General features: G+C 39.9%; 8 protein-coding genes across 19 annotated transcripts; 3 read left to right on the top strand and 5 right to left on the bottom strand.

Annotated features, from left to right (window-relative positions):
• Window positions 1-19,008: 19,008 nt before the first annotated feature.
• MCUR1 (mitochondrial calcium uniporter regulator 1) lies at window positions 19,009-34,284 on the top strand. The gene is made up of 9 exons (XM_041413217.1): window positions 19,009-19,345; window positions 20,358-20,468; window positions 21,924-22,027; window positions 24,134-24,235; window positions 24,933-24,974; window positions 26,637-26,708; window positions 30,165-30,218; window positions 31,389-31,503; window positions 32,808-34,284. The coding sequence occupies exons 1-9, from the start codon at window positions 19,168-19,170 to the stop codon at window positions 32,861-32,863; spliced, it is 834 nt and encodes a 277-aa protein (XP_041269151.1). The 5' UTR covers window positions 19,009-19,167; the 3' UTR covers window positions 32,864-34,284.
• A 37,072-nt stretch (window positions 34,285-71,356) lies between these two features.
• RANBP9 (RAN binding protein 9) lies at window positions 71,357-110,103 on the top strand. The gene is given in 15 exon segments (XM_041413132.1): window positions 71,357-71,733; window positions 71,736-71,981; window positions 80,269-80,380; window positions 91,010-91,062; window positions 92,734-92,901; window positions 95,980-96,002; window positions 97,989-98,173; window positions 98,985-99,097; window positions 100,434-100,542; window positions 101,953-102,143; window positions 103,817-103,964; window positions 105,653-105,774; window positions 107,875-108,026; window positions 108,713-108,824; window positions 109,167-110,103. Coding segments are annotated over 15 exon segments (2,007 nt in total). The 5' UTR covers window positions 71,357-71,591; the 3' UTR covers window positions 109,298-110,103.
• Window positions 110,104-110,410: 307 nt separating this feature from the next.
• Window positions 110,411-114,839, bottom strand: NOL7 (nucleolar protein 7). Its single transcript, XM_041413135.1, has 8 exons — window positions 114,535-114,839; window positions 113,917-113,977; window positions 113,769-113,833; window positions 113,557-113,588; window positions 112,542-112,638; window positions 111,811-111,932; window positions 111,653-111,730; window positions 110,411-110,902 (listed from the first exon to the last, which is right to left on the bottom strand). The coding sequence occupies exons 1-8, from the start codon at window positions 114,837-114,839 to the stop codon at window positions 110,829-110,831; spliced, it is 834 nt and encodes a 277-aa protein (XP_041269069.1). The 3' UTR covers window positions 110,411-110,828.
• On the bottom strand, window positions 114,839-124,144 carry SIRT5 (sirtuin 5). Its single transcript, XM_041413134.1, has 9 exons — window positions 123,952-124,144; window positions 123,578-123,716; window positions 121,592-121,725; window positions 119,640-119,865; window positions 118,189-118,276; window positions 117,750-117,803; window positions 116,769-116,892; window positions 115,420-115,535; window positions 114,839-115,065 (listed from the first exon to the last, which is right to left on the bottom strand). Exons 2-9 carry the CDS (start codon window positions 123,690-123,692, stop codon window positions 114,990-114,992), a joined length of 933 nt encoding a protein of 310 aa, XP_041269068.1. The 5' UTR covers window positions 123,693-123,716; window positions 123,952-124,144; the 3' UTR covers window positions 114,839-114,989.
• A 1,223-nt stretch (window positions 124,145-125,367) lies between these two features.
• KIF13A (kinesin family member 13A) lies at window positions 125,368-230,482 on the bottom strand. 5 transcript variants are annotated; one of them, XM_041413127.1, is made up of 40 exons: window positions 230,347-230,482; window positions 230,051-230,141; window positions 190,640-190,652; window positions 184,508-184,568; window positions 177,024-177,116; window positions 176,344-176,524; window positions 175,240-175,327; window positions 173,849-173,983; window positions 173,220-173,332; window positions 168,116-168,227; window positions 167,496-167,708; window positions 165,801-165,911; window positions 164,468-164,602; window positions 163,183-163,313; window positions 161,331-161,417; window positions 161,058-161,224; window positions 159,842-159,964; window positions 155,985-156,195; window positions 151,353-151,515; window positions 150,600-150,740; window positions 148,820-148,969; window positions 148,507-148,671; window positions 147,766-147,939; window positions 147,045-147,196; window positions 146,799-146,931; window positions 146,560-146,706; window positions 145,687-145,725; window positions 144,296-144,395; window positions 144,078-144,204; window positions 143,007-143,062; window positions 141,622-141,746; window positions 140,423-140,599; window positions 139,917-140,009; window positions 138,928-139,080; window positions 138,439-138,516; window positions 137,883-137,930; window positions 137,302-137,413; window positions 136,221-136,372; window positions 129,140-130,244; window positions 125,368-128,254 (listed from the first exon to the last, which is right to left on the bottom strand). In XM_041413127.1, exons 1-40 carry the CDS (start codon window positions 230,399-230,401, stop codon window positions 127,968-127,970), a joined length of 5,997 nt encoding a protein of 1,998 aa, XP_041269061.1. In that variant the 5' UTR covers window positions 230,402-230,482; the 3' UTR covers window positions 125,368-127,967. The 5 variants fall into 5 exon arrangements, with proteins under 5 accessions (XP_041269061.1, XP_041269062.1, XP_041269065.1 ...); XM_041413128.1 differs by having other exon boundaries at window positions 145,687-145,722; XM_041413131.1 differs by lacking the exon at window positions 159,842-159,964 and adding an exon at window positions 135,566-135,649.
• A 14,339-nt stretch (window positions 230,483-244,821) lies between these two features.
• NHLRC1 (NHL repeat containing E3 ubiquitin protein ligase 1) lies at window positions 244,822-250,626 on the bottom strand. The gene has a single exon (XM_041413254.1). It carries the CDS (start codon window positions 247,858-247,860, stop codon window positions 246,415-246,417), a length of 1,446 nt encoding a protein of 481 aa, XP_041269188.1. The 5' UTR covers window positions 247,861-250,626; the 3' UTR covers window positions 244,822-246,414.
• A 253-nt stretch (window positions 250,627-250,879) lies between these two features.
• On the bottom strand, window positions 250,880-284,156 carry TPMT (thiopurine S-methyltransferase). Of its 7 annotated transcripts, XM_041413271.1 has the most exons (10): window positions 283,454-283,490; window positions 263,727-263,828; window positions 260,209-260,369; window positions 259,348-259,440; window positions 258,118-258,250; window positions 257,591-257,643; window positions 253,644-253,718; window positions 252,846-252,931; window positions 251,781-251,825; window positions 250,880-251,014 (listed from the first exon to the last, which is right to left on the bottom strand). In XM_041413271.1, the coding sequence occupies exons 3-10, from the start codon at window positions 260,346-260,348 to the stop codon at window positions 250,899-250,901; spliced, it is 741 nt and encodes a 246-aa protein (XP_041269205.1). In that variant the 5' UTR covers window positions 260,349-260,369; window positions 263,727-263,828; window positions 283,454-283,490; the 3' UTR covers window positions 250,880-250,898. The 7 variants fall into 7 exon arrangements, with proteins under 7 accessions (XP_041269205.1, XP_041269206.1, XP_041269207.1 ...); XM_041413272.1 differs by lacking the exon at window positions 263,727-263,828 and having other exon boundaries at window positions 283,454-284,156; XM_041413273.1 differs by lacking the exons at window positions 263,727-263,828; window positions 283,454-283,490 and adding an exon at window positions 260,819-260,947.
• KDM1B (lysine demethylase 1B) lies at window positions 261,207-288,058 on the top strand. 2 transcript variants are annotated; one of them, XM_041413268.1, is made up of 21 exons: window positions 261,207-261,234; window positions 263,737-263,839; window positions 264,695-264,819; window positions 266,654-266,743; window positions 267,517-267,628; window positions 268,321-268,437; window positions 269,407-269,445; window positions 270,511-270,715; window positions 271,795-271,979; window positions 272,906-273,082; window positions 273,978-274,052; window positions 274,629-274,766; window positions 275,798-275,969; window positions 276,770-276,897; window positions 278,350-278,481; window positions 278,866-278,940; window positions 279,819-279,935; window positions 280,762-280,887; window positions 282,365-282,487; window positions 284,472-284,624; window positions 285,186-288,058. In XM_041413268.1, exons 2-21 carry the CDS (start codon window positions 263,750-263,752, stop codon window positions 285,267-285,269), a joined length of 2,463 nt encoding a protein of 820 aa, XP_041269202.1. In that variant the 5' UTR covers window positions 261,207-261,234; window positions 263,737-263,749; the 3' UTR covers window positions 285,270-288,058. The 2 variants fall into 2 exon arrangements, with proteins under 2 accessions (XP_041269202.1, XP_041269203.1); XM_041413269.1 differs by lacking the exon at window positions 285,186-288,058 and adding an exon at window positions 284,216-284,309 and having other exon boundaries at window positions 284,472-284,614.
• Window positions 288,059-288,358: the final 300 nt, after the last annotated feature.

Here is a 288,358-nt window from a genome sequence, read left to right as displayed (position 1 = left end):
GTAAGATAAATCTATCTACCTGGCCACCGTTCATTTGCATTTTACAAATCATCGACAAATTTTATATGGAATATGTGAAAACAAAATGCTTTTGACAAGAGATGGAGATGATTTTGGAGTCCTTTATTAGTGTGGATGATGGTAATAGAAGATACGTAAATCACTGATATACTCCTGCTCATTATGAAGATCTTTAAATATAGTAATATACACATTTGAAGCACTTAGCATTGTTCAAATCAGCTCAAATAGAAACCAATCCATAGATTTCTGTGACATTCTGCCTTAGGTGCTTAGAATGAAAATGGTAGAGAATGAGGAGCTGAACAAAAGGTGGTTACCTAACCTCTTTGAGTCCTGAAAGCCTGTAGATTGCAGGTTATTACAGTGCCTAAATGATAGGAATATTTTAGATAAAAACTTTCTTCTACCTCACTGAAAAGCCACAGATCAAAAAGCAATGCTGGAGCATAGGGGATCAAAGCCAGTTTAGGCTGGCTGCTTTGTTTATTTTCATGTCTTTGCATTTTCAAAATGGGTTCTAATTGTTTCTTGAAATGCTCCTGCCTTTAGCTCTATACTTCTGAATTCAGTTTATTTTAAGGATTTGGTGTTCTTCATTTACCAGTAAACTTCCAGTTAAAAAAAATGCAGGATGCACCAGTGGCTCTTTATTTCTAGAACATATAATGAATACAATTCAAATAGAGAAAGGACAAGAATGTATTTTTCTAACAAAAATGAGAGAATTATAAACAGGAAAACCACACCAAGAAAAAGGTGAGTAAGTTTGAGCTGGGTATTATTCTGTATGTGCAGCTCCCTCAGGAGTGAAAAGGAGGAGATCCATGTTACCAAACAGCAGGGTCTGGTCCCATTTGAACACAACATTTATAGCAGTTATCACAAAGACCAGTCTTGTGTATGGGTTCAGTGATAAAATACAGGATTCTAAGGTATGGGATCTACTGAAATAAATCACAGCTTCTCCGACTACATTTCACATATCATTTGAAATTACTGACAGCAAGATTCCAGTCACTGTCAAGTTTCTGTGCTCTGTGGCATCTTTGGAGTTCCATTGGTGTAACTGAGGTGAGCTTACAGTTCCTTTTCAGCACTAGGCAGAAAGCCATTGCTGTCACTACCTTCATGTTATTCCATCAGTACCCATTTCCTTGCATCACCAACATTCCTGATCCCCAGAGCACTTTCTCAGAAGCTGGACCGATCCTGCCTGCTAGCAGAACACACACATAGGCCTTCAGAGCTGTCAATTATTCAGTGTGAACTGCCTGATAAAAAATCTTGTATCAATTCACCCCTTAAGAAGTCAGTACATTCAAGTGGTTTGAACCATACCCAAACACTCTTCCAAGATGGATTAATTTGGAGGCAACTTCATATTGAATTTCAGATTCCTAGCTCTACCTTAATTTTTTGTTTAAATGACTGTTTTTAAAAAATCTTACTGAAAAAATTTGTATCAAAGAGAATCCAAAGTCAACAGAAACTTCTGCAAAAACAGAACTAGCACTTGCAGGAGCACCTATACTGCTGGGAGAGGCAGTATGTGACAAAAGAGCTGGAACAGAAACTGGGGTTGTTATCTTGCATTACTGTGTAAGAAGATGGAATCAAACTCACATAAACACCTGATGGAAAAACAACAACAAACAGAAAGAAGATGCTAATGATAGGCATGAATTTGAAACATGGTTATCTGCAGAGCTAACAAAAGCCTCATTTCTTAAATGGATAACAGGAAATACTTCACATAAAGACCACTGAAAAATCTGTGCAATTAGCTTCTCAGCACAGATGTTACTCAATTGAATTCAAATTAGGGAGTAACGACTCCTAAGCTTGCTAAGATTCATCTGAATTTGAAGTATAAGATTCAAATGTAGCTGATCAAACAACAGCGTGATTTATCTGTTAGATGTGTCAAAAGAACTGAGCCTGGGGTTTGAATGCACGCAGGGCTTTAAGCCACTTTGTGCAACATGGTATTTCTGCTCTCTCTGATCATTTCTTCATCTTTCTTTTTCATTTTTCTTTAGATTTCTTTTTGTGTCATGAACAAAGTACACTGCTCATTTATAAGGGGATTGCTCAAATCCCAAGTTCTTCTTTATTTCTGATTTCATTTGCGTGAACATTTTACTCAAATCTTTCCCATTTTGGAGAAAGAGGAGCCATGTGGAGACTCCTGCTGTCTACTCTAGCTGGCCCTGGATCAGCCATGAGCCAAGCCTTAAACTCTCCCCTCCTGCTCTGTTCTCAACTTGCCACTCTCAGAATGGCCAAGCATCTTCCACAAGGTTGTGAGCCACTTTGATTCCTACCAATTTGGCAGCACAGCTTCTTCTCCCAAGATTTTGCCTGGACATAATTCTGTGTACAGGGGCCATTAGAAATGCATTGGTGTTGCAAAGTGTTCTTCGTGTGACATCTGTGGAAAGTACTTTTTAAACATATAAGGCTGTATTTCTGAATTGTAGAAAAAAAGTGTGCTTTCCTCTAAATATTTGATTATCTGTGTAAAAAATGCTGCTTCTCTTCTTTAGTGTCTTAAGGGACAAATGTCTTTCCTTATGGTAACTATTTATTATAAACAGAACTTCCCAGAGCATTAGAGAAGATGAGAAAACAAACTTGGACCAGATGTTAGTCACACTGTTCAATGCATTATTTGGAGGTACTCAGATCTTGTGGTGATGGCTGTCATATAAAAAGCTATTCAGAACAGAAACTAGCAAGTAAGAAGTTTTCAAGCCAAAATGAAAATAGAATTAAATTGTCCAACTGTGCAGCTCTGGTATTCCACTTTGTTGTATGCAGTCTGATAGGCTTTGCTCTGTTCTCCAGAACAGTTCATTGGGCTAAATTTGTTAGTGTGTAACTCCACTGAACTTAATACACTCATAGAAGAGTTTGTTGGATGTTGGGTGTTTTGTGCATGCAGCATCATTCCTAGGAGAAGATTACTTAAAGATAAAAATGTTAGCTACATATGAAGACATGTTCCATGTTCCACTTGAGACCCAAGAGAGAAAAGTAAAAATGTCAACAAATTAAGAGTTGGCAGTTGTCCAGGAAAATGAGTTAAAATGCTTTTCAAAATTTTTTCCATAGTTCCTTGAGAAACATTTCTATAATATTGGAAAGAAAGATGTTTTGTGTGAGGGTTTTGTTTATCCGATATTTAATTAATTTCTATCTTCATGATTTAAACCTTAAGTCAGCTACAGAAACTAATTAAGCAATGCTATAACAAGGATTACTGAACTGTAATTATTATTTATTCAAATCAGTGGAAGAATTACCAGGGCTTGTGTTAAAGACAATAGAAGCTAATGGAGGAAGAAGCAAAGGAGGCCAGGAGTGATTTTAATTGCATATTGTAATAATTTAACTGCATATTGTAAGCCACCCAGCAGTGCAAAAGTAGCCATCCAATTGACACCCTGAAATAGGGGTCTGCTGATGTTGGCTTGTGAGTTGTTCATTTCAACCATAATTTTTTTAAAAGACTGCTTTTTAAAGAAAAATCATTGGGAAAAATTTATATAGAGAGTATGAACACTAGTATTACTAGCTGGTTGATGAAATAAACTGCCAGGAAAAAGCTGCAGAGATATATTTGCCTGATATTTTCTCTGTGTTTAAAATGTGTGATTTTTTTGCTCATTCTCTGAAAGACTCCAGACTGCTTAATTGCTGCAAGTGCCCACGGCTTTTCATCTGCAGTTTTAACCCACCAGTTACTTCCCAGCTGCACTTCTAGCATTCAAAAACCCAATTCCAGCTGCATTTTAATTTCACTGAAAAGTTTCAACACTCCCCGAAAGGAATAGTGCCCAGCTGAACTGCCCAAGGGTCTCCTTCCCCTCATGCCCTTCCCTCCAAACACACTCCAGCTAACTTGTCAGGACTGGTGCAGTCTCCATATACATTACAGTATAGTACCAGGGTTTAATCTAGGCAAAGATCCTGATCTAGAGATAGACTAGCTGATGAAGAACATCAATATTGGCATCAATATGTTCTCCTCTGATCTAGCATGAAATACATTGGTTCAGTGGAACAAAAACATTCTCATTCTGGTCAATTCAAAAATATTTCCATTTTACCCAATCAGGTAAAAATTGAGATTTTGTGTCTTGCATTTAGTTGTACTTTCTGGAAATGGGGCCCAGTGTCACTTAGTAATGAAAAGAGAAGAGGAGCCATTTAAAGCTGCATTTCCCTTTCTAGTTCTTCCTTACTCTCAAGTTTCCCAGATCCCAGATTAATTTCTCTGCCTCTCTGTTAATGTTACTCCCCCGAAGTCATAGGAAATGAAGAAAGCAGGACGTGTGTGTGTAATTTCAACGTGTGCTTCTTGCCAAAGGAAAATCAATATGTAAAATCACCTTATAAGAGATTATTTTTCCACTTGATAAAGAAGAGATGTATTTGCTTTCCTCCCGTGCAGCCTGAGGTCATGTGCTTTTCTCTAACTTCATGTGCATACACAAGGAAGGGCACCTGGCAGGGCACAATCATAGCCTGGAAGGGTTTCACAAAAGACCTGAGATGCAGAAATGGCCAGGGCATGACTGCATGCAGGAAAGTTCAGTGTATAGTACCCTGAAGTCTCCTGCACTCCTGCAAATTTGGGGACTGTCAGTTGCCACAGGGATCCAAGGGCTAAAATCCTTTTCTCTCAATGAAAGCACATCTTTCAGGCTAGTGAAACCTTGAGGCTCCTTGGGGCAACCACAACCATGGGATTTGAGAGATGAGTCTGCTTGCCTTTATCTCCACAAATAGATGCCCTCACTGTCCATTTACTGAAGGTGGTGTCTTCAGTACTAGCCTAACAATTCACAATGATTTCCTTGCTCCTGGTTGTGTGCTGCCTTCAGTTCAATTCTGAAGACACAGGTGATAAAAGTTAAAGTCCAGATGGGTTATATGTATTGAAAACACAATTTTATATTGTTAGTTTCATATAATGTGTCTGATTTTTTGTGTCTGAGCTCCAAAATGCTGCAACAAAGATGTGGTTTTGCTACATAATCTTCCTATTTGTTTTTTAAATCTTTCATTCAGATTTATGCAGATGTTCAGTCTGCAGCTATGCAAAATTTCAGATGGTTGTAGACATAGAAAACAAGATCACAAGTGTGTACATAAGCAAAATGCCTCAGCAATGCTGACTTGAAAACCTGAGCTGACTGTCCCCACTTCATCTCTGCATAGCTGGCTGATTAGCATTTGGTTTTTAACTTACCTCTTCAAAGTACAGCAAGTGTACAGCTTGGTTCTTCTGAAGCATTTACATATGAGTTTTTACACAGCATCTGAAATGGAACTTCAGATGTCATCACACCTACCCCATCTGTCCTCGAGCCGACGTAAAAAGAAACTGCTGACACACACTTCCACACTCAGAGAAATGTTCCTGGGTCTTACTGACAGACATTGCTCTGTTTCAACCACTGCTGTTACAAAAGCCCCTTGGAACAAAGGCATCCTTTTCATTTTGTGTGGTACTTAGCATTGCAATGTCCCAGTCTGTGACTGAAATGCAATGGGAATAGAAATAATGTTGTAATACAGGCACTTGGAAAATTCTGCTCAGCTGGCTTTCTCGTGCGAGAATTTGGCTTTGCTCTTGATGAGGTCATGTGAAAGGAGCATTTATTTATTTATTCATTATTTTTGCATATGTACAAAAAGGTTCTGGAAGTGCATCCTCAGCACCTTTTACACAGCTACAAATTATCTTTATAAAAATATCACTAAAGCAAAGTGCAGAGCAGCCACTCAAAAATAAATAGTTAAAAATACACTTGGCAAATGAAAAGCTGGAATCACATTTCTGTATCAGTGAGATTCTTCCCCAAGCACAGTCCTGTCCAGAGAAAAATTAGGGTCTTTATACTGAACCCATAGAGTCAACAGATAGGATGTCTTTCAGAGTTTGAGATCTCAATGAGTTCCAGAGCCTAAAGGCCAGATGTAAACTCCCTGGAAGGCCTTCAGATTTCAAGTGACTTTCTTGACACAGCAAAGATGGGTGGCATCAGTGTGTGTGAGATACCCCTGATTTTCTGTGTTTCTATCAATTGAGAAATTACATCTATTCCTCCAGCTATCCATGTCTTCAATATTATATCAAAATAAGAACAAGACTCACAGTGGATAGAAAATATTGAGATATTTTTCCCATCAACAGCTGTAGGAAAGTAAAGATATAAAAAAAAAATGCTGCGTCCTTAATAGGTTATGGTCTCTCCTAAGACAGAAATTCGGGCTATCAGCTTCTGTTGCATTTCAAAGTGTTTATTTGTATTAGAGTTATAAAAAAAATCTAAATATTTCTTGGAAATAGTTCTGCTTAAAAGTTTTAAATCACCTTCTGGGTGATGTTGTGAACACAGCACTGTAATCTGGGAAGATGTAATGATTTAGCCATTTGGGCCAACTAGTTTTGTCAGGCACTGCCAATTGAGTGATCTTCCTTAGGAGCAGTATTTAGGGTTACTTTGTTTAAAACATAAATTCTGTTTTTCAAAATATAAAGCAACTTTTTACCTTCTTTTGTTAAAAAAATGCACATACATCATTTGCCATTCCTTCAGGAGAAAAGCATATGAAGTAAAAAATGTCAAACTTTTTCAGACATTCACAGTAACCTTAATAATACTGAGATATCTTAAATGTATAATGAGTTCCTACTTGTCCTACTGAATTGTAGGGCTTTTCCTTGTTGATAAAAATATATGAAAAAAAAAGGTCAGCAACAATAATTTAGGGGCTTTACTTCTGCAATACAGGAATTATAATAACATTGCCATTTCTCACAGTGGTTTCAAAAAGGATATTCATTAGTGTTTAGCAGGCAGAGTACATATCTACATAATACTCTCAATGAAAAGATGTGAAATTAAAGTCTTCTGTGTGTATAAACTCATAAAAAGCTCTTCCAAAAGCCAGAGCACCTTGCTTATTCAGATGGCCAAGTCATAACTGAAGTAATTTCATCTTTTTAAAATCTGTTTTTTCATTTTGGCACTCCAGCAGCATTTTACATCAATTAGGTACTCATTTCAGCAGCTGTACCTTACCTAAATGTATTTAGATGAATTCAAAGACTATTTTTGTCATATTTTTACAAAATCAACCAGCTTAAACCTTACACCAACAACATGGATATTCTGTAGGGTTTCTGCCAATTCTGGAAAAGGTATTTTCTGCTGACAAGCAATCAGCTTTCTGTTATTATTTAAAATTATTTAATGGCATTTTTACCATCTGTTACAATGTGTACTCTTTTATAAGGTAATGAAATTTGACACTCAAGTGCAGAGTAGAAAACTTTCTACACAAGCAAGATCTTTCTCAAAACAACTAGGCACCAAGAACTGTAATCTCTTTTCACATATTGCCAAAAATGTTTCACACACACTTATGTCCCCAAATGACCTTACTGAAATGCAAAATCTTTTATTGGACTGCTTTCTTTCATCTGGAAATGCTGCAAAATGTTATAACCTAGACTATCGGTCAGTAATGAAAGGAATATGTTACTTCTTTCAGCCACAGTATTAATCCATAATACCTTGCAGTTAGGGGGTGAAATTTTATTTTTCTGAGTGATCTGCATTTTATTTTAAAAGGAATTGGGATCTAGCAGAATCCTAAAGAAATGGGGATTAACTCTTAGTTGATAATTTCCTTTCTCTTTCTGAATAGTTAAGCAGTTCTCTATCACAAGTTAAAGATGTCTTCTTCCAGGTCTTTTGGCCTCACAGTATTTATTTTTGGAAAGCTCTAGGTGATGTTGACATTTTAATGGTTTTTTTCCAAATACACGGGCATTTATTTTATGCAATTTTTATGGTTATAAAGCTAATTGTACCTCAGTCCTCCTGTGAGTCACTCCAAGTGCACCCCAGCAGAGATCACTCTTCATGTCAGCTGTAGAGGGGAACATTCCCTATTTTTAGATGAGTCTACAGTGCTCTGTAGAGCAACCAGTCTCAGCTCAGACACACAGTCAGCTTCTGTCATTTATGTCACCTCCCCAGGGAGTCTATGGTCTCATATTTAAGTCACGATTAGAAGAAACAAAGCATTAGATAACATCTAGGGTATTTTAGTAACTTATACTTGCGTCTGTCTTGTCTATGCACCATTCCTTGCACAGACTGTCTTCTCTAAGCCCTCACCAAGCCTGTGTGACTTCTACAAAGACAACTGACATTTCAGAAAGTACATCATGGACCTCATAGGCGTTTCTCAGAGTTTGTAGAGTCATTTGTCATTCCTAAACAAATAGTGCTTCCATGCCCAGAAGAAGTTTGATTACATGTCCTCAAGGACATTGGGTTGGCCGTGTCTTTATGGGTCTTCAGTGTCAGTTAACAGGCATCTGCCTAGAAGCTGAAGTTTTCTGAACTGAAACATTGGAGTTGTCCAGAAAATGCTTCCATAACCAGTTCAGTCAATCTACAGTTCCTATGGAATATTACACAAAAGAGAAACTCTTCCTCTCCGGACTACAGAGTTTGCATTTTTCCATAGAGGCAAAAAGAATCATTTGTATCTAACAAGAGAGTACATTTAATAATATCTTGCAATATATTAATAATTATCAACCACAGAGTCTTGGGTCCAGGGCCAGCTTCTAGTCTAGATGTACTAAAGACATCTGCAAATACTGGAGGCTGCTAGGAGGCAGCTCAAAGTTAAGAAAAGCAATTTCCTGAAGTACAACTACAGCCAAAGGTATTGCTTGTTGCCAAAGGAAATAAGGTTGAAAGGAAATAAGGTTGTTTATTCCCCTTTGTCCATGTTTTTGTAAACAAGATCATGAGTTTTTCTTCTGATTAATGTTGGCAAAATTTCCACTCTCTATCCACAGCTTTAAAACTCTTTGAACACTGATCAGTGTTGCTAAAGAACAACAGTGTTATCTAAAATGTCAGTCATTGCTATAACTCAGACTGATGGCAGACATTCAGGACTTCTGCATCTTTGTCTTGAGGTGTATACATAATTTTTAGCTTTAAACCCCTTAAAACATCATTGGGGATAAGAAACAAAGAAGGTTTAACACTAACATAGCATTAAACCCATAACATGAAATTAAATTCAGCCAAACAAACTCCATAGTTCTAATAGAAGATAATTCTAGGGTAGAGATGTTTGGAAAGAAAGCAGCAGTGAAAGAAACAAACTAATGGTGTTGAAAGCCCATTTGGAAAGCAAACACCCAGTTTGAGCCATTTTGCACAGAGCATGACACAGGTTTGCCCTGCTCCCTAAAACTGAGTTTCTAGCTGAAATGAAAATGAGGAAAATTCTCCAGGAACCTTAAAAAAGACCTAGAGGTCCAATGAAAATTATATATGTAGATGCAAAGACCAAAAAAAGCATCTGTGTGAATAACTGATTAATATTGATTCCACTTCTCATACCTTAAAGGAAAAAAAAGAGGAAATGTTTAGTTGTAACTGGCAGCTTTGCCCCAGCTCATTCCTCCAAAATAAAGAAACTGTACAAGCAGCAGACTAATGCAGCTGAAATTGCATCTCTTGCCTTTATAATTTCTGCATACTTTCCACACAGAAAATATTTTCTATTCATGTGTATACTGTACCTGCATAGTGCCCACTTGCATGGCTGGGTGCTTATAAAAGCAGTGCTAACTTCAGCAGTCCTGACCCTCAGCATAAAGGTCTTGTCACATCACCTTAGAGATAATCCTGTGCAATTAATACCAATTGCACATGCAGGATTTGATTCGGATGTGCTGCTCCAAAATCATGACAGAAAGCCACAGACGGGAGCAACTACCAAGAGCTGAAGCTAACATTATCTGTTTCAGATGAAAATAGAAGTTTACAGTTCAGCCATAACTCCAATAGGAGTGTCTGATCAGCCATTTTTAATATGTCTGAACAGAAATAGGGGGGTATCATATCCAACCACATCTGTCTGCATCTGCTTCAGCAGATCCCATTTTCCTTTAAACTTACTTTTATGTATTTTCCTATTTCACATATTTCTTTAGTATGCTTTTTAACAGTATTGGCTAATGTATTAAGAAGTTTCTGTTACTAGTTTCACAATACTTTTGCTAAAAACATACGAATAGCTATTACCATGCTTATATTACTATCGTCAGAACATACCATATGACTTATCTCTCTAACCAATAAATACAACATTAAACCTTGTTGGAAGGTTACAATAATTGCTTCAATTGAACCTATATCTGAATTGTTTGTGTGAAAAACATATTTTAGACATGAATATTCTGTGCTTGCACTGCAGCATTGGCCAAAGGGGAGGCTACAGATTTGGTTACTTATAGACAGACAGACCTCTTCACTATTTCTCTTCTGAGCTGTAGTGAGAAATAGCAACCTTAACCTTGGTGGGGCAGGGGAACAGGAGCAGCAAGAATAGCTTTTGCCAGCTATCTTAAGAATCCAACTAGAATTGGAACAGATAATAGTTGGAAGAATCTAGTATAGCATTTCTTCTCAGCTGGATCCAGAAGTCAAGCCAGTCTATCACAGGATTAGATGGAAGTGTTGTCTAGGTAAAGGGTTTGAGTGCTTAACTTGTAAAACACATTGTTCTCTCAAAGATGTTACAGATTCCTTTCTCTCTTGCAGGGTTTTTGGTGTTTACTTTATTTAGTTTTTGTTTGTTTGGTTGGTTTTGGGTTTTTTGTTTGTTTGTTTTTTGGTGTTTTTTTGTTGTTTTTTTTTTTTAAGAAAAAAACTATGCAGTATATTGTGTATGTTTGTTTGTTTTTTGGTGTTTTTTTGTTGTTTTTTTTTTAAGAAAAAAACTATACAGTATATTGTGTCCCCTGTATATATTGTATTTGCAGGGCACCTTGGATGAAGGAAGGAATGATGAATCTGACTCCATGTTCTCAGAAGGCTAATTTATTATTTTATTATACTATATTATATTAAAGAATACTAAACTATACTACACTAAAGAATACAGAAAGGATACTTACTGAATACTAGAAAGATAATAATGTAACTCGTGACTCTCTCCAGAGTCTCATCACAGGTTGGCAGTGACTGGCCAATGGGCTAAAATAACTCACAGGAGAAACCAATGAAACAATCAATCACCTGTGGGTAAACAATCTCCAAACACATTCCAAAGCAGCAAAACACAGGAGAAGCAAATGAGATAATAATTGTTTTCCTTTTCCTGAGGCTTCTCAGCTTCCCAGGTGAAAAATCCTGGGCAAAGGGATTTTTCAGAAAATGTGAATGTGACATGTATAAATCAGTTATTTCACTGATACCACAGGAATGAAGACTTGGAAATTTGTTTTCCACCACCTTGAGGTTTGCCTCGCATTTTAATCTGTTTAAAGTAAGACAGATGTCTCTTGAAGCAGAATCCTTACACTTGACACTATCAGGGAGCGCAGTATCCAAAAGGTTGGTTGTTTTTCATCCAGCTGTAACTCTAGAGACAACTGACAAAATGGAAACATTTCTCTGCTGATGGTTGACACTTATTTTTTAGAGGTGGAAACCAATACAAGGCAGAGGAGAATCCAGCTTTCAGTCTCTTTGGTAGAAAGTACCGTTTGACTCTGAGTAATCCAGGGGCCATGAAGAACCCTGAGCCTCTCTGTGCTGCTTAGATGACTCCAGAGACCATGAGCTCTTTATACCTGTCAGAGCCACAGTCATCTCTGAACTTCCTTTATCTCATGTCCACGTTCCCAGTGAAGGGAGGCTTGGTGGAGAAACAGGCTTCCTCTGCTCTGCTTCTGCAATGGCTTCAGAACCTACTGCAACACGGGTTAGTCTAGCCCAAAGGGACAGATGAGAGGATGTCACAAAGGGTCTGACAACTGGTACAGGATTTGTGTCTTCATTAGTTTTGCACCTGTTTTTATGGGTTTGTTTTGGATTTTTTTCTGTGCATGAAGTTGCCTCAGACATGCCCATTCTCACAAAGGAAGATTCTTCATAATTATGTCTCAGCATTATGGTTCCACTTGATAATTAATTTATTCATTCTCTTGCTGTATAACTGTTTCTCTTAACCGACTGACTTTGGTAATGGTTCTCTGCATAACTGATTCATATTGCTGTTGATTCTCCCCATTTTTATTTAATATCAGAAATTATTTGCTGTATAACTGCCTCATTGCTTAACTCATTATCTACACAATTGCTTGGTATCATAATTGATTCACTGCTTAACTGTCTCACAGAATAATGAACAGCAAGTAATGGCCGTCCATTTTTCACCTCCATTTCCCTCCCCTACATCTGCCTCTTCCGTTCTTTACATGCCCACCCAAATCCTGCCTGACATCCATTTTAGCCCCTCAGCCCAGTACAAAATGCCACTGCTACCATCAGTCCTCTGGCCCATATTCAGATTCCTCCAGCTCCCTTTGGTGTCTTTCCCCATTGCTCTTGCAGCTGCATCACACAGAGTTGACACAGCTTCAGCTCTGGGTCTGTCGTATATCCTCAACATATTCTCAGCCTGTCTTTGAAATCTTTATGCTCATCTCTTTTGTCCTCCTTTCACCACTTCAAGTTCATGTCTGTCCCCTCTACAGACATTTTTACCTACTACTAACTCTTGTAATCTTTCTTTTGCACAATTTCACCTGGAAGACACCTCTGGCCTACTCCACAAAGCCTCTCCTCTTCCTCCTCCTTAAATCTTCCCTCAAACCCACACTTTCTGCACTGCACACAATGCCTGCTACACCAGAGGCCACTACAGTACTGCTGTCCTCATATGACAGTGGTAAAACTTTAAAACTGCTGGCAACACACCCAGATTGTTCATGCATCCTTGCACACACCATCACAGGGCTCTTGATCCTAATTCTCTTCACAGCATATCATGTCCTTCTTAAAGAGCACACATAGGCTGCTGACTTTGTCTTGTATATTTGCACTGCCCTGCCTGAGATACCTGGGAAAAACTGTAAATAATAGATGCATTTCCAGAAAATTAAAAAGCCAATGCACAATAATTCTTAGGGAGGAAAGGTTCCACTAGTAGAGAAGAGCCCCAAATTCCAATCTACTCCTTTCCTTTTTGCTTGCCTGGAATTTTTTTTTTCAAATCTTCAGCCAGAATGAACCAGATCTCTGAGGAACAATTAAAATACAGCACAGAAAGTCCGTCCTGGCAATCCCACTGCAGGACTCCTTTAGGAAAGAAGAAAGTTCAGGGTTGTGGAGACATGAAATTCTTATTTGCAGCTTATATGATTCCCAGCATGTAAAGATAAAAATAAGAAACTCCTACAGATAATAGACTCCCTTACTTCTGTCTTCCTGCACACAGCAGTCATAAGCAGCTGCTGCTGCCCCTCTGTATCATGACAACAATTCCTCCTGCCTTTATTCAGTCAAAGGTGGTGAAAGCATAAATATCCTGTATACAAGGTAATTCTTGGGTTAGCAGAAAATTATACTGGTCCAAATTGTACTCCGTTGTAATGGCACTCAGTTTTTGATAGCTTTAAACACAGATGGTATTTATCCATTCATTCTACAGGAAAAACACATCCAATGACAATATAGCAGGATTTAATATTCTAATATAAATGCCATTTCTTACTGCTGTCAACCATAGCACTTGAATAAATATTATACCTCCTTCCTTCAAGAAATCACAGCAGGGTTATTTCTGGCAATTGCACCAGCTTCCAGGGAGATACACTCTGCTGGTGGTTTCTGCAAGGAGTTCGGTGCGTGACCCCATTTTAAGATCTCTGGAATAGCTGTTTAGCGACTCAGAGGATCAGGTCAATTAGTTTAAACCTCGTCTGGGTCCCAGGGATGAATTGGAGCGGCACTGACAGGCACCCCAGCAGCAGTTACTGCTGCCACCTACGGGTAGGATCCTTTTGGCTTCATTCCTCAGCGATCCATTTTCTTCCTTACAAGCCATCTATACCTGTTCGCGTGCGTAAACAAGTTTAACGGGAGAAATGTCAGACTCATCAATGATTTGTCCCCTAAAAAGAGAACAAAGTAACAGAGGAAGGACCTCACCTATGCATCCCCCGGAAAAGAATCGGAGAAGACTTTGAGCATTTAAAATTATTATCTGGTGTAGGTAAGGAAAACAATTGTATCTTCTTATTTTCTGCCTTCGGTGTTTTAGGTGCTGCCTTCACTTTAAAATCACTGGAGCACGCTCATCCCTGACATAACAGCACTGAAATTACTCGAAATGCACCTTCTCTTTTGCATATTCATGCGAAAGTTGTTACAGCCCTTTTCTTCCATTCAAAGGGGGAAAGCATTCATGCACTGGTGATCTCGATCTTTTCCATGCTGGGAGGTTTTTAGCTTTTTCCATTTAGAATCAAGAAGAGTTTGGGACATTCATCACTCCTGGCAGCTGTTAATACCCCTGAACTCTATACAATTACTGTGTTAAAATATTTTAAGTAAGTGACAGTACTAGTTAAGGCTATTTTGGATTGCACTTGTGGTACTTTTAGCTCATTAGTCTGTCTCTGACAGTGGCTAGTCCCAAATGCTTGAGGTGCAAGGTGAAGAACCTCAATAGCAGAGAATTAATGCAAGGGCACAGGAACCAGTCCCTTGCTATTATAGGGGACTGTATTGTAAAATCCTTTTCACAAGCGTACCACACTCATCTAAGAACTTATTTCAGGTTTTGATCCCTCCTGATTCCTGTGGAGCAGCTTTTCACAAACTGTACTGTTGAAAAAAAAAAAAACAACATTAATTTCCAATCTACATTTATTTACAGCCACTTTACACCAAATGTTTTTTTACCAGTAATGTTCTTTCACTTAAACAGTAGTTCTTTTTTTTTTTTTTTTACTTATACTCATCCATTTTGCTTACAGATGCAAAAAAGAACCCCTCTCAAGCTTTGTTTTGCTTAGTTAAACAAGCCAGTTTCTTTTTAATCACCTGTGACTGAAAGGATGCTTCACTCCCCTTAATTATCCTGTTTACACAAGGGTCTCAGTTTCAATTGGATTCACCTTTACTGAAGTTGCCAGAACTGTATTTCATACTTGAAATTACATTATACTCAAGGGTCAATGAAACTTTCCATGTGAACCACTGAAAATATCCAACTTGATACACCTTGGGGTTACATTTGCTCTCCTTGAAGCCATAGCACATTGGTGGGTCAACTAATATGTCCCAGAGCTCACTTTACCCTCCTTCAGTTTTCACCTAGAAGTACAGAAGATCTTGCAATTAGTCCTGATTTTGCACTTTGCATTACTTTGCCATTTCTGTTACCCTAGTTTCTAAGGTCATTCACCACTTGTTCTTTCTCTGCAGATCTCACTTTTACAACCAAGGGGATTGTAACTCCATCAGTGTATGCTGTGTGCCTGCAGGGATGACGTTTTCAGGACACAAAGCATTTGCTTTATTTATAGTCTTTAAGTGGGGTCTATTGGCTATCAGGGGGTAATGGATAGATTAAAGTCAAGCATTTTATAAGCAATTTACAATCATGAAATAGCAGAAAGTTTTTTGTCCTGTTGACTCTCCTGGCTTGCAACTGCACCATTTCTGCCTTTTCATGCAGAAATTAGTCCCCAGTGCTCAGTTAGCAAAACAAATAACTCCGAAGCCACTGTAGCCTCCTGAAGGTGCCTCCAGAAAGCAGGAAATCTATCTGCTAGTAGTACACAACAGTCTCCAACATGGAGAAAATGGTCAAAAATAGAATGCGGAAGATCATAGAATCATGGAAGGTTGGAAGGCACCTTAAAGGCTGGAAGGCATCTGGTTCCAGGCCCCCTGCCATGGGCAGAAACATCTTCGATTAGACCAAGTGGCTCAAAGCTCCATCCAGTCTGGCCTTGAGCACTGCCAGGGATGGGGCATCCATGGCCTCTCTGGGCAACCTGTTCCAGTGCTTCACCACCCTCACAGAAAAGAATGTTTTACTAACATCTAATCTAAACCAACTGTCTTTCAAGTTTAAAGTCATTCCCCCTGTCCTGTCACTAGATGCCCTTGTAATTAGAGTCTCCCCATCTTTCGTGTGGGCCCCCTTTAGGTACTAGAAGGTGCTGCAAGCTCTCCCTGGAGCCCTCTCTTCTTCAGCGTGAACAATTCCAATTCTTTTAGCCTGTTCTCCTGTAGAAGAGGTTCTCCAGCCCCCCTGATCATGTTCATGACCTTACTCTGGACTCACTTGGGCAGGTCCATGTCTTTCATCCATTGAGGACCCCTGAGCTGGATATACAACTCCAGGTGGGGTTCCACAAGGGCTAAGTAGAGGGAGAGAATCACCTCCCTCTCCTTGGTGACATGACACTGGAAAGGGAAAAAAATTAAAATATTGATCTCTGACACAGTCATCTGCCCTAGGAGATCTCTGTAGCTCGTGGTAGTGACTCTGCTTTCATTAGAGAAGATGAAAAGCGGCACTGTGTGATAGCCAGCATGTGTGGGTGCAACTGACCCCGAAGGGGCTGCCTCCAGCTGCAGTCGGAACCTCCATCTGTACAGCACTTCTTGCACCCATTATCTGCCATCATGTCCAGGCACAAAAAACAACTGCAAAATGCAAACTGGCATATGATATAAAAGAAAATACTTCAGCAGTCGTAGTTTTGCCTTTCAATTGCTGTAACTAGCACAGGGCTTTGAAAGCGACCGTTGAAGAAAGTATCAAAGAAAATACGCTGCACCAATTTCTGAATCATCCACAGGATGAAAAGTCTGCAGACTCACAAATGTCAGCAATCAGTGCTGTGCTACTGCCAGGCAGTATGCATGGAACAGCCAAGCAGATGCAGTGAACTTATTAGGCATATTTCTGCTTTTACTTACAATGAAAACAAACAGGGCTGTGCGAGTCAGCCTGCTGATGTCCCCGACCATCAGCAGTGCAAGGGGTTTAAGAAATGGCTGTTCATGCAGCCCACCATAATAATGATATCTCTCTGTGTCCTGGGTTGACTATATGATGCTTTTATCCCCAACTGTCTGCTCTGTTTATGCTGCATAATAAGTTTTGCACCTTTAAGACTCGTTCCAGAGAGTGAAGGGGGGAGGGAAGAAGCGCGCAGTTTGTTTTCAGACACTGCACTCACTCCTCCACATTCCTGCTCCTGGACTGTGTTGTCTGCAGATGGACAGACAGCAGGACAGAGCCCTCCTTGGCTTTTAGTTAGTTTTAGTTAGCTGAGACAAAGAAGTTGCCTGGACATTTTTTTTTTCTTTTCTTTGGACCTGTTGAAACTCGCTCTGGACTGAACACCCAGAGGAGCAGCGGCAGCTCCACCTGGGGCCCACCGGGCTGGGCCTGGGCCGTGGCACTTCCAGCACAGGAGGGACCGAAAAGAGACTGAGTGAGCTGAGCTACAGCCCACAAAGGGGACTTCCTGAGTTTGTCTCTTCTGGAGCGGCAAGAGGTTTTATTGTTTAATATTGTTTAGGTTTTATTGTTTAATAAACAGTTTTTTCCACTTTGGGTTCTCTCCCAAATTTGCCCTGAACCACGACACTCTGATATGCAGAAGTCGTATTTATAGTTTGTTTTGTAGGAACACCAAGGGCTTCTACTGTTCTGCTTTTTCACCACAGCAGCTGGAAGGGGGTGCTGCTGCAGACCTGCTGGCCTTGTGTACTGCAGTCTCAGCTGCAGAGACACTGCTGTGCTGCTGTGACACTGCCATGTGCCACAGCAGGTCACCCACCTTTGCGTTTACATAGATACACCTGAATGATGGCATCTTCACACTGATTTACCGTAATTATTGATTCTAGTAGGAAGAAGAAAAGGTGCTCCTTTTTTTCTGTGAATTTGTATCTAGCAGGAAAAATATCAACTTGCTCTGAAGTAAGTGCTGCCTGGAGAAAATGGCAGTGGGATGAACCAACTTCTTCTCCTATTAATTTCCTACAAATATTAAATAATGTGTCTTAACAACAGCACATAGAAAAAAAAAAACGTGTTTTCCCATATTTCCCAGAAACCTGTATTTTTGGCAGAACCAAACAGCACACCTGACCCACTCTAGTACTTAGGGCACCTGTTCAGTGGTTAAGGCTCCAGCCCCACCAAGTTGCCCAGTCCTGGGCATTACTTGGTTAATATCTTCAAGCCCAAAAATCTCAGTCCCATTGCAGAGCGACAAGTTCTGTCTGAAATTGTTTGTCTAGTTTAGCGATTTAGGGGTTACAGTGGCAGTGCTGCACTGATGGTAGGACTTGTTAGGAAAATTCATCCACAAACACCAGAGGTTTATGTCCAAAAAGGAGACAGAGGAGTCCTGTTACTTTATTAGTATTTATTAGAATAAAGGGAGAGGTCATGGGCCATTTCCCCTGGGGTCTCTCAAATTTTTGGAGGATGCTGCCTCCTTTTTATCATAATTTCCCATCTGCATTTCCCTCTCTCTTTCCCCATTGGCTGAGATACTTGAGAGGTACAGATTCCCTGAAACGCCTAACACCTAAGACCCCCTTCTAACGTATAACAATCCCCCCCCCTTTATCTTTTCCTTGTGCCATTTAGTCGAGTTCCTTATGGAATTTATAGTTGTTCCCATTGTTTCTTTCATCTCTCAGTAATCAATGTCATTCATTAGCAGACCTACGGCTTGTTTGTAAAGACAAATCTCTCATCCCATTTATCAGTAAGTGGAATCCTTCCCATTGTTTCTTTTATCTCTCAGTATCTAGCTTTATTTACCAGCAGATCCACAGTTTGTTTGTAAAGACAATTCCCTCATTCCCTTCAGACTAGATTATCTCAAAGGTCTCTTCCAGCCCGGCCGATCCCGGATTTCAAGGTGCTGTGACCAGGGCAGGGCCCGTCTCCACCGCATCGCCCCCGCACCGCCCTCGCAAGCCCCGCCCCGCCGGAACCCGGCCCGCCCGCGCCGCTCTTTTCGGCGCGGCCGCTCCGTGAGCCGCAGAATCGACCGCCATCCCTGGCGGCGTCACTTGCCGTGTTTGGCTGCGTCCCGGAGGCGGAAACGGGACGGCGACTGTGGCGGAAGTGAGCCGCCGGGGCGGCGTGTGCTCGGCGATGGCATCCCAGTAGTGGCGACGGCAGCAGCGGCAGCAGCGGTTTCCCTCCTTCCCGTCCCCTTTTCCGCCGTCGGGACCGGGTGGCGCGGCCATGGCCGGGGCCCAGGCGGCCGCGAGCGGCGGGGGGCGCGCGCTGCTGTCCCCCGCGCGCCGCTGCCTCAGCGACTGGCGGTGCCCGCCCGTAGCGCAGCCGGGCCCCGGCGGCGGCGCCGTGTGGGGAAGGGGCGGCGGGAGCGGCGGCGGGAGCCGGCGGCATCGCGGGGAGCGGGGTGAGCCCCTGGGGATGGGGCGTCCTGAGAGCGCGGGGAGCTCGGGCACCGGGGGTGGGGAGGGGTCTGCAGCGCAGGTCAGTGCAGAGCAGCTGAGGGAGCTGGCGCTGTTTTGCCTGGAGAAAACGAGGCTCGGGAGGGACCTGGTCCAGATCGACTCGAAACGGGGGCGTAGCAAAGTACAGGGCGGCCTCTTCGCCGAGACAGCCAGCGACGGGATAGGACGTAGCCTAGAGCTGTGCCTGGAGAGGTTTAGGTTGGACATTAGGAAGAATTTCTTCACAGAAAAGGCGGCTGCACTGTGGGCTGGGCTGCCCAGTCACCGTCCCTAGGGTGTTTAAGGACGTGGCGCTCAGTGCCATGGTCCGGTCACAGCGTGGTGTTCGGCCAAAGGTTGGACTCGATGATCGCAAAGGTCTTTTCCAACCTAAGTGATTTTATATCCTGCCTCCTGGCAGGTCAGCTCATGCCCCACCTCACGTTCATTCTGTCAGGCTTGTTTATACACTACACATCCCAGTGGAAACAATGCGCTGTCTTAGATTGGCTTTCAGTGTTGAAAGTGTTTTCTGCAAAAACAGTAAATGGTAAATTGTGAGTGGTTACTTTTTTCTTAAATGGCAAGTGATGAAAGTTCACTTCTTTTGCAAAGAAGGGACAGAGTGTGTGGATTTAGCCCTCCAGCTTTGAAGTGCTCACAGGTTCCACCTGCTGAGGTGATTCCGGTAAAGGAACAGATGCAGGACCCTGTCAGCTGGAGGGATTTTTTCCAGAACATTGTATTCCTGGAGAGCCCTTGTAAGGGGAGCAGTAGCATAGTGTCCTGTTTTCCAGCTCTTGCACATAGCACTTATTGATCAGATGTCTTTTCACTTTCGAGCAGGCTTTGGTAATCTCAACACAAACTATTTTGTCATAAGTGAAAAACATTGTAGGTAGTAAGGAAACTCCTGGAAAGCAAACATGTTGATGAAATATTCTTTCTTAAGAAATAACTTTTTTTTTTCCACAGATGTAAGCATCTCTGTGTCATCTTTACAAAGCAAAGAGAATATTTCCCTGCTGGGAAATAGGAGGCTTTATTTTGACACTCATGCACTGGTATGCCTCTTGGAAGAAAAAGGTAATTTGTTTGAAAAAAGTAGCTATTTTTAATGGCTTTTTGAATGGTTTTTTAGTTTACAAAGTTTGTTACTTTTCCTTGACATACAGTGTTACACCTTGATTTTTATGGATTTTTGGGGGCTTATCGATATACCAGGTAGGGCCATATAGGGTTTTCTTTGGCTCCAAAAAGGAAACAGTGAGCTTATTTGGAAACAGTGAGCTTTGTTTGGAATAATTTTTACCCTATTGGTAGTTAAAAATGCTAAGAAAAAAATGGAATTTTAAGAACTGACTGGAAAGAACCCCAGAGCCTTCAAGGCAGTCGTTTAAAATGTATTAATTGGATTCCTACATGTTTGGTATATTACACCTTGAATATGCACCAGTGTGTTACAATTGGATGGAATATGGACTACTTTGTACAGTGCAGCTTTTAGGATAGAGCATAGAATACTCTAAAAATAGTATTATGCTAAAATATAGCTAAGGGAATAGATTATTTTGAATTCAATGCTGAGGTGGGAGAAGTATCCTAAGGTGAAGCCCAGTACAGCTGAAGTGACTTGTAACAGCTCTCCATTCCTAAAATGGAGGGTTCATAGTCCCCTTCCTCTGCCAGGTGGTTTCTTTTCCATGGGCCAGGAACTTCTCAGGAAATTCTCCAGCTCTTTTTCTTGTTTGGTATTCTGAGACACTACTTTAATGAGTTGCTGGATCAGTTGAGTGAGCACAGGTCAGAGTGTCAGGAGGAGGGATACGGGGAGAGGGAGCCTTTTAGGGGTAGTAAACTTTTTATATCAGCTCAGCAGCTGAGAGTGACTTGCTCTCAGCTGTGCTTGCTGATGCTAAACTGCTGGTGAGTTTGAAATAATCACACTTTTGCAAGTGTTTCTTTTCATGATGATTAACTCTTGTTCGTGACATTTTTACTCCTACATTTTGAGGATGGAAATGATGAAGGTATTTTTAGGGACAGTGTTTTAGTATAGTTTCCAATATATTCAGTTTAAAAATTTTCTGATAGGCACTCAGAAGCTGGTAGACCTAAAATCAGGACAGTTGGCTGTGGGTTTAGTTGTTGAGTTTTGTATATCTTCAGTGGCACTGAAGTTTCATAGTGTAATGAAGTATCTGCTTTTCAGAGCCAGAATTCTTGCTTGCTCATGGAAGTAACTACATGTGAGAGATGACATTCCACAGTAACTGGAGAACTCCCTCTTTATCATGCTGATAGTATAATAGTGCTGTACTATGGAAGCAGTCATCCTATGTCGCAGACATAGTTTTGGAGTGGGGAAACTTGCAGGTGCTGACTGTGTTCTTTTGTTAGTGCTGGATCAAGAGTTCTGTGTTTCATTATCTTTCATAACTGACATTTGTTGTAATTTGGTGCTGATTATCAGCAAGTGGCATTTCTGTAAACTGTCCAGCTCTGGATCTCTCTCTGAATGTCACTCTTTGTTTCGCTTAGGGTTCACCACTCAGCAGTCGGAGGTCATTGTATCTGCATTAGTGAAAATCATGAACACCAACCTGGATATGATTTACAAGGACATGGTCACCAAAGTACAGCAGGTTAGATCAGAGGCAGTGGTGGGGTTAAAGTGAATTAAAGCCTTGTATGCCTGCTAATGAAATATGTGTTGCTATTTATTGTTGTTATACACTGCATTTTAAAAGTTTGAAGGTGAAGAGCAGACATTCTTCTATATCTATTGACTGATTCATTTTGTCTTGAGTTTATCAGATAGTTACCAAAGTGTTGTGATGAACCTTGAGATTTTAGTACTGTGGGTTGGTGTTCAGACCACAAGTAGTTTTTTAGTTTCAACCTTAAGACAGTAACATGACACAGAGTTACTGAGAACACTTAGACAGTCATAAGAGGTATTCAATGCATGGATTTGAATTTCTACATTTCTTTTGTAGACTTGTAACAAGGAAGTACAGATCCCCTCAGTTATTTATCATCCTGTTATATGGTACTTGTTTGTTTATCTCTGTCTCTCAGTGACATTTATGTTGTATTAGAATACAACCCCCTGGGGCTGCTCTGTGAGCCTGGGGTTCGCAGCCCCAGGTCGCCTTCCGAGCACAAGCTGCAGCTTGTTTCATAGTAACCAGGCTGCTGTCTTGAGACAGGAGAAAGCAACAGCTGCTGTCTCTGTAGTGTAACAGTCTTGGCAGAAGGGTGTCTCATCTAAAAGTGGAATATTGCAAAAGTGGATTTCGTGGCACTTTCCATCTAGGGAGGTTTCAAGCCAATCTTCCTAGCTTTTAGATTGTAGGCAAACCTACAGTCCTCCTCTTGTGCTGAATTTGTTCCACAGTCACTCAGGGAATGCTATGTTAAAGGGTCCTTTTCTCCCATGGTTAGTTGTATTTTACACCAAGCAGTCTCACCCTCCTTCTGTGCCTACCTTTTTCGAATGAAAGTTGTTTTGTGTTGAAGTTAATGCTGCTACTGATGGTAGATGTGTTCTGAGACTGTTAGATTTGACCCTCAAGTGACTTTCTGCCATTAAGATGCAATGTGTAGGTTTGTATGGCAGCTCAGGAAGCGTGTGTGCCATCAGCACTGAGCCACATGGTAAATTTGTACTTCCCTATAGTCTTTGATTGCACAAGGTCTTCTGCAGAAAGAGAACAAAAAACTCGAAGAAATATTTGGAATGTTGTGGATGAGCTATTATCAAAGTATTACCTTGGTTAGATAAAACCTTAGGGAAAAACAGATTTACATGTGTGTGTATGTGTAGGCATGAAGAAGAGAAAGAATATGGAAGATTCTGGTCTCTGTTTGCTGAGTCCACTGAGGAGAAGAGAGAACAAGAACAATCTGGAGACACTGAGGAGTAAGAAAAGAGGTGTCCATGCAGTGCTCTTTCTGTAGACTTTTTGTAATGTGTCCAGAACACTGACCCGTTTTTTTTCAGTCTTTTGGTCAGGTAGCCTGGAGAGGCGTCTTTGGTACTACTTAGAATTAAATGCTGCAAGGTAGAATTGCATTTTGTGACAAAACTCAGTGCTGTCTCAGATTTGTAAGGGTCTTAGTCCAGAAGCAAAAGCAAGGGACTACTTAATAGAGGAAGATCTTAAGTAGAGAAGGCAGTTCTTATATGTATGTGTGGGTAGTGTAGGATCTAGAACAATGTCTACAGACTTTTGCATACTTGAAAGTTGCAGAGAATTCTGTCAGTTCAGTGTAATGGACTGAGAAGAGCAATTCAAAGCATCAGTGCATGATTCTGAGCAGTGAGGCAGAGACTTCCTTGCAGGGAGAGGCAAAAAAGGAGGTAATTACAGAAAAGTGTGGTTGCACTGAGGAATTTTGGTCTGAAGGCCAGCTTTCCTCATTTGGCTCGGAGACAGCTTTCCCTAATGCCTTTGCTAGCTTAAGAATTTGATGACTTGGAAGCAAATGTTTCCTAGGCTAATAATTGAATTATTCTGCTCTGTGTTAGCACTGCCAATTTTGTCAGACATTACCAACATTTGAGCCTAACTTGCTTATTTTGTCACTGTCATTCTGTCTTGCTTTCTGAAACTTGGATAATCAATCTAAAATTGCTGAATTAAAAATTTCAGGGTACCAAAATAGTCTTTCATATTTGTAGGCGCAGATGAGGAAAAGTATTATAGTTGTGATATGTTCTGAGGTTCTTATTCCTTCTGTTAAAGGAAATTGCACTTCAGCAAGTTATGTCCCATATTGCTGGTGTGAAAAAGGACATGATTATTTTGGAAAAAAGTGAATTTTCAGCACTTCGTTCAGAAAATGAGGTAAGTTACTGTCTTGGAAAGTTCTACTCTAGAACTTGTTGCTTGTTGTTTTTATAATAATGATGTAGAAAAGCATCTTGTACCAAAGGGGATAACGGGGGCTGGGATGGTTTGGCACCTTCATTAATGACCTTGTTGATGGAACAGAGCAGAGGGCACCTTCAGCAAGTCTGCAGATGATCCAAAGCTGGGAGCAGCTGATGCACCAGGCAGTTGTGCTGCCATTCATGGGGACGTCAACAAGCTGGGAAAATGGGATGACAGGAGTCACATGCAGTTGAACAAATGGAAGTGCCCAGTCGTGCCCCTGGGGAATACCTCAGGCACCTGGACAGGCTGAGAGTGACCAAATGGAAAGCAGATTAGCAGAGAAGACCTGGTGGACATGAGGTGGACCATGAGCCAGTGATGAGCCCTTATGGCAAAAGCAGCCTCCTGAGCTGTGTCAGGATGGCTGCCAGTGGGACACTGCGGATTTCTGCCTTGTGCTGTTGTTTGGAAGGGCACCATATTGAGTAAACATACATGTGTATTCATCTGTACACGTACTGAGGACATGGAATAGTGCTTGGCTTGCCTGCCTTTTCATATTATGGATTATAGTCTCTGTTACTCATCATACAAATTCTGTAGATTTCTAGTTAGTGTGGTTTTATATGCAGTAATAAAGTCTAAAATTTTTTTTGTACTGTCACAGAAAATAAAACTTGAGCTCCAACAGATAAAGAAGCAAGTCACGGTAAGATACCATACCAATATAATTAAAAATTAACACCTGTCTAATTAGTTGGAAAAAATAAAAAGTGCTACTTTCAGAATTTCATTTTCTAAGCTGTGTTTAATTGTTATGATATGTGTTGTACTGAAATTGCTGTTGACAGTACACTGTGGTCTGCAGCAATGGCACTTTCATGCATACCTCATTTATGGGGACAGGAAACTGACTAGTACAAGAGGCAAACCAAAATATAACTGAAGATATTTTTATGTCCTTAATTCAGATTCAGAAAGTGGCTGCCATGTCACGATTAAGGCTCAGTCAAGTTCTGCATTTAGGGTGCCTGTACATTAAAGATGCAGCATACATTTAAAATCACATTACTTACTAATTGTGGGGGTTTGATTGTTTGGTTTGGTGTTGTTTTTGTTTCTTTTTTTCTCTGAAGACTTTCCTGTTACCTGTCCAGAATTTTAATGGCTTTTTAAGGCCACCAATTTTGGGACCATTATGTTTGGTCCCATTTGTTTGGGAGCAAATGACCATTGCAAGAAAACGGGCTGCGTAGAAAGTTTACTCTGTTTTAAAATACATTTGGCATCTAATTTTTGAATTGTAACCTATTTTATGGTTTTAGTTGCATATAAATGAGTTTGTGTAATCCACTAGTAGAGGATCAAGGATCTGAGTCATCTTTTCTTAAAAGCTAGATGTCTTTATATTTTACTTGTAACTCTAAATTCAGTTCTCACAAGGGCATGTTGCTATATGCTTGCTCATAAAAAAAGACACAATTTTTCAAGGAAAATTTTTATTTTTTGATTTATTAAACTGTAATGTATTCTGTTGAAATGACAACTAATGATAAATCAATTAAAGGTCAAAATTCAAACACAGAAATTGAGTCTCATTATTGTTAATGCTAACCTAATGAGTTGGCATTGGCCTACTTGAGAAATGCTTACTTAGTTCTAGCAGTAGAATCTCCCAGAACATCAGCAATCTTTTGTTTCTCCCACATATTCATCTGATCAGCAGTTTGCCACATGACAAACTGTCAGCTGGATGGAATTCCTGCCAGGAGGTTGCATTAAAATGGCAGCTGTCACCAGGAAAAGCAGGACTCAGAGCTATTGATAAAGTCAAATGCAAGTGTACAACTTAGTAGTAGTTTTAAAAAGTTAGGTGTTTAAAAATGCAGTAAATGTTTCCTGACTTTTCAAATGTCTATAGCTTTTTCTGAAAATCCCAGATGTAGTCTTTGGAAATAGATTTTCTTTTACACTGGAAGGTGAGAAACTGCTTTGAACATTATTTTGAGCATCAAGATTGCTTCATGGAAGAAATCCACCTTACAGGTGTAGCCAGACATGGGTTTCTAGATATCTGAGAGAGTTACAGGATATATGAAACATTCCCTACATTTATAGAAGGATGTGCTCTCAGTTAAGTGCTGTTCTCAGGGTTAAAAGTCATTTTAGTTTTTGATTTTGAGATCCAGTTCATATTATAGAACATCATACTTCCCCGGTGAAGAATATAAATACTTCTGAAAATTATCTACATTAATTGGGGAGAAGCTCATATTCATGAGATACAAAAATAAAAAGTATTTGTCCAGTTCTTTCTGCTTATGATAAAACAGAAAATCTTGCTTGCTGCTTTATCAATTTTTCCCATTAGGATGAAATTACCAAAGTTCGTGCAGATAACAAGTTAAACCTAAACCTGGAGAAGAGCAGAGTAAAAGAACTGGTAAGTTTTGGTTACTTCTAGAAACATCTCAAGACTGAGTAATCTCCAAATTTGGGTAAGAGCATCTTACCCAAAGAGCATTTTCCTACTAACCTATAGTATCACTCAGCTTCAAGATGGTATTAATCCAAGTTACTCATCCTTATGCTGGTATATGCAAGGTGCCATGTTTGGGTCTGTATGTCTTACCTGTTTTGATCTTGTTCTAATATCAGGATTAAGACATTACAATTAAATATACTAGATATTTAGTCTAATAGCTGCCTAGAAGGTTTTGTATTTTGTATCTCTTTCTCTGTTTACACACTTACTATTGCTTACATTTTGTTAAATCATCATGGGAGATGTTTAATTTCATGTATCTAGTTTGTGAAAAAATACCTATTGTGGAACTAGTTGTAAATTATTGGTTTTTTTAATTGTAAGTTATCCTGGTTCATATTGCTTTTGACCTTTGAAATACCTGGTAGATCTGAACAGATGTAATCTAAAATTAGCGTAATGTAGATGTAAAATTTTAAGATTAACAAGTTCTTACATTATGCACAGAACTCTAGAGTTCTGTTCTCATTGATGCTTTTTTCAGTAGTTTTTAGGATCTTAATGAAACGGCATCTTTTAAATTGAAGGATCTTTTAATGACTTTTTCTAAATTATTATTATTTCTTTCTCAGTCCTTTTTCCTAGTTGTGTTATAAAGACAAGTTTATCTAAGTTATAATACTTATCTTCAATCCAGGCAATAAGAACTGTTCAAGCAGATATCATTTATCTTCTGTGTGTGCCCCTAGAAATAGTGAGTGATTAGTTTAGGTAACAGCTGTGTTGGTGACTCAGTATAATGACTAACAGTCTGTTAGCCCATTGTAGATGCTTGAATAAGGTACAATTTGAGCAGGTAGACTTCTTGTTTAAAGGTTAATACTTCATGCTAATGTTTTTAAAAAACATCGTATGAAATGTAGTCATTGTGTATATAATAAGCTTTGCAACAATTTGGGCTTACAGAACTTATATGAAACACTGCAGCAGTGATAAATTAGGCAGCAGTGTTTTCTGGTATATTAATGTAGGATCATGAAATCTGGACTTTGGTCTTTTGTGTAGAACACAAATTTTGCCTCCCAGGCAAGGCAAACTGCATGTCAACTTTCTCTTTAAAAAGTTGACCAACTTGGTCGTATCTTGTGCAACTATAATTTCATAGTTTCTATGGAAACAGCTCTTTTTTTTTTCCTCCCCCCACCCCACCATTTAATTGCAATGTGTGAACAGAAGAGGGAAAAGGCAGCTGAATGGGGAGCAGGCTGTGGCACATATGCTGGGCTGGGGGGAAGATGTAATCCAGTATTTTCTATAGTAGGCACAGCATTATTGTTATATTTACTTGAATTGTAATGTGACTAAGGACTGAATATCCGGTTTCTGAGGAAAAAACTAAGGATAATTGAAGGTTACCATGCATTCTTACTAAGTTACTTTTCAGAAGAGAAGTGTCCGAAGTTTTAATTGTTTTAACTTAAAGCAGTAAGTAAAATGTTTTTATCCTTCAGTTTGATGTGGAGTAAGTGCTGAAAGAGAATTTCCTAGTTTGCCTGCACTGGTGTTGGCAGTGTTTAATGTTTCAAATTCTAAATGCTTTATTTTTTATAGTTCATTATTTTATAGTCTCTTCTACTTTATTTCTCAGAGAATCCTTAGAATTTGCACATTGCTTAGTGCAAATCTCTTTATGTTGTGATTTGTGTCTTCAGGGTACAGATATGATTTAAAAACTTGAAGTACAGTACAAAAACTTGTATATATTCGTGTGTTCATGCATCACAGTGTCTCTAAGCTTGCTGTTAAAAGCTTCAAGATGTATCTGACAAAGTTGAATTTTTCCTGCACTGTGAAAAGTGTGGACTTAAGGGGAAATCTCCCTGTTGAATTTCAGAGTGAGAGGTTTAGACTTGTCCTTTCTTCTTTCTTTTTTATCCACTGTGTTTATGTTGTTACAGACGTGATGATGGCTTGCACTAAAAGGCCAATTTCACTGTCTTAAACCTAAGAGTCAAATCCTTGAGTCTGACCTAGAGAGTTCTAAACACAAAACAAAACTTAAAGAAACATCCAGAAAGCTTGTAGAATATAAATCATTCAGAAGATGTGTATTTGGCTAACTGTATCTATTTAAACACATGAACTATTTCAGTCCATAAAATTATTTTAATTCTCATGGTTCTTTTGATAGTGATCCACTCCTCAATGTGAGGTCCAATTCCTGCATTTCTACTAAAACATAGGGTTTTTCAGATTATTTTATAAATATTCTGCCCTTCTGACACTTTCAAAAATGGGGATTTATATAAAATGTCTGAATTTCTTTTTTTATCCCTGTCTTCATTTTGCAGAATATAGTGACTCCATTAATTGTAAACATGCTGTTATTTGTCTTTATGTACTTCTCTACATTTGTAGCAGCCTGCTGTCTTTTAACTTCAGCTTGAGATCAGTCAAAAGTCCAAACAGAGTTCTAGATCTTTAAGGAATGTTTTTCAGTGCTGAAGCATTTATGTATATTAATCTGATTTTAATGTTAAAATTAAATAAGCTTCCAGAGTGAAGGAAAAATGAGGTGACTTTCCACATGGGAATGTCAATAGATCAGGTTATTGCTGTTTAACTCAGGATTCTGAGATGGGTGCCTGATGACCTTAGTACTCTTCAGTGGAAACTGGTGCTTTATCAGTTGTCTGTGAATCATTTAATTGCTCCAGTAGTGGGGCAGGAACCATTATAAGTGTCAAGGTAAATCAAGCCTGTTACTGAGTCAGAAAGGTAACCTGCTTTAAAGGTATGATTCCTTATTTTGGATTTAACTTTTCCTTGAACCCAAATAGCTGTAACTTAAAAATAAGCCACAGTTTCTGATGATCCACAAACAAAAGGCTTCATGTGTGATACAAATTTTCTGTTTTAACAAATATACCATGAAATGACAGGTCAGAACAATTCAAATTGTGAGTGCATATGGTGCTGGGTAAGCATTTTGTTGATAGCCGAGTTTGATGTGATTTAAAAGTGTTCTCCCCTTCCTGAAGGCAGCAGATGGTTCAGTCTTGATTGTGCTTGTATGCTCAGTGGATTAGTCAACTGTTCCAGAGTTATTGTTTAGAGTCATAGGCCCTTGCTTTTCAGAAATGCAAATCTGCCAGCCTCTCTTCCAGCTGCTTACTAATATATACAGATTTTGTGGAAGAACTTGTTTCACTTCACATTTTTGAAGTGTGCTTTTCAAAAGGACAGCAGGTACCCTACAATGCTGTCTCCCAAGTGTTGTCAGACAATAATCTTGTCCAGATTATGTGTTTTATGTAATCTGTAAAAAAGAAACATGCTTTTAAGTGGGGAAAAAAAAGTAAAACAAGTTTTAAGGACAGTATCATGTTTAACTTTTTTTTTTCCTCTTTCTAGTATTCACTTAATGAAAGAAAACTACTTGAAATGAGGACAGAAATAGTGGAATTGGTAAGAACTTAGTAGCTGATTATTACACAGCAAGTCTTTTTGTACTTGTGTTACAGACCTTGTATCCTTTTTGGACTTGGTGATGTCCTTATGCACTTTAAGTGTCTACAGAACAAAAAGACCTTCATATATATTATTAGACTCCCTGCATGTATATATGAGCTGTTCAGTAGTCACTTTGTTTTGAAACCTCATGCATGTAGTATTTTTTGTAGATTAAATGCCAGCCACAATGTAAAATTAACTCTTTCCCCCATATTTAGAGAGAAACTCACTGCTAGACTGATTTGCCTTCATTTTATAGGAGGTTTTTACCAAGCACTACTACTTCTCTCTGTTTCCTGAATTATCCCTTGGAAGTTCTCTAGCAGTAAATCATTAACTGATTCACAATGTTTCACTAGTGCTGATTTGAAACTATCAGCAACTCAGCAGCTGTTGTTATTAGTTTACAAGTTGGATTTTTCAGTCTCTTCTGAGTAATAATTCTATCCCATATGTTTTTAGCAGAAGTCCTGTCTTCTGTCTTAATCACATTCTGAATTTGTAGCTGATTTTCTGGTAAAACTCATTGCAAGACAAAGACATGCTTTTCTACAACACAAGACCAATTCTCAGTTTTTCTAATCATCCATAAATCTCTCTGCTCCAGTATGACTTTGTCACGAGAGGCTTTTAGGCTTCTCAGTAGCTCTTACAATTGAGCAGTGACTTTAGTCAGTGGGCTGAATGACAGATTGAAGTTAATGTTTATGCTGTTAGATTGAGATAAGAAGGCATCCAGTTCTGCCAGTCTCTAGATTACTTTTTAAGGAGCATGTAATCACATAAATTTCCTGAGTTCACTAAATTATTCAGTACCTTGGATACAATCAGCTAAGAAAGAACTTGTTGTCTTTGAATAAGGTCTGTGTTAGCTCAGTCGGTTAGGGCATGATGCTAATAACGCCAAGGTTGTGGACTCCATCCCTATACAGGCCATTCACTGCAGAGTTGGACTTGGGATCCTTGTGAACCCCTTCCAACTCAGAATACTCTGCAACTTCTGTAAGAATGCAAATTAACATGTATTTAAGGAGGAAGCAAAAATACGACTTGAAGGGATGGGTTAAATTTCTAAATAAACTAGGAAATGTTCAAATCGCATCATTTTGTTGCTTTACTTTCTAGCACGCGCAACAAGACCGAGCTCTGACCCAAACAGACAGAAAAATAGACACAGAAGTTGCGGATCTGAAAACAATGCTCGAATCGCACAAGCTTGATAATATTAAATACTTAGCAGGTGAGGAATCTGGTGGTTGTCTCTGATGGTGAAACTGCCAAATATTGTTAAATGTTTGGCAAAATCTCAACTGGCTGTATTTATAAAGGCCCTTATTTTAAAAAAACAAACAAAAAAACCCCCCCAAAAAAACCAAACTTGAAATAGTCTTAGGCAAGATTAGCAGTCTTATTTCTGTACTTAACCCAGAAGAAGTTTCCTGTGATTCACAACTTTAGTTTGCATGGGATTTTTTCAGGTTTTTGTCCTTCTTTATACTGTTAATAATAATATGTGTGAGAAATCTAAAAGACTGCCTGTTAACAACAACCAAAAAGTTCTGTGCCTGACTTAATTTATGTAAGCAGTCTGCTGTATGTATTACTGGGAGTTCTTCATCTGATGGAGATCTCTGTGCAAAAAGGAACATTTCAGTTTTTCTGACTGTTCAAAGCCACATATTCTTTAAACTTCCATATTTACACAAGTGCTTGGAGAAAATACTATATATGTGTGCCCACATTATTGTCCTAGGTAACTAACATTTTGACATTTTACTACTGAGTGTGCAGTACTATTAAATGAGGTTTGCAGTAGAAAATTGTTCTGATTTAGATATTCTGATTATTTTTTCACAGTGGGCTTTGTCAAAAGTACAGTCACATAAGCCTCATAGTACTGTATTTCAGACATATCGTTTAGAGACAATGAATAAAATGAAAAATAAAAGATGCTTTATTAAAATGAGAGGAAATTCTTTTCCTTACCTTTCCTACTCAAAAACAAGTTGAACTCTAGATGGAAGAAAAAATTATTTAAAATCATTTGTATTGTGTTTGAAGGGCTCCCGTTGCAAACAAAGGCAAAAATATTTTGTGTGTGTGTCTTGAAATAAAAATTTTATTTTATTTCAGTAGAAGTTTTAAAAATGTAAAACTGATAAGCCTTTTTAAAAATGGCTTTCATTCGTTTGCTAAATATTTGACTGTGTTTTATTAATCCCATTATTTATTTCCTTGTTTTACATCTGTAACTTGCTATATTGACCTTTTTGGAACAGTAAGCAAGTAAGGATTTCTTTCAGCCTTTTGATAGTTTTCCAGCATTTTTTTTCTCTCCTTCTTACTTGTCATTTTTGTATTCTTCCTACCTTGAAATGGTTTGTTGTAAATGAAAAACTTAATCTCTCACATGGGGGTGGGGAAGTCATTTAACTTTTAGTATTGTATTAAGATGTGTACATAGCTTTCTGAAGAGATGTTTGAGAGAAACTGATTTAATGTCATTATTAATGCTATTTTCCTTCCATCTTTATTTTCTTTCAGGTTCAGTATTTACGTGCCTTACTGTAGCACTGGGATTTTATCGTTTATGGATATAACAAAACACAAATTTAAAGGGACTTCTTTGCCTGAGATTCTGAAAAGAAGTTTTTAATCTTTACCTGAATTTTTAACCAAATCTTGACTGTTTTATTTATTATTTTATAAAGCAGACTGTGTTGAGAACGTAACCAAAGATGTGCCTAAAAACAAACTGTGCACATACCATGCCAACATTGAACCTTACCTCTGATGGAAGTGCTTCTGCAGTTTCCCTCCGTTCTGAGCTGCATGACACCTGCTGCTGCCTTTGTGTAGGCAAAGACTGGCATTCCTGACAACGGAGTGGGCCTGCATGCTGTAGAGAAAATCAATGGAATTATGTTCCATTGCCTGCTTAGGCAGGTTGGCCAGACTCAGTTGCATGTGTTGGACTGAAGTATTTATTATTAGTGTAAAACTGAAGCTACGTGTTCTGTGGCTTGGAGGCACTCTTGTATAAGTGGAGATTGTGCTAACTGAATCATGCTCACTTCCCTCCCTCTAACACTTGTTCTTACAGTTACTATGATCAAATATTTGTTTGGCTATTTTTGTAACATAGCTATCAGCTTTTTTTCCACGTGGCTGCCCAATCAGTTGTGTTCATGAACGAGTCCTGTGTAAAGATAGCAGTGTTTGCTGCTAATTTTGTTTGTAAGGTATTTGTAGAGATTTTTGTGACTAACTTGCCTTTGGTAGACATAAGTATCTGATACTCATTCCATATGCTAATTGCTTACCTTACCACTGTAACTGGAAGTTGGAAATGCAGTAACATACACTGGTTGTGTTAATTCATCATTAGGTGATACAAAGTGTCTCAGGTGCTGCCTTCTTGATGAAAGGGAATTGATGCTTCTAGAAAAGAAAGAGATTTTGAATTGTGGTTATGAAGCAGGCTCTTAGGCAAGAGAACTGCAGTAGCAACAGTCTTCTGAGGGTTTTACTGTTTCATTTCTTAAAAAATCATGTTTATTCTTCAAATATGGAACTCTGATAGTGATGATAATAATTGAAGAAACAGTGGACACCTGTAAAGATGTTAAACCCACATAAATCAGGAAGTGTCACTGAAAGCAGTGAAGAAAGATGTCCAGTGTATCCAGGTATCTGTCATTCTTCCACTAATGAAGTGACTGTTTTAGTAGCAGAGCTGACATCTGTGTTCCTTCACTTAAGGGAAATTTCCCTTTCCTGCTTGCTCTTAGGAGGGGAGCTTAATTTATGCACTGGTGATAAATGCTGTTAGAGCACAATAATGGTTTTCTTAATGAAAGTAAAGCTTTTTGGCTACTTTGTGCCTGTACTGTAATAACCAGTTCTCATTTTTGTGGTTGGAAGTGCCAACTTTGATCATGTGCAAAATCAGAGGAAGAGATGGATGCCTGTAACAATACTATACTGGCCTGAAATAAAGAATTTTGAATATTTCATAGAATATGATGTGTTTTCATTATAAAAGCAACTTTTTTATTTGAAAAGTTTTTTTTTATACTAAGTTACAGGATTTGACACCTTCTCAAATTAGACAAGCAATAATCCAGTTTTTAGAATGACGTTGCTGTTGGTCTTGTCTTCCCAAGGCAGATGGTTCTATATATGTCCATGGAATCAGTACATGTTGGCCTGCAGGCTTGTGCATCTGACAAATAGTTGCTAAAATAAGTGTTTAAGACTAATTTTAAACATAGGGTCTATCCTGCTAAAAACAGATACTGTGCAAATAAATTTCTATTTAGGGCAGGTGGAAGGAGGAAGTGAAATATAGAGCACCAGCATCTTGGAATTACCAAAGTGTCTGCAAACCAGCACTTCTTGGTGTTTAAGCAAGGAATAAGTCAATGTGTCATTCAGGAAAAATACGCTATAAATAGAACTTAATTATTATCTCCTAGTCCATAAAGTCTTCAAGGGTTCTGTAAAAGCTTTTTATTCCCAGTCTGTGTGCATATACACAAAATCTTCTCTCATTTACTCCTCTTAGCAGTGTGTCATCATAATATACCACGTGTATTTATTGGCTTTCCAGAAATTTAGAAAATCCCTCCATATATTTCCAAACACAAATCTCACAAAGAGATTTAAACTCAAGGAACAAGCATTTTGGTGCAGGCAAGAATCTGTTACAGAATCACAGAATGGTTTGGGTTGGAAGGGACCTTAAAGGTCATCTAGTTCCACCTCCCCTGCTGTCAATGGGGACACCTTTCATAGCCCAGGTTGCTCAAAGCCCCATCCAGCCTGGCCTTGGAAACTGCCCAGGGATGGGGCATCCACAGCTTCTCTGGGCAACCTGTGCCAGTGCCCCACCACCCTCACAGTACAGAGCACTTTACTAATTCCTCATCTGAACTGGCACTCTGAGTTTAAAGCCGTCACCCTTTGTCCTGTCACTACATGCCTTGGTACAAAGTCCCTCTCCAGCTTTCATGTAGCCTCTCCTCAAGTACTGGACAGTCCCATAAGGTCTCTCCAGAGCCTTCTCTTCTGCAGTATGAACAGCTGCATCTCTCATCCTTTCGTAGGAGAGGGGCTCCAGCCCTCTGAACATCTTCCTGGCCTCTGGACTTGCTTGAGCAGGCCTATGTCCATCTTATTTTGGGACCCCAGAGGTGGATGCAGCACTCCAGGTTTGGTCTCACCAAAGCAGAGTGGCAGAATCACCTCCCTTGCCCTGCTGGCCATGCTGCTTTTGATACAGCCAGTATACAATTGGCTTTCTGGGCTGCAAATGCACAGCTCTTAAATATTGAGAGTCAAATGATCACTGAAGTCATAAATAAAAGCTCTAAGTTGGCAATCCTCCAAATTTGTTTCTGTAAGACTGTATAATGCTGTATGTTGTGTCTAATTGGAATCATGACCAATTCTAAATGTATGGAGATACTTTTCTGCTTTTATTTTTGATTTTCAGAGCTCTGTCAAAAGATAAAAGTGAAAAAATAAATGAGATTGTTTTACCAAAGAACCACTTTAGCTGTGAAAACCTGCAGTAGATCCCCAGTGATTCAGAAATCGCAGAATATATGCAGTTGGAAGGGACCCACAAGGATCATCAAGTCCAACTCTCAGGTGAATAGCCTGGATGGGGATCAAACCCACAACCCTGGCATTATTAGCACCGTGCTCTGACCAACTGACCTAATCTCATGTATCTGTTCATTTCCTGCCTGGCATAAAAGGAAATAAAAAAGAATGAAAGAAAGAAGAATCCAGAAGTGTTAGATCTCTCGTGTTCTCTCTCTAAGTCAATATGCAACGTGAAGCTGAGATCCAGCCCTAATTTGCTTTCAAGTAAAGTCCATTACTATTGTGAGCATGTAGGAGTAAGGGTCTGTCTATACAAACACTTGTTGTGAGTTTTTCCTGTGAATTTCCGCACTTACATAGCAAGGACAGGATGTTCTTTAAGAAATTTCTCTGGAGAAGGAAATTGAAAATCATTCTATTTGCTGGAAAGCCTAAGTTGCACCAAAACTTCTTCGTGTTTTGCTGAACAAATTGAAATCCAGAGTTCTTACAAAACTATTTACTTGTTCCATGTTACTGGGAGTATCCTGAGTTTGTCTATTTTGCTTTCCTTCTTGTTTTTAGTAAAAGTCCGCAAGGGTGCAGTCTCCCTTTCACTGGTATGTATTAGGCAAATTGTTGGCTTCAAGTATTTTTTTACTAATAAATCCCATGCAGTCTAGCCCCTTCTCTATTGGAAGTGTTGCTTGCATCATTCATTTCCCAGAATGTTGTAGAGTTGTACTTAAAACCACAGGCTGACAAATGGAAACATATTTTTAATGTAGATACGAAATCTGCTTCAATTTTACTAACCACAAATGTTTTGGTTTACTAGAATAACACTTCTCCTAGTTGTGAATGTTCACTTAAATGACCTTTCCAAAAATGGTGAAATCCTTTTTCCAAGCAGCTATTAACAGTACCTTCAAGATGTTTTGAGTCATACTGCTTTAGTGGACTTTTCTCTTCTTACTCTTGCTACCATCTGCAGACCTCGCACAGGAAAACTGGTGAAGTTTTTCATGTGGTTTGGGATTTTGGGGTTTTTTAAATCTGCAAAGTTAGGTAAATTCATGTAACTAGTTCTCTTGAACTACTGCAAGATGTGAGCAAGACTTAGTTTTGCATCTCTCCATTGAGTTTGCAGGAATCAGGCAAACTGCCTTTATTATGATTTCTAAAAATTATCAGAACTCTGCAAGACAGTTTACTGTTTTACAAAACTTCAATTTGAAGTCTCTTTTCAAGAAATAAGTACACAGTAAAATTAATTTTTAATGTTTTAATATATTTGAAAATTCTTTATTAGTTTCAAATAGGAATGTTTTCTTTTAAATTGTTTTTCCTTTATTTATATATATCTTGAATTTAAAGGAGTATTTGTGTTGAGGTTTTTGTTGTTGGGTGTTGTTTTTTTTATTTTAGAATAAAGATTTCTGTATAAGCAATACATTTCCTTTAGTCTCTAAATAGAAAGTTCATTTACAATCAAATATGTGCCTGGGGTTTTGGGGGTCACTTTAAACAGAAACAAATGCATACTCCCTTGGAGATAGATGGCCTGCTGTGTCTTTGTTAGGAAAGCTTCCTTTGGCTTAAAACGTATTTTTTACCCTATTGCTAAAGTTTTAAAGCTGTAGTGTCGATTCTTTATTTTAGGTTTATATTCTATGTCAGAGCAGTCACCCCTGATCCTCAACATGCAGTGCGGTAACTACATGGAGACCATAGAGGAAGATAGCCAGTGTTTGCATAGTGTTCCTTTGAAGTCTACCCGTTCCAAGAGAGAATATTCTGGTTTTCTTGGGAGGGTGCCTAGCTGGTATCAAAAACAAAATACTGGAAATGAGTAACAAAATATTGCAGCAAATATCAGCCTTGGGACAATGTTTACCCCCATAGTGAGGCATGTCAATGTAGTGTAATATTTCAAATACCCCACGTCCCTGTCAAACTCTTGGAAGTTCATTAGGTTCCCTGGTGTATTCTGAAGTTATATCAGCTTGATTCGAGTCATGAGTAATACCACTCATGAACAGTCTCTTCTTGTTGGATGAGTAAGAATGTAGTGAGGGGAAAAAAGAAGGGTGGTGTGTTGTTTTGGTTGTGGTTTGTTTTTTTTTCCCTGCAGGGAAGTGGCACATGTTCTGTGAGAACTTTAAACAGAGCTGTGTGGTACATGAATATAACAGTGGCATATTTATAGCAAGCAACTGAGTTTGCTCAAATCCAGCTTGTACACAGGGCTCCAGGGCTTGCATCAGAACCAACAGAGACAGTAATAGTTGTCTTGGCGGGGGTCAGGAATGGAAGCAGGAAGGTTTCTCAGCATGAAGGGAAAACTCAGCATTTATACTGCTTGCACTTTAATCTCCAGCATGCTTTGGTCTTTCTCCATTGTGCAGGACTTTTGGGAATACATGTTACTTCATGAATGGGCAGCTATTAAATGTGCCGCTGTTAATTGTGATTTTGTCCAGAATAATGGGTCACTCCAAGTCATTCTCCTCTCTTTACCCGGGATCTGTTTTCTTGTGGCAAAAGTATACTATGTTTTGTACACTCACAAAGCTCTCAAAATGATGCAAGAAATGAACAAATACAAAGGCCACTTCAGAAGCTCATTTGAAGGGCGACTTACCACAACCAGACCCAGATAGTGGCAGGAGATTTTTAAAATCTTTTATATCACAGCTTTAAAAGAAGTCCATTCCATTGCCTCACAATTTACATGCAGAGTTCCCTTGTGTTCCTTGATGCCAGCTAAGCCAAGGACCTAGCCTGACCTACCAAGCTCTTCACTGAGCATTTGAGACCAAATAAAGTGAGAGTGCCTATTAAAAAAAAATACCTCTGCTGGTGCTCAGAAGAAACTGAGCACAACTAGTGTGGGTTTTGCACGTCTATTTTACATTTTTGTTCAGTAGGTTTTTCGATGTGGTTAGTTACCTTGTCTCATGTGTTACATTGCACCATCACTCAGAAGGACTGTGCTCTGAGAAGTTTTTTAAGAAGGGGCTCAAACTGTATGGAAATTGAGCAGGGGGGAAAGTGCAAAATACGGCTCACACTTCCAAAAATCCATAGGAAAATTATCACAGGCATGTTAGTATTTTCATTCCCTCTAAAAAGGAACCGTATTTAAAAACAAACTGAGTTGTTTTATTTCTTTAATCCTTCTAGCCACCTTCCAGTCTCTGCATTGCAGCATAGATACAGTTCTCCTGTATGTGAATTGTTTCATTTTTAATAATCTGGTTTGGGCAAGCCCAAACTCCAGCTCTCGAAAAAAGCTATGTTGAGATTACTCTCTCTTTTTACTACAGTAAAAATGCATTCAAGACTTCAGCACATTTAAAAACGTATTGTCTGCTGAGCTGCTTAAGCAGTTAACGTGTCTTGTTTGCGACAGGGTCCCAGTTTGCCCTGAGGTATCAAACCACACCTGACAAGTTATAAATTTGGTGATTCATAAGGTACAGCTAACTGGAGGGTTGGGAATGTCTGATAAACATTGGTAGTCATGAACTAACAAAGCAAAAATATTCTCACTGTGAAAGGTAAATAAATGTTCTATAGAAACCTCATATCCATTTATTTAAAGACCAGTTTTTTGAAAGGTATTTTATGTTTCTGCTGTTACCTAGCAGGAAAAAATTTTAAAAACCCCATAGCGCTGTACTTGGGCACTCAGCTCATTTTCCTTTGCAGTTCCTATCTTCAAATTTTCAATATGTTATTTAATAAATTATTTTGGAAATTTTTTGTATGCTATTAATAGTTTCAATATTGTTTTCAAGCTTTCTTGTCCCTGCCAGGTTATAGAGAGATTTGGAGGAGGCAGGGGTTGTTTTTTGTGTGTTCTTAATGAGGGCTATAATGTATTTCTTAATAAAACAGCGTTCAATGCATTAAAATATGACCAAAGGCTCCCTTGCAAGCCTTTACTTGTTGACTGAAGTTAAAGGCTTATTTATATGGAGGTTTCATATTAGTCTTCTGATCGATGCTTGTTTAAGTTTTTGTACAAATTGTATTTCAAGTAGCAATTTAAATATTTTTGTACACTTTTAGTACATCACCACATGCAGCAAAACCACAAGACCCTGAGACACTCAAATATCTCTGAATGAAACAAGTCACTGGACCACATATAAACAGATACAAATATGGGGGGTGGGGGGAATTGCAAGGTGCTAGAAGTCTGTGTACTGTATAAATATCTAAGATACCAAATAGACAAGACAGTAACAACAGCGAAAGAAAACACAAGCAAAGCCAATCTCTTTGGTCCATTAATGAAGGTTAAGGCATGCAGCTCCTCTTTGCTCTTGGACAAAACCCAGCAATGGAGACAGGCAGCTGTTCAACAACTGCCCTTGCAGCAAGTGTAGCTGCCTGTTCCTGTAACTGCTGGTAGCAGCGTGTTAACCCAGAAATTTCCTCACTGTGAAGGTGGTGAGGTATGGAACAGGTTGCCCAGAGAAGTTGTGGATGCCCCATCCCTGGAAGTGCTCAAGGTTGGATGGGGCTCCGAGCAACCTGGTCTAGTGAAAGGTGTCCCTGCCCATGGCAGGGGTGTTGGCAACAGACAATCTTTAAGGTCTCTTCCAACTCAACCATTCTCTGATTCTATTAAAGTGGAGCATTATTTTGTGTGCTTTTCTGCAGTCCTGGGATGAAGAACATTATTAGAAATAAGTGAAGTTTCATATAAACTGCATTAGACTTGGTGTGAAAATCATAACTCAACATGATGGGGGTTGGCTGGTTTTTAGATCTTTCACCTGTGTTGCTCTAGCATACTGTGTTTGGGTCCCAATTGCTAATGACCAAAGGCTGATTGTTCCTTGCTAATTACCCCTACTGAAGTAACAGCTGGGCTATGTGATGTGGTGATAGATCTAAGACAATGAGCTGTAGCTATGCTGGTAAGATTTCTGTAGAGAGATTAGAGAGATAGCCTATAAAAGACCAAGAAGAGTGAATTGCTTCTTGAAGCACTGCCTCAGGGGGAGGAATACTTGAAATATATACAGATAATGAAAGGGAAAAGCTCAAGAAAGGGTAACATTAAAGAAGGCCTGGGACCAATAGCAGGAGCAAGTTAGTTGCTAAGTTACGAGGCAATTTTGGACAGCAGCTGTGTAGGCAAGGGTGGTTTAACAGGCCTGTGCTGAAGTCCCCATGTTCAGAGGTTACATGGAAGCATTATGTCAGCATCCAATCATCACACACAGAGTGCAGCCATTCTGCTGCTGGGAAAGATACCTGCACTGCCAGGAGAAAGACTGCCTTGCTTTCCACTCCACATAGGGCTGGGAGAGCTGGCCAGTGCCACCCTTTATGCCTTGCTCAGTCCCATACTCAGATGAGTCCCTCAAATTTCAGCTCCTACTGGCGTAATTATACAGGGAAATCCAGCTTTTGGGAGCAGGAAGGTAGCTCCTGACTGCTTTTCATAGCACTTCTTACCAGGTTCACAAGCGCTTTGAACTTCTGCCCTCTCAGAAGAGATCCCAGCCTGACTGAGGAAAAGAAACAATGACCCTTGGCAGAATCTTTTCTGGCAATGGGGATGAAATAGGGCCATTGAATGACAAAAAGAGACTCTACTCTTTTGCTGGGATCTCAAGGGCTGAAGGGCTTTTGTTGCAGAATGGATTCTAGCATTCCCAAAGACAAAATTCGGTGATGAGTTCCTAGCTAGCCAGCATAATAGATTCACTCTATGTAAACCTTGTCCCAAGAGACCTGTACGTGGGTTGCTTTTTTTATTTATTTGTGGTCTCTGCTAACGCAGAGTTCAGATCGATGGAAGTGCTCATGAAATATGTAACCTGCACTTGTGATGGAGATTGATAAATACGGCTAAGTGCAGCTGTGTGTTTCAGAGACCTAGCTCCTTGCACTGGTGCTGTGGACTGCTATAGGCTGTTGCCAGAACCTTTATTTCATTCTTTTTGGTATGTGATAAATGTTAGTCAGCTAGACAGACTTATGAAGCCACATTTGATCTGTATGACAATTATGATTTTCTTTGAGCTCTTTCCCTAGTACATCCAATTTCATTTACTGAAATTTCATTTACTGAAATTTTTTCATTTAGTGGCTTGCTACCTCCCCTCATTCAGGGAGCTATTCAAACAATAAAAAAGGAGAGAATACTTGGAAATGTAAAAGGAAAATTGCACAAAAAGTATAGCTTTATCAAGAGTAGATTGTGCCAGACTAAAATGACAGCTTTCTTTGGTAATAACTGTATAACAGACTTTCTAGGAAAAAGAAACACTATGGATCTAATAGATCTTGACTACAGGTTCCACATAACCTAACTTGAAGGAGACACAAAGATAATGATGTTAAGAAGTTACCTCATGATGGGAAGACAAAAAAGAGTTCTGTTCACTGCTATTCAAGAAAGACCAGTTCAAACTGTAAGTGTTCTGAGGAAGAGCTATCAGGCTGTTCAGAATTATGATTCACTTACCCTAACAAATGAAAACTGAAGCCAAGCAGATTCTGGGAATGCTCTCACTGGTGCTATGTTAGTAGCAAACACAAGGAAAAAGAAAGAATTGTTTAAGGTGACAGGCATAGACTTGCCACAAGTACACTTAGGGTGGAAATTATAAAGATAGTCCTGACCATCAGAGAATTTAGGATTTGGAATAGGAGTGCAGTAGAAGCAGCAAGAAGAGATGTGGTTGGAAAACTTGCATGAACCAGCACAGTCACATTATACTTTGTTGTGCTTATCTTAGCAAAGATAGGACTCCATAGGGAACTTACCTCTGCTGTAGGCTTATGTAAACACTGGAGGGAAATGCTTTTTGTTTTTTGGCTATCTGGAAACCTTTACCAGTGCTATAGTACAACATTATATCCACTGGTTCAAATGTCAGGACTATGTCAGCATTTTTTTACAGTAACTTCAGTAGATCAAAAAACATATGTCATGCCCTAGTGTTCAATGAGTATGAAAAGTGTGATTTCTAAAGGCTTGGGTTTTTTTTTATTTTTCTAATCTTCTGCCAATGCAGAAGAAATAATGACATAATTTACTATAAATCTCAAGACATCACTAATGGGCCATTCCCCTCAGTATAACATGAGTTTAAAAGGGGAAACATCTAGATTCTGAAGTGTGCTATGCCTTATTTTGATTTTGAAATTATAAAATTATATTTTAAATTTCTTTAGAAATATTTTTTTTATATATGCACATCTAATTACAGCTAAAGATAGTTTGTACTTCCATTATCCTCCCTTCCTACTAGGTCCTCAGCAGATGAACCAGCCCAGAGAAAGTCTTCAGCCTGGGTGCTCTCTGCCCCACCACACCCTTGATGGATCATCTCTCCTGCTCCCAGACTGCTCCCAGAAGTCCAAAGATGAAAAAAGGTAAATCTGTGTGAAATGTGTGAAATACACACACACACACACACACACACACACACCTGCAGGGAGGGCAGGGAAGGACACATCTGCCCTGTTTTACATTCACTGTAAAAAGTTTCTTCTTGGAGTGTCAGAATCCAAGGCTCACAAGCAGTTTGTTTGTTTTACAGTATTTTTGATCTCCCTTTATGATTTGCACGTTCTCTTCCTTATTCAACCCAAAACTGCAGACGCCTCATTTCACCACAGCCTTAGCGCCTTGCCCCAGCACAGTCTGGGCACCTCCCAGGGGTGCCTCTGCTGCTCCCCACTGTCCTGCTGCTGCAGAGCCTCTTACTGGACATCTGGGGTGCAATTCCAACAGCTGATCTCAAGCCAGCTAAGGCTGATGGGAAGCTGCAGGCATTTTGAGGAGAGCAGATGAAATGGAAGCCTTTTCTGGTGCATTGATGACACAAGTAACCTCTGCTCCTTTTCCGTTCACCAACTCCAACTGCTGCCGTTCACCATCCAGCTCTGGGATGTTGCAACACTGCATTGCAAGCCTCTGCCTGCTCATCCTTTGTTCAGAAGCCCCGCTTCTGCTGGCAACACCGTGTTTTGCCTCTGGCAAAATGACACACATCTGCTGCTCCTCCTCAAGGGCTGTCTGTCATCCTGCCCAATACATGGGTTTCCATAACTGAGATTTTCAGGTGTGATGGAAGAGGAAATTAAGTGATTTTGGAGCTGCAAGCTTTCAGCCTACCTGTCCTCTGTTATTTACTTCCTTTCTTAGTTTTCTTCAGGAGAAATAGATAAGGTCCTTTAAAGCATGTTCTGAGTTGGCAGCTTGGTGAAGGAGCATTGGGATTGTGTATTAAAGAAGCTGGAATAAACAACAAAACCAAAACAGAAGGTCACAATTCAAGCAAATATGCCTGAGGGAACACTAGGAGCAGACGATGTTTATTGCTCAATGTAGTCTAAAGTCCAGGGAGTGTAAGAATGCAGTCCAGTGGAGCTCTCCTGAAGCTCAGAATGGAGAGGGGCACAGAGAGCAGGCCACAGAGGAGTCTGTCTTTGAAAAGGGTCAATAATGATTGTGCAGTAGGCTGGAAATACTCAGTCATATAAAAGGTGCCAGTGCTAGGAGCAGAATAGAAGTCTTCACACATTTCTTTATTTTAAAAAAAATTAATCAGACCTTAAGCGTTAGTGTGAGACAGCAGGTCAGTCACCATTTCTTATACAAACTATTGCAGCTGAAAATGACTGTGGGAAAACTTCCTAATTAGCCCTGTTGGGGTTTTTTGTTTTTTAAGAGAAAAGTAGCTGAACTTCAGAATCTGGTTTCCTGTGGAAACAAAGCTTACACAATCAGTGTTTGTCCTGTATCTAATAATTTTTGTAACCCTCTGGCAAATCAGGTTTTGACTAAAGTTGAAAGAGTGATTGTGTTGGACATGATTATGGTTTTTTTAAAACATTTTGTGAAGTCTGGCAGCAGGATAAGGGACAGAGTCAAGTTACGGCCCTGACTGAAGAAAAGGCTCTCAGCCATTATGTGCTGGTCCCAGCCAGCTGGCCAGGCAGCGCACACGTGCCGACAGTGAGTACATTTGTAGCTTCAAAACAGCCCCACTTTGTTGTCTCTTGTAGTGGCAGCGTCATTGGAGGCATGAGGAGAGCTGGAATTATTGTGGTGAAGAGAAAGAGATGTGGGACAAAGGACTCAAACCCGTAGGAAATCAGGCTTGGTTAGTTGTGCTGCTCAGGAACAACATGTTTGTCTAACAATAGCTTTCTGCCCAAGCACACACGTCAGAGCCAGATTAGATTTCTATTTGCATACCTCCTTACCTTTCTCAGGAATGCCTCTGGCATAAAACTCCTCAATTTCTCTTCCTTCCTTAAGGCACGGGTCTCCTGGAAAGTTAACTGTAAAAAGTTGCATCTTATTTCTGAATAGATTTATTACTTTGTTTACCTAAAGTCAGATGAACTGGGTTTAATAACCACATCAAATGATTGCTGGGGTTTTTTTTAATCCTCTTGGCTCTTCAGAAATAACATAACAGAGAGAGAGAGCAAATGAGCTGGATGCAATTACATTTTGTGCACACACACTGAGAGCAGAACCTCAAGACAGCATTGTTGTGCAATGTAAACAAGGCATAAACCTATCCTGCTGAACCCTAGCAGCTAGTGATCTGAGAGGGAAAGAATCCAATGGATTTCTGAAGCATAGGGATGAGCCTGCAGTACTGACAGGAAGACCTGGATTATTTTGTTTTCTTTAGAACTGAACACATTTTATACTAGTTGAAATAATAAGCATGGAAAAAAAAAAACAACCCACAAGAAAACTTTTAACAGCCACAGTACAAAAGAATGCTGCAGTATCCAAGAGAGTTTTTAATCTGCAGGGAGAGAGAACAGGAGCGGTGCTCTTCTTTTTGTTTTATGTAGTCTTAAGGTCTGCATTATGCTCATTATAATGATATCAGTGTTTCTAAATTAAAGTGGCAATGCCTAGATTCCACAGGGATGTGTGTCACAGAAATGCATGTGCTAGTAATTAAAACAGAGTGTTCAAATATTGCTTCATGTTCAGACAAGAACATTTTTATGCAGTTGTGTAATTAAAAAAAAAAAAGAAGAACACTGCACAGCCACTGACATGACAGGAGACCTTGTGCACTACTGCTGCCACCAGCCACACTGAAGAAAAGAAGTGTTTCCAAATACTAAGTAGCATTTCAGAAAGATTTTATGGAAGTCCATTCAAACTCCAGCTCTGTGTTCCCACTGCTAAGTAACCACTTAGAAAACTCACTCCAAAGAATGACTAGTCACCTAGAAAGCAAATGAGGTACAACTACAATGGAACAGATACTGCTTTAGTAAATCCTGCCACTAGGCTACTCAGAATGCAGCCATCAGTATTGTGTCTTTTCAGGGGCAAGTATTTGGTGCTTCAGGGGGGAAAAAAAGGCACAAAGAGGCAACTGGGCTGTTCTGCACTTCATGGGGTAGGGGATAGTCCTTCCTGATCCCCCTTCATGGAAAAAGGGGTTGTGAAAAGTAATACAGAGCAATTACCCTAATCACAGTCTTAGCAAACGTGATTAATGATCAAACAGTTTTCCAGTGTTTGGGAAAATCCTGTCTTGGTGTTATTTGTCTCGAATTCCTCCCACTGCAATAAGCTGTGTAAGTTGACAAAATGCAAATTCAAAAAGCACTACCTTTTTCGTCCCAGGGGTGCTATAGCTTCATTACACCAAACCTATTCTTTAGCAGCTGACCTAATTTCTTCTGTTGTTACAATTTTAGAAGGAAGATTTTACAGGCTCTTTGTACATGATACGGATTAGTATTCGAAGGTATCTTGGCCAAAAAAAGAGGATGAAAAATAGTCTTTTGTTTCCAGGACATTGTTGGTTTAACTTATTCAGGTGTGTCTCGTGGAGGAACAGAGGAGTCACATTTAAGGCTTGCTGATTTTGCTCCCAACTTGCTTTTATGTGTTCTGAGGCTGAAATACAGCTTGTGTTGCATGTGTAGTGTGGCTAAAGAATTAGCTCCCCTCATCAGCTGAACTGCCAAGAGTTTTACACTGGGTCAAACCTAATGCATTGGCACTTCACAATCTAGCAGCTCAGATCTGCTTTCAAAACAAAACACCTCAAATGTGTCATCAAAAGGCTAAAATACAGCCACTGGGAAAGGCCTACATCCCAATAATGTGGCTGCATGAGTCTTAGGCTGAGTTGAGGGGATCCTGTGAAAATCAACACTACAGAACAGTAGTGAAGGGGATGGGGTTTGTTTCATACAATTTTTGCAGTAACTTGCTATAGTCTGTTGATTTTTGCTCAGTCACACCTGGTCAAACAGGTTTACCTGTCTGTCTCCTGCCTCATCATCCGTTTCTCTTTCTTTCTTTCTTTCTTTCTTTCTTTCTTTCTTTCTTTCTTTCTTTCTTTCTTTCTTTCTTTCTTTCTTTCTTTCTTTCTTTCTTTCTTTCTTTCTTTCTTTCTTTCTTTCTTTCTTTCTTTCTTTCTTTCTTTCTTTCTTTCTTTCTTTCTTTCTTTCTTTCTTTCTTTCTTTCTTTCTTTCTTTCTTTCTTTCTTTCTTTCTTTCTTTCTTCCTTCCTTCCTTCCTTCCTTCCTTCCTCCCTTCCTCCCTTCCTCCCTTCCTCCCTTCCCTTCCCTTCCCTGTGGTTTGGTTTGGGTTTTTTAAAATTCTTTTTAACAGTTGTGCTAGAATTTATATCAGAAAGTACCAACATGATAAAAATAGAGTGGGCTTCAGAGGCCTGTCCTGAGTTCAGACTTAACTGAGATCACTTGCTCATGATAGATGTTCATTTAAGTAATTAATACATATGACTGAGTGCAAAGCAGAGCTTTAGAGTCCTCCCAGCCCTCCCCTGTGCAGTTCAAGTAACTACATTTTTCTATCATGGCACGTGCCTACTGAGAAATCAGAAAGTGGGTTTTGCGTGGCATGAGCTGAAAACTTTCCCCTTGCTCACAAGGGGAGAAAGGCTGACTTGCAGCAATTTTTAATCCAGGAATACAAACTCTGGGGAGACGAACTCTCTTGAAAAGCTGTCACAGCAGGGCTAATTTAGAGTAAAGCATTTTTGGACAAAATAAATGGCACACCAGGGAGAGTAGGAGGTCTGGAAGGAGGCTGCAGAGAGTGTGGATGAGTAACCTAGGTTATTGTACTAATGAGATTATGTTTTGTTTTGAGATCTACTGTAGAGAGAGCCTGAGTCATTTTGTCTTGGCCTGTGTCACGGGGAGGGGGAGGCTAAGATTTAATGACCAAAATAGCTGTAGTGTTGCCAGGGTGTACCTTGGTTCCCTGGGTACCCCCTCACAGCTGTCCAGGAGAGTTACCGGGAGCTTTTCCTTTTAGTCTTCTCTATGCCACCAGCCACTGTTCTCTCACCAAGCCTCTCCAAGACCTCCCTTACCTTCAGGCCCATCCTTCAGGCTTTTTGGCACCTCCAGTGATGCTCGGTGAGATTGATTTTTCCCGGAATCCAGTCTGGGAAGTGCTTGACTGCAGAGACCTCCTGCCTCTCACTCCACTTTTTCTGAGCTGAGACTTTCCTTCCCACAGCTGGGACCTCCCCAAGCCCCCTGGTACAGGAGAGCCTCTCTGCACTGCTGGGAGCCCCCCTCTCCAGGGAGCACAGCTTTCATCTCCCTGCAGGTATTGCAATGCAATCAGCCCCTGCTGAGCTGGTTTTTGATTTCCCTGGTTTTTCTCCCAGCACTAAGCAGAGCTTTTCATATCTACAAAAATGTGTGAATTATATATTCTGTTACAGTGATATAACATAGGCTGGTGTAAGTCCCTTTTATACAGCTTATCAGACTCCCTCATAGGAGTTAATAGGGAATAAATGTATTGTGTTTTAATTATATCGATGTAGTTGCAGAAGTACATAGCTTTCCCTGTAAAAATAGAATGAGAAAAATCCCTAGGTAAGGGAAATTTTGCTGATCAGTTTTAGAAAAGCCTTCACATGTCTAACTTCTGTTTCAGGCATCCTGTGATTTTCTGTATGTATTGATGATAACTTCCTTCTCCAAGTGATAGAGGAGCCACCAAGGAGAGGTGCTGTTCTGGACCTCCTTCTCACCAACAAGGAGAGTCTGGTGTGGAATGTGAAGCTCAGGGCAGCCAGGGCTGCAGCGACTGTTGAATGGTGGCGTTCAAGATCCCTAGGGCAGCAAGCAGGGAGCACAGCAAGCTCACTGCCCTGCAATTCAGGAGAGCAGACTTGGGCCTTTTCAAGGATCTGCTTGGTGGAGTATCAAGGGATAGAGCTCTGGAGGGAAAAGGGGCCCAAGAAAGCTGGTTAATATTCAAGGATCACCTCCTCCAACATCAGGAGTGATCCAGCTCAAAAAAGAGGAAGTCCAAGAAAGAGGAAGTAAGGAAAAAAAGCCAGGAAGCCTGAATCAATGAAAAACTTGGTCTAGTAGAAGGTGTCCCTGCCCATGGAGAGTGGTTGGAACTCAATATGTAAGGTTTCTCCTAATCCAAACCATTCCATGACCCAGCTCCATGCATGACTAAAGTAACTGCAGAATTCTATTTCTGTAACTCCAGCCTCCTCCACTGCTCCCCTTTCCTCAGTTTCTCCTTTCCTCTCCACTGTTCCTCTTCCCTCAGTTTCCTCTTTCCTCTGCCATCATTCAGACTCTGCTCCACCAGCACAAAGCACAGTGTCCAAGGCCATGTTTGGTCACGGATGTGCTCTGCATGGAAACACCGCACAGCTCACTTGTTCTGTCAGCTCAGGGGTGATTAAAAAATTTGAAGAAGAGAGAACTCATCTTCAAGTGTATCCAAACTTGTGTTCAGTCTTACTCATTGCTTTTAGTACTAGGCAGAACTGTCAGTAGAGTTTATACAGGACTGGTTATACCCCAAAAATGTAAGCATGCTTATGGCTTATAGTAGCGGTGGCAGAGCTGCATCCACAGAGTATCAGGATATGAGGCTCCCAAATTGCAAAATTCCTTTGTTTACTTCCCTTCCAACCCAAACTATTTCATGAGTCTGTGGACATTAACAGAATTAAACACTGTGCAGAGGATGAAGCCCTAAATTAAGGCAGAAATTCAAACAGACTGTGGAATTGCTGGACTGGGCAAAAAAGTTGTTAGCCTTGTAAGTTCATCTTACTATTTTCTTCCTTTCTCAGTGCAGTGAAAGCTCAATTTCTATCCCCCATGTCATCCTTTAAAATATTTTAATGTTTATGCCAGTGTACTTTGGGCGGTTAATAGATTCTTTCATATATTTGTGATTGCTTGACTTTCATCAATTTACATTTATTTGTTCATGGTACATTTTAATCCCTCAGTGGGTGGATGTAAAAAATCAACAACCACTAAAACCATTTATATCAGTTTTGTCAAATTGTTCTTCAGTCAATATTGGGCATTTTTTTTTTCTTTTAGACTGCTAAAAAGGTCCAGTTTTCTAGCTAGTTTCTTCAAGTTTACCTGAAAGAGACAGGGTGGAAAGGGAAGATAGGTTGCCCAAGTTTTATATTTATATTATAGCTATTCAGGTGGAATGAAAATAAGTATTTAAAAAGGAGTGGCAACAGATTTTTCAAGGATTAATGTTTATATCACAGATAAAGCAGAAAAAGACAGACATGGCATGATAAGAATTAAAAGTGGTTAGAAGTGGGTGTGACTGTGAAGGAGGAAAGAAAATTAAAAGTTGAGTGATGGTAAAAGAAAGAGTCAGGGAAGAGACTTAAACAATTGAGAAAATGGGCAAGAATAAGTGTACCAATTTTTTTAGCGATAGGGATGAAGGGGCTATTAAGGATGTCTCCCATAAGGACAGAGGGGGGAAGAAAAGGCAGGGAACATGCAAGAATGCTATAATTTTGAGAGAAATGCTGGGCATGATCCTTCTTCCCCGAGGTAAGACTGACTTTGATTAGTTCAAGAAACAGGGTAGGACAAAAGGAAGAACAATGCTTATGAAGAGACTGAAGGAATTGGATTAGCACTTCAGAGGGCTCCTTGGAAGTTCAGCAGCAGCCATATGAGAGTTGAATTGGCAAAGACACTTCCCCAAGAAGACATAAGGGCTAAAATGTAGGACTGGATGGATGGAGAGGCCAAGATAAATGCACAGGTCACTGGTGCCAAAGTGACTGGTACTGATCCACCGGGAAAGAAAGCCTGCTGAGATTTCCATGGCAAATGGGAATAGAAAAGGGAGCCTCAGCTGTCAAAACAGAGAAGCAAAGATGGAGTTCTGGAAGCCAAGGACAGCAAGAGTGGAGGGGGAAAAGAAAGTAAGAGACAGGGATCAGTGAAGATACAAAAAACCCAACATAATTTAAGGAGGCAGAAGTCATTAGAGTGATTTCAGTAGTGTGATGAGAGAAGATAGTAGAATGTCAGAATGCAAGACGGAGTAGAAAAGAAGCTTGGAAGTACTCTCTGTGTGTGAATTGTGGTTTTACTCTTGGTGAGATTTGAGCCAAAGAAATGAGGAGATGTGATTATTGAGAATAAGTGTGCTCACTACAGGAAAGTTAGTGAAGGCTCTGAAGGACAGAGGGAACAAGACAGAAGTGTTACAAGCATGTGAAAGAGAGGTGGTGTGAGTATTGGTATCTTCAGGAACTGGTTTATGCAGTCTTGCACTGTGAAGAGAACTCATGGGAGAAAGCTTGGTAGCACAGGTAGGGAAGATGTTTCAGAGATTTTTCCTTCCTCTGTCTGAAACTTGATGGATGTACATGGATCCTTTAACAACAAGGCTGGTTTTCAGACAAGCCAGCAAGACAGCAAGGAGTAATTGACCATAAGGAGAAATAATTAAGGGAATGGAGGGAAAATTTGGTTGAGAAATACGGATAACTATCAAATAGTTAGAAATAACTATCAATAGTTAGAAATAACTATCAAATTAGCCTAACTGGTATCCATCATCTACCATTTCCTACAGAATCACCATTTCCCAATATCCACTGTAAAGTCGATGTAATGACAAGAGGGATTCAAGTCACTTGGAAGACCAGCAGCTGTACCTGCTGTTTTCTAGGGTTATCCCTGTCTCTCTTTTGTCAAAGATGAGAAGCAGGAAAAGAAAAACCAGTTTTCAAAGTCAGGGTCAGCAGAGATGAGCACACCATTTGCATTTTACTTTATTTATGTGGGCTAGCTTAGCAGGCAAAGTCTAGAATACTGGTAAAAGATTCTGTAACAAAAAAAATATGTTGCAAAGAAGTAATGACTACAAATAATTTTTCCCCCTAATGTAAATGAGACATTGTTGGTGGGGGGACATTGCGGGGTGTGTCATATTTCATTTCACTCAGGAAATACAGATGTAGGCTGGACAAAAAAGGCTCCTGATATTCTACCAAGGAAACATTTTGTGAAAAAAGAAGTTCAGCTGGACCCCATGTTTGTCACATAGTCCTGCTCCTAGGGGGGAGCAGGACTGTATTGGGTCTACGTGTTCTCCCTCTATTTTCAATCTGATCAGCTCACAGAGCAGGCTCTATCCTCAGTTTCTGGCATAGAAACCCTCTGTTAGTCTTCTATAGAAAGGAAAACCTTTTGCAGCTTGGATCCTGTCATCTCCCAAAACATAATTGCTCTTCCCTTTACCCCACACACTCCATTAGCTCAAGCACAGGTTTTTGTCCCTCCCTTCCTATAAAGTAGCATGGAGTTACAGAGTACAGAGCATCTCTTCATAGCCCTATGGTTGTGGAAGCCATTGGGCACAATGTGTTTGAGGGGTGCTAGCACTGAACATGCCTTACTGAGGCAGCTCAAGGAATACACAGACATGTGCAAAATAATCATTAGCTATGTGGTTTTCCTTGCCTGAGGCTTCTGAGCTTTCTTAGGGCTGGCATCAGAGACGTGGAGCCTTGTGCTCTCCACCAAATCATAGGAAACTTACTCTTTAGTTTGAGTTGGAACTCACAGCTAAACCAACGTGCTACGAAAGGAGGCTTGTCTGTTCTGTTCTGCTCAAGCTTTCTGTGCCTGCAAGAGCACCCCCAGCCTGTCCGGCCCACAGTGGGATTAGACAGCTCATCTCACCTTTAATAAGTTTAGTCATTGCATGCTGCCAAAAGGGGAGATCCCACTCCACCTCCTCCCCAGCCATGTACCCCAGCAGTTTCCCTTCCTGTGGCACTGGAGCTCATCTAGTCTCACAGCAAGGATTTCAAGGGACCTAATCCAGCAGAAAACGAACTGTGACACAGAGGGTGAGCAGTATTTTTGCTGGATTGGCTAGAGGAACCATCTCACTACAGGATCACATTAGCACAACCTGCGGGAGGCAGGACTGCCCAGTGTGGTGTCAGAGAGGCTTGGCTGTATCATCACACCATACCCCACAGCACTGAAGAATCCATGCTTAATGTTGTTTCTACATCCAAGAAAATTCTTCCGTGCCTCTCTCCTGGACACCAGGTAAACTAGGCAAAACTGATTCATCCTCCAGCCATCTGACTTTCCAGAGATGGTCCTGTTCTGACTGGGAGCAATTGACTTTCACTAAATCTCTGCTTTCTCGTCTCTGGAAGGTGTTGGATATGGATGTGACAGTTCAGCTCCACATCCACCAGTACATTCAGTAACTCATCAATTTGTTAACTTGAATCAGAATACAGGAATTTATACACAGTCCTCAGATTGTCACAGACAGACATGATGAAGAATCTACACATTGACCCAGAGGATGTGTTAATTTGTTCCTAATTATATTGGCTCTGGTACCAGAACAGGGATAAGTAGGTACTGAATTGAGATGAATTTATATCTATTTTATATTGAACTGACATATGTTTCAGTTTCCAGCACTATTATAAAAATTAAGATATGTAAAATACACCATGTGTTGTGTTCTGATTAATTGGGGTAAAAAAAAAAAATCAGGTGTTTTAATCCTGTGAACAAATTTTTATTAGAAAATTTTTGTCATTCCCTACTCTGGCTTGCAGTGACCCTACATTGATATATTTTTTCCTAGGTGTTTTCCTTTTTTCCTTTCCTTCATGCTTTATCTGTTGGCACAGAGCTACACCCAAATTTCACCATTGTGTATCCAGGGCTAAACAGCCAGCTTACTGTCTTTTACTGTCTAGCAGTTGTTAGTTTTTAATTTTGTGGGTCTTGGCTCTGTAATCTCAGACAAGAAAAGTTAAAAGTATTGCACACTCAAGTCTTTTGCAATGTCTCACCCATGAACATAATAATTTTACTTGGATCCAACATAGATCTAAGATACAAAACCTGAAAGAATATTTGTGAAATGAGAATTCTGTCTTCAGTTATGGTAATTAAAAGCACATTTGTGAAGCTAAAGGTGTTCTGTTGTGTAGGCTTATATCATAATGCTATAATACCTGTACAATACAGGTATTTCTCCTTTAATTTGTTTTTGTCTAAACTTTAAATAGTATAACAAAATCTTCTGGGTAAATAAATGTGCATACACAAACATTACATCATCACATAGGCTTCTAGATGTAGCACTGTATGTTCATTTGGAAAGTAAGGTAGGCAACTATTGTCTAATCAACACCTTTTAACTCTGTTTATTTACTTGGAGAGATTCTCATTTCTCTACAGAAAAGAGCCTCCTCCTCTCCAAAGAAGTTATGCCACCACTCTGTCCCAAAGGAAACCTTGGGCTGTGGGGCCTTGTGGGGCAAAGTGGATGTATTTCAGACCAACACACCAATTTGCCCAGTGATTGAATTTACATGACTAAATGTGTGGGCCTTTTTTCATAGGATGACAGGAATGTTTCAATAGTAGTCTGCAGAGGCACTGCTGCGCACCTCGCTGCCTGTGGCCACCTCAGCGGGTGCTAGGAGACTTAGAGTGACTTCTACTCTGTTGCTTGCAGTAGCTCAGACAAATTTGAATGAATTACAGGATTCCAAGAATTAGCAACAAACCTCATCACACGGGCAACCTGCAGCACAGGAGATGTCAGAACAATGCGGTGACTAAGGGAGCTGGTGTGAGCCCTGGATGTAGAACACCTTCCGTAGGAGGAGAGAGGTGATTTTACAGTAACAGTAAGGGAATGGTGTGTCTTGTTCTGGTGCCCACACTTGAGAAAAATTATGTTGACAATTTAGGCTTCACAAAGGAGTAATAAGAGTTATATGATATCTAAGCAAAGCTGATTTATGGCAAAAGACTTACAATCAGTCTTTTTATTTTGTTGAAAAGGAGACTAAGAGGAAACCTGGTGATGAACAGCAGGTTGTGCAGGTTCTGAACTGCAAGGAGCTCTGTCATCGTCTACAGACAAAAAGCATAGCTACATTCCATGGAGGTGAAAGCTAGAAATAAAGTAGGTAGAGTAGTTCAGGGGTGAAGATCAATTAACTTCATCACAGTATTGTCCTTGGATCATATTCTGGCTTAAAAACCCCAGAAGCCCTTTTAATTATGATGACAAAGGTGTCAGGAAATGTGTGCACAAATAATTGAGATGATATGCTACAATATGCTGTGTAAATAGGGCCAAATGAAACTTTCCTGCCCAGAACTTGAAAGTGCTGGCTGGGACTTGAAAAGCTCCTAAGGGATGACTGTGCAAATCAAGGACACTTTTGCTGCTATGGGCAGTTCCAGAAGGCACTGCTTATGGCCTTCCCAAAAGCATGATTGTCTTCTATTCCTTCCTGTGCCATCTCTGCCACATTAGCCTGTAAATCAGTAAGTCATTCATCCTCAAATTCCTCCTCAGTGATGGTCATTTGTGTATTTAGGGAAAAATTCTCCTGTGTTTCTCTCCCATTAAAATCAATGAGTTTTCAGGCTGTCAAAAGATAAAGTTCAGGCTTTTTGAATGTAGCAAGTACCCTACTGATTGTGTCCAGGTGAAGAGCTGGTGGGCGTCTTTAATTTCTTTGACTTCACACCAGTTTATTTAATGTTGTCTATTTAGATGCTAAGAGCTTTAAAGTGCAAATTGTCATTTCTATGGATGTAGTGTTTAGCACAGCTGAAGCCTCTCTTGATTGAGGGCTCTAGATTCAACCTGAATGCAGACAATAGAAATTTATAATAAGACTTCAATTAATGCTTAGTCTCCCATGCAGTATAGTTTGACATCAGTGCTGCTTTTTACTGTGAGCATTTACAGAAGTTACAGTCTTTCTAAGAGGACTCATCAAATGAAGAAGGATTTTGTGCTTTGTCTTGTAGAAAATATTTCCACAAGTGGACTGTTTCTTTTACACAATCATGTGCTCAAAGAAGAGCAGAAGAAATCAGCATTTGCTAATCAACAACTAATCTGAATCTAGGTATGGACTGAAACAAAAATTTAAAATAAAAACATCTTTTAGCTTATATGGGCACTCAGCAGGTCCTTGGGTGCCTGCCCTCAGCTCTCTGTATATAGCTGTAGTTGCTATCAGGTCCTGGTTGAAATTCACATCAGTTTTTGCTGTCTCTTCTAATTGACTGTGTCCATACACTTAGCTGGTGGGAGGGACAGAGAAGCAAAGCATGCAGAAAGGACCAAATGTGTTCCAACACATGCTAGGCTATTCAGAAAAATGTTAGGGATGCAAGGGCCTGACACTGGACAAGCACTGGGATTCCCAGTGTCCTGACACAGAGCACTCTGTCAGGAAGCAGAGACCTCTTTTTTTGTTAGTATTAGAACCATGAGGACCAGAGAGCAGTTGGAAACCACAGTTCAGCTGGTGATCAGTGCTGTGCAGCAGCAGAAGCACATGGGAAAATTCTGGCTGACCTGTCCATAATTCATCTTCTGTCCCAAGGAACATGCGGCTGGCGCGCAATCCCTGGCGCTCCTGCAAGAGAGAGGTCTGTCACCTTGGCATGACATGGGCAGCAACCAAGCCTCTCTCACCCAGATAACCCCTCAGGCCCCATGAGAAGGGCTGGTCTCCCTCCTGCAGCACAGGGCCAGGAGTGGAGCCCTGGGATGCTTCATGAGGATGCTGCTGCGGGGAAGGGTCAGTGAGGGAGCTGAACCCGTGCCCTGGGACAACACATGCAACGATTTGAGGAATCCATCCTGGCCAGTTCACTCTTCAGACCTTCATAGCTCTGTGTGTGTGTGTGACGTAAACTCTGCTTTGAGAGACTCTGCTCTTGGCGTACAGCCTCCTGCTGGGCTGGGTTTCCAAGTGCTTCTGGCAATGGGCTGGCCAGGTGTTATTAAACTGTAATGATCTGTTCACACAGAACCCAAAAGGTAGGCAGCTGCAACCCAGGGCAAAGTAGTTTTTAAACCCGACCTTCAGCTTGGCAGTAGCTAAGCAACATATTGCATATAGAGGGATTTTGGTCACATGATGAGGTTATTTTGAAAGTATGAGTGGCCTGAAAGAGACAAGTAGAAAGTCTTGAGGGCTGTGTGAAAGAAAAACAGAAGAAATGGGATGAATATCAAAGATTGTGATTTGCAGTTCTGTGCAGTAGCCTAAACTCAGAGGAGTTTGCAAGATAATCTTGTGGAAAAGAATGATAATAAATACAAGACAAAAAATTAAAGACATGAGAGACAAATGAAAGTAGATGTTAATTACTTTAGCTCCATCCATGCATTCCTTCTTCTGCCAGGGGCTGAAGAAGGTAACTCCTTCAGTACTGACTGCTTCCACTAATTTTCTGAAGGGATGAATGAAGTTGAGGGCTCTCAAAATACCAGAGTTACAAAATAAGTTTGTGGGAAACCTTTCAAACATTAGTCCTGGGACTGTGTGTGTTCACCCACACAGCCTGGGCAGAGCAAAGAGCTGAAGTGCATGTGTACACAGTAATTCCCAGTACAAGAGCCTCGGGATGTCAGCTGGGTTGCAGATGCCCCAAGGTGTCCATAGATCAAGAGGGCTCTATGCCATAATTCTTGCTGTGGTGGATAATTTCCAGCTGAATGCTCTATCAGTGAAAGCATGGAAAAACTTCATGAAACAGGCTTCAGAACTCACTAGATAGTACACACAAGTCAAACAATCAGTTACATCCAGAGTCTGCAAATGTGTATCTATATTACTTCCAGAAACTGTGGATAATTATCTTTCCAGGGCTGTAGCCATTTTTGCTACTCTTGATCATGTAAAAAAAAAAAATATACATGAATAGAGACATAATCTAGAAAACGTGGCATGTTCTAAAAAAAAACTTTGCCTGGACAAAGCAAAGTTCCTTTACTACATGATGCTTGATCGCACACATGCTTCTGTAGTTATTTTTTTGTCTTGAATCTAGTTACTTCACAGTATTTCAGTTGGTTATACATATTTTTGTCTTGTGTTCTGCCACTGTTCCCGAGAGCACTCTTCATTGCACAATTCTCTGTATTATTTATTTTGAGGCAGCTTCTAGGATAAAGAATTAGTCCTGGGATTTATTCACAGTTTTGACATTGACCAGCTGGGTGACTTCTGGCCAAGTCTCTGCACCTCTTCACCACTTTTTCCCAGCAGGAAGTGTAGGGTAATAACCCTTTCTGAAATCACATGGAGTTCTACAGATGAAGTACTGTATCATTTACAGTCCCTGTTTGCAGCAGTGATGTAGCAGACTTATGTACAGAATTTTCCTTTGCTTTGTTTTGTTTTTAGCAGATGAAAATGGGAAGAGCACCTGTCAAAGTGCTTATAAACCTATGACAGAACTGGCAGAAACAGACGATCACTGAATGTTTCTGTTCCTCAGCCTGTTTTTAAAAAGACACAACAGTAATAGAGACAAGCTTTTAAATTAGATGTTTGTGACCTATTTGGAGCCTGTACAAGTAATGCAGACTTTGCTTATTGTTTTGAATTTTTTTCTTAAAGTGGCCTCTGCAGGAACAAATACAAAATTTATCATACCTGCAACTATGCGTGCCCTTGGCCCAGCCAGGCAGGGATGCTGCTTGAATTGCAGCAGCCTCAGGACATGGCAGGGAAGAGCTGCCTAAATTTAAAAGCCTCACTGTGACACTTACTTTCCAGTCCAGCCTGAGAGTTCACTTAACTCCATACAGAAGGTCTGACAAATTAGAAAAGTGTCTCTGCCTCTTTAAAAAAGTGCCCAACAGCAAGATTAAATTTGTCTTCCAGTAACTTTCAAGTCCTCAGATTGAGGAGTCTCTAAAGAGATTCAAGTGCAACAGCCAAGTAATTTGGCTAGAGATGCATCAGTTAATTTCAAAAGATGTTTCCTCTTTCGCTCTTTTGCATAATCTTCTCTTAAAAAAAAGTAAATCAGTACTAAAAACATTTTCTTACAGACATCAGCTACTGGAAAGGTTCTTTATAACATACACAGTCACGATCCTGTAATTGTCTTGTACAGTAATGAGCATATCCTATCTCAACTTCACTTTTGGAGTTCAACTATGTATCAAAAAAATCCCCCCAAAGGGGGATATTAGTCGGATTACGCCTGGCTTGCCTTTTCTTTGTAACTTCATCTTTATTTCCTCATTTACACACAGCATAATTCAAACACTGTGTGCCCCTTCATAGGAAAGCTCTCCATTCCTGCTCAGAGATGGGGCCCTGGCTTTGATACCTGACACACTAGGCACCAATGTGAAGCTTGATTTACCAATGAGAATTCAAGGGAGTTCAAAATCCTACTAATACAAGTGAGACTGGATAATCAGGAACTAGGACTGTTGTTTTGGAGCTGCTGGTCAGGGATTTTTGCACTATTAGAACGGATGATTTTTCCATCATCTGAACCCTAGTAAATAAAGGCAAAACTCTGCAGTATTATTTTGATGTTTATTTTAAGTGTATCATCTTGCAGTGCCAAAATCAAGTCATGCATCTGTTGATTTTGTAACTAAAGTACTCTTGGTTAAATTGTCCTCCTTGCTACTTCATAACTGTGGGAGGAAAACATATTAGTGGATCAGAATAGTGCACCACAACAATGAATGTAACTCTCATCTAAGACAGAGGATATGAGAGAGAGGAATGAAACTGAAGTCAGCTGAGGACACCTCTTCTACCAGGCACTCAAGTTCCTCCAGGAGGATGTTATCCAGCCCTTGAAACCTACTTGGGATATTTCTTCCAGTAGAGCTACACCGGCAGTATATGCAGGGCGCAGACATTTTACCACAGTCAAACCAAATGCAGCCTGGTTACACTTTGTTGTGTTCTTGGCAGCACTGAAGGAGAGTGATTTAGTGAATTTCTTTCATGTATGTGTTTGTAAAAGGCACAGTACTGGATGTTCGACATCACTAAGGAGCCAAAATAAATATACTGTGGTAATGACCTTCAGGATGTGGAAGAGAATGTTCTATCACTTAATGATAAGTAAATAAATAGAATAGCAGTCCTGGCCTTGTTAATTCAGCAACGTAGTTAACTTCAATACAGTAGTAGACACCTGTCTCCTTCTTACCATGCTTTTAAAGTTCCATGCTAAGCACTGGACCTGTACAGTCCTTTCTTCTCAGTTAAAAATTAAAGCTCATTCTTATACAGGCTCAGAAACTATAAAAGATTTTGAAAAAATACATGGCTAATTCTAGTGGTACAAAGCCCTTACCCTCTTCCCACCTTCCCCTGATTTTAGGATCCCTATTAAAACGAAGCAGAGCTATCTTTCAGGTAGCGTTAATGTCCATCTTCATGACACCCCTTTTAAAGATGTTGTTGGATATGTAATCATTAGCATTCATTTCTTTGGAAATGCAGAGAACCCTCCATTTCCAGAGCCAGAGAGCACAAGCTCAGATTCCATCACTTGGCACTTCTCGCTGGCCAATTTTGCACTGCTGCTTTCACACACAGTTGTCACTGGTGGTTCATTAACGAGGAGTGGTCAGTTTGTTGTTACAGCAGGGGGCTGCCCTAAACTTTTCCTGCCCTGTTGCTCCAACAATGTTTGCTGGCTTTGTTTTCCAGTTCACATTAATCCCACCTGAGCCAATACAGAGCTGAAAGCACACACCTGACCAAGGAACATTAAAAGATTTGTGTGGCTGCATTTATATTCTCTGTGAGAAGACATGGTTATAATACTTCCTTTTCCTGCATTTTTCACTGTGGTTCAACATTCCTGTACACAAGACTGCCACTTTATGGATTGTGCTTCCATTTCAGTTGACAGAGAACTTGCATTAAAAGTTTGAGAGAGAAGTTGCTGCCTTCTCTATTGCTATTAATAGTATTGCTGGTTTATATAACTTCATGATTCCCATACAGTGGATAAATTATAACAGACAAATAAGCATCTCTGCCCACAAGGAACTTTTACTTCTGCATAAAAAGAGCTTAAAAGATACACAGCAGGAAAGTTCAATGCAGAAAACAGACTGAGGTTTGGAGGGCAGAGAGAAAATGCTGCAAAGAAGTAGCAAGTCTGCAAAAGGTCAAATCTTATTCTATTGATGAGGGACAGTCACCAGAATCAGGGCCACATTAATGTCTCATAATACATACAGAAGTTCCTGGATGAGCAGTGAAAATTGAAACATCGAGAAGAGAGAAGAGGTATTTTTCTTACAAAGTGTTTAATTTTCCAAGTGTATTTCCTCTTGCCCGAGCTTTCATCTCACCTCTTCCTATGAGCCAAGGATGACACGTCACTGAGCCACATCTCACTTCAGCTGCATTGCATCTTCAGCAGCTTTTGTCCCCACCTCTTCAGCATTTTTGCCAGTGCTACCACTTGTTCTCCTTGCTCAGACACAAAACTCAGGCAGGGTGGAGGGACAGTGAGCTGACCCACACCCACTGTCACTCTGTGTCCAGGGCCACCTGTGTGCCAGGCTGGGCTATGGCACAGCTGGGCTTTCTGGTGATCAGGGTGCTGTGTAGCACCAAACGGCTCCTAAGGGACCCACAGGGGCCAGGTAAAGACCCTTGTGCTGAATTGCTTCAAATAAAGGGTTTAATGCAGCAGGCACAGGATTTGGACAGTAAAAGCATGGTTTAAATCATACCCTGTCTCTAGAAGCCAAATATGTACTACAAGAAATCACTAAGAGCAAAAACCTCCTACTCTCCCACCAAATTATACTATTTAAAAGGACATAGATTAAAATATACCATATAGTGAGTTTAATGTAAATATTTCATTCCTGTAAAAATATTGTAAGACATTATAAAGGTTTCAAAGTCAAGGATCCATAATAATTAGAAACATGGTAATTTCGATGAAGCTTTGCAGCTTTAATTCTTTCTGAGTGCACTTGCATCCTGGTAGTCTTAATTTGTATGATCACATATAACTTTTTTAAGAACACAGAATGCTTGATTAATCTGGAACTGGTTCATATATTTTTGTCAAATGTGCTGGAATGGGAGGCTGTTTCCAGGCACCTTTCTTTCTCCATTAAATGCTGACACAGCTGAGGTGAGAAGTTAGGTAAGAAGCCCAATGTACTGGTCAGTGAAGCAATTCATGCTTCTGGACCTGACACAGAGCACTCTTACTGGGAGTACTACATTTGTTCCCAGTAAATTTCACCACCAGCTGATCCATGATTGGTGCAAGCCTTGCACAGAGAGAAACTGTAGTGCTCGATGGTTCTTGGTATACTCCCACAGTGTGTCACTCACCGGCTAAGAAACCTTAAGGCAATCAAAAACTGAAACACGTCTCTTTATGCACCAGTTTGTACCTTTCTACAGTATGGCAACAATATGAATATGTATTTTCAGGTTCTTCATTTTAGCATGGACCCTAAGGTTGTTGTAAACAAGAAAAATCAAATTTAATTAACTCAACAATATGATTTTAATATGGGATTTGCCTCGCTCTCACTAAGGCCCTGGTTCTCCAAAGAACTTCCTGCTCTTGGTTAGTGTGCTCTTGGAGGGGCTGACCTTCTCTGCAGCACTGGGCCTCCTATAGATTGCACCTTTGGAAGGGTAGGTTCAGAGCAGGGGATGAACACTATGGGGCACATGAATTTAATATGGCACTCCAGGAAACTCGCAAGTTGCTCTCACCAAGCCCGCTAGCTGAGTGCAAGGTGCTGCACAAAAGGAGGTCTTTGCATTCACAGAGTTTATTCAAAGTTGCTCGGCACATCAACAAGGTAACGTATTCACTAGAAGAAATAGGGACCCTCTGACACAAGGGCACAATATATTCATTAGAAGAAATAAGGAGTCTCTAACAAGCAGGTTTATCCTAGAAAAGACCATTGAAATTAAGTAAACCATTTGTTTATTGAAAGGTTCCTTTAATTACCAAGAAGAAGCCAAATGTGGCAAATCATGACAGCACTGAATTGTTATTTTACCGCAAACTCTATGTTTTAAAATAAATTCCTCTCTATCACAAGATTCAACATATTAAGACCCAGGAGTACAGACAGTATTTGCCTATTAACAAGCCTTTTTATGCATTAATTACTTAAGAAGCAGAAAGTAAAACTGCAGTTCGCAATATACAATGGAGAGCTTTTTGAGATGGAAAGGATTTGCACTCCACACTTTTCCTCAGCCTTTCTCTAAATATGCCAAATATATTAGATGTGAGGGGACCTATATATACAGATTACTGTTTGTTTCTCTACAAAGCTGTAGCACTGAGGAGAATGCTGTCAGGTCAAATTAAGTGTTGCTGATTTTTATTATTTCATTGCAAATCCTTCAACACTTTTTTGTTCTGGGTCAAAGTCAAGAGACTGAAGTAAGAATCCTACCTTTTCTAATTTTTAAGCAAGTTTTTAATTTTCTGTACCACAAAACTTGTAAATATGAAAAGAAATCCTCCTAAAAACTCATAAAACAGATGGCAAATAACCAACCGCCTACCTATCTTCTCTAAATGTCTTATTTTTAAGAAAATGGGCTTTTAAACCAACTTCATTTGTGGGTGGGCATTGACTCATGAGTTTTGAACACTCACTGTGGCAATGTAAATCTGGATCAAAACTTAAATTCTATGTTTCAAAAAAAAAAACAGTTGAAAAAAAAATTAAAGCAACAGAAGTGCTTGTATTGCATTTAATTTTCAGATTATCCAAATTAAATATGCATTTTCAAACCACTCAAGAATTGCTGCTAGTCAAAACACAAGAGAAACCTGCTAGTGTCTCAGTCACAGGAGGTTTAATGAAGAATTTAAGCAAAATCCTGCCAGGAACGCTCATGGCATAGCAGGTCCAGCCATGGAGGGGAGAGGAGGTCAGATCATCCCTCAGATTTTCTCAACTTTTTGATTCCTAGAAAGGAATTATTACTGAGACACTTCAAAGAGAGGCAGTGCCACGCAGCTGTGACAAACTAGTGATGATACTGTGGTTTTTATAGACTGAAGATTTCTATATCATATTCCATAATATCCTCACACAGATAAATTCATAAGGTAAGATAAAAGAAGCTGTCAAGCAGATAAGATTTAGTCATTTTCAAGCTGATTAAACAATATTGTTGGTGACAGAGGTTAGCACAGGTCTGGCTTGGCAAACAACTATAATTGCTGATCATAATAATAATAATATGTACTAGAACAGGAAGCTACTCTTCCTCCAAGCTTCTGAGCACATACACTGCAATCATGACAGCATACATAATGGCAAGTTAATCTTAAAAACAATCACCTGCAAAATCATGACCTTGTTTGAAATATTTTAATTGCTCTGTCATGCAAGTACTCTCCAAGGTTACTATGACTGAACAAAGTCAGAAAAATACTTTGCATTTTGTCAGACAATGTGCTTTGTAAACACATGTTTTTACACTTCTGAAATAAAAGAAAGCAACTGTCTGTACATCCTACAGGATTCCTGTATATTTAACATAGTTCATAAATCATAAAATAGTGATCAGTCATGTACAATAAAATGCTACCATCTAAAAAGCGCAGCAGATACTCAGGATTTCAGATTTCAGCAGATATTCAGGATTCAATGCTAGTTTCCCTGAAATGATGTGAAAGAGACAAACTACAGATTGGTAGGAGTGGGAGCAGATACAATAGCTGAAGATTATTAGAACACTGTGTTTTCACCTGACAATTTCAGATCACTAAAGTCCATTTAAAATCTATGTTTGCCACTAAATTAACATGCAGAGCATTTAAATTTGTATGTGCGACAGATGCAGAGAGGAAAAAAATAGTTTCTCATATGTAAGCATCTCTTTTACTGAAGAGCCAAGTGAGCTAAAGAGAAAAGCAAGACAAAACTCTATCTGTGTGCAATTCCTGGAGCCTTACTCATCTCACTTCCTGATTCTTCTTTTTGGCCGCCTTTCCCTTAGGGCCCTCCCACCCCCATAAACACCATAACAATAATTATCACGTCAGTGGAGACTTAAACATTCTTGACATCCTAACATCTAACAAGTACAGGACATTTCACAAAGGCCTCGCCTGGCTTTCAAGAAGTGGGTCAGCTTGACACATCCCATGTGTTTCTGAAAGCCTGCAGTCTTTGAGCTTGCTCATCTATGGTAATGGGCATCCTACCAATGCACAGGCTGGAAACAAAACACTGCCTGGTTTGCCAGGGGAACTTTAAATTGTTTACCAAAAGCATGTAACTCTCAAATTTCCATCCTAAACATCATAGAGAGAATGTCTTATGGTGCCTGGTCACAGAGCAGTTTCCAAACTGGGCAGTTTTGTGACCCACCTGCCCCCCCCCCAGTTAGCTAAAAGGGTGCTGGAATTGCTCCAGCCACACACAGGAGTCAGGCTGCTGATGAGCCCAGCCAGGGTAAGACAAAAGGGAGCACAGAGTGTTTCCATCCATTAATCCAAGAAGGCTGTGTGGTAAGCTCTTCTCTTCTTTCATTTCATCTCCTCCTGTCCTTCAGCCTTGGTTACACACCACAACAGGATTTTTTAGTTCTGGCTGATCTGGCGAAAGAAACTCTTTTCCCATAGAAAATCTGGCCACTGTGGGGTTTTTTTTTTAGTCACCCTTCAATAGTTTTTCTTATATTTCAACATTTAAATCATGCCAACTTGCTTCCACCCTCGACAGAAATTCATGATGACTCAGAAATGGATCTTGTCCTGCTAGCTGAGAATCACTTCTCCACTGGTGCTACAGTTTAATATCTGCTTTCACAAAGGGTATAAGCCAATGTGTCTCATCATATTTTCTATCCTGCCCCCACATAAATTTGTGTTGTGCATAAAAAACAATCTATTCAGCATGGAGAGCATTTTATTTTTGCGCACATTTTGACATTTTAGTTAGAATACGATGCTTGTACAGTAACCCAGGCAGCGGAGACTATAAAATCCTCTATTTATGATCTACTCCAGTGAACAGACTTTCAGTTCTTCTTAAACTGACTTTTAATATTAAGTAAAAAACTCCACAAGTCTATGTACCAGAAAATGATCCAGAATAATTGTTCTTCAGTGTGGAAAGAGGATATGGTAAAGACATGTGAATAGTTATTTGGAAGAAAAGCATGAAATTACCTACAAATAAACTCTCTAAACTTATTAACAAAACGCAAAGAAATAATAAAAGAAAAATTGGACTGCAGAGATTAAATTTGGTGAGATTTTGTATAAAGAGTGAATCATACTTCTATAAAACTTGGTGTGCCTGTAGATCACAGTGCTCGTGTACAGACCAGAAAGGTAAGAACAGAATAAAGAGAACAAGCCTGATCCCGCTGTGTATACATGCTGATGTTCAAGCACCAAAACTAACTAAATATAGATATCTATCTATCCATATCTCTCCCAATATATTGTATAGATAAATAAATACCACAACTGAAGCATTGGCAAACAAGTGAGATTTCTAATCACTTTTGCTCTATGATAGCACAGGCATAGTTGAGTCACACAACAAAATTATTTCTATTAGGAGATTGCTCAGCTTTATCAAAGCAGAAGCACCGTGAGCAGCAATATAGTAATACTGTAAATTGCAAATGGATTACCATTTGATTCAACAAAGTTAATAGGTGATGATGGCCTATAATTCATATGTGATTCACTTTGGCAAGTCTTCCATTTGTCAGTTCATCAAGCCTATCCTATACATAAGCAATTAAATCAGCAGGGCTAAAAAGAAGAAAAGGGCTCAGGTAGTTTAAAGAGATCTTTCCTTCATACTGTTTAAATATCATCGCCTACTTCTTAGTGGTTTTCTTTTCTTGCTAGGACCAGTAAATCAGCTCAGTAGGCACAATAATAAATAACACACTGCTGATTTCCAAGCAGCTTCTAGAAGCAGGAAAATTAATTCCAAAACAGTTACAAAGAAACTACGCGCTGGAAAAGCTTAACTGGGAGGAATACTAAACAAAGAACAGCAAACAGTTACCATCACTACAAACGGGAGATATTGAATTTCGGAGAAGTGGCTGGAAATGTGTCAGGCTGGCAGCCGCAGCACAAGCACTAAATTCATGTGCAACTAGGAGGCTTGGTCCTACGGCGGGGACAAAGGACACATACAGAAATAGACTCCCAAGGAGAATCCTGCCTCTGTTTCTTGATGACAGCCAGAATGTTATCGGCATCACTGGCACAGATGGCCATAGCCCACTTACTCACTCTTAATGAAAACACAGAGGGCAGCCAACACAGGATCCAGGAGCTAAATTAACCTCTGCAACATCGAGGCTGTGCAGAAAGCTCTGTTGTGAGAAGAAGTGTTTGTGCCATCAATGCCACCAGTTTTATTCTTACTGGTGCTGCCTGAAAGGTGTCAGCCGGGGTTTCCCTCCCCTCTCCTCTGGCACTGGATTCCCCAAGGAGAGTGATGGGTGTACTGACAGTGAGCTGATGCCCACATAGCACATCTGCCCGGAGGATATGGCTCCTGGACTGAGGGAGTGATCACCTGCACTCACTTTAAAACACATGTTCCACACGTTGACTCCCTGCTGATAGACTCAAGGAGAGGCCAAACAAATACTCTCAGTGCTTGGAATGCTTGGATCGCATTTTCTTTGGTGGAAATGGTCTCTTAAAGTAAACATAAATGAAAAGCAAGCATACAGAAGAGAATGTTTGCATTTAAACGTCAAAATTAGGCCTAACAAAAGGGGGACTTTGCTTTCTGCAAAGCTAAATAATCTATGGCTGATCCATCTACTGAAATTCTTTGAAAGCATCAAAAAAAGAAACCACCCCAATAAAACAAAGAGATTTTGGTGGACTAGTCAATGTTTTACAGTGTGTCAAAAAGCCTTTGATTAAATCTCTAAGTCAGAGAGGACTCAAGCAGCTAAGTAATCACTGGGCAAAAAGAAAAGCACAATCATGGTTCAAAAACTGGAGATGGAAAACAAAGAGCAGAATTGAACTGCAAGTTTCTGCGATGGCGGAAGGTTAACGCCAGCCAGCTTCAGGGCTCCGCAGCAAGTCTCATATTGCTGCTGTATTTACCACTGATCTAGAAAGAGGGCTGTATTGTGAGATGGCAACATTTGCAGCTGTCATAATTATTTCAGCTAAGCAAGACAAGAGGGGACTGTGACGATGAGGAAGTGCTAACGAAACAGAATGCACCATGTAATGGTGAATTAAATTCAATACTGAAAATTCAAAACAACACACGTTAGGGAGGGATGTGAGTACCACTTCTAAATCTGACAAGATCCCATTCATTTATACTGAACTGGAAAGTAAACTGGGCATTTATATAAATATCTATCTACTATTTCTAATCACCACAAAGCTGTAGTCAGAAAAGAAGTTAGTAGGACACGGGAGGAATAAGTAACATACTGGTTAATGCCAATTATTAGAATTCTCTACAAAACCTCTGGCATAGTGTGCAGTCTATCCTCACTCAGAAAAAGTGATGTGAACTTGTTTGTCTAGGGGCATAGTTTGGAGAAAAGATTTTTATAAAACACAATGCTTTGTTACACTTGGATTATTTATCTTTGGAAGACGGCAAAAGATGTGATAAAAGCAACCACAGTAGCAAAGTAGGGAATAATGTCAAGAAGTAAGTGCAGAAACATCACTCTCCTGTCCTACTGTTCAAGAAACAGGAATCTCATGGTGGCAATCTCAAATGGGTGACATGAAGCATTTGGGCACAAATACTAGAAGTGAGACACAGCTGAGCAAGTAGATATGGCAGAAAATTTACTGACAATCACAAAAGACTTAAGACACATCTACACTTAGGAACATAACAAATGTATCTCCCAATGTCTATAGTTAGCCAAATACTGTATTTTTAATAAAAATGTAAACATCTAAGCTTCATGGTTTACAACAACATCTAGATATTAGAAAGCAAACTTATATACAGTGGGAGATACCCTACAGTGCCAGGGTAATTGACCTCAGGCATGGTCCTGCTTGTGTTTCAACATCCATCCTAGATACTTCTACTCTGTACAGTTTGCAGCTTCTCCTGATAGGGTATTTTTAGATAACTGCAATTTGTCCAGCCATAAATGCTATTAGACATCATCAAGCAGTTGCATGTGACAGGATATTTTGGTAACTATAGGTGAGAAATGTTTAGCTTCATACAAGCCTTTGTGAGTGTCACACCTCCATTACCTCACACGCCATTTCACACAGATGAAGCATAATTAGCCTCCTTTGTTTCCTGCTTCTGTGGCTATACTCCAATATGCTGGCAGCTGGAAAAGGGTTTGTGAAGTGATCAACATTTCAGGTTCATGGAATCACAACATTTTTAGGGTTGGAAGAGATCAACCAGTCCAACTTTGTTGCCAAGGCAGGGTCACCTAAAGCAGGTGATGCAACACATCCAGGTGTGTTTGGAATGCTTCCAGAGAGGGAGACTCCACAGCTTCCCCAGGCAGTCTGTTCAGTGCTCTGCTACTCTTAATGTAAACTTCTTCCTCATGCTCAGGTGAAATTCTGTTTTAAATTATAGGCACTGCTCCTTGTACTGTTGCTGGCCACCATTGAAAAGAGTCTGGCACTGTGCTCTTGACACCCACCGTTGAGATATTTATATGCATTAACAAGATGCCCTCTAAGTCTTCTATTCTCCAGACTAAACAGGCCCAGCCCCCTCAGCTTCTCATCATAAGAGAGATGCTCCAGACCCCTCATCATCTTTGTGGCCTCTGCTGAACCCTCTCCAGAAGCTCCTTGTTTTTCTTGTACTCAGGAGCCCAGAACTGGACACAAGTTCTAGATTTGCCAGTGACATTCCTTTCCTTTCTTAATGTTTTCCAAGGCAAGCTTGCCAATCTGTAAACCATTTCTCTTTCACTGCTGCCATGTGAATATATTAGTGCGGGCAACCTCTGAATAACCAACAACATTAAGCACAAAAAACCACCCTGCAACGCAAAAAACAAAGTAAAACAGGCCCCCAAAAAAACCCCCTCAGAAACACTGCGCTGCTCCTCCTGTCCTCTTAAACTGAGGCATTCCCAACCTTTCCCACCCCTGAGAAATGCTCTCAGTGGCATTTCCCCATATCAGCTGTAGTGTTGGACACAAGGTGTGGGCAGCAGACCCACGTTGTGCCTGTCAGGAGGCACAGCCTCCCTGGGGGCACACACCAGCCTGTCTCCATTTACCCTAGCTGCCATTCCCAGCCATCTCCAAAGGCTGCCATGCCGTCTTCTCCTTCTTCTCCAACTCAATATCATGACCTACACCTGAAGGCAGGGTAACTGAGGTTCTTCTTAATAGATCACTTGGAGTGGACAAGAATGAAATGACACTGAGTGGCTGGTGTTTACCTATGTGTATATATATATGTGAGTATATGTGCACAGTTTATGTTCTTTTACAAGAACTGTCATTTGATCTGGCACTGTTTGTGGGTCATGCCAACTATTACAAGCCCAGGTCATACTGGGAGGAAAAGGGTTGGCATTATGAGTGTTTAATTTCATCAGGAGGGGACAATCCTCATTGGACTCACTCCAGTGAGTCAATCCCTTTGAATAAGTCATTAATGCACTGAGGGTTAATGTGTCTCCCCATTACCCCTCTGAGGGTCAGCTTGACCTTATCTCAGAGAAAACCTTTCAACAGGTCCGGGTTACACAGAAAACTTTTCAACAGGTCTGATGTGCCCAGGACAACACCGAGAGGAGAATTATCATTACAGTCTCATGACTGTAATGTCAGTGACAGGACTCGAGGAAACAGCATGAAGCTGTGTCAGGGCAGGTTTAGGGTAGAGAATGGGAAAACATTCTTCACCCAGAGGTTGGCTGAGCACTGGAACAGGCTCATGGAAGTGAGCCATGGAAGTGGTTATAACACCAAGCCTAGCAGTGTTGAAGACACATTTGGACAAAGCTCTCCAGCGGCATATTCTGATTCCATGATAATTTGGCTGGGCCTCGGCAGCAACACCCTTCAGTAAGCCACTGAGGGTCAGCGTCCCTTTCCCCACTACCCTCGGGGGGTCGCTCAGACTTCCTCCTGGAGGAAAGCTCGCGACAGGTCAGGGTCAGGCCACAGAGCCCTACAACAGCTTTGGACCGTAGGGATGGCTCCAGCACCAGACCCGAGGGACCCTGTCGGTACCGCCAGTTCAACTCTGCTGCCCTCTGCCCTCACCCCTCTCCCCCCTCGCTCCCCTCCCTCCGCGCCTCGCGCCCGCCGAGGGGCGGAGGCCCCGCCCCGCCGCGAGCGCGGAGAGGAGGAGGGGCGGGCCCGCGGGCTCAGCTCGGCCCCGCCGCGCCCCGCGACGTCCCTCGCTCCCATCGGGCACCTCCACCGGCCGCCGTCATCGCCAACCCTCCCCCACCCCGCCCCCCGTCTTCTACCGAGACGCTCCGGTTGTGGGGGTGACCCGCGCTCCGCACGGCCCCGGGCCTGCCCGTCGCTCCGCCCCCGGGCCGTCCGGTGACAGTCGCGACCGCCGCGGGAGGTGGCGGCGGAGGAGCAGGAGGAGGCCGGAGCCGGGATGTCCGGGCAACAGCAGCAGCAACAACAGCCGCCGTCGCCGCAGCTTTCTTTGGCGGCCGCCGTTCCCCCGCCGGCGCCGGGGATCCCCTCCGCCGCCGCAAGCCCCGGCCCCGCTCCGGCCGCCGCGCTCCTGCTCCACCCGNCGCGGGGGGCGGCGGTGCCGGCGCCGCGCTGGGCCTGCCGGCGGGGAGCGGCACCAGCGCCCCGGCGCCCTTCCCGCACGGAGACCCGGCCCTGAACGAGCAGGAGAAGGAGCTGAAGCGGCGGCTGAAGAGGCTCTACCCGGCCGTGGACGAGCAGGAGACGCCGCTGCCCCGCTCCTGGAGCCCGAAGGACAAATTCAGTTACATCGGCCTCTCGCAGAACAACCTGCGGGTGCACTACAAAGGTGAGGAGGGGCGGCCCGCGCCGCCGCAACACCCCCTGACCCACCCGGGGCCGGGGGCTGCCCGACCCCTCCGTCGGGCAGTGGGCACAGGAGTAACAATAACAGGAAATAGCACACGCTCCTCTCCCTCCTCCTTCCCTGTTTTCCGATCCCCTAAATTTCCCCCCGCAGCGTGGAGATAAGGGGCTTGTTTTCCCTTATTTCAGGTTTATTTTTCTCTCCTTTCCCCTCCCCCCCCCGTTTTTGTCGCCGTGCGGGGAAAGGGGGGGGACACAAGGGGCCGCCCCCGCCTCCTTATGCTTCTGGAGTGGGCATTATGTAAACTCCGAGACTTCCTCCGTGGATTCAGGTATCGCCGGAACGTTTGGGTCGGAGGCAGGAGAATAAAGGACGCTCGGCATGACGTGTCCTGTTTATGGTAATGAGCGAGAAAAAGAAGTGGCTGCTTTTCCCCCCCCCCCCCCCCCCCCGAGAAGAGCAAGGGTTAAATGGAGTTAAGAGCAGCAAGCGTTAAGCTATTGAACACGGAAATGACGGGAGGGGAAAGCACTGAGAAAAACACGGTTTATTTTTAAGCTGTGAAAAAAATGACTTTAAAGTCACTGGTAATAGGCTTGCCTAACTATTGCACAGAGTGATTTGAGGGAAGGAACGACAATAGGACTTAACCTTAATAAAGGTGACTGAAACTTTGTTCCTAGACGTTTCACAGTTAAAGTTACAGATTTTCAAATAAAAGGTAAAAGACAGTATGCTTTTGTATTGAAAAATAACATCAGCAAGAGGCATTAGAAGAAAAACTTGTGTTGATTGTTATGAAATGTCATAAAACCTGGAAACATAAGCCTACACTCTGACCTGAAAAAACACAGACACATCTGGTGTTCTAGGCCCAAAGTCCTGAAGTAGAAGTAAAACCACTTCTGAGTTGGCTGTGAAGAGCTGGATCTTTTGTCAATCTGTAGTCAAATGAACGTAGTGGGAGGGGAAAAAAACAACCGTGCAGTTACCCTTTCTCAGAGTTTGCAGTGGAGAAATTCAAGGGAAATCTCGATAAACATGTTACTGTTTAATCGGAGGAGGAAAACGGCAACACAAACACATGGCAGGATTTGGCTGCCATGAAAGGATTAAATGTACTCTGGGAGACTTTTTTTTTTAATAGAGAGGTTTTATTATTACACACAAAATACTCTGTTAAAAATGCTAAGTTTAATGCACTGTACTAAGATAATAAAGGAGCTTGATGACTATAGAGCAGGTTTCTGGGAGGCACCAAGTGATTTAAGGATGTGTAATTTAATACTCAACTCTGAATTTCCTGGCTTTTGTTCAATGTTTTATGACCTTGTATTTTTAGAAACATTTTGTATTTTCTGGTGCTTAGTGGCAGTGGGTTGTTTGGTTTTGGTGTTTTTTTCTTCTAAGATGATCACAGCTTTGTGGCTATCAACTCCTTCTGCTGGTTTGTTTTGCTTTGGCCAACTTCTTTTTCTCATAGGCTAAAATTTAGAGGTTGAACCTCTGTGATCTCTCAGTGTTATTGCAGAAGTATATTTTTAGGCTTTCCTTGTGCTATCCCTGTTTTTCCTCACTTACCTTCTTTGCCGTGGTGTTAAGGAAAATCATTGCCTCAAAGAAGTTAGAGAAGTCGTGAAGCACAGTTAATAGGACATGACAATGAAATACCTTTACTCTAACTCTTAAATAATGGTAAGTGCTGAAGGTTGAAGAGTTCCTAGGTTAGCCCAAAGGACCCTGAACAGGAGAGATGCCAGTATGACATGTCCGTGCTTTTCTTTTTCCTAAGTGCAGATGGGAGTAAATGGCTTCTTAAGTGGCCCATCTTTTCTTCTGGGTAATTTAATGAAGGTGGCTATTAGGGCAACTCCTGTTTATATTAAGCAGCCTGGTACCTGGAGTTGCTAACTGGGCTAAGCAGTGAATGGTATCAGAGTATTTCTACCTGAGAACCAGGGGGCAAACATGCTGAACATCTCCTGCCTTTTCTCCCTCCTGCATCCTTCAGCCCTAAGAATACAATAAAAGGGGAGAAAATGAGGAGAGTAGGGGAAGATGGCAAGTAAGAATGTGCTTAGCCCTGTGAAATAGTGTTTCTACAAATCAGTTTCAAAAGAAAGCTCTCGTAGTATCTTTTGTAATATTGACAATTTCAGTGCTTTTGAAATTGCCTAAGTAGTAGTGGAAGAACACTGGATTTTTTTTAAAGGAAATATGAATTTTATATTGAGCAGGGATAAAGAATTGTTGTATTCTTGACCAAAATACTCAAGGAAAAAGATCAATCTGTCCAAAGAAGCCAGTAACCTAAAGCAATTCTTACTGTTTTCTATTACTGTAGTATAGGTACCCTGTACACTTAAATTTTCTCTTCTGCCTCTTTAGATTTCTGGCTATAGAACTGTTTTTCTGGAGTAATTTCCTTCTGTGACTGATAGGAGGCAGAAAGTGTTAACAGCAGTGCTTTGCCTTCACCTTGGGTGTGTTGGGGTTGCTGAAGAAATGTGTGAGGGGAACAATCAGCACAAAAGCTTTAGAAGTTATTTTTCATATAGTTACCTTCTTATTTTAATGTGCTGATGTATTGCGAGTAGTGAGATTTTTGTTTCATTGGTTTGTGAGATGGTCCTCTCGATGTAATTTCTGAAGATTCCTTTTGTTTTCTTGCTTACCAGTGGACAAGTTGTATGGAAACATGAAGTTCAGTAGATGTCTCTTTCTACCCATTGCAGCTGAGATGTTTTGTGTTCTGCATTTCTGGTCCTGAAGATTTTTGCAAGCATCCTACAGAGTGCTTAAGAAATGAAAACTGCCACAAAACCAGGCCATTGATCTAGTGGTGGAGGTTTTAAAAAAAGGAATATAGTCTAGCATCAGGAAGAAAGCTCTTCAAATTTTGTTAAGGTCAACAAACCCAAAAGTCAGTGCTTTTTTGTGCTATCTCTCAGAATCGTAGTGTTACTTGGAAAGGAAAACTTAAATGGGGTGGTGTTTTTGTTTAGCAGATTAGGTAGCTTTGTTAAAGTCTTGATACAAAATACATAGACAATGGCATCAGTGATACCATAAATATATGAAAGTCTATACCTAGAGTATTTTCGTTTTTCCTGTGGACAGACATACATTTTTGTATTGCTGCCAGTTAGCTGTGCAAGCTGATAGAAAGCTAACGCTGTCTCACTACCTGTTGTTTGTGGTGTGTCTTTGTAAGGGAGACAGTGAAAAACTGTATCAGGAAAAAAATTGATGTCATTTCACTTAATTATAATTTTTACAGTCTGAGCTGTGGTAAGTCGTAAAGAAAGCATAAGTGCATGCTGCACATAAAGCATGCATTACTGCACAAAATTACATAGCTAGTGAGGCAAGACATCTTTAAAAATATTCCTGCATATTTCTAAAATATTCAGAGTTAGCATATGGATCCTGTTGAAAAACAGGGAATTCATAAATGGTGTATGTGATATGAAAGGTCCACTAGACAGACAAATTAGGTTTCCAGCAGGTAGTGATCTATACTATGTGGTGTAAAGAGATAAAAACACAGTCAGTGCAGATTTGTAACCATGGAAGAAACTATATACAGAATTACGTGAACAGACAAAATAATTGGTGCTGAAGTCATGGAAACTCCTATAGAAACTTCACTTAAATAAATCTTGTGACATTTGTCCAAAAAAGCTGGAGAAAGTTATGCAATTTTGAGTAAGCTGCCATTGCATGAACTTTTTCTAATATATCACAGGCCAGGGGATCTTAGCCAGACATTTATTTACAGTGCAGTTGCCTTTGAACTGTCTGTAGTGCAAAACAAAAATACACTATTTTTCAGTGCAAATTATGCATTCTGTTTCCTGTTGGAAAAAGAAGAGGATTCTATACTAATAATTCTGTGTTGTCACTCAGTGTTACAAGGATGGTGTCAATTTTTCTTGCGGAGAACACTCAGGGTACACTCAGTACAGTTTGCCTGTTTTGGACAGCCTTGTAGCTCTGAGATGTCTTGCTTTTTTTTTTAACTGGGGAAGAAGTTAAAGTAAAATTAGTAATTTGTGTATTTTGATTTGGTTTTTTTTCTTAGAATTATAGAATCATTAGTTTGCAAAAGAGCTCTAGAGTCCAACCACAAACACAGTACTGCTGAGTCCTCGACTTAACTGTGTCCCCAAGTGCCACATCTACAGGTTTTGTAAATACCTCCAGGGGTGGTGATTCAATCACTTCCCTGGGCAGCCTGTTCCGTTCTTGTCTCAGTGAAACTTGCCTAATGAATACAACAGAAGATTAGGCTTTGATTATTTTATTTTTGGCAGTGTGAGCAAGTCATTGAACCACCTGTTGGAAATAACTGCAGTTCAGCTTAGGTAAACTTCGTTTAAGGATTTAAACTGGATAAACATGCTTACTTCTGTCTAGGTAGGTGCTCCCATAGATTTCTTTTGGACTATTTGGTGTGTATGCATTATAAAGATTTAGGTTCAAAGATTATCTTTTTTGAAAGCAGAGATGGCTTCTCCAAACATGTTTGTATCTGAATTAGGTTTTTTTCCAAGTAGATAGAATTAAAATTTATATTAATTTCACTGTAATTTTGCTTAAGTAGTAGTGATACTACTGACTAAAAATCATTAGTGTGAGTGCTTAAAAAATGATAAAAAGCATGGTCAGCTTATGGTTGTCAAACACTTCTAATGAAAGCCCAAGTGAAAACAGTTCTAGTAAATGAACTTACATATGATCTGGTTTACATTGTAAAGTTTAAGATTTGCAGATCTGTTTTCTCTTCACTGCCCCCAGTGCATCTGTTTGCAGAGTTCTCTTTTTAATGCTGAAAATCCTTATTGTTAAATAGTACATACTTCAAAAGTGTTCTTTTAAATACTCTACCTATAGCTTGTGACTGTCGAAGGGGTCTGTGGTGGGGAAACATTGGGCAGTGTTTGTGTGATCTACTTCAGGTGTTTGGAACCTCCGATTCAGAAGTTCAGAGTTGGGTGTCGAAGTTGTTTTTTACTCACAAGCAAGGAAGTGAGGATTCAGGTTACCAAAGGCTGTGGCAGCAGTAGAATACATCAAGTTAATGGGCCACTCGGCTCAAGAGTCCCATTGGTGACAGTGGTTGCAAGGCCCTGAGAAAAAATCTAAAAACATGTTGGGCATAAGCGGTGTATGTCTGTTTCCCCTCTCGGCTTCCAGCCATTTTAAGCTGAAGGACATTCGGAACTCAAGGCAGTGTCTCAGTTAACTGCAGTTCTAGAAACTTACCCAGTGTTCTCTTAAAAGCTAACATCTCTAGTATCCTCTGGTAAGAAATTTTGCAGTTCAGCTAACTGTTCCATTAAGAGCCTCTTTCTTGTTTTAAAGCAGGCTGATAGGATCTCATGACCACACGTAATTCAGTGTAGCCTGGTGGTACTGAAAGACTTAACTACCATGTTTAGACAGTATGAAGATACTTGGAATATTGGAAAGTAGTTAACTGGATGATATTTAGCCTTCTCCTAGGCTTAATTGTATGTAAGTACAAATAAAAGCAGTATGCTCAAACAGTAAAATGGGATCCATAGGAGATTATGTTAAAAGGACAGCAGTTCTAAATTTATGGTGTCTTCTGTTTTAATGGGATGAAAGTAGTTTTGGGCACTGACTTCCCCAAGCATGTTGCTTCATCACATGAAGTGTTTGGCAATACTGGTAAGGTGTCCTGTTACTTCTGCCCCTCTGTTGGCCTCTTATTTGCAGTGTGACAGCTGTGTGTGGCTGTGTTGTGAACTGGATCAGGGAACTGATCTGCTGCTTAAAAAAATCTGGTAGGTTTCTTAAACCCTGATCAGCTAATCAATCTGGTTCCTGGTTATGTCCTTGCAAATAAATGCCTGGATTGGGAAGGAGGTGGGAGAAGGGGAGTTTCAGGAAGAGGTGTTAAGAATGCCTTAAATAGATATTGTTGCCAAACACTTAGATTTGATTTCACAAAGCTCAGTCTGCTGGGTAATAGATTTACATTTTCAATAATATTTGGCTTGTTCCTACTGCTTTAGTCTTTTCTATGTGGAAGACTTTCCCATATAAGGAGAATGACTCAGACTGAAACTACACAGATTGTCAAGTGCATGGAGTAACCAAGGGAACTTCTTTGGAGTCTATTTAAAAGTAAAAACCTAAAGACATTTTAAAAGAAGGTATTTTTCCTTCCTCCAATGCATTGCTTAATTGGACTTCTTTGAACTTCAGGGATGTCTTAGGAGTTCAGTGTTCTGCCCTTTTAGCTGAAGGATTTCAACATACTTAGGCATGATAATCTGTAATAGCTAAATAGTGATCTACCAGAATTTGAAAACCAAGCAAACTTATGGAAGCTCTAACTAAGATTATGTACTTGGTTATTACACTGGTTGTCACAGCTTGAGGAAATAACTTAAAAGTAGTGAACAATAAAATGTGTTGTGTATGGAAGAGTAAATTACTCGTTTTTCCTCATGTGATACATCATATCAACATGCAGAAATCAACATGCAGAATGTAGGCAGCAAACTTAACATTGTCAAACCTGTGAGGTGATTGAAGGATCTCTACACAAAATGTTTAGTAGTACTAGCAAAACACTGAAGCGAGCAATGGATTTGCACTCAGAAAAGTAAGGTGGTTGGCCACTTGTGTTTAGGTAGTTGCACACTGGGGTGAATCATTAACATCAGAGAAAACATGGTAGGTTAAACCTAGTGTCAGTGGGTGAAGAATTTGTGGTGTGCAAAAAGGTTTTGGTTGCTGGTGCAGCCATGGTGAGAGTTCTCCCTGGCTGAGCACGTGCCATTGGTTAGGAGCTGGTGGGTGCTGGCTCTGGAGGCTGGTAAGCACTGACAGTTCTATGAGCATTTGCACAAGGGAGCACTGTGCTCAGAGGTTCTGCATCGGTCAATCCCTGACCCTCTGCCCTTAGAGGTTTTGTTACTGTGGGCCAGCTGGGCCTTATCTTTCTGCCTCCCCAGGCTGTCATTCTCCTACAGTTTCTTTGCTGTGTGACCTGACTTGCTGCACCTGAGACATGATTAATCTGAGCCTGAGCAGTAATACCATTGTTAATGCCCCTGAAAGAAGTGTGTTTGGTTGTTGGATGTTTGCATATGCAGATCATTTGCTATGCAGGTGCAGTAGGCCTCCCTGTCTGGACTGGAAATGACAGCTGGAGTGCTGCAGCACAAGTGATTTGTACAGGACACTCAAAACAGGCAGCTCCTTTCATCATGCTACAGATCCACTTCAAGAGTAGGCATGGGATCTGCATGAATTATTCTTATGGCAGTGACAGTCTGTTCTTGGTTTCCATCTTACTGAATTACCTTACCTCTTGCCATGATGCAATATACTTTTCATCTTGTATGTTAAATTTTTCTAAACTATGTCCAGTGGCCCCATGCATGACTGTCACACAAAAATTGAGGAGTTTGGGTGTACTTGGGAGACGCTGTGCTTGCTTGAGCAGGTTGTTGCTAAAACAAGTCATCTGGTCAAAAGCCTGCTTCCAGGTTGCTTTTGGAAAGGGCTGTGAAGAGGATGACACATTCAGAAGGTTGGTATTAGGAGAATGCAAGTGGCTCTTGGGTTTAGGTTGAAAATCCTGAGTAGACAAGAGCTGAAATTGGGCATTATTGTGGCAGAGCTAATGTGTAGTGAGCCTAATAAGAAAAAGGAGTAGGAGCTGCATGAGCTTAGTTGCAGGCTGTATGGCTTAATGCTGTCCTGAAACGATGTTGGAATGTGGAAATTGATTGTGAGTAGCATGTTCTGTATAATGACTGATGTTTATTCTGGAGGACATTAGAATTGATGTGTCTTCAGTAAGCTGTAGATTCAGAAGTACTAAACTTTAGATGAAACTCTCTTACATTGTGTTTCAGTCTACAAAAATGAGTAAGCCCTGTGCATTTGAGAAATCACATAGTTCTTTCAACCACAGATGGCCTTTTGTCAATCGTGTTACTTAGAATGGTGAAACTTTTTCCTGGTTTCCCTTTAAATAATTGTAGAACCTATTTGGATTACTACATCCAGGACTTCTTTTAGCATCCTTGGTTGCAGTACAGGTGCTTACACTATTTGAAACAAAATACTCCAGCGTAAAAATCAGGTTGATTAAAATATTGTATGTTGTTTGCTCATTGCCTAAGTCTTTTGTTTTGAGTAGTTAGCATGCATAGCTTTGAGTCACCTTCTGCAATTAACTAAAATACATTTTTTGTGTGTTTTGAATGCTCTTGTTTTTCAGGTCATGGAAAAACTCCAAAAGATGCTGCTTCTGTTCGAGCTACGCATCCTATACCTGCAGCCTGTGGCATATATTATTTCGAAGTTAAAATCGTCAGTAAGGGAAGAGATGGGTAAGCAGAGTACATTATGAATTAATTATTTCTTGAAATACTGCCTTACATCATCTTTCAGTCAACAGTTGTCTTTGGTATCAAAACTTATTTTCATGTTTTACCACTTTATATAGCTTGATTCCTTATTCTTGAGAAGTTGCACTCTTATATTTGATTCTTTTAAGAGAGCTGATTGTGGTATTTATTGTCCACTGATTTGTGGACAATAAATAACACAATCAGCTCTCTTAAAAGAATCATCTCATTTTTTCTTGACAAAAAGTTAGAGTTTGAATGGCTGGTTTGACCCTCCTGTTACCTTTAAAGGTGTTGGGTTTTGGCTATATGGATTTACAGACATTCATGTAATTTTTAGGGTGTGTAGCAGACCAACTTATTTCCCCAGTGTGATCTTTTCATGGATGTCATATCAGTTTTGAAACAGAAAGTTATTCTTAAGGCTACTTGTTGATGAACAGTAATAAGATTAAAGGGCAATATTCTGAATAAGTGCCTGGGAATTTGTCACCCTATGGAAGGAGCAAGAATTGATGAGTAAGAAGCTGCTGCTTCCCATAATAAATCTGAATTATCAGTCTGTTGAAGCACAAGTGATACATGCTTTTAAGTCTGCTGAGGCAGATAGAATCTCACCTGGGAAAGTCTTGAAGTGCTAATGAAATCTCTGCTGAAGCACTTTAGTTCCTTTTCATCTTTCACTGCTTTTGGTAGAGGATGTGTGTTAATTCTGATACACTGTAGGACTGCTTTCTGTTCTGAATGTGCTGTAGTACATTCTCTGGTTCTGCTTCAATGTTGTAGTCAGGACTGGCTGTCCCTGTTCTAGGTACTGTACAAGCATGTTGCAGGTGCTTATGCTCTCCTGTGAAAGTAAATCTTGAGAGAAAAGAATTATGGATGAAATTCAGTGCCTTTGTCTTTTCTTTGTCTTGCTGCAGTTTGTTTCTTTCATTTTCCCAGAGCCCTGTAAGCCTTCTGTAAGTCAGAAACAGTATTCAAACTTCTTTGTTTTCCTCATAGTATTTCATAATGATATTTTGAAGGAATAGCCTCTCAGTAGTAGCCTCTCTGCAACTTTGTAGGTGCATTTACTAGTTTGTTGTTATTTCTGTTCTCAAAAGTTATCCCTGGGAGAGTTCTTTGCTATGAAAATCTTATATCCATAGCTGCTTTTGTTACCCTGTGAAGACCTAATTATTTTAAATTGAGGTGGTAGAAATTAGTTTTTCAAGTAACATTCTGCTACCAATTTTAGGAACACCTTCATTTTTTGGGGGGGTGTGAGTGGGTTTTTTGGTTTTGGGGTATTTTTAATTTTAAGAACATTTTGTAAAAATGTATCCTGTTGCTGTGTGTTAAGGAGAGGTTCTTATTGTGTATTGCTGGTGGTCTCTTCTTGAAATAGTTTTCTTCCTAATTAGTTTGGAAGGTAGCTTTTTTGAAGTGATGGATTTCACTTGGATAATGGATATGTGGGTGTGTCATTTTGCTTAGCTCCTCTAACACTTTACTGTAGATACTTTGTGTTGGATTTTAGTAATTTTAAATTCAGTAAGGCAACCCTGCAAAAGTGGGAAAACATCACTGAGTAAAGTTTTTCAAGGTTTTGTATTTAAATGGTTACTTGTGAGATGTAACATCAGGTCATAGCTTGCAGGTCTCATAGCTATGACCTGCACAGTTGCCTGCTGAGATTGCATAAAAAATGGAGGGGTACTTGTTTCAGTTAATACTGCCTCATCCTTGTTTCAGCCTTGTGACCTTCATTTAGTGTCACTTTCTGAAACACTTGGCTGCATAATGAGTTGAGATGTTAATTTATTTCACTGTGTAAGATAGTATGGTAGCTGGGAAATACTGTACACACAGCTAAAGCCAAATGTAGCTTGGCTGATGAAGACCAGGAGTCAACATGTGGCACCTCACTGGATGTTAAATGTGTATCTCTAGACCCTGTTCTCAGGTCCAGGAGGTCTTTGATGAGGTGCTGGATGAATCTCTTACAGTTCAGGGTTACCTTGCATTCAAACGAATACATTTTTCCAAGATAAGTAAACTGGGGAATTTAATGCGGAGAAATAGGACTATACAAACCAATTTCTGTCAGTTTGGATTTATTAGTTCTTTTTCACTGCCTGTTGTGTTTCACCTGGCTTGCTCCAGGTACATTTTTGCCATTTTTGTTTCTTTTTGTCATCTGATAATGGGAACAGAGTTCAGGAGGACCATATCTGTAGAAGACCAGCATGTAACTAATTGGGTCAATTAGCTAAAATGCCTTACTTGCAAAATCACGTGTTCTCAAGGTGTTAGCCTAGCTGTAGAAGCAGTAGAGCTGTATTTTACAGTACTGTTTAAAGTAAATCCTAGCCTACCCAAGGCAACTGAGATATCTATCTGTAAGCTGAAGTACAGCTTCCAACTTTCATAAATGTCAATGGATAATTTCGTGCTGTTTGTTTGGAGTTCCCTACTTAGCAAGACTTGACTGAAATAATCAAAAACCCTTTACTAAAAACCTGCTGTAGGAGATCCATTTTTCATGTTATTGTAGTACTTGAAGGTGCTGCTCCTGGAATCTGATCTTGCATATCTGAAAGTATCAGGGCAAAAATTATCCTTTTTTGAAGAAATGCAGCTGCTTTTTGTTTAGGGTGTGCATGTAGCATAGCTTCTTGTTTCTGTGTTTGAGCACAGAATTGGTTTTGTCACTCTAATGACCTAGGTCGTTAAATTCTTTAATGCATATAGGTGAGTAACTGGATTGAGTAGAAATTTGAAGGTGTGCAATAGGTTAATTTTGCAGAAGTTTGTGACCAACTTTGAGAACATTATGAACACACTGGAGAAAGTGTGAAAAAACCGCTTTACTAGGAAGGAAGACCTGGATATGGGAATTGGTGTTGCAGAGCAGATGAACAGCGAAGTTGCTTTTTGATACCTCCATGTGGTGTGATAGAGTCAGTAACTGATGGTACTGGATGAGAAAAAGGGAAGTGAGAATTAAGTTCAGTAAATGTAGTAAGGTTGAAATATCATTCAAACAAAATCTGTCTTGGTATTTGTAGAATGTTTGACACAAGCAGTCCTAATGTGCTGCTACAGTACAGATACGTGAAATAATTACCTAGATATCTTTGAATTCTTGCTGAAAGTTCTAACCAACTGTCATATCGCTTTGTAAATATTTTCCTGTTGTTCTTTATTTTTTCAGTTTTCTTTCTTAGTTTCATGTTGTCTTTTGTAGCCTAAGGGCTTCTATTTATATATAATCTCTCCTTTTATACTCTCTTTGGCTTTGCTTTGTTTGGCTCATGTGGAACATTGTGGATGGTTATGTGAGCAATTGGAGACAGTAACAGTAGAAGGGTAATGGGTGTATGGGGAACAGTACTGAGGTGATGATTAGAAAGCATGGTAGGAAGGGGACTATTAACTAACAGTAAGTTATGTCTGCATCTCCGTTGAAATGTCCAGTTAACTTAAAAATAAATAAAAAAATTTGGCCAGGAGAAGCAGCAGTCTCTGAACACTCATTGAGTTGATGTCCCTTTTCCCAGTTTGTGTGACTGTTTGTGTCAGCTTCATGCTAAACCTGATTGGATAACTTATTTTCCAAAAGCTGATCTCCAGAGTGAGTTTGTTTTCTTTCAGTTTTTTTCCCCAGTATGGTTGTTTGTATCGTTTCATGAGTAGCTGTGACAGCAAAAGAGGGTGAAGCTAGGAGCAGAAGGAATCTGAAACAAAGGAACTGGGAATGCTACTTTGGGTCACAGTATAGCTTATGCCCATTAATTTTAGTTTAAATACAGCCTTTTGGCTTTTGAAATCTATCACCAGGAGAAACCTGTTTATTTCCCAGGGAAAATAAACTTCTGGGAACAATACTTCTATCTTCCATGTCTTGAATTTCTACCCATTCTTATTCATTGATTTGTAAATACAATTAATAAGAATGGGCAAATGATAGTAATACCATATACTTCTAGACAGTCTTCAGTGCTTTTAGAGCAGCTGAGGAAGATGTATGCTTAAAATGCAAAATCACAGAATCATAGAATTGTTTGGGTTGGGAGGGACTTTAAAGATCATTCTGTTCCAGCCCCGCTGCCAAGGGCAGGGACACCTTCCACTAGACCAGGTTGCTCAACGCTCCATCCAGCCTGGCCTGGAACACTGCTGATTTTTTTTTTAAAGAAGAATGAAACAAGGACTGGGAGTTGTAAGCCATCCAGAAGAATTGATGAAAACTAAGTTTAGAAAGGCTGTATCCTTTCAGCGGATAGCACTGAGCTTAGACTTCTGTGAGCAGGGTTGTTTAGTCTGTGGTGTGGTGGTGCTGATGCAGATCTTCATGGCCAGGCTTTATAGCACCATGTGTAAGTTCTGCTAAATGTAGTGCACTAAAATAAAATGTTAGTACAGCAATTTATGCAAGTAATCAGTATGTTTTTAGTAAAGCAGTGTTAATAAGGCATTAGAGACTTGTTACACTATGGCTGGTTTTTAACACTGGATATACAATCAGTCATCTGTTGTTTTGGCAGTGTCTTGTGTAGTATGTGTTGTGTATGTGATGAAGTAGGTGGTGAAGCAAAAAAGGAAAAACTATCCAAAACAAAAATACCATGAGAATTAAGTTTCATGACACCTATGCCTGTGGCGGAGCCTGAACTGTTTTAGAGTGTTTGAGTCATAAATGCTTTGTTGTCTTCTAGAGGATGTATGTGTAGCTCTTCAAACACAAACTGTACTTTTATATTACAAGTTGTTTGTGTTGCAATAAGCTGGCTTTTCCTTTAGCATCCAGTATACTCATTTTCTTGTTCAACAGAAGCATTAACCAATAAACAAAATACGTGACCTCGTCAATTGCTGGTTGGTTTGTATTTGTTTTGTACATTACTAATGTACATCAAATATTTTACGCAGTCCTAAAACCTACTTTTATGCTTCTAATATATCTTCAGCAGCTATTTGTTACAAGAACAGGCATTTGTTAAAACAACGTGCAAAACTTCACTCAGTCTCTATTTACATATAAGTAGGCCTTGCAGCATTATTAGCAGAGTACTTGTGTATAGGGTAGAATCTGATAAGGTCTGAAGTATCCTTCTTTCATTAGTGTGTTTATTTGAATTGTAGCAGCTGCAAGAAGAGATCAGGTCATGAATCAGCAAGTGTATTTTTTCTTAAACTATAGCAGTAATTAATCTTTTACCCGAATGTATGAGACCAGAGTTTGACAGAAACGAACATTAACTAAATGTGTAATAAGATTGTTTGAGGTTTGTGTTTACCTGGTCACAAATATTCGAACTGTGACAAAGGTTTTCTGTCTTTGTTGGTGTATGCTAGGAATTGAAAATTATATAAAAAGAGAGTTAAGATAATATATCTAATTTCTTGGTCTTAGCTGCTTGAAAAATCTTTTACTTCTTTCTTCTGGAGCTCATTCACATAAATATAGTGTATAGATCATAACTTTACTGTAGCCCACATTTACATTATATTATTTTCTTTGCAACTATTCTTGTCTGACAATATGGTCCCCAAAAAGGCTCTAGTCCTTGGGGACAAGTCACAGGATGAAATGGTGAAACCTCAAAGTGGGAGGAATGTCAGTAAATGGGAATTCTTCTAGGAACATTAGAGCAATCACAAGCAAAATGTTACAGGAGTAACAGTTTCGAGCACTATGCAAAATGCCTGATATATTTTTGGTTTTTCTTCTCTGTGCAGGACTGCATTAATCTGAAACCTGGTTTTATCATGTTCAAAATACTGTTTCCTTGGAAATACTCCGTAAAATTAAACCTGTTTTCAATTTGAAATTAAAGACTCAAACTGTCTATGGCATATTTTGAAACATTTAAATAGATTAACATCTCATTTCTTATTGTGATTGTGCAGACAATAAGGATCTTGAATTGGCATATTTCTACAAAATTTTAATGCAGAGTATATTAAAGATAAATGTAGGTACCTTTTTAATGTGCCTTATTTCTGGCCTCAGTGTCAGCAAAGGCAGCATAGAAAACTACAGGAGAACACTATTCAAACATTTTATGTCATTGCAAGTCAGTTGCGAGGGCCCTATAGAAGTTCATTGAGTCTTCAAATTCCTACAGATGATGCATTTTTTTTCTCTTTGTCCTCTTTCCAAGAGACTAACATAATGATATAACAAACTGTACCTGTTATATAGCTTATATATTTTTTCAGTTTTACTTCTACTTTTCATAATAATAAATGCATTCAAAACATTAGGGTGTTTTCAGTTGCCTTATTTATGGCTGTAAACATCTGTTAGTGCTTTGTCTTAGGTTCCCTACAGATATTATGGTAACTTAAGTTTTAATTCTGTATGGTTGAAGTTGCTTCCTTTAAATGGATAGCATGTAGAGAATAAGGTACCACGTTGATAACTTACTTTTTGCAACTCCAAAAGAGTTGTTGAAGCATCATGTAGCAGTTCCCCAGGTTATAATGTCTTCAGTAGCATATGTAGGCACAATGGAAGTCAGAAGAAATTTGACTCTTTGCAAATAGCAGGTGACATTTCTGTAGTAGGGAGGCTATCACATACTATTATGTAAATATTTGCTAAATTATTTTGGTTGTCTTTATAAATACAGTATGGAATTTTTGGAGATTTTTTTTTTTCCTAGAGAAGTGATTATTTAGTACTTGAATTTATCTTCAGTCTTTCTGAGGTGTCTGTGGTTTGGTATAGTTTTTGAGATTGCTCTTTATGGAGTGAGCAGGATAGGATATATTAATCTGACTTCTGATATTTGTCAGCTTTCATATTGAAAGATCTTCCATATACCTTCAACATAGTGGCTACAAGATCAAATGGAAGACTTATAAATAAAAATCAGAGTTGTGTCTCTTTCTGGGTTTTGTTAATTTCTTGATCTTTTAGCATCTGCAGTTCTGTACCATCTCTTACTGCTGTTTTTCCCTTCTATTTGGCTCTGGCTCTTTTTATTTCTCACAATTAGTCTATTCAGGCATCCAAGTAGAAACTTTAGGCTCCAGCAAAAATGTAAATTTAGTTCTTTGACTAGGAAGATACTTGAGGAGAAAATAGTTACTGTGAGCTTTCTACTTAAACATTTCTCTGCAGAGAAGCCTAGGCTTTTCAGTATGTGTTACAGGAAAAAAGTAGGTATCATAATGCCTCTTTTTTGACATTTTCTCTTCTGCTTTGTGGTAAAAAAAAAATGAATCTTCAGCAAATTTTTAATTCTGTAGTTTTGTGGTGTTCCTAAAGTTTCTATATGACTTGTGAAATGTAAACTAGAAAATGTGCTGACACACTAAAATGGTAACCTATATCTTAATTGAACTGGACTGCAACAAGAATAAATACAATTTGAAGTTAAAAGAAACCAAGACTTCTTAAAATACTCTTGCTTTCTTGGTCCTTAATACCAATTTGGCTGTACTTTAAATTGTTTTCCAGCTATAGTCTATTATTTCAGACTCTCGTGGGTTGATTTCATGTCTTCCATAAGTGGTTGTTCGTTTTTTTATGAGATCCTGTAAGAGTTGAGCATGTTAATGAGGTGATGAGTAGCAGCCAGTGGGACTGAAATTGCTCAGAAAGAGGGGCTGCTTAATGAAACAGGCACCAGGCCACTTTGTGCCATTTGCCTGGAGAAATGATCCTCCCACTGCAAAGGCCAAGGATGTGTCTGGGTAGGGAGCTGAGGTGGAGGGACAGTCCTCAAGTACTGAGGGAGGCAGCATCAGAACCACACCATTGTTCACCCTCTCTGGTCTCTGAAGCCGTGCTGTGTCAGGACCATTTTTGGAAGGTGCTATAGGATGGACTGAGGGTGCTGCTTCGTGGTGCTGACACCTCCGCTTCCCAAGGACAGCTCTTATGGCCGACACAGCTGCAGACAGGAAGAACAGGAAGGTCCGCTTTGGTCTCCTAGACCAAACCTATTAATGTGACAGGACAGCAAGTGCATCATGAGCTGACTTAGAATATTCTGGGCCTGCATTGCACCTGGGCTGCTTGTTGTGATGCCCATCATTTTTGTCATAAACTAAGGGAGGAAAACTTAAATACATAGCTCTGCCACTCTTCTTCTTATCCTGACATGCATGAAATGTGAATTTTAAGCAGCAAACAGGAGAACAGTTTATGTACTTCCTTCCACTGAAGCAAGTCTTTGCAAACCCTGACTCTTGACCTAAACAAGGGTTAAGTGTCTTTAAAAATACAAACAAAAATGTCTGTTACAGGTGTTAAGAGAAGGTAAGAAAGTTACATGTAGTGGTTTGGGATAGATACAACTCCTGTTAATAAATTCTTGAGCATTTAAAGCCTGTCTGTCATGGTACTATTTTCCCCCTCAATTTGTAGTGTGCTAACCTAGTTGAACATGAAATTACCTATCTATCAACTCTAAAAAAGAATAAATTAGCTTAATTGATGAGCCTTTAATTTCGCTCACTTCAAACCATGAGTTGTAGACATTCCTTTTGCCTTGTGAAAGATGTCTATAGTAAATTCATTAGTTGCAATGTTTTTATCTAACTTCAGTTTCTATTAATAGCAAGTCTCCTTCACAAAATGGTGTTAACATTTCAAGTAGCTGTAAGTGAATCCCTGGGAAAAATACATAGTGTTAACATCCATCTTCTTCCTGAGATGGTGTTAGTGCCTAGTGCTTTCCAGTCACTATCAGTGGGTAAAGATTCCTTGTTCCTAGCTGTATTAAATACAGTTTGTCTGTGTTTACAGCTGTTACTGGGGAGGGTTGGAAGTTAGGATATCTGAGGAAGAAAACAGTGGTGATATCAAAATGTTGCCTAGACAATGATCTTCTATCTAATATTTTGAATTTTTGTGTAACCTTAGTCTTGTTGCTATAAAAATACTGAAATACCTTGATTGCATTTTAAATCTGACTTGCATTCAAAATTTTTTTGCAGTCAGTGGCATTCAAGTTATCTAAAATTGTTTTAAAAAGTAAACATCCTTTCTTTAATGAACAAGAGATTTTCAGTCTTCACATGAGTATCCTTCATGTATCAGACCTCAGACTATGCTAATAACAACTCTGCCTTTATTGTTTAAGACAAAAGCAAGGGCTTTCCACTTGTTGCTTTCATTTATAATTGTTTTGTTGAATCTGCTGCTGCAGTGGTGCCTCAGTAATGTATTCAGCAATGCAGCAAAGACTAATCCTTTTGTTTGTTGCCCTTTGCTTCAGCTCTTCAGTATTTTTAAATGCAGTATCTGCTGTATATGGTTCTGAGGTTGCATTTCATGCTGGTATGTTTGAAAGAGAGGAAGATGGTATTATTACACATTAGAAATTATCAGAGGAGGGCTTTTTAAGTATGAAACATAGAATCAGGTAAGGTAACTGTTAGAAGTGATCCATAGAAAGAGCAGAAACCCCCGTACACAATTAAGCGTGTCACTTCTGAGATGTTCTGCTCAGTTTCATTTTGTGTCAAAAGCATTTTAAATAGCAGATTAACCTGCACTTCCAAGTGGAACAGTTGCTTTAAAATTTCATTTTATGAGATGGGAATACAAAGGTCATGTTTGTTGACTTAAATTTTCCAGATTGCCACAGATGAATATTTTGTTTTCATACAGTTTATTATTTCATAGCAAATTCTTGTTAACTGATGTGAACTAGTGTCAAAATACTTTGAATGATATGATAACAAGTAAATGTAGGTTTAGGTGATTTTTGGATGCGTGCTTTAGTTGTTGGAGGGGGGTTGCTGTATTTTGGGCAAGAGACAATGGTGAAAGCCTAGCATTTCATTTTGCTGTTTATCTTTTTGTATTCTTGTTGTCTTGGTAATGGCATTCGTTTTGCTTAAGAAACAAGCAAAATTGATTTTGCTAACTTCTAATAGTGTTATTTAGAGATGAGGAAATTCTTCATTTCAGCTTTCTAATATTTGCTATTAAATTGTTAACAATTGTACTGGACACTGACTTTATTAAAACCACCTTTTTGTAAAGCTGGCTTTTCGACTTTATTTCAGATTACTGGTTAGTGTAGTACAAATATTTTTCCCTTTTTAGTTTGCCACCAGATTGCACGCAGCTGAGTGCTATTGCTGGTAACTTTCTCAAGTTAACATTCTACTCTACAATCCAGGCCTTTAATGTTTCAGTGTGATCTTTTCATAAGTGCTGTGCAAGGTTGCATTTTTGCTGCTAAAGTAATGCAATGTTGCATATATTTTATAAAATTACTCATTCCAGTTTGTCTGCAAAACATCATTTGGTATGTTGAAGATGACGAAATTGATATGTGTATGACTGTACCCCTACTTTCAGAATAAGCTGTGACCTTTGGCTTTCTTTGTTCATGCTTTAAACATTTTAGCTAATACCATTATTCTCTATCAACAACCCAGGATGCCAAAAAGAAAAGAAAGTTGTCCTTACCTCCTGCAGAGACAGGATCTGTCCATATTAAATCATGAGAATCCCGTGTTCTTATGCCACTATTAAATAACCTCTCAGTAGCTTAATTGGTCGATGATTAGTCAGCAGTGTTTTTTGGCAATGTTGCAGATACATATGTATTTTTGTAAGAGACAGATGCATTTCTTTTGTTCTTTCATTTTTAGTTACATGGGAATTGGACTTTCGGCACAGGGTGTGAACATGAACAGACTACCAGGTATGTTTCAGTTACTTACATTGGTTTTTAAAATATGCTTCAGCTTTGGTAAGCAATAGAGTATAGCATGACACCTCTGTGTTGTATCTGTTACTGGAGTTATGTAACACTTACAGCTGAAAAGTTTAACTTTTACTCTACGTTTACTTCTGTACTACTTCTGTCAGCTCTTACTGTTATTTTTAAAATTGTGCAGATACTTTTTAGCAAACAAATACAGTATAGATTTCCATGCTCTGTATGCTGGATTTCTAGCAATAAAAATGAGCTACTATGAGAAAAACTTCCTTTTGTCACTTTCTGTACCTTTACCTTTCCAGCCTTCATAGTACGAGTGTGTAGCCTGATTTTTAGTTTTGACTGTTCCATTGACCTCCATAGTCAGGGACACTGTCTAGTTAACAATTGTCTGTAGTATCTCTGAATTTGTGTGTGTATACATAAAAGACTGGGTTTTTAACAGACCTTTAAATGTGTAAAAAATATCCAACCAGTTGAGGACCTTGAAATTACCAAAATACAAAACCATGTTGAATTGACCTTCGAGTATCTGCATTTCATTACTTTTGAGTTTTAACTTTCTTACCCAAATGATCTGGTAGAGATTCATATGATGACTGCAAGTCCCTATTACACTGTGAGCCCACCTAAGGCTCATGAATTATTAGTGGGTGGCATTAAATTTAAGTATGATTTAGGGTGCTAAAATTATCAAAGATACTACTAATCAATGTAACTGCAATAATTTGGGGTTGTCTTTAATTTACTGAGAGATGCTTAATATGGAACCAGCTGAAAACTAGTGATGATAAGGATTAAGGGTCTAAATGTGGAAAATACTTCCAAATTAACCTGCTAGGCAGCAGCTTGACAGAAGAGGTTCAGTATTGACTTGCAGAGAGTGTAGATAGGTATTTATAAAAGAGCACAGACCAAGATTGCTTGTTGTGAATTTCGTTGAACAGTATGAAGCTTCTTAAAGATTCTACAGCTTTTTCACCTGCAAAATCAGCACCATATTTGCATGCATAATGATGTGCTCTTGACTGTGATTTTCACCTGTATTGCTATTTTTTTTCCTTTTATTGAAAATTTATTTTTATTTTCAGGGGCAGCATAGCTAGTTACACTTTTGTCTGGAGATTCTGTTATTATGCAGAGGCTGCTTGCTGCTGAATAGTCATTGAGAATAATCAGGACTAGAAATATGTTTCCCCAGAGATGCCTGTTTGGTTTGTAGCCAGGAAGAATCTGATTATGACATATGGTAGCAATAGTTCTGCAAAATGAAAGGGAGAACAGGAGAATCTTCACTGCTTTACTGGGACATGTCAGATCTGTATATAGCTTTTTGAATTTCAGCATTGTAGCTGATTATATTTTTGGTGTTGGTAATATTGTATGTTTGCATAAAGAGAAATATGTGTTATCTGATTTTGCATTGCCTGTTATATACTACAAATGCAGTTACTTATTCAGCCGTTTTGATAAAATAAGTTGTCATTTTAAAGATTACATAGTGGCTTTCCTAGATAAGAAATACTAGAAAGCAGAAAGCTGAGCATAATAATTAACTGTATTAACCTGGCTAGAATATACCAACTTAGCACAGTCTTCAATTTAATTAATAATAAAGAAAATTAATAAATTGCAAATGCTTTTGTTCTCTAGGCTGGGATAAACATTCATATGGTTACCATGGAGATGATGGACATTCATTCTGTTCCTCTGGAACGGGACAACCTTACGGCCCAACGTTTACTACGGGCGATGTCATTGGTTGTTGTGTCAACCTTATCAATAACACCTGCTTCTACACCAAGAATGGACACAGCCTGGGTACGGAGCAATGCTGCCTTTCATGGCAGCACTGTGTCTTTAAGTCTGTTGTGAATAGGAAGCCCTCTTCACATTAGGAGCACAGGGTTTGAATAGTTCTTTTGATAGTTTGATAGCCTATAAAGTAGTTCAAGAACTGGGAAAAATAATTTCTTCTGTGCCATTAGCATTAAGATTACTTGTGAATTTTGGAGGATTCATCTTGCAGCATCTCATTCCACAGGATCTGCATTAATGAACTCCATTAGTAAATCCACAAATAGTGCTTAATGGTCATAAAGTAATAGATAATAAGAGAACTGAAAATAAGGAGAATGGATATAGCTAAAATTTCTTGCTGCTGTAGGGGGAACACCCAGCCTTCACTAAAACCTTATATTGGATGCATGTTATTTTGAGCATATGTTGGAGAACAGTGTCTTTTGGATTCCCAGTCTGGAGTCATTCATAGTTGGGCTAAAGCCATAAATGATAAAAGTTGAGCTAAAATTAAGTCCATTAAACTCATACAGTAAATTGTAGTATTAGGCAACACTGTGAGATAATTTTTGAATTTGAAGATGTCAGGAGTGGGTGGAGTTAAAAATTTTTATGGAATATCTATTTCAGTTACTTAATGTAATTTAATGAGCCAAGATACAGAGGGTAAAGAAAGAAGAAAAAAAATTACTTCCTGCATTAAGAAAGGAGTGGGGGCTCAGGAAGAGATCTTGGAATTGTGCTGAGGGGAGCAGGAACTTTGAACAGATGAAGATCAAAGAAGAGCAAGGTTCCTGTGACGGGTAGAAATGCGATAAGGAAAGGAGAGGGTAGCATGAAATGAAGTAAGAGATTATTGATAGGTGGCCTTGAAGTTGCTGTTCTATTTTCTTACATTGGCAAACACAAAGTAGGTTTGGAAAAAGGGGGAAGGATGTGGTTTAAATTCTCTTCTAGCCTCCTTGAACATGACTGACAGTTTGTTTGCTCAGGCCGTATGCAAACACATCTGACTTAGGAGTTTTCCTGCTTCTACTCACAGCAGGGCTTTTGAGTCTCCTCCTGAGGTCAATTCCATTTAATCCCTTCTATGATTATATTCTTTCATTATTTAATGTTCCTTCTAAATTGAATGAGTCTGTATACCTTGAGACCTAGGGCAGTGGGACACTTGAACCATGCATTGTGTAGTTGTTTCTTTTGGCATCCTGTTGCAGGATAGGTCCAAGTGGAAGATAACGGGCTTGTGTTTGCCCTAATCTTTTACTGGGTTAAAGCTGAGGAAAGCAGTCTTACCTTTATTCCCTTTTTGAAACATTCACAATGTGCCTGCAGGGAAGTTGGATCACGTGATCAACTAAAGGGACACGAGTATTCTCACTTATGGGCACCTGAAAGCGTGAGCGAGCTAGAGCAAGGCAAGAGCAGAACCCTCCTTTTCAGTGGAAAACATAAAGCAGACTGGATTAGGCCAACTGTGAAATAACAGTGCAAAAGATTAAAATCTGTTTTTAGAGGAGACCAGAATGGCATAGGTGAGGGGAGGCTAATAAAATGTCATCTGTCATAGACTGAGTCTGACAAACACTTTATGGATTTCAGAAGGAAACCTGACAGCTGTTCTGCTGTCATGGACTTTTCTAGCTTTAGCTTCTGACATAAGAAAATTGATTCTGTGTTGAGTGGAAAAAGAAATCAGAAATTTTGTCTGTCTCACTGAGTTGTTGCAGTAGCTAGTTGTCCTGAATTCCTGTACGTTCATGACTTGCAGGACATTTGTGTTTCTTCTCTGGGCCCACACACTTGGTCTAGAATATAGGAAGTCTTTGACTCAGCCTGGGATTTGATGCTGCAGAAAGGGCTAAGCTATTGTCATGCAAGTGTGAAATCCTGGGTTGAAAAGAATCCCAAACAAACCCTGCCCTCGCCCCAAGACCCCAGCACCTACATATCACTTAGTAATCATTTATTTGTCATACCTACAGCCTCCATTTTGGAAAATGGCAAGTTGGATGTCAAAATTGCTAAATAGAAAAAATGATATAGCTTAGAAAAAGATAGAGTAAGAGCAGGGAATAAATAAAATGATAGCTTTGAGATGTGATGGGAGGAAACAGATTCTCACTCAGTGTGCCATTCTTCTGTCTCAGAAGATGTGGGTAAGAAATTCAGATGCTCTTGAGGTTTGATATTCTGGTGAAGAGTAGAGATTGAAAACAGGGATGGAATTTAGGACAAAGGTTAAAAGCTTTTTTTTATCTTAAGTTTGAAAAGGTGGTGGTACAAAATAAATTGAGAGTTGAAGGGATAAGTGGGTTTGAATAATTCAGCATTAAAAAAAAAATACTTGCAACAATAAAGGAAATTCTGAAATACTGTTATTATTTGGCTGTCAGAAGGAGATTACTGATGGGTTGGGTTTTTTTTAACTGAAAGCTGCCCACCCCCTGAAATTGCCTGAAGTTCCTGAAGTGTATAGAGGTCATGTTTTTCTCTAATCCTGAGACAGCAAAATCACTCCCTTGCTTCTACGGGTAGATGGATGTTTGTAATTATGTAAAAGATATTAAGCTGTAGTGTTTGAAAACCAAAGCATGAGGCATGGATTAGAGTGAAACATTTGCAGGCTGGTTTGGAGTATTACAGACATGTGCTGCTTGTGTAAAGATTGTGAGTGAGTATGAAGAAAAGTAATAGCAAACAAGAAAAGACACCATTAAATCTTGATGTTGCAGCATCGTGACATGCAAGTGAAAAAGTATTTTCAGATATCCTTGCCTTTCTTCTCTAAATTTAGTATGTAGCTAGAACTTTCAGACTTTCTAATCTGCCTGTCTGTATGATTGGCTAAGTCTTGTGACCTATTTTGAAAAAATTAAGGGCAATTAAAGTATTTTTGAATGATGATTACTTTTTGCCAAATACCGCCATTTATTTTTTAAAAAACATGACTTGTGCATAAGTGTTGTGGATTTCACCATACTTAGCTTATTTGTGAGATGTTTGAGTGAGATTTCTGAACAGATGATGATACATTTAAGAAAGTAAAGCTAGAATCCAGACACATGGAAATTAATCTTAATTTTCTCTTTATTGCAGGCATTGCTTTCACAGATTTACCGGTAAGATAAGTGCATTTTCAAACAGTTTTCCTTTGTGTCTTTAAACAGATGTTTCAGATCAGACTAGCATTTACCCTATGTTTGTTGGAATCACAATGATAATCTTTGTAGCCAATTTAATATTAGATATTTCTCATAATGATTTCAGTGGTGAATTTTTAATTGAAGGAGAAAATGTTTTGGTTTTACACTGATCCTTACAAGAGGTTTTCCTTTTCAGGGTTTTTTTAGCAGAATAATAATACATGCAAATAGCTATTACATGCTTTGGCACATTCAAGCCTTACATACAGAATCAGAGCTGTATTAAAAACCAATGTCTGCTTGAGATATTGTCACTGTAACTCATTCCTGATGCCTGATTTTCACAATTTTTGCTTCACAGAATCAAATGTATTTGATATATCAAGTACATATGATACACATTTGTATATCAAATTTCTTTTTTTAAAAGCTGCACATACCTGAAGTCTTGTACCTTTTGAGTGAATTAAAATGTGCTTTCCTTAAAACTGGCATCTGTTCCCTATACTACTGATACAGGCATGATACTGCACTTACTTTGGTTTTCTTCTCATCCACTTCATTTCTGATTTAATCTGTTTAAGGTGCAGTGTGTGATGCACGTCCATCTGGCCAGCTACTCCCTTTGTGTGGCCTTAAGAGGCAAGGACAGATATTAAGGAAAAATGAAGTCAGTAACCCAAGGAGCCTCTTAGTCCTACCACAGGGTTGAGTGTTTTGTGTAGGAAACCACTGCCACTGTCCTGGATCTTGAGGATGCTAGCAGGACTCCTTGCTAGCACATGGTGCCAGCTCAGGAAAACTGACACTGTAATCTGAATTATGAAGCTGAACCCCTTTTTAGAATCAATGGTTTCCATCTCGTTAAAAGATTTGAGACTTGTGGTTTGTTGATTATTTTAGACTACGTAACAGTATGAGCATGTTTATTTAAAAAAGCAAATGGTGTATTTGTGAAAACAGAGGCAAGATTGGCTTGGGCGTGGTTTGAGAAACCAGAATATTTTTCATTTCACTGGGTTCTCCGGGCTCCAGAGTTCCTACTGACCTGCGTGTTGATAACTTCTTACTGATAGCTTTAATTTATTTAGCATAATAGTTCCATAGATCAACATCCTATTATACCATACCACCATTGTCTGCAGTGTAATTATGATGTGGGTATATTTATTAAGTAAACTTAAAAAAAGAATTTAAACTATCTCCCCCCCACACACACACAGAAGACCCTAGTAATAAAACCCCATTCACACAATTGATTGCCTTGCCATTGCTGAGATGCTCATTGCATTTAAGAAAATTGCCTTTATCCCAACAGGCAGATTTACCTTTCTCATATTTGGCATACTTTAAATTTGCATGAAGACCTAATTTCTAAGCAGAAAATAAAACTGAGACAACAATAAATGCTGTTAAAGTATTTTCCTAGACACAGGTCCAGGAATTCATGAAAACATCAATGCATTGTTACAGTTTTTGTTAGTCACTACAATTGGACTTTAAGGCTATTGAGTTTTCTATCCTGTCAATTCTTAACACTAAAATTCAATGATGTTTTAAGTATTTCACCCTAAAAGGAAAATGGCCCACTTTGTAAGTTTAATTTTTTCTGTTCTCTTTTTAAAGGAAAAAAACAGGTCTTTAAAAATCAGTAAAAATTGTTACTTAATATTTTGTGAAATTTAGCCCAAAAGTTGTAACATGTAGCACAGTTTAAAAGTTTACATTTCTGGCTAGAATGTCAGTAAGATTTTCTTCTTCTTCTGAATAAAAAGAAACTATGGGTACTGGGAGTAAAATTAGTCAGTCCTTGTGTTGCTGTATTGACAGAAGCTGCTTTTGCTGCTGGAAAACACTACTAGAAGCAGAGAGGTTATTACTAGAAGTGAAAAAAAAAGCCAGACCCACAAGAGTGGGGATTCTAGGGCAAGTGTCAAAAACTAACTAGAATATTTCTTGCAGCCAAACTTGTACCCTACAGTAGGTCTTCAAACACCAGGAGAGGTTGTGGATGCTAATTTTGGACAACACCCATTTGTATTTGATATTGAAGACTATATGCGAGAGTGGAGAACCAAAATTCAAGCACAGATTGACAGATTTCCAATAGGAGATCGGGAAGGAGAGTGGCAAACAATGATTCAGAAGTAAGACTTGTAATATTATTAATTTTTTTTTTTTAAATTGTTAGTTGCATGATTTCAGAGATCTTTAAAACATTATATCTATTGTCTTGTGCAAAATGTGATAGATGCTATTAAAAAATAGTGCAAGTAATTTTGTTACCAAGTTTGATAATAGTGTAGAAAGGGACTATAAACAGATTTTGTGGCAGAGTTGTCTGTGTCATTAATAATTTGGACTTTATAATGACGAGTGTAAGACTTCTGTTCTAATTTGACTTCTCTAATACGGACTGGGGAGTTTGTAGGAAAGTCGCCGTGGTTGTAATGGGCAGCTTTAATATTCTGGGCTCTGGAAGTTTCCCTTTGCATTCTCAGCTTCAGCATGCCAGGTTAAGTTATGTCTCATTACTGTTTTGTGGAAAAATGGTGGTTCTCACTTTGCATTTTTTATTTTTTCGTCGAAAACAAAAACTTAATGTGCAGTAATCTCACTTCAGTGGGTGTAATGAGAAAAAACCCCTCCAGCTTAATTAGCAGTTAGTATTTGAACTGACCCTGCCTTTGGGTCATGAATAATTGTTACTAAAATTCATCATAATAAAGTTATGCATTTATTCTTTTTAAAAATTATTTTTCTGTACAGTGTTTTGAAGAATATACTGACTCTTAACTGAATTGCTTTTGTCTGACTTGTACAGAAGTCTCTGCATTTCAAGCTGAATTTTTCAATTCAGTCAGCTTATTTTATCAAAGGGTTTTTACATCCAGGAGTTCTTGGTTTCTTACCTGTATTTAATGAGTATTTCTGAGTTCTGTTTTTGTTTATTTTTAGAATGGTATCATCTTACTTAGTTCACCATGGATACTGTGCAACAGCAGAGGCATTCGCCAGATCCACGGACCAGACTGTGCTAGAAGAATTAGCTTCCATTAAGAACAGACAAAGTAAGGCTGGAAAGCATGTTGCATCCCTTTTTTTCCTCCCTTAAACACGTACTACATAAAGCTTTCTCTTAAGCAGCGTTGTAGAATTTGCTTGCAGCACTACTCCATAGCACAGTTCTTTGCTGTCATCTAATGTTACACATGTATGAGCAGCTGGTATGAAAAATCGCGCAGTAATACTTTGTAACTTGTTTGATGTAGCAGAATGTGATAAATTATCTGTTGTCTTTTCTCTGGAATGGAAAGTTGTGATATGTCTGAAACAAGTGTGTGTAGTGTCTCTGAGTGCTTGTGAGAGCTAATGGTTAGTCACAAACAGGAATATAAAACTTAGTCATGACAAACATTTATATTATTATCTGAACTGTGAAAAGGGATTGAGTTTAGAGACTGTTTTATAAATTAAATGAAACTTGAGTTTTCCTGCTTACAGATGTGAGGGGAAGAGGACAAGGACAACTAACAGCAGTTCAGTTCTAACTTGCTATGCCAGTGCTGTTTGACAGCCTGATGGAACAGTGCCTTCCCCTTCCATTTAAATCCCTGCTCTGTGACTGTCAGCATGTGACCATTTCTGTTACTGTATGACATACCACATGGGGAAACTGCTTTGGTTGTAAAACAACACATTTGTTGGTTTTTTTTTCATTTGGATCAGTTTCTCTGTTGGTGAAGAGAACTGGGAGGCTGTTTGCACCTTGAGCCAAGTTACAGCCACAGAAGCATCAACTAAAGCAGGGACCTTTGTGAAAGATTTTACTCAACTGTAGTTTGATTAGAAGTATGTGTTGTAGGTGAAAGAGACTGAATTTTTGTTTTTCTTAGTCAAAATTGAACCTGTAGGAGTGCGATGCAATTTGGGTGTTCTTGAGTGACAGTAATTTGAAATGTGTGTATTTATAAAGTTGTGAAAATGAGAAATAAATCACAGAAGAGTGTCTGCAGTCTTATTCTGGCTCTAAATCCATAGTCTAACTACAAAGCAGTTGGATGCTGGCAATAAATAAAAATACTGAGTTTTCATTTAGATATGTGTAGGTGGAGTGCAGGTCTTAAATTTTCCTGCTAACATTTTAAGGAAACATGATCTTTCTTTACACTGTTTTTTTTCTAAAAGGAAAATAATCTTGTTGATTGATGGTTGCAGTATCTTTTAATCGTTAATGTGCGTGTATTGATCCATGAGCTGTCCATTTAACTGATGTTGGTTTTGCTGAACAGAAGTTCAGAAATTGGTTTGGCAGGATGAATGGAGAACCCATTGAAACAACATAACAGCTGTATCCAAGTTTACTAGAAAAAAATCCTAATCTCTTATTTGTTTTTTGGTGAACAGGAATTCAGAAATTGGTTTTAGCAGGAAGAATGGGAGAAGCCATTGAAACAACACAACAGTTGTATCCAAGTTTACTAGAAAGAAATCCTAATCTCTTATTTGCATTAAAGTGAGTCTTCAAATTATACAGATGTGTGTTTATAGATGGCACAGTACCTTCTGAGGCAAGACAGTTACTCATTTAAAGCTTTCACAGAAATTTATACAAAGTTAAGCAGCGCTTTTTAGAAAATGTGTGTATTTCACTTTTTTATGCTCTTCTTATTTACTACATGTTTAACTAGGTTTTGTCATCGAGGTCCTGGTTTGCAGCATAATTCACATCTCCCTGTAGACTTGTTCTCTAGAACTAAGTTCTGTAGTTCTTTGTAATGGATTTTAGTCCCATTTGGGTGTCAAATAAAACTTAAAATGGAAACTGATACAGTAGCACGTTCAAGAAGGTTAAGAATCCTTATGGCATAAGTTAGTCTGTTCCTCCAAAGGGGTGACTAACTTTAAAGACCAGTTTAAATGAGCTGTTTCATTCCATGCCATTTTACTAGAAAACTCTGGCTAAAACTGTGGAAATTCCGTAATCCCAAAGAGTTCTCTTGGCTTCCCAGGCACACAATAGTCACCTTCATTCTGGCATTTTTACTTGCCAGCTGCGCTGTTCTCCAGAATTTTGTATCACATTGCAATGTTTGAATGTGGAAAAAATGCGTTATTTCCTCTAAGAACAAAGCACTTTAATTTTATGTTCAGTTAAGTAACTGGGAATGTGTTTGAAGTCTGTCATGCTCAAGTGCTGAACAGAATTCACGTGATAGTACTCCAGACTTATCACAGAATTCATAAAATGTGAACATTTTGATGAAAGACTTCACTCAATAGCGTCAATTTTATGTTATCTTTTTCTCAGTCTGTCTTTCCAAATTTTGCCTGTTCTATTGAGGCTACTGAAGCCTTAACCATAAAGCAGGAGTTCTGAGCTTCCTTAAAGTCCATAGTAAAACCTCCTTATCTAAAATGAAATTGACAAAGAGCAACAGCCTCTAAAGGGAAGGTTTGTATGGGAGTTTGCTTTTCGAACTGTTTTCTAGTGCAGGTGTTTAATATTAAGTTACCCTTTAATGCTTAATGTTCCAGACAGTCAAACTCTGTTCTTATTTACTTTGAGAGAAATGACAGACATGACAACATAATGACATATCTTTCTCAAGAAATACCCTTGCCCCTGCCAATAAAAGAAAACAGTTAGAACAAGAAAATATCATTTAAATCTCTAGACTTTGAGGACTTAGTGAGAAAGGCTGTCCTCCAAGGATAATATTCCTGTTCTGCTCCCTCACAAATTTGTAATTGTGTATTTTTGGTGGAATGCTCCAGAGCTTATTGACGATTGGGTTACTGACATTCAGAATTTTGTTGAGTCAGACTTGTTCTATATTTAACACTAAAATGAAATCATTGCTATCGTTGGTAATTTGAAATGTGTAAATAGTTTTATTAGCTTAACTTTTTGCCTTTTGTTTAGGGTGCGTCAGTTCATAGAGATGGTGAATGGTACAGACAGTGAAGTGCGGTGCTTGGGAGGCCACAGTCCAAAATCTCAAGACAGTTACCCTGTTAGCCCACGGTCATTCAGTAGTCCTAGCATGAGTCCCAGCCATGGAATGAATATTCATAATTTGGCAACAGGCAAAGGGAGCAACACACACTTCACTGGTAAGTTCATGTGGAGGATAGACCACACAGGGTTGGACATACCACACCACATGGAATTTTTTTTTTTTTAAACTTAATATTTTATGCTGAATGCTGTGTGTAACAGTAAAATGTTAATGATTAAAATACAGGATTTCCAGTCACTGGGAAAAAGGAAAGTTTCATCACAAAATTTTTGCACATGCTCTTGGCTTTACTTCTTGCAAAGTAGGTTGCCACCAATTTCTAAGTGCTTCCCTCTGGGAGAGGGAAGGTTCTGACATATATTTCTCTTGTCCTTTTGATGATGATTTTAGGCTTGGGCAAGATGGTTTAAATCCAGTAAGTGGTATATATGATCCATTTCCTGTGGTGTTGATGGAGAAGTCAAGAATAGCTGTGGCTGAGCAGGAAACACCAGAAGCTGGGTGGTATGGTTGAGCAAAAGACATGCTGCTGGCAACCACATTTCAGTCTGTACAGCTGAAACATTTCTTAGAGCATTCAAGTAGTGGGAAATCTTCAGTGGGAAGCCACTAATATTCAGAGCTGTCCCAAGCTTGTGGGGAGATCCCCATGCCTTCCAAAGCACCCCTGCTGAATGGAAGCTGAGCATGTTAAAATGGTACCTGAACATGACATCCTTGAAGACTAAGACTGTTTAGGTAGCAGAGACCATCAGTTTCACTTCTGTGTAATTTCCAAATCCGACCTGGAGCTGATTGGGGGCACTTTATTTTTTTTTTCTTTCTCTCTGGGCTGGAGTGGAAAGTCAGTGTAGCCTGGCCATCAGAGTAACTGCTGCCCTTGGAAGAGGACAGCAGCTTTGCTTTTCTTTCCTCTGTGTCACGAGAGTGCCATCACGTGTGTCAGTGAAGAACCACTCAGATTTTCTGGTTGTTCTTCAGGTGGTTATTGGGATACAGTGTAGAAAGTACCTGCACTTTTTGCAATTTTGAAAATAGAGGCAGGCTGATGAATGTATTACTAGAATTGATGTCTGGGATTTTGTAAATGGCAGCAGCTGCTTGCTTTATAATAAGCCCTTCCTATGACCTGTTTCTGTTTTAGAACATACTTGGGAGCTCTTGGTTTGATGAAACTGGCAATTACATGTTTGCTTCAAATGGTAGTTTTCCTGTTATATTTTAGAAGGGTCAGAAGAGATTCTAGCTAGGCATCATAATTTCATAGAATGGTGGAATTTTTTTTTTAGCAAAGCACAATATTAACAATTAAAATAATTACATGGTGAAGGAGGGAGGTTGTATGTAAGTATAGCAACATGCAAAGTATTCAGCACTGAATTCTGCTGCACATTTATCAAAAGAATTATGTGATCAGGAATTAATAATGTTTGCTTCCATTCATAATGATTACAGTGGTCTAGAAAAGATTTTCTAAACAACTGCTACATATGTGCAGTTTTCTGTTTTACCAGTATATTAGTACAACTGGAAAGAACCTTCTTGTGTCTGTGTTCATGCTTGTTAAATAATGCTTAACTTCTGCACTCTAGAAGCCTTAAGGGTTCAAATACCTGAAACATGGAGGTGCAGTACTTGAGTTTGTGTGGCAAATTTAGCATACTTGTTCCTGGTCAGTAAACGCTACACTTATTTAATTATTTCTACAAACTTATCTGTAAGTACCACTTCATGACTACAACTTCCTTGTTTAAAACTTCCTTTCAGGGTTTGAAAATAGTTGCAGTAATGGAGTAATATCAAATAAAGTGCATCAGTCTTACTGTCACAGTAAACACACGACCACCAGCTTGAATGTACCAGAGCTCAACAACATAAATGTGTCCAGATCACAGCAGGTTAACAGCTATTCCAGGTAAATAAACTTTAGAGGCTTCTAAATCACTTTAAGGCTTGTGTTTTCCATGTGTTTGCATGGCAGGGAAGAGTTTTCAATGGATTTTGATGTGATTTTTTCCCCCCCGCCCCAAGGACAGTTGAAGCATAGTGTAAGGAGCCAACAGCTTGTGGTAACTCTGGTTGTTTTGACAGTTCAAGCTCAATAGACTTTTTTCTCCTGTTGGGCTAAAGAAATGCAGTGGACAAAAATAAATTACCTTGCTTATAGCTGCAGTCAGTTATGAAGTTCCATAGTGAAGGTTAATTAGCTCTTTGGCACTTGGGATTTTAATTGAAGCCATTGACACTGATTTAAGTGTGTTGCACACAGGTAATGAAAACTTTTCCAGATACTCTCCATTTGTGGCAGTATCTGGAAAGTAAACACAGTTGAGATGCAAATGAACTGTGGATTCCCTTTCACTGTATACACCAGGATTGTTTGCCTCCTCCAGTCACTGTCATGAGTACAAATGCATTCAGTTCAGAGAGTGAAAATAAATCTGTTAACCAGGGTTAATATGGTTCTTCATAACCAGTACGGTTAAGCTCTGGGTGCATGGATGCAGCAGTGTACCTAATTTGGTGTGAAATGCAACAGCACTCAGCTGCATTGTGCAAAACAGATTCCCAAAACTACCACACAGGATGTGATGGTGATGACCAAAGGTATTTTAGTTGAATAGTGATAATTGGGGTAAAAAAGTAAGAGTAACAATTTACTTTTTGACTTTCCACAGTTTCTGTTTGCATCAGCAGTTGCCTCTGCCAAAATGTCTGGCAGTGTCCAGGCAACTTGGAGATTTTTCACGGAGGAAGACAGTTCTTGGCTGTGTTCTTGCCCAGTCAGAGAGGCCTTTTGGTTTCCTTCCTCAAAGGAAGCTGAGTATTTTTGGTTGCTTAGAAGCAAGATATTAAACTTCCAAATTGAATCTGTTTGGTCTTGACAGAGGTTTTAGGTTGCTATTCTCTGTGATGGAATAGAACAGGCCAGGATGCAACTGTCAGCAAAGCTCAGTCCCCAAAGCCACGCTGGCATTTTCTAAAAGTACTTCTGTGAGCTGCGGCGAGCAAAGGGTTGTGAGGAGCTGAATGCTCTGCATTTGCCACTGAGTGTCTCTTCAGTGTTCTGCTTTACTCAGCATTTGCTTTGGGGTTTTGTTTTTTTCTTTTCCCTCTGTCGTTCCACAAAGTAAATAAGAGGAGAAGGCATTTTTTCAAAATAATTAGTTACCTAAATATGGTATTTTCCAAGGAGGATGTATATTGACTTAACTATATTTTTTATGTATAAATACTAATTATATTAAAAAGTGGGAGTAGTATATTTTCTCAATGCATTTTCTTCAGCTCTGTGTACATACGATTATATAAATAAAGAACTTTTTGGTCTGTATTTAGAATGTGTTACATTCCTTACTCCTGAATAATGAGGGACATGTTTAAATTTTCAGGATCTGAAAATAGTATTTTACTGACAACTAATGTTGAGACAACCTTAAAACTTCCCATGGTGCTCTGGTATCACCAGTTGCTATCAAAGAAACTGTGGTCTAGCTTGGTAATATTTAACAGCAGCTTTTCAGTAGCTAAGATGAGGAAGTTGTAAAGATAACCTAAGTACTTAAATATGAGTAAAACTTGTATTTACTACTCTCTTTTCAGCAATGATGTAGACATGGAAACAGATCACTACTCCAATGGGATTGCTGAGACTTCATCCAATGGCTTCCTAAATGGTAGTTCTAAACATGATCACGAAATGGAAGAATGTGACACAGAAATGGGTCTGCAGTGATATTTCTTACATTTTTATTAAGTGATGGCAACAAGGTTATGTTTTTACTTGCAATGCTTCCCAACTTGAAAATTAGGGTTACTAGCTCAAATCTTAATTTTTTGTTTGTTTTGCTATTACTAGATGTAAATTTTAAAACCACTGATTTAGGTGGTCCAGTATCAGTGTGAAAACAGGGGAAATGGGTAACTCATGCCTATTGAAATTAGCATTAATTTTTAAGGAAGTACCTTTGAGAAGAAACACCCAGTTGTGTAGCACCCTGTGTTTGAGTTGGGAAATTGCTTCTCCCTCTACCCATTCATGGTTCACATGGCATCTTTGTGCTCCACAGTAAGCGCAGAAATTCTAAATCTTTTTATATTGAAATGCAAAGTGCTAATATTTAATGCTTAAGAGCTTTATTAGGGAAATGTAAAAAAACGAAAAATTAACTTTTTTCCCATGCTTTCCACCAAAAAAATACCAATTTATATAGTTATGAGCTCAAAATTAACTTTGTTTTACTTAATTTGCTTTATACTCTGTCATGCCTGTTGATGTTGGTGACAAATGAGTATTTAAATCCCCTCTGCTTGCCCTTTGTGCAGCTGCAGAATTGGTACTCAAACAATTGATTTAAGCAGATGTCAGTTAATGTGTAGTTTAAATGAAATGTGAAACTGGAGACCTTCAGAATGCAGCAGCGCGTGCAGAGGCCTGTGAGCGCTTCCCAGTTCCGGGGCATGTGCTGCTGCTGCTGCTGATCCTGCAGCTTTGCTGGGAAGTGCAGTGGAACAGCAAATGTCATTCTGTTACAGCCCTGCAAGGAGAAATGCAAGTTGCCATTTTCCCTGCATTATGCTCTGAAACTGGATACTAACAAGACCTTATTTCTGTGACAGAAAACCCAGAACAGGTCCTCACTCTCTGGCAGCCTGTTCTGCAGAGACTTGCTGTGACAGACTTGCAGCAGCTGCACAGGGCACGGAGTTGTGCTTTTTGTAATGTAGTTGTCTCCTGCCTTTGGAAAGTCATGTCTTAGGTTAGGCTGAGCTAGAAACAAGCACCACTACTTGAAGACTTGTGGGTGCTTCACCTACACTGTTTACACCCAACCCTCCCCACCCAGGTTGCATCTGGTGGTTTTTTACTTTTTGAAATATTTATATATTCTCCTTAGTGCTGTGTATGTAAGGTTAATTAGGCAGGTATTTTCCAGAGGTGATACACTTATACCTAAGGGAAAAAAAAAAGTGGCCAGTTAAAAATCCTGTTTTGAAAGAGTAGTCAAAAATATATCACTAAATAGCAGTGTTAAAGTCAGAAAGAAGAGTGGATTTGTAATTGAAGAGTCTATCAAAGTGCTCATTTTAAAACTTGATTCCATTGATCAAAAAAGACAAGAAATGGTGGTTAAATGCCTTTTTCTTAATGCAGTGCTTTAGGTGTAAACTTTTAAAAAGCAGATTTTTCAAAGAAGGCAAGTGTTGGTTTACTATTCATAAGCTGCATCAATATCTTTTAACATCACTAGTATTGGGAATACTGTAGGAAACAGTAAAGAAATCAGTTGTAGTGTCCTGCTTGATTACAAAAGAAGCCTGAAATAGCCAAATTATTAAGATAATGTGTTCTGCAAGAAGTATGAACAGTCTAAATGATTGTCTTGTAGCAGTCCATCATGGCTGTTGAGGAAGTTTGGCATTTTTTTACACTTTATTAGTTCCCAATTCGGTGTATTTTCAGAAATGCAGTGCCAAAGAATTAAAAAAGTTAGAACTGTGTGGACTTTCATTGTTGTTTTTTAAACTCCCTTAAAATTTTAAGGTAAAATCTGGTTTGTCTTCTAGTTAGTTTAAAATTACCCCTTGCAAATAAACAGCACATGCTGTGACAGCCTTTGCCATTAGTGAACCAGATCTCTTAAATGTTCCTAAGGAGCAGTTCCCCAGTGTGTGGTGCAGGAGCACGTGGGGCCAGCGTCTGTGGCTGACCTGCTCCCTGGGCAGGCTGCTGTGTTTGAGTGAAATCAGTGCAGAGCCTGTAGATCCATAGGTTGTTACCCTCGGCTCTGCCAGTGCTGATGATGACCATATCATTTCTTTAGAAGTAGATTCAAGCCAGTTAAGACGCCAGCTATGTGGTGGCAGCCAAGCAGCCATTGAAAGGATGATCCATTTTGGAAGAGAATTGCAAGCAATGAGTGAGCAGCTAAGAAGAGAATGTGGCAAAAACACAGTGAATAAGAAAATGCTCAAGGTATGTTTAATCTTCTTGTAGAGGTGAATAACTGTGCTGCCCAGCAGGAACTTCCCACAGAACGTTGTGCTGGAATACTGTTCTGCTTTAACTTCTGCCATTTTTCACGTGTCTCAGAGCAGGTGTTCTGGTCAGCTGTGGTGTAGCACTGTCTTCTTTTCTGTCTGTGTAGCCCATGCTCAGGGAAGACAAACTTGTGCTGTTACACAGTTAAACACAGAAATTGATTTAGCACTTTCCTTTCTCTCATTTGTGACCATGTAACTTGACCTTTTTAATTGAAGTTCTGGTTTTGTCTTTTTGATCTTTTGTCAATGATAAATGAACCACAAGGGGGATTGGTAGAGATGCCTAAAATGTGCTGTCATTAGTACTGTGCATGTTAATTAGTTTGCCTTGATTTGAGACTGTTCTGGAAAAGAATTCTCCTGCCAAGGACAGCATGCAGTTTTCAGTCTGTTCTCTCTTACCCCCTCACATAGTAAAATAATGCTACCTTTTGCCTTGCTCTTGGGAAAAAACCATGAAATTGGAACAAGTCCTGTTACAGTTTCTTTTTATCTTTTTGTATTGATGGACACTGACAATCACCTTTGCGATTCTGAATCAAATTAGTTGTACAAAATATCCCTTCTTTTCACTACTAGCTTGTAGCTGTAGATGTAATAGAAGTCCTCTTCCCACAGGATGCATTCAGTTTGCTTGCATATTCCGATCCCTGGAGCAGCCCTGTTGGAAATCAGCTAGACCCCATACAAAGAGAACCGGTGTGCTCTGTGCTGAATAGTGCAATACTAGGTAAGTGTGGCCTGCCGGCTGCCCAGCAGACTCGGGGTGCTTCCCCCTGTCCCACACAGGTGGCCCTGCTGCTCCACCGTAAGGATAGCAGTGTTGGGTACACTCTTCTCGGAAGAGGGATAATTTTGGAGGGTGTGTGAGGTACTTGTCTGCTGTTGTAGTTCAGAGCAGAAATGGCCTGTTCAGGAGTGGTGCCGAGCGAGGTCACTTTGTTGCTCCGGCTTTGTGTCTTGCTCTAAGAGCCAACTCACAAATGAATGATTTAAGTAGTTTAAATGTCAAGTTTTCAGTGTATTATGAAACAATTCAGGTATTTTAACTGCCAATGTGATTCTTTTTCAGAGACTCACAATCTGCCAAAGCAACCCCCGCTTGCCCTCGCCATGGGACAGGCGTCACAGTGTCTAGGATTGATGGCCCGATCAGGAATTGGATCCTGTGCATTTGCCACAGTGGAAGACTACCTACACTAGCTATGCATTTTGAAGGTCTGAAAGGCATTTTAGCATATTCAACATGGAAAGTAGATCAGCTCTGCTGACTGGAATTTGGAATTTTAATTATGTACTAAGGACAAGTCTGTCGCTTTTATGTTGCTTCCTAGTTTACAGCATGATGCAAATGATTTCTAACTTAGTGTTAGGAGATTTCCATCTTTAAACCTCTTAGACAACTAAGAGTTTAAAATATCACTGGTAACGTCAGACATCCAAATTGACAAGTACCAATCCTTTGAACGATTGTCCAAAACAAACCAAAAATCCTGCTACCTTGTGGTGGGACGGAAGAATAGAAAACATGGATGTATTAGCATGTGGGTGATGTAAACGTCAAGCAGGATGACTTGCCAACCTCCACCCCATTGTTACATAGTTCAATCAGTGTAATTTGCAAAATGCAAATGGTTTGGATATATAGTGTTGATGGGAAGAAATGATATTTTTTAATGTGTACTGTAAAACTTGAATTACTCAGGAGCTGAGTAAATATGTTTGTTGCTACTTACAATCCCAACCTGTTGATTTTAGTAGTTTTTTGTTTTAACATGGTCTTTTCAACTTTGTTTCCTTGTTTAACTACAGACAGCTTCTGTTGTGTAGGCTCACCAGTTTAACTGTTGTATTATAACAGTATTACATGTCAACACAGTGTGGTTATGACCTATTTATATAAAAACCAAATATTTAGTCAATTTACAGTCTTAATTTAATCTTTGTACACCTTGCATTTTTAAAAGTGCTTAAATAGTACTATATTGCAATAAAATGTAGTGATATCATAATTAACCAGCCATTAAAAACTTACATCTACATCCACGGTAGCATGGACGTGTATGCTACATTGTCTTGTTCTAGAGCTCCATCCTAGAACAGCAGTTCTTGTGGAGACCTGTGAGGGGAGTGGCTTACCCCTTGAGCCAGGGCTTCCACTCCCTGTGGAAGCTGGGCTGGTCCAGGTCAAAGGCTTTGCCATGTTCTTGCCACACAGTGAGTCTAGCTAACAGTGCACGAAGCTTACTCAGGACTCCCTGCAGATGGGAATAATCCCTTACTGCTGGAAAGTAATGATGAGGCTGGAGAGAAGTGTCCTGCTGTGGGAGCTGATTTAATGATTCTGCTGTTAGGGTACAGCCTTTCCTTAGAGACACAAGTGACTGAAGCAGCAGGAATAACTGCCTGCTGTAAGGACTGCAGCATCCACAACAGTAGCTACAACACTGCTCACGTTTATTCTCTGCAAAGGCACTGCCTCACAGAGGCAGCTCAGCAAGCCTGGTCCTAGCACCAGCTGTTCCACAACACTGGCCTGGCTGCTCTGTAGCTTCCCCAAGAACTTCGGAAAGGGGAGAGGAGAGAACAGGGAAGTCCGATCAGGCACAGCTCAGTGCCTTCTGCTGGCTGGAGCTGAAAGTAAAGTCATGATGAAGTGGGGAAAAACACCTGTGCTGTGTTGAGATCAACTGTCACTAAAAGTCCTTAGCAGCATCTTCTGAAAAAGCTGTCTTCAGACTCCATCTTTAATCTGCGTTGCCAGCCAGCGTTTCTTAAACCTTGCTGCTTTTTCCTTTTTATCTTGCCCTTAAAAAAAAAAACCAACAGCTGTTAGTTACCATTTTTCTTAGCCCCCATGTGCTGAAGAAGCAGCAATCCCTTGGCTGCTGCAGCATTTCAGAACAGAACAAACTGATAAACTTCCTAAGGTAATTTATGTGCCCAGGTGCATTCCACTGGCCAGGAGTACCAGTTTGCACAGCCCCCTTAGGAGGGTGGGGAGGATACAGTGGATGTGATGGAGCACAGATGAAAGCAGGGCCTGCTTGCTAAGGATCAGTGACTTTTCCCTCTGGTGTTCGTGAACCTCACAGAATGTGTGGGTGTGAAACTGTCCCCATCCATTATGGAAATGAGGAGAAATGGGTGCTATTTCCCTGTGCTCACATAGAGGTTCTGGGATCTTGGTATCCCTGCTTTTAAGTCTGAGACACATCTGAAATGCCTTCCAACAGCACAGAGACTGGAGGCTGAAACAACAGCTACTGAAGTATTTATTTCACTGAGCAGCCCTGGCTCTAATACAAGAGCTGTCTCTTAACATACCAAAAATGAGGTAATTTTTTTCAACTTGTGTCTCATACACAATCCCTGGGAGTTGTGCTCATGACACCCACTGAGGCTGCAGTGCTCTGCTGCCCTTCCCTTACTCTCCAGGTGCTTGGAGTTAGAGGATCACAAGCCAGGATACTCTAGCATGGAAACCCTGATTTCATCCAAGTGTACTTTTAGCCAGATATGCAGAAAATAGTACCTACTCTGACTTTCTCTACTCACCCCAAGACTTGTCCACAAACTGAACGGCAGCTTTTTTGACGGGGGCTTTCTTGTTTGCAAGGGAAAAAAATTCATTTGCTGAAATGGAGACAAGTGTTAATAACCAAGCTGAAGCCAGACAAGGCCCCACCCAGAGCCAGGCGAGCAGCAGCGCTTACCCTGTACCCGGTTGGTGTGCGGCCCATAGAGCTGAGCATTTAGGAAGTCTTTGGCCAGCTGTTGGTGGAGGCCTGTTGCACTGTGGTCTTTCAAGCACACAGCCACGTAGTTCCCTTTTGTCCTAGTCAAAGAGAGATGTAAATCCCTGTAGCGTGGTTACACGATCCAAAACAACAGACACTGCTGTCAGGCTTTGCTACTTGAGCACAGCAGCAGCCACTGATGGTTTCTGATACTCAGATGAGCTTTGCAGCAGTATTAAAAAAATAAAAAGCTGGACCAATACTATCAAGCTGTTGTCATATGCCTTTGTGTGCCCTGAGCAGTTTCCTTGGGCGTCCTGAGCTCATCCTACCAGAAGCTAGGGCAATTACTCTCCAGGGTCATCAGTGACAATGAAATAAAGAGGAGAGAGAAAAAGAGATTGAAATGCAGGAAATCGGTGCTCAACCACCCCCCAACACAACGTGCACTGCTGCGCTTATGACTGCCCAGCTATCTCATAGCAGTTACATATTAAGTAATACATAAAAATTATTTCTATCGTGTATATATATATGTATGCACACACATATAAGTATGCTAAATCAGAAGACATCAAAGGTGCTTTTAGCACATAAATATGCTTTCAATCAGACGAAGGATGGGGGAACATAAAGTGCAGAAGAGGGTGCAGCCACGCAGTGACAGAGCAGAACTTCCCACACCAGGCAAAATCATCTCCTCCTACCTGGCACCCTTGCTCCTCTTGCCTTTCTTCTCCTGCACTTCTGCTTGGCCTTGCTCCAGCTGTACAGCCTCAGATTCAAGTTCTTCATCTAGAGGAACTTGTAAACGAAATTTCCCAAATGTTACAAATCAAAACCAGTCAGTGAAACATGAACAGGATTTAAAACAAGCAGCATTTTTCAGAAAAAATGACTAGGAAGAACAGCTGTAAGAGGGATGGAAAGAAATATGCTTAGGGGAGCAACCCAAAGTACTGCTAGCCAGCTTTCTCGGCATCAACAAAATGGGATTCATCACTGGACAAAAATTCAATGCAACACAACAGCTGTGGATAACCCATAAAGGGAAATCCAGCTCTGGCTGAAGTCTTGCTTCATTCTCAGCTCATCTCTTTGTTTTGTCAATACAACAGATCTTTTTTAAATAAAAGCAAGAAAAAGTTATACCGTACAGCAGCATGTGAGGTTTGGATGAGAGAACTGTTTAAATAAAATATTTTTTCTGAAATACTTTGAAGTACAGATGAAGCAAAACCAGCAGTCATAAACACTCTAGAGTCTTGGTTTTGTAATTCTGAGTCTAAAAAAAGTTACTTAATATCCTACTAAGATGCTATTATTAGGTTGATATGTAAAGTACAGAGGCAATTTAACAACTCTACCCAGGAATAGCCTTTATAACTTAAACAAAGGCTAAAAATTAATCCGCCTTTGGTAATCCTTGCTTTTTCTTCTGCAACACCTGCCCATGACTTCCTTAAACACTTCAGGCTATTTAACTGAAATCACTGCACAGCAAGAGACTTCTGTAAAAGGTATGAGAATTAGATTAAATCTGACTTTGTATTTTTCCTCAGATACTTATTTTCCTGGGGAAAAAACAATCTGCCAAATGTGTTCATGACTAGGACTTGGAGAAGGTCTCTCCACCAGAGCTCCCCCTTGGAGCTCAGGCACAGGAATGAACTCCTGGAGAACCAGATGTGCACCCCGTTAGCAAAGCAAGCGGTAACATACCTGGGTCATCTGCTGCAGCCTGCTCAGCGGGCCTGGGGGTCAAAGGGAAGGCAACAGGTTACTCTTCAATTCACACTGCCTTCCTTTACTCAAAGCCATGAAACCCCCATTTCCAGTACAGTCTCCCAAGCAAGGACCAGAAGGGGCTGCCCGACGGGGAGATACAGAGAAGGGATCCCAACACCCACCGCTGCCTCCCCTGGTCCCCTCACCGTGCGGACACAGCCTGCAGCTCCTGCAGCTCTTGCAGCACGGCCTCGGGCAGCAGCCTGCGCTTCTGTGGGGGAGAGGGGAGTCAGGCGGGCACGGACACGCGGGGCCGGCACACACACCCGGGGCCCGCCGCGGGTAGCGCGGTACCTTCTGCTCCGCGAACAGCTCCTGGTGCCGCCGCCGCTTCTCCTTCAGAAGCTCCCGGTGCCTGCGGGGAGGCGGGAGCCACTGTCAGCATTCCATGGGGAGAGAGAGGGGATTACGAGCAGGGATAAAAGGGGTCAACGAGGGCTTGGAGGGGCTTGGAAGGGCTTAGAAGGGCAAAGGAGGTGATGAGGAGGAGCAAGTGGGGGGATAAGGGAGAGGGGATAGGAAAAGTGAAAGGGGCATAGAGGGGTGAAGGGGGGGAAGGGGTTAGAGGAGGGATAAGGAAGGAGAAGGGGCCGGGGTGGCATAAGAGGGGTGGTGGCGTAAGAAGGGAGATAAGGGGTGGGGGGAGGGGGGAGGAGGAAGGAGGCAACAAGGGAAAATAAGCAGAGATAAGGGAGGGAATAAGGGGAGGAAAAGAGAGCACGAGGCGTGAACGGGGGGTAAAAGGGGATCTAAGAGGGGTGGAAGGGGGTTTAGAGAGGTAAGCGAGGGGTGAAGGGGGCGGTAAGAGGGGTGAAAGGGGAGATGAGCGGGGCTAAGCGAACGAGGTAAGAGGAGGGAAGCGCTGCCGTGAGAGCCGCCGTTCGGGAGCAGGAGGCCCCGCCGTGTCCGCACCTCCGAGCCGCCTCTCCCACGAGCTTCCGCTCGGCCTCGGCCGCCTCCCTCGCCACGCCGAAGGACACCTCCTCCGGAGCCTCGTCCTCCGAGGAGGAGGCCGGGCTGGGGAGGGCGGCGGGAGCCCTGCGCTTGCCCGCGGCCGCCGCCTTCACCTTCTGCCGGCGCGCCATGGCCGCGACCCCTGCGCCGCCCGCCCCGGAACTGCTCCCGCCTTCCGCCGGGGAATGCCGAGCGCCGGGACAGCCGCCCTGCGCCTCCCGCCCCGCCCCGCCCCGCGCGGTGCGCGCACAGACACAGGACATCGGAGGTGGCCCCGCCGCCCCGCCTTTATTGCCGTGGGGACGAGTCCCGCCGCCGCCTCCGGCCCGCCCGCCCCACGCTGGGCCCCGCCGGCCCGGGCCGCTCCCGGCACTCCGGCGGTGATCCCAGGGCTCCGGAGGTGATCCCAGGATTCAGGAGATGATCTCCGTCTCGTGTCGCGCCAGCGCCGGCGGCAGCGTGGTCCCGCAGGGGCCCGGGAAGTGGAACCTGAAAGGAAGTGGCAGGCTTAGGGCGCGGGCAGCCACCGGCGCATCCCGCTGCTTTACCTGGCGAGTCTGGGAACGGGAGGGAGGGAGGAAACAGGAGGAGAGAAGGGTTTAGGCCTTGTGGGGCGTAGGGACATACTACAGCCTCACCCTTTAAATAATACGGTTTGTGTCTTCAGTGAAAATTCCACCACGGAAGAAGAATCCTCTTTTCTTACTTATAAACAGAAACTTAATATCTCATAAGCGCTGGGGGGAAAACTAGACTGTATTTGTCTAAACCCAGCGCTCTGGCAGCTGGACCAAAGCAGGGCAGGAAAGAGGGGACTGAAGGCTGTTGCCTGAGCAGCGTTACCTGAACCTGTTGGTGGCAGGAGTGGTTTCCATGTTGAACTCCGCAACCGGGACTCCTCTGGCCGAGACCTGCGGGGCGAACATGGCCGCAGGATACACCACGGACGAGGTCCCGACCTGCAGGCAATGGGACACAAGTCACAAGAATAGTAGGACAGCACTCACACAGAGGAAACCAACCCAGCCCCGAGGTGAGGAGGGCCCTTCTCACAACTGCATGTGCACTGAAGCCTAGGAGATCCCTACAGAAATGAAACTGAATCAGTATCTGATTAGTGCCACAGATGTCACTATTTAAATTAGCATTAACAGGAATTGTTTCTCTGATGCAACCCGAAGAAATCCATTTGTAACTGTAGATGAAAAAAAAATCCCAGAAACAAAATGGCACACTTTGTCTTGAACGAAAAATAAAAACCCAACAGAACGTTCCTTCTGTTACTTAAGATCAGTTTGTAAATGGAAGACAACAGTCTAAGCAACTGCTTTGGTTAGGGATCTGGAACCTACATGGCATGTAAACCACCTTGCAAAAAAGCAGCACATTATAACTTACTTCCTTTTCAAACTGAGCATCAAAATAACTGTATTTTTTACTGTTTGAGAAATTAGAATGACAGAATGGTTTGTATTGGAAGACACCTTAAACATCATCTAGCTCCAGCCCCCCTGTCATGGGCAGGGACTCCTTTCACTAGCCCAGGTTGCTCACAGCCCCATCCAGCCTGGCCTTGAATGCTTCCAGGGATGGGGCACCCACTCTGGGCAACTTGTTCCACTGCCTCCCCACCCTCACAGTAAATAATTTCTTCCTATATATAATCTAAAGCCACTGTCTTTCACTTAAAAGCCATCACCCCTTGTTCCTGATGAAGAGTCCCTCTCTGGTGTCCTTGCAGGCCTCTTTCAGTACTGCGGCTCTAAGGTCTCCCGAGAGCCTTCCCTTCTCCAGGCTGAACAGTCCCACTTTCTCTTCATAGGGAAGGTGTTCCAGTACCCTTACCAACTTTGTGGCTCTCTGGACTTGCTCCAACAGTTCCATGTCCTTATGCTGAGGGCACCAGAACTGTCCACAGTATTCCAGAGCAGAGTAGAGGGGGAGTGAAATTCAACAGCCAAACAGCATTGTCTAATCTCTAACCCCTGTGTACTTGTTGACTTCTGAGTAGTCTGTGTGCATTTTCAAACAGAATGGTCTTTTAATGTTTTGCACTGGATACCAGAGAGTCCTTCTGGGGCTTTTAGTTCCCTCAGGGAAGCACAGATGCATCTGCTTTACCCAGAAGTTGCCATGTCCCTAGCATGGCCTCCCTGCGGGTTCAGAGCACCAGTAAGGAAAGCGCCACTCACGACCAAACAGAGGTCACAGATATCCAGCTCCTTCTCCACCGCCGTGAGCACGCCGGGATCCAGGGCTTCGCCGAACCACACGACGTGTGGCCGCAGGAGCCCCTTGCAGCCGTCCTCCTCACACCTGCCCGAACAGCACAAAGGGACAGCGTCACGCTGCATGAGGCTGCAGAGCAGCAAAGCAGATCTCATCCTCGCCTGGGCAGGTCTTACCTGCCATCATCCTCGCTCCTCCTCCACAGCCCTCCCCACACCCTCCTCTACCATGTGCTGGACAGAAGGCAGCTCATTCCATGCTACACGTGTGCTGGAAGTACACATGTGCTGCATGCTCCCAAGGAAGGGGGTGCTGAACAGTTGTTCAGCGCAGATCTTAATTGTGTCCTCCCCTTACTCAGCTCCTGAAGTGCATGAAAGTTAAAACTTAGCCTCCTTTAACAAACTAGCTTACAGGGTTTTAAGGAGAAAATGACCCAAAAGACAGAAGCATTTTGTTAGCCTCTTTTTCCTTAGGAATCAGATGAAAAATGTGGTGGCTTTTTCCATCTGCAACTAGCTAAGGCAAAGCTTCAGGCTGCATAAAAAAGCATCATGGCACATTCTGTGCCTGTGAGGGGACCCCAGCACAGAATTCCAGAAAAACAGTGGCACCTGCAAAGTAACAAAACATTTACTGCTGTAGCATTCACTTTCTTGCTGCAATTCTCCTACTACTTCACTTACTACAAACCCCAGGAATTTGGCCACGTTTCATCTTGGTGCTCAAGTACGCAAAGGGTGATGCCTTTAGCACCACGGTAACTTCTACACACTCCTTTGTCTGATGCCCCTGTAACTTTAGACTCAGTTTCCTGGGGCACAGTTCCAGAGTTCTTTGTCTCCTGGGGAATGTTCTTCCAAAACAACATGAACAGTAACATGAAGCTCTGAGATGCACAAAGCACGAAGAGGTAACAGCCCAACAAAGTGGTCCATACGTACTGAGGAAGGTCTTCAACTGGAATGGCAGCATCTTCTGTGCCAGGATCTGGAGCCCTGTAGTTACAAAATGGAAATACATGTCCAGCTGCACAAAAGGTATTTTATATATTATTAAAAACTTAACATTCTCTAAAAACCTTCCTATTCTCTAAAGCACACCCTCCAATCAAAGAATCTGCAACTTCAGCCAACTTGAACACCTACTACAATCCTAAAATACCATACATGAGGCAGGCAGGAATTTGTCCAGAATTATCCTGAGGCTGAGCAACTGTAATAAGGTGGCCAAGACTGTCAAAGGCACAACAATTATTTACGTAACTATCTAAATGTCTGGTGGAATGTAAAGGGGAAAAAAGTCCTAAAAAATCTTGAGTATATGCCTGGCCCATCCCCCTGCTCACTTCCTTTTTTAATGGTGAAAGAAAGAATGGATTACCCCTTCCCAGCCAACGCGGGGCAGATCGGGCTCTTGTAATTCGCAGCTACATTTCCACAGCTGGTGCACCGAGTTTTAAATAAACTACCTGGAACACACGAAAAGGAAACATCAGGGATGAAGCAATGGCTCTGAGGCATGGCTGTGCAGGCAGGTGGTTGTGTTTATCCTGGGCACCTTGAATGCTGCACCTTGTCCTTACAACAGGAACACAACAGCAAAGACAGTCCCACTGTGCCACCTTGTTCTGTCTTAGGACATGAGTAATACACAGTCCCATAACATATTTTGCAGGAAAATCATAATTTAAAATATCACAGAGGGAGATGATTTCTGTTTATTGCTTTTCCTCTTACATCAAAAACATTTTCTTAAAAAAAATAAAATATGCTGGTCAACACCATTTTGCTTGATGCCAAACTCCACTCCCAAAACTTCTGTAGTATTACTAACATGCTGTCGAGATGTGCAATATATCCAAGAGCTAAAAACTGTGTCCATTTTGTAAGGAATAAAAATAACCAAAATTAAAATTGCCAAGGCTTCATCACTGGGCCCACAACTGCAGAATAGCTTGTGCAGGTTTCCTGTGTCCAAAGCAAAAAAGTGGTGGTGGGAAATCCCATTTACACCTTTAGTGATACTTGAGTTAAAAAGCATCACAGTGCTGGAGGACCAGGATGGGTCTTTGTCCTGGGAGACTTCTACCCTGTGGAAGGGCCTGAGGAGTGGAGAAATGAGTGGGGTCACCTCCAAAGGACTTCCACATCCTCTTTTTCCTCCACACCTGTACATTTCCTCAGATCCCAAACCTGACCTCCAGGTGCTGCACCTGCCATGTGCTCCTCTGGCACTTTGTGGGAGTAAGGAATGCCACTGACTACGGGGAAGAGAGGGGGAAGGCCACTGGCTGCAAGAAAGAAAGGTAAGGGAATCTCAATTGTTTCCAGTCCCTTTGTCCTCCTGTAGCCAAGAACTGCACAAGTGAGAACAGGACAGAGGAAAAGCACCAGGGCTGGTGAGTCCAGGCTTGCCAATACACCCTTTATTAGCAGCAGTCTGACATCACCACTACTACACAGTGGAATCACTGAGGATTCTCGTCCCCTTTTCTAAGAGAAATCAGCCAGGTGTCACAGCCACATGAATTCAAGTGGATCTGCGGAAAACTGTGCAAGCGAGGAGGGAACCATTTCTTTTGTGCTGTCAGAATCCATTAAAAACAGAAAGATGAGATTCTGTGATCCTAAAGGTGAGCAATGAAGACAGGCTACGAAGTACCTGAAATAACTTCCAAAAGAGAACAGGGTGTTATTGTAAATAAACATATGCAAATTATTGTAATTTTAAAGACAAAAATCTTTTCTCTCTCTACTAATCCTGCTTTCCCTTCTTCCCACTCCCCACTCCAGGTTTCCTGGCCTGTGACAGACACGTGAGCCAACTCCTACCATGAATTTCTAAGAGGTGCCTGGTGCCTGCCTTTCTGTGCAGCTCATCAATGTTCTGAGTGATGACCACAACGCTCCTTCCTTGCTTGCTGAGACGCTTCTCACACTCTGCAATGGCAATGTGGGCTGGATTGGGATGTTTGCTCAGCATCACTTCCCGCCGGTAGTGGTAGAATTCCCACACACGGGAAGGGTTTCGCGCAAAAGCCCCTGGCGTAGCCAGCTCCTGCAAAAGACGTAACAGGTTGTCCTAAAACAAAAGAAGAATCCCTTCCCCAGATGAAGCCTGCTGCATCTCTGCCATTTATACTGCTGCCTGCATCACAAGGTCATCAAAAGCAGATTATCTATAACCAAATGCAGTTGGTAAGAATATTGTTCCACAGCCCTTACAAGGCTGACCAGTCAAAGTGTCCAGTCAAAAGAGGAAATAACTTACAGCAACAGTGTGGTACGTGGGTTTGCACTACACTCCAACCGTACTCTGTGCTGCCCTACCAAACTATTAGAAGCTTAGCACAAAGCAAGATGAGATATTCCAATGCACACCCTTTTTTTTGGCACTCACAACTCTCTTTTCCATGGCAGCCATAAAACTCAACGTCATGTATTTCCTTTGCTAGGAATTTCTTTTCTGCTTTAATTTAAGTGTAACACAAGCCAAATTACACCTATTGTCAAAACCACAGTCTAATGATGTGTATTTTGTATACAGGTAAAACTGAAGCTGCCTTTCACAGTAACTTTAATTTTGCCTTCTCTTTCTCAAAAACGAGGTGCAGCTCAGTCCAGCACCTCAGTGCACAATTCTGCAGACAGAGAAACTGAATTCAAGTTTCTGATGCAGCAAGACCAACCTTTATAGACACACATGCTTTATTTGAATTGAGGATCACTGAGAGCAAAAAACTCATCTTTAGATTCAAACCAGTTTCAAAAATTCATGTCTCTGACGCTTTTTTAGCTTCATCAGATCTTTCAGGAATGCTGCAATTAAAAACCACAAAGAAAGCAGGTGTGATTGCAGCATTTGGGGTAGCAGGTACTGACATCATAACAACTGCTGAAGCACAGCAGCACCAACAGGATGAGACTTAAGAGGCCCCCATAGGGCTCATATTGTTGGTGCTTTCAGCTGTATTCCCACTGTCTGCTCCCACCTCCTCTCCCACCCCCGTGGCTCTCAGCACTGACAGGATCATTCCAGCAACAGAGAACAGCCTGTGCAAGAATTGAAGAACCTGCCCCAAAATAAAACAAGCCCTAAATAATTTTTAAAGGGTGTTATGAGACATCAAGATTAAAAGAAAACAATGAGTCTCTATCATCAGTGTAGAGGACTCTCTGTGTGTGGAGACACGAGGCTTGACTCCATTTCAGAAGGCTGATTTATTATGTTAAATATTATGTTAAATACTACATTAAAGCTATACTAAAAGAACAGAGAGATCAGAAGGCTACAACAAGAACAGAACAAAAGAGAATAACAAAATCCTGTGACTGCTCACAGCCTTGGCACAGGTGGGCAAAATTCCAGCAAAGGATTTTCCATAATATCATAGCTACAATCAGTTCTTCCTTTGGTACTTTGGTTTGTTTTAAATGCTGAAGAGTTTAAAACAGGACAGGCCCCACATGGTAGGAAAACAGTGAGGGTGTCAAAAGATGAGCAAACAGCTGAACTGCAGGAAAACAAGGATGGTAGAAAGACCCAGAGCTGCCTACAAGAATGTTGTTTTTCCCAAGCAACTGATAAACTGAAGGGCAGAAGCAGATCCCCAGGGACACAGAGAAGAGCTGCACAGGCAGCTGCAGGGAGAGCTCTGTCCCTGCTGCACTGCCATAGGAGAACTTCCACCCTCTTCCACCCTCCAACTGCTCCTGACCCTCCATGCTCACTGCGTGATGGACAGAGAGGCACGGCTGCGCAGGCACGGGCCACCTGCACCTACCTGGGCTTGCCACTTTCTCCAGAAGCCTCCAGCCCCTCTGAAGGTGGGGACGCCGCTCTCGGCGCTGACCCCGGCTCCGGTGATGATGGCGATGTGCTTGGCCTTGGCAAACACCTCTCGGAAATCAGCCATGTCTGTGCCAGGGCAGGGAAAACAAGGAGTTGTTCAGGCACTCACGTCCTGACCTAAGAGGCCACACTTACCCATCCAGAAATGGCTTCCATACACACCTCCCATCACTTCAGTTTTGGAACACCTACTGGTTCCTGAGCTTCTGTATGTTGGAATTTAAAGGCCAGTTCCTGGAGATCCCCAAAATATGTGTCTGAGCAGGCTCAGTAGGGCAGCATGTGCTAAACATGATTATAGTCAATACTGGAAAGGCAGTGACTTTAACTAAAACTCCACACTGGATGCCACCCCAATAACAACTGTTGGCACCACCACCCAGGAACAGTTTGCTTCCTAATTGTTACTTAAGATCTTGAGATTAAAAAAATTAAGTTTGTTTTGTTGTTGTTTTTATTTGGGTTTTTTTCCCACAAAGTATCACCTTCAAAATTAGGGCAATATGGGAAAACGCACTTTCTTTTGAGGCATTTTTCCTGTTTTCTAGGTTTGCAACTGTATTTTATGTTTTTTAATGTGTTATTCCCACCACTTTTCCCTGCATGGTAGTTTGGGAAATAGACGGAAATTTTTCTTTGCCTTTTTGTGTGAGTCAAGACAAGATTAAAAAGGAATAGGTTAGCTACAGACAGACAAAAAAAAAATCTCTTGCGGTTTACCTCAGATATGAGTTTTAAAGCAACACAGGTTAGATCACAAAATGGCCTAGGTGGGAACGGACCTCTGGAGATTGTCTTGTTCAACCCCCTCTGCTTAAGCAGGGTCAGCCAGAGCAGACTGCCCTGGACAGTGTCCTGCTTTTGATATCTCCATGGATAGAGACTCCATAACCTTCCTGCACAATTCAATCCATTGTCTGACCACCCTCACAGCAGACAAACACCATGGGGTGTTTTTATGCAATGAGAAGATGCCCTGGAGCCTTCATTGCCACAAGGGCTCATCACTGGCTTAAGGCCAAAGTGGTGCCTACTGGATCCCTAGGGACATTCCTGCCCAGCTGGTCACCCAAGCCTGTCCTAGTGCCTGGGGCTATTTCTTCCCAGGGGCAGGACCCCCTGGACTATCCTCTCAGCTTTGTATTATATGGAAACTTACTACTCCCCCCCCCCCCCAAAGCCCACCCAAAGGCAGGAAAGCTCCTGTAAGGAGAAAAAGCCACTGGAGAGGTCCCAAGAGCCACAGCACAGAGCCACCGGACCGAGCAGAGAACGCTGCTATTCTAATGCCCCACCTACTGCTGCAAACCAAACTCGCAAACCTGAATGTGTAAGGCTCCAAAGCCAAAAGCCCTCCCAGCCAGGCCTCTGGCAGCAGCCAAATGCTGATGCTCAAGGCAGCAGAAAGTGCAAGTTTGCCCTGGCTACCTGACAATAGGGAAAACTCTGTGCAGTTTTCAAGTTAAGGCACATTCTCAAATTGAAAAACAAAACCAAAGTACCCCCAAACAAGTGAAAAGAGGTCAGCCTTAACTGCTAGCCTGAAGAGGGCTCCTGGGGTTACCCAGCTCCTGAACTGTTAGAAATGCTCAAGGCCCATTCTTGTACAAAGAAATGAGGAATTAGTTTTATTACTCATTAGCATTATGAAAGGCAAATACAATTAACCATTGCATAGCTAGTATAAACATTAAAAACGTGTTTATGTTGTAACCATGCTGACTGCAAGGGCTTTTGGAACTATACAGTTGTAGAAAGGTAATTTTACTATTCTGGGGGACAAATAAAGCAACTTCACACTGTTTTAAACATTTTTAATCAAGCCATGGATTTCACCTAGCACACAAAACCTTCCAGCACTTCAAATCCACCTTAAAAACCCGTCCGGGGTGCTAAAGCAAACAAACACACGTCTTACTTGAACTAGGACGGGCCATTTCCAAGCAAAACTTCTGTTTCTTTGAAGACGAGGCCTTAAGTCCACAATGCACTTGGGAAACCAACCTTCTAGCGGTAGATTGAAAGAGACACATCAGGATCCCTCGGAAGTGTTTCACCTGGGGAGAAATAAACCAAACATAAGCGGCCCAGCCAGGGTGCGTATTTCTGCCAGCTTCCCGTCAGGGGCTCTCCTTGAAGAGCCAGGTGCGAGCGCTCGTCACGGCCTCCTCCTGCACCTGCAGAGCAGGGAATCATCCCCAGCCCGAGACCCTGGCGCCGGGATCACCGCTTTTGTCCTGGACCGGGGAGATCAGCCCCGCTCCAAAGCGGGCCTTTCGGCCGCCAACTTACGCGACGCTTCCGAACTGCGCAGCTAACCCGAGGCAGCTCCCAGGACCCGGCTGCCCGCCGGCATTTTAAGAAGAAGGGGGGAAAGCAAGGGACGGAGCCGCGGCAGGCTGCGAGCCTACGTGCATCTGCCTGCCCGCAGAAGGGCGAAGGGGACAGCGCAGACGGGCGGAGCCTCGATGAGGGGGAGGCGGAGACCGCCGGGCCGGGGCCCCCCCCCGCCCGCCCTCGCGGCTGCCGGGCCTTCACGCAAGCCCCGGGGCCGCGAGTTCGCGGCCCGCCCGCTGCGACTCACCGCGAGCGGCGGCTGAGGCCGAGCCGTGCGGTGCCGCACGTCCCGCCCCGCGCTGCGCCGCTCCTCCCGCCCGCGGGGAAGGGGCCGCGGTGTTAAGGAGGCATGGATGGATGCACTGGAGGCAGCCGCCAGCCGCTTCCCGGCGTTGCGCTGTCCCTGCGCCGTGCCGGAGCGCGCACGTATCAGCTGGAATGAAGCGCAAATAGGTCAGGAAAGCTGGATGGCTTTCCAGCGTCGTCCCTCTCTGCCATCCACCCTCGGGCGTTCGCAGTTTACGCGTTCACGGATAAAAACTCCGCTGCATTTGGACAGCACACTTTTTTTTTTTGTTTTTGTTTTTTGTTTTTTTAATGAGAAAAGCTGTTTTTAGCATGTTTTGCTGCATAAAGAAGGCAGCGCCTGCTCTCATCCAGCCGCCTCCTCTCCACCCTTCCCCAACAACCTTAAATCATTACGGTCCTTTTCAGGCAGAGGTTTTGACACATTCTTTCCCCCTCCCTTCGGGTTCTGTAAATTACAGCTAAGCAGAGGAAGCGGCCCCCAAAACACGTACCCAAAGACGGGAAAGGCTGAAAGGCAATCACACCGTGCTCTTTCAAGTCCTCCAGCAGCCTGTCCAGCCCCGGGCAGCTCCTGTCTCCCACTCCGTAGGCACAGGACGAGTTACCTGAGCGAGTTCACCTGAGGGCAGGGCAGGGAACAGCCAGAGGCTGCTCCCAGGGGCTGGCAGCCGACGTTTCCCTCATTCCAGTGCTCCACGGCCCTTGTTATTGTTTACAGAGTACCAGCACTCCGTACTCTGCCTCCAGCTGCAAACTCGAAGGAAGGAAGCCTTTGGTGGGGGAATGTTGACACAGCGAGTGGTGCTGGCTAAAGGCTTGTGCTGGTCCTTGCTGGGCTGTCACAGCTGCTCCCTGAGCGCTCCGTGTCTCCATAAAGGCAAGCGTGCTCGGAAAAACAGCACATCGTACACTCAGAAAACAAGGTGAAGGCCAGCGTGATCTTACTTAGCATTTTAACGACCCTGATGTCAAAATTCATTAATTCTGTGCAGATTGGAAAAACAAATAGTATGGCAGGTTTGTTGAATGAGGGATTGGCTCTGCATAACATTATTCAGTATCATGATTGGTGTTTGTTTTTTTTTTTAATTGAGATCTTGCTACAGACTGTACACTGTGCTTATTAGGCAGCTGCTAGTTAATATTAAAAAGAAAAAAAAAGGAATTTGCAGTTGCATTATCACCACAGTTTTCTTCCACTTGGAATCCAAAGTTCAAGACAGCAAAATCCTAGTCTAACATTGCTAACAGGGAAAAAATAGTTCTGTTTATGTACTAGAGTGTGGAGGAGCACATCAACCAAAGAGCTTTAATCTTCCCATCACATCATTGCACCCCTTAGCCGTGCTCCTTCTAACTTTACATCAACCCAGAGCAGGGCATGTTAACATGCAAGGTTTGCAAAAGTACAGGTCTTTTAATAACAACAGAACTCACAATGGCATAGGTTATGTGAAATGGGTACAGAAGGACACAAGGTTGGCTTGCTTTGGTCTCTTTGGCATATACAGATTGCCTACTCCAAGAGCACAATTATCCCAGTGTTTCTGAAGGAATCAATCATGCATTCTGTATTCTCAGCGGTCTGAAACAATGAAGAGCCCAGCTGATGCTGGCTGATGCTAACCTGGTGTAACTACTGGATGTGTGCCATTAGAAAATGGCCACACTGATTTTCAAAATTGTTTGTACTGGTCCTGGACAAATACATTAATGTCAATGTGTAAGTAGATTTCCTAAAATGTTTCTAAAAAGATTAAAGTGACATCTAAATTTAACTTCAAGACACTGGGGTGTTTGGCATTGATACCTGGCAGTGTTCCACAATCACCTGTGCCCAATAAAATAATTCTGCATAAAATCTTTTTCTATTAAAGTAGTCTCCTCCAGGAGCAGTGTCATTAATGCAGTGAGAGCAACTCACTGTGGGCACCAGAAGCATGAACTGTTCTGCAAAGATACACATTTCAAAATCAATTAACACTTAAGAATCCTGTCTTAGAAGGGACAAAAGCCATGGCAAGGGCAAGTGCACTGCACTTCACAGCCTCTCCTTTCACTGCCTGCTCCAGCACATTGCCCTCCCAGCTGCCAGCAGCTGAGGCCTTTATATATTTAGCAATGATCCTCTCTTGTCTGTCTTCCAGGAACTTGTCCCATCTCCCCTTGACCCACAGGATTCTGTTCTCTGGCAGGAGTTTCCCAGCTCCGCTCCCTCTCCTGGGAGGGATGGGGAAAGCAGAAGGTGAGGAATGTGTATCCACAGGGGCTGCTATTCTCCTCTGAGGCTCAGTGGTAAGATGGATTCATACCATCTAGTCGTCCACTCCAACCACACTATCCTTCAGCATTTTTACCAAGTCCTTTGCATCTGAGCAGCACCAGCTAGAAACAGCTCCCTCTTTGAGCATGAAGCCTAATTGTACCAAACACAAGGAAAACATTTTTTTTTAAATCCCAAGTAAACAGTCTGTATTCTAACACACAACAGGTCTGCACCAATTAAATACAGTATGGCAGTATATAAATTACAGTTCTTTACAGTAAATAGTAAAATACGAGAGTCCGCTTACTGTACACAACAATCAAAGAAAGAACAGCAGCTTTTCAGTAAGGTCCCAGGTATCTCAATCATTCACTTGCTAAGGAACAAAGAAAAGATACAGCAGGCCATTCACTTCACTCATTTTTTACCATGTTGCTTTACAAATATCCAGAACGCTTGTACAGGCATCTACAGTATCTACATGTGGAACAACCTTCTTAGGAATTCATGAGCACCAGACATAAATCCCTCCATCATTCCCATTATTAAAATAAACTTTACAGATTAAAATTACTTTAGCAGGTTCTATTTCCTCTTGATAATAAACCAGCAAGTAACAAGTGCAAAGTTTGCAGTCATGATCCATTTACTGCTTCTTTATTTCCCATTTCTCCCCACCCCGCACCCAAAAAATCCCAAACCCCCTAAAAACCCAGAATGTTGTCCTCTCACACCCTTGCAGTAATACTGTTTCTGCAGTCAAACTGCCCGGCTGGCTTTTGCTAACATGTGAAATGCCAGACTCATAGCTTCAGGCATCGTCAGTCATCCCAATGCCAAGTCAGCACAGTGGCAGGCCTCAAGGAAGACAAAACATATGAAGCAGTTGGATATTTCAGTGTGCTTAAACACGGAAGGCTGCACGGTGCCCAGTGACTGAAAGGAACATGGCACCAAGTTACTAGTTAAAACATTTACAATAGAAAGATATAAACAGCAAATATGTCAGTCTAAAACAGGTTCTTTGGTAATTAAGAACAGCGGTTGTGTTTTTTTAAAGAATATGGATTCACATCCTGGTTTTTCCTCAATAAAATATCTTTTTAAAATATATCTCCCAAGTTGTTGCGTAACAAATAGTCCAGTACCTCAGTTATCTACAATCAGCTTTAACTGTGTTTTAGTGTGCAGCCTTATCTGCCCACTGGCAGACAAACTATAGATACACATTCATATATATATAATATATATATTATTTATAAAAAATTAGAGAATTAAGTCAAGGACTCTAGAGAATACACATTCCATATGGACAGGTTAAAATGTACAATAGCTTCAAAAATCCGTAAAGTTTTCTACACAGTGATGCGTGTAGTAAGTGCAAAAATACTGCGGTTTAGTTTATCCAAGATTTCCTGTTTTCCTGTTTCCTAGAAAAAGCAGAAGCCGCTGCATCTCCTGAATGGCAGAGGACGTCTCCTCCTGTCTTGGGAGTGGCTGATGACCCTTGAAGCACAGAACTTTTCCGTTTCTCTGAAGTGGAAGATGCCTGAGACCGGGAAGTGCTACTCCATTTCCTTGCGGGAGCCGGTGCTTTGCTGAGGCGCCCAGGACGAACGAAAACACCGTGTCGTGGTTTGCAGTGGAAGTACTCTCTGCCTTTCACAATTCCATCGTGCTTCCCTTCAATGGAAAGAAATGCACAGGATTAAATGCTGCTGCTTCCATTAGCGCATACAATTGAGGTGGTGAAGTGTGAATAGCTTTGGTTATCTATCAAATAGTCAAGATTGTTCCTGCTGAGTGACAGAGCCAGATGCTCTCCATACACTAGGGAGAACAAAACTTGGAAAGGAGGGCTTAAAATGTGACCAAAAAAGATGATTTTCTAAAATATTTCTTTGTTAACTACAGTTTAATAAGACGAGCATGTGTTCATTTTGCAAAATAAACTGTCCTCAAAACCAATTGTTTGCAAAGCTTAAAACTTAGCCGGAGAAAAACTTCTGGCATAAGTGATGTTACATATTAAACTACTAAAAACATATTTTGAAATGACTGGAAGCATTTCTATAGAAGTTTCTTAACATTTGCAGAGCACTGACTTTTTCTGACCTCTCTGAAGTTACAGAAAACCTGTGCTCTGGAATTCATCTTTCCCCAGTGAAAACAACAAAAATCTCTAAAAATAAATCTCTAAAAGTCACTGACAGCAAACCTATCTGACAAGTGATGCACACTGCTAGTACTGTTCATGAATGCATCCACAATGTTTTAAAAGTAATCTGCCAATTTTAGGTTTTGCTTGTTTCTCTGATCTGTAAAAACAGATGGGTACCCATCCCCAATGAGGAACAACCACAACATGTAAAAGCAGGGCTTTCAGACAGGTAAAAATGGATCAGAGCATCTCTACAACCAGAAAGCCAATTATTGGGTGTATTAGATACCAAGCTTCATGAAACGGGAGGTACTTCCCAGGACTGAACTGGACAGAATGATTGCACTGTGACTTTAAAAATTGGTCACACTAGCTGCATAGATAATGCAGAACACATTTAGTCTTACCCAGCTGAACATTGAGCTCAACTCCAACCCAGATTCCAGCTGAAAAATCCACCGTTCCAACGTATCTCACTGTGCCCAGCTTATTACTTCCAACACAGACTTGCTCGCCCACGGCCACCCAGCTCGGCAAGACATGGGCTTGATCTGCAGAAGCACCTTCTTCACAATCAGAACCATCCAAGTGGTCCTTCGTAATAAAATCGTCCACAGAAGTGTCAGGGTAAGTCTCAGGGTCTGAAGTGTCTTTCACCAGTCCAGAACAAAAAGGGCTTTCCACAGCATCCGCGAGCCAGTTGTCACCTGCTGCTGCTGCTGCAGAGCTCTGCTGGTCCGTGCACGGGCTCTGCCCCTTGCCAGTGACTCTGAGGGGTGACTCCAAGGTGCTCACTCCGTTAGAGGACAGAAGGGGACACGACTGTGGAACTGTTGAGTGGTCAAAGTCCTTCCCATCTTCAACACCCATGAACTCGGTAAAGGAGTGATCTTCCAGAATGTCCGTTGTGTGCTCAACTGTCACCTCGCGTGCTGAAAATTCAATGGTGTTTTTGCCATCCAAGGAACTTCGAGCTGAGAGGGATCCAACTCTGGATAACTGCTGAGAGTCTCTGTCAGTGGCACTGAATGACAGTGGTACTTGCTCTGTTAAGGCACTGTTTTCTTTCAGTGGTACCACAGGTAACTTCTCTCTCGCTAACTCCTTTTCTGACTCTCGACATTCCTTGTTTAAAGAAGATTTTAAATCATGTGCAAGGGATGATCCCGAGGGATCACTAGAGTCCAGCTCCTTGGAGTGACTGGCTAGCTGGTCTGTGCTATCACTACAGGGAACAAGCATGTCAGACAGGGTGGCATTAGAGGCACTGTGGGAAAAGTAGCCACTAGTGATGCTGCTAGTGGTGGGGCTGCGGGACACCTCTTTATCGAGAACACGTGAGCTCATAAAGTCTGATTTAGAGGAAAACCACTCCCTGTTCTCCAGGCTAGCATTGTAAATACTGAAGTCAGCAAACTCCTCCGGTACATAAGGCCGGAAATTTTGAAAACTTTGTGGACTTATCAGTTTCTTATTAATGGCCTCCAACTCACTCTCTTCCTCCTCAGAGTCCTGCAAATGAGAAGAGGAATTAGGATTAGGAAACTGTGAGGTGGTTTCCAAGATAAACTAACCATCCTTGATTTTTTTCCTTTCTGAGCATGGAAAAATATGTACCTTTAATATTCTTTATTCTGAAGAATGGAAGACACCATTGAAAAGAGCTGCTGAAAACATATCCTATCTACTCTGAGCTACTCAATTTTTAGAAAATAAATTGTAAATAGTTCAGAAAATATAAACCAATAAAAGGAAAGTTACATATTTTCATACACAATAACTTTTTTCCCATGATTTAGACTAATTAAATCTACTGAAGGTATTTTATAGAGTTAATTCACTACCTAACAAGATAAACATAAATATGAATGGTAAAGGCCTTAAAGAGTCCCTACTGCAATACAGGTTATTAAAAACGTTGGGATTACTAAAAACTTTGCAGAGTGAGATTTTCTATTAACCTGATATCAGTGAGGCTAAATAATTTTGTTTACCCCAGCTATCACACCTGAATATGTTCAGGATGTTTGAATATACAAGCAAAAAGATAAAATATTACAGCAAATCTTCAAGGAAGCATTTGTATGCAGATATGTACATGTTTGGAGCGAAATAAGTGACACTAATCACCCTAGCAGAATTTGGAGGTGCCTCCCTGAATTTCCCCTTGGTGATGTGTGGGGATGCCCTGTGACCAGACCACAGATGTGGCTTTCACAGAGTCCATCTGAAGCTGAGGACTTCAGTCCGTAAAGATGAATCTGAGAACGACTTTGGCAACATGGTTGGGCTGCTCCCCCAAGATAAAATACTGCAGGCAGGACTCTACATGGATGCTTTTTTAAGTACTTCCTTCATTATATACATATATGTCTTCATTTACACACATATATGCAGGTATAAACATAGGTATATGTATACACACATATATAGTAAAAATTGTTAGTTTACAAGAAATTTTTATGAGAAATAATTGTATTTTATGAAAAATGAAAACTGCTGAAGTCCTTTAAAGAAACTGTAGCACCCATTGTTTCTCAGTTTCTTTATCTGCATTACAGATTTCAAATTCTGATCAAGGCAGATCCTGTGAGATATCTGAAGTACCTTTCAGGATGCTTTCAGACACCTGCTGTGATTCACCAATGTAAAAGGAAAAGCAGAACAGTTAACCAGATGACCACAGAGTACCAACACATCAGTTTAAACATCCTCTTGAAAAGGTTTCCTCACTTCAAAGTAGCCAAGACTGCTCAAATAACTTTGTATACAAAACTTCCAATGCCCAGACAGGAAATAGATTTGCTCAGCTTGCCCTTGTCAGAATAATCACAGAATTGTTTGGATTGGAAGGCACCTCTTGAGGTCAATTAGCCCAATTTCCCTCTGCTCAAGCTGGGTCAGCCAAAGCAGGTTGTCCAAGACAGTGTCCAATTGGGTGGATTTTGAGATCTCTACAACCTTGCTGCACAACTCATTCCAGTGTTTGACTCCCCTCACAGTAGACAAAGTGTTTGCTTGTTCCATCTTGTGGTCAGATGGAATCTCATGTGTTTTGGTTTGCCTCATGTCCTGTCACTGGACACTGCTGAGAAGAGTCTGCCTTGGTCCATCAGGTGCTTTTATACATTGACAAGATGCCCCTGTGACTGATCTCCTTAAGGCTGAACAGCTCCAGATATTCCAACCTCTCCCCATTTGTCAGGCAGCATTTATCTGTAACAAGGTCTCATGTCCATTCTTACCATGTTCAAACTCACAGCAAATACAATGCAGTGTTACCCATGCAGAATGGCCTCTTAAGATGACTCAAGATTTTCAATAATATTAATTTTTCGTTGGCACAGCTATCAGTATCTCAACAGGATGTCTCTACTTGTCTATCTGATAAATCCAACCACATTTCTGATTATTAATATTTGATCAAGTAAAGGCTTGGTATCCTTTGCCTTCTAATTTTCACAGCACTCTTCCAGAGTATTTCTCATACAAAATTTGGATGAAGGCTTTAGCCTGCAATTATTTATTTCTCTGAAGAGGAGCAATAGTGTTACAAAATATTGTAAGACTACTGAGTATTATTTATATTGTTGAAAATCTTGCTACTTACATCTGAAATCCACAGTTCCTTTAAAAGTAAAGGAAAAAATTAATACCTGCTTTACTGAGACTATGACTATCCTTCCAAGCACTAAAGCCTTATGCAAAGCATCTTTTTTGCGTATTGAGGATACCAGTTGCTCACCTCTGAGGGATGTTTTCTCAATAATTCTGCTTACTTCTTCCCTTTTACCAATTTTATTTGTGCAAAACTAAGTTTTGTCCTATGTTGAACTTTATAGTCTGGGGGGGGGGGGGTTAAACATAAAAGCTGAGAGTTTATCAAATATACTTTATATATTTGAAGACTACATATGAACTGCAAACTAATAAACATTTAACGAAGAAAGTACTTCTAGTCAATACTAGCTAAATGTCCCCTTGAGACCAAAAGGTATTTTTATAAGAGCTCTCGTGTCTCCTTTGAAACTTGCAAGATTCCTCATTTGACTGAAAAAAACCCACCTTGGTGGGGTCCCTGTTCAGAATCAGACTGGCTAAGAGGCTGTAACGGAGAAATGGTTCTACGGACATACAGACATTGGTGAGTGATTAGGAAAGGCCAAACAAGCAGCCACATTGTCAGTCATGTACCATTTCAGGGTTATCTGACATCATAAGTACAAAAGCTAAGCTACAGAGAACCAGTTTTCTTATTAGAACTTGGGCTATGAAGAACACTGCAAATAGGTGAGGAGACATCATCTTATGACAAACAAAAGATGCCCCTGGTGCGGACAAGACATATTTCCTTTCAGAGCACATTTTAAAGTTTCCTGATTGGGAAATTCCACAAACAAAGCAATTTCAGAGTTTTAAAAATTTCTGTGGATGTGAGATGGGGAAAAAAAGAAATAAGGTGCTTCATGCAGCTCAGGCTATTGGTATAAATAAAGATAAAATCTTTGAAAAATGATTAAGAAACTTCAACAACTTCCCTGGGATGTAACAGAATTACTATAATGAAAAGCAAATTTAAGAACTCATAACAGAAAGACCATGACAGTAAGAACTAATGAGACAAGACTGTATATCAAGTTCTAGCAGCAAAGAAGCAAAATAAGCAAGAGCACAGAACAGCTTTCCTACAACTGCTTTACTTCTGCATTTTCAAATCCCTAAATTACACCTCTCAAGTAACCTCAACAAGTTAGTTCCCATTTTACTAATTCAAAAATCAGTAATATTTATCTAGTAGTTGCATCACAGGTGCCTCAATTTTTATTTCCCGGTAGAAAGGTTCCCTCTTAGCAAATCCTCCCTTAAACATGTTAATTACTGACAGTATTTAAATACACTTAATATGAAAACATTTAATCTGACCTTAACATAAGTCACTGTCTTTCTGTATCATACAGAATATGCCCCTATATCATGCTGTTTTGATATAGCTGCAATATCAAGCATGTGTAAGTACTCTCTGAAATTTCAGGTTGAATGCTCTACTTCAGACCAACTAAATAAAATATATTTTTTGTTAACTGTTTCCCCCCCCTTCCTTTGGCAGATGTGTTTTGAATTGGAATGATTGGAATACTTCAGCCTAGGTAAAATATAGGACTCACTGCAGCTCTGAAAAACGGGGTAGCCTGGGAAGCCTACATCCTACAAAGACTTCTTTCCTAAAGCAATAAAACCCCCAGAAGCATCCCTTTCTAAACACAACACCGGAGGCTGTCTGGGCTACATGAAATAGCTTTGTCAACTTCCTCCCCACTAGCAGCTGATCCTTCTTGCCTGTCTCCCCAGGACCCTCAAGGGTCTAAAAAGTCATCAGACAGAGGACTAGGTCCAAATGAAAAACTCCACGGTAGTCAAGCCATCTGCTGGGTGGATCAGTTCCCTCATCTGACTCCCTATGCAACCAAACAAAAAAGCTGCATTGATACAAGGGAGAAGTCAGTATGAGTCAAGCAGCTGAGAACTGAAAGAACACCTCTTTCTCTGGTCCTGTTGACTACAGCAGGTTTACAGTGTTCAGTGAATTAGTTCCCTTCTAGCTGGCAAAGCCTGGTGGCAGGATGTTGCCTTTTCCCAGCTCTGAAAGCTTCTGCGTGTCTGTGGAAAGCAGCATAGGCAAGTGCCTGGGTTAATTCAGGGCATGCATGGGGTGGGACTTTGTTTTCACTCAAGGGATTAAAACTGCCCTCAAGTTGCTATGGAAAGTTTTGTAACAATTTATTTTTCAAGGGATGTTTTTTCAACCCACTAGAAGATTTTTTTCTTCCAAATACCTTCATGCTATTTTGTATCAGTGACTCAGTGCAAGTCAGCACATCAGCTACCTTATGGAAAATTAACATGATCAAGAATAAAACAGCTGCCACTCAAACGCAGCAGGCAAGCTTCAAATATATGCACCAGAACGCCCAGGATACTTTGGTCTAACAACTGACAAAACAGTATTAGAAATACAGAACAGGTTTTTTTATGGCTTGGTTATATGATAGGAATGAAGATAAGTGTTGAATAGAAGAAGCCATCACTAGAATTTTGTGGAAAAGTGTCCCATAGGACTTAGAGGAAATAATTTGAAGGTTCTGAATTTTAAATCTAAAGCTCTGATTAAAGCAAGTATTTGCAGCCATGTTCCACAGCCCCAAAAACCATCATACAGCAGAAATGATGATACATCGTCTGTTGAGGCAGCAGTGAGAAAAGAATTTAGCAAGTGAAGATTAAAACAAAAGCCCTCCACCTCAATTTCCACCTGAATTATGATGAAGACAGGCTGCAGGTTAATTAAGAGCGGCAATCTTATTTTAGTCATATTGCTTCCATGTCAGGCAATTATAAGCTTTTATAGTGTACCCACACCTAAATGCACAGTTACTTACACCAAATGGGATCATTCCATTTACTCTGGGGTATAGTCACAAAATCTAGGTAACATACAAGGTATATTAGAGTGACAACAGCATGGTTCACTGACCCATCCTTTACTTCATCATTTGTGCCCTGTAAATACTACAGCCTCCCCTCTCCCCCCACCCCACAAGACATATGACATATAAACATTAAAATCCAAAACAGAAACAGAACACCAAACCCCAGTAGAGTTAGTTCCAGTGACAGAATGCATTTGCAAGCCAGGCAAGCAATTGTTACAACCATAACCTACAATCAGTCACAAGTGGTTATTTCCACCTCACAACTACTTCTTCCTGCTGGAGTAGCGTGAGTGCCTCAAGCCCACCACCAGGACTCGAGACAGAAACTGGTACAAAACTTACAATCTTCTCCTCAGGCATGCTGCTGGCCCTGCTTCCTGCAGGCACAGCACAGCCAGCACAGTGCACCTGCGATGGAGGCATGCTCTGCAAAGGTTGAGACACACAACACATCACACAAGCCACAGCTCTGACCACGGTGCTAACTGGGCACCAGGTCAGAAAGGTGTGAAGATGTGATGAAGGTGAAACATCCATGCTGGCCATACAGACACCAAAATTCAAATTAACGGGTAGGGGAACTCATGCGGTCCCTCCCAGAGTTTGAGGGTGAGGAATAAAGGCCAGAATTACAACCACCCCAGAATAGTTTCACAGAATAACATTTCATCTATTAAAAAAACCACACCAATATCTTACTGAAGAATAAAAAGAAAAAGGTGTAAAGATAGTAAAGCAGTTATTGCTACTCTAAAATAGAAGTATCCTGAAACGGAGAATACATACCAAGAAGTAAAAAAACTCCAAAATCCACAAACCCTGTATTCAGGTAAAAAAACCAAAACTCCAAAAAGCAAAACTCCACCAGATACAAAGAGTGACCTGAATACTTTTACCAGAGAATTATAAAATTCTGTTGCAACAGATACAAATGATTTGCCAAGTACACAAAATCACTCCATCTCCTTTAAAAAAGCAGGTGCTTTTCAAAGATTACCTCTTGACTAAGTAGAGGTCGGCTTTCAAGTGGGGTCTTCCTTTTATGTTCCTCTTTCACTGGCATTAAGGGCTTGAAAAACTTTGGTGGCTGGGGAGAAAATGCTTTAAAAGGGCTGGCCATTAAAGCATGGGAATTCTCTGCTACAACACCTAGGTAAAAAAGCAAAAATAGTGTATTTCAGTTCTTCATATCCTGACTACAAGATCATATTTCAAAACAACTGAAGGTTAAGCCATGCAATTGACAAAGTTGCTGGCTACAGAAAAATGTCGGTATTTAAGTATTTAACCACTGGCCTAGGCATGAAATAATGCAGAGCTCAGTGAGATCCTCAAAGAAGCCTGGAAACAGAAGGAAAGCAGAAAACAGCAGTATTTGCCCCTTCCATTCTGAGGCTCCAACATTTCTCCTTTTCATCTCAGTCATAAAACCAGTGGGAAGTGTCCTTGAAAATAGAACTGAGAAATTCTTTGCTTCCTGTGTCTCACCTGACCTCTGCCCACAAGACTGCAAATCTGCCCTGTAACCAAGCCCAGAACAGCCAGCATGATAAAAAAGGAAATTATAAGCAAGGAAGCAATGAATAAACCCCCAGTTCCACTTTATTGCAGCAGTATTTCTACCTGCACTGCCTGGCAAATGTGACCTGAAGGAAACAAGGCACTTGTGACACATTGACAGGCAGGCACAGACAGTATCCACATATCATGTAAAGAACCTGTCTAAGGACACTTCCCACTTCAAAAAAAGCATCTTCATCTTCAAATTAATAAAATAAAAGCAGATGCATTTTGTTCTTTTGTGTGTGTCTGTGTGTTTTTTTGTTTTGCATTGGGTGGGCTTTTTCTTTTTTTTTCTTCTACAGTTTTGATTTATATTTAGCACATCCCTCTTTACCCCTTTTCCTAGATGTCTTATGCATTTCTCCTTTTCTCCCCTATTTCCAGATTATGTTTAGCTCCTTAAGTAGAAGCTGGATAACACATTTATTAGGAAAAGAGCATTGGGAATTTAATTTTCAGTTTAATGCAGTAAATAAGAATCCACCAGCATTGTCATTACATATATGAAATCTCACCACTGCCATCTTTGCTCTTGCGAGGTGACTCCCTGGGTAAAGTACCATAGCATGATACATCTTGGTAACTGGAACAACAGTCAGATATATCTAGGTGACTTTCAGACCAACCCTAAAAAACCAAAAATACATAAATCTGCATGATGATGCAGGCAAATCATCATGTGGAAAAAAACAATAGGCTAACTCAGGTGCTTTTCTTTAGAGTCAACCAAACCCCACAAACCAAAGGTATGTCAATTACTGACTTCAGACAATTTTCCTGTCACATAGAAATGCATTGTTTAAAAGGTAATTAGCTGGTCAGAAAAGTAGTTAAAGTTTTGCTCTGTTTCTTACATATCAGTTTATATAATCCTAATATGAAAAGCAGAGACAGACAATAAGGTTTAATGCAAAATTATATGTAATGGGTACAGAACTTTGAAGAGATATTATGTAAATCAACTGTTTAAATACTATTAAAGGAAAATACTATTTCTATTTTCCTTTTTGTTTCCCCCCAATTCTCAAACATATCTTGCTTCTGGTGGGGGTGGGAAATCTGGGAATGCGAGCTGTTTGTTGCTATGTTTCCATACCTTGTCATCTTCATCGCAGGCAGAAAGATCCAGTCGACTACAGGACACCTACGGAACACCAACAGACAGAATGACAAAATGCCTACCTTTTATTTGTGAGATGTAATACCTTGAGGAAACAAGGTATTACATTTAGTCCTAATAACTGTTTTGCTCTCTCTTTTCAGACCAGATTATATATAAAGACATCTATGTTTCTGCTGTATGAGTGTGTGAGAGAACACATAAAATGGAAACTACCCCTTATACCAGGAAAAAAGTTAAAGGGACTTGGAGGTAAAAGTAATCTGAAACAAGGCAGTTGTCATCATGAACTACTTCCCAAATGGATATCCTTGTAAAAGGAGAAGTGTTTCAACCAACCCTCCCTCTTTCCTGTTAACTTTGCTATCTCCTAGGACAGACAATTTTGGGGAGGGGGTTTCACTTCGTGACCACTTCCCCACAGGCCGGTTAGTGCCAGCACAGAGTAATCATTACCTGTCTCGCTGTGCAAGCATTACACAGCACACAGAGCAGCCCCTCCCCACCCGTGCTAACGATTGAAGGTCCTTACGTTGTGCACGTTCGGAGTGCTGATGCTCCTGCGGATGTTCCTGGCTTTGGTGGAGAGAGCCTCTTTGACAGTGACTGCCTGTGTAAAGAGAACAAAACACTAACAGCAATGCCATGGTCTCCTCAGGAGACCTGAGCAAGCAGAATAGGGACTTTTTTTCAGTGTAGCTAACAGCAGCAATCAGAGCTTGCATTCATAAATCTTAATTTGCGCACACAACCACCAAAGCTTCTGTCTGAAATTCATTCTTTGGCCTTTGCTTGTTCAGGTTCTGAGTACTACAACGTTGCCAGCTTTCGTTACTCCATCCACCACTATGGGAAATTTGTATTTCACAGAACTAACTTCATCTTACATTTATCTGTCCAACAATTGCTAAAAAAACCTAACAAATGAAACAAGAAAAGCAACATTTTTTAAAAGAGCAATCATCTCCTCTTAAATTCTCATAGCCCAGCACAAAGGGTGCAAGAAATGCCTTTTCCTTGCCTGTCTTAGCCGTTCAAGGCTCAGAATGTTCTCCACTTGCAGCACACCACGTGTGTATTTCTCAATGTAGGTTTCGCCATCGGATGTGCCCTCGTTCTCACTCCTTGCAGCCATCAGTGCTAAGGTCTCACGATCCTCAATTTCTTCTGTAGCCTAAAGCAGAAGTTACACCATTCAAGGTTTCAAGAAGGAAAACTAATTGTTTTAGCTCACTTTTTTAGACCAGTTCAATCCAGAAATTAATATTTATTGAGCATCTTAAACTTAAACAGCAAACCTAACTAAAGTCAATGATCCAGGATGGTTCCATAGAGATGCAAATGATGCTGAAGAGATCAAGCTTAGGAGAAGTTTTGAGCATTTGCTGTAGTAAATGCACTTCTAGAAAAAATGCATCTATAACCTGAAATTGTGTATGTTAAGGCTCAACTAATGACAATTTCCTAGGAAAGGAAATATAATTTCCTTCCCAAATCTTAAAATATGCTGTGATTTCCCTAGAGTCTAAAATTTAAGTAGTGCAACAAAGTGAAAACTGCAGGGTTTCAAGACTATTTTTGTTTTAATTTGTCCAGTTTGTTTACTTTCAAAATAAATTTTACAACACATTTACAATTTGTACAAGAATTTTTTTCTATAAAAAGTAATTTATATTCCTGTGAACTCAGATTCCCAGCTATTCTGTTTTCACAAACCTCAACATTCCTCTGAGTACCCTCTATATTTTCCCTGTAGACACTAACAGGCTTTCAAAAATAACTTTACTACAAAAACCCAGTTAAATACAGTAGAAGAGAAAATAAAATCCCCACAGCTTTCAACTGTTTAAAGATAAACACGATCTCACACTGAACTTCAGTATATCCACTTTGGCAACCTGCCTCATACCAGCAAAGCAGGACATTTACTTTCTAATCACTATCACCCACTGCAGTAGGTCAGTTCTGTTGGTTTCTGTGAGTTTGCCAGAGAAATACACTCTGATTTACCTTTGGTATATTGGATACTATTTCATAAGTCACTCCACAGGCATAATATATATTTTTCAAGGATATTCTCCTTTTCAGGCTCTGGGTAAAACTCTAGAAAGAAAGTAATTTTCAGTTACTGTTTTGATAATTATTATTTATGACATCCTAAGAAATAAAAAGCTGCAATAAAAAAATCTGACTGTGAAGCCAATCAGAACAATAAATTACCATTTATGAAATTACTTTTTTTAGCATTTATGATATTTTCCGCACTCTTTACAGCGCTGTACTCAGTATACAATACCACTAAGTTCAATCAGTTGAAAAATGGACAGTTCAAAGAAATATACCAGTACACAGATTCAGTACAACCTATAAAAATCTAGTTTTCATTTCTCTCTCGTAAGAACTGGGGAGACCAAAATTAAGCAAGCAGCTAAGAAAACACATTCATTAATTTAAAAATATTTTTAAAAATACCAAAAAACAAAACAAAGGAATAAAAGAATATATAAACTTATTACCTGCTTGTTATAAATGTTGGCTGCAATCCTTTTGCGTAATACCAGTTCCATTGCAGCAGGGTGACTGAGCTGCACAGTAGTCTTCACTATTAAGTAAATTCTCTCATTTTGAGGAGTTACCCTATTGAGGTGCACTGAATCATGGACAGAAGAGTCCCAGGCAGCAGTGGCTGAAACCTATGCAGACAAATTAAGTAGAAGAAGGAAAGGGAAATAAAAGATTCTATCATTCTAACAACAGGTATCATTTACAATGATTTAACATGAAGTAAAGCAATTCCTTAATGAGAGTAAAATCACCATCATTGAATAAAGTGGAATCAAAAACTCCTTTTCATAGTAAGGAATTTATCAGAAAAATCATAAAATAGGTGTAAAGACACTGGGGAAAGCAATTATGACCATAATCCCTGCACTGTGCAAACCCTGCCCCAAAAGGAAGTTTTCACATGGCTGGAGACAGAAAGGAAAAGAGAAGAAAGACTGGATGAAGGAATACAAATCCTATTGCTACTATATTAGCAGTATATTAATTTCAATGTAAAATCTTCCATCTATGTTAGATTAGGTTAGCAGTCCAGACAGAATAAACCTGCACCCATTCTGCACAACTTTTTTTCCCTTCCCTCTCCCTTCCCCCCAACTTTGGTGTCCTCTTCATTCTGGAAACGGTCTCTTAAACAATGGCCTGAGTAGATGCAGGACATGGAAGGTATCACTTAAAAAATTCCAAAATGGATTCAGATCCATTAATTTCCAATTTCCAAAGCATATATTAAAAAAAAAAAACAGTAATTCTGTACTACAAATGAAAGATTTTTTATTTAAGTATTAAGCTTTGCTTAGGTGCACAGGAAAAAACAAGTCATTTTCTCTGAAGAGTTAAGAGCCTGCAAAAGGAATGATGAAGGGGTGAGGAAAGCAGGAAAAGGGATTTTGAGTCAGGCAGTTGAATTATTCTTTGCCAAGAGCTAAGACTTGTCATCTCTGAATTAATGCAAAAGAGCTAACAAGTCATATCTTCTTAAGTTCTAAATAAATAGGCCAGAAAATAAAGGCAGCACTAGATACAGATGGTACTACTAAGACAAAAAGGTAATAATAATAATGATTAAATACAAAGAAGTAGGAAATAAAACATAAGAAGAAGGCATTTACACAAGCTGCAGTTGTCAAAAGGAGGCTTGCTAACAATTTACCTCATCATCACTGTGTTTTATGATCGGCAGATAAAAGAATGGGCTCCCATGCTCCTTTGGTAGTATTGAGTTAACTCCTGATGCATGGGGACCTATAAGTTGTTCATTGGCACTGAGGTCATCAGCTAATGAAACAAATGTGCAAAGAATGAAATAGTTTTATACCAAAGGATATGAATATATAGAGGCAAATTTGTAATAAAGGCCTATCCATATTTCATAATACATTTAATCCTACTTAATCTTATTACTATGCAGCATTTTGAAGATTATTTCAGCATACAAAAGAAATTGAGAACAGCAGTTCTGGCTATATTAGCTAAACAAACAAAAGGTGTGGAATGACACAATGAACCTGTTGAAATATCCTATTTTATTTGATTTTTTGTCTGCTAATCTCTGCTGATTGTAAAAAAAAAAAAAAAAAAAAAAAAAAAAAAAAAAAAAAAACCAACAAAACAAAACAAAAAAATAAACACAAAAAACCCACCCCAAACCAAAACCAAAAAAAACCAAAAAAAAAAAACAAAAAACCCCCCCCCAAAAAAAAACAAAAAAACCCCCCCCAACCCAAAACCAAAAAAAACCAAACAAAAAAACAAACAAACAAAAACCCATTCCTTGTGAGCACAGATGAAGGAAGAGGGATTTTCACTTTCCAAAAGTATCTGCTAAAGCAGGTTATTGACACATTGCCTATATAAATATGTGTAATAGGTCACTTCAGTGCTGGATGTGATAAGGTCTATAGATCCTCTTGTGCTTTATGTTCAGGTTTATAATCAGACTTGCTTCCTAAACAGTCCTTAAATGTGCTACCTCTAGTTTCTTGTTACTTACACTGTGTATCTGTGTCTTAAGAATATATATCAATATTCTTCTCACATTTAGAACTAAATGCTTTCAAAGGGAGTAGACCTAGATTATGTAAAAAAAGCTCATTATAGCCCTAACACAGTGTTCATTAAATGAGCTGTTTAAAACTCTACAGAAATATCAGTGGAAGGTGCTCTGAAAACATTGGGAAATTCTCTATCAGTACTTTAATGATATGTGAATTTGTATATCAAAGCACAAGATTTCCTCATCTGCTGTTTGATTCAAACTAAGCTTGCTTTCTTATCATATTTTCTGTTGCACAGCCTATCACTGTATTCCTGTGTTCCCTGACTTTTATCCTTATTCTAAAATAGTCGTGCTTAATTATGCCAACATACACAACCAGAAGAAAAAGCACTTTACAAGCCATATCAGACAGTGTCATTGCCAGCACTTGTTTGATTTCTTACACCTTTCAAGTTCATTCTTCCATTCAACCATTTATTAACCCAAACTAAACCCCATTTCCCCCTCCACAAGTTTCTTAATCTGCTTTTACAACATACCATTCAGATCAAGGAAGAGGACAGGTATATGTGTTTCCATTCCTGCAGGTGGAATCCTGAAACAAAACAAACTGCTGGCAACAAAGAAGGCAAATTCATACCTAAGCTAATTTGGGCAAACAGATCTCCATGCAATATTCATTAACTGTAACCAATTGCTAAAGCTGTCAACATTCTGATGGCTACTCTGAATGCCTGTGTGGCACAAACAGCATTTTGTTTATCTACACACAGAGCTAAACCTAGAGCTTTGCCAAAACTCAATTCACACCACACAGCATGTGGCAGGTGCTGTGAGAACCAGAGTTTTAAACATCTTTTTCTGCTCCTTATGAAGTTAACTGGTTGTAGTCATCTCACACATAAAGGTCAGCAACCCTCCAAACAACTGGATAAGTAACTACTGGCAGTCTTTATATCCATAAACACAGTTTTAGCCATATGACCACAGCACGCTTCAGGTGGATACGGGGAAAAATGGCAAGAAAAGAGTATTGCTACATTATTTCCTGAATGCTATTGGAGACATTAGTGTACTCTTGATTAGAGGAGTATTTCTTGTCCATACTTTCCCAAACCTAACATGTTAGATTCCTCATTTTTGCATGTCAGCTCCAAAGATCTTAGTTAAAACACAAAGAGAAATATATTACAAATTCAGATGAAACAGAGAACACATCCTTTGAGATCAGTTTCTTCCCTCTCTACCCTTTATCAATGACATTATCATGTGTTGTACCATTCATCTTTCAATCATTCCTTTTCTGAAAGGAATCAAACTACTGCACAATTTTCCCAATTGTATAAAATTGCAAAACACTATATTAAATTCAAAGGTGATTTTCAAACCTTGAAAGCTATTTCAAAGCTACTTCATGTAATATCTTAGCTAAGCAAATCTTTCTTACATTCAAACAGCACCTGATCATCTAAACTCTCTGTCAGCTGAATGCAGTTTGTAGTATCACAGGAGAACGCAGGAGGCTCCAAAACATCCTTAGATTTGTACCTTGCAGCATGCACAGTTTATGTACAAAAAGTTGGCAATTCCAGTGGCTTTTCTGAACATACCAATTTGCGGGGGCACCGGGAATTCCACTGCCTGGTGCTGGAACAAACACGGCATTCCTCTCTTCCGTCAGCCCTACCCACTGTTCCACCAGCCGGGCTTCTCGTTCTATATCATCCTCAGATTTTTCTACGGTGGAAGAGATTAGGATTACAGATGAGACACACTTTTTGTGGTATAGGACATAAAGTACTTATGATAGAGACTTCAAGCTGCAAACCTTGTTTGTTGCTGATCTTTTGGATCTGCTCATCTAAGTATTCTCTGCGTTTTATTAATGCATCAGACCACCTTTCTCGTACACAGTTCAAATCTTCTTCCTTACATGGAAATAGAAAAGAAGGTCACGAGAGTATATGGGTAAGAATAAAGAGCAGTGAATTTTATGGTAATTTAATCAGAATTTATATTAAATGGCTTGCACAATGCAGAAAACTCTTCTCCCCCAAATGACATGCACAGTGATTAAGTACCTCATTGCCCATGAAGGGAAGTTTATGTGCTTTCAAGTCTCAGATTTCAACAGGAGAAAAAATGTGACTGCCTCTGCTGCTGAACAGATTACACACCATGGGCTAATTACTCACAGAAGTGACAATCAAACTTTTGAATAGCACATGGAAGAGGAAAACCCAGTATCATCATAAGTTCTCCTTAAGATTAGACAGGTCAGTACGCCCTCAAACCTGCATAAAATTCCATTGCTAGCAGCTGCTATCAGTGCAATTAAAAGATTTCTCATGCAAACAAAACCCATCATGCAATCATGCTTTGTGGTATCACAGAAAACCCGGTTGGTTCTTCTCTGTGATATGTCAGGAAGCGCATAAACAGCCCGCAAGAAGTTAGTACCTTAAACTATATTTTTGAGATTGCTAGGAAACTTAACACATCATTTTAAGGGATGTCAGCATTCTCACCTAACTGGTTTAACTTATGTTGGACTGCCTATTAGAAAAAAGTCTTCTATGTAGAAATCTGAAATTTATTTTACTTTGGGGGGGTTGGGGGGAGAATTTCCTCTTCTGCTCTTTGTCACCTTTTAAAATGAGTCTTCTGTTACACTGTCTAAATTGTGCCTTATCACACAGGAAAACAGGGTCAAGGTTGGATTTTGTGCAGATAAAAGAAAATTGCTTCACTGAAGCTTCTGTATCTACCCCCATTCACATCCTCCACTCTCACTCAAGCATTTCTGAAAATTGCACAACATAAAAGGCTTTTTTCTTTATTTTCTCTTTTCTTTAGAAAACAAACAAATTATGCTGCATAATTTGCCTGGAAAAGATGCCTGCAGCTCCTGGTTCTTTTCCCGGTGATATTCACCAGAAACTGTTTTTATTCTAAATTAAAGTTTCAAAGCTTTTATTCCCATAGCAATTCATGTAGCCAGTTAGGAGAGCTGACTGCAGAGTACCAGAGCAGAGAGGACACTGTAAGAGTATAAAGTCAAGGTAAACTGAAATAGCAGTGTTTTTTAGCCCAGGTAGCCTCTAAAATGCACAGCACGTGTGTATTTCAAAGCCGCTTTTGCTTGCTCATTTGAGAGTTGCTGGCCATTAGCATTAGCTGTGCCCCATGCCGCAGGATTGACAGCAAGAGCAGCAATACCTGGTAACTATCCATATCACCACCATCATCCTCCTCCTTCTGGTAGGAGAAAATACATTTTGTAAAACATAATACCCATGCATTTTGCTCAATAGAAATTAACATAAATAACCCAAAACATGAATACCAACATTTCTACCACAAACTTGTAGAATGTTAAAATCACTACACTCAAATAACTAGTCTTATTAGAGGTAGAAAGATTTTTATTTTCATCACACTGTAGCAGGTCAGCCATGATTTGAGTATTAGTGAATATGTTTATTAAAAAAATAATTTAAATCGCCACAGAATCCAGTGCCAGAAATGTGATTGAGCAAGCAGATCACTAATATCAATCACCTGTACCCAAGGTTAGAATTATTTGTGGAACTGAATGCAAACCTTCAGACAAAAGGCACCTTGCTTCCCTGGGTGGCCCATTCCACTTGTTCTTTGCCATCACTGTTAAAATCATGGTTTATTTCCAATATGAATTTGTCCAGTATCAGCTGAAATAATTTATGCTATTTAAGAACTTCCTTGGCTATGTGGAATAGTCCTTTCACATTCAGAGACGACTGCTTTTGATTCTTATCAAACAACAACTTAGTGCTTTTCAAAAAGCTAAATAGTATAATAGTATCTCACTACATTTTTTCTAATCTTTTTTTTTTTTTTTTTTCTTCTGCCCTGCCATACTTGGTACTTTATCAGTCATACATTGAGTTACAAGCAAAAAAAGGCAGGTTTAGCACCACAGGCTCATGTTACTTGCATTAACCTCAAGCACGTGTAAATCACGTACCAGTGTGCTAAGGTCCCTTTTGGAATTGGGCTGGGTTGGGTCTAGAACAGCAGAACGACAGCAAACTGAGAAATTAGCTGCCTCACCTGGTAGCTGTCCAAGCCCCTTTGCAGTTTGGTTGATCTGGCAGTCACCCCACCTACAGAGACTGAAAGAATTGCTTCTACCATGAGAGGCAACGTTCCCGAATGCTGCACAGGTTTCACTGTCACCTGAACTCTGCGAGAATGACCCTAAGCAGGAAATTGAGAGGGAGACAAAAACTAAGAATAAAATTTAAAAATTAATTTAAGCATGAATAAGATGGCAAGGAAAAGATACATACCTGCCTAAGCTGGAAAATTCCCCCTGTGTTTACATCTTTTGCCTGATGGAGTTCAACTGCAGTGTATTCACCCATCTCGTTCAATTCTTGTATGGAAATCCACATTTCTATTCTTCGAGTTACTTCATTCCATCTAAAAAGACATCCCCATAAAAACTCATGGTTGCCTCCAAGTATTTGTGCACCACAGGTATTACAAAACTTACAGAAAGCTGATGGAAGCATTCATTTGTAATTCATTTGTACCTGTCTCTCAGTGTCCTAGTTTTTGCATGAAGCGAATCAACTTCCCAAACAGAGTTGCCATTGCCAGTACATCTGTGACCCCACACCTCAATAGCAAGAGCTCCTTCTGAAATGAACTCCAAAAACTCCTCTGTGACATTCACCACATAGTCCTGCCAATGAGAAAAACAAATCAATCACATTCTAGCATATTAAATAATTGTATCTTCTCAACTTGCTTGTAAGGACACAAACAACTAACTTCCTGCCTGATCAACAATACAGTTTGCATCACAAAGTTCCACTCCGGACATGAAAGCTGTAAAACCTCATCATCTCAGCAATTCATGCTCCTGCATACCATATTTCATCATAAAAGTGATGTCTCAGCTCCAGTGATCTTTTCTAAGCTACTGAGCTTACCAAACAAGTATATAATCAGCTGTCATTATATAAATGATAGATTTCTCCACCATTAAAGGTAACATCTGAATTTAGAAGATTGCTAATCAAAATATCTTTTCCTTTTGCTACATTTTGAAGAAGTGATGAAGTGAAACATTAAGGCATTCTTAAGCATAGTTAAAAGTCATTAGTTATATGACTTGAATCACTCCTCCTTCCCCCAGCTAAACAAGGCTCAGGCTATAAACAGTTTCTCTCAAACACATAAGAACAGTTTCTCTCAAACATATAGTGTCACCATCCTCCTGGTAACACTACTTCATAATAAAATACTTACCTTACAATGAGAGAAGGTCACTGTAAAATGAGCATCTTTGCTCTGAGGTGAAGGCACATCTGGATCTACTACTGGTGCTGCTACTGTTGACTCGCATTGATCCCAAAATGTGTATTGACAAAAGACAAAATTGGAGAGATTGGGTGGCAGTCCAGTTGCTTCTTTTATTTTTACCTGAGGAGACAAAACACATGGTGTCATGAATATGACTGTTTCTTCTTCAACTGCAAATTGAAGACCAACAGCCAAGAAGTTTTAAAGGACACTAAGGATACTCCCATTTAGGAAATATGATTTCGCATATACAGAAATGTAGTCTTAAGGACCTCACCTTTTACACGGTTCATTTGAGGAAGCTGGTAAGCTCGAGTGGAGAATGAAATAATCACAGAAGAAATTAAATCCACACACCACCTATAGATATATGATTGATCACATTAAATGATCAAACTACAGGAGGTAGTTACAGGGAAAAACTATTTCCTCTTCTGTGTCTGTAAAAGATTATCCTTGTAACATCAGTATTTATGGTGCAGATGTGCATCTACTGAAAACTAAAACAAATTAAATTAAATGAGCTACTGGAAACTGCTGACTCGCCTACCCTGAGCTGTAACAAGAGGAGTCCTTTCAGAGACTTTCCAGCAAGCAATAGTCTACATAGCCTAGTACTTTACATCAGACTGACTACATAGTTACAGAGGCTCGAAACTGTAAACTTCATCAGGCGCTCTCACTCACCCTACAGGAGAGCTTTTTCGCTCTGTGAATAATTTCTCCGTTGTTATCCACGACTTCCAGACTCCCACTCTCACTGGAGTTCTCAGATGAGTCATCTCCTTCTGCCACACGTTCTGGGACAGACCCAGTGACACGCATTACTTCAACATGCAGCCGCCCTGCCACCTGAAGGCAATTACATGGAGAACACACAAGGCCACTTGAAAAACACTGGGGAACAAGACAGCAGGCACCATTTGTTTGCTAAGCCCCTGGTGCACAAGGAGCACAAAGAGTCCTGCAGGAGCTCTCAGCGTGCCCAGCCCAGCCCTACCTCGCCCTGCTGGCTGATGATGGGCACAGCGTACTGCAGCTTCACGTCGTAGAAAAGGCACTCCAGAAACACATTGGCCACGCCGATCAAGTTGTGGTTCTCCTGTGCTTCGTAGAAAGGATCACCTCTCTTGCCAATCAGCTTCCTTATCTGTTTTAGAGATAACGAAAGAGCTGTCACAAAACTACCAGCATGGGAACAGGAGATCAAATAACCTCATAGCATTGAAAGATCTTTGCACAAAAATGACTCCACTACCCATCTCTGTTCTTTCCTGTTGCACAGGCAGAAAGAGACTAGAATCAGATTACAAATTTGAAATGAAATCCTCGAGATGAGACACTATACTTTCTTTACTAAGGGATACAATAATATGATAACCTGCATACTTTAGCAATGTCAAGGCAAAGCAGAGCAATCACAGTAGTCATTGATTTCAAGATGTTTCACCTTTTCTGTTCTGTTTATACTTTCTAAATGAGAGGCCAAACCATCCTCAGGTTGTGCTGGTCTGGCTGCTGGCTACCACTACAAGGGCAAAGGGAAGGTGCAGGATGATCCCTACTTAAGTCAACAAGTGTTCTCATGACTCCCATAGAGCTGAGATCACACCTGCAGCATTCCCCATACAGCCACAAAGAATTCATGCAGATTCCTAGCACGATATGCACTCCTCAGTGAATTTGTTAGTTCCTTCCCTCCTTCTCTTCTTTTGTCTTCAACACATGCATTTGACCTACGTGTTTCTATGTAGCACATAGAACACATGCATTATGGACGACATAGGTCATGGAAAGAATGATCCTGGCTCAGGCAGACATAATGTATTCAAGTATGTGCTATCAGTTCTTACTAAAGTCAGCAGCAAAATCATCGTTGTCTTCAATGGGCACAGATGAAGTGCTTGACCTCCCCTGTGTTATGATTTTAGAGATTCCCACTGTCCCGTCCAAAGCATGTAACAAAGGCACAAGAGTTGTTCAAACATATTTAAGAATGATTCTTGATAAAAGTAATTTAGGTGCTTCCTAACAGCCACAAGAGAGTAAAATATATTTCCTATGCACTTCTACCTGGATACTTAAATGATGTCTTCTGGAACACCAAATATCACATCCCTTTCTAGTAAACAAGCAAGTTTTTGACAAATCTCATGCTTATCTGCCAAGGCTAATGAGCTACTTAAATTCTCACAAAACACCACTTGGTTTTGATGGAAATACTGATGTAGACTAAGTATCTTCAATTGATTTCTTCCCTGCTTTAAGGCTGGGAAATATACAAATGAAATTAAAGAATATTTCATAGTTTAAAATCAAGTTTTATCCCACTAGTATGTTCTGCATCTTGACTAAGTTCTGCACATTAAGCAGTATCCTTGTTAGCTTTGACACATTTAATGATTTTATTTCTAATGCAGCTTGCTGCTTCCATTCAGAGCTGGTGGTCATCTGCATGCTAGGTAAACATATGCTCTTAGTGGCATTGTGAGTCACTGCCTCAGCACAATTATATCTGACCTCAGCACACTTAACATCTGAAAACACTGGTGAGATAGGACATACCTGTGTTTTATTATGCATGGGCATTTTGAATATTTAGCATAAGTCACACTGGTTTCGTCTGGGCTTTTGTCTGTTTATTTTGGTTTTTATAAAAAAAACATAGTACCCCATCCTTTCATATACAAAGTCATTGCACTTGCTCTCTAAAACATATTAAAAGGGGTTTAAAGAAAACAAACTCAATCTTTGATCCATTTTAAAAATACATAAATTACCTCAGGAATCTTCTCCTTCCATTCTTGATAGAGGTCTCTCATGTCAATCAATTTGTTCTCCAGTTTCTCAATAGTCCACACTTGAGTCCCTTTTCCTTTTCTTCTCACTTGAATTGCAGGCTCACTTACTATTGCACCCCTCTAAATCAGAAGAAAAAACAATCAGTGCAGGAAACATGCATTCAAGTAGTTTAACTCTTCACTCAAACTGTATTCCTAGAAAGGAATAAAATACAGAACATGAAGCTTCTCTCTGCATGCCAGTCATGCTACTTTTGTCCTCAGACACAGCATGGACTATATACATCTCTGAGGATCCAGATCTCTTTATCCTTCTCAAACATGACCATTCCCACAGGAACATTAACACACTCAATCAAAGCCCTTAGGACAAGCATATCATCCTAACTGCTATCATATTTACAGCAGCACTGTAAAAGCCTTTAAGACACAAAATTGTAGGAAACTGCAACAAAACCCATTAATTTCTGCAGACATAACTAAAATGCAGGTTCTGCAGCAACAGAATACAAATGTCTGTTCATATGCATTTGCACATATGGTGATCAGACACATGAACACTGCAAGAGCCATACTTAAATGCTCTGCTGCCATTTTTACTTAATTACTTTCAGTATATGAATCAGGTAGTACTACTATTTTGTCTATGCATAATCAAACAAAAGTAACATTTTATTGGCTCAAGCTCTACAAAATTTAGCCACAAAGCTACATTTTCTTTGTTATCATTACCTTTTTGTTGGCACTGAGGTTTTCAGCAGGGATCTGAAGTGTTACTTGATAATCTGTTAGCTTACTCATTTCTTCTGCTAAGAAGTTTGCTTCTCTCACCAGAGTATTTGCTTTTACTATTTGCTCTCGAAGTTTAGCCAGGCTCTGTCGAAACAATTCATCCCTGTGGTGCAGTAGGTAACATGAAAAATACACAGAAACCTATTTCTATTATTGGAAAGCTGCAAAAAGAGATGCTAACAAAGACTTCTCTGAAACAAGTTTAAGAGGAAATGCTGAGTAGCACTGTGTCAGAGAACACAAAACACTCACACAATTTTATTGAGGGAAAGCAGTGATCACATATTAAACAAATTACTGTTGAGGCACGTCTAGTACAGTGATGCCCAAATAAAAGGTCACAGTAATATGGGAGCTGGTACAGTGATGATTTGTTTAAAGCCCTGAGGACATTTTGAATTTTCAAGAAATGAAATAATTGCAGCTGTCTTTACCTTTAATCTGGAGTCCTGTTTCACAGAATCTACCAGTCCCAACATGCGAGACTTCATCTTGATAAAACCTGCTCTTCCTCAGACCATAATGTTGGAATCTGCATTCACTGCAGGCCACAGCTTTGGATCACTCCAAGCGCTTTGCAGTGACCACAGACCTCCCTCCACTTATTCAAGCATACACATTAAAAATATATAAACAAAAAAAACTTCAATCCTATTTACCCAAGGTATCTTAAGTAACAGATGAATGAGCACAGATTAAAGCCTGTGCACTTGGTTTCTGGACAAATTCCAAAGAGGTTTCTCAGGCCTGTCTGAGCAAATCTACTCTAACGCAACACCTGGCAAACCTGCTATGACACATACTAGACATACACCTGTGTACTAAGACATTGCCCTCACCTGGGATTCTCATCTTTAAATTACATTTTTAAATGATCATGATTATCCTCTGAGCAAAGTTCATTCTGCCTTCTTTGTAATCTCAACAGCACTTACTGTGTCTCATCACCTTTATAAAACTCAAGATCCAACTTTGGATATTTCAGTCACTGGTTCTCCCCTGTATGGTTTTTCCAGCCTTTCTGTGTGAAGCCCTACTGTACATGTTGAGCACATACACTTCTCATTTCTACGAAACACCTTAAATTATACACAACTGTAGGAGGAACAAGGACCTTCCTATGAACACAGGCAAAGTTTGTCTGCTGCTAACATGCCTCTCAGTCACCAACAGAATTCTACTTGTGTGGTTATCTTTTTCCAAAAAATCCCAAGGAATGGCTAATTCAAACTGCACTCTGACAGTCCCCTGATACCACAACCAAAGTGGTAAACAACCAGCAGTGTTAGCAAGCAGCCCTGAATTTTAGTGCCTTCAACATGCTAAAACATGCAGCTTTGTCTCTCTCCCCTACCCAGCCTCAGTTTGCAACAGTGGTGGGTTTTATTGGGTCTTCAATAGCTGCTACTATCAGTGGATTTTTAGTAACTTCATATCTCCCCTCCCAGCATTAGATGGAAAATTCCTTTCCCTCTGCCTCTTCCTTCTGTTATCCAGGCTATCAAAATTAAATAAGCAATTCCAGACCATGAGAGTGACACATTCCACAGACAGCCATAATTCTGGATTCACACGGCAAATTAAGGTAGTCAAAAATTAATGACAAGAAAGTATTTGATACTGAGAGTGTACCACACCCACAGCCACTGTAAAACAACTGCCTAACTTGGGAAACAGAAGGCAGCTTTTATCTGTATGTAAGTGCTGTAAGAGCCATTGGACCCAGCTACAGCCAGTCACTTCCTTAATCTGGGACACCAGCTCTGGGATATCAGCATCTGGGAAGTTTTTTAGGAGGCTCCCACTCTCCCAATATTAGCTAGATTCTTGAGAAAGGAATGGTTTAAGACTGTAAGGCAAACTTAGAAGTAACTCGACCAATTATTATGGGGAGTTCTTATAACAGTTGTGTTTTCTGCTTATAGCTGTGCCAGAACCCTTCCAGAAAGTAAAGCAAAAAAAAAAAAAGTGCTTCTGATAGGATTTTTTACTTCTCACTACATATGACAAGCTCCACTAGGGTATTAACTGGAGCAAATACTCATTGAACATGAAATCCTTAAAATGAAATAATCATTTAAACCAGACAAGGAGAAACAACTGACACTCACCACCACCTCAACAAATAAAATTTGTTTTGAAGTTACAATGGGTTAACTTTATGCCAACAGGATTTAAAACGAGGCCAGGTACCATCTGACCTTCCAGAGTCAGCAGAAAGTGGGAATAACCTCTGTGCAATGTGTTCCAGCTGACCTGACAGATACAGCCACATGCCCACATCTGATACCTATCAAATTAATTTTGCTGCCTGATCCAACAGAGCCCAGCTTGATTTGCAACCGCAACAGAGAGGCAGCTAGAACTCCACCAATCAAATCCCCTGCAATCCAGACTCTTGGAGCTTTTGCACATTTTTCACATCCAGTCTTCCCATTCTTCTCAGGATTTTTTGCCCTCTGGCCAGCTGACTGGTAAACATCCTCTCAGCAACATGTTGCCATGCTTTTACAGCACAAACTACTCAAAGATTTTTTTCCTGGTTTCTCAAATAAAACTATTCTTTTTTCCCTCCTTTTTTCAACAGCTGAAACCTTTTCTAGAACTACAAGTAAATAAAAGGTATACTTAAGAGGATCTTCTGAAGGACAGGAAACTGATGATTCTTCCAGAAAACTACTTATTCAATGGCAGTGCCACCAAAACATTATCATTATTCCTAATGAATTGCTCCAAAGACAATCCATTCCCCTTTTCTTTACAATGCTGCAAAGTACAGGCTTCCAGCAGTTCAACAGTTATACAGAGTAAAGCATTCATCCATGAATGAGGCAAAACTTCTTGCTCAAAGCACAGCTCCTCCTCAGAAACATCTAACAACTACTGAGAAGTGATAGCTGATGGAACACTTAGCTTTGACATCACTCCATATTATCTTTTTTATGATTACATGGTTGTGGTGGGTAATTTTAAGCGAAACAATTACCATTTTCTCTTCACACCTCTAAAGGACAGGCAAGTTTTTGGCTACTTCCTTTTCCCTTCTGCTGCATCTTTTCAGAAGTACTGCCTCCCCCACCAGTAAGCCCAGCTCTCTTCTCTGCTACTGCAGTACATGATCAATGATTTCTGGACGGCCTTGCTGTGCTCAAAGCAGTTGTGAATAGAAAGGCCTCCAGCTAACACATTTCTCACTCTGCACTCCTTGCGCAGCTCTAAAAGAGTCTGCAAATCCCAGCCATAACTCTGTGACATTTTACATTCAGTTCCCAATGATTCTGTTTTTAGCTTTTACAAGGGCAAACAATTATTTTAATTAATGCTGAATCATAGAATTACTTCTCCCTACACTTGCCATGAAAAACATTCTAGTCATCGCTGGTCAACACTTAGCTATTTGTTTAGGTTTTTTTCCCAGGCTCAACTGGGCAGAAATTACAAAACAAAATGTTGCACAAAAACTAAACCAAGATCTGTTCCGTTCTATTTCTAACACTCTCAACTGAAAGCTGCAAAACAAGGTTGACTATCTTGGTTTGGATCCCTCTTGTAAATTGATTTGGTTCTGCAATGGTGAAGAATAAAGGAAAAATAGTTACATAAAAAAGAGCACTCAAACTCACTACATACAGAAAAAAAAAACAAAAAAAAAACCACAAACCAAAACCCCCCTGAGTGAACAAGGAAGCTTCTGTTTTAAAAGAAACAGATGAAATAAATTTATAAGAAAACCTGTTAGAACATCTAGGCATTCTTCCTGCTGAATTAGCCCCATGACAGAATACTCACTGGTATTCAGAAAACTTAAATTATCTCCGTTGCTGCCCCTTGAACTTCTCTCCATGTAGCTGGCATACTTCTCTCCTCAATGACACCAAGAACAAGCTTCTTCCATTGTGAAAATGCAAACACTCTGCTCACATCTTCCTAGACTGCATTTTTAACTGTCCCCACAAACCTCATGACGGTCTTTCACCAAGGCTGCATTCAGGTGCCTGCTATTCCTTTGCAAAGAGGCTGATTCACCTCATGGCAACCCTTTAACTTCCTAAGCAGCTCAACCAGAGCAATTGTCTCCTAAAGCTGGGCTTACGTTTAGAAACACATACATACAAACATACACAGATCCCCATTCTCTGTATTTTTTATGGTATTTTGATTGCAAAATATTATTGCTCTCATTGTATACTTGCAAAACACAATACTCTTTACAGGACTCTTTAGTCTTAGTTGACAAATTCACTTTTCTGCATTATTCTTTCCTTTCTTTCATGAAATAAAACAATACTTGCTAAATCAAACATTTCATAAGCAGTTTTCGAGTTTGAAAAAAAAAAAAAACAAGAAGAAAACCAACAAACCCCACAGAAAACCAACCTATAATACTGCTCAAAAAAAGCTAAATTTTTATGTCTTTTATGAGTTAAATCTTGCACATGTTAAACATCCCAACTCAGCCCTAAACAAAATGCTAACGCTTTGGTGGAAGCGCAGATCTTATTCTGCACATCAGCTCCACAAAAAGTCTTACTGATTTTATTTACTACTTTGTTTTAACTCCAGCATTCTCACCTCTCCTCTGTCCAGAGATTGACTTTCTGCTGTGCAGCCTGAGCAGAGTAGGAGAGCCGGTCGCTGCCGTGCTGGTGCTGCCTCTCTGGGGAGAGCTGCTGCCGCAGCAGCTCCAACTCGCGCTCGTACATCACCCGCTGCTCCTCCAGAGCGCTCCGCTTCTCCTCCAAGTACTGCTTCTCCAAGATCTGGACCACATTTTGTACTGGGTCTAAAAAGAAGGGAAGGAAAAAAAAATGAGAAAAAAACCCCCCAGAAAACATGAGAAAATGCCATTTCAGCATTACAGGATGCCCATTATTTAGTTTGCAACAGCAATCAACATACCCAGAGTCTGCAAACACAAATTGCACCCCAACTTATTAAATATTGCATTAAATAGATCAATCCAAACTAAAATTAGAAAAAAAATGGCATGCAAAAGGCTAAAACAATGGTTAAGACCTTTGTCTATTGCAAATTCAACTGCTGTGTAGTTATAATATATTCCAGAATCCTAATAGGAAAAAAAAAGGGATGGAAAAGGAAACAAATTAATAAGAAAACAAAGTAAAACACGAGGGAAGATGATGCTAACCAGAGGAGGAAATGACTGAAGGAAGTAAAAAGCAATGTACTTTCTCTGTTTTGGCAGAGAATGAAACATGCTGGAAAGCTGCAGACAAAAACCGAGACAAAGGAATGGTCTGACTGGTCACACATCACACTGCACCATTGTGCTGCACAGCACTGATGCAGACAAAATATGTCCTGGGGGGGCCTTCTGCATTTAGCTTTACAAACCACGTTTCATCTCAGTACCACCACAGAACAAATATCTGTTTGGATATTCTATCCTGTAAAAACTGTTTGTGTCGATCAGCTAGGGATAAATCTGAAATTCATTCAAATTAATGAAACATTACTCTGTTCCTGGGGCAAGGTCCCATGCCAGCCTGTGCCCCTGCAAGAGCCATTTAATAGAGTAAGCTCTGTGTGCTGCCAGTATATACACCTGGTTCATGCACACATCTCTGGAAGCTCAAATACAGCAAAAAAGTGGTTTGCAAGAGGACCAATCTAGAAGAGCGAGTGACAGCACACCACCCAACAGATTGCTGATTCTGTATACCACAAGAGGAAGGGAGAGGAGTTCCAAAGCTGGAGTGGTGGACTGTTAGAAGCAATACTGCAGCTCTGTGACATGCCAGGATTTTCAAATGCAAAATAAACCATCTGTATTATTTAGTTATAAACCATCCTCCCTTTGCTTTTTGCAAACACTTCTGCAAGTTGTTTCTGTGGCCCTGGCCTTATTAATGGAAGAAATCACTGGCTTCATACAAAGGCATCATAAATACCACCACAATGGTAATTATAAAGCACAAAGTTAAAAATCAGTCAGTATAAATAGCAACCAAATAGCAAAGTAGTGATGCATAAAAGTGTCTTAAAATAACTAGAAATATTACTTTTTAGTACATGACATTCTCAGAAAGAAGCTAGCTATTATTAAATTTTAAACAGTGCAAGAAAAAACCCCGACTGAACCAAGTTCTAAAATTCTGGACTACAAACCAAGTTATTAACGTTCATCTGCACCATCATGATCCTCCTAACTCCTCCAGATAATACCAGAACTATCTTAAAATACATGGGCTTTGCTGCGTAATTCCCCAAACCAATTTTAGTTATATATTAGAATGCCTGAGAAAATCAGGTATTATGCAGATGATAGAGACATGGAAGAAATTAAAATCCCTCCATTGTGTTTGCAAACACAGGAAATTAATCTAAGGCTGACTCATTAAGATGAGACTTTCCCAAATTGCTCAAAGAACAGCTATGAGTTCAAGAAGCAGATTTTTTTAATAAAAGTAAACTTTTCAGCCACCTAGATTTACAGGATCACAACAACCATAGGATCAAATTACACCATGATAAATTTTTGGAACAAGATGCAAGAACCTAGTACAAAACTTTCCAATTGCAACATAATCCTGTACTGCTTGGGAAAAAATAAAAAAAGGTGGATTATGCTTGTCTTGTAACGCAAAAGGTAGATTCACAGTTGTAGAAAACTTTTTGATTTAGCTTTGGAAAGAGTTTATTAAGAAAACTTTTCCTGCTGTCACAGGAAAAAAAGTAAAATATGGTGTGAGTTATAAACTATCTAGGTAGAATTTGAAGAAATAAACAGTCAAGATTTTTTGCAATTCAAAAAAAACTACAACAGTGTTTAAATTAAATTTAAACACCGTGTTCTACAATTTTGGATTCCTGATGCAAAGTCAAATAAATTAAGGAAGATTCTACCCAGTGCCTGCCAAATACACAGCAAATTCCATACAGTGTTAGAAGTTCCAAGTCCCAGTCTTTTACATATTTATGTGACAAGAGTTCAATGACCCTGAAAAAAATATTCATATGCAGTTAATCCCCTCCAAAGACTACTAACAGAGATAATAAAGATGCATTTTCTTCATAGTATGAACAGGGTTTATTACCTTGCTACAGTGTCACTTAATTCACATCTGGAATCTGTTAATCCAGTCACACTGATGCTGAATAAATTCCCTAACATTTCTTGTAAGTATATGTGTCTAAGCAAGCTAGAAGAGGGTTATGACACAGGCGGCTTTGCTAAGTTTTATGAAAATCCTCTCCCTATGAGCTGTAACAGTTTTGTTTGCTAAAATGAGAAGCTGCCTAACCTAATCACATTGTTTACTTAACTGCTGCACAGTATACAAGAATAAAGTAAACTTCTTTGATGCAGTCTGTGTTTGACCAGCATCACAAATTAGCAGTACAAAGCTGATCTGACAGAATCCCACAAAGAAAGTTAACATGCTGAAGGAAGGAAAGAATCGGGATGTTTTCTTTACAGCAGTTTTCAAAGTTACACATTTTCCTCAGAGGTTCTTTGGAGCCGGATGGAGTCTGTGACACTGTTGTACTGGTTACATGCCATAAAAACAAATGTGTTTGCACCCTGGAGAAGGCAGGATATTTATTTAAAGAGGATTATAATTCTCACACAAATCCAGAGGGAGGGAGGAATCCAAAAACCAAAACAAAGGAAAACCAAACCCTCTTGCTTTTGGGCTGTATCTAATCAAATTTTTAAAATACCTCTTCATTCCCCTCTTAGGACTTCTCCAGAGAATATGTGTAATAGAATTAACAGTCTTCAGTCATTCAGTTATTTCTTCCTCCTTACCCATATTTATTTTCCATTTTAAGGAAGAATAAATAAGCGGTATTGTAACAAAGCTGCTTCACTTCTTACACAAGAAACTGGAAGCCCGTCAGAAATAAGGTACTTTAGCATTGAGAAAGTGCTGCTGGGTTCTATTTATCTAACTTCAAATCAAAAGATCCTCACAGTCACTTGTTTTGTCAGCATTCTATTATCACTAACTACTCCAATTTAGTTAAGCAACACCTATGTGGGAGTGAGCAGAAGCAGCAGAAATTGGGATATGACCCTTCTGAAACTGTGTGACATGTAAGACTGCAAACACTTGCTCTGCAGTAGGGAAGAAAGAGCTTTAAGGAACAGCAAGGTCTGAAACTGTTCTTGACCAAAACACAGGAAGCAACCAATCAAAACAAAGACTGGCTTGGATCGCAATCAGAAAAGCTTACTGAACTAAAATGTAAAGACACTTGGAATGTTGTGAAGAATTGTTTCCATCAGCTGGATAACACCACATGAAAACCAAAAAATGTGACCCCCTGTTCAAAGAACACTGACTCATTATAGACTGATACACTTCAGTTGAATCTCCAGTTAGTAACAAGCAGATCAAGCATCAATTAATGCTTTCAGACTTTTCCAGCAGCCTCATGCACAAGCCAATTGAGTTCAAAACCTTTGTCCCAGTTTTGGCACAGATATGGGATGGTTTGAGGCCTTAAAACGGGCAACAGAATCTTCACAAGGGATGACAACACTGAAGACCACCAGGATGGCAGATTCATCTGAAATTCATCTCCTGGTAGGAGTGAACCATAATGAGAATATTTCTGTTATCAAACAGCAATTTCATATAAATTTAAGTGACCTGATCCTGTAACACAAGCAACCTCATTAAAAATTAAACTGTAAAAAACCTGCAAAGCATCAAACATATGAAACCATCATGCTGTACTCAATGGCAAAACAGACAAAGTAAAACAATAAGAGGAGACGAAATAAAAAGTAAATGCTGTATTTCAACATGCAAACCACAGCAAACAATGGAAATACTGTGAAGAGAGGAAGAAAGGAGAACAGAAAGCAATGAACCACCATCTACTGTGTCTTCTTGATCAGGGACCAAACCCCAAGGTATTTGCCTCTCTGACTTTGTGTATTTAAAACACCTGTACAAAGCATTCCATAGTTTACCAAGTTTGTCAGCATTTCTTTATTGTACCACATGAACTATGACCTGCCTTCTGAAATCATGAAAAAGACATTGTTTTATATACACCACACCATTATTTTATCTATATTATATCTTATCGTGTTGTTCCAAAAAAGCATCACAATTTGTTTTAACAAAGATGAAATGAAATATTGAGAGTGATCAACTTGAAAAACAAGTTGGCATTTGCTTATTGCTTTGTTATAATTTCAATGTTTTCTTAATACGGTTAAAATGGTGTCAGCAACATTTGATACAAAAAGGAGGATGAAACTAACTGAGCCATATATGGTGCATTCCTTTTTTCTACAGTAACTCACAAAAACAAGAACTTAGTAAACTTGGATGATAATTTGACAGGCATATAGTTACAACTCAGCTGCACTATAAAAGACAGTAGAGGTACAGATAAAATCATGTCAGGGCACAAACCAACTACTATCATCTGCGTGTGTATTTATACCTACGTGCACATATTTTTTTACATATATATGTATTTATATATGCTTCATATATATATTTGCACACACATTGTTTCTGTAAAATATCTTGAAAATATCCTGAAAATCCTCCAAAGGCCCCTGGAAGAAGTGTATTGCTTGTTTTACCCAGAAATTGAGTTCCAGGCTGAATTTGTTAGACAATCCAAAAGAATATTTTTATCTGGCAGTTGCCTTACCATTACTATTCAGTGTCTTCATAATAACTTCCATTTGTGCAAACTCATAGTTGTAGTCTGGTTCTGAAGAAGCTTCACTAGCTGCATCCAGATCATGCTCTCCTAAGGAAGTTTCTTTCTCAAGGTCTTTCAGCCAATCTCGACGTTTCCTCTTTGGTAAATTGATTCTGAGTAAAAATCGAAATTCAGTTTATAAAAAAAAATATCCAGAATAATGAAAGGAAAAAAATAGGCTGAATGTAAAATGGATGGAATATAAACATCAACTATTACCTAAAAAAGTGGTTGTTTCCCCATAATATTCTATCTCCATGCCATAACTGAGTGGCAGAACATACCAGTGCACCATTTACACAGGATCTGAAAGAAAAAAATACAACTCCAGTGAAATCCTGAAAATAAAAGATTGAAGAGTTGCTGTTTCTTCCACTTATTGACAGTCACTTGTATCATATGGTACCAAACCAGCTAGGTTCTCATGAAAGGATCTCTAGGAAAGTTACTGGTCTAATTTCTACTGTCAGAATTAGCACCTTTCCCCTCTGCCTTTAGCTGGTACAGCTCTTCAGTAAACATACAGACAAGGTTGATTTTGGTTGCAAAGTTTTCTTTAAATGCCTGTTTCTCAAACTGGGCCACTGCCTGTTTCTTATAAACTTATAAAGTCCAAACATAAATGTATGCAAATCCTACTGATAGAGCTCTCCAAGATGCAACTTAGTCAACACTGAGTTGTAAAACATGCTGTTAACAGATTCGGCATTCACGCGTAAGAAAAGATTCTTAGATCCAAGTTTTAGTCTTTCAACAAATGGAGTCTCTATTATTAATAAGGGTCTATTTTTGCGAACATCTGGTACACTGCTGTATTTCTTTGTAGGTTTCTTTGTATTTAAGTTTCAATCACAAAATGGGAAAAATTGAGCTGTTGAACTTTTGCATGTGTGAGTCACAAACACAGCGTTTTATTTGAAAGGGGAAAAAACTTCAGTAAAATGAAAAAGGCTTTTCACATGCAGCATTCTCATTTCAGCTGCCTCTCTCATGTAAGTCAACAAAAACATGTAAGCATTTCATTTTAAGTCACATCTTTATTTAACATTTTTCAATGAAATTCTGGCAGCTAAATTTCTGTTGATACTCGTATCTTAAGAACAGTTACTTAAGCATTGCAGATCAGCCATGAGTAAAACAAAATATGTTTTTTTCCACTGACATGTGCCCTTGTTCCTGCCAGTCAAAATGACTGATTTCTAATACAGTAACTCTATCACCACAAGCCTGAATCCCATCTGCTTGAAATTTTCTACTGTAGGCTGCAGAAGAAAAACACAAATGCATTGTACTGAAGGAAGACTGAAAGAAATCAGATTTTTTATGTGTCTCTCAAACTTCAGTTTCTCATTCTGACACTAATTTGGACATTATTTAGATACTCAAATTTCAGACAAGCAGCATGACTATTAACTAGGACAAAGGTACTGCTTTATCACATGCTATTGGAGATCAAGTGACAAAGACATTTACAATTCCACCCAAGGAGCCACAGTGCCCCTGGAATGAAAAATTATTAAAATACAGAAGTAGAAACAAAAGGTGAAGCCTTACTTTACACCACATATTAACTAGACAAAACAGTAATTAAGGATTTAGAAAGGAATTCATACCTTTAAAGCACTTCTTCCTTACAAAATATTGAGCTTTACAACAGGAACTACTCACAAGGCACCATTTATTCTCTGCCATCAAGACATAGGCTATTCCATCACACAGGCCAGGACAGCCAGCAGCATCTTAGGGATCTCATTACTTCCCAAGATACAGACAGGCAATGGCCCCTCACTCCTACCAAGTACCTTCTTCAGATGGCTTATTCCAAGCCATACCACTGACAGCCTGTTGCCCTGCAGAGTGGGTGGGTGGATGTTCACATGTGCAGGGAAATCTTACTTTTAATTGCTGAATTTCTCTTTAAGTATCTGTTTAAGTCAACTGTATTGAAAAGATTTATTGATCAGAACATAAGGTGCTTCTGTCTGTGTAAAATGAAAATGCATGAAAGTCACTATCTGTCAAAGAAAAGCAAAGTTCCATTTCAATGGAATGTGCTGCTGATCTTCCTTACCTTGCATTTTCTTTTGGTGTGAGTGTAACTTCTCCATCTAAAGCAATATCAATCTCACAGTGTTCTGGTTGGATTCCTATACCAAAGAGCTGTATATCCTGAGAGGTATCTGCACCAACTCTTGTGTGATCCTAGAAAACAAGCTGTTACTAAGAGACAAGCAAACTACCACTGTTGACATAACTAAGAAAATATTAGCTGAAGTGCTGAGACTGCACAGTTTGTGAGTCTGTCGAGCAGAAATGGTGCCACAGCAGATCTGAAGACTGCAACAGTCACACACAAACTGTTCCTCTGCCCTCAACTTCACTTCCATACAGTTCTAGCTAAAACAAAATGAAGCAGTTGACACACAAATTCTCATCAAAAAGTATTCTAATACTATGCCTGCATGCATACATTAAACACCAAAGCCAGAAGAAAACCAGTCGTGTCATATAGGCAAAATTAAGAGAACAGCATGGGTAGTAAAACAAGGTTCAGAGTTCTCTGATTTTCAGAAAGAAGCTATACAGCAACTGAACTAAATATACTAAGCTGTACATAATTCCAAGTCATACTTTAAGTTCTGCTGAAACAGTTTATTTTGTTAGTGTTTGAGAGGTTGTGTTTTATTTGCTATTGTTCAAATACACAAGCCCTCCTTCAGCTACCAAAGCAGAAGAGTAGCTATAAAAATAGACAAAATACTCTTTCATATATTATTGATAAGCAGCTCACATTTCCCTATAAACCTTATAGGTTTGCATTTGACACTTCTTCACTCTGGCATGGGAAATGAAAAACAGAATGATATGAAAGCTAATGACACTGGGAAAATACATTTCTGTAAATTTTAACCCCCTCTCTCATAAGCTTTCCTGTTATTGAAGACTATGTTATTCTTACTGATTACTACTGAACATCATCTCTTTATTATTAACTCTTCATATATTTAAAGCAATTCCCAGCTCCCTAACAAAAACAATCTACCATGAAGCTCCTGCTTGAAGTTGAGGCCAGAAGACCACTGACCAGGCACATCCTGCCTGGAAAAGCTAGAATTGATCTCAACGCTGGCCCACACTGAGCATTTCTCCTACCCTTGGCAATCAGGAGATCACTTAGGAAAACAGTGAAGCTGAACTGCAAAGGGAAAACAAAAGCTTAAACAGTAGGAGGAGGCCTATCCTATTTTGCTGCAGCAAAAAAAAAAAAAAAATACATCCCCTCTGAATAAATTAGAGCTAGAAATTCAAAGCAAGTGTCCTTCCAATCTGTGTACCTATCCTGTTCACATCCTTACCTTTAAATAGTAAACCAAAAGCTCATTGAGTGCAGGGTCTGCATTCAGGTTCACCAGGTAACACTTGTCATCCCCCACCTTGATACCTGAAGACTCAAGGGAGATTCCCATGCTCTCCAGCTGTCTTTGCCTCTCCTGCAAGCACAAAAATTAGGTTAATCTTGCCTGCTGCAGTATGTAGGGACAAGCACAGAGCTGCTAAAGCTGAAGATGCACATGCTGAGTATGCATTCTGTATATCACCACCAGACACTGGTCAGGTACCACAAGGTCAGTAGAATTTATTTTTACACACCAACCATAAAAGTTAGATATAATCCTCAAACATCTGCCTACTCAAAGTGGAGCTTAATTAAGCAGTTCCATTAAATTTATTAGACTTACCTACACAGCTCTATTGAGTTTATTAAACCTATATATAAGTAACACAATGTGCCTTTGAGTCTTTATGTTAGTAAAAAATGAAACTCAATTTCAATTCCTTCAAAGATAATCACAGCCATAGATGATTTAGAAAATAGCATGCCACGGTTTAGGCTTTCTTTTGCATTTTTATTATTAATTCAGCTAAAGCACTTACTTGATCACGTGAGCTTTTTTTTTTTTTTTTTTTTTTTTTTTTTTTTTTTTTTTTTTGCTATAGTTTGGGTGTTGGGGTTTTTTGTTTGGCTGGTTAGGTTTGGGTTTTCCCCTCGACCCTTTTTTTCTTTTTTTTAAAAAATTTATTTAAACAGTGGTTGCATGAAAACATGCTTCTGGAACATTAGGACTAGAAAGGAAACCAACAGCACTTATTCTTCAAGCTATGGATGGAGGAAATGATGGAAGAGTACACTAGAATCCAGAAGGGGATTTTTTAATGTACAAAAATAATCATAAACAAACACTAATGACTACATGTACACATTTTCCTTTTCTGGTTAGAAATCACTAAAAGCAAAAGCAATAAATACCACCCACAATTCTGATCCTTCTGTAATTCTTCACTTCCTTAGTCACTTCAAGGGAAACATGTCCACAGTCCAACTGTGGTCTTACAAATAAATGAGCTGCCCAAACATATTTTGATGGTTTATTTTAAAATCAAATACTGGCTTTTATCAATGCTATCATGGCACTGCTAGATTTATGCTAATAAAATCTAGACCTTAAAAAAAACCACCAACAAACAAACAAACCCACCCCAAAACCAGAAACAAAGGGAAAAATACAAAAATTCAGTGACATTTCAAATAGGTGGTGGGAAAACAGCATAGTTCACTAATGCTCATGAAGTTCAGCTGCCCAGTATTATATGAGTATCTAGTGTTCTTCCTAAAAATTTCTGAAGTACCTGTGCAATTTCTTCTGTTTTCCTTAGCTTTTCTTCCCAGGTGACTGTCAGCTCTTTTATTAGTTTTTCTGATTCTTCCAATTTTTCCTTCAGTTCTGGTGCCTTCATGGCCTAAAAGGTAGAAATTAGCAAAAACCCTCAGCTACTCTAACCATTGCAACATCTGCTTGCACAAGGAACTTGAACACAGCAACATAATATCAAATGCAACAAGGATAGATTTTTACTATGTTCCCAGGTTTTTCAAGGCAGAAGCTGAGGAAATAGGAAACTTGCAAAGGAGGAGGACAGAACCCACCTTTGCTGGATCCAGACCTGAAACAGCTGAAGATTTACATAGCTCCAGAGTTAATGGAAGGAACAAAAATCTCTGGGCCTGGCCACTCAAACTTCACTGTCTATATAAAAATATGTGAGCATTTAAAATCTTTAATTCCTCGCTGTTGGAAGTGCAAGTGCAAAGTCTTTCTTCTTTGAAACAGTAGTTTCAAACACAAATTCCTCTAAACACTTAGCCTTCCATTCCATCCTGGTTTTGTAAGTGTTCTTAGAGTTGCATTAAAACTTTTAGACTGACCCTGTTGATTACCTTCAAAGGCAGGCATGTTCTGGAGCTAACACAGGCTTCTTATTTCACAACAGGAAACAAAAGCAAAGGGCTTGAATATGTCCAGGGCCAAGTAACAATTGAACAGGCTGGCCTATAACCCTATATATGTTGTTTTTAACAGAAGATAGAAAACACTTAACAAAGTAATTAGTAAGACTTTGGACACCTTCCTACTGATTGTGTTCAGCTGCAGAGTGCCAACATGCTGCAATAATGTTTTCTGAATTAAAATAAGCACTTAGAACAGGTTTTTATTTATGAAAAAAGTGAATGGCTCCTTTTCCTTAAAGAAGATTTTCCCATTTCAGTCCATAAGGAAGTGTTCACATGAATAACACTATTCCTTAAATAATGATGAAACTTAAACACCACACAAATTTACCCTCAAGCACAGTTCTGTTCCTTTTCCATCAGTATTTGTGTCCTTCCTGGAAAGATCAAAAATATTTTCAAATCTACTAACTACCTAATTTGTTCAGATATCCTGGATACCAAATAAACTATCCTACCTGGATACTTTATTCTGGAAGTAGAAGTATAAATCTAAGATAAGCATCAATCACAGTGCCAGCTATTAAGGCAATGAAGCATCAAGGCAGTCATGGTTTTCAGTGTTCCATTTCTGACAATTTTTAATAGATTTTCATAAATGTTAGAGAGAAATGCCCCCTGAATTTTGTTGTCCAATAACAGATTTATGACTTTTTACACTTTTCCATCTGATATTATGTATAGTCCACCAATGTAAAAAAAAAATAAACTCTGCTAATAAGTGAGTCTACACAATGAAGATGTAATCTAGTCCTTATCTGTGCTGCATCAATTATTGCTTGGCCTTACGTTCCTCAAGAACTAAAAAGGGTCACCATCAGTACAATGTTGTCCTCATTTAAAAGCTATTAAAGATAAGCATACATTATGCTGGATTTAGGAAAAAAAGGTCAATTATTTTGTTTAAAGAGGAAAGAAAAAAGAATGGGTGCAAGACTCTTCCTTTCCATGTTTTGTAAGAAAGCTAGTCTTCCACACAGAATGTGACAGCTCCTTGAGAAACTCATTTTACATTGTACTGTGTATGAGGTTACCTCAGCTTGTGAGAGCTGTTCTTTCAGTTTTTCAACTTCTTCACGTAATTCTCTGATGACCCTAGCATTTGGATCTTCATTCACCACAGCATGATTAACTATCCTTTTGGCTCTGTCTGCATATCTCAGAGTCGAGAGTGTTTCTTCATAGTTGTCGGCTGCTGGACTAATTGTGGCTATCATGGCAGTTTGGCTGTTTCCTCCCAAGTTGTCCTGTAGTGCAGCCACAGAAAGTTCAAGAGTTAAAAATTGTTCTGAGACTGTACAGTGTCTTCATAAAGAGACTTAAAATACTTAATAAAGGCACTAAAAGTACTGTTTAGGCATTGAAATGTACTCTGGATATAAACTAATCTGTGTGTTACATAAACATTTCTATCCAACTCTACCACCTCTGATTCCATTACAACTGAAAATAGTCAAAGTAGGATTTTGCATTGAATTAACACAAGATACACTTAGCTGTCCATATAACTTGGAATAACATAGTTATGAGAGCTCCTTCACTCATTTCTTTAAAAAAAGATGAGAAGTCCATGTACACAGAAGCATACTACAATAATCCTACAAATGAGTAAGCTGACATCTTGTGAACATGGTAAACAGAAAATACAAATTACCTTGAGAAGCCAAGTGAGTACAGAGTCTCTGTAAGGCACAAACTTGTTTTTTCCCTTCCCTGCTGCCTGGTCAGCAAGTGATGATATAACCAAGCCCAGTGTTGAAAGTGATCTATAAATACAAAACAGCAAAACAGCTTTAACACATATTCCAAATGGAGATTTAATAAAACACAGAAAATAGGGATTGCTGTGCAGAACTTCACATCCAATTTTAAAAATATCACAGAATAGTTTATGTTGGAAATGACCACAAGAGATCAGCTAGCCTATTGCCTTGCTCCAAACAAGGCAGTGTATTTCTTTAAAGTTATATATTTGGAGGAAAAAAACTGGTATCAACAGTGTTTCATCATAGGTGGTACTAAGATCATATTTCAGAAAGACTGAGACTACGTTGAAATATTTAGAATAGTTTGGAAAGTCTAAAATAGACTGCTTCAGTATATGAAAAATCCCTGCCCTTGATTAGACATCTACCTTTTCTCAGAGGATAAAAATCTTTCTGATTTGGATGCAGTCTCATGACAATGTTACAAGTCAGCATTGGCAGCACAGCAAGAAACCCTGTGCTGGGAGCAGTGCTTAAGAACGCTGACTCAAATGCCAACTAAAATGAAACAATTCTCCAGCCATAAGAAGGCATCCTCAGAACAAATCCAGCTCTGGCCCAGGAGTACTCATCTGCCTGGTGGGGCAGTGACCAGTCACAGAAGGCTGCTGATCAGAAGAGGCAGATTAGGAGGTCCCTTGACAAATGGGTTGGGTAACAATTGAGGTAGAGCTCAGCAGCTTCTTCTGGGGGGGCACAGACCAAACGATCTCCCACCTACAAAGGTGCTGCACAAGTGTGAAAGAGAAAAGCCCCCAGATTGCTTAGCAGACAGCTGAATCCCAAACAACACTCTAGAAACGTGAAGAAAATAGCCAACTCATGCATTTTGGTACATGTACAGCTTCTACCAACTGGGGTAACTGTGTCAGCAATCCATCCAAAGCATATGTGTGCTACATTATGCAATTCTTATACAACCCCGTGTAAATTTTAAGTGACATCAGGGCTTTTGGGGTGAGTATGTTTAAGATAACGAGCTTGTTGAGGAGCCTGAGAACATTAAACAGATGCCTAAAGGATTTTAAAGGAGACATCGCTGAAGCCCAAGAGAATTCTGGGTCTGTCACACTCCTGCTCAAATATCCAGCTACTCTCTGTAAGTACCAAGGAAAAAGCTTCAGCAGCACTGCAATTGGATAGTCAAATAAATCTTTAATTGTACTGTTCCACTCCACCCTCTTATGTTTTCTTTTCAAAGAAGTAATACTATTCTGGTTTATAGGCAGCATTTGCACATTTATAACAGAGCCTCAGTGCTGCTTGAAACCACCACTGGTTCAGAAATAGCATTTAGAAAACTACAAAAATGTTACAGAAGAGTATTTTAAGGAAGATATTCAAGGGTAAGTTAACAAGAACCACTACATGTGCCACAAAAGGTATCCCATATTGCATATAAAGACAGCATAGATCTGGGGGCAAAATTAAAAGAAATTTAAGGAAAGGCTAGGTAGGTAATCTGAACTCCCAAGAGAACACTTTATTTTGTAAATTTGCCTGTAGGATGACTTTATGATTCACCTCTGCAAAATTCATAGCAAAACCAGAAAGTTTAGTTTAGTTTTGTGGCCTAAAGAAAAGCCTAATAACCTCTGAATGTTTGTGAGAGGAGGACAGAAAAAATGAGAACTAATTCTTGCTTCCAGCCTCTGATCTCCACAGAAAGAGATGACAGCATGCTAAACATGCAAGAGCAAACAGTAGGATGCTCCATGCTGCTCTATAGCAACCTCCTCCAGCACAACTGAAAAGTACCACCAGCACACTCCCAATGGAGTCAAAGCAGCATAAAACTAAAAAACTACCCTAGACTACTTTCTTCTGATTCCTCTTTCTTTCTTTAAATGAGGAGAAATGTGAAAACCAAAGCCAAACCCTGAAGGAAGGGGAAGAAATGGACAGTCAGAAGGGAAGTAGGAAGAATAGGGATTCAAAAAGACTTGTGACTGAAAACTATTTCCCAACTGGGCTGCAACACCAATTTGAGTTATGGGGATTGCATTGTAATGAACAGGAAATTATAAGGTACAGTTTTTTAACAGGGGATTTAAAAATGTGATAGTATTACTGCTCCTTACAAATAGTGATCTTATTTTAAGAGTAACATCTGTAATAAAAGCCAAATTGGAATCATTTATGTAGTTTGCTTGAGATTTCATAATACAAAGCTCTTTAAAGACTTTAAGGGAAGCAGCAAAGGAATGGCTGCCCAACAAAATAATTACAGAACTCATTAGCTGCTTTGCTTTTTGCTGGATGATGCATCAGAGATCTGTCATTACTCTGATCCTATCTCACGGTACTTATGTAATGAATCAACCAGAAGTCCTAAGCCCACAGCACACTGAGTCACTCCAGAAGAAGCAGAGTGGACTTGCTGCAAGCTTACAGGAAAGTGCCATTTCTGCACAGTGTCTGCTCTCCTTGTCCCTGTTCCTCAGGCACCAGGCTGTCCTTGCTAGTGGGCAATGGGAAGCTTGCACACTCACACCACAGGCCTGTGCAAGCAGCATTCAAAAGGAAGTGGCACTTGCCCACCACAGGGAAACAACTCTGTCCTTAAGTGACACCCATTCAAGCTACTTTTGTACAATTTAGAACCAAAAACTTCAATGAGCAGAACACACTTTTCTATTAGTTAACTCTGAATAAAACCCTCCCTCAAATCTGCTTGGAGCCAGACCTGTCCCAACCCATTCCTTGCCCCCACCTACATCATCTTTTTGCATTCAAAAGTTAAAATGACAACAGCTATGATTTTACTAATCAGAGGTAAAATTGCAGACTGCTCACAGAAAGTTGTTTTTTTTTTTGTAGCCACTAATTGACAGATTGTTTTTTCTGCTTCCTCCTACTACTGTGTTCTAGAGTTCTTTGACTACACCACAAAGAGTTATTAAGCACCTCCTTTTCTGCACTGGGTATGGGAACTAGCACATCCTGGGGAGGAACAAGCAAATCCAGCTTTCCTATGAGGTATGGCAAATCTCCCAAAAAACTCCTTTACTAAGGTAACTCTGCACCAGCTCTGAGAAAAAAAAAAAAAAGAAAAAAAAGAAGTCATCTCTATTACAACTTGAGAGAGATGTTGACACAAACTGACACAACTCTCAGTTGCTTCAGTAAGTGGGAGAGCAGCCCCTCTCTACAACATGCTGTCCCCAAGACAGGAAATAATGTTTTCAGCAGGAAAAGTTGTGGGACCAAGGGGGCATCTAGCCACAGCTCTAGCCAGTTTTCATCAGAAACAAATGGTACAGACACTGAATAAACAGGCACATTATTTCCACATTCTTCTTCAAGGCAATAAACCATAAAACTAGCAGCAAGTTTACTTGCCAGCAGCTCCATTTTTTATCTCATTAAACATAACACATACCACCGATAAATGTTACTGGGGTTTTTTATAAAAGAAATATAATAAGAAAAGGAGCTGACATAGTAAGGTGTATGGTTTAGATGTACTCTATCACTCCAGAAAAAAATATTACCTTTCCCTAATGAGTAAGTAGCATTGCAATCTAAAGAGGATTGCACACAATGTCCTCCAAAGAACTAGTCTGACTAAACATGTAAATCTATTTTTAGGCTTAAAAAAGTCAGACTTCATATTAAAGCTCCAACAGCAAAACTCTAACAGAAGACACCAAGCACTAAGAATTCTCTTTTGCCTATCAGTTCCAAAAGAGATTTCAAATAGAGAATGTTAAATAAATGGACTAAGTATTACAAATTTATATCCTATAAGAATTTAATAGAATGGAAAATGTAGAGCTGCCTAGTTTTCTTTTAAAAATACCTTTTACAGAAATGTTTGGTGCTTTTATGTGAAGTTCTGTACTGTCAGAGGTTCAGCATAGGCAAAACAACCCTCTCCTATTGCATTGATACCATACAAGTTTAACAATGAATAAAGATCCTAAAAGGAAAAAAAAAAAATTGAAGTCTTTCTGTATCCATAGTTATATTTGCAACTTGTTAATTGCTATTGGGAGAGGTGGCATTTGAATTCTTTCCCAAAAATGAGAAAGAAACATTTAATTTCACCTTTGTTTATGCAAAACACAAATACAGTTTCTAGTAAAACTGATGTGAATTTAACAAGGAACCTGTGGGGTAAGGTTACAGTATCTGCCATTAGGCAAAGACAGCCACATTATTTTGTTTCATAAGAACTATGCCAATGTGGCTACCAATATGATGCATTAGATACAAAGTAGATTAGAAACTAAGCTAGAAAGAGATAAAAATGCTCAAATTAACAAGAGGTAAATTTGAATCATCGTAAGTATGTGCACTGCTCATACACACGTCGTGCTGTCATTGTTAACACAAAATACAAAACATTTTGTAACATTTTGAAATAAATTGAAAAACAGTAGCTTTTAATGTAACAGTGGCACTCTTTAAAAAAAATTAGTATATTTCAGACAGCAGTAACAGTATGCTACATTCTTGCTTTTGGACAATAACACAGTAACTATGGCTAAAAAAAGTGCTTTGAAACTTGTCATTGCTTGAGCACAAATGCCCAAGGCAATGCTAAACCAACACAGCTTCATTCTGATCCGATTTTCTCAAACTGTGCATTATACCCTTACATATTTTAATTCATGTTGGAACAAAGCCATTCAACTCTGCAACTCTGCACTCTTCCTTAAGCAGATGATGAGACAAACACAAGAGCCTGGGGACAGGGTGTATAAATGAATCACAAAAGGTATATGCTTAATTAAAGAGCACTGCTGTCACTTTTTCCAGATAAAATTCATATAGCCTTCATCTGAGTCAAGTATGAATCAGGATCCCTATGCCAATGTCAGGGAACACATGCTGCTCAGCACAGAGCAGCTGAAAGAGCCACATTGAACTGCTTCTGATGAAGCTCACTTGAGCTGACTTGTGACAAGCACACCAAGAGGAGGCCAGGGAACCAACAGTGATTCCTTCAAGATCAGGGCTCGCAGCCTGCATACGCCGATGTCTTACTTGTTTATGTTGCTGCCTTCCTTCAGGCGCTCTCCTGCAGCTCCCGTTTTGGAAACTCTCTCGCTCCCAGCCAAATCCACCAGGCTGACCTTGCTGACCTTCTCCCCAGAATTCTGCACAGATGGGACATGGGAGAACAACAGCTAAGAAACATTGGCATGAAGCACCAACATGCTTGACACTGGCACCATGAAACACTGTTCTTCATAATCATGTGGGTTAAAGTATCACATTTGAGCTATGAGACATGAAGGAATTGTCAGAGGTCTTACAGAGCTTTGAAAGTCACCCATATATTTTTTAGTAAAGGCCTGAAGCACCAAGGAAGCGGAACCAGCCATGTGGTAATATCAACCACCTTATGGCAGAGTAGGCCATTAAAACACATTAACTCCAGCAACAGTTAAGACCTAAGAAAGTTTCATGGTGTCAACATAATCTTAAAAAGTGATCCAACTGTTTGTTTTATGTGGTGTGCTTCCTCACTCTTCCAAGGTTCTCTCAATCTTGATTACTGGACTCCATGGTATCAAAAGTCAAAACACAGTCAAACAGATGATTAATGAGGAAGAGAAACGAAGAAGAAAAATCCACCTCAACTTCATAAATTAATCAACAGAAATACATACACCAGAACGCAGGTCATAGAGTGTCTGAGTCACTATAATATTGAACACAGCATGAGAGCGGCTGCTTTCTTCATTCATGTTGGTTGCAGCAACTGTTCGTGATTTGTTTCCCTCTGACATCAGTGACTCAATATCCTAGAGCAAAAAAGAGTAAAAAGGGATGCTAGGATAAGAGCAAAGTATTGTGCTTGCTAAACAGAATCCCCATCTAGATGAAAGGTGTGTGTGGGTGAGAGGAAGAAAGGAAGGTAGAAGTAATGAGAAAATTCTTTGCACATTTTGAGATGCATTGCTACAGAGGCATATAAATCCACAGAACAATGTTAAATCACATCTCTATTTTAAGTGCTGAACTTAAAGCCCAGCAACTCTAGTCAATTCACCTTTTCCTTATCTGCTGCTGAAATATGTTGGTGACATCCACATTACAAATCATATTGTTTAATGTCAGGAATCAGGCCAGCACAGATTCACTTACACAACTGAACACAAGGCATCTCTTTATTGACCTGCACTAATGCTATCTTCACTTAATTGGCTCAAAACATTACCTCACTTCAACCTGTGCATTCCCACATGTGCAAGACAAAGATGACTATGCAGAGCCTGATATATGTGCTTACTGAGTCTTCCAAAGTCGTTTCAGAAGTCATCAGCCAAAACCTTAAGCATGAACAACGCGTACTAGAATTTGCACAAAGGGGGTGTGCTTTCAAACTAAGCAATTTGCCATATGTATGCACAGATGCTGCAGAAAAATTTTAAAAACTCCAAAAGCATAAAAAGCAGGACATAACACTACACAAATAATTAACATCTTTTTAAAAACACTTCCAAATCAGTTTCCTCATAAAAAGAAAAACCTACCCAACTCATAAAACTGCACTGCTTTAATTATTTCCACTGTGCCTACAGTGGTTCACTGTCTTCTACAATACTAATTTATTTGAATATGTTTTGGTAAATCATGTGGGCTTAGATGCTGTTGTGATTTAAGTTATGAATTACCTATATACACACCTATATAAAACAGAATGTAGTATTCACCAACAAAATCAAATTCATGCTGAAAGACTAATATTGTTATTTTAGAATCCTCATATTTCCATTGTCAAGCAAATATTGTGTTCATGGCATATATTATATGCAGTGAAACTGCAAATTAATGAGATACCACTACTATATTTGTAACTAACATAATGGCAAGCATGCCAGTGCTTCCACATGAAATAAATATTCCCAAAGAATTAGAGAAGATCTTTGTAAAGGCCAGAGACGATAATCGCTCAAGAACCAAAATATCTGGACAGACATTAGTTTACCTCTTTTGAGACTCCTACTGCTTGTGTACCTAGGTGTTATTTATCAACTTGTCCCTGGTTTAGATTTACCTCAAAGTTTGTAACAGCCAGCTGAGACAGGCCATCGACATATGGACCCAGCACCTTGTGCTCTCGAACCTTGAGGGACTGCCGACTCCTGTGGAATAAAGTACACCTCATGCAAAATCCACTAATTAGCACGGATAGCCAAAAATTACCCTACTATGAAATAAATACCTTTTATATAGCAGAAGTCAATTTATGTCTTTTTTAATTGTAACAGGAAGAAGAACGTATTCCAGAATTTGTAACTCAAACAATAAAGAGTCAAACCAATCTAACCAGTTTTGATCCATATACATAAATTACTTTTAATGCATCTTCCCACCCCAGTATTCATGGCTGGAACAAAACCTGAAATACCTTAACTGGCACAAAGAATGCTGAGCAGAAAAAAAAAAAAAAAAGGAGACTAAAAACCCTCCCCCCAGCAATTTGCTAAAGCATTCTTCTCACATTTTCTACACTATTGACACATACCGAGTAAAGTCTGAAATCTATCTCGTTAACTAACTTGCATACAACACCTTCAGCAATTATGTTCAAGAATTGAAATATAAACCACATATATCAATGATCAGTTGAATAAGCCTTGTCAAACTACTTCCTGTATACACATCTCCAAGCCAGAGTGCCTAACCATTATTTCTGTGTAGATAAAATAGAAGAAAGAATTCCTAAGTAAATGCTAAGGTGTCACCTTTCCATGTTCAAAAGAGTTCAATATCTAAACCATAAGGACCAAGCTGTAAATAAGCTTCAAATTTCTCCTAGCTGATGAAAATTCCTATACAAATACTGCCTGTATCAACTGACAAAAATACCCCAGAATTTGCTCGTATGTGATCTTGCTTTCTGGTGGTAAAGTACTTCATATAGTATTTGTTTGCATCAGTAGGATGGTATCCTAATGTTTAAACTAATCACACCAGTGATTAATAGAACACACATGAATATTCTCTTCTTTCTCGTGTTTGATATCTAATCCTCTCTAAAGCAGTCATATAAACATACACTCTGCAAAAACCTTCTCAGGGACTTCCAAAACCAATTCCTATTTTTAGAGTTTAGAGAAAAATACAGAAGGCTGTGGGGGAAAGTGAAGCTACTCACCCTTTTGGGTCAAGCAGATCTCTGACTTTCTCATTGTAGATTTCCATATAGGACACTTCAACTTTAAAAGTATGAGATTCATTTTCTTCTACAGAGATTCTCTGAAATAAAGCACAACAGAGCCGTGGGATCAGACCCAGCTGCTCTGCATTGCCCATCATGGAAAAGGATTTTCCTGAACCTAAAAGAAAAAAAAGGAGAAGAAAATGCTTTAGAATATAATTTCTTAATTACTCATTCATTCAAGCACTTTTTAATTCTCTTTTTATTGCTCCAGGAGCATGTATCGGAACAAACTGACATGCTGTTCCAGACAGATAGCTTATTCTTTGGACAAGGCAGAGGTAAACAAAAAGAGAAATTAACCTAAAGGTTTCTTTCAGTAGGGACATTACTTGAGACCTCCTAGAATACACTTAAACACTAGAAACTGAATAAATCTCCAGCAGAAGACTACTCACTACTCCTTTCAGTCTTTGAAAGAGGCCCCACCAGGTAGCAACCAGGATCATAGACAGAGCTGCTTTTAGGAATTCACTTATCACTGCTTGTGCTAGACATATATGAAATATCATGATATTTCAAAATACAATTTTTAAATGTTATCTACCTTAATATTTATGTTTTGTTGTTCTCACTTTCCATGTGCCCACAGTGTTCTTCCCCTTTAGGGCACTCACCTGTCTGTCCATAGGCAAAAATACAAGCATTATATCCCTGAAAGGCCTTTTCCAGAATTCCTTCTCCAAGGCACTTGAACACCACTTCTTGACCTAGAAAATAATTGGGTTTGTTTATTTTAAATTGTATAACATGCTAAAATTGACCGAAAAGAAGAAAAAAAAAGGTTTGCACACTTTTTTATGATTAAGAGCAATAATGGAAACATATTCACGTACAACTGAGTGATAAGATCAAAACTGTTGCTACCCATGTTTAAATATATTGCTGATTATCTTGTAAAGCGAGCAGTTTTTCAAAAGTTGTCATAGAAGTTGAATGCTTAGAAAATAACGCAGATGTCTAAATTTTTTATTATTTCAGTGTAGTTTCTCCAATTAATATGTATTGTTTAATCACAGAGTCCTGTAACAAAAAGAGACAAAACAAAAAGAGTCCTGTAACAAAATTTCAATGAAACCCATTGGTGAACCAGGACATCAGGGGCACACAGGAACAAGTAGCTGTTCTCTTGGGAACTTGCCTCAAGTTTCACCATAAGCCATTAGGATTCCCCCTGTAGCAAGGTGATGTTGGAACAAGATAAAAGCATTCCAATGACATTCAGGAAGAAAATGTGTATTAGGAGGCTGTGAGACTTCAACAGAGCCATTTGAGGACACATTCTGCCAAATCCATAATTTGAAATATCAGCTGCAGAATCTGATAGTTTGAAAATTGTCTCCCTGAGCCAGGCAGATTTTAGATGCACTTCAATCTTTCAGATGTAGAAGATGAAAATAGTCATATTGTTTGCTTGGTTTTCTAATAGGAAAGCCCAAAATTTGTAGATCACAACGAGGTTTAATGTGTTGTCTGCTTTGAGTTCTGATCAGACAATTACACCAGCTGTGTGCACACCCAAAACAAGGAGAGCTGAGCTAAGGACAGTATTTGTTCACCTTCAGGTGTATGGTTTTAAACTCAGATTCACTGCCTGGTGACTCTATGAACACCTGTGATCAGCTGCCTCTCTCATTTTGGTATGGGAGTTTCAGCAATTACCAGTTGGGAGAAATTATTTCTTACCATGGATGCAGTAGTGACTTCTGTACTCTCAAAATGGAATAAATCTAACTACATATTAGCATAAATCTTGCTACATAATTACTTATGAGAACATCTACATCCCATAGCCTAGAGATTTCCTGCAGAACCACATCTGGAATGACTGCAGAATGTTTTAGAGGCATGTAAATAGGACAAGAAAGTACATCACTTTCATTTTCCTTTCATTATAACCAAATTTCTCCTATAAAGAAAAAACTAGTGTAGTGGCACACTATGAAACGGTCTCTGTGTGTCTTTCTTGCTGAATTTCTAAAATTCCAAAGTGTCACTGGACTTGCATTAACACAGTTCAGAAATACTGAACATAGGAACGAAAATCAGAGGAAAATCCACTGTATTCTGAAGTGACTCCATTTCCTTCACCATGCACATTCAGTGCTAGTTGACCCCTTCAACTAGGGGTCATTTGGTCATTTTATAACTGAGAGAGCACTGTTCAACAACCTGGAAACAGGGAGTACTCAACTATTGGTGAATGAAATATATTAGCAGAAGATTGTAATAAGAATGTAGAATAAACAAAAATTTGCTTTCTAACCTTCTCCTGAGGGAGCCACTTATCTTGCTGAGCAAGAACACGAAATCAAGCAAAGACTGAAGCTGAGTACAAATATTAAAAGAAAAATAAAGTATATATACATTACAGAGTCATTGTGAGTAGAAGACAGAACCATTTGTCAGAAGAGGAAAAAACTTTTATCACCCACTTCTGACAAGCAATAAACCAGTAATCTCCTCCATGTTTCCTAAGGAAAAAAAAAGCAAATACCTAAGTGTTTTAAAACTGTGCATGGCCGTAATGACCATAGGATGACCTAGAGATTCCTTTACTGATAAATATCAGGGAAAGAATCCACTTCAAATCTCACTGGCAAAGCTGGGCTTATTTTTCAGGAGATACTTAATTTTCAAACTGTCATCACAAACAGAAAGTCAATGAGACACTGATATATAACTCTGAAATGTTATTTTTATTACATATTTGAAGAGCTCAGCAATACCAACACAGACAAATGGGTCATTTAAAAGTGTTGTTTATAGTAACCAGTCAAATGATCATGGGATAAAATAAGACTTGGCTTTAAGTACACTCACAGAAAAGAGCACAAAATGCTGAACTTCAAATATGGATATTTTATTAACTTGCAAATGCCGGGCACTGAGAGTAGCAGTATATCATCCACGATATTTTGCTGTTTTTCGTTAAGAAACCACACTGCTTCCCCCTTGAATTTTATTAGTGGGGTCTGCAAACTGTTTACAAACTCTGTATCATACAAAATTATGTCCATATGCATTTACAGTCAAAAGAAATAATATAGATCCAGTGTCAATACTGCTGCATTTCTGTTTTGCTAAATAAATCTATACTGCCTGCAATCACATTTTTTCTTATTTACATGACTTTTCTTCCACAGATGCCTAGCATTTAAAGAGGTAAGCAGGGGTTTTAACTTATGACCTAATTTTCAGCAAATGGGCGAAATTTAAAAAAAAAAAAAAAAAAAAAAAAGAAAAGATTACCTAACAGGAGGATTTCTTACACTAACCTTTACAGTCTTTAAGAAGAGACTTCTCAATCTTCCAGCTGGCTAAGACAATTTAGCATCTTAGAAGCAACTAAAGGCCAGAGACATCCATCCCCTCTCCCAGCTTCTGCTCAGAGCAGGGGCAAGCTCGGGACAGCAAGCCCAAGGCTGCTGGGGAGCCCAGGGTAAGCAAATGAGCTGCCAGCTCTCACACGCCAGCAACTCCCCTCTGCCCACCCTTTTGAGGAATGGGAAGCAAAGTCTAGTGAATTTTTCTTGCAGACCAGGAACAGCTTCAATGTTAAGTCAAAATTACAGACAGACAAGACAGCTGTGTCTGCTTAAAATCCTCAAGTCACTGTCTCTCGTGAGGGTAGAAGGGTAGAGTTCTTTAAGCCAATTGCCTGGTCTGCTTCCTTTTAAAAAGGAAAGTGCTGCAGTCAGCATACATATTTCCTATAAAATTACAGTTTAGCTCCAAGTCAGGTGTATGGCCTTTCAGGAGCCTGTAGAAACACAGAGCTGAGATTTCAGGCCAAACATGATGGAGGTTAGGGAGTTTATGAAAAATCCACAGGCAAGTCAATACCGTGTGGGGTCCTAGGAATGGACCTGCCTAAGTGCTGCAGTAGTTATTTATGCCATCTCTTGAATCCTTCCCAAACGGAAGGGTTTCTTTTCTTCCTTTTAAAAATCCACTTCATTACAGGCTTCAATAGGCTCTTACTGTTGTCCAGGCTTGTAAAAAGAATCCTTTGTTCTCATCTCTGAGAATTTCTCAATATCCTCCTCTTCACCGAAATGCCGAGCAGTTATTTGTCTCTGTGAGCTTTCAAGGCAAGCAGGTGTGTCCTCTATCCATGAACTGACTCCTGACCCATTCAAGTCATGAACAAATGGCAATGAGCTATTTTGCTCACTCTCAAAACACCTCTACTGCAGCCTATAGATAAAGCTCATCCCTCTTCCAGATCAAGACAAACTAATTCTGTCCTACAACCAAATTCCCCCCCTCCTCAAAAACTACTTGATTGACTTATTTTTCATCCCTTCCCAAAGAGAGATCCATATTTTCACCAAACACCTAACTATGTCTTTCAAAAAAAAAAAAATCAGAAAAAAGGTGCAGGAGCTAGCATGTGATGATCAGCACAAACCATTCCTTGCTTGGAGTGACAAAGACACAAACTGCTCAGAAATACACAGCATCAACGTTCAGTATAAAAAACAAACAAACAAAGACAAATGAAAAGCCCCTCACACTGAAAGAGTATAGATTTATAGGTTTAGATGAGATATATGGAAAAACTTCTTTACTGTGAGGGTGACGAGGCACAGCCACAGGCGACCCAGAGAAACTGTGGAGGCCACATCCCTAAAAGTGTTGCAGGACAGGTTGGATGGGGCTCTCTTTAACTCACTATATCAAGTTGCTAAAGGGTCAGAGATCAGAACACCAGTTCCAAAACTTGTAAAGAGTTTACTTCTCTTATGTACTCCAGACTCCCTGCTGTCTTTATGAGAGCCAGTCCTGCAAGGACAGCTGCAAAGATACCCTCTACAAGCTTTTCGTCACCTGAAGGTTACCTTCACTATTTCTGTTGGTGATATCACTGGATCATTTAGAATTTAAGACTGCAGTTTCCATTTCAACAGGAAAAAAAATTGCTAAAAAAGCAATTCTGCTGCCAGCAGCAACAGTACCCATGTTTTCAAGTGCTGGAAAGATAAGGTAGGTATTTCCCAAACATGAGTACCGAAAGAAAATTAGTATGAAAAAAATAAGCCTTATGTTCAGCCAAATAAGTTGAAGATCTCTCATAAAAGAAAGATTACTTGTACCATTTTAGGGTCAGCCCTACACCCCCAAAGCCTGGGAATCGTTTTCAATTACCCATGCAATTAATTTTATCCAAACAGGAATCTCGCTCTTGAGTGAGCAATATTAGTAAGTGCTGATTGTAGCATAGATTGATCAATAAAGTAAAATATATAACAAAAAATCTATGCTAAGTGAGAAATAATGTCAGCCTGATCGTGTGTAATAGTTTTAAAGATCCTGTAACAAATGTGCATTTCCAGGAGTGAACAAACATTGGGTTTGTGGGCATTAAAAAAATAACAGCAAGGAAGAGTTATCCACGTATGTTGTCTGCGGTACACACCATTCTGTGTGTTCTCATGACCGACCTGTCAATCAGCTAAATCTTTAATACAGGATGATATCCACAACTATATATCCATTCAACATAATGCAAGATGAGCACATTCGGTTTTGCACAGAGAGCAATGACTGATAGGGTAGCCTAGTACTTGTTAAACCTTTCACTGTATCATCTTCCACTGTATTTCTGTGATACAGGTAAATGGGTTTTTCAAGGAACTAAAGTGGTCATACATGCCTTCTCTAAGAATTCTACTTCAGCCTAAAGCTCACACAAAACTTACATTTTCAAGCAGTCTGGACTTAGCTTTCAAGCTTTTCAAGTTTCCTTTTAATTGTGCAACTCATCCCTGCTCCTGGCAATGACATTAAATTTACACATCCACAGAGAGCTACTTTGGGCAGGGAGCATTGAATGCACCTAGCTTCCAGATCAGCATTCCTTCTGTAGTCCAGCATCCAAGAGATACCAGTTTAGCTCCAAAAGTCAGGTGGTCAGATGGCTTGTTTGGACTCTAAGATTGCACCAAAGACTGTTACAGCATTAAGAGTCTCTGGATGCAAGACAAAATGGTTATTTACAATGTGCCTAGGACAATGGAGGTTTGTTTTATGAGCCAAAGAAGTTATTAGAAATCCCAACCAAATCCAGTTACCTTTTTTTTTTTTTTTTTTTTTTTTTTGTTAATACATATGCACATTGAGGCCAAGCTGTGAAAACAGACTTAAGGAGAGTTAATATTAACAATATATAAAACCTGAAATATTGCCATATCAGCATTTGGCTTCTGGACCCAAACCAAGAAATGCTGCTGTTGTATAGGATAGCATCAGCTCATGCCCAAGCAGGTGAACAACCCAGTAACTTACACCTGAAACACTTTGGGTTTGGTTGTTAATTACTTCAGTTTCGATATTGTATCAAATTCATCGTGTTCTAGAACATAAGGCCTGGCAGTCATAACATAGCTTCAAGACACACAACAAACACAACAACAACAAAACAGTGAAACCATTGTTTTTTGCATGCAAGTCTTTAAGCTCACATTCTTAGCATATTTCTGAAAAAAAAAAACACCACCAAAGCCTCCCACACAGCCTTTCACCAAGAAAGAAATTTGAACCAAACACCCTGCCACCACTAGCGCTTTCCCCCAACAAAACAAGGGAAAAACCCAAAGACAAAAACCAGTTTTGGTTTTCTTTTTTTCCCAGGCAGGAATATTGACTGGAATAGGCAAAAAAACACCTCATAACTTACTAGCCAGTAAGAAAGTGGAAGAGATGCAAGGCACCATTTTCTAGAAACCAGTCCAACAAGAAACATCTACATACCAATAATAAAACTTCATTTCTTAAATAAGACAACTGCACTTACAGTTTCTGAAACACACTAGAGAGATCTAGCTTTCACTCAAATGAAAAATAAACAGATCTAGAACCCCACTGAATTCACCTGGAGATGGGTTAAACCAAGCCAGAAACAAGTTCAGCTGGTGAGGAGTGTTTCTCAGGTCTACCCCATCTCTGCTGTGGGTTAGTGCCACGGTGTACCCAACACTGTAGCTCCCACGTGCACATGGGGCCAAGGTATGGGCACATACCATCACCTCCTTCCTCTTAAAGGAAACAGGGGTGTGCAGGCACATAAAGAAGGTGCTGTGGGCTCCAATGGCTCTCCCAGCCTGAGCTACAAATACTGTGCAGTGCACTTGTTCAGTGCAAACACAGCTCTCAAAGGCTGAACTAGTGAAAAACTTTTTTTCCTGAAGAAGCCTCGCTTTGCTCAGGCAATTAAGAAATATAGTGCAGTCCTTAAGATTTGAGATTTCATACCAGAGCCTACAGTAGTCAGAAATATATTTTTAACATACGTTCATTTATGAGATCACTGATCTTAAACTTTGAGGAAATGAACCCTACCAGCTTTCAAGATTTCTTATGGGCCAAAAAATTTCACAATATGAGTATCTAAACCGAATGCTTGGGGTTTTTTCCTTTCCATAGATCACAGCCTTGAAATCCCAGTATTCAGAGCTTTCTCTACCAAAACAAGTCGTCTTATAAAATATGAATATACTGATAGACAAATCCAGTTATGAGAAAGCTGCTAGGATTACAATCTTAGGTGGATTATCCAGCTTTTGGGAGGAAGGAGTCACAAAGCTGATCACTCAAAGCACATTAGGGATCTGAACAGTCAGACTATGAACCACTTGAAAGACCTGAGATAACCATACTGTCTGAGGAGAACATGCTTTATTCTCCCCTCTCATGCACAGAGGTGCAGAGCACTGAAAACATGCACATTCATCACTAGCATCAGTCAGAAGTAATCGCTGATGAAGAAATGAAACTGTGACAGAAACGACAAAAGGCACTTCCAGGTGATAAAAAAAAGAGAAAGTTACAGCTTAAATGTAAAAACATCTCTCCTGAACAGTGTGCCAGGCACCTTAAAACTTGCATCCCCTTCTCAGCTGAGGAGCTAGTACCCAGATGACTCAATCCCTGTAAAAATAATGTCTGCCTCTGTGAAGAAGTCACTTGAGCATCACATTGCAAAATGCAAAAAAAACCAAAACAAAACCAACCCTAAACCAACTTCACAAAACAAAAGCCCAAGGTCTCATATGTTCTCAAATTATTTACACTGTCCCCTGCATAGAAAATAGTTTACCTGCATATTTTGTGGTGTTTGATTCATCCATGGACCAGAAGCAGTGATCAAAGGCAAACACCTGTAGAAGCACATAAAAAAGACAAATTAGGAACCTTGTCTATAAGACTTTTGTTTTAAAGCAATACATATCCATGACAGTGTAATTGCAGTTGGGCTCTACTACTTCTGCAGATCCTAAATCAGAACTGTAAAAAGGCATAATTGGCAGAAATACTTTTGTGTAATCACGAGGGAAACAAAGCTCAATACTTCTTTTCTATCTGTATGATACACTATACAGATTACTCCTTACTCTATCCCCTAATACAGATTACAAAACACAGACAAAAACTAATAATTAACTCCACTCCTCTCCAGTCACCAACAGTGGCAAATTTCTGTTTCTGTTACCAGTAACAGAACAGCAACACAAGGCCTCAATACACAGAATTAGGTGAGATGACTATTTAGCAGACATCAGCACAATATACACAATTTTTACCTTAGGATGCACTTCTGATACTCAGAAGAGCATTACTACTCACAAGCTTTAAGAAGCAAATAAATAGTACTAATTATCCACCTAAACAAAGGGGACAGTACTGCATCTCAGTAAAGGAAGCTCAGAAACTACAAACAGAAGATGTATCTCTATTAGAGAAACAAGCTATCAGAGCCTGTTCTAATGAAAAGACAATATCATTTCAGCCAAGAGATCCAGTGAGAAACTGAATGAGATTCAATACTGTGCTCAGAGGGCTTGAAAACCTGGAACAGTATCCTGTAAAACCACTTAACATGCTGGGATTTGATCCAAGTTTATTTTCCTGCACATTCCAGAACATCATGGCAGACATTTAACTTTTTTTTTCCACAGGTTTAGGTTGCTACAAACACACCTTAAACTGCAGTGTATTTTCCACATTTTGCCATCATAAACTGACTGTGGATGAGTTAACAATAAAGATTTTTTTGTTATTGGGGTTTATTGGGGGAAGCACAAGAGGTGGGGAAAACCTCAAACCAACTTTTTAATAAAACTTTGCCTGGGTCAAGATTGTCTTTGCCTGATCATCCAGCAGGTGATCTCCTTTGTGGGACAAACCATGCATGTCACTGTAGCAAGAGCAAGAGCCACAGGCTCTGTCAGCTGAAATATGCAAATTCCCTAGAGACAAATCCTGAGGTGAGGACAAAGATGGATCATTTTCGTTTGGCTTTTGGGGATGAAGAACATCTTGTAGTCCCAGCTATTCAGAGTTACTACACAACATAAGCTACAGATATGTTGCAATCTAACCCTTTCCAAAACATCTACTGCTGCAAATATTACAGAAGGTAACACCAGGTTAGCACAACAACCTCACCTCCTTCCCTTTCCTCCAGCTTAAAGCAAAACACATCAAATGGCCTGAAAGAAGACTTAAAATACTGGGACAACACAGTCTGTAAGAGTGAAGAGTTCTGGAATTCCCTTCTGAAGAAAAAACAAACAAACCCATAATAATCATCCAACAGGGAGGCCTGAGTCACTGCAGCACAAATAGAATCAGACATCATCATGAATAAGGATGATCCCTGATGTGACTGAGTCAAAAATGCCATTTGGCCACTGAGCTGCAAGTAAAATGCAGCAGTTACTCCACCTTGTCTTCAGACATTGACATAAGTTGGGGGCATTTTAAATTACCTTTTGTGCATTTGATCATCAAATCTAGGCAAAAAACTATGTCATCACAAACCCTTTTCCTAACTTCTACAGTCCAAGAACTACTGTTTCTCTTCTCATATTCAAATTCTATGGAATTTTTCGTCACAGGACTTGCTAACAATATCTGGTCTCTCCAATGATCAAATGGCAAGCAATTAAATTACAAAAAAACCCTAGACCCTACTGTAAGAATTCAAAACTGACCATTCTTCCCTCCTTAAAACTAAGTGTTGTCTGAAGTGGATCACACAGACCAGTTAAAAAGGTTACTTGGCTATACATGCTTATGTGTAATGACTTAAATGTCAATAAAGCACTACTAAAGGCCAATTTAATCTATTGTCCTACACATTTTCCCCTTGGTTAACACAGAAAATGATGACAGGATCATTCAATGACTTCTAATTTAAACACAGGTCTTGCAAAGTGACTCTTAAAACTAAAATATGGGCTTGTAGCCAAGTGTTTCTTCCAGAAAAGCAGATTTTATTGGGATGTTTCTAAAATGGTAAAAATTCGTCAGACTGGTTTTCAAAAGGTCAAAAAATTATTCTGCAATAGGAAGAGAAAAATTCTGCCTTCAGATAAAATAAATGTAAATATAGCATTTTAGTTTGTTTCCATAATAAACATTAAAAATCTGGGGCATGGATTTGGTCTATTTATAAATTCTGTTCTGGAAAATTGCCAAATCCTTCTAACAGAAATAACAAGATTACTTGAAAAAAAAAAAGTGTCAGGCAAAAAGGCAGAAACTTCTGGAGCATGCACTATCTGCAAAACATGCAGAGCAGCTGCAGCTAAACTCCCCTCTCCACTAAAACAGGCAGGCAAACACTTAAACATTACTTTCATTAGTGATGACAAAACAGCAACCTTGAACATTCCCAGCAGCCATACCTTAAGGATTCACCCAACCAAAACAATTTTATGGACAACTGAGACCTTTGGGAAAACAGATTGCAAACACAGGAATTAACAGAGCAAAAATAAGGCACACAGGAGCAAGACACATGGTCTCCATCAGCAAGGCTCTTCAACATGTACATCAGGAAGGCATTTTATGGGAAATATCTGTAGGACAGCATTCTACCAAAAGAGTAACCCTTGTACAGAAAAGATGATAAAAAAGATAACTAACTTATGTTTTTCTGATGCCCAGTGCAGGAATGGCAGTACAAGCAATCCCAAGATGAGCATGGAAGCATACTTGGGGTCAAGACATAAAACATATGCCATGAAGAAACAACTAAATATTCTAAATGTTATCTAATGTTCTCCCTTCTTTCTCCTCTCTTCACTGATTATTCTTCCTTAAAATGGAAGTGGTGGGTATTACTCTTCTTTCTGATAGAAGTGTGCAGAACAATTATTTTTCTCTTATTAATTTTTTCTCCCCAGAATCCATTTTCCTGGAAAGGGTATTAAGCCACCTGTAAATATGACTATCAAAGCCATGAGAAGTTCTGTTAATGTTCAAGTCTCAGACTCAATAGCCAATATTCAAACTGGGCATTATCAGGCATGAAAATCCTTTTTAGCAAAAATCTTTACCAACTTGTACCAAAAGTGTATCTACCAAGTGTATCAAAACTATTGAAACGTATTTGAACAAAGATACCTGTGAAACAAACAGAACTTTTTACACTTCAAGCACCCTGTATTAATTAGTTTTTAACTACATTTTGGAAGGTGTTTAACAGTATTCTTTGTTTTAATTAAGTGTTCTGTGCTTTTAAACAACCGAGGGAATTAACAAAGAAGCCTTTTAAATTTTCTTATTTTCTTCAAGATTCTGTATCTTATACTTCATCCTAGCATCTAAAAGAGAAAACTAGATAAAAGGAGGCTGCCAGAAACCTGCCACACTAGGGTAGTAGGTTACAACGCAAAGATTTTGAATGAAGGGATGTACTGGGTGCATTCAGCACAGTCATACAAAAATGGAAATTTATGAGAAAGAGCTAGCTGGGAAGTGCTGGATCCTAGTACTACTATATCCAGTCATTCTAATGTGCACATTAGCCTAAATAAAGTAAGTTATGTAGGTCATTTCTAGGTTATAGAGAACTATACTTGGAGTGTTAGCAACTCTTAGAAATTGTACAAAATATTTGTTCTGGTAACCACAACATTTAAGAAAAACAAAAGATACAGGGCTTTGATTGCTTCAGCAAACACCTGCAGCAGTTTAAGAGAGCTGATGATTATTTTGCTAAGTAGACAACTAGAATTTATGGCTTCTTCAACAAGGCAAACTGGGATGCAGGTCCATGCATCCATCACATGTGTCAGTGAAAAATACAGAGTTTTGTCTCAAATTCACCTGCACCTGTGGCTTTAAAACAAAATTGCAGATTTTAATTCGATTTTAAACTAGAGAAGACACTGTGCCTAGTGCTGCAGTAATGTATCACAGACTCTAAAAAGAGAGCCAAATAGGTGCTCACATTTTAAAAAGCCAAAACAACATTCTGCACAACGTGCTTTCATTAAGTTTCCTAATCAATGGCTTGCAGAAATAATGATTTTAAGGGTTTATGCATGTAAATATACTTATAGGAACTAGTTACAGGTAATGAGCACCATGTCCAATATTAACTGCCTGCCAGTTTAAGCCAAATGACATAATTAGTTTCAAAAGGAGTTTAATTTCACATTCATTATTCTTATGATGTCTAATCCTCAGTACAGGCCAGGCACAGTCTGGGGCTTCCAGCATTTAGCAATGCATTACCCAGATTGAACATAATCCCTAAGACATTGTCTGTGCAGCTATAAAATGTTTCAAATGTATGACCAATGTTTAATGGCCATTTCTATCTGACTAAGAGATGGCCAATTAATCACATTTTGCTTTCATTGAGAAGCAGTCTGTCTGACAGGTTGGGTGACTTATGGGGCTGGCTGGTTCCTAAAAAGGAAAGGAAGGGAGAACTGAAGAAGGAAAGTTTTCATTCACCGGGCAGCTGTTCCTACAGCCCTCTTACAACTGCTGATGGAGATAAGCAGGACAGGAGATACACAAGGAAATGGCAGACAGAGTCTACACCCGTCAACTTCATGGAAGCAATTAAAGAAATGGGGAAAAAAAGTTGGTCACTATGACAAACACAAGACCTGTGGACCTGTGACAGGGCTGAAGAAGTGTGGAGAGAAAATCTGAAGGGACCCTGGGACACAGCTCACAGATCTCAGCTCAGAACAACTGTTTTACCTTTGCCACAAAATTACACTTAAATGGAATGTTTGCAGAAATAGCAAAATATAAAGCAAAATAGCATCCCAATATTCTTATATAAATTTTTCTATCACAGCTTCTGAGCTTCCAAGTTGATTTGGGAAAACAATTTATCCATGGCTGATGATAAAGTACCCCACTAAAGGTAAAGAGTCTTCCAATATTTACAAAATTTTATTTTAAATTTTTTTTATTTTAAAATCAACTATGTGCAGTACCCCAAAAACTGTATAAATCAAGAAATCTCATTCCACATCTTTACAACAAACCCAGCAATGCCAGTTCTCCCCAGATGGTACTAACCTTCTTCTGTCTCAATCTGGTAAATATTTCACATAACATCATAAGTTTCAGCACTATAGCTTAAGGATATTAATGACCATCCAACTATACCTACAATAATGTGACATTTACGCACAAGCCTGCAGCTGTTCTGGTTTTGCCAAGGAAACACAAGGCCATACGTAAGCTTTTACATAATGTCCAGAATAACTTCATCTGCCTATAATGGAACACAAATGATGCACTACAGAAAATGAAGGCTCTTGTAAAAACAATTGTTTTTTGTGGAATTACAGCATCAGAAAGAAGGAGAGCTCTCTTCCTTTAAAAAAAAATGTTAACAATGATCAAACTCTCTTTTATTAAGCATATCAACTGATAGAAGAATTTTATTAAATGTCCCAACAGGTACATATCACTCGTTCTCCTGCCCTTCCCCTGCACTACAAACAACACAGACAATCTTTTCTATGTGAATTCTGGTGCACTTTGGCAACTTTTACTCTAATTCCTGACTATTGTCAAGTGCAAACAAAGATGATTTATTTATTACTAGATGTTTTTTGTTGCCTTTTAAAAATAGTACTTGAACTTTTAAACAGAATTGTTTGCAACGAAAAGTTTTGCACACACTTATTCAGTCTTTCAAATGTTTTTATGACTGCATTAAAATTTTGGCTTGTCCTGGTCACAGCTCTAACAAGCCATGTGCCTTGCCTGCATGTCAATTGGATTAAAATATATTCTTGTGAAATTACGAAACTTTTAACTTGGAAGTTTGAAAAACTTTGATTTTTTAAAATGTTTTCCTTTTTTGAAGCCATCTTGTTCAGATACTACAGCAATATGCCCAATACTTCTGCAGTGCTCAATATTTTCAAGCAGATACAAATGTAAAAAGAGACAAAATGCCTACCTTTGGTGGTTTTCTAGAGGATTGGCAATAAATCCAGCAACAGCGATGAGAAGCATGAATACACCATTCACATAAAGAGAAGGGAACAAATAAAAAAAAGAAACAAAGTCAGTATATGTCATTACTATAATTTCAATTTTTTTTAAATCCACAGTGTATTTAAGAGTAATCAGATCAGAAGATATTCAAATGAGATACTACATATTTTTAACCAGTAATTACTTAATTACTAATACTGTCCCACATTAAAAAGAAAGTGCCAGTTTCCTTATAAAAATCTCACAGAGCTGTTTTCCAGAGGCAAGATAAGTATCTGTTTTGTCACAAAAGACAAAACACAGCCCATCTCTGGTGGTAAATTAACCAAGCCTGCAAACTGGCAGACCGAGGTGCCAGGGTGAAGCCCCACTGAGTTCAGCAGCGCTACACAAGCATGTCCAAGGTAAGAGTCAAGCAAATGTTTCCTGCAGAGATTACAGAAGTGAAGAAAAAGAAACCTGTGCAGGCTGTGCTCTCCTGCGTCACAGAAAGCCCATACAGCACACAAGAAACCAATGCAAAAACACCATCACCATTCACACCCAGCTCAAACAAGTGCTACCAGAAACAACACAGGGATGACAAACCCCCAGTCTAAAGGCAACAGCTCAGAGTACTTCAAAATGTCCTTACATGCTTTTGTGCTTTTGCTGGCAGGTATATGGCCACACAATAAATTCAATCACCTTGGGTTTCTCTGCTGGGATTGGTTTCAAGTGAGATTGCTACCCCGTCTCACCGTGCAGCCCTGTGCTCCCTGATGCCAGTGCAAGACAGGAGGTGAGCACACATGCAGAGCTAGACTGACTTAGGCCATTCATCAAAACTACAACCTTAGGCATACGTTTCAATTATATATGGAAATTAGAAATTTCCACTCGTTCTTCACATCAAGGGAAAAAAAAGCATGGATGAAGAAAAGAAAAGAAAATGTGGATGAAGAGGAAAAAACACAATGAGAAAGGTCTATAGACAAACAACACGAGCAGAAAATGCAGTACAGTTTATAAGATAAAGACACAGATGAAAAGTATAGCAACAGACACACTACACAAAATTCAAACACATCAAATATATATTTCTGCACTCTCAGTGCAGAAACACCCGGGACCAAGGCATGCCTTCATCCTCCAGTCTGTACAAACCAACCCCACCAACTCGGGAGGAGGGCAGGGAAGACACAAAGCAGTTTTCTTAGCCACCCACAATACAAGGGCTCAGCAAAAAACTCTGAAGGGACGCAAATCCACAAACACATCTTACACAATCTTTTCTGCCTACTCTCAGCTTGTACCTCAGATGACACACCTGCCTGAAACAGAAGTTACAGAGCTGGGGACACAGGGCTGGTGTAATGCAAACATCGTTTGCCTCCAGCCAAACCACCCGCTGCAGCTTTACACTTTCATTAGTGGTGGCTACAAGCTCAGTCCATGTACAGGTGGCTCAGCCTGTACAGGTGAGCTCAGAACTTGTGCAGAATGCACTCTTATCTATCTGAAAAATACTTTTAGCTCTACCCTGAATATTACCATTTTAATCCATTTTCAGATGTGATGCAATTACAATGTTATCAGCTTGTCTAGACAGAGTCCCAGCACCACCTCTAAACTTCCAAGAAAAGTTCCCATTGAAAGAAGTCATCCAAAGCTTTTTGGAAAGCTTTTAAATACATTCATACCTTGAAAAATAATTTAGGATTATATCAGCTTTACTAGAGAACTCCTGATAGACTGCTGTACAGATTCAGCAGAAGTCCTAAACAGTTTATTTAGAAGTAAAATCCAACAGAAAGTTTACCAACTGCTTTTTCTTCCTGGGATCACTCTTGTAAGCCCTAATTAGAAAAGGTTCAGAACATCACTGAAGTAAATAAATGGTTTGACACATGATTCTTAAGATATTTATTTAAGCAGTGTAAGCCACTACCTTTTTGGAAGTCTCCTCTAGCTTTACTTTGATGTCTATTTCAAGAGAAGTGTAATAGCCACTTTTTAAACCCCTGGTGGATGGCAGAGCTCCCCAGTAGCATCATTGATCTCTGGGATTTCAAAGCACAAGGAGCTGCAGCTTCCTACCATATGTCACATCCAAATGATCCAAACTCTTAATACCAACTTCAGCAACTCCCCGCATCACCAACAGCAATACGATCAAAGGCCTCTGGAATAAGTCAGCTGTATTAACTCACTGGATATATTTTTAAGCTATTTGGATATATCAGCTAATCAACTCAGTGTAACCATCATTCCAGCAGTGATTCAGATGGAAACACTCCAAAATACTTCAATCAAAGGACTCAAACTAACTACTAAAGAACTGCTTACAGTTTACCAGAAATCACATCTGTGGCAGCTAAAAGATGTGCTATAAAATCCTGCATTAACCTGACCAATTTTTGACATATATTTTTTTGTTTGCTTTGCCGTCTTTCTTTTATAAATATGTGCTTCCTTACTTTTTTCCACTTCCAGCATTTTTCAGCTTCATAGATAATTGAAGCTGTCTCAATTTTTACCAAACAGTGACCACACAAATGTGGTCATTCAGTGTCACAACTGGGGCTGGAGAGGCAGAGACACATGCAACACACATATGGACATCAGATCAGAGACACAGCAACTAAAATGTTTATTTCCAAGAATTTTTAATTCCATGTCTAGTCATCCATGGTGTCAATGACAAGATACAGGTGCGCCTTTTGAGTGACAACAAAATCTCCTCTAAAGCAGACAGTTAGTATATACTTCAGGAAATTATCAACACTACCTAACCTTGTAATGCATCTGCATCACAGCAGATTTTGGTTTAACCTGATGGGCATCTTCAATCTGTACACTCAGACAGAAGACTGACCTTTTAAACATGACTGGAATTCAAAACCCAAGCAAATACAACCAGAGCCTGAAAAATATTTTCACAGGTCAAAGGAAAAGTATGAATTTCATGACCACAAAGGCCACTGAACATCTGGACTTCCTCCTGCCTTTATGCTTAAGTCTTTAGTAAAATATCACTAGAAGAATTTTCTAACTTAAGAGAGCAGCGTATTTTCTGTGGGAATCTACTCAGGCTTTTTGTTTCACAACAGTGCTAAGCCTCTCCTGCCCTGTTGGATAACACACACCAAGATCTCAGAGTGCTTAGCTACCTCAAACTTTAAGCCAGTTAAAGAAAGATAGGTTACAGAAAGGTTTGTGCCAATGTCAATTTTTTTTTTCTGTTATCTCTTGCTGAGACTAAACTCAATACTTCCCACATTTGCTAAAAGAAGTGACTCACAAAATTTCAGTTCTCATGTTCTATGGCAGCACATGTATGAGAAGTCTTCTTGACTGCATTCACATTTTCTCTCTAGCACCTCAGCCCATTGCCTCTGACAGCATACCACAAGAGGAGTGCATTTTGCTAGTAGTTTTACAGCAGCAAAGGTTCTTTCTTCATTTCTTTTTAACTGTCCACAATCTCTTTCACAGGAGTCTCCTTTTGTCATACAAAAAGTTGATACAAGATGACATTGTCTATTCTGACTAGAAAACCAGTCCCATACAATACAAAGCAACAGAAGACACTCTTGCACTTTGAGCATGCAGAAGTACGAAATACTGCCATCTTAAAGACTTAGTAACTTTCAAATCAAGACTTTTTTTGACCCTTAGTGATTATAGTCAGTATTCCCAACCAAATGCTGTTTCCACCAGAAGGAAAAGACATTTTATACATAAAAGAAACCTTGAAAGAACTATTTTTTCTCTACATTTCAAGTAATGAACCTTCATCACCCCACCCACCCCCAACCCTCAGTCCAGAAAGTCACCTTCAGAGGGGACAAGGTACATAATAAAATGAGAAGGTAGGCGTAAAACCAGGTACTCCACATTAAAGGACACAGAGGAACAAGGAGTCTCTGAAAAACTGGTCTTAGATTCTTTAGAACATGCACACAGCTCAATTAATCTCCAACTCAACTGTTCTAAGCAGCCAAGTAGGTCACAATTGTACTATAATTATTTAACGTTTTGGAAAGTATTTGGGGGTTTTTTTCTATACTTTTTCACATTAGTTAATCAAGAAGAAGCAACCATAACCAGCTATTTTAAATAACCCCACACAGTATCTATGCATGAATGAACTAGATGAGTTTGCAGCTCTTGTAAGCTGACTACACCGAAAGCCAAGATCTAAGACACTGCGTCTGAAAAATCTTTTTGCTCTCATCACATGTGCAACCACATCAAATTCATGGTACTGACTGATTTCCCAAATATATAATTGCTTACATTTAGTGGTTACACAGTCATTGACATACTCTTCAGGGTCACTGGTCAAAAGAATTATTACAAGTAATTATCAATATACAAGAAAATGGAGAAAAGTCTTCAGGTCTTTTTTCAACTTGTCATATAAAACAGTCTTTCCTCTGTAAGCATAAAGATTATCAAATTGCAAAGATGATCCAGATAAAAATAATATTTCTTACATTTCACTGCTCCAGCATCTCTGGAGTCTGAAGACCAGCTTTTCAAAACAAGTATTGTAGTATTTTTGAGTGGTTTTAACTTCGGTTTAGTTTTTTAAAATCAGGCTGCCTTACAGCTCAAGCTGAGCCTGTCACCAGCAGTGTGTGTTTGCCTCACTCAATGGCAGAGTGCAAAGGAGCAAACCTGTGGAAGGATTGTTGTAAGGAGCGTGCCTCGCTCTCCAGGACAGAAGTAACTGCACTGTTTGTTTATCCACGTGTGTGCAGCTTCCAGAGTGGCAGCAGCAGGGACAGCAAGCACTCAGCACTCCTAACTGCAAACAGCGTAAATTATGTAGAAGCAGAGAGATCATGTTTCTCCTATCTTTCACAGCAAGGTCAGGCAGCTCTAGGACCTTTCCTTGTCTCCTGGTTTATCACTGCGGGCTGTTACCTGCAGGCTTGATACCAAGCACCTTAAAAAGCGTGGCTTTCTATTATTGATGAACACTGCACTAAACTACCTAGATAAAGATCACAATCTGCCACAGCAGCAGTTCCAGGTGATTATACCAGTGATAGTACACCACTTTCTCTACAAAGAACACAGAAAAAGGACAGTTACTTGCCCATTTCTCCCACGAATTTTCTAAACACAGAGTAAATAAATGGCAGGGCAATGCCCTTAAAGGGAACAGCATCCCACCTTTGTGCTTGTCTGGACGGTACCTCCTCTACAGCTGACTAATGAAGCTGGCATCACAATTCCTTAGTGCAATTCTTGGAAGAATTACTTTACATACCGTGTGAGCACACATACATACACAAATATAAATAATTAGTTATTTTATATTCTTGCATAAGGTGAGCAGCACATGCCCTGTTTAATCCTCCTACCCAGAAAAAGCCGGTTCTATAGACAAAATAATCCTTTGAAGAACAGCAAAAAAACCCCAAACATTTTAACAAGTAAAGCAATTTGAGCAAGTGCCTACATAATAAGGTGGTAGCTGATCATAATCAGAAACACCATGAGAAACAGATGCATACTCTAATAATAAGTTGTTCTCACACACTTTACAGAAACCTACCACATGCAAAGAGACAAAAGTCAGACACTGAAATAGAACGACAAGTACTGCAGTGCAAGTTAAACAAAACAGACATTACAGTAGCAGAGTGACTTCCATGACACAAAGCAAACAAAGATGCTTGGATATTTCACCATAATAGGGTTCCACTGAAGTTCAGACACTACAATAAGGAAACGAACCATAATCTGCAGGTTATGAAACCAACCCAAGCTCATTAAAGTCAGTGAAAGGCATAATATTCTGACATTTACAAGATGGAAGACAAAGCGACAGCCGTCCAGGAACATCATTAGTTGCTAACTTACCTTCACTCCCAAATTCTGAGTATTTTTACTGCCCAAGGCATTATTATTCCAAGGCCAACAATTTGCTGATGCGAAGTTCAAGTGTTTCTAACCTTTATAGAGAAGCCTTGATGTCATGTAAAAACAAGTTTCTATTGAAAGTCCAAAAGAAGACAGATACCTGGCCTGTGTGCAACCCCACATCACAAACAGCACCTGCCTTAAGAGAGCAGTCACCACCCATAAGTGGAAAAATTAATTTATTACTCTGCTAGAAAGCTCACTATAAAACTAAAACCTGAACACTCTGCCACACAAAATAAGTTGGGGTTTTAACAACCCATTTTAGTTAATTTGTTTCATTTCAATGAAAAGGCAAAAAGTAACCGAAATTGTCACTCTGCTCTGAGACTCGAGAGCTTTAATGCAATCCTGCTGAGACCCCATCTAGAACACACCAAGTTAAATGATATATTTTCACCAAGTCTTTAATCATACTAATTCAAAACTTTTCCAAGACTCTAGTTATGGTAATGAAAACCTGCTACACCAATTGCAAATATAGTATAACCACAAGGATAACAAGCTTGTTCTTACTAACATCCAGCTATAGCCTCATGACAGAGGCAAAGGAAACTCTACCTAATATTCCCAGGTACATTACCAAGTAGTCCTGTCCCTTTTAAAACCAATTCTTTTCCCCTCCATTTCAGTAAAACTGAAAGTGCAAGAATCTAAACAAGTAGATTTTTACCACCTAATCAGGTTTAACTAGTCAGGACAAGGAAATGAGGGAGGGAAAAAGAATCTGATCTCAGAATCTAAGATCTATTAGCCCTTAAGGGCAGTGTCCAATGAATGATTCTTAGCCTGAATGCATTGAAACTGCTGTCAGAGCAAACATGTTACAGGGCTGGAAAATATGTGGAAACATATTCTAGGAGTGTTAATAAAATTGCAGTGGCATTTATTAGGCACCTGTTATTCTTATCATGTTGTATTTATTATTACCAGTGCTCCTGAGGAGAAAACACCCTAAGCATTAATTGACATTTCAACTCTATGGAGACTCTAACCCTAACACCCAGCCCATCGCTGGAGTTGGCTACTGACAGCTATTACCTACATCTTAAGTTTCCCACGTCAGTGAAAAATGCCCCCTTCCAACACTACTACTCCTTTAGTATTCATTCAGAAATGCTGCTTGTAAGAACCATAAAAACACCAGTGAAGATATACCCCTTGTGGAAGTAGCCCTCAAAGCTTTTGAAAAATATACTGCTATTTTATCACTATATATAGTACTTAATCCAAGACAGATGACTTCCAAGGGTATGTGAAAGAAATTTGATAAGCAACACAGCATTTCATAAATTAAATTTAACTTTGTTAGTTTGCTGGTTCAAAACTCAGGCATTACAGTTTGCTGAAAGGACATAAACAGGGCAATTAGCAGCTTCACTGACAAGGCAGAAGATCTCTCATCAGTGGAAAGACTGTGTACCAGAAAGAACTAAAGCATAGGTGTAAATCAAGCAACTGGATCTGAACTTTGGTTGTAACACCTTACTTTCCTCAATAAATGGAAAAAAAGAAAAAGAACCCACTCTTCTGAATGCAAGATAAGCATATTTTCATACTCAGTCAGGACAAGGATATTGTTGAGAAGTTACTGCATGTGCACCAGTCCTGACCATGTATTCCAACTGGACAACAGACAAGAACCCCCAGGTTTCACTGTCACATTCCTTTGTCATAACAGGGAAAACTACCATTCAATTGTCATCTACTTTATTTTACTAATGAGATTTCAAGAGAGATGCTAATTGGGTTTGACACTTCATCCTTTCACACAGCTCTGCAACCCTATGTTAGCATTCTTCAAACAACTGCAGTATGAAAAAGTTATCTGAGATTCAGGAAAATTCACAGATACACAGATGTTTTTGTTTCATGCTAGCATGTGTTTTTATTGATATGAATATTAAATTAATTTATCGGAAGGAAAATACCGTTCATTAATTTGTAATTAAAATTCAAACTTAGGTTTGATGGCAATACACTTTAGCACAGCAAATTCATCAAAAGCATTTTGGGGAAAAAAAAAAAAGTCTATCTCAGCTGGCTGCAACACCAGCTGTTTTGCTAACTTTGAGATGACATTATTTGCTTTAACAGCCATCATTAACAACTGCTACCTTTTAACAGAAAGTGGACATAATACAGAGAAGGACGATGATGGTGATTCATGGGATGAATAAGGTTTATTGTGTGGAACAATATACCAAGAATGTCAACTCGAATCAACTCTACATAAATAGTGAGCAAGATCTCCTCAGCTGTTGCAGGACAAACACCTAGAAGTACTGAGAAGACTTCATTTTTATACAGCACTCATGCAAGCAACACCTCTAGAAATCTTTCCACAGAGCTCTGCAAAGCTTAAGAAGCAACTCAGTGTGTGCCATTAAATAAGCCACACAATTAATCCAAAGGCTAGAAAAATTCTTCATGGTGTGAGCTCCAAGTTTATCAGTTAACAAATCAGGCAGGTAAGCACCTTTATAGAGAGATGACATCAAGCACTAAGTTACTGAATCTGTCATGGAAAGGTACAACCTGAGAGCATTTCTACAATCTGGGAATACATAACTCCCAGCAGAGAGGAGTGGCAACTTCTGTGGCACTCAGAGTTGGGGTTTTTTTTTCATCTGAGGACCTCTGACAGAGGTTAGATGCCTTTCTAGTAGACACCAGAAATGTAAAAGAGAACATCCTACATGACAAAGGATGTGAGAAAAAAAGTATTTAACAGGCTCCCCTTCTCCAGTGGGCTGTGGATTTGTGACAATTTGTATAAATATTATGTTACTTTGAGCCACAAGCATTTATTTTTTTTTACAGCAAAGCTTGCAGGCCAGGCCCCTCTAGCAGGCATTATGGGATGTATGTAATGTGTACTTGGTGGAAATGACAACTACGTCCTTGCCAGATGCTTCACGATAAATCACAAATTAGAGGAGTGACAAACACACCATCCTTCTAACCAACCACTAGAACAAGCACTGTGGAAAAAAAAGCCAAGATCCCTAAGTATTCCTGGTCTGGAAAATGCAGTTCACACTGCTTTTGTACAACAAAAGAGGAAATATTTAGACTTGTAGCAGCACTACATGTCTAACATCTTTGCAGGGCTAAAAAAACAAGGATCATCTTATGACTGAAATATATTAGCTTAACAGCTAAATTAAAAGACACAAATTATATTTTAATCCAATATTAAGAAAACTCCTTTGCTAGATCTAATTGAATTCTGAATGGTTGAATTCATGTTCTTAAAAGAAGCCTGGCTTGATATGATGAAGAATAATAAAATCACAAGAAAAAAAATTAAGTATTAGGAACTGGAGTATTCTTCCTGTAAGGAGAGCTGGCATTGAGGAAGCTGGCATTGTTCAGCCTGGAGAAGAGAAGCCTCGAGTGGAATCTCATTAAGGTACATAAATATCTGAGGGAGGGTGCAAAGAGGAGGGAGCCAGGCTCTTTTCAGTGGTGCCCAGTAACAGGACTAGAGACAATGGGTACACATTGAAACAAAGGAGGTTCCATTTTTTCACTTGGAGTGTGATCAAGCACAGGCACAGGCTGCCCACAGACGTTGTAGACTCCCCTCCTTAGAAACACTTAAAAGCTGTCTGGACACAGTCCTGCTCAACTTATTCTAGGTGTCCCTGCTTGAGCAGGGGGGTTGAGCTGGGGGTTCAACCAGATGGCCTCCAACCTCAACACTCTTGTAAAAAAAGCTAAAATCACTTTTTAAAGATGTGGTACACAGCAGTAGCATGGATGTTAGATATATAAATATATAAAAATATTACTATATAAATGTATGAAATATAATCTGCAAGGCTCGAGATTCAGGAACTTTTAACCATTACTATAATCCCAGACTTGTGTCAATTTAAAAAAAAAATAAATAAAGAAAAACACCTCTAAAAATCCGTAGATCATGTGTTCCCACACCAACCCATATATAGCAGTATCACAGAAAAAAAACATAAGTCAATGTAATATAAAATTTGTGGCAGCTCAGCAGTGGGGTTTCATACCTGGCTTTCCTGACGAAATTTTTTTCACATCTCCAAAAAAATACAGGCAGTCTTCTGTGAAGAATATTATTCACTGTGCTCATCACATTAAGTTACCAGGCAAGGCTGGGAATCCAGGTTTCACCTCTTGATTTTCAGTGAACAAGCTTTGACGGTACTACTTTAACATCACAGCAGCAAATTCTCTAGTTCTAAACAGATGGTCACAGTCATTACTAAGAAAGTAACAGCTGCAGTGGAAATTGAATGCCTAAAGACAAACTGAAAAAATACTCAGACTGAGAAGGGATAAGGTACAAATTAGAATACATCTTAAGAGATTTGCATGTGCAAGTCAGCAATGTAAATGGGTAAAACAGACAAAGCTGATTTACTGCTGACTTTGCATAGAGACTCTCCTATACAGGGAAGACAGTTACAGCTTTGAAGTGCCTCAATGGAGAATGAGTCCACAGCTAAATGCCAGCATTTGTAGTGCTTAACTCAAAAACAGAAGAGCAGCATAATTTATTTGTTTTGTTACAATAGACTTCATTTTTACAACACCCAAAAGAGTTGGCCTCTGTCCCATAAAAATTTCAATTTGAAAACCAACAGCAATACTACAGTGTAGGTCAAGAGTAAAATTCCTGATTAAGTATTACAAGCAGTTTTCAGTATAAGAAATGGTGATTTCGAAGAGTAAATGTGAACCCACAGGATTACAAGCACGGCAAGAATGCAGTTTACAAGGTATTAGAAGTCACCTCAAACCTCATAGACACTAATGGCTTTTAGAAAGTCTAGAAAGTGGTTACCATATAATGGTACACAAGTCATTAATGTGATCAGACACTTAAGAACCAAAATGGATTTTCAGTATTTCCTGAAAAGACAAACAAAATTATTTGTGTCTAGTCTTATAGCTGAGGAGTGAGTTTACATCTGCCAATACACATTAGCTGGCTGAATAAAGCAATAAAACAGAGATCAAGAATCTCCATGTCATATAGTCTATAACTGTCACAGGCAACAATGCCATGAAGTCTTTTGAGATTGAGTAGCCTTCCATGAGGCAGAACAGCATTGACTTTGAATTATTTTGACTCATTCTCCTGCTGTCCAGAAAGCTTTCCTCAATTTTGATAGTGAATAAATTGAATCTATTTCTTTTTTCTTGTACCAACACTGTCCTATAATTTAATCCTTCAATCAAACTTGGCTTTCTACATGTGCTCTCATATATTGTACTTCCCTTGCAGCTCTAAATACACTTCTCCATAGAGAGGTTTTGCTGTTCTCCTCTTCAAATCAGTTTGAATTTATACTTCTTAAGCATAGTGAACCTGAAATGCAGAAAATACAACAAAAGTCCAAGATATTACCAAGTCAAATACTACCAAGAGTCTCTTAGAACAGCATTGTTCCTATGTTGCATTCATACTGAGCTGTTCATGAAGGAACATTTGCATTTTAAAAAATTGGAAAATACAGAAAGAAAAAATCTTCCTGCACAGAAAGCATAACTCTTTCCAGATTTTGCCATATTCCTTCAGTACTCTTGAAGAACTGTTGCCTAACTCTGCTGTGAATTGCAAAGGGAAGAATCATGACACATTTTCTTTTGCATTAGAGACCAGAAAGATGGTGAGAACCACAGAAATGGCTTTATTTTAGAAACCTGAAGCTAGCAAAAAAAACTTTAGAAACTTTAGCTAGAAATTTTTCCTGAGAATATCTCAGAGAAAGGAAAACTGAAAGAAGAGATTGTATCTTTAATTAGGCTGCACATGAAATAGTTTTATCTCTCTGCAGGAGATGGGGGAGGAGGAAAAACAGGTAAAGTTTCAGGTGTTTCAGACTCTTTCAGGTCTGAGGCAGAATGAGTAAGCTTCAAACTAAGACACTGCCAACAGCTGCTCTAAGAACACCTCACTGTAATTGCACAAGAGGCAAAGCCAGTTTAAGAAGTTTCTGCTCTTCCCCAACTTCTTGATCCTAGCTCCACGCCACAACCTCTCACATTCTGCTATGCTTCTGCCAGAAAAACACAAGGCAATGGGAGGATATGGGGAAGGTTAATTTGCTTTGACATTCTTTATTTGAAAAACTATCTTCATTTTATAGAACCAAAAACCAGCTGTACCAATGCAGGGAATGTACACAGCAAGCATGAATGTGCAAGGAACCCAGGGACAGGGGGTGAAGCTGTACTGACTGCTAGACCACTGCCATATCACAGAAGGGGCAGATCCTGCCTCTGACAGCCATCAGGTCCTTTAATCAAGCCACCTGACGAACACAGAAGAAAACCCAGCAGCAGCCTAGTGCAGCTGCAAAACACAAGTGTTCTCACCAGCCATGGACAGTGAGAAACTACAGATGGAATGGACTGGTATGTTTAACCTTAATGGCCTTCAATGATTGGGATTTAAATATTAATTTACCTAACCATTCTTTAATCAGACTTCTGAAAGTTGACATCCTGTGGCAAAGCACACAGTTTAATTATAGACACAGCTTTGTACTTGCTCTGAATCCACCTTCTGAAAATTTAAGTTAAAGTCCCACAGCTCTTGTAAGACAACAGGCAGTAAATCCTTTCTCCTGCTGTTCATGGACGCACAGATCTCTAACCATATCCCTTTTCCCTCCCCAAGCTGTCTTCTTCTAGACTAAAGACTTCTTGCTCTATTATTGGTTCTTCATGTAGAAGTGGTATGTAAGCTCGCCACCCTTACTGCCATTCTCTCTCTCTTCCCAGTTCCAGCAGACCTTTTTGAGACAGGAGGGCCAGAACAAAACAAAACAGTGAAGAGCGCTTTGCAGCTCTACAGAGACATGAAACCCCCTCCCTCATTCCCTGCTCTTTCCAGTAGGTCAGGTCAGTCTCTTGCCATTTTTTACCCACTTGCTGAGCACTGAGCTGAGGTTTCCCTCAAATGAGCACAACTCCAAAGTGATTCACCTGGGAACAGGGAGCCCAGAAACCATGGCTGGGTACGTAAGGTCAGAAGAGCTTTGTGTTTCACAGTGAGTTTCATGTATCCATTTATCATTCAGCCACAACCCACCTGAAGGCCATCCCACAGCTTTCTGTGGCTGCCACGCTCCAACAGCAACCGCAGCAACACCGTCTTGCCAATGCATTCCATCACACCCATATCCACCCCTTCTGCTGTTCATTTATAAAAGAAGAAATACCAGACCAAGCAGAGACTCTTCAGGACTCCGCACAAGATGTTCAGGGGTGAAAGAAAGGATTTTGGTTGGACACGTGGCTCATGCCTGCTGAGTCTGTTACTTTTATTAAGTGGAAGAAGCTAAAAGTCACAAGTCCGTGGGTTGTGGCTGGTTTCTTTTCCTCCAAAACACTTGAAGCACGAATATCAGTGCCTTGATAGCTTAAAATAACTCACTGGGACTGTAAAATTACTTTGAGTATTGAATCTTCCAGAAGTCTTTATAAAAACAGGCTAAGGAAACTTGCACATCCCTTCCAAAGCAGCAAAATCACATGCAAAACCTTGGCTAAACTATACTACACCCAATACCATTCATATAGGAATTGCCAAAAAGCAATGCAGAAAATAAATTTGAGTCTTAAAAATGCTATCAATATTTTTGCTAGACACTAGGTTTTCACATTAAATTAAGTGTTGATAAGTTAACTACAGAACCTCTTGGTCAACTTCTCCCAATTATCTGAAGTGATGACGCCATTACTAGAACACTATTTACAGTTGTTTCAGGAGAAAAAGATGCAGATTAAAAACATGCAGCACTTAGAAAAGAAAGTGATACAAAGGTCCAAAATCAAAATGACAGTACTGAGTTTTGACATATCCTTCAAAAGCAAAATATCCTTCTGCCTTTGGACCTGCACGCACAATCCAATCTAAAGCTAGGGATGTGAAGCAATACTCAGTACTCTTTTTAAAATATATTGTGAACAAATTATGTGGCATCATCCAATTCAAAGGCTGCATCCAAGAAATTGTACTCCAGAAGAAAAAAAAAGCAAGGCTAGAGACAGCATATCTAAGGGACTAAAAATATTTGCTTTATTTTCAGTTTTCTTCTCAACAGGTTGCAATGGAATATTATACAAACATCTTATCTTTCTACCCCTCACTTTCCAAATACTGAGATAAAGATAAGCGAAACACACAAAAGCTTTTTTCAAATACAGCTTTCCATATCTATTATTATAGTATAAACTGAGTGGCTACATTCTGGGATTGCAATTTTGTTTTTATTTAATGTACATTGTGCTACCTCTGACAAAAATGGATGTTCTTTGTTTGCCCTACTGAACACACATGTACCTTCTCCTCTGTGTCACCTACTAGTTACCTGTAGGTAACTAGTCAACAGAAAAGCAGAAATGCAATTATTTCATATTTAGTGTGTCTTTCCTAATCTAAACAACCTCTTTGTAGGCAGTGGAACCTATTCCTAACAAACAGAACCAAACCTCAAAAGCTCAATACAACATTTCCTATAGTAATACATCAATTGCACAAAAACTACTGTCACACTCAGACCAAAATAAGTTAACTGCACAACATAATGATATATAAAAGTGGTAACCTTTCAATAGAAACCTAGTTTTTCCAAATAGCACTTTTTTAGACTAATCCACGTAAGGTACTTAGAGCAATTCCTTTAGTTACTCTGAGAACCAGAACTCTTGAGCAGTTACAAATAGATACACTTTCTGTACAGCACAGCAAAGAGTGTCAAGCATTTTCTAAATCCTGTCCCACTCAAAAAAAAAAAAAAATCCTCGGGAAAATAACATTGCATACACTAAATCAAATGCAACCTTGCTAGTCAAGAAAAGGCAATAGTATCACATTCTACCCAGGAGGGAAGGAAAGAGGAAGTGACGGCAGGAAGTGGAAGCGAAAGAGTCTTTTTTCCTTATAAAGTCACCAACAGCGGTCATCAGGTGGAAGACAGTAATATTCCTTTAGGCAGCTGACCAAAACAAAACTGAAACTAAAAAAATGGTTATTTTCCTTTTTGTCTTGACATATTTTACTATAGCTACACATACATGGTATTCTTTTCCTGCCAGTTTATTTTCTGCTCCTCCCTTTTCTACTCTCCTCAAATGAAATTGTTTGGTTTGGGATTTTTTTTTTGTTTTTTCGGGGTTTTTTTTGGTTTTTTGTTGTTGTTTGTTTGGAGGGTTTTTTTGGTTTTTTTGTTTGTTTGTTTTTAAACACTGTGCTAATGAACTGGAGTGAACCTAGAAACACTGAAGAACGCTGAAACAAAAAATCTGAAATATTGCCAACATTCATTTTGGCCAGTATTCTTATCAGAGTCTCACTAACTGAGCTCAAAATCATTTATGGCTTGAACATTTTGGATTAAACTCCACTGTACCAGAGCAAACTCACAAACTACAACATTGCGGTTTCAGTTTTCTGTCTATTCTTTGACCATATTCCACGGATACTTTTCAGACCTTGTTTTAAATACCATGTGTTTTAATATTTGTTGTAGCAACATGATAATGAAATGTATACAAGTCACTGCAATCACATAACTCTTCCAAAAATACAAAGACAGGATTTATTCCAGTTGCAGAGGAGTCACATCCTCAGTCTCCAAGCCAAGCTTTATGTTAGGCACTAGGTATACAGCTTAGAAATAAAACTGTATAATGGAAATACTGAGAAGCTCTTTGCCATAGCATCACTGGCAATAAAAACACCCAAGATTACAAACAGTATCATCATGTGAGCATTCCAGGACAGCCTATAAATAGAATTCAGAAAGAACTGGCCTCTCAAAAATACTGTGCCTCAGCTCAACGTGTATCTGCAAAAAGTACCAAATATCTTCAGTAAAGTAAGTCCCTCTGAATTTTGTGAATTAAATACCTATTTACACATCCTATCTCTTTTATAATTCACAATGGACTTCTCTGATGGACTTCTGCCTAAACAAGTATATACTTTGTATGTGAGTGTTATCAGTATTTGATTTATCCATGAATATGCATATATTTCTGGAAAAATCAATATTTTCCTTGATAGTACAGAAACACCATGACTAAGAGTCTGTATTGATCAACATCAAGATTAAATTTATGATTCAGTAATTTAGGATTGCAGCCACATAAGCAAAAAGACACGATATTATGAAGAGATTCTTAGGGATAAGATGCTCATCTACAGCTACCTAGACAGATGATAAAGACACACATTCAGAAATTTTTTTTTTTGTAAAAAAAAAAACCATATTATTTCAATACCGTTAATTATTTTTCCAGAAAGAACAAGAGAAAAACAAATTCATCCTAATGGTTACACCACGTACTTATACAATAGAGGGAGTGGACACATTCCTCAGGTAGCAGATCAGTAGTACGCAGCGTTTCAGAAACAATCAGAACTTCCTGAGAGATAATGGAAAAGATAATTCATGTATTACTCAGGATAGGCTTATTCATTTTGCTTTGCCAAAAAAGGAAGGTGTTGGACACTCTGGGAAAAAAAAGACAAGTTACTTGAAAGTACTGATGACTTTAAAGTTTATCAGTGGCTGTAAATGTCAATTTTAGCACTTCATATGGATGTCGTCAAAGAAAAAAATACTTGTCTGGTGTCTCTGCAGCAAGTCTCACACCCTGCTTATTTTCTGTGCTTCACCAGCTTCTGTAACACTATCTCACACATCAACCACTTCATTCACTGCAACAAACCAGTGACAGTAAAGTTGAATGAAGAAGAACGAAAAAAAGAGTTGAATTTAAACACATCCCAAACTATCTTCACTTGTCGTGGCATCAATCAAGCTGCCCATGCCAAGCACTTTAACTTCTGCAGACCTGTCGGTGAGTTCAGCTTGGCGCAGGAGCACGCATAGCAAGGAGTGCTCTGACTGCCAGCCCCCTTCCCTGTAGGGCCCAGAGCTGGTGGCTCAGTGACCTGTTCTGGAGAGATTCCCAGCAAAGTACCGGCCCACTGAGCTACTGCAGACTCCAGGGAGGGAGCCAGCCCCAGAGCTGAGGGTCGGGGTTAACCAGCGGGATATCCAACCAGCACTGTACACACACCGCAGTGCCAAGGAGGGTGGGACCTCCTGCAGAGTCTCCTCCTGTTCCCATCCCTCTCACCTCCAAGCAACAATCACTGATCTGGCTCCTGACCATTCTATGGTTTTGAATGGAAGCTCCACAGAGAGAAGAGTTCACTGTTTAGAAAACTAGATGCAACCTTCAGCAAACAGCTTCTAGAGCATGAAGGGGGCAGGTTGAGGAAACCATAAGTCTGGTTTTTCCTTCTTCAGTCATTAGTAAGTTTTATTTATTTACCATATAGCACTGAAGATTAAATTTACTGGACAAGCTATTAAGTGTAAACTGAAGAAAAAACCTCACCAACATAACCACAAAATACATGGAAATCTCTTTAGATCAGTAACAATGCTGAGACAGTGCCAAAAGATTTTGCAGAATCCTGGCACATTTTTATAATTTTCTGTTTAGCTGCAGTTAATTTCTGAACAGACCTGCTTCAGAAACCCAAATATTTATACAGATACTAGAAATAAATAGAAAATACTCCCAGATATAACAGGAAACTACAGCACTCTCAATATTAAAGACAACTAATTAAGTCTCTGTGATGGACAAAGAAGTGTAAACAATAAATGGTTCTTTCTTTGACAGAACCATGCACAGCTTTTAACAGAGTATATATAAGCCAGTTATCCTTGTAACTACATCTGTTGATTGCTGATTCTATTTAAAGGAAATAAGTAATGGTAATTTCAAAGTATAGATTTCATTCCTGACTAGCAGGACAGATCTGTGGCATTACCAAAAAGTGTTCCGAAATACAGAGAATGTATGTGAGACAGTTTTAGTTTCCAAGTTGCATGTTGAAACAGGAATGTGCTCTTTTGTTCTATTTTTTTCCCCTCATTTAATCATAATGAAGTCACTTGCGACATTACAACGGTTTCCAAAGCAACAGTCCAGTTAGATGTGATGAACAGAAGATAAGGGTGTGTGGGGAGAGCTCTGTAGCTCACCGGTGATCTTGGTGGGAAACTCAGCATTCTGCAAAATTCGTTCTGAAATTCCTATTCTGCAAGAATATCTTCATATAACAGGATCAACATTAAAGAAATACAAGGTGAAAGAATGGGTATTTTTCCAAAATACATAAAAAGAATGTGTAAATCAGCTGGTCTGTTCCACAGGGAGAATACAATATATACAAAAACCAAGCAGAAAAAAAGCTACTGTACGCACATACTGTAACACAGAACAGAACAGAGTTGCAATAATGTGAATGATAATCCAATGGCTGGCTAGACACATCACCCTTCAGTACCTGACTACAAGATTTCCCAAGAACTTAAAGAAATAATGCTTTATGAATCCTGAGCAGAAAGGGTAAGGTGTAAGTAATAACCTTAGCTCAAGTCAGATGCATATGCCAACCAGACACTGTCAGAAATATGAGAAACAGAGGATTGTGCCTTGAAAAGCAGGAACTTCAGCATGAGAAATGCAGCCTGAATCCACCCAGGGATACATGTAGTCATATTTCTAGAGACAAATTCACCTTTAGGGGTTTCACGAGGTGTCTGCAACCTTTCAAAACAGAGTGCTTGAAATGCCATGGATTAACCAACTCATGTGTCTGTGTCCTGGGGCATGTTACATGTATATACTGCATATTAATGCTCAACCCACAGCACAAACAACACCAAAACTGCACACTCAGCATCACTTGAATATGTGAGGCACAAGAGATGAGCTCTTCTTTCTTACACTGTATTTATACTTCTCAGATAAATTAATATTTTTCCAAAGATTCTCCTCAGAAAAACAGTGGTAAAAATATGTTGCAATATTCTCCATCAAAGCACGTGCCTTCTTCATGAAGGAACAGCCTCAAAGTAGCATTTGAAGGAACAATTACCAACAAAAGTAATTGCTTCCTTATTGGTATTTTCTAACTATTGTCATGAAAATTAACCAGGAGTCTTGCCTCAATAGCAGCCCAATCCTTGAACCATCCTTCCAGACCTTTTGTACCCATGAGTTTCACACTTCAGGTTAAACACTAAATTACAGTAAAAGTGAAGCTCTGTGGAAATGCAGCAAACCTGTTAAAAAAAAAAAAAAAAAAAAAAAAAAAAGTGATACAGCTCAAGAATATTTACTCTGCTAAACAGAGGTCTGGAAAAAAAACAACCCCAGAGATTGTTAATCTCTCTGTTTTAAAGGCAGAGATACAGAGAACTTCAGGAAAAGGTTCTGAATAGTACAATGAATGCTGGCACACAGCATTTCTGCTTCTAAGAGTACTTCCAACACAGACAGACACCTACCTGTAAAACCACAGGACCACAAAGGCATCTGCATCAGATCCCAAAACAGCAAGAACTTTAATTTAAAGTTGCATTTTATCCACTTCATGCTTTGGGACAAACAACAACACTGGACTAATGACAGCACCCTTGGTAAACTTGGTATCTTGGCTAGTAATTTTCCAAAGGAATAAAATCCACGCAATGCTAATCCTAGAGAGTTTAGTACACTAAAGTAAAACTATTGTTATTGCATTATGAGTAGCTATCTTGTAGTTAAGCTTTCAGAGGGATACATAAGCAAACAACTCCAAGAGAGATTTTGGAAATCTATGTTCTTATTGGGGGAGTCATTAGCAGGGAAAATAATACAGGAAAATCTGGGTGAAGTGGTTGTTTCCAACAAACTCAGCAGCTTAAAAGTAGATTTTGCAAACCTAAAATCTCACAAAGCTTATATTGGCCAATTTTAAGAATTGTCTTAAAAAAGGTCTTCTTAAGAAAAACTCATTGCTAATAGCAACTCTCTGCCAAAAACACACCTCACACATGAAGGGAAAAAATCACATAAAAAGAAGAAACTCTACTCTCTACACTGACTATACTTCAGCCATCCATGTGTATTTTCATGGTCAGACCTGAGTTGTCTGCCACAGTAAAATATACCCCAGATTTTCCTGAATGAAAGATTATTGTTCTTACACATCTTAATTTGGTATCAAAACCTGGCAGCCTGGCACATTAACATAAAACCAAAGTTAAAATATTATCCCTTGACAGTAGCTCTTCTCCAGAAGGGAGGCACAGCACAGCAACATCTGATTGTCTCTGGTGCTCAGCAGCAGCAGACACACACACCTACACCCAGCCTACCTTCGCTCTTTTTTCATTGCCAACAGCAACACTAGACTAACAGCAGAAGAAGTGCTAAGAATTCTTAAATACCTCTCAACCTTAGAAATATTCTTCCAGTCTATCACCCCATTAAAGTACTTATGTGAACAACTGTAATCCAAAGCTGTTCCAAAGACATGCTCACTTCATTTTACCTGTAGGTAAAATTGTGTGAAATCCCAGAGATTCTGCCTGCTGCCTACAGTGAGGGGAGGCTTGGTGACCCTGGCAGGGAACAACGAAAAAGTCCTCTGCCCTCCAGATTTGCTCAGTTGTTTGCTTTACCCACATCCTGCAAAGAGCTCCACAGTCAAAGCAATTATTTAATGGCTTGTTCTCCTCCATGCCATAGCCTAGAGAAGAGCTAAGTCTGGAAAAAGCTTTTAAAAAACCCCAAACAACACACAAGCAGATGTATTTCTTCAGAGAACAAGTTTCAAATGTTTTTGCATTCACAGAAAGTCAAATCAGACAAGTTACTTTTGTAAACTTTTTTTTTCTAACTAATTCCTGAAGAGCTTTTAAAAGTCATCTATTCTTCATCACTGTAAATTACTTCCATAATCTCAGAAAATTGTGATAAGGGATTTACAGCAATTTTCCCTTTCCAACAGCACCAGTGCCTTCTGACCCAATTCCAACTAAATCACCTCATCTAAGCTTCAATTTATATCACAGGATTTTCCTTCTAATGCTAAACACTGACCATTCTATTTACAACCTCTGCAGCCCCTGTGTGAAACCTTGCCTCTGTTCTGCACCTTTGCCACACGCTGAGGAAAAAGAAAACATTTCCCAGCAATTCTGTCCTCCAAATCCAAGACTGATGATTCTAATTTACTGTAACTGCACATATTCACTATCTGATCCATAAACCTTGTCTCTTTACAAATACATCACTTCCTTCTTGAAGTAAATTTATTATATATTAAAAATGTGCTTTTCTTCACATCACAGCAGTTCATAATAATGTTCAGGGAAATTCAACATTCAGGACTTGGTCTTAGAGATACTCAATATATCTTAATAAGTACTAGTAAATGCATTACTTGGGATCTCTATTTAACACTCAGCCATGGCACAACAGAGCAGCCATTTATCTTTGCACTGTGATGGAAACTATTACTGCCATCTGTGCTGACTCCAGCTGGTATAGGACTAATATAAAATTCTGTTAGCTGCTTTGAGCTGCTTGTTCAGCTGGCAATAATAAAAGTCAAGCTCATTAACAGCAGTCTTGCATAGCAAAGTTTCTGCTTACCTCAGAGAGACGACTAAGCATCTCTGTGAACCTTTTCACCATTAAAAAAAAAACCCATGACTATTTACTTGGCACCTGTTTTTAATAACAATCACAAAAAGCCTCACAATTACATGCTGGAGTTTTTTTTTCAAATATGCCTATCAACTGAGCCAAAATTACTTCTAACAAAAGAAAAGCTGCTCCATCAAGGCAATATACTGTTTCCTGTATACAAACCAAAATAAATTTCTAAAATCAGAGACCTCTCTAATGTATTAGAGGCAGTTGAAGAATAAGCATCTCTGAAGCAAGTGTTAAGGAAACAAATTTTTATCACTCAACCATCACTTAATTGTGCAATGATTCAGACTTTACATGTCATTTTATAATTTAAACAGACAAGACAAACTACTGGATTGCTCAAGCAATATGTCATCTTAAATACACACTGGAGAATTTTATGGTCCTCTGCTTGCAAATTGCAGAATTTTGGGACTACAATCTGGGAGATAGTAAGGATGAAATTTAACAACAATTGTAGTGGGCTTTCCATTCTCCCTTCTCTCTGAAGTCACAGCAATTTTACTGTAGGCATCAATAAGCCAAGGAAACATAACTTGAACAGTTTAATTTATCTTAAGAAATGTACAAATGCAGTAGAAATTCTCTTGTGAACTGTTACCAGCTTTTGATTCTATCATGCTCCCCGAAGACTTTTCTTTCTCACCTACACATTTTGTAAGAAGCCCCCCTTGACACAGCTCATAATACACAAAGCTCTTTTATCTTTTGTCCTCCTACAGCTTCTGTCCAAAGCTGTACTTGTCTCAGGGGTCAGCCTTCTGCCTTCAAGTGACTCCAATTTTTCACATTTAGAAGTCATCCCCAGTTCTTATCTTTCATTAAATTGCTGTGCCCAAATACATAGGGCTTACAAACACCAAAGGAAAAGCTATTTTTAAAAGAAGGTGTTCCTAGCTGATAGGATATGGGCAATGAAAATAAGTTAATTATCAACTTGTATTTGATGTTTAGCAAAATGTCTTATCACATACTTTCTCTCAAACCTGGGAAACCCCATACTGGGATTCAGAAGAAACTGTTCACATTTTAAAAATTTTCTTACTATAAGTCTCATGATTGACCAATACTCCACCCCACCAGCAACCTGAGACACAGTATTAAAGAAAATTTTGCAGGTGTAGTTCTCAGTGCAGGCCTCAAAGACTGAAGATTTTTTTCTGTGATACCAGAAACTTGGAAGATGGTAACCACCATCCCAGCTTTGTCCAAACAGTAGGAGGTCACAGTATTCCACACTTCAGAAAGGATAGTGACTTGTCTCACCCACCATACAACCCAGAAACAAGAGAAGCACAAGGTGATCAAAGGCAAAAGGAAAGACTTATCTTGTTTCCTCAAGTCAGCAGATATGTTCCTTGTTTCCTTTGGCAGTTTCTTCCAAAAATGAAGTAAATGCAGTTCTGTCCTCCCCTCCCCCACCCCAAACCCTTCACTGGACTTCAGCTTTCAGCAATTAGTCTTTAGTACACTATGAAACCTTCTGTTCCTTGTATGAAGCTATCCATCTACCATTAGCAATAGAAAAATACCTATTTTTTAATATTTTTACTTAAAACCTAAGTATTTCAGCTGAAAAAAATTAACTGAAATACAAAGAGCCTCATTGACGCTTACAGTCTCAGGGCACAGTATTAAACAGATGAAACCTCACCTGATGTGCAAGGCACTACCTGATCACACTCTTGAGTTCAAGGTCAGTTGTTCATCCAGTTCAAGTTAATGGTGTACAGTTTCACTCACTTTTCTGTGGAAAAGCACTGGAACTTTCAGCAGTAAGTTATGCAGCACTTCATTTCAAAAAGCCAGAGCTAAGAAGGTGCATAGGAGAGATTTAACTACTAAACCAAAGTAATCTGGCCTCTCATCAATTTGTTGAATTTCAGCATTCAGTCATATCTTGACCTTTTAAACTCTTAATGTTCAATATGAAAAAGCATCCACAATACATTTTTCTTCTTTAAAAAATACTTCAGGTTGGATCTGCCATATGCAGAATTATTAGATCACAACAGACATTTTAATCATCTTACATCTCAAAAAGAAAACCCACAGATCATAATCTGATTTGACCTGTTAATTACTTGTAATTGATGGTATCTTTACTGAATGAAGACAGCTGGAACACTTTGTTCAAGAAAATTGGGAACATGATGAAAAATATCCTTCTGACAGCAAGAACATGCTCAGAAAGTGATTAATCCTCACCTGTTTTTGAGGTCCCAAAGAATTAAGTGCTCAGAAAAGGCAATTCTGACAAAGGGATGGAAAATAGGAGATATTTGATGCCTACCTTAAAAACATTATATCAAATATCATGTAAAAAGAAAAAATCAAACCCAAACTAAAACCACTAATGCACTGTTTTTACAGCATTTTAAAATCACAACTGGTACACAACCTACAGAGATCTACAACTTACTATTACATTTGTTCACTAAAACATCTGGATTCTTCTTTCAGTTTTTAACTTGTAAGCTTTAAAACTCTGAAAAGAAGTATTTAAGCTTTTGCAGCCCTTGATACAAAAAAAAAAAAAAAAACACAACTAAAAAAAACCCACCAAACAAAAAACCAAACAAAACCCAGTTCAAATGTAATTTTAAGAGAAACATTAAAAATCTATTTTAATTTTTAAGTCAAGCCTGTCCCATTCCCCAAAAACACATTCCACACAAGCATGCCCAGCCCAACTACTCCTGTAACTCCTGTCATATGCTTCATCAAACCTCTGATCACCAATTTATTCCACTTGTTGCCCTGCACATAAACACTGCAATGTGCTTGAAACAAGTTCTAGCAAGTTTTGCTCTGAAAAATATCTAGCTAGGATTAGCACCTTCTCTCTCCACAGAACTTATCCAGTGAATTTGCAGTGGCATGCTAGCTTTGGTAAAATTACTATTCTCATATTCAAAGCCACTAAAAGAAAGATGGATGCATCTACTGTTTTCTACCACAGCAACTGGTGTTAAGCTCCAAGAGATACAGTGACACACAGTACAGACACAAGGAACTGACAACAAGAAATAGAGAGGTAAATAATCTAGTCCCTAAAATTCCACAGGGCTGTAACAACTAACAAAAATTTTATTCTGCATCTTTTCAGTCCTATCATAGTTTAAAGGTTGTACTGACAAAATCAACAACTTCGCTACCCAGTTCCTGACACAGTTTACTCAAAGATTGCAAGTCATCACAATCACCTTCCCAAAGTGACTTCCTACGCTATGCAACTCGCATTTGTTGATAGCAGACATCACAGGAACCCTCACTGGCAGCCTGCATAGCGTGCTGCTGTCAGAAAACACTTTTTCCTTACACAATTTGTTTCTCTCTACACACGCTTTGACATTTAAAAACACGTGTTCGAACAACATGCAGTGTTCTCAATGGAATTTTACCCAAAGCTATATACAGCTCAAATATTTTAAAGATATGATAATCCTTCTTTCTTAAAAGCTTGTTCACTCTTTAACTCCTATTGGAATCTTTTTCCCTCTCATTGGCTTGCAGCTAACAGTACCCCATCAAAATGTTTTTTGAGCTGTGATCTCAGACTGCAGAGACAGGTTTCTCTTTTTATGAATATTTGTCTACAAAGAGTGGAACACTGCTGTATTATCACACTGAAAGGTAGAAGCTTTTTTGAAATATCTTCCTCACTGCCATTACCTGTGAGGATTTTAGCCATGTTGCAGATTTATTGTGCAGGTAAAACACCCAGGCACTGAGTCCAGCCAGGTTTTTGGGTTTTTTTAACTCAGGGCATAAAAGAAAGCAAAGAAGTGGTAAAGAGACAAATCAATGCCAAAAAATGGAGAAGGTGCATGGACCATTTCGTGCAGTGGAAAGCACCTGATAAGGTACTAAAAAGGGCCCAGCTTCAGCATTGACACAGAGAGCCAAGGAGTACTCCAGGTTAAGAGAAGGAGGGTTTGAGAAGGGAAGACTCTATACCACCCTGTAGAAACGCAGAGGCCTTTTCATTCAGCAGCAGCATACTAAGCACAGCTGCAATATGAAAAGAGTTACTCTGTTATAAGATTTGTCTTATTGCAGTAGGAAAAAAACCAACAAAAAGCAAAAAATAACCAAACTCTAAATTAGACATCTTAAAATCAAATCAAGCTGTCAGCCCTGACGTATTTCAGAGCAGGGGAAAGACATTTACCAATTAGCATACAAAAATACAAATCAGTTAATAATATGATAAAAAAAACCCCAATCCCTGTCAATGAGTACTTACTATAAGGGAAGTTACTCAGAGGAGTGAGAGACAGAAAGCAGACAAAAGAGCTGAGACACAAGTGACACACACTATCACAATAACTAGAGGTTATTAAATGTAATCAAAGCTTCCATTTAGAGTAAGCATCAGAGTGCTGCTGGGAGTTGCTAACAGCATCCAAGCTCTATTCTGAAGCACCATCATTTTTGGAGAGAACACTTTACATGGGATCTTTGAAGGGCATGGGAGAATGCAGGTAAAAGGTCAGGAGAACAAATGGTAGAAAAAGAAGGAAGTAAAACTTGAGGAGAACAGAAAAAGGCACAAACACTATCTATGGATCTGCTTGTACAGAAATTACAAGATTTAGTACTCAGTTTAGCTGAGTAAGTTTAAAGAGCCTGCAGGGTGATAAGTCAGGCCTGGCTACTGGGCCCAGTTCCTGCATGCTGACCCAGAGACTGCAGGAGAGCCTGTGGCCTGTGCTGGCAGCCACTCAGGGGCAGGTAAGAAGGGAGTTCTGGAATTCTGCACTGGGATATGAAGTGTCCACTGGTGATGCAGTTCTGCAGTTACACAATGGAAAGTCTCCTTCATAGAAAGAGAGAACTGTGAAAATTTTATTCCTTCCTGATGATTATTTTTCTCCTGGTACTGCAAATAACAGTGCTTTAAACTTCACTTTCAGCTCAATAAGTAAGGTCAACAGGTGTATTTAAAATTAAGTGGAGTGTTACCCCACTTTTGGGCAAAGTATTTCAACTGCTTAGTTGGTATTCAACAAAATACTTTAAACACTATTTAAGACACAGCTTTATAGTTCCATTTAGTACCAGCCCACTCTACCACTCACGATGGGAGTGAGCTGAACCACTCTGGAAACAGAAAATCCCAGATAACAGAGTGCACACTCAGAGGCATGTTGTGGTATTCCCAAACACCAAATCAACACCATGGGGTCCATTAGGTATCTCTGTACAGCCAGTCCTCACACATGAGTTTTAGGAGACTCCCCATCAGCTTTGCCTTCTTACCTGAACATGTGCTCATCCTGCACTGCATCTGAACCAGGAGAGCAGTAGTGGAGGCCCACATGCAGCTACCTTTTGCCCTTTCCTGTCCCTGGCACTGCTCTTGACTCCAACACTGCCACAAACACCAGGTACAGAATGGGCAGCACAGGCTAAAGAAGCCTTGCTAGACCCCCAGACTGTGGGGGTCCAGCACTAAGTCTCCTGATCTGACTGCACAGGAGGAGCTGAGGCCCCACAAAGCTTATCAGCTAAACTTCCATGACACTGAGCCGCAATTCTTCTGTTTCAGGAGCTGCAACTCAGCTAATTATCTCTGCCATAAATAACCCACGGCCTAAATGATCTACCAGGGATCTGCCTGCATAGTGAATAGAGTTACACAAAACAAGCAAAAATAAATAAAGCAGAATTACATGTGGTCTCTCACAAAGTTGACAAAAATCCTTAGAAGAGATGAGAAACCACATATTAAGGAACAAGAAAGACTCTGAGCAAGCAGATTGGTCTGAAACACCCTGAAAAGTCATATGAAAGGGCACACAGTTCTGAACTCTGATAAGAATTACATTAATTAGGGAGCAGCACTAATGAGGTCAGCAGTTCTGGGTTAGTAGCACTAGGATAAGAAAGTGAAGGAGCAAAGTAAGTGAGGAGCAATACTGCAAACAAAACTCAGGTTTGAATATAGCATTAAGTTCAAAATTATTTTAAAAGTTTATCACACTGATTCTTCAGTGTAGCTTTCCCACTTTGACCATCACCACTAATATTTTATGTCAGAGAACCCTCAGCTCTCAATTTTCAATGTAATAAGGAGTCAGCTGTTTACTTTTTTTCCTAAATAGCCATTCAACTAAAAAAAATGGCTAAGACATGTTGTTTGATCAGTAATTCCACACCAGCTTGATTTATTTCCATCTACTACACCTGGAAACTGAGACAAAAACTCAAATGGCAGGTATCCCATTTCAAATACTTTCTGATTAACCAAACTTTAAGAGAAAAATACTTCAAAAATAACCTACACCGACCAACCAAAAAATGCCACAGGAGACCCGAACATAGCAGCCTTTGCTCCATCTATTAGGAGGAAAAGTCTGCATAGAATTTATAACTTTTATTTTGGAAGCAAAGTAGAATGATAATTACAAAAGTATTCCAAATACAAAATATTTCCACCATTATTTGGGAAAAAATGAGCAAGTTTCCTTGTGTTTGTCAAATCAGAAGGAGCTCACTGAACTCTGACATTGCTTATTACAGCTACTAGTCAACAGGTTGTCAGACTCCCATCACTTCCAAATGTTTCTTGAAACTAGCTAGCTTTAGTTTTTTCATTTCCTACACAACAACTGCTTGTTGTCAGCACTTCTATTTTCTTTCCTTGGTACACATTGCTAATGAAAAATTCCTCACTCAAAATTCAGTTCTGCAATTCCATTTTATAATATCCCATTTCAAAGTCCACAAAGTCTCAGCATCTACTTTCCCTTTTCCATCTGAGCAAAGGCAAGCTCATCTGCCTCTCTTTTTTGAACCATGATGAAGATGCCAATACCTTGAGAAAAACATTTGAAACATGAGGTCCTTCAGAAGTCATCCTACAACAGCCTCCTAGACAAAGGATGACAGATTAAGATCAGTAACTTAAAGAGGTTTTAATAAAACTTAGTTTCATTAGTTTTATTAAAAAACTTGCACTTGGTCATGTGAGTACAAGAGTGTTTTCAAAGTCTGTTTGCTCTATCCATGGCACATGAGCCATGGATTTCTTCCTCATTCAGGTAAGAAATTCTGAAATAGCAACCAATAGTATGGGTCAGACCACACAGCAGAAGAACCATAACTTTGAAAATACACGTATTACAAAACACTAAGGGCATTCAGCCCACTCAACACTGCCAATCTGCATTTCTGGGTTTCAACTAGCCCAAAGTTGCAAGAGAACATCCTAAAATTCCAAACAGAGATACACCACATTCCTCAGAGCACAAAACTTCTATCTGTGAGTGTAGATGGCAGCAAGGACAGCATCAGCATTTCTGATAAAAACAGTGTCACTGTCACATTCACATCTGCAGAACTGAAACTTCAAGAACTACTTGAGAGGATGCAGCCTGCCCCAAGGAGCAAACAAGGAAGAAGAGATTAGACTGCTGTCTATCCAGGTTCATCCACCACACCCTGCTGAGAACTTGAAAATAGAGCTGTCAAGAGCTAACTTCTAACTTTCACCATGCAGAAGTCAGACATCTCCCTCCTTCAGCATCCAGCAATTCTGACAGTAAAGAGGAGTCCAGTCATGGAGCTGCAAAGCTAAGAGAGACAAAACATCTACTAAATTTATTAAAAGATTCAAGTTACTGTCCCATTGAAAGGGACCTGAGGAGAACACTTCAATGCTTATCTTCAAACACACTTCATCCTTTCAATGGACACACAAGTTGTCTCCCGTTAGATTGTTTCACAGTCAATTTAAAAAGGTTCTCATTCATGACATTTAATGTAATAAACAGCAAAATTTCAGTGTTAAAATATGGATTACAGCCATGCACCAAAACATGCCATGGACTTTGCTACAATGTTATAAACACCTCAAACAATAAACATTCTAAGGACTTGGAAGCTCTTGACAAGGAAGCTACATAGCAAGCTACCCAGTGTTCAATGGTCTGTTTACAATAACTGATTTTCCTTTTTGTTTTCAACTTGGATCTCAACCAGAACACCCATGAAGACTAGTACCACCCCAGAGAATGCCAGTTTTTCAGGAGGATGAAAAGAAGTTTTTTTTTTGGGGGGGGGTTTTTTTTGGTTTTTTTTTTTGCAGGGGGGGAAGGCAGGAGAGGTTGTTGGCTGGTTTGATTTTCTCCAACAAGTATTTTAAGGATTCATATTCTTGTTGGACAAACATTTCTTCAGCTCTCCTTTGCTTTTCATTGTTCTGGTTCCCAAGTATCCTTTGCCTATATATTCTACTACATCAGCAGCAAATCCATTAAAAAGCCTTCGCTTGGGTTACCTTATGTGTCAGTTTCTCTGCAGACACTGAAGCAGCAATTCTCAAGGGCACGCCTACCAAAAATGCAGGTACAGGGATTAGTTTTACACTGGAAGAATTAGAACTATTAAAAAATTCCTTATTTTTAAATGTTATGGGCACTATGAAAAGTACTTGCCTTCCAGAGAGTTTGTTTCAGAATAGCATATCTGCTGTGGACCCAGATAGAAGCTCCAGAACAGTAAAACATGAGTGCTGGGATGATGGTCCATTACACACTTAAAACAAAATTTCCAGAACCATATGTTTATCTCAATGTAATAAAACAGCAAAGCGGAGGAGGTCTGCAAATACATTTTGCTCTTACTCCCTTACATAACTGCACAGATCTCTTTAAAGAGAACATATTCAAACTCCACTACTTGTTGCTGAGCATTCAGAGGATACATAAGTAATGTATTAATGTCTTCAGCTACATACAGTGAATAAATGAACGCTTCTCTGTTTTAGCAAATGGCCAGTTTCTATTTCAGTCTGATTTTGCTGGATAAAATTATCTGAAAATGTATTTGAAATCTAAAAGAAATTGAGAAGTATCTCAAAATAAAGAATGACAATACAGTATGACAGGAAGGGAAAAATACCAAAACTCATCAAAATGTTTAGGACTTGCATCATTCAGGGAGGTGGCACTACTGAGCCAAAACAAGTCTGGAGCACTGCAGACGCACTGCGTATCTAAAACTCACATTGAGAGATGCTGACAAAGAAACTTCCAAAGCAGAACAGGACGCTGCTCATTCAGGGCCACAAGGCAGCTTTGCCAGTAGAGAACTTCCACCAGCTCTGTGCCTCCACTGGAATGCTCTGTTGATTTATCTTTTGCAAAAGCTTGTCAACTGTAAAACAAGCCTGTACTTTTGAATCACAAAGTAAAACTGCATTTAAAGTAAATATTCAACAAGAATAAGAACTCTGAAGTTTTAAAAATTACATGGCAATCAGTGCCAGTAAGCACACAAGTCAATTTATTTGGCAGATAAATTGCCCATTTTACCTCACATGATCCTTTTTGCTTCAACTCTGAAAGAATTAAGTTGATGAAAGGCCACCTGAGCTACATTGGACATGATTTTAATAATGGAGTCAGACAGAAAGTGGAAACCACATGAGAAGAAGGATCAAATCCTCCAGTTTTTTATCTAAGAACTGCTGTTCGTTACCATCATGTAAGAATTATTAAGTAAAACAGACTGTTCCACATACTAGTATTTAACACTAGAAAAATTATTGCAGTAGTTCAAGAGATAGATTCAGAATTTTGAGGCCTTACACTAGAAGAAAATTTAATCTTGGCTAGAGGCTTTTGTACACTATTTAATTGGGTTGACATTTGTGTATAAAGAGTCTGTGGAATAAACTGAAACGTAAGCTCAATAAATAAAATATGATGTGTATTTTTTTCATTGTATTTGTAAGCCTAAAATATTCTCTAATACAAAGAAATTTCAGAAAAAAAATATTCAAGTGTTGACATTTTCAGCAATGTGTTTTTAAAACAAAGCATCAAGTTACTTTATAGAAAGTTTACAGTTCACAATGCACTCTGGCACTTTTTGAAACATATGGAGCAGTATCTCCCTAAGTACATGCAGAGATAAGCACACCATTCCAGCCACAGCAGCTGCTTTGATTCATGTTTATGAAATGCTTAAAATTCTTGGAATATACATACACACTGCAAAAAGAAGATGCAGTGACACCATGAATCTCCAGTCACTACTAGCCCGCTGTCTGTGCTGTTACTGAACATGAAGAGGCAGCAGCACAGGCTTGGTGGAGACCAGTTTTTAAGAAACATCTGAGTACAGAACCTGCTGCTAGTGCAAAATGAGCCTCTCAGCACCCATCTGCAGCATCATCATTAACCATGCTAGTCACCATGCACTAACACCAGCACCCAGAAATGTTTCAGGCACGCCTTTCTGCTGCTCTGCTGACTGATGCACCTCAAAATAAGCCCTGTACTAAAATAAGCACCAAAATATATTCATGGCTTAATTTGTCCAAACAGTAGTTGTGGTATAAATTTCTGTCCTGAGTTATAACGCTTAAATAACAAATAAGTCACTATAGGATGATAAGCTGCCAGGGACTTCATGAGAGGCTGTGACTACAGATTTCCCTAAAGTGATCCAAGTGAAATGAGACAAAACACTCAAATTACCTCCTACTGAAAAAGTTCCACCTTACAAGCCACTAGCTTCACATTATCCAAAGATGATGTAGGAGTATTTCCATAGGATGTCTCTATTTAGGATGCAACAAAATGCCAAATTAAGGGTGTGGCTGGTAACTACAAAATATACTAGTTAAGGATATGTTGTTTTGATGTTTTGATGGCTGAGGGTTGGGTATTTAAACTATTAATTTTATATTAGAAAAAAACAAAAGGCCAGAATTACAGATGATAACACCAACCAAGGACAACATTATAAGAAAGACACTTACTCCCTTTTCACCCAAAATGAGAAATTACATAAAGGGACACTCTCCTCGGGCAATGAGAACAGCTTGTGTAACTCCTGCTCCTCATCAACACAGATATCTTGAGCTGAAGTCATTGATTTTCAACTCCTGTCAGCAATGCATTTTTCTGGTTGACCTTCATTTCTAAGATAACTTACTGAGCTCCTCTATCACCCCCCAGCAAACACCCATCTCAAGCTTCACACAGAAGAACCACAAAGGCACACACAATCACCCCAAGCCCCATCCAACCTCAGACTCTAATTTCATATCAACATACAAAGTCAGGTACTGACTAAACAAACGTATGGGCCTTGTGCTGCCTCTTGTAACACGCACAGCAAAATTACTTCCAAGCAAGGACACAACTGTTTTAACTAACTTGGTGCTTTGGGTCACAAGTTAATTCAAGAGTTGAGTCCTGTGGTGCACATCATTGCACAGCAGGGACCTTTTTGTTGTGGGCTGCATTCACTGTCTCCAGCCAACACTTTAAACTCTCTTAAAGAGCCTTCTTCAGTCTGCCATCAGTAACAGAAATTCTCCCAAAACATCAAACAACCAGAGAAATTACTCAGTTAAGCAAGAGCATCTGCACAAGCAGTTGGCATCTCGCTAGAGCAGGCAGTAATTGTTTCCATTAATAGATTCAAACCATGCCCAGGGCAGGCCAAATAAGCAAAAGCACTGCAGTACTTTCTCATCATTAAGGACAGTCTGTCCATGCAGGAGACACCAGCACTGCAGCCAGAGGCAGCCACCACTACTCAGTCTGCACCAGAGGAACACAGGAGTTTAAATCTGGTAAAGTCTCAAACACAATAGCAGCAAGTGCATTTGTCAATTTAAAGATTTAGCTCTAATCTTACTACTAGAAGTTCCAGCATGTTGAATGCCTGAACAGCAGCTGCCTGCCTGCACATGCTGCCCTGCAGGCCAGATCAGACTGAGAAGGGATTCGCTTTGTCCCTGACACTTTGTGCCAAGATTCACACCCCAGCTCTGCTCGGCACACAGACCTGCACAGAAGGGCAGCTGGTGTGCACTGCTGCTCCCTGAGCTCAGGTTCTGCAGCACCAGCACTTCTTAAGCACTTCCCAAAGTATCTTGAATCTTACCCACATCTGGGTTACAACATGTTTACAAGCATCATTTAACTCCAAGTTTTTTAACTATTCAAGTACAGTGAATTAGAAGTCTGGAGTCTTACCACGTGCACATTTAATAAACTTACTAGATGCACAACAGAGCAGAGAATCTTGTTTTCAAAACAAGACAACTGTCTCTGTTTACATTAAGGGGGTAAGGAGGTGAAAATAAAACATTTCCTTCAGTCCTGACATCCCCCCAAAAAGGACAAAAATTCCTCTCCATTTTAAGAGAGCTACAATTTTTTAAAATTCATATTTCATTTCAATAGACAACATATTCAAGGGGTAGTGACTATTAATCCAGAGCTCAAAAACACCCCTGGCTGCAGAAATAAACATATGCATGTATAGCTGTACCTTCTAAACACAGAAGCTAAGTATGTCTATAGGCCTACTGATCTCTTTACACATATTTTTTTCCCACAACATAGGTACTTCCAACATAGCAAAAGAGAAAAATTGGACAGGTTTGAAGCTGCACCTCATCCAACTATGTTCTACTCAGAAATATTTGAATGTAACATTCAGTAGTCCAAAAGCACAGAAGAGCTACGAAGCAACGACTGCCTAAACATGGTCATTCTAAGAACAGTGTTCCTTCTCCTCAAACGCACTATTTTTATTTTGAAATTTTGCCAGCTAAGTACTACAGGCTTCTTACCCATGATCCCAACAGCTTTCAACAGTAGTTTCCTCTAGGAATCACACTTAAAGAGCAAATCACAAGGTCCTATCAGCAGTCTGGATTTTATAAACATAGTACAATAATGGATGTTGCATTTACTCACAGTTCAGGTCACCTCATGAAGCACCAAGAGCTGTACCACACAGTATTTTGGACTACAAGTTTGTGTCTCATTGTGCTCCAAATTACTTGGAATTTTAGAACAGCAGTTTCAAGGAACTGCATCTAGTGTTGCATCTGAGGTATGAATGGATTAAAGCAGTGCAAAAATAAAATTTTCCAACCACATATAATTCACATCCATCTCCTCTGCCAAGGTTCAAAGCTAACAGTTCACATCCTGAACACTGATGTCTAACAGGAAAGTTACACAGGTCAAAGTCAGATTACTTTTACAATTTCCTCCAAATATAAAATTTGCTGTCTTCTACTATTTTATGATCCATGTCAGGTGATAATTTGAAGTTCATACATCAAAGACGTGATGTGGTCAGTCATTCCTTCAGATACAGAACTAATTAGCAGCTGTCCTAGTTCAGCTTCCAGAAGTTTCAGTTTGAAAAAGTTACCATTATCATGACGGACCCAAACAGCACTCTTCTCTCGCCTCTAATGCTACTCAAAGCAAGATATTAAAAACCATGAAGTACTGTAACCACCAAGGGAAGGACTGTGTGCTAAAGACCATCCAAAATCATGTTTTCTCCAAAGCAGAAGGTGCAACAGCTGTTTTCTGGAAACAAAAGTTTTAGGACAAGCTGCCTAGGGATGAAATCTGTGTTTCAGATATTAATCTTTGAAAGTATTATGACCTACAAAAACTAGATAGACACACACACATCTGTTCCCAGCTATTTATTTTATTAAAGAGCTTAAACCTATTGAAAAAACCAAGAAAGTCCCCATGTATTCTGGAATCTTCAGTCATTTAGTACTATAGGAAGAGCGTTTTTTTAAGTAGAATTGGGCTTTGGTGATACTTGTCTTATCAAAATGAGAATGGAAGAGGGCAGAACAAACAAGTCATAGCATGGTGGGGGTTTTTTTAAGAGTTAAGACAGGCAAGAAAGATACTTTCAGAAAAAAGTGAGATTTGAGTTCAGCTCTACAGTCTGAGGACACCTTTCTTATTTTCTGCTCTGAGATTTCTATTAAGGCAAAGTTTGCAACAAGTTACTGTGCTCTAATGGAATGAATTGCCCAATAAATGAATTTGTGTTTTAGTTAAAACTACAGATGAAATAGCATTTCAGTTCTACTGTCTCCATGGTTTCTTGTTTATTTCTGTCAAGACAAATATTTTGCTTACTAAAGGAAAAATTATGTCATGAAGAACTGTTATCAGAGAGCTAAAATAAAACTTTTCAGATCTTATGTGTTAGAAAGTGTAACTGAAAGAAATGAAGGAAAGACAGAAAGCATATTTTAACAATCACAAAAGAGGAGGAACCAATCCAGCAAGACCTCATTTGTCCTACTGAAAAATAACATCTGTAATGTAAAGCCAGATCTTTAGTAGATATAGAGATGTGAAATCGCCATTGTAAAAAATTACTCAATCATTTTGCAGGATTGTCCGTGACTATAATTATATCATAGCTACATTTTAATATGGCACCTTGTTGCCAATGACCAAATACAAACATTTATAGCAGGACAGCAGGATGTATTCAATTGGCTTTGAAACATAATACCCATTTCTAAAAGACTATAAGTTAGAATAGGGTTTTTTTCTGTGAAGAGAGTACTTTGAGAAAGGAAATTCAGGCTGCTAGGTAAAGACAGGAGAAAAATCAGAGAGTTCCTAGAAACTTTCTTCTTGGGAAGAAATAGAAATCTATATTGGTTTGGGAAGGAAATGCCTGAGAGACACGAGAGGTAACTAAAAGAACACACAAGCACACTTCAGCACATATAAAAGAAACTACTGCTACCAGTAAAAGCAAAACATGGGTTAAAGGTATGAAGTCCAACAACGAACTTCCAAAAACTTTGCCAGCACCAGAGATTATACCTGATAGCAGTTAATGAAAACCATTCCTTTTTGAACTCTGCCTCCTATTATTTGAGTTGATAAAGATTTTCCTGTGCCTTTCAGACTTGGACTGTTCAGTTTTACTATGTTCTGGTTTTCCTCCTTCATTAGTTTAGAACACTGGAAGTCATGTGCCTGTGGGCAACAGCAGGCCTGCTGCTTCTAAAAAGACAGAACACTGGCATTCAATAACAATTACTATTTTGTAGCTGTGTTTGTTACGGTGTGAGTGCTGTGTGGTCTAGCAGTTAGAAGACGCGGTCAGAATCCTGTTCTAATTTATGGTTACAATTTTACCTCTAATACAATACTGAAAGTGGGACAAACAACAGCACTGTCTGGGATTTTAGGCCTTTTACATCAGCTGTAAAACTAACATTACTTGCCCATCTAAAATCCTTCAGAACTATCCTTAATAATGCCTAAAGACTAATTAAAATAATGCAACTGAATTTAGATTTAATTCAAAAACTCCGTACAGCATAGACAAAGCTAGTAAAATCCAATCTTCCTAACCTTGGATGTTCTTCCAAGAGCAAATTTTATAATTTTATAGTTATTAAAGAGTTACCTAATTTTACTTTAGAAAATTCTGTCAGTACCCCTTAAATTATATCTGAGAGAACAAAGCAATAAATAGCATGGTCCTGAATTCTACTCCCTACACCCTATAGTCTCTTGGCTTCAGTTGAATTAAAAAAAAAAAACAGCCCTGGAAACCGAATTTGCTTTAGAAGACTACTTATTCTTATTCCAAAATGCAGCACAAACTTGTACTTCCATTCAACTAGAAAAGGGAAATTTCCATATAAAAAGATAAAACGCAAAAAGGGAAAGGTAAGACTAAACAGAATATTAAAATAATGCATAGAACAGAGAAAGACCAATTAATCACCCTAACAAATTAAATCATTTTTGCAATGACATGGTTGCTCTGAAAGAAAAATCCAGTTAAGCTATATAAAAACAAGCTACACAAAGAAAACCAAAAATCCGTTTGACATCTCTAACCCTGCCAAGGCATCAATCCAAGTACAAGCAGCAACTACTCAGCAATTCAGAGCCAGTTTATACAGACATTCTATGGTGGGTACACACAGAAGAACAGAATCCATTTCTCATCATGAGAAATTAAACTGTTTATACTGAGTAAAAAATATAAACCAGCAGTTTAGCACTGAAGGAAAGGTAAAGGATGTTCATGAGGCGCTAGAAAGCCCATTAGGCATCTTGACAGGTTACACGCACCGTCTGCCATTAAGCAGACACCCAAACTATCTGTTTGCACTAATGAGAGTTACTTCTGATCAGTATTTCTGACTGCTCTTTCCAATAACACATCTGGCAGTTGTTTCAAACACACAAGTTAGCAGCCAGCCAAATTCCAGCCTCACACTGTGCTGCAAGCAGGACAGCTATCCCTTGCCAGCACAGCTGCAGACGGTGAGGTCGCACACAAGCATCACAGCTCTTGACGTAGAAACAGAAGCCAGCTCCCACCAAGAGAATTTATATATTTTATAGATATTAAAGCCTGCTAAACACAAGACACACAAGCTCTCAAAAGACAGTCATTGCACATTCTCACTGAATACCTGCAGGCCAATGTGCACAACAAGCAAAATTCCCACATTACCAGCTCTTCTTTAAACTACCTGGCTCTTAGTCTCTCAAATCTATTGAAATAGTGATTTCTAAATCTTAATTTTGTTTTTGCTTTGTAAACTCTATGTATATTTTGTGTTTCATACTTGTCAGTTCCACTCACTTTGAGGAATTTATTATTCTTATTATAGCAGTGTTGTGATGGAAGGTAAATACACACTTCAATAAGCTCCTGTTTATTGAAAAAAAACCAAAACAAACCCATACATTCTATAACAAAATAGTTTTTAAAAACCCTCAAGATTTCCATTTCACAGATGAGCTGCTAAGACCCAGAGAAGCAATAAAACTTATAGAAAATCACACAAAGATCTTTGAAAGAAGCAGGAAACAAGCACAGATCTTTCAAGATGCAGGCCAGCACTTTAGCCACAACAATGGTTCTGAAGACAATGCAAGTTGGATCTAAAATAAACTGGTGTGATTACTGCTATATTCTAGTACATGGGTTAATGTGAGAAGCACCTTTACACCTTGGACATGTAAGAATACAAAAGGTCCCAGCCTTTTCTGCTGGAAAGCTACAAAAGCATGACACTGTCTTCACCAAAAAAAAAAAAAAAAAAAAAAAAAACAAAAAAAAAACACAACAATATTCTCACACTACATTTTCTTCATAACTATTACAAACTGAGTCAAAAATATTTTTTAAAAAGTGGTAGGAAGGTGCTAGGTTGAAAATTTCCATACACATTCAAATGATTTCTCACTCCTTGGCATTAAATGCATTTAACAGGTCAATTGAACTTGAGCAGTCAACAGGTAACCGAGCAGATAAGAATACAAGGTAACTGAACACACCAGCATACAACGTAACTATTCCCCTTGCACTTCCCTGTCTTTCCACACACTCCCTCAAAGGAAAGAAATCTTTTCCTGTTCTGATCTATTTTTACAGTCTAGTGCATTGGTATTTTGGATTTTTTCCAAGGGTATTCTTTACTGGGGCATCACAACTAAATGCCAGATTTCAAAATTATTTTAGCATATTCTCATAGGCTACTTCACAGAACAACACTGAATTAATAAAGGATATAGCAATTACAGCCTTTTCAAATGCAAATAGGTTAAAACGTAGTAAACAAAGTTACATTAAAAAAAATCCATCAGTAGCATAAAAATCAGATTCTGCTTTTTGTTCCCCCACAGGTTACACCAAGTTGTTAACAGCCTACACACAAGGGAAATTTCTGAAAACAGCACACACAGTCTAAGTCCTTACCTACTCAACAGTTTATTTTTTGAGCAGTCAATCAAGAATCAACTTCTAAACCCGGGAGACTAACAGGGATCTTCGGTCTCCACACTGGGTACCTCCGACTCCCCCAGGAAGCCAGGTAAAGAAACTACCCTTACACCCTATGGATGCAAGCCCAACGCAGCAGCCCCGGTCAGCGCTCGCCTGTCCTTCCCACCGCAGCCCCGAAAAGCACCGAGCGACACCCTGGGGACCCGGCCACTGCCCTGACAAAGCCAAGCGAGGCGTCTGCGAGGGCGAGGCAGAGGAGCCGGGACTGGGCTTCCATTCGGGGCACGGCGACTCGGGGTTTTACCTTTCTCCTTGCTTGGCGTTGGAAGGCGGCGGGTGAAGCACAGTCTGGTTCCCTTCCATCTCCACGATGCACTTGGTATTCAGGTCCAGCTCTGCAAGGCGACACGGCGGGGGGCTGTAGCCAGGGCGAGCGAGCGCACCCCCCTTCTCGCGGCACGCCGGTGCAGCTCGGCCCCCGCCGGCTCCCCGGGAGCGAGGGGCTGGGGCGGCGGCTGGGGGGGCTCCCCGGGCAGAACGCGGGGGGACGCCGCGCTCCGGTGCCGCCCCCGCCCCGAGATGCCCCCAGACCCCGGTTACCTCTCTTGTTCATGGGCCGGACCCTGACGGCAACTTTCACCTTGGTGTCCGACATCTTCCCCGCTCCCGGGAGCGGCGGGCGGGCGGCCCCGCTCAGCGCCGGCGGCGGCAGCGACACGGCGGAGCGCCAGCGTCCATGCCGGGCCGGGCGCGAGGGCGGAGGGCCGGGGCAGGCGGGGAAGGCGACAGAGGGAGGGAGCGAGGGAAGGAGGGAAGGAGCGGAGAGGAGGAGGAGGGTCCGGCGCCGCGGTGGGCGGTGGTGGCGCAGCCCCAGCCGCCTCCTTGCTCAGCCGCGGGCCGCGCCGGCGCTGGCTGCCGACGGGCTCGCTTGCAGAACCGCCGCCGCCTCCCTGCCAATCCCCACCGCCATCTTCCACCTCCTCCGCCCGCCGCGCCGCCGGGAGTGCGGGCGCCCAGGCAGGAGGCGAGAGGGCGGGGAAAGGCGATGGTGCCGGAGAGAGACGGAAACACCCGAGCGCCTTCGGAGCGGGGGCGTGGGGAGACTCCCTCTCCCCGCGTCCTTATCCTTGGCCAGCCGCTGCTTCCCAGGGAGCACGCGCGGGGAGGTGCGCGTTGCGCGGGAAGGCGGCGCCGGCGGGAGCGGGGATGCCGCGGGAGCGGGATGCGCCCGCGGGCCCTGCCCGACAGCCACCGTCCTGCCTTGTGCAGGTGTACGCCGCCGCCGCAGAGACACCGGCTTGCCCGACTGTACATCAAGTTTCCTTGGGGCAAGGAAAGGAACAGCCACAATCTGCCACGGAAAAAAATGTTATAGCGTCAGGGGATGTTTTTTTGACAAAATATGCACAACCCAGGATGACTTGGGTGTAACGTGCATGTAGGCCTGGAAGCAGTGCAGCACCTCGAGGTGATGGAGCAAGGAGCCCTGCCCCGGCTCCAGCCTGCATGACACCTCCTTGGCTATGAAGGGCTACCTGCGAAGCACAGGGGCCACTCGTGCTGTCCTGCTGTTCCAGGCAGCGACAGACCACCACTGGCGAGTGCCGGCCCAAACACTGCAGGACAGGGTAGTGGCCAGTTCAGTATTGGGGGAAAGCATTACAAGCAAGGGTGTTTTATCCAGCAACACAGAGCTCCGAGGATGGCTGAGCTTCCAGTGGGCAAGCCAAGAAAGATTTCAGTTAAAAATGCAATAGGGTTATTTCCAAAGTGTCTTGTTAAAACCTTTTTTTCCCCAGAAGTGTTTCCTTAGCTTCAGTAAAATATCTTCCAAAGAATCAATCCTTATATCGATGCAGCTAACTGGCAGGAATCCCAGTGCAAAACAGCGATGTCTGTAACGTTTTCTTTACAGAAGACAGGCTCAAACTCAAATGGGATTATTCTGTCTACTCTGGGGCTAAACCACTGCTGGGAGAATGGGCTAAACAACCAGTGATGAATAGATAGCTGCACTGAGAAAGAGCAGACCTTTCAAACAGAGGTGGAAACAATGGAGGGAGGCTTAGAAGATCAACCCCTTCCCAGCTGCCAGCACACCAACCAGAAGGGCCCAGCAAAGCGACTGAGAGGACTGTTTCTGGAGGTGGCCTGGCTGTCCTGCACGGTCACAACTCGCAGGAATGCTGAAAGGAAACGAGACACACATTTAGCACAGCAGAAGAGAAAGGTTACCAAATAGAGACGGGCATCTGGAGACTGTCAGCAGGAGTAGCTGGTGCACATGGACTTCTTGCCTGTAGAAGCAGGCATAAGGAATGAAGTTCATTATGAAATGCATCATAAGCATGTGGCCCAACGAGTAAAGAAAAGGAGTGATGTTGACATGAGACATCCTATTTGCTGCTGTAGACTGTAAGAACCCAGATCAAAGTAAGCGCTGGCTCAAGACAAGGCATGAGGTCTGAAATGGCTGTACAAAAAGGGAGTTGTTCTGTGAAATTTGGACACTGCTGGGAAAGAGAAGACAGCCAACAGATGGAAGGGAAAATACTCCCTTCCGTCTCAATTTTCCACCTCTTAGTGGAAAAACTACATCATTGCAAGATTACATAAAAACAATTACATTAGCTGAAGAGAAACTAAAGGGAGTCTTTATGAGATTGAGTATGATTTTGGCTGTGGGAAGAGTCTTGGGAAGAAATTTTTACAAATGTCTGGTATAGGCTTGTGAATTATATTCCACCAATTGCAGGTACAGAAAGCCAGCTATGCAACACTCTAAGAAAAGGCAGATCCAACCTAGTTTGCTCTAATGCAGACTATAAGTGTTCACTTCTTGTGAAATTCTGATTTATTCAAGTGTTAGGTAGTTGAGAAAGGGACTTTTAATCTTTCATTCACATCAATATACCCTGAGAAACAGCCGCCAAAAACGTTGTCTTGGTTCTGCAAGGTGTTTCTCCCCTCTCAAGAAAGGGCTTTTGGCAACATTTGTACCATGGCCTGACCACACCTACTGTGCAGCATGCTAATAGTAGAATGTATTTCTGGTCTGCCCTAATCCTTTGCCATTAGGGCAGAATAGGAAGAGTTTATCTTATAGAGGCCCCATGAGATTATTAGGTAGATCAAAGAACAATCAGTGAATTCAGGCTGATGAGACATTTCTCTTCTGGCATTGTATCTCCCCATTGAATACCATATGGAACCCTTTACATCTCTGTCTTTGCTACCGGTAGCAACTGAGGATGAATGTCTCTCACCTGTCAGAATTTGTTAACTTGATCAGTTTACATGCCCTGTGGGAACTGGCAAGGGATTCCGATGGGTCGCTAACCCATCGGAATTAGCTGCCAGCTATCTCAGACATGCTGATGGATGGATGGGAGATACCGGATGAGAAGTGACAGCTTACTGCTTCAGCAATGAAAAAAGATGAGAGCTGGAGAAAGTGGAGACCGATGGTGAGTGGGGGGAACTCAGATGGAAGCATGGGGATAAAATCATCTGGAGCCATCCTTCCCTGATTTCCCTCTCCTCTCCCTGTTTTTCACCACCCTCTATTTTTTTCTGGCTCTCTACTACTGCAGTCAACAGGAATTTTGGAGCTTTACTAGGCCGGGATTTAATCATCTGTTTCTTGTTTCCCATCTGTTTAATTCTTCTTTCTTGCCTTAGAGCATTTCTGTACATTTGCCCATTGATCCACAAAGAGCAAAGAGCATAAATGAAACATTGCTCCTTCCTTTGGTTTGGTAGGAAGTTTCAGTTGCTCCTCATCTTCCCAAGGCATAACACAGGTAATGGGATGTGATGTGATTTGCCCATGTCTTCCCATATATTCTGAGCAGGAGGATCAATTGCTCTGCTTCATGACATGGAAATGGGGAAGTGATGCTGTGCATCCAGGTTGGTGTCTGAAGCACTGATGGTGTTCTGGTGACCTCCTTTCTTCAGCAAAGGGCAAGGAGAAATGTCATGGAGCCTGCCAAGAATATCCATCTTGTCAGCAGCATCCCCAGCACATACCTTACTGTGCCTGACTGATGCATGCTGTCACTGGTACATCTAACTTCATCTTGTGTCACAGGAGCCAGAGGGGAGGAGGAGCTGGCAGCAGTGGGAGCATGGGAAACCAGTGCTATTCTTTTGGTGTTGAAAGTGACAAAAGAAAGAAAAAGTGTTTAATTTTACAGCACCTGAAATCCAAGAGATGCTTACAATGAAGATTTTTACTACTAAATTTAACTCAGGGAGTGTATTTTATAACACTGGCCCAAAGAAGAGTTTTTTATTTCCAGAATTTTACAAAGTATTTTTTAGAATTTGAATTAACAGAGAAAAAACCTCTATTTTGAACCCAAACACATTATAGCATCATGCAGTCAGAAAGAGGTAAAGTGAACAAATATATTATATTTGTAATATAGATATAAATATATAAATAATATATAAATATTATAAAACCAACAGATTTTTTTAAGGTTAATAATAGAATACATTACACTTAAGTTAGGAAAAAACCCAGGAAGAAACCATAGCTTTAACAAAAATAATTGATAAATTGTTCACTTTTCATGTTGTTGAAAAAGAAGAATGGCTCATAATTCATGCAATTTTTAAAAATAACATTTAGCACATAGAAAGGAGGCATGGTCATTATGGAAGGGAGAAATATTTCATATTGGAGGAGTGGGATAAAATATTACTATATTTGTGACAGGACACAAATGAGGGTCCTGTTATGCAGACAAACTTGAATTTTTCATTTAATAAGATGCATTTGGAGAGCACCTGGGGAAGCAAATGTCTGCCCATTATTGCACACCAGGAACCAAATTTCTGTCTCACATCACTAGGTTTTGCAAGTAACCCTGCTGGACAGGTGGGCTGAATTTACAAGAGTGTGAGGGCAGGAATTTAGCTAGTGACCTGTCTGAGAGCACTTTTCAGGCTGCTTTTCCACTTCCTTCTTGCTCCAAATTCAAGCTGGATGTTAGTCAGGCTGGATGGTTGCCATCTCTATCTTATCAAAGATCTGTTTTGACTGTCTCTAAAGCTGTGCAGGAGGCATGAAAATTGTCCTCTATGTCCAGCATATTTATGGCAACACTCTGGGCCCAGAAAGGGGCTGCAGTGACAAATGCTCTTCTGACACTCAGTAAAAAAAATGAAGCAGTGTGAACTGCCAGCATTAAGAACAATGCAGAATATATGCACCTAAACATTACCCTGCCTGACAGGTGCTGCTCAAAGCTACACAAGGTAAATAGCTTTGAATATGCACTGCAGTTTAAACCTACCTAAGCTCTGAACAGTGTTGGCTTTCTGTGATGAACAGACTAAATATGTGTTTACAGGCTAATTTACAAATGTTTTGAATTACCTGATTGGTTTCACCTCCATGGGTGATGACCTCTGCTAGACCCTAGCTCTGCCTCCATGCCCACCTTGGCTGCTCCACAGTAGATCTCACACTGGGATCAGAGGTGAGCAATTACAACAAATGAATGTTCCCAAGACGGGCATAGTCACATCTCCATCGAGCTGAAACATTCCTTGCTGTGCGGGGAAAAATATCACATGCAATTTCACGGAAAAAATCTGATATTTTCTCCCTGCCTCTGATACAATATTGCAATATAAACTTCATCCCAAGATCAGTGCAGTAAATGAAACTAACCCACATGTAAGTGGAGTTGTTCAATTTTAGCTACATTTAACTCCATGACCATTCTGCAGAGGACAATCTCTTTGCTCCACTCACTGAAGAAGAGGGGGCAGGGAGCTCTGTTCCCCATCTCCTATCACTTAGAACAGAAAAAAATAGTTTCAAATTACTGTGGGAACTTTAATGGTCATTACTACCTACAGATGAGAAGTCCTATTAATAGAAATAAATGAGCTTAGAAGCAGAGTAATGCAGCTATAGCAAAGAAACTGATGGGAAGTAAAAAAGGGGGAAAGGTAGCAAGGAAACTGATGGGAAGTAAAGAAAATTTCTTTATAGTGTTCATATACATTTCCCTATACTACAAAAGTGTGACTAAAGCTTTTACTGGATCCAAACTGAACCTTACTGTCATCTTGGCAGGGATTTGGTTATGGCAGGAAATTTAACATCCCTACAATTATAACCTCAGATATGAGCAGCAGTTTTGTTTTCCTCTGACAACTGGTTGTGTTCTATGTAGCTCAAATTCCTTAGTTGTGCAGGAAAGAAATGGTGGCTTTATTTACATTTTTGTTGCTATTGATGTTAATTATCTGTATGACATCCCTTTTTTACTTCAGGAACACTCCACCCCCAACTCAAATACCTTCCTAAATTTGTTTATACCAGGGAGAGCAGGTCCAGTCCAGTCATCCTGGACTCAACCAAGTGATAGCTGAATGAAAACCTGTGTAGTTCAGTAATCACTTCAGTTATTTCCTACAGTGAAAGAAGAGGTACAGATGACATGATAAAAAGCATACCTGAGATTCCACCTGGAAAACTTAAGTACAGGATTTAGGAAGAGGAGTTCAAAACAGAACAGACCCATTAAAGGGTTACTGGGAGAACTGTGGAATGGTGAACATTATCAAAGAAGAGCAGACTAAAAAAGTTCTGTTTGTTTAGTCTAGCAAAATAAAGACTGAGAAGGGATATGGCTGTTTATGCTTTCTTTCAGGCCAGTCAAAAGCATGGTGCTACTGAAGTTCCAGGAAAAACCCTAGGACAAGAACAAATGGGAGTAAACTCTCTTTTATACAGGCCTTTTATTCTGTGCTGCATAAGGAGGAGCACTGCCAGCAGGTCAAGGGAGGTGATCCTACACCTCCCTTGGTCAAGGTCTGGTGATGCCACACCTGGAATGCTGTGTCCAGTTTGGGGCTCTCCAGTACATGAGGGACATGAAGATAATGAAGACAGTCCAATGAAGGGCCACAAAGATGATTCAAGCTCTGGAGCATCTCCTAAGAAAAAGGGCTGAGACAACTGAGGCTATTTAGCATGACGAAAACTCAAAGGGAGGAATCTTATCAACGTAAGATATATCTGAAGAGGGGTGCAAAGAAGAGGGAGCCAGGCTTTCTTCAGTGGTGCCCAGTGACAGGCCAGGAGACAATGGGTACACATTGAAACAGAGGAGGTTCCCTCTGAACATTGGGAAACACTTTTTCACTGTGAAGGTGACTGACTAGTGACTGACTACTGGCACAGGTTGCCCACAGAGGTAGTAGAGGCTTCATCCTTACAGATACTTAAAAGCCATCTGGACATGATCCTGTGCAACCAGGTGGCCCTGCTTGGGAAGGGGAGTTGGACCAGATGGGCTCCAAAGGTTCCTGCCAACCTCAATCTTTCTGTCTCAGGCTGGAAATGAATTGACTTCTACCCCCAGAGGAATGGCTTCTTACACAGAAGACCAGAGGACTAAATTAAGCTAATTTTAAGAGTGAGCTTGATTGGGTTAGGTGATGTGATAGCAGGGAACCTTTCCTGCTGACCCTACCAGACATGTGCCACCATACAGTCTTTAAACATCATGGTGATGATAATATTTTATGGTAGTGGAAAGGAAACAGTTTTGTACTCTTAAAAAGAAAGATCACAAGGCCCCAAAGGAGCTGACATCATCTATCTGTGGTTAATATAACTATTAAGTTGTGAAAAGGGACTGATATTAAATTAATAGAAATTTTTCCCTTTTTTTTTCTTTCAGTTTTCTCCTATGTATTAGTAGAAATCAGATGCTTTCCCTAAGTAAAAACAAAGTGTCACAGCTGGTTTGTAAAGTTATTTACAATTTAAATCAGTAGGCAGGCCCCAGTGAACTGAAGGAAAGGACAGTCCTGCCATTATTCCCCCTACCCAGAAAGCTCTCACCCCTCTTCGTCTTTATGATTAGGAATGTCTGGTATGCAAGCATCACTCCAGCACATCCGTGCAGTTCTCCTGTGACTGCAAGTCCCAAATTGAGATTAAGGGCACTTGTAAACAGGGAGTTGGCTCACAAACATTGTCCAGAGCATCACTAATTATTATGCATTTGCTAAGTGCAGGTGTGTACCTTTCCACAGGTAGGAAAAGTGAGACTGCAGCCTTCAAGTGCCTTTAGTTAGCAAACAGATACTGCATGCAGACTGTCAGACACACAGCAGTGCTCAGATTCTGTCTTCAGAGGTGAGGTTTATGCTCAGTAGGGGTGAGTGGGAAAGCTGTAAATATAAACAATCTGATTAGTGGCAGCAGCCTCTTGGAGCGAAAGAGCAGCTTTCCTGTTAACCCTTCTGCACTAGTCACAGTCCCCTTGTTGGTTTACTTTATGCTTTGAGAGAAAAGCTGAACTTTGCTGGCTACCATGGGAGAGAGTTGGAACTGGGGCTCTGCCCCTGGGAGGAAGAGGAGGGTGGGGAGGGAGGAGTACATCCACCAGGCTTGCTGACTAAGTAAGCTGAGCTGTTAGCCAAGCCAAAATTCCTCCTTACGCAATTACTTTTTAGCAATGCCGGCAAATAAGCACTCTAGCCAAACGTGTTATCTTCATAAAATGTGGAGAAGGAAAGAAGCTCTTGCTTGAAAGAGATTAGAAAGAAGAACAGTACACAGGGGCACATCAGCAAAGTAAGAAGCCGAGGCAAAGCCTTGAGAGAGGAGGTGGAATTGTGTTTGTTAAAACATATGGAAGTCAGCTCAGCACAGATCTTGGATCTATGTGCTGTCTATTGAAGTCCTCAGGAAGACTCACATTAAACTGAGCAGGTTTCATCAGTTCCTACAGGAGGTAGAAACAAGTGCTGAAGGTGCTAATTAAGGTGCATAATAAGACTTATAATCTCTTATTTAGAAAACAAAACACCCCATCATTTCTCCTCCCATTTCTCTCCAGTCTGAAGAAAACGTAACAAAACCAATAATCTTATAAGTACCACCACCACCAAAATTAAAAATATACCAAAAATAATAATCTCATAACTACCACCACCACCAAAATTATCAGCAACAGGTAAAACTCTCATTTGTCTATTGAAGACTGTCAAAGAGTGCAACCACTGAGTATCCTTCTTTGTCATGTCACTTCAAATTTTATCTTCTTAAACACATTACAAAAGGCTTGCTCTTTGCAGATTGAAGTGTAAATTGAAGAACAGATAGCCTGTGGAAGCTTCCAAGCTTCTTGTAAGTTGTCTACACCAGCATTTGATAGGAAAACTCAGACCAGTTATAGGAATCACCCACAAAATCCAATACAGCGTCATGGTCAGTGGGACCAGCCTGCTGCTATTGCAGAGGACTGAAAAAAAAAAACAACAAACCCAATGACTTGCACGTTAGTAACTTCTGATTTAATTTTTCCCACAGTCACTATTACAAATGGAGCTGCACAGGAGGAGCTGGGGTAGAAGGATTCCTAAAACTGCTAGTCCACACACAGTTTTAATAGTACCATCCCTCTTCTCTCCTGTAATAAAGCTTGCATTGCCTGTCTCCCAAAGGCATTCCCTGAATGACTTAGGTCCTTTCCCACCATTCATATTGTGATCTGAGGTTTCCTCCCTTTAATCTGACAGCAAAGATGAAAGGCTGTTTCAGAAAAGTAACACAGCGCAACCAAAACATGGACAGAACCTCTGGGGGAACTAACCTTTCTTCTGAAATCAAAGTGGTGAGGACACACATATACACTGCAGTTTGACTGAACAACAGCTAATGAGAAATACAGTTCAGGAACGGACTAAACCAGCTGGGAATAATGGGTAAGGCTTGTGCAGAAGTCACAAATAGAAACAATGTGATTTCTGAAATTCAGAAATCAAAACTTTACCCTTATCATTAAGAACACTGACTTAAGGTTTAAGTCAAGTCAAAAAAAAGGGTGAAAGTCCATGGCTTGATATAGATGTCTGATAATAATTCAGTTGCATGGCTTTTATTACTCCAGTGAGAGAGATACAAGAAAGACAAGATTTACTTCTGCCTTCAAGGTATACTTTTCTAAGTGGTTTGTATTTGTTTGTTTGGTTTTTCTTTTGTTTTTTTTTTTTTTTGTTTGTTTGTTTTTTTAATCTCAGTAACACTGACACAGTGGAAATATGTGAAATATAGTATCAGCTGCATTTTAATGATAATATCATCCAAGTAATGAACAGCTTTATGTACATGACAAAATAAATTACAAAAAGCTCTAATTCTGGACCTGGGGTAACTTCAATTTCACTTTGCCATACTAGGGAAGAAATGGTGCACTTTTCACTTGGTCTTTAAAAGGCAGCAATCCTTCTTGCAAAATAAAACTAAAAGTGGCTAACTACCCTGCAGTCTTAGAAATCTTTTCACACAGTCTTCTTGGGACTAGAACCTACAGTGTAATCTCTACTACAGTGTAAACACCACACCTTTTCAAAACTGTTAGCTAAGACTAAAAACCTCCTCTGTAGGATCTGCAAGACATGTTCAGGTATAAGGTCTGCACTGAAGCTAGTCCAAAGTGGGTCTTGCCCCAGCTTGTTGGTTACTGAGCAACTGCACATGCCAAAAGGGAAGTGTGGTATTGCTCCACTCCGTCTAAAGGACTGTTAGCAACCAAGCAAGGGTTCAGTATATTATGAAAGAATAAATAAGAAAAGCTAAACTATTAGAATAAATGTCTTTCACAAAGGATTTCTGATGCTGAAAGGAATAATTGCTTATAATATATTCTAAACATGCACAGGACTTTCAGCACATAAAACCCCAAAGCAGCATTCCCAGAAACTGTCATTGTAAAGTCTGCTGCAAAGACTTCTCCAGGGCAAACTTCTGTACTAGCCTGAATCTCCCTGACTTCAAGCCCAGTCCTGCAGCCTTTATTTATGTGGACAATTCCATTTGCAGTACTCATGACTGCACAGATAAACTGCTCATGACAGAGCAAGCCTCAACTCAAACAAGTCAGTTCAAGTAATATTAGGAATAGAAAAAGACTAATACACGTACTTTAAATACTTCTGGCTCCATAATATCATGCTGTAAGTTGAGGGGAAGTTGGCAGAGAACTCACTGAAGAGTCCTATTTCCTACCTAATTAAGGACAATGACAGATAAGGAAGCCAGGCACATCCTTTTCATATTAAAGTGATTATATATTTTTAATACTTAATCTGTCTGACTCTTTTTGCTAGATTTCTTATAAAGCATATTTAAATGACATTATATTTCTTCTCATGGTAGTGCCTTAGTCTGTGATAGTAAGAGACACAATCATTCTTTGTTTCTTGCTTTTAGTACAGATCAGTGGTTACTAAATACTGGTTAATACTGGTTAAATTCCATAGTCCATATTATTCAGGAAATCATACTAGGTGAGTATCAAATGGGTTTTACCTTTCATCTGTTCATATTTGGAAAAATTCTCAGTAAGAGTTACCTCCTGTGATTATGTAGGTGTATAGTTCTTTCAAGAGCATTTATTTTGTACTGGAAGTTTTAAAAGCAAGCTTTGATAAAAAGCTTAATAAAATTTAAAGCTTCATAAAATTTGATAAAATTTAATCTTTTTTTGGTTGGTTGATTTGCTTTCTTAGTATCTTCAGAGTTTTCTCAAAGTAAATTCTTTCTTTTTCTCACTTATAATTTTAGATCTCTAATCCTATGTCTTGCTTAAAATTGCCTACCCTTTAGTCATTACAGGGCATATAATGATATTTAAAGTATTTAAAATGTTTTATGGAATCTTGTGACAAGCAATAGTTTCCTGATTTAAAAAATATATTCCATGAAAACAGGATTTGTTCTCTCACCTCAACTTTCTGCCCATATAGTGCTCACCTGTGAGCAAAGAATAGAAATTGCCAACATTAAGAGGGATATTTAGGAAAATGCTACATATGTATTAACTCAATTACAGGCAGCACACGTCCATAAAATGCCTAGCTTGCTCAAAATCTTTATTTCCCCCAGATTTTTGCTACAAACTAACAGATAATAAAAGTTACAAGTAACTGATAGCTCTCCTAAGGATTGCCATATGAAAAGTGTCTAATTGTTGCGGAAATCTGTTCAAATGCAGGCTTTTCCTCTGCCAGTGGTGAATAACAATCAAAAGGCAACAGCCCTTATCATCTTGTCCATTTTGCAGGCTGAAATGCTTCACCTCTTAAGAATGCATTCCTTTTATTGGAATGATGGGTGTGCTCTGGGCTTGGACTTGGTGGAGTTCACCGTCTGCTTAAGCCACAGACACCTTCCATTAATTTTTTTTTTCCTTTTCAGAGTTGATCTCCTCCTTTCTATTCTTAATGTGAAATTTGAGCATTTCAAAACCACACACTTTTGTGGAGCACACTGGAAGCAATTATCCAGGAATACATTGTGGTTTGGAAAAGTATTAATTTCCATGATTTGTAGGAAACACCAAAGGAATTAGTAACAAGATCATCAGTATAGTGTCAAAACATCTTCCAAAATCGGGAAGGCACCTCCCAGACAAGAGAGTGATTAAACACAGACTCTCCCTGCTTTATTAAGGTAACCTTTTGATGGGATCTCTTAACATCTAGCCTGAAGTCTGCCAAAGGCTTCCCTTGATTCTCAGCTCTCTTGTCTGCAGCTGCAGGGCCAAGACCTTTGTACTGTATTTGCCTCATAGAGAGGTTGGAGTGCCAAGTTCAGGAATATCTCTAAATCTCTTGGAAAGCAGTAGTGAGAAAAAGGTGTAAGTGCAATGCATCATCTGCTCCCTGAGAACCTCTCCAGTATTAGAGAGTTTTGAAGTTGTCCAGGAGAGTCAGATATGTTACACAAAGGAGGCACTTTAGAGAAAGCCTGGATGTTTATGTTACACTATCAAAGAAGTGCTTGCTGTTCTCTGAACGATCTGTCAGTTCTCCTGAGATGCCTGAATGAAAAGCAAGGTTTAGAACTCACTTGAAAAAAATCTGTATTTTTGCTTTGCTCCTGTGGTGGCAAGCCGTGACTCACAGGTGACATGTAAAGCGTAAGATGAGCCTCTGAGAAGAGTCAGGGAAAAAAAACCTCAAAAAGAGAAGAGAAGAGAAGAGAAGAGAAGAGAAGAGAAGAGAAGAGAAGAGAAGAGGATTCCTCCTGTGAGGGGTGCAACAGCACTGTGACCCATGGTCCCAGGGAAGAAAGCTGCTTTTTTACCTCCATCAACCCTTCCAGAATTTTAAGGTCTCCTCTATTATAGGCTATTCTCTTGATGGAACTGCTCTATAACATTCTTAGTGGTTTGGGGGCTAGATATTACAGGAGATCCCCTCTTCCCCTGAAATCAGTCCATATTAAAAAATACTATAGTGATGTTACATGCATGCTTTGGGAAAATATAAAGATCAAACTGATGTGCACAGCAATGTGACTGGAGGGAATGGACAGGTGCTCAAATGGACAATGGCCAAAATGAAATAAATTTTACTCTTTTTTTTCACCCTTTCTCTGTGATTCATCAATCTGAAAAAATTATATTCTTTATTTAAAATTATTTTCTTCACAAGCAAAAAAATAATATATATATGTTACAGAACATCATCTCAATATGCATTTCTGAAAGTCCTCTGACTCCTTTAATTCCTTAACGCTGTAAACATACCCCAATTTGTTTATATGTAACGTGAGATCAGTGCTTAAAAATAAACCAAATAGGAATTGCAGTGTGTGTGTGTGTGTGTGTGTGTGTATGTGTACAACAGACACAGCAATCTCTGCTAGGGGCTGAAGACATGACACTGAAGGAAGACTGTCCATTATATTTATTTGGTTTTAATCCCATGGCTAGTGCATGAAGTGCAGAAAGTTAAGCAAAGGTGATGGATTTTAAAAAATAAACTCAACACTAATTGTCACTGAAGCATCTAGACACAGTCCTATGTTCCTTTCAAAATGGAATGGCCACCACTCTTTTCCAAAGGTAAGCACTACCTAGCTATCCCCATTGTAAGCACATCCAGTCAGATCCCAAACCTAAAGAATCAGTTCAACCATGGGCCCTTCAGTATTTGCCATCCCTCTCTCAGAACACAAGATTTTGTGTCAAAAGAAAGATTTCAGCTTTACTGCTGCATTTTCTCTTAAGCACCAAAGAATTCAAAATGTTTCATATTTGGTTTTATATAGTTCATTATGGCTTCTCAATTTAGGCACCTGCATCAAGTTAATTAGGCAGAATATAATGGTTCCTTTGATTCAGAGTTGTACAACACTAAGCATCAAGCTGTAGAGTAAAAAGAAAAGTTGCATTGTTCACAGAAGTTTGCTTTCAGTAGGTAGGTAAAGCAGAGACTGCAGGAGATGGCACAAAGAAAAAAAATTCTATTAGGTAGAATAAAGTCCCAAAGTCTATTTTGCTCACAAACCCAAAAATCAAGTGATTTCTAGTTACCAAAGGAGTCAGGACAACAATGGGAGTTTCTGTAGATTTTAAAACAGTATGAGTCAAATGTTTAAAAATCAGCATTTCAGCTGCTGGAAAATTGCATACATGGCAGTAGGTCCTAGGAAATTTTCCCATCCATGAATTTAGTAGCAAAAACAAGCTCCTGGTGCACACTAAGGTTTGAGAAGATGAGAGCTCACAGCCCATGGTTCAGAGGAAGTGTTACTGTGACAAAATATTAATTTTGTATGAATACAGCACTGATGGCATTGCATGCATTTTGACACACAGCAGTCCCCCAAAGGAAGTGTTATCTAATTGGTTCTATCAAAGGCAGGCATCTCCTTGGCATCTAGAAAGGAATATATAATCCAGGGGTCTCCTTCTCTGAGTAAATTTCCTTCCTGACCTCCCAGCTGGGCTCCTGCTCAGGGCCATGCAGTTTGTATTGCAGAAGAGCCAAGGAGGATTTCTGGTTCTTCCAAAGGCACTTGCTGTCTGGCCAGGCGGTAGAGAAGTCTGAAAAATACCAACTGTGCACATCCATATAATTTTCAGTAGCAAAAAATGGCCCTACAACAACTTCTGCAGGATATCACCAAACAGAAGAAAAAATCATCTACAGGGCAACTGCAATACAGAAATAGTGTTGTAACAAGGAAACACATGATGAAAAAACATGAGGAATTATCACTAAATTATTAAAATACAGAAGTAAGCAGATCACACTTTATTGGCAGGTCACTGTTCAATTAACCTTTACAAATAACTGCAATTAATACATTTGTTTTGTTTATATAAATGTTGACATGAGACAGATTAACACATTGGCTGAATTAGAGGGCTAAACTGCTCCAGTTTAATGCAAGTATTTGGTAAATCACTGGTGCTGTAACACATGCAGTTATTAAATGCCCTGAAGTCAGACCAAAAGCCAGATAAAAAATTTACTGATAGATTGCCTGTGAATTGCAAATTACATTAGTTAATATTAATGATTTCAATTACTAAAACAAAGAAATGACCCCCAAAGTTTTATGCCATTTTAATCTACTCATCTCTACCTCAGATAGCATTTACATTTATATCTAACTTCATTTTAATGTGGAACTACCTAAGTAATCATTTTAGCAGCAAGTAAATGCCTAAAAATGCAGCAGTGACTTCTAGTGGGGGTATTAAACCCTTCTCAAAATAAGTCATCTATACCATAATTTCCACTATGCAACAAGGCAAAAGGACTTGTGTCCACAGTAAAACTGTGAGAATATAAATGAGAATATAATATCACTGTGAGTAAAACAAGAGAATATAAACTGATCTAAATCTCCTGTGTGTTCACAATTAACAAAATCTCATTTGGAAGGTACAAAAAAAAAAATGAGGCTTACCTCTCACTAACATTTCAATTTGCAGTTGAATCCTGGGGTTTGGGAATGCAAAAGCACCATATTAATGATAAAACAGGGGCAGGTAGTGCTGAAAACCTCCTACATGTAGCTATGTTAGCAGCAGAGCCAACTCAAACTTACATATGCAGGAGTATTTGTGGTCTAAACGTGAATACTTCAAGAGGCTTTTAGGCAAAGCAGCCCACGCTGTGTAACCATACACCAGATTATCTCCAGGTAAAAACACAGACTTGGGCATTTCAGAGGAAGACAAAGTGCTCCAGTACAACCTTAATAAAGCTGGAAAGAAACTAGGAGAGAAGAGTGCCCCCAGAAATGCATTTTCCTGGAAAAAATAGACTTTGAACATGATTTCACTTCTTATAACTCACTCATCAGTGGTAGCTCCTCCATCACAATGATTTTAGCTGGATTTATGCAGCCTTGAATGGAGGGTTCCAATTCTCCTATCATTCTGTCAAGGCAATCTCCTTCCTTGCGCACAATTCCTGGAAACAGTTCTGTCAGGAGTGTATCTATACTTAATTAAGAATAGTGATAAGTATGTGCTGGGAAATATAAATAAATGATGCACTACTTTCACACGTGCTGGTCTTTGATTACGTGTCAAAAAGAACCAAAACCACTTGTTGTCAAGGCATGGAATAGTTTAAAATGCTAAGCGATTTCTTTGGTTGATTTGCTGTTGGCTACAGGCAGCAACAGCCAGGTCCTCTCCCACAGGTAGGCAAGAGATGTGATACAAGTTTTGCAGGAAGCACGGCGTGTTGGTCAGAGGCTGACTTCACTCAAAGCCCCAAAACCACCCCCTCCCTCCACTCCTACAAACTCCAGAACTCCCCATGCTTTATGGCCAGAAGCAGCTTGAGCCTGCAGCAGTAAGCATCTCAGCTCACTCAGGCAGAGCTATATACCTTCACTGAATGATCACCGCTGTCTAAAACGACGAGGGAATTGTCTTCCGTGTAAGTCAGTCCAACAGGATAAGAAAGCCCGTGACTAATTAGAGGATTAAAGATGGGAAATTCCTCAGGTTTTCCTAAGCATATGACAGCCTGGCTACAAACATCCGTTACTATAACACGACCTTCTTTGTCAAAGGCCACAGCCGTAGCATATATTCTGGAGGGGAAAACGAGGTTCAGGCCAAAGCTGTCCATCTGGCCGATGAGATCCATCTCCGCACTGAATATCGTCACTCGGGTGCTGCCCCTGCTCGCACCTCGAGCTTTCAGGTGCTCTATTACCACGACAGTACCCGAGGTCTGGCAGACTGCAACTGCCCTGGGGCTGACAAGCCGGGACCGGATCATCTGGCACGTCTTTAATTCCCCCCTTTGGAAGTCGGCCGCCAAGCGGTAGAGCGCGCCTGCCTCCGAGTCCGTCAGGATTACTTCGCTCTTGGGGGTGGCATCCAAGCCCCAGGGCAAACAGAAGCCTTCCCGGACAGCCAGGAGGCCCCTTCCCTCAAAATCGAAGGCCTTCACGGAGCAGTCTCCGCCGTCGGTGACCACCACGTGCCCGTCCGACGTGACCGTCACGTCGAGCGCATACTTGATGTCGTTGCTCGCGTCCCCCCGCTCCCCGAACCGCCGCAGGCAGAACCCGCTCGGCCCGAAGACGTGGATCCTCTTCTTGCCGTCGTGCGCCACTGCCAGGCGGCCCGACCCGGGGCAGGCCGCCACCCCGGTGGGGTTCACCAGCGACCCCCAGCCCCCCAGGCACAGCCGCAGCCCGAGCCCCGCGGGGGCCGCCGCCGCCCCTCCGCCGCTCCTGCCCAGGGCCGAGGCGAGGCCGCCGCCGGCGGGGCCTAGGAGCTCCAGCAGCTGCAGCAGCGGGCGGCAGTCGCTGGTCTCGGCCGGGCCGCAGAGCCGCCGGCAGAAGGGACACTCCAGCCTCTGGCGCTCGGCGCCGGCCAGGGCCCCCACGCAGCCCCGGCAGAGGACGTGCCCGCAGGGCAGGTTGAGCGGCCGCCGCTGCCCGTCGGGGCCGTACGGCTCGAAGCACACCCGGCACTCCAGCAGGCTCAGCTCCGCCTCGTCCTCCGCCGCCATCCCCGCCTGAGGGGAGCGATCGGAGCCCCGGCAACGGCCCCGGATCCCCCGGGCCCAGCGGGGCGGGCGCTGAGCGCGGCCGAGGCGGGCGCGCGCCCCCTGCGGGCCAGCGGGGGCGGAGCAGGGCCCGGGCCGCCCTTCCCGCCGGGACCGCGGGCTGTCCCTGCGCCCACCGCTGCGCCCGCACGTCCACCCGTGCGCATACATCCACCAGCACGTCCAAGTGTCCACCAGAATGTTCAACCACCCGCCAGAATATTCACATACCCACCAGATTCTTACAGACATCCAGACAGCAAGTTACCGTACCGCTACTAGCTCTCTTTATGCCCCTAGCAGAGTAAGGAATTAAGCCACAATTTTACAGAATCATGGAATCACTGGATGGTTTTGATTAGAAGGGACCTTGATAATTATCTGGTTCCAATCCCCCTCCCATAGGCAGGGATGACCAGGATAGATCAGGTTGCTCAAAGCTCCATCCAACACTTGAACACTTCCAGAGATGGGGCATCCACAGCTTCTCTGGGCAACATGTTCCAGTCTCATCATGCTTGCACTAAAGAATTTCTTCTTAATATATCACCTAAACTTACTCTCTGTCAGATTTCCCTTGTCCTGTCACTACATGCCCTTGTAAAAAGTCTCTTTCCAGTTCTCCTGCAGGCCCTTCAGGTACTGGAAGGCTGCTCTAAGGTCTCTTCAGAGCCTTCTCCAGGCTGAACAACACCAACTCTCTCAACCTGTGTGGAGATATACATAGGAGATGTACTCCATCCCTGTGAACACCTTGGTTTCATTGGATTTTCCCACTGTTCTGGCAAAATTTAGGAAATATTTACATCCATCACTAGTAGACACATTTCTCAGACAGGCACGTACGCACATATCTGTCAGGTGCATGGGCAACATGTGCTCCTTCTGCTAGGTGTATTTACAGGGTATTCTCAGAGTAGTTACAGGGTACACACAGATCTTACACATCCTAAAATGGCTATTTTGGCACACGGCATTGCTCTTCCCAGGCTATTGCATGCCTGGGAGTTCTGTGCAGGACATCACAGAGCATGTGGCAGCCTCGTGCCAAGCGCCTGGCCTTTTGCAGCTATTACATATCTCAGTGTCTGAGATAAACTTTGGGAGCTCTCATGTTGCATCTGGAAAAAAACTTGAAAGGAAGGAGATGCTTTAACCTGGTAGCTGCAGTACTGGCCAGGAGTGAAAACAAACAAAACCAGCAGCTCCCAGCTTGCACTGGCTCACTGGCTGTATTCGTTCTTCTCTGTGTCAACCCAACTTTGAAACACGAGTATCTATGAGCAATACAGAGTGTTCCAATGAGCTGTGGGTGTGGGGACTGCTGTGCTAAAATCAGCAGACCCATTTGCAGCTCTAGGGCTATGCAGTCTAAAAAGCCCCAATGCTTTTATTTGCCTTCTATTCTTGATGACTTATGATACATTACATTGCAATCATACCTTTCCTTTCAAAATAAGCTGCAAAGGGGAGAAGTCGCTGTGCTCTGTCAACCTCAAAGTAGAGAAGACTTTTCTCATATTCAGATGGAACTTCCTGTGTTTCAGTTTGTGCCTTTTGCCCCTTTTCCTGTCGCTGGGTACCACTGAAAAGTCTTGTCCCATCCTCTTGTCAGCTGCCCTTAAAGATATTTGTAACATTGATGGTCCCTTCTCAGCTGCCTCCTCTCCAGGACAAACAATGGTTCTCTCAGCCTTTCCTCATAAGCAATATGCTTCAGTCCCCCAGCCATCTTTATGGTCCTCTGCTGGACCTGCTCCATGTTGAGGTCTCTCTTGTCCTGAGGAGCCCAGAACTGGACACAGTACTCTAGATGCAGCCTCACCAGGGCTGAGTAGAAGGGCGGGATCACCTCCCTCGACCTGTTGACCACACTCTTCCTAAGGCACCCCAGGATACCACTGGCCTTCTTGGCCACAAGGGCTATCTTGTTGACCACCGGGACTCCCAGGTCCTTCTCTAAAGAGCTGCTTTCCAGCAGGTCAGCCCCCAGCCTGTGCTGATGCCCTGGGTTTTTCTTCCCCAGGTGGAGGACCTGCACTTCCCTTCTTTGAGCTTCACTAGGTTCCTCTCTACCCAGCTCCTGTGCCTGTCCAGGTGTTGCAGCATGGCCGCAGAGCACTGTGGTGTGTCAGCCACTCCCCCTAGTTTTGTATCATGATCAAACTTAGTGCAGGTACACTCTGTCCCTTCATTCAGGTGACTGATTAATAAGGTGAACAAGACTGGACCCCCTACTGACCCCTGGGAACACTGCTTGCTAAAGCCCTCCAACTAGCCTGATCAAAACACTGAGCTCCGCCACTCAGCCGGTTCTCAATCTACCTCACTGCCCACTAACCCCGTCCATTTCCCTTGGTGAATCCATGTTGACTACTCTTGATAGCCCCCTTTTCCTCCACTTGCTTAGAGATGACATCCAGGATGGGTTGTTCCAAGGATGAGGGTGAGATTGACTGGCCTATAGTTTCCTAGGTCCTCCTTCTTGCACTTTTTCAAGACTGGAGCGACATTGGTTTTCCTCCAAAAAAGGAAAAGGGGGCGTCCTCAGGCACCCCTCCCATACTCCGTGACCTTTCAGATACGATGGAGAATGGTTTAGCAGTAACATTGGCTGCTCTCTCATCACTCTTTGGGCCATCTTACCCAAGTCATGTTAGTTTGCTTGCCCATAGCTGCACTTTCAAATGAGGGAGCAGCACACTTGTGAGTGACTGCCAGGACATTTTCCACCCATTCCTCCCTGTCATCCAGTCTACTTCCCTCCAGCCTTGCTTGCTGGGTGGTAATTTCCTCTTGGCAGCTGCTGCCTTGCCTTGCCCACTCACTGCCAGCTCTTCACTTGACATATATTCACAGGCATGGAGAGGCCTGTGAACTTGCAGCAGCTTCCCACCTCTGCCCAGCCTGGTGCAAGGCCAGTGCCCCATGAGACAGTGTTTGAACCGCAGCTGCCACACTCCCAGGGCTGCCAGCTGGTGAGGCCGAGTTGCAGAGTGTCAGGCAGACAGCACCGACCTGCAATGGCTGAAAAGGAACAAGAACATATCTTTCTCACAGCTCTCATTATTTGAACCAATATGGAAGAAGAAGGTAAGCTTTGGTAATGGTTGTTTGTGCATAGAGTTTCAGAAAAGCTGTTCACATCTCAAGATAGTAAAGGCTGATGTGTAGGAGAGCTGACTTGGTAAGCAAAATGGACAAAACCCCTGCTTTAAGAATGCCCCATTTTAAAATGTGAGATACAAGAAAAAGCAAGGTGGGAGGCAAGTTATTTTAATAAATTTTAATCAAGCCACAAACTTTAGTAGATATAGCACCTCCAGAAAATAATCTAGTCCCCATTGTCTGTGCCTCTCTGAGAAGTCATCAACTTTTTCAAGACACCTAATTTCACAGCAGTTGCCTGAAAAGGAGGTAAGAATAACAAATTAGTGAATGACTAGTCAATGAAAAATGCAAACTGTCCAGAAAAAAAAATAAAATCTTATTCACAGATTTCCCCACAGTGCCTAACACAGTGACATAAATGCACTGGGGGAAATGTAATTGCTCTCTTTTGCACTGGGGTGCAACTGTCTATGCCAATGACTCACTGCACGCAAACACTGACAGAGTCTCAGAAAGTTGTAAATTTAAAAGTGAGATATTACAGCACACCAGAAAGAACTCCTAAAATTAAATTCCTGACACAGCTCCAAATTTCATTATTTTGATGGATTTGAGTTGTACATTTCTAGCATTTTATTTGAGTGCAATGTTGCTTTTCTTCTTTGTCACAAAAGTACAGTAGAAACTGTAGCACTGGTAGGACTTGCATTAAAACCAGGGCAACTGTTTGATGAGGTGCAGGCAAAAACAAAATGGCCAAACAGGACTCTAAGGCTGCAGGTGAGTGCAGTATGAATCCTGGGGAAATAAAAGATACTAAAGGGAGACAAGAAACTGTCTCTTGGGTTTCCTTCATATCTTTTGAAGAACTGAGAATTTTCCATGACAACAAAATCCCTGTGGCTAAATGGTATTTATTTTTCCCAGTATTTTTCCATGGCTCTAGCCTTTAGATAAGAACTAAATGACCGTATCACTCATCACAGGGCAAGGTAAAGGCATATAAACATCTTTATGTGTTTTTGAAAAAATTCCTAAGGATTAGGTGAAATTTTACTCACCAAACAGACTTTTAATTTCAGATTCAGGAACATAAAATGGTGGGCCTGAAAGAAAAGGGGTGAAGCTAATCAGAGAGGAGACATGGGAAGAAGACAAAATTTACACTGCAGTAGGAGAGCCAACCCCTTCACTCACAGCACCTGGCCTGTAATGGGGCCCCAGGGTGCAGCAGCATCAGCAGGAGCCAGAAAACATGTCCAGGAACTCGTGGCACCTTTGTGGGCCAGACAGCTTCAGGTGCTGCTGCTGCCTCATATGCAGCTGCAGCAGGGAATCAAGAATGTGACGTGGATACAACCAGTCTCAGTGTGCTGCCTGAATCCAGTCTACAATCTCTTTATACTACAGTGGCATGATTAAGGCTAAGAGCTGAACATTGTCAGAGGGAAAGCAATGAATTAAACTGTTGTTACTTGTAATAGCAAGACCTATTTTTTATGGGGCATAATTATGCTGAAGGGCCCAAAAGCAGAAAAAGATCTCTTTCTTTGGTGAGTTAATATCAACTAAAAAATCTCCCACTTCAGCACATAATACAAAAAACTATAAAAGGAAAAGTACCTTATTTTTAATTAATTTTACAGAATTTCCCCTCTTTCAAGTACATTCAGAGCATGGTAGTGGCTGAGAGAGAGGCACAAGATGGGCAACACATTGGGTTGCAAATCCTGGATAAACAGCATGAAGCTGATGTTCTTGGGAGTGTTTCAAGCTCCTGAGGCCAGACAGGATGTTACTAACTGCTCTGACTTCCAGCTCCATTGTAGCAGCCACACTTACAGTTTCATTTCATTGTTAATATACCACGAGTGTCCTCAACTTACCTTTAGCATGTCTGAATGCTAGAGAAAACACAAGTTTAGTCCCAAGCTTGGTCAATACCTAAACTTTTTAACACACAGTTATACACAGTTATACTGGGGTCTCCAGCTAACAAAGCTATGCAGATAAAAATCTTGGGGAAAATACTAATACATATACAATTTAATACATCTACATCTAATACATCTTTATACAATTTGTATTAGACCAATATCACAACATGAACAGTACAAAGTTCTCACCTTTGTGTTTGTTTGGATCATATGAAACTGTAACAAGGAGATAAGAAGAATTTTTCTCCACTAGGTTGATCATCAAACTGGCATAGCTAAAAGGAAAAAATTATACTTTATTATTTTTGTAAAGCATTCAAGCATAGCATTCAAAATATTCAACAAAATACATTTCTATGCAGACAGAATTTGAACTGAACTGCACAGAGACTAACCAAAACTTAGTTCAAATTTCAGGAGCATAAAATTCATGCTACATATAAAAAACATAAAATAAAGGTTGTATTTCTTCCTCATAAACAAGCATTTATCTTTTTTTGCACATTCAACTCAAGATTAATAGACAAACAGAGTATTCATCTGCCACAGTCTAGAATACAGAACATAGTACAGTCCTTATGTTTTAAAATTATTGTGAATTGAAGATTCTGTATCTAATTAAAAAATCGTGGGAGCAGGTTCAAACTAAATTTGAGCGGCTATAGGCAAGAACAAAAATTTATAATCAAGGAGAGTGTGGGGGAAAAGAAAAAAGACAGAAGAAGCAGATGTGGTGAAAAGGAAATAATAGAATTCAGATGAGACTTGCAGCCCTGCTGGAACAAACCACATATTTTCCCAACAAGAGGCAGTGTGGCTTCCTGAAGGAAGAATACAGCACTCTGCAACTGCAGCAGATGCTTGTGGTAGAGAAGAGCTTGTGTAGGTTGGTCCTTCAAATGAAAAAGGACCCATTAACAAGTCACAGGATCAAAAAGTTGTCACTGTTACATCAGAGAAAAGACAGTAACAATGCAATTTACTAACCGTTGTCTGTCACATGGATTCACGGCTACAAGAGCTCCTCTGTCCCAAACCCCATCAAACTTGCCAACTATTGAGCTATAAGGAGATAAGGAAAAAGCTTAAAAATAGTAAAAAGGGACCTTCATCTTCTTTCAGACACTTTTGTGAGGTCACAAGTATTCTGCAGCTAGTGATTCCCCACCACTTTTCTGTTATGGTGCAGCATTTTTATAATCCAAACCAACAGGATCTGGAACTCAAGAAACCCCCCTGGTTCTTTGTCCTGCTGCGATAGCAAAGAGGTGTGGGAATTGGTCAGTGCTTCCCCATCCTTAGGGACTGATGAGACATGGCAGGGAGGAAGGAATGTACTTTTAACACATTTGGGCTACAGGTCTGGGCGTTCAGTAACCACATCCTTCTGTCTAACATGCACTCAGCACATCAGTTCTTGACCACCTTCTAAAACCCATGCATGATTTCATATGCAGGCTAAGGAAAGTGCCTTGTTGCTTTACTATCATTGACTCAGCACATTCAGTAAGTTTAGACACCTGAATTCCCACTACATGCCCAGACAGTTAGCTTCAGCTTTAAATTTGTTTAATGCTAGGAAAAGCGAAGTTACACTGCTGCTTCCCTCAGTGCAACTCTGCTGCAGACACTAGTTTTGCTCCTGGATACGCTGGCAGATGGCTTCAGTGGCCACCCAAATCCTGCAAGTGAGCAAGACTATCAATAAATGCCTTTATTAATGGATGGTAAAAGCAGCCAGAGCAGCACAAAAGAATATCTGGGGATAAGAAAGAGTCTTGTTTTTGGTAATTATTAAAATAGGAGGTTAGACAGTAAGGTGGTAATTAAGTAAATTGCGTAATTTTAAAGAAAGTTTGAATAAGTTTACTTACAAAAATGTGGCATGGAATTGTGCAATACCCTTCTGCCTACTGGGCAGGTGTCAGAGTCCAATTGCATCACCTCTGTCTTCATTTGTGTACAGGTTTTGGCTAGGGTAGAGTTACCTTTCTCCATAGTGGCTTGTGTGGGGCTGTGGTGGTGGATTTGGGCTTGAAGTCATGTTGATAACACACTGACAAAGTTAGTTACTGCAGATCAGCACTTACACAGCACTTACACAGCACCAACAACTTTTCTGCTCCTCACACCCTGACACCAGTGAGTAGGCTGGAGAGTGCAAGAATGAACAAGACACTGGGTGGGGACACAGCAAGCACAGCTGACCCCAACTGAGCAAAGGGATATTCCAGACCATCTAGCTCCACTCTCAGCAAAAAAACTGGGTAGGAGGTTGGTGGATGGGGGCACTGCTTGGCTGCTGGCTAGGTATCAGTTGCTTGGTTGGTGGTGGGCAACTGCTTTCATTTGCACCACTTGTTTCTCTTTGGCTGTTCTTTATTCTGTATTTTTTTCCTTACAACTTTTTGAAATTTATTTTTAATTATTAAACTGTTTCTATCTCCACACACATTTCTTTCTCACTTTTACCCTTTTGATTGTCCCTCATCATCTCATGATGGGGGAGTGGGCAAGCAGCTGTGTGGTGCTTAGTTCCACCACCTTAGCCAGAGTTAAACCATGAGAACTTCTCTCTCACCACTGCTATTTTCATTGCAATGGCATTGCTAAGTCTCTGGCACCTAAACTACAAGCTAATCTTGTATTTCCCACTCTACTGCGATGAGACATGATAAAACTTTCAAGTGCTGACTTCTTTTAAAGTTTGCCAAGTCTAAGCATCTAATTTGAATAACCAGCCTTGGAACTGAAAGGAGATTTTTAAAGAGACAGTTAAGCACTGGACATGCAGGGCACAAAGGAGAGTTTCATGAGGCTAGTGACAAACTTGATCTTCTGAGGCTTGGAGGCAGTTCTCCTCTCTGCGTAGCTGAGTCTGCTGAGTGACCTCAGGCAAGCCACTGAGGTTTTCTGCACTTGGCTTTAATTTCCAACTTTAATCTGGTCTAACTGGAATGGCAGCAGTGACTCCAAACATGCATTTCATGTACTTTACTCCCAAGCAATTTCATCAAGGCCTACAGACATCCCAGGCTGCAGGCAGACTCATGCTGTGGCCTTGTCCCAGTCCTGGCTGCCCAGATCTCAGGACCTGCTGAATGTCTGCATGCTCCTTGTCCCTCTGCACATCCAATTTCCTTCACAACACGATGAAGCCATGAGGAAAAGGTCAAAAAAGGCATACAGCTGTCTCTCATCCTGATGCAGAGTCAGGATGAAGCTAAAGTATGAGGAAGTTCTTTCACTGTAACACACTGCTATGTGTTTATATGGCATTCAGCATGGGTTAGGGACTACATCTAACAAAATTTAACATATAAATCAGAAATTCACATATCTGCAGAAAACCCAGCGGATTTAAGAGGAAACTTGTGAATTTCTATCTCTGCCTATGTTCACTAAACGCAATTTTTTATTTTCTTTTGAAGTCTTGCAGCCATAATTGTATTAGGAGGCACAGTGATTGTGTAATATAACTGTTTTACATATGTCCCAGAATTCCCAGAAAGAGCAGTAATTCCTGTTACTCTTCAACTAGCAAGAGTTTTTGAAATGTCCCATTTTGACAAAGGTCAGGAGCACATCTGAGTTTTCTTCTAATGAATGCTAGGCTAATGGAGATGAAAGGGACCTGTTAGTAAGCCAGCCTCAGCAAGAGAGACATAAGTTTAATTTCCATAATTACTGGATAATTAATCAAATTGTCTGTACATAGAAACTGGAAGTGTGTGTGCATTTTTCTAGTCAGGTATCTGCTGACTGATGTTGGGAATACAGTTCATTCTGCATCCAGAATGTCTATCTGCCAATTTATTTTGTGACGACAAACTGTGTACTGAATCCAGTGATATGCACTGAAATTGTCACTAATTACCTACTTCTGTTTATTTCAAAGCAGTATTACACCATGTTGTGATAGAAGTTACAAGTTCCACCACACTACTTGCTACAAAACTTATGACTGAATTTTTCAAAAATTTCTGAGAAGCTTAAGCAATCTTTGGGCTACTTGTCAACTCACAGTAAGAAAGATTTAAAGGGATCTACAGTGTAGCAAATAGCTACACTGGAAGGACAAGGTGGGTAAGAAACCAGGCAGTATCTACAAAGTCACATTCATATACACCCCATCTGTCTGACACTTTGCAAGGCTAGTTACATGTATGCACCAGTCAAACCAGCTGGAGTCAGCTGCAGCAGCAGAAGTCACAGTCATAGTCTACTGTCTGAAAGACTCTGGACTCTACTAATGAAGTGTCTTTTTTCCAGTGTTTTGGCAGATTGAAAAAAAAAAAAAAAGATCATATAGTAAACTCTGTGTTCCTGTGTCCTGAACTACCTATTGTGCCTGTATGCACTAGTTCTGGAAAGCCATTGAAATAAATGTTAAGACTATACCCCCTTCCTACTGAAGAGATGTGGGACAAATTCTTATGCTTGACAATTGTTTGTAAGAAGAGCAAGCAAACACAAAAAACTTCACCAAAACTTTATAATCTAGGGAAAAAATCACATCTGAGTAAGAACTGCAAGAAGAAGGAACTATTGTGCTAAGGGACCTCTGGATATATTCTCTTTAGTAAGTTACTCTGAGTAAGGGATTGTGCTAAAGTTTTGCTTCATAGAATTCATCAGTAATGTTAAAGATAATTTGGTTTTACTGTAAAAGCAAAAATGTTTTTTGATAACTTTCACAGAATGGCTTGGTATAAGAAACCCATTTAAAGATAATTAGTTGTCATCCTTAACAATTAACAACGGAATTAGACGTTTGTTGGAGATTGGCCATTCAAGTTTCTCATACAAATTAATATGAGTTTGCTTAAGAGGACCTGACAAATCTTTGCCTGATTCAAATAAAATAATAGTATTGGACAGTATTAATACATGTTCAATTACGGAGAATTGTAAAACACTGTGAGTATTCCTACCTGGACAAATCATAAATACTGCAGCAGTAGAGGGAAATGTTGCCAGAGGTACTCTACAATAAAAGCAAAGGAAACAATCCTTATCAGCTAACTCTCTTTAAATATGCACTCGTAAGTATATATTTATATTTCATATCTTAAAATATACCCATACACTATTAAAAATTAAAATTAAAAAATACATTTATGTGTAATAGGGAAAAAACTGAGAAATATTTTTAGTTTTAGTTTACTGAGGTAGCTCTTCTGATCTCCTCCAGAGAGGTTCTAATCTATCATGGCATGCAACTGTCCAGTTCTAAAATACATTCCTTCTACATTCAGGTGCTTCACAGTTACAAGAAGGCCAAAGTAGTAAGTTTAGAAAAATAACTTCTCAGTCCAAAAATACAACTCAGAGCTTCCTTTTAGACCTCCTCAGGAGAGGTGAATGATTAGCAGTAAAACAGATGCATAAAAGCAGAATGACTTGTTTACTCAGTTATGCCAGCATTGCATGATTAACCACACCAGATCATTAGACATACCTGGAACATTTTTGCTCCTGAAATCTCAGGGACTGGCTCCTCACAATAAGGCAGACTGTGTTCTGAAAAAAACTCCTTCACTGCTTGCTCACTGATTTCCACACCAACAACGCTGTGCCCCAGGTCCGCCAGCCTGCACACAAGAGAGAGAAGGCCCAGGTTTACATTGGGCCCACAGGCTGGACAAAATGTGTATCTCCCATACATCATTTATTGATTAGGGAAAGCCTAGTTTTAGGTTTAGGTGCCCTGATATGTCTAATTCTGACTTTCTTAAGTGTTCACATTATATTGAACACCTCCCTTCCATGATCTGAGCTTAAATTAGCACCACTCAGCATACAGTTGACGAGGACTTACATGCTTTATTTTGATTTAATGAATTATTCATTTATTCCTGCTAACTCGGTAAAAACAGAGGTGATCACACTGAGAAACTGTCCATTTCAGAAAGGTGCTGTGCTCTGAACTGAGGTGACTGGGCACAGTGTCCAACCAGCTGCCTCTGTGGCTTGGAACAGGCAGCAAAGGAGGTACAGTAACCTCTGCACTGCTGCAGCTCAGCAAAACACCAACGTGTGTCAGAGCCCACAGTCAGCCTAGGAAGTAGGTACTGTGATAAAACAAAACCTTATAGCTGGATTATTTGAAGATACAGTGCAGGTTTTGGTTTGTGCTCCCTCCCTCCAAGAAAAAGTACTGACTTATATAGGCCCTAGTTTTTAAATACAACACTCCCTCCTTGCACATCCCCCCACCCCCCCCAAAAAAAAAAAAAAAAAAAAGTAAAGTAAAACATGAAGTATAAAAAAGGTGGAAGTTACATTTAGCGCAAATCACTTAAATTTCCAGTGGCATGCCACATGGTCTCTTGAAAATGTCTGACACAACTGACCTCATTGTGGGCAATTTAAGCTGGCATTGCTATGGAAAGCAGCAGTGGTAAGGACATAGATTCAGTCACTCTGTCCATCTAAATTAAGCATTCCCCAAGCTGAACTTAGGACAATCAGTAGGACTTTCAGATCAGACCTTATCTATTCAATTTATGCCACTATACAAAACACCAGTTTCCTCCTCCCTTCAGCTTCCAGTGACACTGCTTTCCTAGCAGTGGAAATGTGCCACATTTCCACTGGCCTATATGAGGTCAGGAATTCCCCCTCTCTCTCCCTCCCTCCCTCCCTCCCCACATCAAGTAAGATTTTGCTCTTATTATCTGTGTTTTACCATTTCATCTCTACTGCTTTACCACAAAGTGGGAAAAATATCCTCAGTCCACTCCTGCCATTTAAAAGAACATCCAGATACTTTTGGAGAAGCCTGCAGAAGAACAGACACGTTTCACTTAACTGTGAGTATTTGTGCTGGCACATGAAAAGCCAAGTGCTACACTCTATCCCAGGTAGCATGAAAACTCCACAATGGCACATGTGTTATTAGCTCAACCTTCTTCATGCCATTAGAAATAAAAACATAAAATAATAGCATTCACTTTCCACTTACACAGCAAGAAAATCAATTTCATGTAATTCAGAAATCAACACATTTCTGTTTGTTCTATTTTCTGTTTGTCTTTGCAACTAAACAATCCAACCAACCCACCTCTAAGAGGGTTATAACAGAGATTTTAAACGGAAAGATAATGAAACTTCCGCATCAAGCAAATCACTTTTACAGGTCTTGAAAGACTACATAATCAGGTTTTTTCTCCTAGGTCCTTGTCTTTTACTGCATGGTAGTTGCTCTGGTGTCCTCATAGTTTCAAGGTCCAGTTTCACATGAACAAAAGTGCAAAGCATCTCCATCAGAAAATTTAAGATTTTCTAGCCAAACTGTCCAAGCTCTAAGGTTTAAAACCTGATTCAAGAGTAAAAGCTCTAAATTAATTCAATACTATCTTTTCTCTGTCCTTTGACAAATGTAGGTCACAAAAATATCTATATTAATTTTTGTTTCAAGCAGTGCCTATGTAAGATAATTTGCTTTTGCAAATGGTCCATTTTCAATTAAGAGTTTCTCGAATGAGCCAAGCCAGTCATCTCATGGCATTACTTAAAACAGCTTAGGCAGAAGAGTGAAGTCACGTACGGATGCCCTTCTTCCTTGTGAAACCCGATGTTACCCATTTCCCATTTTTGTAGCCATTCCTCCTCTGTCACCACTCTGTCTTTCTGAGACCCAATATCAGAGGCTTCCAGGAGCCCGGATGCATCCGCTGAGTAGTCCATGTCTCCAGGGAGTGCTCGTAGCTGTGGAAAAAGAGAGAAGAATTACCTCTACCCAATGCATAGTTTGGAACTGGCTTTTACTTCCTCGAAACGGACAAAAATTTAGTAGATCTCAAGAGATCACCATTTGGTGACAGTCGCAATGTACCGAAAGCGAACCAGCCTGACACTCCTGGCTCCCGACAGACTCGGCCAGACCCCGTTTCCCGGGGCGGCTGAAGGCGCCTGTCCAGCCTGTGGCCTCCCTTTTTGCACCCATCGAGAAGCCCCCCTACCCCGGTAACGAAGGAGGGAGATGCCGACATTTCTCTCCCGTGAAACCCGCGGGCAGAAGGCGGGGGCGAGCGGCTGCTGGGGCCGTGGGACCGGCGGCGTGACCCGTGGGGACTCAGCACCGCCTCAGCGCCTCAGCACCGCCCCCCCGCCGCCCCGCTCGGCGCCCCCCGCCCGGGCCGCGGCAGCCGCGGTACCTGCACGGCCGCGGGTCCCGCCAGGGCGGCGGGGCCGGGGCGGTGCCTCCCCGCCCTCCCCCTCGCTACGCACCGCGGAGAGCGGAAGCAGCGGCAGGAGGAGGCGGGCTGAGGGTACACGGCACCGGGGAGGACGAGGATGGCGGTGGGGATGGCGGTGGCGGCGGCGGCGGCGGTGGTGAGTGACTCCCTCAGCTGCAGCGCCCACCGCAGGGCCGCTTGTTCCTCCCCGGGCTGGCGGGGCAGGTGCCAGCGCTGCCCCCGTCCTCACCTCCCCGCTTCACTCTTCCTTCCCCCGTCTCACTCCCTCCCTTCCTTCCCCCTTCTCCACCCTTTTTCCCCGCTGCAGCTCTAGCAGGAGGCGGCGCGGACACGCGTGAATGTGGTCTCCGGCCCCCGAGTGACCCTGCCCCGAGGTGAGTGCCAGGCACCGACCGCAGCGCCTGCCCTGCCGCCGGGACCGCCGCCGCCCGGCTCCGGGGCAGCCCAGCCGCGGGTGTCCGCTGCCCCGGCGGTGCCCCTCGGGACCCCCGCCCGCCGCCAGCTGTCACTGCCGCGGCCCGGGGCGGGCGCTGTCAGCCGCGGCCGGCGGGGCTGGGCGCCGCCGCTTGACTCGGGCTGAGTTTTAGAGGTGTGTGCACTCGCCGTGTTAATCAGGCTGCTCTCGCTTCCTCCCCGTCTCTGACAGTGTGTGTCTGTGTGGTTTCTCCTCTTAATTTTTTCCTCTTCCCCAAAGACAAACTTGCTGCCAACTGTGCAGGTAAACCCCACAAAGCTTTCCGATATAGGCCACGCATTACAGACGGATGAAACGTTATTGAATGTGACATTCACGTATTATGCATCCCTCTCCTTTTAAAGGGCTTATTTTCTCAGTCAGTAAGATGTCCACAGGATAGAATGCAAAGTCATGTAAAGCTTGGTAGAGTAAGCCGTGTTTGTTTGTTCTAGTTTGTTCTATAAAAATTTGTGGTTTTTTGGGAGGGTGTTTTTTTGGTTTGTCAGGGGAAGTGGGTACAAAGTATCATACACCTGATCTTTTCTCCCTTTCTCACCACCTCCCTCTTGCCCCTGTGAAGGGGCAAGAGCAAAAATATGTCTGCAATTCTGTAAAACTGACCTCGGCCTTTCAAAATGGGCAGCCTCTCTGAATCTGAAATATTTTTACCAAACTTCCTAATAATTGGTAATTGACACTTTTTCTACTCCCCACATACATAGTGCAAAATTCTCATGTTCTTCTTTACCTTCTTAGATAAAAGGGCCCCACAGCAGCAGCAGACTGTGATCACCTGATGGTCACCAAAATTATTCACCTGGTGCCTTGCTTGGCACTCCTTGCTCAGTTGGAAGCCTCAGCTGTAAGGACCATGGCGTGTCAGAACAATTACTTACCATCAGAATATTAGGTGACACAGAGAGAGATACTGTTGTGCCACTGATAGATAAAGAAAGCTCTAGGGGGAAAAAGCCACCATTTTCTGGGGCGTTATGCAGCAGTTTAGGGAAATCTCATGTAAATGAAACTGGTTGGTTTTCTTTACTCTCCAACCTCATTCACCCCCATACAGTGGTAAGTGATGCTAATTTTTTTTTTTTTTTTTTTTTTTTTTTAGAGATCAATAGAGATTGATGATAACTTTTTTCCTGCCTCTGGCTAGTAGTAATTGGAGCTGATACATGCAAGAAACAAAGTTTAATTTTGTATTGGGTTTTTTGAACTAATTTTTCTCATGAGATATCCTCATGTGATTTCTCTTCCTCTCATGTATAATTTCTCCTATCTTGAGAGGAGCATGAAGCAACAGTTTACTTGACTTGAATCAGCTTAATATAAAATTTTGTAAAAATTCCCACTCTCCTCCTGTTACCTTGACTTTTAATGGAATTTCTGAACGAAGATACTCCTGCCTTGTCCATCACTGACAGGTTGAATAAGGAAATTACATCCTTAAAGAGGGAGATTTGAGAAGTGTCATATATATATATGTATTAAAAAAACGCTCCCAAAAACATAATTACAAACTGATCCCTATTACAACAAAATAACATTCATGATGCAGTGTTGTAGTACAAGGGGTTAATTTCCACTTTTATGTACGTTGTAGAGCACTCTTTAGATTTACTTCTTCCTCTAGGCTGTCTTTGTGCTTTACTCCCTCTGAAAAGAATGCCTTTGATTTTAAATATGCTTTCATATTTCTGCATCATACTTTCTCACACCCTGTGGTTTCCAGGTTGTGTGGTTAACTGTGGTCCATTCTGTGCTCCTGCCAATGCAGTCAAAGACAGCTACAGAGTGCTCTCATGCTGTAAATATTTTATTTTGTCCTGTAGAATACCTAACAACAAACTTTGTAACATTCCAATCACAGGTGCAATATAATGGCAGTCCAGACTTCAAATTCTGATCTCTTTTCCTAGGAGGTTGTGCAAGTCTTGGAACTGGTTGCTCATCTGGTATTAAATGTCTCTTCAGTACACTGTTTGGAAAAGTGCTTTACAGTGCAAATCTCTTGCTGCCAATAAATCAGTAGTTAGCAGGATGAGTGTTACTCCAAGTGGTATTTGAATGCTTGCATCAGCATTGAGCTGATGTCTGTTCACTTTGCCAACCCAAATTCCAGTCCAGGTCTTCACGTAATGCAAATCAGATTATTGAAATCCAGGATATGCTGATCTGGAATAGCCTGTCAAGAGGTACTCAGGGATTTAATCTTAACAACGAATTTAGTTTAAAATAGTACTATTGTTCCTTTCCAGTAATGCCTCATTCCCATTTTCCTCTCGCATTAACAGTCAAGCTGAACAGACTCTTACCTAGGTAACTCTGTGAAAAGTAGTAATGTGACTGGCTGTGATTAGCTCTGCAAAGTCAAGCAATTTAAATTAATTAACTGTTGCCTACCTTTTTTCAGATCTAACAATACAATGTCAATGGGAAGGGTTCGAACGAAGAAAAAGGCATGTTCTTCAGATCAGTCTCCAGACAGCCTTCCAGTGAGGAGCTCTGGAAGACAGGTATTTATAATAATTTAAAAACATGTGAGTTTGTACTTTGCTATTTTTCATTTTCTGTTGACGTTTGCAAAGAAAGTGGGCTTCCTTGTGGGTAAGTTAGGTCCTAGACTACTTATCCACAGAGAAGAAGAATGAGTTAGTTTCGTGAATAAGCAGGTCAAGTGTTTCATTTTGCAAAAAATATTCAGAAAAGATAAATATTCTATATAACCCGTAAGTACTTAATGTGTTAAAAATACAATCACAGATTTCTGTACAGTCAGACAAAGCTGTCTGCCCGTCCACACAGAGACCTAAAACAGCATAATACACATTACCTTTGATGCCCAGAAGAGACATTTGGTATACAGTTTTGTATCCAAAAAAATGCCTCTATCCAAAAAAACCTACCCTAATATTTTATTTGAGGCACAGATAGGATTGCTACTTGTAATTAATACCAATAAGTATTTTAAAAGAAGAGATTTTCTGAAGGAGAAATAAAATGAATGCATGAGGCTTGACTCATTAACACATGATGGAGCTTAAAATACTATTTAAAGTGGAAGCTTTGCTTATAATTTCTTCAGTGCCATCAATTAGACCAAGGCAAGAAATTTTTAGATATAAATTATATTTCCAGTCTTACTATGGGCTTTGGGATTTTTTTTTTTTTTTTTTTTTTTTTAGTGGAAAAATCTGACCTAATTTGACAGCTGTTTCATGGTGCAGCTAGTTCACAGTGGCTACAAAGATTTTCATTAGGATTGTTTTAACTACGGGATGCCACTCACAAGCTGCAAAACTGTCTGAATGCTGTTTTATAGAAGATGCATTTGTGTCATTTATGGTCAGATTCCAGCTATTCTTTATTAGGTGAAGAAGAAAGCAGCTGAAGCAGCAGATGATGATGATGAAGCGTCAGAGAAGAAATATAGAAAGTGTGAAAAAGCTGGATGCACAGCAACATGTCCTGTTTGCTTTGCCAGTGCAGCAGAAAGGTTTGTTACTTTTTATTTGCATTTTTCCTGGACTTTCTAAATCTGCAGCTGAAGTTTAGGATTCTAATTATATTCTGAAAAATTCCTTCATGTCTAAATGTAGAGGGAGAATTGAAAGATACCACTAATAGGAGTCTTAAGGTGCCAAGAAAATGTCACAAGTTATTCCTGTTGTCCATAACTTTCTCCTGTGCAAGTTGCTAATTCAGATACAGAGTATCTTTGGGTTATGCTTATTTATGTTATTAATGGTGTCCTCTGGAACATGCCTTGCTTTTGTGAAAGTGAGAGCATATTAGTGTAATCTGAGAAAGCTAAACTTGCTTTCAAGATGGAAAATGAAACCATAATTTACTGCAGAAAATCTTTACCACTCCTTCACTGGAATGCCTTGCAGTCTGAGGTGAGATTCTAGCCTTGAAATTTTATGTCATAGGAGAGATAGTCATACTAATCTGAACTTTTTGTTCTTGTACACTTCCTCTGCACTTTCACAAGTGCTTTCGCATTCTGACTTGGTGATTTTAAAAGCATAATACTGGCAAGATATACCTGTAATAGGCCACATGTTCAACCTCATTATGAAGCAGGCACACTGTAGTTACGTAGCACTCCTCCCACCCTGATAATTGAGACAAACTTTCCTTCTTTATAGCACTGAAAAATAAATAAAACTAATTGTATGTTTCATTTAGTTATATTCATGTATTGTGCTTTGGTGGCAGGAAGTCAATGTATTCTGGATGTTGTCATAGAGAAGCCAAGTGTTTTGGCAGGTGCCTGAGAGACTTGTCTGGGACGTGAGCACCTGTGAGATCAGCATTGGTGATATTACAGTTTTTATTTAGGAAACAATACATACTGCTTACTCATCTTCTTGAATTATTATTTTAATATTTTGATTTTCATCTTTCCTGCCCCGCCCCCCCCCCAAGTACATCCTTTCAACTTTATCTGTTTGAGATGAGCTCATTTCATGGCTACTTGAGTTAGTAACTTAGGTCACTGGTTTTTACTTTGTGCATTTAATTTGAATAATATAATTGAGTTTAATGAGAGTATTCTAAGTGAAGAATGATTGCTTTATCTGATGAATGTAATCTTTGTAATGGATATTTCTTTTTGAGACTGGTAAAGAACAAATGCTCAGAATGCATAACTGCTTCCTTAGGGTTTTGTCTCACTGGGTTAAAATCACAAGTTGTACATGAGAAAAAAATAGGAAACATCTGTTTTGTGTTCAGATTTGCCTTTATAGTTTTGTCAGTTGTTCTGGGGACAGAACATTGTATTGACTTATGAATCAGTTGATCACATGTACAAGAAAGATGCTAATTTAAATGATCCCTCCCAACTCTGCACTAGTATTGGAAGAAAATACACCAAAGTAAAGGAGCTCTAAGTTCTTGTGGAGAGGAGCTTTTTTTTTACACGTTTCCAAAGCACTTGGTGTGTCACAGCACATATTCAGTGTTTCATGTTCAGGAAATGCCTGCTTATAGAGTACTAAAGACAGGCTCAGTTGACCATTGTTAGAGGGAGGCTGCTGAAAGCCAGACCAACTATAAAACTGCACATTGTGTACTCTTTGCTTCCCTTGCATCTGGTGTTGCTTAGTTTGGAAACTGGAAATGTTTGAGACAATTGGAATGACCTTATTGTTATTTGTATGGTTGTAGTGCAATGTGTAACTCAGCCTTCATGAATGTAACATAAAGCCCTGGCTTGTTCTGAATATTTTGTTCCCATTCTAGAACCTGCTAATGTCAATCCAATGATTTTTTTTTCCCCCTAAATGTACTATAAAACTATTTCTATGTCTCCTGGATTACAGATGTGCAAAAAATGGGTATACGTCTAGATGGTATCATTTGTCCTGTGGGGAACACTTCTGCAATGAATGTTTTGACCACTATTACCGAAGGTAAATTTATCACTTAAGGTTGTGCCCTTTCAAAGCTTATTGAAGTTTGGCAGCTGTTGAAATATCATGCACATAAACATAATACAAAGATCGGTCCTCTGTGCTTGCTTTGCTCAGAATGAGGCTTAGACATTGATGATAAAACTGCAGGTGTTGTATGGGCTAATCAACTTCAACAGGGCAGCGTGAACAAAACTAGTTAGTTTAGGCAGGCTGGTTTGTGTATTTGCAATTATCCTGGAGCTTTTGTCTTTTTTAAAAACAATGTCAGAGAATTTTAAATTATGAGTAAATGTGTTTTTCTTTATAAGTTCACTTTACACTGTGCATTTCGGAGACCTTGCCTCTCTAAAGCAGTACAATAAAAAGCAATTAGAAATCAGTTTAACTATTGCAGTTCAGTGACCATGAAGACTCTTGTCATGGTTAACAGAGTGCTTTCAGCTCCAAGCTCCTTCCCATTTGAGTGGGAGTTACATCCAGCTCTACCCAGGCTTTTGTGTACTTATGTGCTTAGCAGTACTCATCACTCAGTCCAGGCCTTAGATACCAGGAATTGTGCTCATAAGCCACTGGACATAATGGTCAGGATGCAATTGATTGCTGTCATAAGAAGCATGATTCTCTCCTTTTAACAGCAGTAATAGAGTGCTCTCTACAGACTTACTTCTCTGTCCTTATAGAAAATGTTCAATTTTAGAGTAACTGCTATTGCTTGAAGCGAACTAGATATTAAATTTTCTGACTGTTTGCTGTTTTCTCTTACTTCTTAGCCATAAAGATGGTTATGAGAAATACACTGCCTGGAAAAGGATTTGGACCAGCAATGGTAAAAGTGAGCCCAGTCCAAAAGCCTTTATGGCTGATCAACAGCTTCCTTACTGGGTAAGGTGAAAGGTGATTTATTTAATAGGAATGTGATGTTCTGATGTGTTTCTGATATTCTGCTGTTCAAGCAGCAGGTCAGCTGAGTTTTTGTATTTTTTCCCCCTAGTATTAGAGGATTGTGAAAAAGCTCAAGATAAAAATTCTGATCAGCTCCTCCACTGCTGGAGACTCTCTCCACGCCCTACAAAGACCAATCTTCTGTTACTTTTCAGTGAAGCAGCAGTTGTGATTTTCAGGTAGAATGAGATTTGGCAGGAAAAGTATAAGTGTGAAAGACTTTGAAATTAGGTTATTTCCCTGGTTAAAAGAGCAGAAGAAAGATGGGAATGGAAGAAAGTTTGGTGGTAGTGGTGTTTTGTTAGAGGTTTGTTTTGGTTTTTTTTTTTTTTCTCTAAGTGATGAAGAATGTATTTTTGAAGTAATGTTTGCAAAGTCTACCGAAGATCATAGTAATGGGGAATTGAATTAATTTTGGCCTTAGGTTCTGTGCAGAAATTCAGTTTTGCAGAAATGGGTAGAATATTTCTGTAGATCAAATATTACCTGATGATTACACAAGAATGTATCTAACAACTATGTTTTACAACTTTCCCACGTCTGGCTTCTTTCTAATTGGTTATTTAAGTTGCATTAATCTTATCTGTAATCACAAGCAGCAAGTAAAAACATGTTTGTTTTTTGACTTGTAGGTGCAGTGCACAAAGCCAGAATGTGGTAAATGGCGTCAGCTGACAAAGGAAATCCAGCTGACACCACAAATAGCAAAAGCCTACAGATGTGGTATGAAACTGAACAATTCCACCAAGGTACCACACAACAGTTTTGCTCATATTGAAACCTAACAAGTTGGGATTTCTTGTTTGCAGAAATTAATTTCGTCTTGCTTGCTGCTCAGTGTCGCTAATGTCAGAATGAAAGTCTGATGGCCTGGAGAGCTGCACAGTGGCAGGTCTACATGCTGCTTGGAATTTTTGTTTTCTATCAAGAAAGAAGTGTCTAAAATAGATTTGTCTGCACAGTCAATTGTAAAATCCTTCAGCTAGGGGATTATTACCAGCATGTACAAAATAGAAATACACCAAAATTCTCATTTCAGTTTTGTGTGGTCTTTTTTCATTATTGAGGAAAGCATTTGAAAAGCTCAATGAGCTTTTCCTAATTGCTATCAAGTCTGTCATGGAACTTTACATAAAAAGTTTCAGCTTTGGCATGAAGATAACTCCTGAAATTTGAAAGAGTCCTTAAAGTGCCATAGAATCATGGCACTTACAACATGAAGAAACATAGCATGAAAATAATGACCATATGAAAACCTGAAGGGTCAGCATTTAATTTTGAAACCCTGTGATAAAGATACTCTTAAAATAAATAAGAAACTGTCTTTTATAGTCTAGACTAAAAGAGTTGCTCTGGAAAAATGTGTGGTATTTCCAGAATTTTTCTATAAAATTCTGTTGTTTTTTTCTCATTTGTTTCAGTGTTCTATCCCATTTTATGGGATAGAATGTATCTTTTAATATTTGATCAGTAGAAACTTAACAAATGAGAAACATTTTTTAGAGTGCTTTTGCTTTATGGTGTGCTGTGTTTTTAACCTACACATTTCTCTACCTCTTTTTTTAACAGTTGTGTCTACTACAGAAGATTAACACTAAGCACTTTTAAATTTTTTTTTTAAATTTAGAGAATTATGCCATAGAAAATTATTTTGCTTTATACTTAATTTTTTCCATACAGCTTAAGAACAGCTCTCATACCATTCCCTTTTCTTTCAGACTGAGGGCTCAGACCAATGTTCCATGCCTGAGGACTTGGTGAGTAGTGGCTGTTCCTCCTCATTTGTCCTAGAATATGAAAGCAATCTTAAAGCATGGCATATTTATTTCATTTTTTATTTTGCTTCTTTGACCAATTATGTCAGTATTTATGTCAGTATTTTCCTCTTTTCCCTTACCATACTAAGTAGCTTTCAAGTGGTTCGCGGTGTCCTTTAGTCATGGCCTGTGACTCAAAGTTTACTCCTAATTCTCATTTTTGATCAGGCAAAATAGCATTCAGTGGCCAGCTTTCAAGTAAAATTCCCCATCCTAAAATTTCCGTGTCTTTCAGGCGGTTTCTATCTTTAGTCAAGCTAGTCTCACTTTTTTGAAGACTGCAAGAGAACGCCTAAGCATGTTTTCTCTCCTCTCCCTTGTAATACAAAATGTACATACAAGATGTATGTTGGTGTTTCAAAGGATTTGTGATCACGTCACCTTGCAGTTCTGATTTCATATAAACTTATGTTCAATAAGCCATGTTCACAAGTGTACCTGAGGTACTTCTATGTGTTCTACAGGATACTTCTACAGGGAACACATTCAAGCTTATTGTTGACTCTTGTAGAAGCTTTGTTTCCCTGATGCATGTCTGACTTCTAAATTAAGGGTGAATCATTAGCACTTCTTAGGGTTCTAGAAGGTCTTTGATGGGGATAGCAGAATCTAAATTAAATTGATCAGTTAGTGTGTACTTAGTTCTAGGTTCAGATTTCTGGATGCATAAGTGACTGTAAATGTTTTATAAAGGGCCTGATAAGGCATAGATGTGTTGTTATGGCCTGTTTCATTTGTTTGCTTTCCACATGATATGAAGTTTGTGAAGTTTCAGCTCCATGTCTGAGAAGACATCAATACTACAGGTTTTCCATGTGTCAGGCTGAGGAAGGGGAAAGAGGGAGAGAAAATGTCTTTATGACTTGCAATTCTGAGATTGGTACTTCTAGTGCTTTTTTGGTCTCAGTTTTGGAGGGAGGGGGGAAATTGGTTAATTTTCCAACGTTTTTGAAGTACTGACATGTTCTCTTCTCCCCTCTTTCCTTCACTTCTCCGCTTGGCCAGAGAGTGGCTGAAGTTTCAGACCATTGGTGGTACTCCATGCTCATACTCCCTCCTTTGCTGAAAGACAGTGTGGCAGCTCCCTTTCTAGCTGCATATTATCCAGACTGCGTGGGCATGAGTCCATCCTGTACCAGCACTAATCGGTTACCTGGTGAATCCAACCTTGTGAAGTTAGAGCACCTAAAGAGTGTGCCTAATGTGACTGGTAAGGGCCATCTGCAGGGCTCTGTTGCCTAAATAGGTGTGACACATTTTGTCTTATAACCGAGTTTATAAGGAATATTAATTCCACTGGTTCAGAACACTGGTTCTGTTCTCAGCAGTCACTAATACACAGTCTCTGTTGTTTGATCCCATTTGCTTGTTTGTAAGATAAAGGTAATACATTTCTTACAGCTTTTCTTTAGGGAGTAAGCACAGATTGCAGAGGCTTTCTGTGTGCCACTGTCATTTGTGTACAGAAAGAAGAAATTACCATGAGGGTACTTAAAGACTGTTTGCATTCTTAAGGAAATGAAGATTTATCAAAAAAACCCTAGGATTCTGCTAGTTTTTATATCATGGATCTTTGGGGCTTTGAAGAAAAGAAACTGATTTCTTAAGGCATTCAGATTCTGTTTAGGTTTCTTTTTTTTCGCTAATGACAGCCTGGGAGTGCAGATTGGCAGAATAGGTCAGGTGTAGAGAAAGGTAATTCAGGATTGTCATACTCATCTCAGAGAGAGTGCTTTGAGGAAATTTCAGCTTCTGTGTTGTCTTAGCAGGCTTTGTTCTCCTTAGGTGCTGAAAATAAATCTGTTTGTATGTTCAACAGATGTTATATCTGTTTAACAGAAAACTTCATTACGTAGAGCTGCCAATACCGAACGTGGAAGATGAATAATTATTACTCCCTCTGGGCAGTATTGGGTGTTGAAGAAGAAAGGAGTTCAGAGTACTGCCTGAGTCTGTACAGTGATGCTAGTCCTCAGACTTGAATTTAGGTCCTACTCCTTGTTGGACTCATGGCATTGGAGTGCCATGAAAAGTTATTGTTTCTTTGACAAAACTTCAGCTCTGACAGGTCCAAGGTCTACCCATGAGGCAGCAGGACAATAATTAATGCACAGCCTAGAGGGCAGGAGGGAGGAGAGCCATGTAAATGAAATCATTCTGGAGGCTCCTAGAGGCTGGAAAGCTTCCTTACTTGTTATCTGTGTGAGGTCAGTGGATTGTTTTAGAGGGAGAAGGACACAATGAAGATCTGATTGAGTATGACTAATTCCTGGTGTGTTCTTTATGCAGTTGCAGGCATGAACAAGTATTTCCAGCCTTTTTACCAGCCCAATGAATGTGGGAAAGCACTTTGTGTGAGGCCAGATGTCATGGAACTGGATGAGCTCTATGAGTTCCCAGAATATTCACGAGACCCTACCATGTACCTGGCATTGAGAAACTTGATTTTGGCTTTGTGGTACACAAACTGCAAGGTAAGAGATGCTGATAGCTAATTTGTTTGTTTAAAAATAATAGCAGCTTTTCTGGTATGGGAACTCACTTCTTGGATGTCTTCTTATGCACCAGAAAAATTTCTCCCATGTTTTTGAAAATCCATTCTAAGATTGGCTGGGTTTTGGGGGCTTGTTTGGGTTGAGAATTTTTCTTCCTTCCTTTCCCCTTCCTTTCCCCTTCCTTTCCTCTTCCTTTCCCCTTCCTTTCCCCTTCCTTTCCCCTTCCTTTCCCCTTCCTTTCCCCTTCCTTCCCCCGCATAGGAGCTTCTTTTGCAGTAAAAATCATAAGTTTTTAAATTATTATCACTCTACAGTGCTTGCCGAGCTTTGTAAAGGGATGCTTGAACACGTCTAAACAGTGTTTTTTGGTGCTTTTTGATTTGATTTGTTTTAAACCTGATTGTTGGACAGGGAAGTGATTGTCTTTTTATTTAGGCTAAGCCTATGGCACTGCCATCAGTCGAACTCCTGAAGTTTCACATACAAATGCTTTTTGATAGGGATGTCTGCATTTATGTGAAAGGCTTTGGATATTAATCTCCTTTTCCTTCAGAATGCCACTTTGGAATGGATTTTACTAGAATGCTATTGTGAACATTTCACCATGTAGATTCATTTTGTAAATGGGAATCTGCTTCAATACCATTCCTGTACTAATGGAACATACCATGGAGTCACTTGTAGACTCATTTGGTTTTATTCCATGTTAATCTTACTTAATAAATTGTTACTTACTGTGTAAAGCTCACTAACAAGAAATTTCCACAAAAATTCTTTTAAAATGCTCTCAGAAGCTTGAGGCATAATTTTTTACCATTTGGTTTACAGTTTAATATTATGTAAACATGTGAATAAATGGAATGTTACAAAATCAACAATTTCTATTTTTCCTTTCTTCTTTGCAGGAGGCTCTCACCCCTCAAAAATGTATCCATCATATAATTGTTCGGGGGCTTGTGCGGATCCGCTGTGTACAGGAAATGGAGAGGATCCTGTATTTTATGACAAGGAAAGGGCTAATTAATACAGGGATTTTGTCAGTCAGCCCTGACCAATACCTTCTTCCTAAGGAATACCACAATGTAAGTTGCTGTAATAATCCCTGTATTTGTAATGCTATAAAACTACATGGTGCTTGCAATATTTCTTTTCGTTTTGAATTTTTGTCTCATTTACATGAATGGATGGAATGATAGGTAAAATTACATCTAAAACCTAATATGTGGAAAGTTTTTAACATTGTTCTCTTATGCCTTCAATGGGTATCGAAACTACATCAATTAGACTCCTTCCAAAAAAGATTTTTTCCCACTAAAATCTATGGAATTAATTTCCATGGGTTTGTGCTTCCCATGTGCTGTTCAAATGGATGGGAACTGTGTGAAAAATATACAGGTTCTGTGGCTCCTATAATACACCTCTGCTTCCATAGGTAAAGAAACTGCTGTTCCAGGTTGGTTTGCAAGAACTGTGATTAAGAGGGAACATGTTTATGACTAGCAAGTTGTTAGATAGCACCCAAAACTTATAAAATTACTGTATTCTGTAACAGGATATCTCCTAGAAATTTTAAGTCATGTTTGGAAAGTGTATTTGTAGATGTTTTTCATTTATAAAATAGTTTTTACGGGTCAACCCAATTGAAATCTTTACCAGGTAAGTATGTTTCTTGTCTGATTAAATTCAAATAGATTGCTACTTTTGTTACTTTTTGCTACTTCAGCTCTTTCTGTTAAAAAGCCTGAGGCATCTTCTTTTGAAGTCCTTAAAAACTAACAATTTTCAAAGCTACCACTGATCTTTTTTCTATATTAAATGCATTGCCATCTTTAAAAGTTATCACAGATTACTTTAGATGACAAGAGAGCCTAGACTTCTGAAACCTACAAACATATTTGCCTTTAGCAAATGAGAGTGAAATTACCATTTCTATTTTATGTCTAACTATTTTTATTTAAATACTTTAATATTTTTTAGAAATCTGTTATTATTGTTGGGGCTGGTGCAGCAGGATTAGCAGCAGCCCGACAACTGCACAACTTTGGAGTTAAGGTAAGACGCTTTAGAGTACATTACTTAAAAATATCAGACTTCCTCTCTTTGAAAAGTGTTGTCCATCAAAAAGAAAAAGCCTACATTCTTGTTACAAATATGTATGTACAGGGTACCCTAATTAATCTGGGGTTTTACTGAGTAAACCTGCTGTTTAAAACCAACATTTATTTGTATCTAAAATTAAACAGCATGCAACATATATTTTATATATCAACTGCACCCAGATCATTGTGTTTAATAGCCTGTAGCATGCCTTAAATGCCAATTTTGAGATTTCCAAAGTAAATCTTCAGCTTTTTAAAAAAGGAGGCTTATTTTTGTTAGGATTGTTTCTAAAGTAACAGTTATATTTATATGTGTATATCCCAAAGTGTAACCTTTCTAAGATGATTTGAATGCATAAATCAACTACAAATAATCCAGAAATGAAAAAAAGTGTTAAAATTGCTAACATTGCTGGATTGCTTGTGCGGGGGTGGGGTTTGTGTTTTGTTTTCTCCTTTGCTCTGGAGTTGAGCAGATATGTTTAATAGAATTAAATCTTGCAATTTACTAAGCTGCACTTTGCCACAGGTCATTGTCTTAGAAGCTAAAGACAGAATTGGTGGCCGAGTGTGGGATGACAAGACGTTCACAGGAGTCACTGTTGGAAGAGGTGCACAAATCGTCAATGGATGTGTCAACAACCCAGTGGCACTAATGTGTGAGCAAGTGGGTTCCTGCAGTGGTCATGATTTTCACTAGTGAAAAACTTGTTAAAGCCAAGCTCATGGCTGGGTAAGGGTGGGAGTCCTTTTCTTGTGACAGGATTAAAATCCTGTTCTGCATTGTAAGTAAACTCCATGTTGCTAATATATCTTTGATAACAGTTGGGAACAGAGAAGGGCTCTAGAATGGTATCAGGCACATTATGTAAAGAAAAGCAAGGTGCCTCCAGCTTCAGAACCAGAAGAAGCCACTTTTTTCCTCTTTTCTAGAGATAGTAACATAAAAGGTCTCCAGCAGCTTTCCTTAAGGCTGAGAAAGGCTTTACTGTGGGAGGCTACTGCTTTTGTCATGGATTTGCCTTTGCTGCCTTCTAAACACTGGAGCATGTCCTAAGTAAAAAGCTCCTAGGAAGAAATTAGCACTATATTTGTGCTATTTTTTCTGGATTGACTCTGTAGAATGCAAAAGCATCTTTATTCAAATTTAGCTCTGTTGTGGTTTTGATGCAGGTTGGACAAGCAAAGCAAGGTTTAATTCCAAATAATTTCTTTCTTTGCTTGGTTGTTAATAACATTGGTGGTTAACTGGCAAGCAATATCCTGTCAATTCCTGAATTCAGGGAACTGTTTAGGCCTCAGACACTAGAAAGTGTCAAATCAGTTTTACTTTTGAATTGTGACCTAGAAAATAAATCGAGGTAGAAATAAAGCAGACTGGTTCATCATGTTTGATTACCAGACTAAATTTCTTTACTAGCAATTGCCTGACAGGAAAGTTCCAGAGGAAGTTTCTGTGAATCCCCAATAAAGGAAAGGATGGAAAAGTAGAAAAAAAAATTTTGTGAACAATTAACAGATAGGATTGTTGGTATTCCAGTTTGAAGAGAGCAAGAGTTACTCTGACTAAAGTTGTTGATGATTTTTAAATTGTATCACTAAATGTGAGGCACTCACCTTAGGTTAAGTAACTTTGAGCATGCTGGATGCTGTAGTTTTTCTATACTTAAAAAAGCAATAAAATGTCTTTTTCTTAAGCTTGGCATTAAAATGCACAAACTAGGGGAGAAATGTGACTTGATCCAGGAAGGTGGAAGGATAACAGATCCCACTATTGATAAACGTATGGACTTTCATTTCAATGCCATCCTAGATGTCGTCTCTGAGTGGAGAAAAGATAAAACTCAACATCAAGATGTTCCTCTTGGTGGTAAGTGAGACATGTATTGCAAAGTGAAGATGTTGGCTGTGTTCATAAAGTTCTATATTAAATTGGCTCTTACATCAAATGTTTTTAGAAGTCTGTGGCTCTTTATCTGACCTTAAATCCAACTGTATCTTGTTTTATGAGGTAGCTTTTTCAGTATAACTAGTGTCACTAGCAGCTCAAAAGACTTGTTTCTGGCTGAAGCAGGCCATGCTAGACTTAGCTCTTATGCTTTTTGACTAATCTGCCTAAAAAAGAGCCTGATCAAAGCCTTCTGCTGGCAAGAATAGTCCCATCTCCATTGGTAACGCCTCCCACCACACTTACAGCTTGCAAACTCCACAGCAAAAAATAAACTTGCTCAGAAATGTCTGCCTCCCAAATCTCTTCAGCATGGATTCTGTAAGACAGAATTAGTAACTCCTATATTCTTCAGTGAGCCCTAGATCAAGTTTCTCAGTTCTTTGATTTTGTAAAAATTAATCAGGATTTATTTGCAAGATCCTCCATTATCATAAAGTGTATTTTATCTGAAATCTTTAACTGCATATTGATGATAGCTAAACAATTAATTTCTCTCTTGTCTCACTCAGAAACCTATGAGTACAGAACAAAGTTGTACTTTATCACTGAAAAGATCTTGCAGTTTTGTTTTTCTTTTTTTTTCTATGAGAAGAAAAACATCTTGGTACAAATTAGCGATAAGCATCAAAATCTTGTGATCCAGGGAACATCATGTTGCAATGCAGTTGCACTTCTGACAAATTGTCGTATATTCCTATTTTAAATGTGTTCTTTCATAGAAAAAATACAAGAGATCTATAAAGCCTTTATTCAGGAGTCTGGTATCCAATTCAGTGAGCTGGAAGAAAAAGTACTACAGTTCCATCTCAGTAATTTGGAATATGCCTGTGGCAGCAATCTCTCTCAGGTGAGTTTTGACAGCTGTGTTCTGAAGTGACTGAGCTTCACAGAAGACAGAGTCAGAAGTAACGCTGAGAAATCACCTGATCCATTCTATGGCCCTAGAGGAAGAATCAGCTTTCCTGACTATTCCTACACCCATAACCTGTTGTTTGAAAGCACTGAGACACTGACTCCAACACTGCCTTATTTAATCTGATGGGAGCTCCTGATGTGCTTCCAGTGAGATGCTCTTTAAGCAGAAGTTGAGAGTAGATGGTTAGAAAGGGAGCAGGGCATTTTGCTGAGATGCTGGGTGATATGATTCACAGAAGAGTTACTCCTCCTCAGATGTTGGGTGTGACGTCTGCTTCTCAGCTCTGTTCAGAAACTGAGGTATTTCTCTACCCTGCTACATACCTTGAGAATAAAGGCATTTGACGCCTGAAGTGTTCCAACCTGCTGGTGGTGAGCCCCAGTTCGCCACTCCTAGGTACTCTTGGCTACCTGATACTTGGCTGCTCTCCTGACTTCAGTTTTGGCCAAGCAGCTCCAGGAAATACAAAAGTATCACGTTGTTGGCAGTGCATTGTTTACTCAGTCCTGTTGCTACATTTAAAGACATTTAGTGTCAATTGTACTGCAGCAGTGGCACAGCTGACTGATATGTGCAGATGCACAAATCTGAACTGAGAAGCACACAAGAACATAACAAAAATCTGCAAGACAGTGCTATACCAAAGCAGTCACTGGAAAATATTTTGATAGGTCAAATTTTCATATTCCATGAGTGCCGAGGGGAATTAAGAATGATGCAAAAATCTACCTTCCCTTCAATTTTAAAATCAAAATATGATTGATTTTATGCATTTACAATGATAGGAACTGGCATCTGAATAGTAGTTTGAGAATTGTTTCAGATTTTTCACTGCTAAGTGGCAATTGCTTACTGCAAATACCTCTGTTTTACTAACTGTAAGGTTGCAGGGGCTAGAGAACAAGGTCAATGAAAGGTATCATGGAACAACCTCTAAAGTGACAGAAAAATTGCATCGAGTTGGGGTTTTTTTTGTGTCTTATTTTCCTCTTCATGTTGGGAAATAAGCTATTTCCTTTTTTTATATGAAGTCCTAAGGCTGTAAAATCTGATTACTTTGCTAGATACAGTCAACTGAAATAAATACACTGCAATACATCTGGAGTTTTGTACTCTTTTCCTTGTTTTTCTACTAAGCAGAACCATAAATTCCCTGCTAGTGACCAACCCATGAGACTTTTCTTAATCCAGCAATTCATATATTATATACTAACATTAGGTAAATAAGCATTTTGATTTTGTCAGCATTGCCATAAATTCTGGTGATACACTTTCTTTTCCCAGTTGCAAAGGGACTAGGGTGGCTTCTTCTAAACTGTGGAACTTTTCATAGTACCCATGTCCCCATACCAGTAGAAACAGCCAGTTGTGTTCTGTCCACAGGTATCCGCACGCTCATGGGACCACAATGAATTTTTTGCCCAGTTTGCTGGAGATCACACTCTTCTAACTGTGGGATATTCAACTGTGATTGATAAGTTGGCAGAAGGGCTGGACATCCGACTGAATTTCCCAGTGAGTCTGGAAAACACTGATGCAGTGCCTGTCTTGGATTGCTTTGAAAAACCCAGTCATGTATTTGCATTCTTTGGGACCAGGTGAATCTGTGCCTGTGACTGTTTCAATTTATCTTTAAAAATAACCAAGAGGACAATTTCAACATTTCTGAAATTCTCTCTGAGGACTATCAGTACTTAAATTATATGATCTTACATGTTAGAATCATGATGATTTCTCTTTTTCAGCTTCATGAAGGCTATTTTTTGGCTTTCAGAATTTCTCTGGAAATATGTGTTGTTCACTTTCTAGATTGCTGACAAGTGCTATTTTAACTATTCTTGATGGAATTTGCATTGCATGTGTACATTTTGTAGTACGTTCTCTCAATGTGTCTGATAGGTTCAGAGTATTGACTATTCTGGTGAAGAAGTGCAGATCACTACTGCAGATGGAACAGTGTGGACAACACAAAAGGTACCAAGTATACCTCAAGACTAAGCATTTTAGAGAACACACAGTACATGTCCTTTTTTCATTTTCTTTCTCAGAATACTATTTAGTCCATTTTCTCCCCATGCAAAGATGAATACTCATGTATTTTAGTGGCCTTTATTTGGGTGTCCTAGAGCCTAATTTTTGGTGAGCATGCTTGAGATTTGAGTATGAATTGATTTGAAAAACTAAGGACTACTAAGTGAAGCAAATATATTTTTATCCAGTCTTTGAAGTGACATTTATGTTTTCTAGTTCCATTCCCTGCTCAGCTTTACCCCCCTTAGCATGTGTATCATGTTAAAATTTCCAGGATTTGACAACCCCTACTTCTCAGTCTCTCTTATTCTTTGTATACCCATCTTCTTCATGCTGAGTAATTTAGCTTTCAGTAATTTTTAAAATGATACGTAAACTTGATAAAGACTGGATTGACATCAACGGTGTTACTAAGTGTATTTTAAAGAGAAGGAATCTCTGAAGGAATTCAAACTAAACCAAATCACTGACTATCTCTCATTTCAAACAAAAGACAGTTTGGTTAATCTGAGAGCCATTGACTATCATTTACTGAAGTACTGGTAGCATGGTTAGCCACTGTGGTACAAGCAGTTCATCAGACTGTGACTTAAGATCAGTGAACTGTGGGATCTGTTCTCACCTGAATGTAAGGCATGTGTTTCCCATTAATGGGAACTAAAACGAGACATTAATCTAGAAATGTCTGGTGCATTATTATGCTGCATCCTACTAGCATAATCCAAGTCTTACTAGCATGATCCACAGTTAGGAGGATGCTGTGAGGCTTAAGTGCTGTATTCATATCTTGGTACTGTTGTGATTGTAGCTATTTCTTTCAGGTACTAGTGACTGTACCACTGGCCCTTCTTCAGAAAAATGCCATTCAGTTTAATCCTCCACTGTCAGAAAAAAAAATTAAAGCCATTAATAGTTTGGGAGCGGGAGTCATTGAGAAAGTAAGTGATTTCATATTACCTTTAATTTTCTTTTTATAGAAACATTGGCTGTTTTGTCCCTGTTGCTTTTGCAGTGTATTTATCAGGGTTTATGATGCATAAACATGTTTTACTTGTATACACTAGCCCAGGAGAGCAAAACCTTATTGGGGATCACATGTATTTCTGTTCCTTAGATTTCACAGCTTAATGGTGTTTTTAAAGAAACTGTTCACAGAAGAATTTCATGGCTTAAATATTTAGTTATTAATTTTGATTCATGATGGTCTTGGATCTTTCAGAATTCCAATAATGTCTTTATTTCAGGTCATTTTAACCTAGTAAGTTCATAAAGTATTTATGAAGAATACTGAAAGTTGTGTGTTGGATCAGTGTAAAATCTCCTACCCTTTCCCAATACAAAAACACAGCCTCTCCTGAAAGGCTCCCCAGTAAGATGTGTGCTTAGAACAAAACAGTAACAAAGTAATGCCAGAAACAGGATTATGACAATGTTGAAATTTAAAGACAAGATTAAGAAACTCCAAGTACAGGATGCTGCTTATTTATTTCAAAGAAATCTGCTGAATTTCTTGAGCATTTTACACAATTACTTCCATTGGGGATTTGATATTCTGTGCATTTGCAATTTATGACACCAGCATTTTTTTTCTTTGCCTATCCCCCTTGGAGGACAGGTTTGTATATTGTCTGTTGAGACCCACTCATAGGAAGAGCTGTATCTACATGAGTGGAAACAGGAAAATGTTAGAAGAACATATACCATATCTTGTTATGAGATGTGTGGTATGAAATGCTTAAATACCATTTTCCTATATCTTTCTAGATTGCCTTGCAGTTTCCATATAGATTTTGGGACAGTAAAATTCAAGGAGCTGATTTTTTTGGTCATGTTCCACCCAATTCTAGCCAACGTGGGCTCTTTAGTGTCTTCTATGACATGGATCCAGAGGTATGATATATGCCAACTGTGTTTTCTCTTGGCCCTTCATAAATTCAGTTTGAAATCTAGGTGCAATAATTACTAAACAACAATTTTTTTCTTCTTCCCACCCTTCTGCCCACACATCTACAACTATTAAAAGCAGTGGAAGCAGTGTTATTTATTTAGATAAAGCTCATCAATATTTTGTTGTAATAAATAGGAATGTTTTCTGTTGTTCAGATACAGACTAGTATACAAGCAAGTACATTCTCAATCTCTACTGAAGGCAAGTCTGTAATACTTTACTATAAACCTGCTAATGTGGGAAAAAGGCTACTAGTCACTTCCAGTTTAGGACTCTGTACCCTTATTAAATCAGCTGAAAATCCAGTTAAAAAGATCATGCTGACTTACTAATGCTTACTGGCTTGCAGTGGTCTGAAGAACTATTTGGAATAGCAGAAGGAAAGACAAAGACCAAGTTCTGCATGAAACTGAGATCTGTAGAGTCAGTTTCATACTCATGAATTTCAAAGCAAATTGAAACCAGTGGGTTGACATCATGTTTCTCTTCCCTCCCAGTTCCAAGCAGATACATTAGACATTTATGTTGTACCTCTTCATACTTTTACAACAGCTGCTGCTTACTACTTGGCAGCAATTAAAAGGCCATTTTGTAACCTGATGTCTTACTCCAAAAGGAAACCATCCTGTGACGTTTGTGCTTTGTTACTGTCTGATCTGTGCCTGTATACAAATTTGCTTAAATGAGTTCTCTCCAGTTCTCTTAAGCTCATGCTACAAGAGGTTCAGTGTGCTGGTGCTGTCCAGAGATCCTACATATAAGGCTTAATTTGCTTGATAGCTATTCTCTACTAGTTACCAAAGTTAGGAATAGAAGAATTATTGCCTTACATAAACAAGAGAGGCAGAGTGCTTTAAAGGTACTCCGAACCTGTGTGCTCTTCCCTACTCACCACTTCACCTCTAAAACTTCTGCATGGTAGCAGATGTCATGAAGTGGAAGGAAATACCAGTAGACGTGACCTTTCATTTCTTGATCCAAAATCTGCTGGTAAGAACCGAGTATTGGTCTAATCAAAACCACATCTAACTAGTATTTAAATAGTCTCTCTCTGTCACCATATTTTGGAAATGGAGTACAGCTAAGGTGAAAGCTTGGCACAAAGCTGAAGCTTAAGAGGGTGCACAAAGACTAACACTATCAATGTTATTTTTTTGGGGTACAGCCTTCAAGTAGGTAGATAGGAAGTTTTCAGTGAATTCAGCAAGTAGTAAAAGGGGCTGACTGTACCAGATCTGTGAAGAAGACATCAGAAGATGTGGTAATTTGAGCATAATTATTGTAGAATATGCACCCTTTGTTCCAAGGAATCAAACCCACTTTTCTCTAGAACAACAGTTGCTTTGCAGCTGAAAATATCTTTGCAATACCAGTTAAAATAGACTGTTTATGAAATACTTAATAAGGTCTTGTTTTTAGGGCAAAGAAAGCATTTTAATGTCCGTGGTCACCGGAGATGCTGTGACAACCATTAAGAATTTAGATGACCAACAAGTACTGCAACAGTGTATGACTGTACTCCGAGAACTGTTTAAGGAGCAGGTAAGAATCTCTTTTATTATGAGATTAATTAATTTGTCACCAGAATAAAGCTTTCAAATGTAGTACTTCATGATGTATAGGCAGACCTTTGACATTTAAAACTATTTTTCTTTCTTTATCAGTTTCAGGGAATAGGTTTTCTTTGAGACATTCTAAAAAACACAATATTTGGTCTCTTGTGTGAAAAATGTATATTGAAATATCTTAGATCTCTCTGAAGGACAGTAGTATGTAACTGAAAATAGAATGATCTATTTTGAACTATCATCCTTTAAATGCTATCATTTAAAATGAAACTATCATCCTTTAAAATGCTTTTAAAAAGCAAAATTAATTAAAAGCAGTACTTTAGGCAAGTAACACAAAACACACTTCTTACTTAGTTGTCACTTTTTTTCTGGTCATCACCACTTCTAACATGTGATAAGATCTTTAAGCTAGATTAATTTGATTGATTTCTGCCTTCTGCCATGCCAAGGCAACTGAAATTACAACACCCCCAAACCAATCCAATCTATTTCTCTTCTACTAACTAACAACCCTTTCTCAGCTGTCTTGGAATGGAGCTACAGGCAAAATGATCTAGCAAGGGCCCTACATCCTGAATGCGAAAAAACACACTAGATAAAAATTTCTACTTTTTTTCCTTCCCCCAGATCATCATTAGGATAAAAACTAATAGGAAAATCAGGGAAATCTAGGGCAAGCAAAACACTCTCACTTAGCAATGTTATTTGCATTCCACTCTAGAGACAATAATGCCTCAATTAATTTACTTAGAACAGTTAGATCCTCAGGAATGATTGTGTTCAGAGCTATCTCTCTGAAGTTTTACTGATGGTTCAAATGTTAGGATTAATGATCTTTGAAGAAGTTCAATATCTGAAAACTCAGCTATTCCTAGAAACAAATCCTTGGTAATGGCTGTATTGTTACTAGAATCTCATGCAGTGGAAGTTCACATACCTGTATCTTGATCTCATGAAAATGCAGCAAATGGGTCTTTGGTTTCAGTGCTGCTCTGGTCCCGAAGAGTGTTTTTCATGGCTGTCTCGATGGCTTACATTAGTTGTGAACTTCAGTCACCTGAGGATGATGCAGAGGGATTTTTCAAAGACAAAATAGCTTCAGGGGTGTACCAGAGCTACTTCTGGGACATCCATACAACTTGTCATATTTAGCTGGTCCTTGTTTTGATCGCTTGAGTTTCTCACGTGCTGCCTGAATGGAATTTATCTGTCGATACCAGACCTTGTGCAAGAGGCAAGCAGAGCTGCTTCTGTTTACTTGTCATGAGCTCCTCCAAAGTCAGACACAGCAGAAATTGACTAAGCCTTCATACAAGTGTTATTCAGGCTCTTTTTGGTAGAAATCTGTGGAATTTGCATGCTGCAATGTGACAAAGAATACACAGTATTACTTGTTGCGGCTCAGCCAGACCCTGACTTCCTGGTTTTTGTTTTCTCCCTGAACCTAGTTTTCAAGACAGCTCATTTTCTGATCTTAGATAAATCATCTTATTGATCCATTGGAATAAAATTATCTCCAGAATGAAAATTTAATTTTGAGATTTAACAAGCTAGATCTAACAAGCATTATGCCTAACCAAGACAAAAATTGCTTACATTATACATATGTACATATTGAACAATATCAGTATTGTATTTGTTTACAAGAGCATGTGAATAAGAATTTTAAGGGGATTTTTTTTTTCTTGTGTACTTCTAGGTGTATTACAATATGCAGATCTGTTGCATTCAGAATAGTGCAGCTGTGAAGTTTCAGGCATCAGGCGAGTCTAGCAAACAAAATTATTTTTGTGGTTAGTATTATAATTAAAAAAAGGAATTTAATTCTGGAATGTGATCTAATCTGTGTCTTAATAATACTAAATACTCCAAAGATTACTAGAAACTGTTTGAAAAAAAGCTGTGCAATTCGGAACTTTTCTTTGCAGTGCTTAACTTCTCTCTTGGTTATGCAGGAAGTTCCTGACCCAGTGAAGTTTTTTGTTACTCGATGGAGCAATGACCCTTGGCTGCAGATGGCGTACAGCTTTGTGAAAACCGGGGGCAGTGGTGAAGCTTATGACATGATCGCTGAAGACATACAAGGAAAAGTTTTTTTTGCTGGTGAGGTAAATATCTTTGTTACTGGGAGCAGTTTCTTATGGAAGATCATCTCTTGCTACCCAACACCATTAATGTAGAGGTAGTATATAAATATTGTTATATAAATATGCTAATGATTCTTGACACAGAACCCTCTCTATTGATATCATTACTGGGCATGGGAAGTCTGCCAAATATTTTAGGTTAGGAGTAAAATGAATTTTTAGTCAAAATGTCTGTTACTCCACTTGGGGCTGACATAACAAATGCACCATGGAGGTGTAGGGTGCATTCTGTACTGGGGCAGAACTTAACCTTCCCCACTAAAGTGCACATAACAGAACAGACTGCTGCTTTTGTAGCTGACTTGCTTGCAAGTTTTGAAGTTGCTAAAAATCTTGGGTGTTTCCTTTAATGTTCTTTCTAAGGAGTTTTCCATGGCTTTTAAAAATGTAGGTATATGCTTAAGGAAAACAAAACTGATTTTATAAACTAAAATTTTGTACTGTCAATTTTAGAAACAACTGACTTTTTTTCTTTCTCTGCTTTTTGGTTTTGTTTTTTTTGTTTGTTCTTTTTTGCTACAGGCCACAAATCGGCACTTTCCTCAGACCGTTACAGGAGCTTACTTGAGTGGAGTTCGAGAAGCCAGCAAAATAGCAGCATTTTGAGTACTGAAATTTTGTGTTTATAGATATATTTTTAATTGATTTCTGTGGGTAAAACTATCTTCAAGTTTCCTATTGCTGCCTTTTTCCTATGTGGTACTTGAATAGTATATGGTACCTGAAGATAAAGTCTTCATTTTCCTTTTCCTCTTTCTCCCCCACCCCATTTTTAGGCCCTGATGATACATATTGTTGGGGGCTTTTTTCCAGCTAAGCTATTACTAGCAGGAGTGACATTGGAATCATCGGCCACAGCTTAACTAAGAGAGTCTTTTGTCAAGAGTCTTCTTCTGTATGGCTCAAGTCATGCTATTGTGAACCTTCATTTCAGAAGGTCAGATTAAAACAAGACTAAGTTAACACATAGCATTAAAAATGCTGGCAGTTAGTAATGATATGGGAATTTTCCACTAACTGTGCTTCTCAGGTTGATTATGCTCACAGGAGTTCAAACGGGCTTCCAAGAGCCTGAATAGCCTAGAAAAAAAAATCTAGGATTAATGTAGGAAGGAATTCAACTATCACTTTTCCCACCTGCAATCAGTAACCTTTTCTATAATATTTTTTCATATTCTTAGGACCCACTAAGCGGGCTTTGGGATATGAAGTTTGTTCCTTTAAATAAGAGAGCTGGAACAGTTTACAGTGCAATCATAGAAAGGTTATTGTAGCTGATCAAACTTGAAAAATTAACTTCTAGCTTACTTTTAAAAACTTTGAAATATATTACAATAATAGGCTAAGAGTTTAGATTTGCTCATTGCTTCTGTAGAAACAGGATAGCTTAAAAATACCATATTGCTGTGATTATTTTGAAAAGAAACTTCCAGATTCATTTGGACTGAATAGAGGAAGTATCTGCTGATTTGACTGTACAGTGGGGGGTGCAGGACTGTACATTCCTAATAGCTCATTGAAGTTTTACATTAAAAAATAAGTTGAAGATGAATGAGGAAAAATATTAATATTCTTATGAAGGGCTGAAACAAGGTGGCTTGCACTTTGACTTGAAGTTTATTTTTTTTTCTTTTATTATGAAAGTATTATTAAAAACAACTTGAAAGAGTAATTCAGTAACAGCTAGACATCTATCTAGTAGCCTTTTCATGGGACAGAGAGGAAAATATTTTTCAGCAGAAATAAGAGAGATGTAACTGGGATACCTATTGTAATACTGTTCCACTATATTGGTATTAATGAAAAAAATTAAAGTCCACTTTTAGATCTCTTCTCTGTAACTTGGCTGCGTAGATGTCGTGATTTCTGAAATGAACATAAGCGCTCACTCTGTCCTGCCCCATTCTCATGCATTTTCTCTTCTATTAATCCTTCATCTAAGAATGATACAGTGCTTATTTCCTTAAAGCTGCATCCTTGGAAATAAACAACAGGCAACCTTAAGAAAAATCATAGGATATTAAGGGGTTAGAATGGACCTTAACAATCATCTAGACCCAATGCCGCTGCCACGGCCAGGGACACCTCACGCTAGACCAGGTTGCTCAAGGCCTTGTTCAGCCTGGCTTTGAACACCAGCCAGGTCCTTCTGAATAAATGCAATTCTTCTTTTCAAATATGTAGTATTTTGTTTTTAGAGTAGGTGTGATATTGTTAAAACCCTTTATTTAATCTCTAATTTACAAGGTGAAGATGTTTATATAACTAGATGTTTTTCAGATATATATTCTGTTCTGCTTCTTAAAGCTGAGTTGTATGGACTAATAGGAAGAGTGTAACTGTTCATAATTTTCCTCTACATAAATACTGGTATGTAGAGTTTTAAAGTACTTCCAATTATTAAATTGCAATTTGAAGGCTGCAAGAAACAAGACAAAGACTTCTGATGATAAAAAACAATCAGGATATCAAATTTTGCTTTTGGCAGTCATTTGCACTTTGTTAATTTCATATATTACAGGCCAACTTACGGCATAACTAGCAAAGATTGAGATCTATGTATGTTTGTTTCAGTTCCAACTTTCTTTCCCACTTTATCATGTATGACAAATTATTAGGAGAGGAGCTTCTGGTGGTGGGAAAAAAAAGCTAATTACTACAAGCCCAAAACCTTATCTTCAATGGCTGCTTCAGCTACTCTTGCTTAAAGACTTCAGTTAGCTTAGTAACAGATACAAACATGTCACATTTTAGATAGGAATGGTCTGGAAAGTTAAGCTCAGCATCCATTTCTCCAGTCCAAAGTTTGTATGAACATGCTTGATGTCGTTCTGTTAATTTGTACTTGGGGTTTTCAAGTTGGCTACATCTTTGCAGCTAGATAAATGCTGTATTCGAGAGAAGGGAGATGGACGTGAAGAAATACTATCACATTTGGCTTTAGATGATGCACGCTTACAGCATTAGAAAAACTGATAACAAATGGTAAATTTACTAATGGCCTAGTCTACTAATTATTTGTATATTGTTTTGGTGCCAGGGCACTTAAAACTGTTTTGTGCTGCACTGAAGTTCGAGGAGTAAATAAGTATGTTCCATTTTAATTTACATTCATTTGAAATATGTAAGAACATCAGGCTGGTTCTGAGACTTCATTCTTTAATGTTGCCCAAATTTTTTTTAATATCTATGTTAAAATTTATTTCAAGCGTGTACGTATTTTTTATTTTGTGTTTAATTTAATCCCTCAAATAAAGAACTGGGGAATGTTTTCTTTGAGTAGGTTTGTTGAAATGTTATTAAAAAGATTTGAATGCAAAGCATGATCTGTTACACTTCAGTTCTTCTGTGTGACTATGTTATGGCAGCAGAATAAAACTGGAAATTATCCATGGGATACCCCTGTTGTGCTTTTTTTTTTTTTTTTTTTTTTCCTTTAAATGTAACTAGTGGCTAAGCCTACTTTTTTATTACATTTTATATTAAGATTTCATTTTGGTATATTCTTACAGCCAGACACCTCCTCAGAAGTGCTGCGTTACAGCCTTCTTTGAGCTCTAAGTCCTAACAGCTATTCTTTGGACGATATTGTAGTCACTGTCCTTTGCCTCAAAGTTTTATACAGCTACTCATAAGCTTGTGTCAGATTATTTTCCTTAGGCCAGAGGAAATTTAAGCTAGTAGTAATTGAGAAG

Source organism: Onychostruthus taczanowskii, unplaced genomic scaffold (genome assembly GCF_017590055.1).
Source record: "Onychostruthus taczanowskii isolate IOZ18803 unplaced genomic scaffold, ASM1759005v1 scaffold40, whole genome shotgun sequence".
NCBI classification, from domain to species: domain Eukaryota; kingdom Metazoa; phylum Chordata; class Aves; order Passeriformes; family Passeridae; genus Onychostruthus; species Onychostruthus taczanowskii.
The sequence above is the reverse complement of the archived record's forward strand: the minus strand, read 5'-3'. Positions and strand labels throughout refer to the sequence as shown.

Excerpts from the sequence above, each read along its gene's own strand:
- NOL7 (XM_041413135.1), bottom strand. The coding sequence starts at position 114,839 with ATGTCCTGTGTCTGTGCGCGCACCGCGCGGGGCGGGGCGGGGCGGGAG. Across the intron at positions 112,639-113,556 it reads GGCTGCAGCAGATGACCCAG|TTCCTCTAGATGAAGAACTT; the intron begins GTATGTTACCGC and ends TTCGTTTACAAG. Across the intron at positions 111,933-112,541 it reads AAGAGGAGCAAGGGTGCCAG|GACAAAAGGGAACTACGTGG; the intron begins GTAGGAGGAGAT and ends CTCTTTGACTAG.
- MCUR1 (XM_041413217.1), top strand. The coding sequence starts at position 19,168 with ATGGCCGGGGCCCAGGCGGCCGCGAGCGGCGGGGGGCGCGCGCTGCTG. Across the intron at positions 20,469-21,923 it reads ATGCCTCTTGGAAGAAAAAG|GGTTCACCACTCAGCAGTCG; the intron begins GTAATTTGTTTG and ends TGTTTCGCTTAG. Across the intron at positions 22,028-24,133 it reads TGGTCACCAAAGTACAGCAG|GAAATTGCACTTCAGCAAGT; the intron begins GTTAGATCAGAG and ends CTTCTGTTAAAG.
- TPMT (XM_041413270.1), bottom strand. The coding sequence starts at position 260,653 with ATGTCGGCATCTCCCTCCTTCGTTACCGGG. Across the intron at positions 259,441-260,208 it reads CACAAGGAAGAAGGGCATCC|GCTTCTCCAAAAGTATCTGG; the intron begins GTACGTGACTTC and ends GTTCTTCTGCAG. Across the intron at positions 258,251-259,347 it reads AAAGCAGTAGAGATGAAATG|GCTGGCGGACCTGGGGCACA; the intron begins GTAAAACACAGA and ends TCTTGTGTGCAG.
- SIRT5 (XM_041413134.1), bottom strand. The coding sequence starts at position 123,692 with ATGTGTCTCTTTCAATCTACCGCTAGAAGGTTGGTTTCCCAAGTGCAT. Across the intron at positions 121,726-123,577 it reads AATGGCCCGTCCTAGTTCAA|ACATGGCTGATTTCCGAGAG; the intron begins GTAAGACGTGTG and ends GCCCTGGCACAG. Across the intron at positions 116,893-117,749 it reads CCAGTTGAAGACCTTCCTCA|GTGTGAGGAGGACGGCTGCA; the intron begins GTACGTATGGAC and ends CTGTTCGGGCAG.
- NHLRC1 (XM_041413254.1), bottom strand. The coding sequence starts at position 247,860 with ATGTCTGTAAGAATCTGGTGGGTATGTGAATATTCTGGCGGGTGGTTG.
- KIF13A (XM_041413127.1), bottom strand. The coding sequence starts at position 230,401 with ATGTCGGACACCAAGGTGAAAGTTGCCGTCAGGGTCCGGCCCATGAAC. Across the intron at positions 146,707-146,798 it reads GAATTTTCCAGCTTAGGCAG|GGTCATTCTCGCAGAGTTCA; the intron begins GTATGTATCTTT and ends TTTCCTGCTTAG. Across the intron at positions 140,010-140,422 it reads CCAACATTTATAACAAGCAG|AGTTTTACCCAGAGCCTGAA; the intron begins GTAATAAGTTTA and ends CTTTCTTTCTAG.
- KDM1B (XM_041413268.1), top strand. The coding sequence starts at position 263,750 with ATGTCAATGGGAAGGGTTCGAACGAAGAAAAAGGCATGTTCTTCAGAT. Across the intron at positions 278,482-278,865 it reads ACATCCGACTGAATTTCCCA|GTTCAGAGTATTGACTATTC; the intron begins GTGAGTCTGGAA and ends TGTGTCTGATAG. Across the intron at positions 280,888-282,364 it reads TCTATGACATGGATCCAGAG|GGCAAAGAAAGCATTTTAAT; the intron begins GTATGATATATG and ends TCTTGTTTTTAG.